This window comes from Macaca thibetana, chromosome 1 (genome assembly GCF_024542745.1).
Source record: "Macaca thibetana thibetana isolate TM-01 chromosome 1, ASM2454274v1, whole genome shotgun sequence".
Taxonomy (NCBI): domain Eukaryota; kingdom Metazoa; phylum Chordata; class Mammalia; order Primates; family Cercopithecidae; genus Macaca; species Macaca thibetana.
The window spans coordinates 143,470,041-143,758,398 of record NC_065578.1 but is presented as its reverse complement, the minus strand read 5'-3'; the positions used below and the strand labels follow the sequence as shown (position 1 = coordinate 143,758,398).

At 38.4% G+C, this 288,358-nt stretch overlaps 3 long non-coding RNA genes across 3 annotated transcripts; 1 reads left to right on the top strand and 2 right to left on the bottom strand.

The window, feature by feature from the left end:
• Positions 1-72,029: 72,029 nt before the first annotated feature.
• LOC126948470 (uncharacterized) lies at positions 72,030-190,584 on the bottom strand. Its single transcript, XR_007723467.1, has 5 exons — positions 190,450-190,584; positions 104,011-104,186; positions 74,348-74,352; positions 73,944-74,061; positions 72,030-72,284 (listed from the first exon to the last, which is right to left on the bottom strand). It is a non-coding gene; the product is annotated as an uncharacterized LOC126948470 (long non-coding RNA).
• On the bottom strand, positions 150,269-156,921 carry LOC126948454 (uncharacterized). The gene is made up of 4 exons (XR_007723457.1): positions 156,653-156,921; positions 154,221-154,289; positions 152,217-152,263; positions 150,269-151,001 (listed from the first exon to the last, which is right to left on the bottom strand). It is a non-coding gene; the product is annotated as an uncharacterized LOC126948454 (long non-coding RNA).
• LOC126948468 (uncharacterized) lies at positions 187,665-190,908 on the top strand. Its single transcript, XR_007723466.1, has 3 exons — positions 187,665-187,758; positions 188,681-188,756; positions 190,824-190,908. It is a non-coding gene; the product is annotated as an uncharacterized LOC126948468 (long non-coding RNA).
• Positions 190,909-288,358: the final 97,450 nt, after the last annotated feature.

Genomic DNA, 288,358 nt, shown 5'->3' with positions numbered 1-288,358 from the left:
GGGGTATGGAGGTGGCAAATCTCAACATACCTGCAGGAAATGGCAAGTAGTTAGATTTGGACCAAATGAAGGCAGAGTACAGGGAGCAATGAAAGCCATGGTTGAAAAGTGATCTAGTGTAAGATGTTAGAAGTCCTGGTGAAAAAGTTAAATTTTATTGTACAAGTAGTGAGTTTTGTTCTATTTTGGTAAGAGGAGTAACACCAAAGTGATATTTTGGGGAGATCAACCGTCATGCTCAGGAGAGGTTAGAGGAAGGAAACAAACACTAGACTCAGGAGAATTTATTCAAGAGGCTATTCTGATTGCTCAGGCATGAGGTCAAGCAGGAAGGGGGTAGATGGATGAATGCAGAAAAAAACAAAATCCCATAGAAACTTTTTATTGCTATATATATTTTTCCTTTTTCCACTTCATTGTAGAACTCTGATTGTGCCTACACAATACCACAGTCTTCCTTGTTTTTAAAAATCAAAGGCTACACAAACCAAACAAGCTTACCTATGTAACAATTAAAAATGTGGTCAAAAAGGTTTAAAAATAAAATGTATCCAGCACTGTTGTGAAGGGAATTATTTAAATAAATTAATCTTCCAGGTCACTGAAGCTGTTGTAGGAAAATCTATTCCCTGCTTCCTCTCTTTCCTCTTCATAAACAAGTATCTACTCTTGCACTGTCTAATAAACTGGCCACTACTGAGCACTTAAAATATGCCTAGGAAACACTAGATTTTGAAGAGTTCATATCAAATAAAGTACATAAAATGTTTTGTAGATTTTGTATACTGATTAAATGTTGAAATGATAACATTTGGGGATATGGGTTTAATACAACATATTAAAATATTTTTACCCTTTCCTTTTACCTGTTTTTGACATAGCTGTTAAAAAACAGAAATGTATCTATGTGGTTTACATTATATTTATATTAAACAGTGCTGATCTACAGAGGAAATTGTAAAACTGTAAACCTGATCATGTTATTTTTGTTCAGTGGCTTTCCAATTTACTTAAAGTAAGTAAAACTTATTCTCCTTCTCAGGACCTAGAAGGCCTTAAATAAACTGATCCCTGTCTACCTCTTCAAAGTCATTTTGCACCATTCATTCTTTCATTCACATAATTCTAGCCACACTGACCTGCTGAGGCAGACCCTGATGGTTGGCGACCCAGGCCCAGGCTGCCTTTTCTTCTTTGCTAGCGAAACTCTAACTTTCTTCTGATACTCAGTACTCAGTGAAGGTACTATCTGGATATACACAGTTTAGTGGGGAAATTTCTGACTGAAGCAAACTCATCATGGTAATTCCAGACTCCTGGAAAGTAATTTTCTTAGGCCCTGAAATGTGCTATGATTCTATCCAGTGAGCCACAGGGGAAGTCTGCTGAAGGCTTTTTGAAAAGATCTCCCACTTAAGAAAGAAAGAAAGAAGCAGAAATAATCTTTCTTCAGCCAAACATCCCTGTTCTGCATGTGATGACCAGCTAGAACTATTAATTTATCTTGGGACCCTGAGGGGACCTAGCCAAAGGACAAAGATGACAGGCTGAATATGGTGCATGAAATATTGAAAGGACTCCAATTCTTCATAATGTCATTGAACAACTCAATAACCCAAGTCTAGCTCTACTTTCTTAAGTATGATAATCCATGCTCCTTAGTGTGTATATGTACATGTGCGTGTTTAAATATGTTGAGTGAGTTGAGTGTTCTGTTACTTGTAGTCAAAATCATCTTAACTCCCACAATCTGCTTATTTTCCATTTCTCTGATACACTCTGTTTCGTGCATTTTGACCTTTGTGTTCTAGCTTCTGATCTTGAGTTTCCATAGCTGGCTTCTTTGTATCATTCCAGAATATGCCTTCCCTGATTAATCACTCTAATGTGGCCACTATTCCCCATTCTTTTTCACATCTTGTAGTTTGTAGTCTCTTCAGAGACTTCATCACTATCCGATACTGACTTCGTGATTACGTTTTAGTTTGTTTTCCATTAATAGAATGCAAACTTCATAATGTGGCAGGCACAGAGGAGAGAATCAATAAATACTTTTGGGGGAAATAAACAAATACTTTGAGATTTAAATAAAATAAAGGAATACATCACTTATGCAGACGAATCAAGCAGTCTCTATTTGGATTTATTCATAAATGAATTTGTATTAGAATCACATAAAGTATAGTGAGTCTTTAATTTTAAACTTAAGACAATCAGGATATCATTTTTATACACTCCATCAAAAGTCAAGTTACATGCCTATTTGAGCTACGTCTTTATGAAACCACTATGACACAATCACCTGAGAGGTCAGAAAATTAAAAATTAAGTTAAATTGTGTGTTTCTTTATTCAGAAGTATTTAAACGACCTATTTGGATTCTCTTCCATGTGTTTGGTGGAAAATCTGATAGTTACATCAGATATATATATTTTTTATTGTTTTGTCATACTATTGATACATTCTGTATTTGAAAGCACAGCAGCACAATACAACAGCACTGCAGCAAACGTATGATGAAGGTATGTACAAAATGCTTAGATAGTCCAGAAGAGGGATAAATAAACTGACTAAGAGGAATGGGAAAGGATTCACAGGGAGGTGATTCTAGAATCTTTTTTTTAAAGGATCAGTAAGTAATCCTCAGTTAGACTAGGTGAAAGGAGGTCTACTGGATCTCCATTTAAGTGATTTTCAGCCAATGCTTAATGATTTGTACACTTTCATGTGTGGATTAATTTATAATCTTCACATCTCAATGGTTTAGCATCCTCCATGCTAATTTATTTTCTGAGCTACTTAACAAAGTTGGCAATACACTTTCTGCTTTTCTGGTAGAGATGTTAAAGACAAAAACAACCCAAAGGAAGGCTTCAAACGAAAGGAAGAGGAGAACCTGAGTTTTGTGGGAGTTGCATGAACAGCCTTGGATCACCAGGAGTTGACCCATTTCATTTGGCTGTCAATGTCAATTCATAACAGCTCTTCCCTGGATACCACCACAAGGTTTAGACCTGGGAATGGTGCCAGAGCAGACCCCCTCTTCACTTTTCTTGACAGTATTCCACAAAACCAAAATTCCTTTTATGTTTAGTCATAAAGGAAGGACTATCATATAAGTCAGAAGTACAGATGTGACCATGATAAATGGGAATCAGGTCCAACATCTCCCAGGACAGCACTGAAATTTTGACATAAAACCCTCTCACTACTCTTAGAAAACTGTTAACTTTGTCTTGATGGCTTCTCTGGGAGCCTCAGTTGTGATCTAGTGAAGCCATAAACTTTCAGCCAACATGACTAAGACCATCTATTCAATATCTGAAGGTTGAGTGTGTTGACAATAAAAAATATCAAGATGATTGACTATCTTTTAAATTTTAATCCAGATGTTTGATTTTGTGTATTGGGCCTTATCTCAATTCTGGTTAGCTAATTCTACAACTGAAAAGGCCTGATCCAGAAATTTTGGCTTCAGGCTGAGTCTACATGATGTTGCTATAGTGGGAGTGAGCTACCTAATGATGTAAATAATCTCCCATTCACTCATATCTGGTCTGACAATGATCAGGACTGCAAAACTCACTAACCTGCCCCAAGAAGAAACAAAATAGCTTACAAAAATAATTTCAAATGACAATGAATGTTTAAATATCCAATATGCACTGAATTTTAAGAGAAATAAGAAGTCTAACATTAAAAGGAGCTAGAAATGTGACAAAGATTACCTGGTTACAGAAACAAGGATAATTGTGAAGAAATAAGAATGTTTGCCCATAAATATCAACTTACATTTATTATTTTTCACTAGGTTATGTTTCAGTAATAAAAAAATGCTCCGAATTCTAAGTGGCTTACATACAAAAGTGAATTCCTCGCTCGTGTGACTTATTACTATAGATCAGTTTCTGTTCCATCTGTCTTCATTGTCTGGGATCCAGGCTAAACAGGTGACCTCTATTTGGTACATGCCATTTTCATGTCAGAAAGAAAAGAATGATGGTGGAACCACCATACTTGTTCTAAAACTTGGCTATGAAAACATACACATCATTTCTGCTCACATTGGGGCCAAATCAAGTCACATGACCAAGCCTGATGTCGCTGGAGCAGGAAGCATATTCTTACCGCAGAAAGAGCACAGGGGAGGAAAACAGTATGGACGGGCCTCACGAATGAGGGAAAAGGATAACATATACTTAGGACCAATTATACACTCTCGTCCACTGCTCCACCACTGCTTCAGGTAAAGTGAAGAGTAGTGCAATATCATATCCCTTCTTTTGTCTGTGAATGTCTTTACTTCCAGAAAAATGAAAAAAAAAAAACAATTTTTTAACCCTTGGTGACGACTTTGGTAGAGCCCACATAGGAAAATAACTTGATTAAATTCAGGTTATTCTTAAATTAAACTTTATTATTAACAGTGCTTAACCCTTTTCCCACTTGCCCCAGGACTACTCACCTGTGATGCTTGCAGCAGCGTTTACCCTGAGATAACTTTGCCACGAAATATCTCCCTTTTATTATTATTTTTGCATTACTCTAGTATATCAACTTTGGAAACAAGGAAACAAAAGACATCATTCTATTTATAGCACTCTGATTTTAGTAGTGGTATTTCCATTTACAAAATATATTTAATAGTAATTCTCTATTATTGAAAATGTCAAATCCTAGAAAACATGACATTCCTACGCGTGATGTTAACATTGTTCTCAAAGAGTTATTGGCCAAAGAGTAGTTTGATGAATCCGATTTTTCTGAAATAAGTGGTTCTGATGATTCAGATGATTCTGACGATAGTTCTGTTTAGAAGTAACTCCAAAAACAGTTTTTATATTTTATTTTCACATTGAAAATAAATGAGATTTGGCTCAGCCTCAAAGAGCATAAAATTAACCCCTTTTCCATTTAGGAAAAAAAAAAGTGCATCTCACTGTCAGCACTCATTTAATTTTACCTAAACACACTCTTTGAGGCCACTATCGAGTATTCTCTAGGCGAATGGGAAAAGAGTTAAAATATAAGACAATTGATTTAACTGGACTTTTCACTTTTCAGCCAGTGAACAAGCTGGCATTGGGTGTGAGTACATACGTCATGTTGACTCTGAGAGAGTCTAAAGCCATGAAGAAGAATGCTTACTGTTGTATTTAATTATGGAACTTTCTAGGGCTCCTAACCTAAGGAAATGTTTAAAATATAACCAGTTCTCTTTGTGATTCCTGTGTATTTTACTTTTGTTCATTAAAAATATTTGTCTTCAAAGGGCGCCATCCACTTCCCCAGACTTGTACCTCCTTCTGCTGGACAAAAATGGTTAAGAACCTCGACTTGATCTATGCCTTTACAATTTTTTTTTTTTTTAGTCATTTCCTATGTGGATTTGCTCTCTCTAATTAAAGTGTAAGCTGAGGTAAGAACTATGTATTGCTACTCCTTTATATTCTTCTTTCTCTAGATGAGTTATTGTATCTTTAGTAGCAAATAACAAAAAAAAATCCATCTCATTTGTCTTTGACAAGGAAGTTATTCTTTATTTCAGGTAGCATTTTAATACTAAGGTAGAGTGACTTCAGGAATGCATAATTCAGGGGCTCAAGGACAATACCAAGGATTCAGTTTTTTTCTCACCTTTCTGTGCTCTCATTTTCAGCATATCAGCTTTATTTTTTGATAGTTCCAAAAACCACAACTACAAACAGGCACTACAATGTGTAGAGACAGGTAGTTTCTTCTTTTCATCATTTTTATTTTTAACTTAGGATCAAAGGAAAATTTTCCTAGGTAGCCCCCATTAGACAGTTTCCTGTATCTCCTTGGCCAGAATATGGAGAAGTCATCCATATGGTATGTTGAAGTCAATAATTTCTGGCATATACAATTTGAATTTACTCTTGGAACTGGAAGTAGTCACTACTTTCATAATCTCATGGAAGAAATGTAGATTCCCAAGCAAAACACAGTGAGGGAGGGCTCTGTCAGCCAGAGAAAAATAGAGATAAGGCCATTGACTAAGCCACCAACAGTGTCTGCTGTGGTGTCAAAGACAAGGTTTTCTGTCATCCAAACTAAAGCATAGAATTGAAGCAATCGTGTGTGTAATTCAAACTGTAACAATTCTGAACTATCTGCACCATTAAAGTAAAAGCAGAGTTTGGGTAGCCATAACTATAGTGATCTGATAAATCACTTGATTTTACTATGTATAATTCAAACTGTAACAATTCTGAACTATCTGCACCATTAAAGTAAAAGCAGAGTTTGGGTAGCAGTAACTATAATTATCTGATGAATCACTTGATTTTACTATCACAAACCTGGCACCACACAAATATTTCTTCCAGCAAGAACAGAGAGAGTGTTCCTTCTTTATTTATATTCTAGTTAAGCACCCAAAGGATTTGAGGAGGCTCATTTAACTTTGAACAGGGGTGGGCATACAAATCTTCTTAATAATGAAACCAAATAAAATGAGATGATATCTTTTAAATATTTTTTGTTTCCTTTATATAACTTTCCCACGTAACAGGTTCAGACATGTATGAAACAGAGCAGAGACAATAAAAAAGAGTACTTCAGACTTATAAATTGTCACATCAGCATCTGTCATCTTGTGTATAAAATGAAGGAAAAAAGCAGAATTTTACTAACACCCTTTATTCTGGTTGTGTAAAACATTTTTTGTGTTTTTGAGACACTCTCGCTCTGTCACCCAGGCTGGAGTGCAGTGGCATGATCTTGGCTCACTGCAACCTCCGTCTCCCGAGTTCAAGCAATTCTCCTGCCTCAGCCTCCCAAGTAGCTGGGATTATAGGTATGCACCACCACGCCCGGCTGATTTTTTTTGTATTTTTAGTAGAGACAGGGCTTCACCATATTGGCCAGGCTGGTCTCGAACTCCTGACCTTGTAAGCTTCCTGCCTCAGCCTCCCAAAGTGCTGGGATTATGGGTGTGAGTCACCGCGCCCGGTCAGTTGTGTAAAATATTTTAAGCCTTGTATGTGAATGATAGTGAATCAATGCCAGTATACAGTACAAACTTGGCTATTTGGATTGATTAGGACAAGTCTGTCTGAATTTATTCTACTCCGTGCAATATGTCCTGGTCATGTGCACCATGTAAGGCACCTTCCTAGATGCTAGGGATACAAACATGACCAAGCTGAGATATATGACAAGGATAAACGTATCCTCATACACAATGTGCCAGACTGTGATACAAACTAGAACTGAGGTCATTTTAAAAGTGCTTCTGGAGTGATTAGGGAAGGCTATTGCTTTGGACTGAGGCAGGATAATGCTGTGCAAACGACTCCAAGGAAATCACCTTTGAATTTGTCCTTGAAGGGAAAGCAACTTATTGCCTAGGACAAAAAAGAAGAGTGTTTAATTTAGAGTTGAAGCATAAGCAATGGCCAGCTGTGACTCTGTGGCTCTGTCTTGGGATGAGCCACACTCAGAGAGGCATGAGAGAAGCAAGAATTGCCTTTTTGACTTGCAGCTCTTCAAGGACATTAACGAAGATCTAAGCACATTGTACACAGCAACTCTTGTAAAAAATACCCTGGGGTGTCCAGTTTTCTAGCTCCCTGAAACTTAAAGAAACTGATTCTCTGATCTGAGAAGAATGATCTCCCCACCTCTCCATTTATTTCACCCTGCTCTCCCTGTTCTGCTTTCTCCATGCCCTCTCACTGCAAGCCTGTGAATATTGACCCTCTTCACCTCTGGTTTCTTTTATCATGGCCCATGATTCAGGTGACTCAGACCTTTCTCTTTATCCCCCTTTCTTCCACACATGCACTTGCTTCTCTACCTATGTCTCAATTCTGCATTCCCAAAACCCAGAAACAGAATGATTCTATAAAATTGAATGGAGGAAGGTAGAGATATTGAGTCTCCTCTCTGTAGAAGACCGTGGGCTCACAGATTAAGCCTTTTGATCCATAAGGAAGCATGAAAGTGCTAACTGCATCAAGCACCACCAAACAACATTGGGAGATAGAAGGCTGGGGATAAGATTTAGCTGTTCATTTGGGGCCAGACTGTGAAAAGTCTTGAGTCTAAAGCTGGTATCACATTTTTGAGAACATGAACAGCCTCTCAGATATGTGCTTTTGAAAAGGAACGCCATGGCTGTGTGGAGTTCAGAAAGCAATAATTTCCAATACCCTGGCAGTCTTTCTGGGCCCTTTCATAGGACATAATCACCACAAGAAGTTGGGCCTCTGCGCTAACAAAGGAAGCCCTCATTAGCTTTTCTTACTCGCACTTAAGATACGGCACCGATAAAGGAGACTGTGCTGAGACAGTAACCCTTCTATCTCCTGGTCACTCAGGCTTCTAGCAATGAGAAGAGGTATAAAGTAATTCCTCTCCATACAACCATCATTTCTGTATGCATGAGTAGATGACTTGGTGATTCTTGATCCTATCTGTTTCTGGCCATATGATCGTAGTTTTATTACTTAATTTCTCTGAACCTTAACCACTTACAACCAAAACTCCTAGAATCATTATTGACAGACAGGTATTCATCACCAAATATTGGTTTCCTAACCTCTACCTTCCTTCTGGTACTAAACTGTGGGTATGCATTGCTTGGAGTCACCACTCAAAGGCACTAAAAAGAAGCAGGATGCATAGATCCCAATTGTTTGCTCCTATATCATGTTCTGGTCCCCACCAAGTCCTTGTTTTTGGTGTCCCTTAGGAATGAACAGACTTCTTCAGATAGCACAGAGATAATCACATCAAAAGAAGCACTGCCCTCCTGGGAGGTCAGGGATATAAATTTCTTTTGCTCTTTCTGTGAGCAAAACAGAGTCATTGACTAGTGAACAACATTCTGTCAGTAATCATTGGTGTATTTGGATGGAAATTATTAAACTTGCAATGTCTCAGCAATAATAATTGCTAAGCTAAGTTCACCTAAAGTTACCTCCTTACATATCTTAAGTTTGGCCAAAAGGTTTCTCTGTACATATTTATAACATAACTAGATGTGTAAACAGACTGTAACCTGCTCTTGTGCCAATCACCGAGTTTTGAGTTTTGGCCAGTCGAAGGTGGCCAACTGCTCAAACTAGGTCCAAATAAGACAAACGCCAAGCTGTAAGCAATCCAACTGTTTCCCTCACTTCCATTCTCTGTATGTCACTTTCCTTTGTCTGTCCTTAAGTCTTTTACTATGCAGCAGCACTAGAGTTTCTCTGAATCAGCTGTGATTCTGGGGCTGCCCAATTTGCAAACTGTTCTTTGTTCAACTAATCTCTGTTAAATTTAATTTGTCTAAGGTTTTCCTTTTAACATAATAATAATTTCAAGGTACTCCACTTTCCCAGAGTCTTCCTAGCCCACCGTCTGAAACCATCAGCCTTCCCATCAAGTACCCTCTAGCCTATCCCTGTTCCTTGAACACCCCTTCCCCTGGTCCCTCAATTCTGTTCTCTGGGGATCCAGTTTCATGTGAATAAATTACCAGGAAAGAATGACTTAGTGCTATGCCTTCTCCTCACACAGCAAATTTTGTTTTCAATAAAATCTGAGAACACAATTACTGTCTTATTCCAAAGGACTGCCCTCCTGGAAAAATTCAGGCAGGTAACCCAGCATGCAAGGTGATAAGAGCACAAAGATTCTGAGACAGGAAACCTTTGCAATCATATTTATTAAACAAACAAATAAATCAAACACTTCTTATGCAAAGGGTCAGCCCTGATTTGAGGATTTTAGAAGCTCTAAAATGTTACAATCAGAGAAGACCTTAAAAATCATGTTCAATTTTATCATTTTCCAAGTGAGGAGGCCAAGACCCATAGGTGAAGTAATTGAGATCTCACCAAAATCTCTTAATTCAGAAAACCTCCTCTTTTGACCTTCAGTAGGACTTTTCACCTTTGGGTTCTAATGCGAACTCTGAATTCTGAGATAGCAAAAAAAGTTTCACACACAGTGCTGATGTATAATAAATGTCTTTTGGTGGTGCCTGAAAACATAAAATGATAAAAATTGGCCCGGGCATGCTGGCTCACTCCTGTAATCCCTGCAATTTGGGAGGCCAAGGCAGGTGGATTGTTTGAGCTCAGGAATTCAAGACTAACCTGGGCAACATGGTGAAACCCTGCCTGTACAAAAAAATTTTACAAAAAAATTAGCCAAGCATGGTGATGTGCCTCTATAGTCCCAGCTACCCAAGAGGCTGAGTGGGAAGATCACCTGAGCCTGGGAGGTAGAGGCTGCAATGAACCATGATCATGCTGCTGCACTCCAGCCTGGGCTACAAAGTGAGACCCTGTCTCAAAAAAAAAAAAAAAAAAAAAAAAAAAATGTTCTACATTATTTTTCTCCGGGAAAGCAATTGGCTCAAACATTCAGAGACTGATCACTAAGAATTTGTAAGCAGTGCCCCAACATTGTACTAAAGGCAAAAATAACTTAGCTGTTCATGCCATGCAAATATTAGACTGGTCTATTGTTTAACCATCAGGCATTCTGGTGGCTGAAAAAAATGAGTCATTTATTCCAACATAACAGTTGGGTGTTAGTCCATATTGGTGTGTGTATGTGTAGCTATAACTGAACATACATATGAAAGCAGGGGATGTGCAGCATTTTCTATAATAAATGGTATAAAACAAGGCTTTGGGAGCTCACCTGCACTAAATGCACATGGAAGACACAATAGGAGACCGCTCCCATCACTTCCTTGTGAAGTCAAGATAGTCGTGGTAGCTAACAGGGTATATTGAGTTGTCGGGGCTCAGTTTCACCTCATAATGGGATTTCCTTCAAATTACATGGAGGAGAAATCTGGCTCCTGCTCACTGAGTTATTACCCTAGTCTCAAAAGGGGTCTCTTGGTCTCTTTTGCTGTTAATTATGTACATTCTGAAGCAGCTTAATCTAATTATGACTCTCTCCAGTGATTACATGATAAGACATTCCCAGGTCCATTTTTTTAGTTCTCTTTTTCCTAGGCTTCTCTGCCTCAACTCTCCTTCAGAAGTCGCACTCAAAAAGCTTAGTAACAATTGGAATCTAACTACATTTTAACATAACACTTACATTCATGCTTCTGTTCACACTGTAAAAGGTAATCTTTGAATGGTTTAAGCATCTGGATTCTATTACAGCAAAGTATAGCACTCAAAATGGAAGAGACTTTTTACATTTGTGTGGAATTCAGGCAGCTGCCTGAGCCACCCTTGGGCCTAGTTGTTTCAAAGAGATTTGCAACAGTCTTAAGTCAGAAATGATAAAATTGTCAAAAAAAAAAAAAAAAAAAAACCTTTGGAATTCCTTTTGGAAGACAGCTAAAAAAATAAAACCAAACCAAACCTCCAAAAGGAAAAAGGAAGAGATTTCTGCCTGCAAATGTTTAATAATACAGTTTACTGGGTCAAATACTGAAACCCCAAATAGTGGCTGCTGTGCATATCCAAGAAATGTTTCCACTTTTTTCTACTCAAATATAACATTGGTTTTACAGTTCTGCAGATAACAAGTCACATGGTTTTGTGTGGGCTTTTTTTTTTTTTTTTTTGGTGGGGGCAATATGGATATTGGATTTTTCTTCCATTTGTCTTATTTTATTTAAATAGTCCAAACTTTTGTGGTTTGGTCATTAAAATCCAATTGGCAGAGAAAGGCTGAATCTTTATGTTCTCCAGCTGTGTTCTTACCGGCTACACACAAGCACTATTAACCATATGACCATATTTATATTAGCTGTGGGTGAGCGTTTCTGATGACCCATCCTGGCAGCCCACAGAGATGTCCAGTGCCTGCGTCCTATGGTGTCCTTGACCAGAAAGAAGGCAAAAACTTCCAAAGAGTGATATTGATCCTACTGTGAAATAGCTAAAACCTTCCTCCCATGATTAACAAGAATTCTGGACAGAAATATTGTTATAGTTAAGCATTAATCAGGCTGCACATTAACCCACTTCCTTGTAACCAAAACTCACTGGATACTGACTATTTTCATCCCCATTGTTCCCATAGATAGGACTTCTGACATTAGGATCATGAGACTGTTTAAGAATTGATTTGCCTCTCACTGTTCCTATAAACATAATCTCTGCATTAGAATCATAAGGATTTTAAGGATTACTTAAGATGTTTTTCACATCCCAAATTCCAGCAAAACAGCTGACACCAACCAGCTTGAAAATGCCACAGATGAATAGAATCAGCATGGGAATACAGTTTCTTCATCTCCCTGTTCCATGACTTCACCCTGAGCTCTTCCACCAGTCAACAATCTCCTTGCTTCAGCCCACTCCAAAACTCTTTAAAACCCAGCCCCAAATTACTTGGGGGGGGGGGGTAGATTTCAGGTTCTCTTCCATCTCCTCATTCAGCAGCGTACAGTTAAACCTCTTTCTTTGCTGCATCCCAGTATCTCCACATTTTTACTTGCTGTGTGCATCAGGCAACAGACCTATTACCATTACATAGCTGCTCAAGGAAAGTAATGCCAGCCTAATAGCTGTTGTCAACCAATCTAATTTAGAAGGGACAAAGCACAGGGAATACAGTAGGCAGATTAAAAAGTCATTACTCTGGTAGGGCAAAAGAGGCTGGGCGTAGTGGCTTACATCGGTAATCCCAGAACTTTGGGAGGCGGAGGCGGGCAGATCACCTGAAGTCAGGAGTTGGAGACTAACTTGACCAACATGGAGAAACCCCGACTCTACTGAAAATACAAAAGTAGCTGGGTGTGGTGGCACATGCCAGTAATCCCAGCTACTCGGGAGGTTGAGGCAGGAGAATCGCTTGAACCCTGGAGGCAGAGGCTGCAGTGAGCCTAGATCGCGGCATTGCACTACAGCCCGAGCAACAAGAGCAAAACTCCCTCTCATTAAAAAAAAAAAAAAAAAAAAAAGGCCGCGTGCAGTGGCTGACGCCTGTAATCCCAGCGCTTTGGGAGGCCGAGGAGGGCAGATCACGAGGGCAGGAGATTGAGACCAACCTGGCTAACGCGGTGAAACCCCGTCTCTACTAAAAATACAAAAAATTAGCTGGGCGTGGTGGCGGGCGCCTGTAGTCCCAGCTACTCAGGAGGCTGAGGCAGGAGAATGGCGTGAACCCGGGAGGCGGAGCTTGCAGTGAGCTAAGATTGCGCCACAGCACTCAGCCTGGGCGAGACTCCGTCTCACAAAACAAACAAACAAACAAACAAAAACAAACAAACAAAAACCCTCAAGTAACAACAGTGGGAAAGCGAAAGAGGATAGTTTTGGTTTGTGTAGCAAATGTCTCAAAAGAGTATATTTGAGGCCGGGCGCGGTGGCTCAAGCCTGTAATCCCAGCACTTTGGGAGGCGGAGACGGGCGGATCACGAGGTCAGGAGATCGAGACCATCCTGGCGAACACGGTGAAACCCCGTATCTACTAAAAAAATACAAAAACCTAGCCGGGCGAGGTGGCGGGCGCCTGTAGTCCCAGCTACTCGGGAGGCTGAGGCAGGAGAATGGCGTAAACCAGGGAGGCAGAGCTTGCAGTGAGCTGAGATCCCACCACTGCACTCCAGCCTGGCGACAGAGCGAGACTCCGTCTCAAAAAAAAAAAAAAAAAAAAAAAAAAAGAGTATATTTGAAACAATGACATTTTTTTACAGATACATAAACATTTATCCTAAAATTCATGTGGAATCTAAAGCATCCCAAATAACCACAGCAATCTTGAAAAAGAAAAACCAAATTGGAGTTTTTGTGCTTCTTGACTTTCTTTTCTTTTTTTCTTTTTCTTTTCTTTTTTTTTTTTTTTTTTTTTTTTTTTTTTTTTTTTGAGACGGAGTCTTGCACTGTTGCCCAGGCTGGAGTGCAGTGGTGCGATCTCGGCTCACTGCAAGCTCCACCTCCTGGGTTCACACCATTCTCCTGCCTCAGCCTCCCGAGTAGCTGGGATTACAGGTCCCGCCACCACGCCTGGCTAATTTTTTCTACTTTTAGTAGAGACAGGGTTTCACCCTGTTAGCCAGGATGGTCTCGATCTCCTGACCTCCTGATTTGCCCACCTTGGCCTCCCCAAGTGCTGGGATTACAGGCGTGAGCCACTGCACCCGGCCTATGCGTCCCGATTTTCTAACTTACTACAAACCTACGTTTATCAAAATAGTGTAGTACTGGTAAAATATGTCCTGTTATGTATATTTTATGGCATAAAGACAGACATATAGACCAGTGAAATAAAGCAGAGAGTCCAGAAATATATGTTCAAATGATTTTTGAGAAGGATGCTAACACTGCTTAATGGGGAAAAAATGGCAGTTTCAACAAATGGTGTTTGAAAAACAATATATCCACTTGCAAAAGAATAAAGTTGAACCTTTACCTTACACCATACACAAGAATGAACTCAAAATGGATTAAAGACAAATGTAAAAGCAAAACTTATAAGACTCTTAGAAGAAAATATTGGGAGGAAATTTTATGACATTACTTTACCAGTTGATTTCTTGAATATGACACCAAAAACAAAGGAAACAAAAAAAAAATGGCAATTGAATTACTCTTGAAAACTTTTGTGCATTGCAAGATACTATCAACAGAATGAAAAAACAAGCCATGGAATAGCAGAAAATTGTATGTTTGAGCACAGGCTGGCATCTATAATATGTAAAGAACCCCTAAAACCCAACAAGAAAGAAACTAACAACCTGATTTAAAAATGGACAAAGAGTAAGAATATATATTTCTCTAAAATATATACGCAAATTGCCAATAAAGGCTGAGGGGAGGTGGAGGAAAGTAAAGATAGACAATAGACAATATATTTTTAATTGGAACTTTAATAGAGCTTTTGAGTTTTGAACTCATGCAATAAGTAGTGTTGACAAGCCAATGCCCAGTAATCACTTTACCAAGGGGGAGAGCTTGTTCACCATCAAATGCTGATCTGTTAAAGGGAAGCACAAATTTGTAATTCAAACTATTTCAATTTTTGCTTGGAGGCCAACTAGAAACTTAGAATATATTTCATTTTAACATTTCTCTCTCTATATATATATTATGTATGTTTGTCCTATACTTTAAGTTTAACCATAATATTTGCCAGTAAATCATAAGTACTTCTGCAATAAATGTCCTCAGGGGATTTTGGTGACTTCTTTTAACCTCTAATTCACTATTTTTCAAACTTTTGACCAACCATCAGCAATGTCATCGCCCCAACTTTGTTGCTGAGTAGCCTTAGGCAAAATGTAGGATGTAGGCAAGGCACAACCCAAGAAGAATCTTTCATCCTTGGGGTCAGGGAGGGAAAGGTGGAAGCAAAACTCCTAGAACAGCACTGCTTCCGCCACCTCAGACCAGATGTATGTTGTCCCAGTGTGGGAGAAGCAAACTGTCTCTTCACTTGCTTAAGTTATTCAATCACTTCTTGGCAAGACTTCAAGCAGTATTTGCTGCGGTTAGCTCTAAAGGGGGCATAGAGTTTTACTGCTTTGAAATGACAAGCTTAAGGACATTCATGATAGGCTCAGAAGCGTCTCTGTTGGGTCTCAGGAAATTTCTCATCCAAGCTATTTTCAGGAGTTCCAGGACAGGACTGCATTTTTGGTCCTAAATTACTTTGCCCTCTATGCAGTGATTTCTATGTCTTAGAAAGAAAAAATAATAATATTAATAATGGTGAGTGGGATGAGAAGTCCCTTTAAATTCCATTTTATTATTCATTTAGACAGATAATTATTTGAGACTACTTTAATGGAAGTGCATGCTATATAAGTAAGAAACTATTTCATGCATGTCAGTTCTCTCAGTATGCTGTTGCTGTAATCACTCACTGAAAAGACCTTTTGTTAATTTTTAAAGAAGCTTAAAGGAGAAGAAAACATGCCCATGGGCACAAGGTTCAGTGAACAGTCATAATGTGGAGAAGAAGAGGCAGGAAGGAGGCTCAAAAGGCAGGAACTGGCTGGGGGTCATCCCAAAGGCCATGGCAGTAAAGGGTATATGTGGATGGATGCCAAGCACTGTACCAAAACAATGCCAAAAATGTTGTCTACCATACTTACTTCATCCTTACAGAAACTCTATGATATAGTTATCATCTTTAGCATCCTTTTATAAGTGAGGAAATTAAAGCCTAGAGGAGTTAAATAATGTGTCAGTTTAGGTCTTGTGAGGAGAAGAATCTGAAACAGGTTTAGAAGTGCAAGAGATTTATCGAATAAATACCCGTGAAAACTAAAAGAAAGGGAGCAGGAGTCGTCAGAAAGAGCCCCAGACCACAGGACAGTTGGCATAGCTTTACACAAGTCAGTGGGAGTCCCCAAACAAACATGCTCATTGGAAGAGTCCTGGGGAGGGAGGGCTGTGTTGGCACCATTAGTCTTGTCATGTACAGTCATTGCTGGGAGCATCCCAAGGGAAGTGTGATCTTGACAACAGCCTGGTGATGGATTCAAAGCTGTCAGCCAACTATGCCCCTGTGGCAGGTTCTCTTGGAGAAGGTGTGAGCAGATATTTCCACAGATGCCACTGCAACTTGCCTCAGAGGTAAAACTAGGATTTGATCATGGGCTGTCTGAGCATTGCATGGTGGTCTGAAATCTTCCTTGATCCCGTTAAAGAAAAAGGCAATATAAATATCTTGACATCGTTTTTGCTATATTTCAGGAGTTGGCAAACTTATATAAAAGATCATAAAGTAAATACGTTACACTTTGCAGGCATATGGGGTGTCTGTCACAAATACTCAGCCCTGTTGGTCCTAGTGAGAAAACAAATGGGAGAGGCTGCGTTCTAATAAAATCGTATTTAGGCAAAAACAGGCACCAGGCTGAATTTGATCCCGGGGCCATAGTTTGCCAACCCTTGCTCTATATGACAAGAAACAAATGTCAGATCAAAGAGGAAACACAAGTAGTAAGCTGTAGAAGATGAAGACATGAGAACCCATCATCAGCTCTGATATGGTTTAGCTGTGTCTGCACCCAAATCTCATCTTGAATTGTAGCTCCCGTAATTCTCATGTGTCATGGGAGGGACCGGGTGGGAGGTAAGTGAATTATGGGGTAGGTTTTCCCATGCTGTTCTTGTGATAGTGAGTAAGTCTCATGAGATCTGATGGTTTTATAAAGGTGGGCTCTCCTGCACATGCTCTCTTGCCTGCTGCCATGTAAGAAGTCCCTTTGCTCTTCCTCCATCTTTCACCATGATTGTGAGGCCTCCCCAGCTGTGTGGAACTGTGAGTCCATTAAACCTCCTTCCTTTATAAATTAGCCAGTCTCAGGTATGTCTTTATTAGCAACATGGGAATGGACTAATACAAGCTCAATTAGCCCATTTTCTTCACAGCAATTCCTTAGCAGTCATGTAGACTCATATACGATCTCTATTTTCTATCCAAGAGAAAACTCAGATGCACGCTCTTAGTGAGGACAAAATAGAAAGTAGTTTCTTCACATTCCTGACACATTCTTTCCCTGGGTGAGGAAAACTAAGTGGGCTATAGGTGATTTAGTGATATGGATTCTGCTGAGTCCTCACACTGGAATGACAGGGAGGGTTGCATGCAGAACACAAAATACGAGAGTGCCTTTTTAAAGGCATTTGAGAAAGGCTAAGAAGATTTCTATCTGAAATTAATATTATGCATCATTCCTTCATTCATTCAAATACTAATGGAGTACCACTTTAATCTTGATCGTGTGCTGATACTAAAGATACAAAAAAGGCTCAGTCATGGACTCTACGCATGAAGCGGCCACAGTTCATCGGAGAAAAGACAACACAGTACAGTAGGAGCTATGGTACAGGAAAGCACATGGTCTGTATGGATCTGTATGGATTGCTGTTTTCTAGGCAGCTCCCCTCTACTTTCTTCTCTCCTGGGAAAAGGGAAACAGATCTAGCCTTAGCTAGGAATGGATGTTTAGATGATCTTTCCTTTCTGACAAAAACACTGTATTGGCACGTGAGGCGCCAATTGTGTCCAGGTTGTGCTTGTGCAAAAAAGACACACAGTCAGAGAGCAAGGCAGTCTGAGTCGATGAAGTCCCCTTCACAGTTTTGTATAAGGTTGCCCTCTCTGGATGAAGAGTCTGACTCTGCAACCCAGCGTTCCCTTCAAAATGAATACAAGGCTCTACAGGGTCAGGAAAGAACTGTAAAGTCTCAATCCGTGGCCACTTTTCATGGCAGGGAAAGCTAGACTCATGCTGAAGAAAAGCTTTTCCTCATTGCAAACTGCATTCCAAGTGGCCACATTTTTTTTTTTTTTTTTTTTTTTTTTTTTTTTTTTTTTTTTTTGAGACAGAGGCTTGCTCTGTCGTCCAGGCTGGAATGCAGTGGCGCAATCTTGGCTCACTGCAAGAACCCAGGAAGCCTCCCTGGTTCATGCCATTCTCCTGCCTCAGCCTCCTGAGGAGCTGGGACTACAGGCACCTGCCACCACGCCCGGCTAATTTTTTTTTTTTTTTGAGGCGGAGTCTCGCTCTGTCGCCCAGGCTGGGGTGCAGTGGCGCGATCTCGGCTCACTGCAAGCTCCGCCTCCCGGGTTCCCGCCATTCTCCTGCCTCAGCCTCCCGAGTAACTGGGACTACAGGCGCCGCCACCACGCCCGGCTAATTTTTTTGTATTTTTAGTGGAGACGGGGTTTCATTGTGTTAGCCAGGATGGTCTGGATCTCCTGACCTCGTGATCCGCCCGTCTCGGCCTCCCAAAGTGCTGGGATTACAGGCTTGAGCCACCGCGCCCGGCCTTTTTTTTATTTTTATTTTTAGTAGAGACGGGGTTTCACCGTGTTAGTCAGGATGGTCTCGATCTCCTGACCTCATTATCCTCCTGCCTTGGCCTCCCAAAGTGCTGAGATTACAGGCATGAACCGCCACACTCAACCCAAGTTGCCACATATCTTAAAATACCCTTATACTTTAAAACTACCCACCATCTCATTCCACATAATGCTTAAATAAACCAGCCAGGCAGAAAACCACATAAAAATTAAATTTCATTTTTAAAACATGATTTTATAACTTGTTACATCCAGCTACAAGTCAGAGACATAGAAAACATATATATTAAAAAAAAGTTTTGTGTTGTTTTGTTTTCAAAAAATATGGCCAATTCCAAACAAAGATGGCACAAAAATGCCCACCTACTCAGTGCAATACTTTTTCTATCCGGATCGGGGAGTAGTTGCATCTATCTGATAGTATTATAAAAGCATGAAATCCATGAATTATTTGTAGATTTCTTAAATTATGTATCTAGAAAAGTGTTCTGGACTGTTCATGAAGTCAAAAAGCAACAACGAAACAACAATAGCTGCTGACTACTTGGTTCCATGTAGAACTCATGTCAGTTTCCAGACTATCAGACTATTGTTTTCTAGTCTAGGAAAGTCTTGAATTACAGATCATTCCCACTAAAGCATATTCACTTGTCCTAAGAACATTTACTTCTTCAGTTTATATTCTACTCAAAACTCAAGCCAGTCCCTTGGGTCCTAAGATGTGAAAAGCATCAAATCCACAGATAGTTTGAGTTGGTATTTCAAAGCTGTGGAAGTGAAATATGAGAAATTGTATTGGACTTGTGATAAATGAGAAACGTAGTGGCATATTTATGATACTTTAACTAATTGGGCTGGTCACTGTGCTTCCTGGCTCAGATGTATCACTGCACTACCGTAGGTCAATACACTTCAGGTGATGTTCTCAACTCAGAAACATGCAAAGGCCACATCTCTGATGGAGCTCTTGGCAGATCACTTGAATTACACTCCCTGATATTCAACAGATGCCTATAACCCACATGGCAAACAGATACATTCAGTCAGTAGTTCACCATAACATTATATTGAAATGAACACAAGAACCCCTGCATAATATTTAATAAAAACACAAAGAATTATAAATGGCATAACTCCAGAGTTCATTACTGCTCAAACTGTCTCAACTTTCATAGTAGCATATATTCCACTGACCAAATCAGTGTGTATTTATTGTCAGATTCTCTCTTACTCTTTGGCAGGGAAAGCAAGTGGAATACTCAATGTGAGCTTGATTTAGAAGAGATAGAGGCAGACAGACCCTGTGGCTTTGGACGTTACTGAAAAGAGACGTGATTTATGATGTCATTTCTGTTTACATATAATTCATTTTCTGTTAGGGCTATAGCATTTTCTTCCAGTAGAATGGCTTTTTAGGATGGTGTCTCACCACTCCCTTCCTCTTCCCGGCCAACTTTCCCCTCTCCTTCCCTACTGTGTTCCTCCCCTTCACAGCCCACGTCTTACAGAACAAGTTTCACTTGAAAATGAACAAAACTCTGTGAAGAAGTGAGGCCAGAGTTAGAAATGGAAACATCCATCTTCATCTTTACCAGTGATTCCAAATTCTTGTGATTCATTTATGGGAAAAGGAAGAGCAGTAAAACAGATAGGGCAAAACAGAGAAGTCTTCCTTAGACACTCATTATCCTAATGGCAAAGCTTTAATGGGTAAAGGAAACTGTTGAGAGGTGATACTCTTGCCAGTTTTTAATATTTTGTATTTGTACTGTACTTAACAAAGAATAACCACTTGCAGTTTCAATTATAGCAAATGCTCTTCTCCATCATGCCCCTCAAACTACGTTTGAATAATACTTCTGTTGGCAATCAAGAAGCATTTGGTAGGCATTCCAGCAGTGGTTTTTAGGTGAAGATATTTGATCCCTCTGTTTATATATTCTAGTTTACTGTAGAATCATCTCAGATCAAAGGTGATGTCAATTGATTGAATTAAAATGTACAGAATAAAATCCACAAATTAGGTCTGATTATGATCTTTGGTCAAATAAAGTACATGAAACACATTTGCTGCATATTTAAAGTGCTGTCAAGTATAGTATAATACCACATGTTGTAAGGAGTTTAATAAACACAAATCAGTGGAATTTATTTGTATTGTTTGATCATTTTAGTGTCATAAAATATGTATGGAAATGACATATACAGAAGCAGCATTCCTAAATAACCTGGCATTGATAAAATAAGGAGAAATTCATCAAACAGAAATATATAGCTCATCCAGAGATTAGGGAGCAGTCTGATATAATTACTGTGATTCTGTTTCATTGCCAACAAATGAGGAAAGAGACTGCGTAGTAATTCTGTACTCCCACATACTTTTGGTTGTACAACAGCTCCAAATAAGACTCTACGGATCTTGGATTGTCCAGACTATATGACTTGACTATTGGTGGGCTTTTTCTACCAGTAATGTTCTGCACGTGGTGGTAGGGGAGGTCAGTAAAGCTATGAGTTGACTGTAAATATGCCCTCCAGAGATCTGTTGGGGATTTTAAACATTTTAGATCCAAGGAAGAATCAACTCATTTTTAAAAGAAAGCACTCTATGCCTGGAGAATACACCTCCCTTAGGGCAAAGAAAAAAAACTCTGCCAGAATTGAACTTCTATACCCAGGAATACCATGGCATGATTCCAATAGGTTCAGTTCTGAGATACAGTGGAAGGCTAAACTCCAGGGCTGCTTCTTGCAGTTCCTCCAGCCCAATACCTGAGTCTGAATCCCAAAGCCACTAAAAAAATTGTTCAAAAACTTGCAATAGATGGGTTCAAAATCCAATGCATTTAGAAGTAGTTGGCCTATCCTTGAGGTATTTGGGCACAATATATGTGATAATATATCTCACTTTTAAAGCAGATGTTCCACTGTTATAGCATGAGTCCTGATTTGGGACTCTAAAAATAATTTTATATTATGTCTACATTTGTTAAGTAACTTGTAGAAAAAAGTGTTTGGGGTAGACCAGTAGGGGAAGGGCAAGAAAGAGGAAAGCTTCCCATATTCTGCATTACTTTAATTTCTTTTTTCTCTTGGCAAGCTTTAAAAAGAAGGGGGAAAGGATGAAATTATTTGAAGGAACAAGAGGGTAGAGAAATAAAGATAAACAGAGTTAAAATGTAATTGCACACTATAATTTGCTAACAAATAATTTTGTAGGTTGCCAACCTGTATAAATTACATACAGTTGGGAAAAGACTTCCAAGCAGAGAGAAATATAATTGCTTCATCTATTTTTTTTTTTGTCAGTCAGTGTTTCTAACACTAACTCTATTGTATGACTGAACTGTACAGAATTACATTAGCTTCACAGATAGCCTTTGAAACACGTTGTTGTAGGCCCTGGGACCTCCAAATTATCACCTGTGTGGTGAGAGCCCTCTAGTGGATGGGGGACTCCAAGCATGCAATGTCCTGAACTTTGGCTGGAAAGGTGAGTAATTCAGTCATCTCGCATTACCACTGGGCAAGAGAGGGGAGACTGCAGAGCTTCCTGGGTGTATTTCTCTAGCTCAGATGTAAAATGGGAAGTCTACCTCCTCTGCCAGTTTCCATTTAACATTTCTATTCTTCCAAAGTGTTACACCCTTTCCTTGATATTCTGACAAATCTTTGGGTAGAACCAGTAAACAATGGCCTTTGGATTACTGTAGAGAAAGAGAGTTCTGCATTAAGAGAAAGTGAACAATTATTCTGACACTATTCCACCACAAAGCTAGCTGTGTGACTGACTGCTGGCTGATTTGTCATAACCAATATACTTCCCTGAAATTTGAAGAGAAATTGGAGATTCCTCTTAAGTTGCCAGGAATTATTTAGAAATGTGTGGCCGTATAGCCAGAGTTCTTCCAGCGCTCTCTTCTCTTTCTCTGGTTATTGCTTTTTAGTCTCCTTTGTTAATTTCCCCCTATACTGTACCTTTAAACCTTGGATCAACTTGAGGCCTCTTCTCTTCTGACTTTGTACAATCTTAAGACATCTCGAGGATATAGGCTAACAAATGTTAAATTAAAAATTATACTCACAATGGGGGCAGGGAGGGATAGCATTAGGAGTTATACCTAATGTAAATGACGAGTTAATGGGTGCAGCACACCAACATGGCACATGTATACATATGTAACAAACCTGCACGTTGTCCACAGGTATGCTAGAACTTAAAGTATAATAATAATAATAAAAAAATTGTACTCAGATCTTCTTTCTTAGACTTTTCCTTTTAGATGTCTCATAAGAGTTTCAGGCTCAATAGAAACAGAAGTGAACTTAACCCAAACCTGCCCCCTTTCCTGTGTTTCTAATCAAAGCAAATGACGACCTACAAACATGACCACCTTTTTGAATTTTCATCCTTCTTGGGACACATAATCATCAAGTCAATAAATTCCACCTCTGATACTGCTTTCAAATTTATTCCCTTTATCTATTTTAACGATCGTCACTAGCCTAACCCAAGCCATACAAACCAGTGCTATCATTTTCTTACAAATATTCCTATGTCTATCCCCTAATCCACTATTTTAATAATGCAGACCTGATCATACCATTTCTCTGCTTCAAATCTTTGAAAACATTTATGATAAATTTCCATATTCTTTTTATGGTCTCAGAATCCTGCATAATTTGAACCTTGCTTATCCCTCCAGTCTCTCTTCCCCTTCTCCCCCACGTACTCCTGTATCCAAATATAACATTTTACATTCTTTCCTGCCTTAGGGCCTTCATTCAGCCATTCCTGCCTGGCATGCTCTCTGACTACACTTACCTAGCTAATTATTAACGTTCATATAGCATTTTAAAGCTATAAGTCTCCTTTTGTTAAAATAAAACGTAGGTAGAAAAATTTTACACGTACATGTCCTTTAGCTGAGCCATAATTAAAAGGAAAGAAATTAAGCAAAGACTCTTGCCCAGAGAGGAAGCTGTCTCCCCTCACCTGTAACTGCTGTGTTTACACAGATGGTGTGCTCTGAAAGGCCTTGCTTTCAGTTGATAAGGAAAGTAAAATTTAACCGAGACCTTTGATTAGCTGATTAATCAAGTTGAAGCCAGTTCCCCTAAAGACAAAATCTATGTAATTCTTGCTCTGTATCCCATGTGGCAAGCTTCAGTTTTCTGTAATTTTCGTTCATCCAATGTAGAGATAATAACTCTCCTGAGGTCAAATTATTTTTACAAAGGTTGTCTTCAACACCTGAAATGTTACTTTAAACTCTGAGTTTGGAAGAAGTTCACAGATGCTTAGAATCATGAATCACTGGGATGTGATGGTGGGGAAGATGTCTGTTGCTCTTCACTTTCATTTTTTTATTATTATTATACTTTAAGTTCTAGGGTACATGTGCACAATGTGCAGGTTTGTTACATATGTATACATGTGCCATGTTGGTGTGCTGCACCCATTAACTCGTCATTTACATTAGGTATATCTCCTAATGCTATCCCTCCCCCCTCCCCCCTCCCCACAATAGGCCCCGGTGTGTGAAGTTCCCCTTCCTGTGTCCAGGTGATCTCATTGTTCAACTCCCACCTATGAGTGAGAACATGCGGTGTTTGGTTTTCTGTTCTTATTTTAAATGACATTCCCACTCTTGGTTTTCTTTCTTTGTTCTTCTGTCTAAATTACCTGTGAAAATTTATGAGTGGAAACAAAATGGTTTCATATGCTTCTTTCACAGAAGTGTTTAGTATTTATGATTGACAAATGACCTAGGCTCAGTTCTAATTCACACACAGGTGAAGCTTGCTATTTCTATACTTTTATCCATCAGCCATAGCCTAAACACCACTACCTCATGAAAAGCTTTCCCAATACCTCTAGGCTGGATCAGGTGGTGTTATTGTTATGTCCACAGCAAATGTTTTACCTCCTCTACTAATTACCCCATTAATTTCAGTCTTTCAGTTTATGAGCTCCATATCATGTCTACCTTGTTCATTTGCTTATGCCCTGTACATAGCACAGTGCCTTAGACATAGTAAGCATTTAGGAAATATTTGTTGAGTGAAAAAATTCAATGCTTCCTCATATACAAAGTGGTTTTCTGGCAAGACCGTGCAATCAGGGAAGAAAATTACTATTAAGAATACAGACTTTCTCAGAGATCACAATGGCAAACTCTCTCTCTCCCTCTCTCTCATTTTACATCTCTCCATATTTGGTTTCATTCACATTTCCCTGTACACTTATTCCTCTCCTTTACACGCATAAGGTACAGGTTGTTATCTTATAGCTCTGGAGTTTATGTGTTTTCAGTTCACAGGACTAGTAGAGTCTAATATTCCTCATCCCAATTCCAAACTCTAAGAAGAAAGAGAGGACTGGCCAGCGCTGGACAGAACTAGTGGAACTCCTCTTTCAATCAGCTGTGACTGGAAACACAGTCTCATGGAATAAACATGATTTCAAGGGTTCAGTTCTGTCAGGAAGATGTTTGCGTGTTTGTGGGTGATGCATTGAATACTGCAAATACCCCAAAAGTTGTCTACTACACCATTTGTCTCCTTGAATGCTCTGGAACATAAGATCCTAAATAAATAAATATCAGTAAAAACAAAAAAAAGTACAAAATGTCATTGGCTTCCCTGTAGATAACATCTAAGGGAACATTAAGGGAACAGCTAAGTTTTATAGATATGTATTGACAAACATTTCTCTTTTTTCAAATAAGGAGTATGTTCATTATTACTTGATGAGACTACTTCTTTTATTCAAAATATCTCTAATTTTTAATGTTTTTCCTTAACTCATTGTGTAGTTTGCAACTTCTTAGTAGTACTGTGGACTAGAATATACAGCTACTCCACATCTGACATTTTTCTCTTCACATATTTATCCAGGAGAAAGAATTTCTTTACACTTTTTAAACATTATTTTCACAAATTAAGTAGGCCATAAATCTGATTTTAAATGCATTTAGTATAAAATGTATTCTCAAATGAAAGAATATGATTGAAAATATTGAATTTTATTCATTCTTTTTCATTCTGGTTCTATCTTTGTTAATAATTCAGATATGCAGAAAATATCTAAAGGTGAGATTTCAAGTCATTACTAACCTGCATTTGTCAGCGTTTTCTTGAAATAAATATAAAGTGCTTTATTTGATACATCTCTTTTTTAGTTTCGAAGATTCCATTATCCTTCCTGAAGTCCCGCAAGAATGAAATAATTTTGGCACAAATTTAACAAGAAATTGTTTATGTTCAATCCATAATAAAGTTTAGAATAAACAATCTGAATAAATATGGGACCAGAATTACTCAATGTCTTTGGAAACTGACTAGAATATAATTTGTATAATGCCATAATAATGTCTTAATTATTAATACTAATAAAACTGACAAAGAGCATATATTAACTTGGAAAGTTTGAGATTTTGAAAGAGCCTTCCAAATTAAAATTTAGAACACTCAAACACTGAAGATATTTTAAATTTTGGAGTTTAGTTCTCTATCATAGGTAAAACTAATCGAAATTATAGTATAAATTTTATTATGATCCTTCTTGAAATTAATTCACTGGAGTCTGGACTGAAATATATTTTTAGAAGTTTACATTTTTCAAATGACGTAATACCTTAATCGTGACATCAATAAAACCATTTACAATTGTTTATTCTTTGATATAGAAGTAGGTTTCTCTTCTAGCTTTAACATTTATCAACTGTATGCCTCAGGGCAAGTTGCTTAGCATTTGTGAACTTTAGTTTATTCTTCTATGAAATATAAATAATTATAACACCTGTTCTACTTAAAGTAGAGTTGCTCTTGACAACTACTACAAGAATTGAGGTCTATAATCCCTAGAACCTCTAGGCTTTAGTAGGGGGATGGCCCATGGACCATGTAGAGTAACAGAAAAAATTCTGTGTAGATGGATGCACATCTTTTTCCAGGGAATGCCTGAGTCTCAAATGGACCTATAAACCAAGAGATTCTAAACATGTACATAGGCTGTAAGCTCTGAGAGGACAGACTGTGTTATTCATCTTTGTGTCCCTAGACTTAACACGCATTTAACTGCTAAAGAACACTTTGAAAGCATGCTTAAGAAAGTGAATGAAATTAATCTTGTCTGAGATAATACTTTATAATAGGTACTATGCAAATATTATTCATACCATTTTGTATTTCCTGAGCATTCAGTATATAGAATCTCCCAAAGTTGATAATTTAATTTGTTAAATTAACGCTGCAGTTCTGAAAGGTGTTACTAAATCCTGCTCATTGAACCACATACTGGCTTATGAAATCTAGAAGAAAAAACTAAAAGCTACATCAAAGAAATTTTTATATCTATTAGTTAATACTAATCAACATCAAGTCTTAATCTAAACTCAAAGTCCAATATATTAGTGGAAGCCTGGGGCATTTTCTCTCTGCCCTATGTAGTTCTCAGTTGGGATGGACTACTATAACAAAAGACAGATTAACAAGAGAAAAAGCAACCGGAAGTTTATTAACATGTACATTTCATATGGTTCTTAGTATTGGATTAGACATGGGAGATACCCAAGAAATGAGTAATTCTCAAGAGTAAATCTGGAAAAAAAGTTGAGACAGGAATAATACAGGGTGGTCACAGAAGAATAAAAATTTCAGACAGCAGTTTCACATAACCAGAGGATAAGGACTGATAAAACCCTAAAAAATAAGATGTGAACCAAGCTGGCAAAGACTGACTGGACCCAATATGGCACTGGATTTGATCTAGGTTTCTCCTAGGACCTCATTATATGCTCATGAACACACTCAATCACATACCCACCAGCAACATGACAATTCTGAGAACACTCATATTGAATGTAAAGATGGGTGGTACCACAGTTCTGAGAAATTTCTACCTTTTTCCAGGAATTTTCATGAATATTCTACCCCTTGGTTAAAGAAACCCACAAAGATAGAAATGCCAAACCCTCTTGCACATGACACTTGTTGCATATGCCCTTACTCCCCTTTCTTGAAAGTGTACTTTTTGCTTTGCAATAAATCTTTGTACTTTCACTATTTTCTAACTCATCCTTGAGTTCCTTCTCACAATGGTGTCAAGAGCCTGGACACCAGCTGGGGTCAAGGTACCACTGACATTTAGAGATCTCCCCCAGTCCACCAGTATCAAGGTGACTCACATACTACCATCCACTGAAGAAAACACAAGAGTATGAGGAAGGCCTGAGTATGAGATGGCCAGGAAAAGCATCTTAAACAAGGGTGAAGTTTGTTATGCAGATTGAAGTTTGTGCCTTCTCCATTGATAAGAGTTGTAGATGGAGATTTAAAGTTATGTTTCTCTTCCTGGTGAAGACAAGGAGACACCCTTACAAATGAAGATTTTCTTTTTAAATGTAAATTTCCTCTTAAAAGGGGAACATTTTACTCTTGTCATCAGAGATTTTCCTGTGCTGGCTGTTTGCCAAAATAATCAGCTCAGAATAATCCTTACGCTAAAGCAGAATGTTTTGGGTGGTCATGTCCTGAACTCCTGAACTTCATCATTAGCTAGATTAATATCAAATGAAAAACTGTAATCTACCATGTATAACTGATGTTTGCCATCCATAGTCTCTCTAAGTCAGTTATATTAGGTTGGCACAAAAGTAATTTCGATTACTAAAATGCGATTTTTGCCATTAAAAGTAATGGCAAAACCCGAAATTACTTTTGCGCCAACCTATTATATCAAGAATGGATGATAAAGGCAATATTTGTAATAAAATTAATAGTAATATTTTCCACTGTAGAAAGCCAGATTTGCATAGGTTGAAAATTATTGAACTAGAAATTGGAAGACCTCAATATCTTTATACTTTAGTTTATCATTTGATTTTAGTTCATTTGCTTAATTCTCCTGATTCACTGCTTTCTCATCAGTAAATTAGTATTGGATTGGACAATTTCTATCATTGGTTCTTGTTCTATGTGTCACAAAACGCTTTGTAGTCTCTAGGCTTCATTTTGTCTCCCATAAGCCTGGAAGCTAAACAGGAAAATACCGACTACATTGTGTAAATGATAGGAGTGGGGTTGAGGCTCAGAAAATGAAGCCTCCAAACATGGGGCTTTGACATGCTAAATTAAACAAACAGCCTCAAAGTCTCTCCCTGCCTTCCTATCTCTCTGATCCTTTTTCTTTTCTAGAGCAGAAGGAGGGGCTGTCTCTAGAAGTTCCTTTGTCAGACAGAGAAAACTTCTAAAAGAAATGCAATTGTCTGAAAATCCGCTCTCTAAAAATCTCGTTAAATATCCAAGAAAGATTAACTACCAGAGAAGAGAAGAGACTGGGAGTCATCATCACAATCAGACAGATTTTTCATCTATTCTTCTGAGGGCAGTTCCAAAAGATAAGCTGGGAAATTGTATCTGCATAATATGACAACTTTTGCTCACAATGCAGTTCTATTCTTGCCCTTTCCATAATTTGTCCACAAGCTATTGTTTGTCCTTTGCAAACATTCAGCATCAAGAGAATCACTTACAAACCTGTTAGGTCTTCTTGCCCATTTATTTACATCTGCCCTTATTTTCCTCTCCTCAGTGAAGAGGGTATTTAAGCATTAACCATCTGGCCCCTTTCCTGAGTTTTTCATATTTATTAATATGACTTTCATGCAGTATATACCTAAATACATTTGTTATGCTTTTATCTTTTTAACTGTCTTTTGTTATAGGGGTGTCAACTTCATTGGCAGTTTGGGAAGTTTAAGATCTCGCTAAACTGGCCTAAGACTTGCACTTATATTAACTTCTGTACCTCATTTTATAATGGGGAGAAAAGGTATCACCCCTTTTCAATCTCTACAGTTCTGGTGACAAGAATGGGATGACTGAAACACCTGATGCATTCCAGAGCCTACAGATAAAGTCCTGGGACAACTGACAAAAAGTCAACAACAAAAGGTTAAAATTTTTTACCAAAGTCAGTCTTCCCAGCCCTCTACCTGCAGTGCCTTGTCAAGAATAAAAGGTAAAAATTTGTCTTTATTTCTTCCTTTTCAAATTCAGTTTGGCAAAAGCATATTATTTGCTTGGATTGCGACTCTTGTGTACATTTGTGGATACCCATTTGTTATTGATCCTTTTTCCTCCATGGACTGCTATCGTTTTCCTGTTTGTCTCATTTTGTGACCTGAGAACTTGGCTCAGCTTGCCACCTGTCAGAGACATGCAGATTGTCAAGCCCGCATGTGCAGACAGCCAAGCAAAAGGTTGTGGGGGACCCTCATAAAAAGTTAAAATACAGACTGCTGCCAGCTCCCAAGGCATTGTCTAAATCCTTCTTGCTTTTAGATGTCTTTGGAGGCTGTTTGATTCTGAGAAGACTGTGTCTTTGCACCTCTTTGGAGACATCTCATGCAATTTTGGTTAACCAAAAAAGGCTTATTGGTTTTGGTTCTGAGTCAACCGGTAGATACACTTAGCTTGAAAAAAAAAAACTTAAGCCAGGACTACTTTCTCTTTGTCTCTCTGAAATCTGATAATGAGAGATTCGAGATGATTTTTTTTTAAAAAAAAGGTCTATGACAAAAAGTCAGCACGATAGGAACTGATATTCAAGCTATCTATTTTTAAAGCCACTCTTTTTCTTTCTGTTGAATTTTGTTTCTACTCATGGGAACTCCTCAGTCTATTGAACGCTTTTTTTCTCAAACCCCTGACAACTAGAACTTCATTGGCATTTGGGGAAGTTTAAGATCTCCCCAAACTGGCTTCTCTAAGACTTGCACTTTTATTAACTTCTTCCTTTTGACACATTTGATTGTCCATCCAGTTCTCTTTAATCATTGATGTGTTCCTCATTCAAGCCTCTATCTCTTTCATCTGGTGGTCACTGGATATAAAATTACTAAGACAAAGCATCAGTGTTCTGGCTATCACATAAAGGTACCTAGGGAGGCCTTCTAGCAGCACTGAAACCCCTTGAGAAACACAAAAAAAGCATCTCAGACTCCCCTATTTGGGGTCATCTGTCTTCCTCAGGGAGCCCCAAGAGTTGTGAGTAGGTTCCTCTCAGGACAGACGCTCTGCTGTCTTTTACCTTGAGCTCCCTGATCTCTTTGTCTTTTGGGGATACCAAGAGTCACTTTTGACTGTGAGCGAACACTTGATCCTTGATGTGCAGTAACTAATGAGTCACTGGCAAGAGCTGTAATTTTAAAAGTAAATGACAGTGGTTGCAATGAAAGGTTATTACTACAGTAAGCAAAATCCAGCTTTCCATGCTCCTCATTTGTTTGTATATTTAAAATTTTAAGTCTCAGATTTCTGCTTGAGTCTAACAGAAACTGACAGTAAATGGCAATTTGGTGTAAGAAAAGTCATTATCTACGATAGTCAAGGGAATCTTGGAGCTGTAACCATGACCTGACTCTTGATAGGTACAGTATGGGCACTTGAAAACTATGGGAGCCCCACCCTGAGCTCAGCAATACTGTTAAGAAACAGAAATTAAAAGTCACCTAAATAAAATTAATCTCCAAAATAAAGCTTTATGATATTCAGCTGGTTATTTTAAACAGACTTCTGAATTTTCTTCTATCCTCATCTATGTATTTCCTTATAAGATCCAGTTTTAACAGAAATAGATATTTTATTTACCCAGATGAACTTTGGAAACATTTAGAGCTAAAATTTAGTCCACAGCCTCCATAAAATTGATCTCTGATAATAAACAATATTCCCAAGATCTTTCTTGGAGACAAAATATTTATATAAATAAAACTAACTCAGATACCTTTTATATAATCCGAGATAATCTTTAAAAAATAAAGCTAGTTTTTAAATTGTTGGAAAAATAAAATAAGAATGTCCTCAGAATTTAATTTAGATATTTTTGCTTGGGTCTATTGGTCAGACAGATTTATAGTTTCTCTGCTAGGTATTTTAAGGTCATAAAACTGTTGCTTCTGTGATATTTTCGATACCTGCTTAATTTTTCTGAGCTAAAGCTGTAAGGGTTGGTTACTGGGCTCCCCTAAATCCTTGCACATATCTTACAGTGGGCTTGAGTCTTTGGTTTTGAGCCTCTGGATTCTGGAGTACGAACAGATGGCCACAATGAGGCCTGGGAACATATCAGTGTCCATAGTACCTGGGCCACCAGCTGCAAGGCAGAGCCTTGTCTTTGGCCCACCTCTATCTACTGGTCATACTGGAAGAGGTCAGATCCTCCAGGCATTATCTTCACACTTCTGTCCTCTGCCCTGAGCTCTGTACCTCATATGTAAACACAGGACCCAGATATGCCCTGCTCTTCATAGCCACCCTGGGTGCCACATAGGCACATGACACCCAGGGTGACTTTGGGGGTAGGAAGACATTGGGGAGGATACCTGTGTCCAGTATTCCAAATGACTTCATTAAGACAAGACTGACTGATGCAGGGTTAGCCTGGCTTTGCTTTCTCAAAAATAAATAAATAAACAACTTAAGTGGCTAACTTTGTTTTCCATGAGCAATTCAAATATAATTGCCAACAATGAGTAAATTGGGTAAATGTAAATGAGATAGTTGCTTATAAATAAATGTGTCATTTCAAGATTGTTTTTCAGTAATTTAAAATCTTAAAGTCATATTATGTTAAATGAGGCAATAGATAATCATGACATGTCCAAGTTGTTTCGAAGTAAGATAAAATACTGAAACATTGATCACTAAACATAGGTTCAAGATTGTCACTTTGGCTTTTTAAAATTTATAAAACGACTAAAGATATTTGGGTTTGCTAGTAAATACTGATTCACATGAAAAATATGTTCTACTAGAAAAAGCTTGTGTTTCTAAAAATTATAAAATATGTTTTTGTATATATGTATCAACTAAAATTGCCTACTTCCTACATTTCTCATGGAAATTTATGGTTACAAAGAGATAATATTACAATTAATATATTTAATTAAAACTACTAGATATAAGATAAGCAATTCTGAATATAAGTGTAAAAGGAACATGAGATATTAGGATATGTTTTTGTTAAAAGAAGGAATAATTTTGTCTAGATAAAAGTCATTTAAAGGTGTTTTTAAGCCTTTGTTGAAATATTATGAATTCAAAATATTATGAATTCAAATATTTGTAGAGTTACATAGTGGCATCACAAAAAATCTTAACTTTTTTAAGAGTAGCAGCCTTTTATTTTTGTAGATGCATAATACTTTATTAAGTGTATATAGTTCAGTGGCATTAAAGAGATTCACATGGTTATGCTGCCATCACCATCATCCACTCACAAAATTCTTTCATCTTCCAAATGGAACTTGTCTACCCATTAAACCAGAACTCCCCATCACCCCTTCTCCTAACCTCTGGCAGCCACCATTCTACTTTCTGTCTCTGTGAATTAATTACACTGGGTACCACATACATGTGACATCATAACAGTATTTTTCCTTTTGTGACTGGTTTATTTCATTTAGTATAATGTTTTCTTTCTTTTAGCTTTTATTTTAAGTCCAGGGGTATATGTGCATGTTTGTTATATATGTGATGTGTGTCGTGGGGGGTTGTTATATAGATTATTTCATCACCCAGGCATTAAGCCTAGTACCCATCAGTTATTTTTCCTGATCTTCTCCCTCTTCCCACCCTCCACCCTTCGATAGGCCTCAGCGTCTGTTGCTCCCCATTATGTGTTCATAATGTGTTCTCATAATTTATGTGTTCCCCATTATGCGTTCTCATAATTTAGCTCCCACTTATAAGGGAGAACATGTGGTATTCGACTTTCTGTTCTTGCATTAGTTTGCTAAGGATAATGGCCTCAAGCTCCATCCATGTTTCTGCAAAGGACATGATCTCATTCTTTTTATGACTGCACAGTATTTCATGTTGTATATGTACCATATTTTCTTCATCTACTCTACCATTGATGGTCATATAGACTGATTTAATGTCTTTGCTACTGTGAATAGTGCTGCAATGAACATATGTGTGCATGTGTTTTTATGAGAGAACCATTTATATTCCTTTGGGTACATACCCAGTAATGGGATTGCTGGGTCAAATGGTAGTTTTGTTTTTAGGTCTTTGAGAAATCGCCAAATTGTTTCCAACAATGATTGAACTAATTTACACTCTCACCAACAGTCTATAAGCATTTCTTTTTCTAGGCAACCTTGTCAGCACCTGTTATTGTTTGACTTTTTTCAAATAGCCATTCTGATTGGTGTGAGAGGATATCTCATTGTGGTTTTGATTTGCATTTCTCTAATGATCAGTGATATTGTGGTTTTTTTTCTCACATGCTTTTTGGCCACATGTATGTCTTCTTTTGGAAAGTGTCTGTTTATGTCCTTTGCCCACTTTTTAACGGGGTTATTTTTCTCTTGTATATTTAAGTTCCTTATAAATGCTAGATATTAGACCTCTGTCAAATGCATAGTTGGCAAAAATTTTCTCTCATTCTGTAAGTTGTCTGTTTACTATGTTGATGGTTTCTTTTATGGTGTAGAAGCTCTTAAGTTTAATTGGGTCCTATTTGTCAATTTTTGCTTTTGTTGCAATTGCTTTTGGAGTATCTGTCATGAAATCTTTACCTCTTCCTATGTCCAAGATGGTTTTGCCTAGGTAGTCTTCCACGGTTTTTATAATTTTGGGTTTTACATTTAAGTCTCTGATCCATCTTGAGTTGATTTTTACATATGGTGAAAGGAAGGGATCCAGTTTCAATCTTCTGCATATGGCTAGTCAGTTATCCCAGCATCGTTTATTGAATAGGGTGTCTTTTCCCCCATTGATTTTTTTGTCATCTTTGTAGAAGATAAGATGGTTGTAGATGTGTGGACTTATTTTGGGGCTCTCTATTCTGTTCCATTGGTCTGTGTACCTCTTTTTGTACCAGTACCATGCTGTTTTGATTACTGTAGCTTTGTAGTATAGTTTGAAGTTGCATAATGTGATGCCTCCGGTTTTGCTCTTTTGGCTTAGGAGTGCCTTCACTATTCAGGCTCTATTTTGGTTCCATATGAATTTTAAAACAGGTTTTTCTAGTTCTTTGAAAAATGTCATAGATATTGAATCTATAAAATGCGCTGGGCAGGATGGCCATTTTAGCAACTCTAATTCTTCCTATCTGTGGTTATATAATATTTTTCCATTTGTTTGTGTCATCTCTGATTTTCTTTTTATTTTGAGCAGTATTTTGTAGTTCTCCTTGTAGAGATCTTTCATTTCTCTGGTTAGCTGTATTCTTAGGTATTTTACTTAAGTGTGTGTGGCAATTTTGAATGAGATTGTTTTTCTGATTGTGCTCCCTCCTTGACTTGTTGGTGTTTAGGAATCCTAGTGATTTTTGTGCGTTGATTTTGGATCCTGAGACAGGATAAAGTTGTTTATCATCTGGATGAGCTTTTGGGCCAAGACTGTGGGGTTTTCTAGATATGGAATCATGTCATTTGTAAACAGAGATGGTTTGACTTCCTCTCTTCCTACTTGGATGCCCTCTATTTCTTTCTCTCGCCTGATTGCTCTGGCTAGAACTAACAATACTATATTGAGTAGGAGTGGTGAGACAGGGCATCCTTGTCTTGTGCCTGTTTTCAAAGGGAATGCTTCCAGGTTTTGCCCATTTAGTATGATGTTGGCTATGGATTTGTCATAGATGGCTCTTATTATTTTGAGGTGTGTTTCTTTAATACCTAGTTTATTGAGAGGTTTTAACATGAAGAAGTGTTGAATTTTATTGAAGGCCTTTTGTACCTCTATTGAGATAATCATGTGGTTTTTGTTTTTAGTTATGTTTATGTGATGAATCACATTTATTGATTTGCGTAGGTTGAACCAACTTTGTATTCCAGGGATAAACCCTGCTTAATCATGGTGGATATTTTTTTTCATGTGCTGCTAGATTCAGTTTGTCAATTTTTTGTAGAGGATTTTTGCATCAATATTCATAAAGGATATTGGCCTGAAGGTTTCATTTTTGTTGCTGTGCCATTGCTAGGTTTTGGTATCAGGATGATACTGACCTCACAGAATGAGTTAGGGAAGAATTACTTCTCCTCAGTTTTTTTTAGAATAATTTCAGTAGGAATGTTACCAGCTCTTTGCGCACCAGTTTGCCACTCTGTGCCCTTTAACTGGGGCTTTTAGCTTGTTTACATTCGAGGTTAGTATTGATATGTATGGATTTGATCTTGTCATCATCATGTTAACTGGTTATTATGCAGACTTGTTTATGTGGTTGCTTTATAGTGTCACTGGTGTGTGTACTTATTTGTGTTTTTGTAGTGGCTGGTAACAATCTTTCCTTTCCGTATTTAGTGCTACCTTCAGAAGCTCTTGAAAGGCAGGTCTGGAGGTAACAAATTTCGTCAGCATTTGCTTGTCTGAAAAGGAACTTATTTCTCCTTTGCTTATGAATCTTAGTTTGACCAGATATGAAATTCTGGCTTCTTTTCTTCTTCTTTAAAAATGTTGAATATTTCCCCCAATCTCTTCTGACTTGTAAAGTTTCTGCTGAGAGGTCTGCTGTTAGTCTGATGGGCTTCCCTTTGTAGATGAGCTGCCCCTTCTCTCTAGCTGCCTTTCATATTTTTTCTTTCATTTTGACCTTGGAGAATCTGATAATTATGGTTCTGGGGGATCATCGTCTTATGAAGCATGATAAGTTCTTATCATGCTTGGAGTTCTCTGCATTTCCTGAATTTTAATGTTTGCCTCTCTAGCTAGGTTGTTAAAGTTCTCATGGACGATATCCTGAAATATGTTTTCCAAGTTGCTTATTCTCTCCTTATCTCTTCCAGTGACACAAATGAGTCACATTTTTGGTTTCTTTACATAATCTTATTTCTCAGAGGTTTTGTTCATTCCCTTTTATTCTTTTTTTCTCTATTCTTGTCTGATTGTCATATTTCAGAAAGACAGTTCTCAGCCTCTGAGATTCTTTCCTCTACTTAGTGTATTCTGCTACTAACACTTGTGATTGTATTATGAAATTCTTGCCATGAGTTTTTTAGCACTACCAGGCTGGTTACATTTTTTTCTATATTGGCTACTTTGTCAGCTCCTGCATCATTTTATTGTGATTTTTAGCTTCCTTGGGTTGGGTTTCAATGTACTCCTGCATCTCAATGATTTTCATTCCTATCCTTATTCTGAATTCTATTTTGGTCATTTCAGCCACTTCAGCACAGTTCAGACCCTTGCTGAAGAGATGGTGTGGTCATTTGGAGGAATGAAGGCACTCTGGCTTTTTGAGTTGTCAGAGTTCTTGCACTGCTCCTTTCTCATCTTTATGGGCTGATGTTCCTTCAGTCTTTGAAGCTGCTAACCTTTGAATTTTGTTTTCTATTATCCTATTCGATGACCTTGAGGGTTTGATGATGGTATAAGGTGAATTCATCCAAATGGCTTAGTTTCTGAAAGATTTTAGGGGGTCAATGCTCAGTTCCTGACTCCTAGACTGCATGCTCTAACTCTGGATGACTTTTATAGTGCCCTGTCTTTTTTGTTTTCTGGCCTCTCAATGTTAGGAATCCACTGTGCTGAGTTGTCAGAGGTGCTCCCAGACTGCTAGTCACTACACTCGAGTGGGCAGTGTCAGTCAAAGCACTTCATAGTGTAGTGATGGTGTGATCCGTCCTCATTTGCACATGCCAGCAGCTGCAGCAGCAGTGCAGGGAGGGGCACACTTGTTTGCTGCAGCAGGGTGCTAGTGGGTGTGGGGGTGCCTGCCTCCATGTGGGTGTTCACAACAGTGGTGGAAGCAACATGGCTCAGTGGGCTGGGTTGGGGTTCCTCCCAGTGACTGTGCACACAGTCACACTGGTAGTGGTATTTGCATAGGGTTGAGGAACTTGTGGGCACAGGTCTGTGTGCATTCTCAGTGTACTGCAGGCAGGGATGGTCACTCAGGTTCAGGGAGGGTCCACTGGTCCCGTAACTAGTTTCACTCCCATGGCAGTGTTGGTGCAAGATCAGGACACTGGTGGGGATGTGGCTCTGTGCCAAACAAGGGTCTGATTGCAATGGCAGCTGCCAGGGTAAGGGGGATGGACTGCACTCCTGCCACAGCAGTGGCAGGTCAGGGTGCATCCACTCACACAAGCTGGTGGAGCAAGGAAGGCAAAACCTACTCATACACTGGCAAAGCAATTTGGGGATTTGCTGTGGCCCCCAGGGAAGCTGCAGTGTGAGAGGGAGCAGGCGGGTTGGGGCATGGCTATGGGGGCCACCCTGTTGGAGTTCTCCACTGGTGAGACACTATAGTATGCCAGCCCAGGAGCTATAATGTGGGCCCCAGGGCACCTGAGGCTTTCCTGCACGCAAACACAGCCAAGGTGGGGCCCCAAGAGAGGTCAGAACTAAGGGGTGCTCAGGTCAGACCAGTCCCATCTGATGAGCAGGACTGCCCAGTAGAGTTCAGGTCTGACAGTTCTGCTAGGGTTAAAGTCTCCTACTGGAGCAAGTTGACCCCAAGGGGTTGGGCCATGCTCCACTACAGATGCTCCCACAGCAAATCCTCTGGTATCTACATCAGCTGGCTTGCCGACTCTACCACTTCTCTAAGCAGCTCTGCCTGCCAACTGGAGTGTCTGTGGTGGTCAAGGGGTTTCTTCCTGCAGGGATTCCAGAGGCCCAAGGTAAGAGCATGTTGCTCCCTGCCAGTTCCACTCATCAATTTCCCCAGAGTCATTGGGGACCAGGAATGAGTCCTGATGCACAGTAGCATCTGCAGGGTTCCCAGTTTCCTTCCCCTTCAGTCCAGCTTCTACATCTTCCCTCTGACCACTCTCAGTGCCTTCCTGATGAAGATCTGTTAGGAATGCACGAGTGCACCTAGTTGTTTCAGCCCCTTGGTAGCAGCTGTTCCACGTGGCAGCATCTAGTTGGCCATCTTGCCTTTTCTCAAGGTAAACTTTTGTTTAAACATCTCCTTTTTCATACTACAACTATTGTTAAAGAATGTGTCACCCAGAGGGATAAATCTATGTAAGCAAAGCAAATATTACCAATAAGAAATTCTGTAGCCTCCAATGCCTGATTTCACCCAGGCAGTAAACTCATGGCAAGGCTCTGTGTCTCCTCTACCTATCTATCTTTTTTTTTTTTTTTTTTTTGAGACAGAGTCTTGTTGTGTTGCCCAGGCTGGAATGCAGTGGAACGATCTCAGTTCACTGCAACCTCCGCTTCTGGGGTTCAAGTGATTTTCATATCTCAGCCTCTTGAGTAGCTGGGATTACAGGCACTCAGCACCACACCTGGTTATTTTTTGTATTATTCGTAGACACAGGGTGGGGTTTCACCATGTTGGCCAGGGTGGTCTTGAACTCCTGACCTCAAGTAACCCATCTGCCTTAACCTCCTAAAGTGCTGGGATTACAGGCATGAGCCACTGCACCCGGCCTGTCTATCTATCTATCTATCTATCTATCTATCTATCTATCTATCTATCTCTCTATCTATCTAATGATTAGAATATTCAAAGTTTATTAAAAAGCATGCTGGAAAACTTCACTCTACTGCAAAACACACGATCTTTTTATTTTTCCCTTATCCAATAAAAAAGAGCTTGATGAATATTCTCAATTACTTTGTATCTCAGTCTATATCTCAGCTGTATATTTCACATGATTTTAAGAAGAAAGAGATTAAAATTTTTATTATTATTTCTTATAAATCAAAATTGTGTTTTTAGATAAAAGAAATATATATTGGGGTTAGTTAACATTTTATTTTTTCTAATTATTTATTCAGGCCCAGAAAACATTTTCAATAATTTTTCCCCAAATTGCTCTCATTTATCAATTTTTGATCTCCTAATTTATCACTACTGTATGTTTATTAATACTGTTTATTTATTTGGCAAAACTTACAAATAAATGATTAATTATCCTGTAAATAATGCTCTTAACAAAAATTATTAATAATGTTTATAAGCCCCATGCTAGGTAGTAGCCTAATGCCTTTTCTTGTTTTTTAATTTCCACTTAACCCTGCTTCCTTCTTGCAATAAGTCATATTCATTCATTCATTAGTGAATAATTGGGGAAAGGAAATCCCATACATCTATCAAGATATACATTTTTAATAATATTTTTCTTTTTCTATTTGATATCTGTTTATAAAAGTGTTTCAGTTTTTGTGATACATTTTATAAAATTATTATAAAATAGTAATATTTATAATGAAAATTATATCTTTGACTACTATTTCAAATTACAATGAAACACTTTACATGTCAAATACATATATAGAAGTAAATTCATAGCTTTTCAAAACTCTTTTGGAAGGTATGCCAGCAAAATATTATAAAGTTTACAGTTGTAGCCATGTGTATAATGATTCAGAGTAATTAAATCCATAAGTAGCAAAATGTATAATATGTAGTTCTGGTATACCAAGATAATTTTGCTAGTCCTATTGCCAGTAGGATATATGCTTTAAGTTGGTATTGCTTTTCTAGAAGTAGGGATGGATGTGAATAGAGTGATTTGTGTTTTCAATCCTCTGGTGACCAGTGACCTCCATGTGTTTACATATTTGACAAATGCCCAGGTTGGTCAATTGTTAGCAATAAGGAAAATCTTACATGATTGTGTAAGTATGTTGCCCTAGAACTTGGCCTCCTATTGCACAGAGAGGCTTATTTCTAAGAGAAATGTACCCACTGGGTCTTTCTTGGACAATTCATCATGTATTATTATGCAAAGTAAAAGCTGGCAATAAAAAGCTTGGTTTAAAAAAAAGGAAAGAAAAACAGAGAATTGGATTAGTTTCAATTTGTTTTATTTAACTTGTATTCTGTTATTTCCAAGTTTCTGTTTGGAAAATATGAAATGCCAACATTATATATAATGATGTCATTGCTATAAAAATCATTTTTAAAATTTTTCCTTTGAGCTTTAGTTTAGTTAGTTCTGCAATAAGCTGAATTGAGGCTCTTGAATCAGATCCCAAACAAAAAGTAAGAAAATTGCCCACCATTTTAAATAAAAATTGAGTGTTTATTTTGTTTTGTTTTTCAGTGCCATATATGAAACTAGAAGCAGTTTGTTTAAACATGATCATTTTTATTTGAAAAGTGCATTTCCCCCTAAGATAAGCCTTCACATCAAAAGGAACATTACGAAGTTTCATAAACAATAAAGTCAATCAGTTAATTATTCTTGGACCAGCATATTGACTTCTGGTGAGTTTCTACTAATATGCTTTTAAAAATAACTGGATTGTCTTACTTGCCAAAATACCACTAAAGGAAAACTCTACCAGAAGTCGAAAGAAAAAGCTAATAAAAAAATGCAATTTTTAATTGTATAGTATGCATCATTTGGTAAGACTAAGGAATACTGAAAGAGATCTTTTATGTCACCTAAATATAAATTCAGTCTGAATTCATACTCATCTAGGCAGTTAATTCATATAATTGTGAGAAGGAGGAAGTATAAAGGGAGATAGAATAAAACCTAAGAAAAGGGTTATTGTGTTTTGGGAGTGAGGAATAGGGCCAGAGGGAATACAGATATTTCCAGGAATCTGTTTCTTTTCTGCCTGAAACTTCTATGTCAAGAATGAAGAGCTCCTCACACTGTGCTTATATCTGAAACTCAGAGAATTACTGGAACCCAAGGATCAGAAGAGAATAAAGAGGGATTGAAATCTAGGGGTCATGCAAACTAGAGAGATACAATCCTCAGGTGCAGAAACCAATTTCAGGCTGTGACTACAAGTCATCACCGTCATAGCAGTCAGAAAGACCTGGAAAGCAAGTGACTCATGCAATTATTTTCTCAGTGAAAACTCGGGTGCACGCACATGCCAGTTATTGAGTTAAGTTCTAGGTATACAGTGAAAAGAAGTAGTCCTTGCCTTCTAAGAGTGCATAATACAGTGGCAGAGACAGACAAGAAAACAGTCACTCACAACATAGGGACCTAAAGGGGATGTCTACAGTGTGTGGGGATTGCAGAAGTGGACATCTTCTCAGCTTTCAGAAAACCACGGGGGTGCTGACCAAAGAAGGTAGGATATCCTGATTGAATTCTGAAAACTGAGTATAATTTAATTATTCAAAAGTGTGGAGGAGAGGGAGGGGCAGGGAACTGGGATCACAAGAGGAGTAAACAATCTATGCAAAAGGTGTAGGGGGAAGACAGCTTATTGCAGGTGAATTGGCTGCAATAGCAGTTTATGCTTTAGGACAATAGGGTGGCAGTGGGGAGATTTTGAGTAGAAAAATAATATATATCATTTGAATTTTCTTGTTAAAATTTCACCTCTGGATGCAGTGTACAGAGAATCGTCAAAGGGAGAAAAAACTGAAGGCAGAAAGATTGGGAGACTGTTGAGTTTATTCCTTAGATCTATTTTTCAAAATTTAAGAACCTCAATCTGGGATTTCTCATCCACGCAGTAGGAACTTTCAATGAGCCATTTATATATACAAGCTTTCTGCCAATCAGGAACTACTTTTAACGAGCTCAGTGTAGATATATATCTTATTCAGCTTGACTGCCATAACAAAATACCATAGGCTGAGTGGCTTCAAGAATAGAAATTTATTTTCTCTCTGTTCTAAGGATAGAAGTTCAAGATCAAGGTGCTGATATAGTTGATTTCTGGTGAGGGCTTTCTTCCTGGCTTGCAGACACGGCTGCCTTCTGGTTATGTGCTCACATAAAGGAGAAAGAGAGAGAAGGAGAAGAGAGGGAGAGAGGGAAAGAGGGAGAGAGATAAAAGAGAAAAGAGAAATACCTGTTGTATCTTTTTATGAGGGTACTCATCTCATCATAAGAGCCCCATTCTCATGACCTCATCTAAACCTAACTAATATCCCCAAAGTCCCATCTCCAAATCCCATCACATTAAGGGGTTGGGCTTCAACATATGGATCGTGAAGCTGAGGGGAACACAATTCAGGGCATAGCACTTCAGTTGATATATTAGTTATGCAGCTAAAGTCCAAAAGAGTAATCCTCTTCCAGAGGAGTTGTAAATAATCTAGTCCTTTCAATTATGTCATTTTGTAGAAAAGGAGACCCTTGTCTTATTCTTAATCATCTTTAAATATTTTGGTGCTAGAAGATGGTCTCTTCAGATGGTCTCTTATCTTAGAGTGACAGAGTAGAGAATAATAATGTGTGTAATAGTAAACTCCCCTGCAGTTTTGCAATGTGTTGAGCCCAAATAATATAAGTATAGGGCCTATGAAAACACGCAAAAAAAGGGACAACGAAACCTAAGCTGGAAATTGAGGAGATTTTGGTTCATAGATTCAAAAATATAGTTAGATAGAAGGAATAAGTAAGTCCTAGTGTACAGTAGCACACTAGGGTGGCTATACTTAACGATAATTTGTTGTATATTTCAAAATAGCTGGAAGAGAAGATTTGAAATGTCCTTAACACAAAGACATGATAAAAGTTTGAGGTGATGGATATTGCAGTTACCATGATTTGCTCATTACACATTTTTCACCTCAACTCCACTGAGTCCTCTTTGACACCATGTCCTTTTATAATTTCATCCAGGATAGTGCTTTATAAATTGTTTATGAAAGGCAACTCCCCACCCACTTGTAAGTTTTTGAACATCAAACAGGAAAAAAATGCATATATAGATAGTAGCTTTCACCTTTTATTAATCTGTTAATCACCATCTACTTAATAAATAAACATTTTCTGAGCACCTCGCTATATGAGACTTTCCAGATATCTGTGGGGGAGGAAAAGAAAATTTGCACAGCCATAGTTAAGTGTCATTGTACACATTTCCATCATAACAGTTAAAGGTGCATTCGCTTTCCCTCTTTTGCATTAACAGCATAAGTCTGCATGGAGCTCATATTGACTATTTTCTTGTGAACTAGATAAGCTTCAGCTTGGTTGAGTAGATAACACCACCAAATAAATTCCCTTGGGGATTAAAATGTGTGTCATGTCAGTGACCTAGCATAAACACAGGCGAATAATGACTGCAGGCAAATGGTAAATCTGTATATTTGTTCTCTGAGGCATACTCTTTGAAAATTTCAAGAATGATCTATCTTAGGAATAGATGTTTCCCTTGAAAGAAAAATGGTACATCTCTAGCAAGTAATCAGAGGATACATAAGCATATAATACACACACACACGCACACATATATCTACTACTTCTCATTTCTGAAACAGAAGAATTCTCAAAGGACCATTTTCTGAAACACTAAAATTCTCAAAAAGTTTCCCAGAACAGCACATTACTATAACTTGACACCATGTTTTAGATATTACCCAATAAATGTTTGCAAGGTAGCAATAAACCTTTTTTCTAATAGCAGGCTTCATGCTGTGCTACCAAAGTGCAGAGGAAATGACTGAGCGGAAAGCTCATATACAGTATGCAAAGGCAGCATCAAAGACCTTCCAAGGCCAGTTCATTACAGTACCTCTGAGGAGGTTCAGAGCCTGCCTTGATTCCTTCCTTATTAGAGGTCACTTGCTTCAATCCTGTCTAATAACCCCTGAATATGGAAGCACTCAGCAAGGCCACACTTGAGGTAGTCAGAGGTGTTTGGTACCCTGGGTTGAGCAGCTGAAAGTTGGAATGTCTTGCAAGTCTACTTATGATAAAAGTGTCCCTTCTACCTATTTTTCTTGACAGTCCTACAGTTGCTGACATTAGCCAGCTCTGCATGTCCCCAGCTTCAAGTGCCAACTGCAACCCAATATGCTTGAGATTTGAGAATGCCATTTTCTTAAAAGGTTATAGAAGCATTCAGGCAGAAGTTCACCTTTTAAAAAAAGGAAATAAGTTATTATTATGCAAGCAATTTTCTCTGCATTGGGGCCAAGAGCTTTTCAAGTTAACTTATTTTAATTTGCAAAAAAATTAATGTGACAGTTTGCCTCTTATTCAGGAAAGGGGAGCTTTGAAACTGAGACTGAAATTTGAGCCATCATGCTTGGCACAAATGCTTAGAAAAACATATCGCACAGGTTTGAAGCAAGTTCATCTCTGTGGTTCAGGTATATATCTACTGAAGTCAAAGAACTTCACTGCTTTCATTAACATTGGGCAGACCGTGTGTCACTAATCTGGTTAACAAGATTAGGACCTAAACACACTTGCATGGCTTTATTTTCTACTAGGCTCTAGTTACATTTATAAACATTTACAGTTTCTTTTTACTTAGAGATTGTACTCTTCTAAAACTGAGCTGAAATGATCATTCTGATATTTTTCTTAGATTCACAAGATGTGAAGAAGAATGAAATAAAATAAAAAATGATTTGTGTTTGTTTCTTTATCATGAAACCCTATGCTGAACCCAGATTTTGTAACCCATGCTTTTAGGAGTTATGTCTTATTTGTACCTTGCAATTGGTACAATGTCAGGAACATAGCAGTTGTATAAATCTATATCCTAAATGGAAAAAAAAAAAAAACCCTGCATTTACTATTATGTGTCATTCCCTGACTTATGTGTTCTTCCTTTAAGTGACATTCACCTTACAAGGTGAATCAGTGGGGAGTGTGTTCAGCTGCAAGTGATACAAAATGAGAGTGATCTTAACTCAAAGAGTACCTCAAATATATCTGAATCTGGAGGTAGACAACTGTGAGCATGAATTCAAAGGCATGATGGTTGACATATCTGCAATTGTTTTGATCTTTCCTTAATGATGTTGTTTCACATTGCAAAATGGCAACTAGGCAGCTGAAAGGGAAAAGGAAGGTAACCAGTATGTCAGCTCCCTTTCATCAGCAAATCAAAACTTTTTCCAGAAATGCTTAGCAGATTTCTTCTCTTGTCTTCTCAGCCAGAACTGTGTTACTCAGTATCTCTGGCTAGAGGGAGGCTAGGAAAGCAAGAAAATGACTAGATCTGTATGATGGTTCAAAGAAATGGTGATGTGTTGTTTGGATTTGGACACATTTTTCTCCCCAAACAAATTTGGGGTTCTGTTTGCAAGGAAAAATCAGGTTAGAAAATGACTATTGAGTGAGTACCTAATACTATTTACTATAGGAAGTTAAAATAAAATTAGAGACCTTATATAGCAGGTACCATAACATTAACTAAAACACCGTAAGTGCTGTAAGTGCTTGATAAACAGGAGGTATGGTTTATGTGATAATAATGAAGGTAATGTTATCAATGAATAGTAAACATGGAATGTAATGAGCTTGTGAGCATCTATGTATGTTAGTGTAAGTATTTGCTCTGAGGATGTGAGAGGTATGTTTTTATTTGTGAATAAAGGTTCATTAAAAAGCATAATAGCATCCATCTCTACAAAAAGAGATGAAAATTCATCTTTGGAGTTGATTTCACTTATTTTAGGAAAACAACTGAGTCCATGACAAACATATGTATCTTAGTTCGTTTTGGGTACTATAGCAAACTACCATAGACTGGGTAGCTTAAACAACAAACATTTACACTCCTAATTCTGGAGACTGGGAAGCCCAACATTAAGACTCCAGCAGATTCAGTTTCTGGGGAGACGCCTCTTCAGGCTGCCGATGACCAACTTCTTGCTGTGTCCTCACATGGCAGAAACAGGATGAGAGAGCTCTCTGGGGTCTCTTTCATAAGGGCACTAATCCCGTTCATGAAGACTTCACCTTCATGACCTATTGACCTCCCAAAGGCCCCACCTCCCAATGCGAACACATTGGGGCTTGGAATTTCAACATATGGATTGGAGGGGAACACAAACACTCTATAACAATAGTGTTTACATCTACTATTCTGGGATAGCAGGACTCCTTAAGCAGATGGAGTCTTATCATCACTCTCAATAACCACTCTTAAAGGTTTCTGAAGAGGAATGGGCAAACTGGCTTCGAAAGAAAGAATGAGATCTGCAGTCAGGCTCTTTCTCTGTGACATTGAGAGCAATAAAATACGTTTAATTGACCACTGTATCCTGGACAGGTGGCCTAGACTCAGCTTCTAGATCTAGGTTCCTTGAGAGAGAAGAAACTCTGAGTTGATGACAGAACCCCTTTTAAAATTTGGATGCTGGCTGTGGGTTTGCCTGGAGGAAGTGGCTATGCATGGGAGTTGAATGCACAGGCCTCTAAGAGCTTGTGCTGAAGTGTGTGAGACATAGTGTTAGAGAAAAAATTGTCCTACCTTGAAGACAGAATCCTGTTTTCACAGTCAAGGAAAAGGTAAGTAATAACTCAGTGGAGTGTTTTACAAATATACAATAAGCAGGATAAACAATCAGCCCTATAGGAGGTTCCGGGGTAGGGGGGCAGGGTGCGAGGTGAGGGAGATAACTTTCCAGGAGGGTATGCTTAAAGGTTTCGTGGAGAAAATTGAGCTTGAGATGAACCATGAATGATAACTAAGAGTTTCAGAAGTGAGAAAGGGAGAATAATATTCTAGCTGGAAGAAAAACGTGTGGATAAACAGGTGGCTGAGAAAAGGTCTAGTGTATATGAAAAACAGTGAGTGTGTCTCTTAGGGAATAATGGGAAATGTTTGGAACGGTAAGTTGACTCCAGAAAGTGAATTCTCTACTGAGGGTTTTGGATTTTTATCCCTTCTGCAGCAGGAAAGCTTTGGAGAGTTTCCATTTCAATTTGAAATGATCAAACAATGTTACTGTGCTGGTAGGATGCAGGATGGAGTGGATTAAATAAATTTAAACCACAGAAATGACTTAGAAGTATACTTTAATACTTCAAATAAAAGAGGTAAAAGCCTGAACTTGGGAGTGACAATAAGAATAAAAAGGAAGGAAACAATGTGAGCAATATTGCAAAGAAAACTTTAAAAAATAAAATGGTTGGGCGTAGTAGCTCACACCTGTAATCCTAACACTTTGGGAGGTGGAGGCGGGCAGATCGCTTGAGCCCAGGAGTTCAAGACCAGCCTGGGCAACATGGTGAAACGTTGTCTCTACAAAAAGGACAAAAATTAGTCGGGTGTGGTGGCCCATGCCTGTAGTCCCATCTACTCTGGAGGCTGAGGTGGGAAGAACACGTGAGCTTGAGGTTGAGGCTGTAGTGAGCTGGGAGCATGCCACTGCACTCCAGCCTGGGCAACAGAACAAGACCTTGTCTCTCTCACACACACACACAAAAATTAAACTAAATTATATTAAATTACTTGAAAAGAGAGAAGTAAAAAATGATACTGAGCTTTTGAAACTGGGTGTCTAGAAAATGAGTGAATTTTTGCTTTATCAGTTAAGGTAGACTGTTATGACAATTAAATGCATAGATATAATGAAGTTTACTTCTAGCTTGTGTGACTTTCTTTAGTGAGATGGGTCTCTTCAAGTGGTTCTTCAAGGACTTGAGCTCCTCAACAGTGTGGTTTCTCCAAGATGTGAGGCTTCATTGTCATATGTTTCCATCCAGCAGAAGGGGAAGGATTGTGGGGGCTGAGCACGGCAGGTTTCTACGAGCCAGTCCTGAAGAAGCACCATTACTTCTGTTCTCAGAACTAACAACAGGGGAGTCTGGGACAGACCATCTAATTCTATTTTGATGAACACCCAGCAAGCAGTGTCTTCCACATTCACTTTATGAGAGGAGTATTTATCTTATCGAAATGATTTGTTTTGAAATAAAAAAATACTACATTTGTACCATTTTTCTTTTTCACTCTTTCCGATGTGAAAATTCTTCCTCATCAAAGTTCTTAATTGGCCAATGTCCAATGTATTGCTTATTTTTCAGAAACACATCTATTGCATTAAGTGAGGTGAGCTCGCCTAATTTCTCAGTAACTCTTTAGAAGGCCAAGAGTAACAAATAAAGAAAATGATCATGTTGGAAAAAGAATTTTAAGTAAGAAAGGTATATTTGCTCTCTGACTATGGAATTGGATTGGATCTGTTACATATATCTTCTGCTAACTGCCTTTCTAGGCAGTAAAGTTTAAGCGTAACCATGTAACTTGACATTAGAGGTTCTACACACTGTGATCCCAATTTGTTTTTCTGGCCTTTTTCTTCCTCCACTTCATATGGCATACATCTTCACTGGAAAATAAAGCAGCTTTATTATTGTGTTACTGGAAACCTGTAGAGGAAAAAACAAATTAGATAAGAAATCATTTCACCTTTTATTTCTTATATGCTAGTTATTAAACAGAACCTAGTTTAATTTTAGAAAATAGATGGGATTTTTTTTGTTGTGATTCTGCATGCAGCACATGTTTTGGGGGCTTACAGAGTGTAGTGGCACCTTTTAAAAAATGACACCTAATTCATTTTGCTTGGTTTGATTTTGAAGAATCTTTTGCTTTCTACAAGAGATTTGGGGGATGACATTCAGAAGAATATTACAAATGGAATGTGCTTAGAAGCAGTATTAGGTATAGTGTTAGAGACTTCCTATTTCGTTTGTTTGTTTGTTTGTTTGTTTGTTGTTGTTGTTTTAAGAGACAAGCTCTCGCTGTGTCACCCAGGCTGGAATGAGATGGCACCTTCTTATCTCACCACAGCCTCAAACTCCTGGGCTCAAGTGATCCTCTTGTCTCAGTCTCCCAACAGGTACACACCACCATTCCCAGCTAGTTTTTTGTAGAGACTCAATCTCACTATGCTGCCCAGACTAGTTTCAAACTCCTGACCTCAATGATCCTCCTGCCTTGGCCTCCCAAAATGCTGGGATTACAGGCATGAGCCACTGCACCAAGCCTTATTTAGTGGTTTCTCTTCTTGGTTTAATGTTGGCACTTCCTCCCTTAACTTCAAGACTTTGGGCAATAACCCCTCCATAATGCTATTTCTATAAAACATACTATTATTTTCACTATTTTTAAAATAATAGAAACTATACTATGTACCTCATAGGTTATAATCAAGAGTAAATGGTATGAGTTAGATGCATAGCATGATATCTGTCACACAGCAAATGCACCATAAATGGGTAAATGTCTGCTATTATTGCTCAGAGAGAATAAAAGGAGGGTGCCTCAAAATGTCTTTAAAATGATCATGAAGAATCTGTATCTTTTCTCACATTCATACAGAACGTCCTGTAATTGAAAACCTCGTCCCTAAGAATGCTGTTACTTATCATTTGTATGGCGATATGAAATGAGAAGTGTCCTTTGGGAGCCTGCCATGTAAGTCCAATGTTACCGACACGGGCAAGATGCACAACAAAGACAAATCAAAATGAAGTCTCCATGCTAAGAATTTACATTAAGTACAGCAAAGGAGATAAATGCTTTTTTTTTTTTTTTTTTTTGGTTTACTTCTTGAGACCTCTGGAATGATGAGTTGGCTCATTACATTTGCTTTTTTTAAAAGGAATCCTATAAGACATTATCCAGAAACTTTTCAATCCAATCTATTTGTGATTGCATCTTTGTTTTCAAAGAAACTATTTTTGGAATTGTTGGTTTAGAGTTCCAGCTCTTAGTGTTGTCAAAATTAACTACTTAGAGATAACTGGACAGGATGTAACTGAGTCAGCTAATGGAACTCACGTGTTGAAGAAAAATTTCTTTACTTAAAAAAAAAATGGCAGGTTGGGGGTAGGGGAGGCACCCATGGGAATAATAATGTGATGTAGAATATGCCTTACCACATTGGCATCTGAAAAGGTTTTATATCATCTTCTTTCTTGAAAGGAAATTAAATTGCCGTAAGAGGCTGTGCTATCCTAAAATAGTAGCCATCTTTTTGTTTATTTTTAATTAAATTCCATCCAGATAAGGGATCCTCATCTTCCTTCATATGGGCTTTTCGGACTGCCACTGATCCATGTACCACATAAACAAAACACCTTCCAAATTCAATCCATTTAGGATAGCTACTTTTAAAAGCAGTATTTTAAGAATCAGATAACTCCTAATATCTTTTGATAGGGAAAAGGAAATTCCTATTTATTTTAGTGGCTGGAATTATCTCTGAGGCCTGAGAGAAAAGTTACACTCAAAGAAGGAGTATTTAATCTAATTCTTCCTGACTACTTGCACTAGGGAACGTAAACAGCTGTCTGTTGTCATTTGAAGGGCTCTGTGACAGCTCCCTACCCTTTAAAATAAGCAAACAAAGAAACAAAAATAAAAAACACTTATATCCATTAGCCCTGCCAAGGTGCTCACAATTCTCACATTCATTCATTCACTTGTTACTGAGCACTGATCAGGCATAGGCCACGTGCTAGGCACTGGAAGCACCAACAAGCCCTGCTCTCACAAGCTCACAGTCTAACCATATTATGCAAACTTTGGTAGAAGAATACTTTCCAGAGTGTGTTCTGCAAAACAAGGTTACAGTATAATATAAATTGTGATCTGTAAAAAAGGTGAAGACTTCTATGAGCAAATACACTTGAAAAATAAGTTAAAAACCATATAGACAATTTTTATTTCTTGAGTACTTCTCAGCATCTTTAATATGCCCCAGACACCACTGAGTGCATTGTTGAATGCAGAGGGAAGGATAGATGGATGAGGGGGAAGGATGAATGCAGCAGGGTTTGGATAAGACCCTAACTAGAATGACCAGACTTCTTTATCAGCCCTTTCGATTTTTCCCATTATCACTGCATTTCAGTTTGATTGTTGCTCCTACATTTTGCAATAAACGCCAACATTAAGTTTTAGTTTTATCTCTTCATGGGTATCCAGTCCTATATCGTTTTATGTAACTAAGCTATACCAATTCCCATCACTAGCTCTGCTTGGTGACATTAGGGATAAAGAAAAGGGCATGCGTTTCAGAGTTACAATAGCTTTGGCACACTGACTGGCACTCAATTGAGCCTCAATAAATATTTGTTAAATAAATAAGCAAATATCTGGACTTACATTCCAGCTCTGCCATTTCCTACTTGTTATTCGAACATTCTGAGCCCTAGTTTCGTCAACTGTAACATGGGCCAACGGTATTGATTTTAAAAGAAAGTGATCAATAAATCAGCTGTTTTCACGTCTAGTGGAAGTAAATTTTGCTTTTCTCTTTTGGAACTACAATACCTAAGTTTATATCACTCCTCCTCCCATTTATCTCATGGTTTTAATACATATACTGACTAGGCCACTTTTTCCAAGTGTGGGCTTTGCTATCTGTTCTTGTTTTCTTGTCACCATTAAAACTTTTAGAGAAATGTGAAGGACTAATTCAAAAGTCACTGCAGTCCTCTCTTTCTGGATTCCATCTTTATTCTATAATTATTTAATGAATGCTCAGTATTCTGAAGGTTCTGTGCTAGGCACTTAAGATACAGTAGGCAAGGGTCCTACCTCTATGAATATTAGCAGCATGAGAAATCAGTGGGACTCAGAATTAAAGAACACTCATTTCTAGGTTTAAAGACCTTTTGTGTCGGGAATTGGTGGGTTCTTGGTCTGGCTGACTTCAAGAATGAAGCCGCGCACCCTCGCAGTGAGTGTCACAGTCCTTAAAGATGGTGTATTTGCAATTTGTTCCTTCTGATGTTTGGACTCGTTCGGAGTTTCCTGGTGGGTTCGTGGTCTCACTGGCTACAGGAGTGAAGCTGCAGACCTTCGCGGTGACTGTTACAGCTCATACACGTGGCGCGTCTGGAGTTGTTTCTCCTGCCCTGAGTTGTTCATCTCTCCCTGTGGGTTCATGGGTTCGTGATCTCGCTGGCCTCAGGAGAGAAGCTGCAGACCTTCACGGTGAGAGTTACAGCTCATAGAGATAGTGCGGACTCAGAGTCAGCAGCATCAAGATTTATTGCAAAGAGCCAAAGTACAAAGTTTCCACAGCCTGCAAGGTGATGGCAGTGGGTTGCCACTACTGCCTGTCAGCCTGCTTTTATTCCCTTATCTGACCCCACCCACATCCTGCTGACTGGTCCATTTTACAGAGAGCCGATTGGTCCATTTTACAGAGAGCTGATTGGTCCATTTTGACAGGTGGTCCATTTTACAGAGAGCTGATTGGTGCGTTTACAAACCTTGAGCTAGACACAGAGCACTGATTGGTGCACTTACAATCCTTTAGCTAGACATAAACGTTCTCCAAGTCCCTGCCAGATTAGCTAGATACAGAGTGCTGACTGGTGCATATATAATCCTCCAGCTAGACATAAAAGTTCTCCAAGTCCCCACCCAACTGGCTTCACTTAGTGGATCCCTTGCAGGGGCCAGGGATAGAGCTGCCTGCCAATTCCAAGCCCCGCACCTGCACTCAGCCTTTGGGCTATTGATGGGACCAGGCTCCGCGGAGCCCTGGGGCGGCGCCCATGGGTAGGCTCAGGTGATGCGGGAGCCCACGGCAGGGGCGGGGAGGTGGGGTGGGGCAGCGGAGGGGGGGTGGCGGGGTGGCGGGGTGGCAGGGTGGGGGGGGGCAGGGGAGGAGTGGGGGAGGGCTTAAAACTAGAAATCTGTTGTCTCCCAGTTCTAGGGTCTTAAAGATTCAAAGCCAAGATGTGGGCAGGGCCATGTTCCCTCTGGAACTTAAAGTAGATTCTTTCCTTGCCCCTTCCTAGATTTGGGTGGTGGCCAGTAATCTCGAGTGTCCTTTGGCTTGCAGCCGAATCACTTCAATCTCTTCCTGTCACCGCATGGTCTTCTCCCTGCGTGCCTGTCTTCACACAGCGTTTATCTCTTCTTTTAAAGGCAACAGTAATTTTTCGTCCATTTTGACAGGTGAATTTTGCTCTGATTAATTCTGCTATTTTTTTAAACAAAATTTTGATAGTTTTAGATTTGCAGAAAAGCTGAGAAGATAATAAAGTTCCCATATACCCCACACTCCACTCAATGTCTCCTATTACTAATAACTTGTTATTAATGTAGATTTGTCACAACTAATGAACCAATGTTAATAATTAACTAAAATTTTTATTTTATTCAGATTTGCTTAGTTTTTACCTAATGTTCTTTTTCTGTTCCAGGATACCACATTCGTTTAATTATTGTCTCCTTAAGCTCCTCTTGGTTGTGACAGTTTCTCAGACCTTCCTTGTTTTTGAGTTCCATGACAGTTTTGAGGAGTACTGGTCAGGGATTTTTGTAGAATGTCCCTCAGCTGGGATTTGCCCAATGTTTTTCTCATGATTATGGTGCAGGACAGGCAGGTCTTAGCCCAGGAGAGTTCTTGGCTTTGCCCAGTAAAGAATTCAAGAGTGAGCTGGTGGTGTTAGACGGCAGTCTTCTATTGAAGGGTACTTCTCCTCGTAGAGTAGGGCCAACTCAAAGACAGTGCACCCAGAATCAGCAACATATGGGCTTTTGGCAACTCTATTTATACTCATGTAAACCCATTTTTAATTGTATGCAAATTAAGAGGTTGATCAATGCAAATTGAGGGGTGGGTCATTTAGAACTTTCTAGGGAAGGGGCTGTAACTTCTGGATTGTGTCCACGGAAAGGGGTGGTAACTTCCAGGTCATTGCCATGGCATTTGTAAACTGTCATGGCACTGGCGTGAGTGCCTTATGCTAGTGAGCAATGAGGGCAGTTATGGATCCTTTTTGTTGCCATCTGCTGGTTGCTGCTGGTTTTTTCTCTTCATCCTGTTTGGACCAGATCCTGTTTTGGTCCACAAGGTTGTGACCAGAAAACAAGTCCTGCTGGTCTCCTACCTCAATTAGCCTAGGCTTATGGATTTTTAAGAGGAAGGCTACAGAGGCAAAGTGCCATTTTCAGCTCATTATGCTAAAAGCATGCACCACCAAAATGGTTTGTCACTTACTACTATTAACCTGCACACATGACTGAGATAGTGTCTATCAGATTTCTGGACAAAATACTACTTTTTCCCCTTTCTAAACTATATCGTTTGAAAGAAGTTACTATGCACAGCCCACACCTAAGGAGTGAAGTTATTCTCTACTCTTTGAGGGCAGTGAGTCTACATATATTATTTGGAATTCATTTGTATAGGAAATTTTTCTATTGTCTTCTATTGTTTTTGTTTTGTGAGCCAGCCTTATTAGTATAACCACCATGACTATTAATATCATTATTATTGGACTGAACCAATACTCTAAAATTTAAAACTTTGATAGGAAAAATAGAAACTTGAAAAACAGTCTACATTAAAGCTGCAAATAGTTTGTTTTAATGGCAGTGGACTTATTTGTCATGCACGGGTAGTAAAGATCATTTAAAATTGAGATCTTTGAGGGTTGTCGTTCTAAAGAATTGCCTGTGTAACATTCTGTAAAAGGTTGTCCATGATATAGGCAGTTGTTATGAATGAGAATTGGCAACCAGAACCACTGATGCACTGTAAATAGTATATATTTTTTTCTAAATAAATGTGAATCTAATCCTGATTCAGTTCAATCTGTTATTGTTGGGTCTGACAAAAGTCTTAGAGTTTTAAATACTCCTTTCTGGACACCAGGAATGTGTGTCCTTTGTCCCATCCTGCACGGGCTCTTCATGACCAGTGGCTTTGCCACCTCAATCCCATAAATGGAACAAGGGAATCTCTGCCAAGGAATCTGCCAAAGAATCATACGGCAGGGTGCAGCCTTCCAAGGCGTGTGGGGCAGTCATCCCTCCGGGCCTTGCCTTGCACCCAGGGTACTGCCATGAGGCAGTGCTTAATGGCCCCAGGTGCTGACACTGAGTAGGCACCATGACCTTTCCTCCTTTACTGTATCAAGAATTCTGTTTTTCAACTGGGTCTTGGATACTGTTATTTAAGTCCCCCCTGCCCAGGATACATATTAGGTTTAATTAAGTAATCGCAGCTGACAAAACAAGTAGGACCTGACTTCATCAGCTTCCGCATTCTCCCCTGCAGGAATTTTTGGGGCATAGAAATCTAAAATGCCTGGTTACCTATTTGGAATCAGAAAAAAAACAATGGGATCAAACCACAAGTCAAAACCTCAAAAAAAGTTATCCTGCCATTTTCTTTGCATGTAAATTTGTTTCAGCCAAGAAAATGTACTTCCCATCTCAATGTCCTCCACTGAGAGGACGGACCCTAGGTCTCTGTCCAGAGTTGGACAACTCTCATTCACAAATAAAAGATGTGTGTGGGTAGCAGTTCCCACACACAAAGCCAACCTATCTTTGTGGATATTTCCCTTAGGCTCCCTAGGCCCACTGAAAACTTGAACCTTCTCAGTCCTTTCAGCACTGATTCTAACCCATGCTAGGGGTTCTGCCTCAGTCTGTGTTTGAAGACTAAAAATTTTAAAACATAGACTATTTTTTAGAACAGTGTTGGGTTAACAGCAAAACTGAACACACAGTACAGAGAGAGTTCCCTTATACTTCCTGCCTCTATACATGCTCAGGGTCCCCAGCTATCAACCTGCTCCATCACAGTGGCACATTTGTTATGACTGATGAGCCTGCATTGATACATCAATATCACCCCAAACTCACAGTTTACATTAGCGTTCACTCTTGGTGTTGTACTTCCTATGGGGTTGGACAAATGATTAATGCCATGCATCTATCATTATAGTAACATATAAAGTAGTTTCATTGCTCCAAAAATCCTGTGTGCTCTGCCTTATTCATTCCTCTCAAAAATCCTATGTGCTGTGCCTATTCATTCCTCTCTCCATCTCCTCTCACCCCTGGCAACCCATGATCCTTTTATTATCTCTAGAAAAGTTTGCCTTTGCTAGAATGTCATGTAGTTGGAATCATACAGCATGGAGCCTTTTCAAATTGGCTTCTTTTATTCAGTAATATGCATTTATGTTTCCCCCATTTTTTTCTTGGCTTGATAGCTCATTTCCTTTTAGCACTAAATAATATTCCATTGTCTGAATGTACTTCAGTTTATGTATCCATTCACCTACTGAAGGACACCTTGGTGGCTTCCAAGTTTTGGCAATTATAACTGAAGCTGCTATAAACATCCAAGGGCAGGTTTCTGTGTGGACATAAGTTCTCAACTCCTTAGGGTAAATATCAAGAAGAGTGATTGTGATTGCTGGCTCATGTGGTAAGAGTATGTTTAGTTTTGTTAAGAAATGGCCAAACCATCTTCCCACTGTTTAGGGATTTTAAAACTGGCAGAAAGTTCAGTTGGTCCTCAACCAATTCTACAGCCATGTCTCTGCATCATCAGAGCCCCTGCACCAGTGATCAGGAGTGAGTTCTCAGGACTATGATGGGTGAGTAGTCAGCCCCACCAGAGCCAGGCAATCATCTCTCAATGAAAAGTCTGGCCTTGAAATCTCCTCTTCCTGATTATTGAGAAAAAGGAATGCTGATGATTGGGCTTGTGCTCTTCAGAGATCAGAGTTGGTGCATGCTGTGGTTCCTCTTTGGGTTTCTGAGCCCCACCCCAACACACACACACACACACACACACACACACACACACACACAGAGAGAGAGAGAGAGAGAGAGAGAGAGAGAGAGAGAGAGAGAGAGAGAGAGAGAAATGTGCTTTAGCTTCCACATCATTAGCTTACACATTATTTGCTGGACCCAGAGGGTATTTATGGCTGTTTCCCCTGTGAGGCTGGGCAGTGTTCTCTCCTGTTATGTCCTGACTGTGGGGTTAGGGGGTCCAGCCTCTGCACGTGTCCCAGGACATCACCAACAACAGCAGATTAAGGCACATACAGGTAAACAACGTGGAGTGTCTTGCCTTCATTGTATAATTAAGGAGTCTCTGAAAGGAAATATGTGTACAGCTAGCTTCCCGAAGTCTAAAAGTGGTAGTCAGAGTTCTTAATTTCTATACTACATCCTCATGAACACTACCTGGTAGGCCTGAAGCTGGTGCCAAAACCACAGGGACCAAGTCCCCTTGCTTGGCAAAGGGAACAACTACCTTCACTTCTTCCTCATTCTTTATTATCTACAGAACTTGGGCAAAGTTCACAGTGGAGTAATTTTCAGCAGGGAGAGGACCATAGATCTTGGCAGGAATACTTGGGCAAAGCTCCTGAGGAAAGAAATGGACTTGTGAACTCCAGGAACAGCCATGCCAAGTAACAGATGAAAGTCACTCACAGTGTTAAATATTAATTTGTTACCCTAAAGGCTTCAGAAAAGTCTTGTTGGAACTCAGAAAATTCAGAATTACAGTATTCAAGATTTAATTTCACCAAATAAAGGGTTTGAGGGGATACTACTGTGTGAGTCAAGGTTATAATTTACATATTCACCATAATAATTTGCACTCTATTTTGATTGCATCCTCTACCTTTTCATAATCCTAAGAAAAGATCATCCTTGTACTGCAAAATCAAGACTATTCTCAATTTCCATATGCTTGTAAACTAGTGGTGGAAGCTGCCCTTGGAAAGTAGAAATCACCCACTCATTACCCTTAATTTTGTAGTCAAACATTTAGTTCAGAGCGGCTCATACACTGATGGTTTTGCAAATCCCATGAGCAGCGTACACATAGCCTAATTTTTTTTTTCTCCAGTTACTTGTTTTATAATTTGGTAATGTTGCCATTGTATGAGTGGGTTTGTCATTTGTAATAAAAGTGCTGACCACCTGCAAGAGAAATACTGAAGTATGGAAAAACACATTTCAGGAGAAAAAAAAGGCGTAATAATTAGAACCACATAGTTTTTCTTACTGTGGCATCTTTAAAATTTTTTTTCTAACCCTATTACTGTAAATTCTGGCTTTCTAAGCTTCAGGGATTACTTTTAAAGGTGAATTTCACATAAGTAGATGTAGCATGCTCTTTCAAAACAGAGTAATTTAAGTCCATTCTGAAACTTTTATTCTTACATCTTAGTTCGTTTAATTTGGAAATATATCAGTTATTTCTAAATGGAGTCTACTTTAAGCAAATACTCCTGAGAAATCTCAACCAGTTGTGAAATTGGAATTTTTAAATAAAAAATTCAAGTGAGAAGTAAACAATTTGCTTGAGATTTGACATGGCCAATAAACCAGAAATGCCTCCCAGTATGATCTGAAATATTTCACAACTCTGGTGAACAGAGTGTAACCTTTTAATAATGATTTTGACATAAAGGGTTAGGCCCAATTTATTAACTAGTTGGGACATCTAATCAATCCAGCTACAGAACTGTCAGAGTTAAATGGCATAAATACAAAATGAATTTTTAGCTATCCAATCCAGTGGCCCATCATGTTTTTCAGGGTAAAAGTCATTGACTTCACTATAGGAAAACCAGATCACAAGGGAGCAACCTACATGAGAACCCTAGAGAAAACCATGGTGTCAGCCGAAGCTGCATTCATAGCCAGTTCTACCATTTACAAGCACCTGAGGAGGCCATTCAACTTCCTGAAATATCAGATAGATTATTCACAAGATTGTTGAGTTTAAGATGTTTTTACTATTGAAAGTGAGCAATGCTTATGCTGTGTTCATCATATTAATTACAGAATATTCTGCTGATAAAACTCGAGCACTGACTCCAAAGATGTTTGTTCATCCTCAAAGCCATTGAAAAACATCTAGAGATTCTATTATCCTACAAGGTATATGAGTAGTGCCATGAGATGGATGTGTGACAAAACAGAAGATGAGAAGGAATAAAAGGAGAAGGAGGATAGCAGGAAGGTGAGGGGAGCTTCAGGATGAGTTAGTTTCTTGGAAGAAAAGGTAGATTTAGAGAGTGACTCAAAATAATATAATAAAGAATACTGAAAGAATTGGAAAACCTTACAAAGTTAAAGGATTACTTTATCTTACTTTTAGGTGAGTACTCTTTGTTATTATTCACCAAGTAATCATTCATGTTTTGTGTATTTCTCTTTCACCAACAAAAATTTGATTGTGCCCTTTCAGGATGACAGAGGAGTTTATAACACTGTCTTTCCAAAAGTGGTCAGTCGCTCTAAGCTTTGAGGTTAACACAACCTACGCTGGTTGATCTCTTAAGAAACACCACATACCATTTTCCCCAAGGTTAACCATCACATTTCCATTTGGAAAATAGTTATTTGTACTATGGTGAACAGCAGTTAGAAGATGCTTTCTGTAAAAGGGCAACTAGTAAATTGTTAAGATTTCTGGAACTTTGTTGGAATTACTTAATTCTGTCATTGTAGTGCAATAGCAGCCACACATCATATATAAATGAATGGAAATAGCTGTGTTCCAATAAAATTTTATGTACAAAAACAGGTTGCTGGCTGGATTTGGCTTTTGGGTCATAGTTAACCAACCCCTGATCTACAGAACCAGGAACTTCGTACCTGGCCTCATAGCTATGAAAATAGCATGAGCCCAACAATTATAGAGGAATTTAAAAAAAAAAAAAAAAAAGAGTATATCTTAAAATAATTAATAATGGGAAAGAAAAAACTGAAAGCCAGGATCAACTTAAAATAATATTCAAGATGCATAAATAACTATTTTTCTTCTGGATAAAATTGTTGGTTGGATGGTTGGGGAGTGGGCTTTTAACTCTCTGTGTGTGTGAAGAGAGAGCAGAAACTTGATCTTGCTACTCAGACTTCTTAGTAGGATATGGAGTTACAGATCTATGAGAATTCCAGTCACATAAATTTTGCTGTACATATACCAAATATTAGCCATCTTTGGTCATTCACTTACTCAGTTGGTAATGATTTGTTCTTAGTCATTATAAAAATGAAAATCCATGAGCTTGCACATCCCTCCTCCCCAACTATGATGGAGCATGCAATTGTTCATCATTCACAAATCAGGAAAACTCCCGACCATACTTTGAGAAATAGCAGTCTAAACTTTTCCCACCTTGATGTTTTTGCTCACAGAGTTCATTTTGCCTAGAACACCCCACTCTACTCACTCATCCTCTGTTCACGCCTTACTTCTGGCAGCCACATGTACAACACATCATTACTCAGGGCCGAGGAAAACCTTTCTTCTTCATACAGTGTTCTTGGACTTTCTGGCTTTCTGCTCTTACCAACTGGAAGTAATCTACTGGCCCATATCCCCACCCAAAATGTCCATAGAACTGGGCTTCAGCCCACCATGTCCCAGTGTTAGTGACATTCAACTCTGTGTTATGGTTATGTGTCTGTGCTTTCCTAATAAACTCCTTGAAGAGGGTGAATGGGTTTCATTTTGCTGTGGTGATTCACTGTGCTTTGAGCAGTAGATTGAACATAGGCAAATATCAAGTACATAAATGAATTTCTGAGTGAGATATATAAACCCATAATAACCTATTACATCCAGGCTCTATGTCATTTTCCAAACACTAAGACTGAATCCTAATTGTCCAGTGAGACAACTTCATTGCATTGTATATTTACTTGTTTACTAGGTATACATTAATGATGGTCACTTTTGTACAATTACATGGAGTTTATGGAGAAATTATTTGAACATTCTTTAATTAGAACCTCACAATAACCCTGAAAGGATATCAAAGCACATTACAAATGAAAATCTGAAGCTCAGAGAGTTTAGCAGCATCACTCAGACATTATACTTAGTAAGTGGTGGAAAATAAATGTGAGGTGTTATGGAAAATAGAAATATTTTCCGTCTCTTTCTCTCTCTCTGCCTTCCCTGATCCTTAGAGGTTTCATAAACTTTTAAGTAGAAGACAAATAAATCTCATCCAAGGCAATCTCTTATAAAGTATATACCATTCTTTATTATGTATTATAAATACAGTGTACATTATATATCACTATACACTATAGTATATAATTTACTGTATATGATATATTATTTATAATATATGTTACTTTGACCTTTCTATCCCTGTTTTTTCTTATATATAAGAGAATAAAAAAATATAGCTAACATGTATTGAGGACTTGTTATGGGTATTTTTATAAGCACTCAAAATATATTAACTAACTTAATCCACACAGTAACTGTTACTATTTGTCTTAATCTATTCAAACTACAATAACAAAATGTCATAGACTGGGTAGTTTATCAACAACAGAAATTTATTTCTGGTTGTTCTGATGGCTGGGAAGTCCAAGACAAAGGCACTGATAGACTCTGGTGAGGGCTTGTCTACTGGTTCATAAAGGGCATTTTCTCAATGTGTTCACATGGTGCAAGGGGCAAGGGGCTCCTTTCAGGCCTCCCATTTATAAGAACTCCACTTTCATGACTGAATCACCTCTCAAGGCCCTACCTCTAATACCATCACCTTGCTAATGAGGATTTCAACATATGAATTTGGGACAGACGTAAACATTCAGACCATAGCACCATCAGTATTCCATGTTACAGATGAGGCACAGGCTTAGTGATTTGCCCAAGTTCACAGCTATTTAGTGGCAGAGCTTTGATTCAAAATATAAGCAGTAAGGTGTCAGATCCTGATTCTTCACTTCTATCCTCTACTGGCTCTAACTATAAAGTTAATACAGTTTAAAATCATATATTTTTCTGTGTGATTGTTAGTATAACATCCAGCTCCCTTAATAGACTTAAGCCACCCAAATTTGTTAATCCTTAATTGCCTCACTTGTAGAATGGGGACAATAATAGTAGCACCAACCTCACTGAGTTGTTTTTAAGCTTCAGGGAGAAAGTACATGTAAAGAATTTAGTATAGTACCTGGCTATAGGGAATGCTGCATTCAAAGTGGCTCATGAAATTTGTACTTTTAGTGATCTAATGCATTTATTATCCTATAGTTAATTCTGCTACCATTCTGGTCATACCATACAAAGATACCATATTCTGTCTAAGTGTGTCATTACGCTTGAGCTATATGATGGATTGCCTAAATTCAGGTAGCCTAAACAGAGAAAAAAAAAAGTTTTTAACTCAGACAAGTAACATGTTTACCATTTCGGGAAAGTTCTGTAGCTCTTGAGATCTGCTTCCGTTGTTGAAGAGTTTTTTCTCCTTACCATTGTTCTAAAGAACCAACTAAAAATTGTTTTTCTAGTTCTGTGCAGGTGTAAGATCCATACAGTAGAAGCTTCACAAGAAGCTTTCAGGGCTCAGCATGGGAAAATGAACTTAACATAACTGACAACTGAGTCTTATAAATGAGTGTGTGTGTGTTTGGTTTGGGCTATAGGTAATTTGGGCTTGTTTGCAGAGAAGCTGAGACAAAAGGTGAAACCTAAGATGACCGTTCATATGCATCTAAGCTTCTGACCAAACTAGCTGGTGAATCCGTCCTAAGGGAAAATTAGAAAAGGATTCTGCCATCTAACAGTTCATGTCATTAGGGTTTTTTTTTTTTTAAGTTCTTCTCACTTTGTCCTCTCAGTGCTATTGGCTTTCAATTCTGTTCCTCAGAAATGTACTATTTATATTAGAGAAGTTTCATAGGGAAAAAAAATTGTATGACTGAGATTTTGCTTTTGTGGTAGGTGTTTTCAAAGTACTAGCTGTTACCATTGCCACAGTGGCAGCAGCAGGATATTGATATTAGAGGCAGTAAGGGCCAACATTTATTAGCTGAGGCATGTTTCTAAGACTCCAACATATTTTACATCTCACATAATTACCACAGCAACCCAGGTAGGTAGTTTTTTTTTTTTCTTGAGACAGAGTCTCACTCTGTCACCCAGGCTGCAATGCAGTGGCATGATCTCAACTCACTGCAACCTCTGCCTCCCAGGTTCAAGCAATTCAAGTGCCTCAGCCTCTTGAGTAGCTGGGACCATAGGTGCGAGCCACCACACCCAGCTAAATTTTATATTTTCAGTAGAGACGGGGTTTCGCCACATTGGCCAGGCTGGTCTCGAACTCCTGACCTCAGGTGATCTGCCCTCCTTGGCCTTCAAAGTGTTGGGATTACAGGCGTGAGCCACCGCGCCAGCCCAGGTAGGTACTTTTATATCCTTATTTCACAAATGAAGAAAGATGCTGCTTATCTTGCCCAAAGGCAATATGGCTAGTAAGGAACAAAACTGCGAATCAGATCACTTCACTCTACTACTTCCTAGCCGCATATTATAATAATATGCATCATATTAAAAAATAAGTATCAGCTTTATGCAAATAAGTGTTAAGCATCCACAAGTTTTAAGATTTCCCCTGTGGTCTTATGGACTTTCTAGACATTCTTCATCCTATTAATAAAAAGTCTTCATCAATGTGGTCAAAACTGCCTTCCACATGGTATGTAGCAACTTTTGCATCCATTTATTAAAGAGTAAAAATGTGGAACTCAAATAAAAAAGACTTTCTTACTTTATATATGTCAGGTTCAGTCATATTTGAAACATGGAAAAAATGAATAGGTCTAGAGAGAACATAAATAAGAATTTATGGCCGGGCGCGGTGGCTCAAGCCTGTAATCCCAGCACTTTGGGAGGCTGAGACGGGCGGATCACGAGGTCAGGAGATCGAGACCATCCTGGCTAACACAGTGAAACCCCGTCTCTACTAAAAAATACAAAAAAAAAAACTAGCCGGGCGAGGTGGCGGGCGCCTGTAGTCCCAGCTACTCGGGAAGGCTGAGGCAGGAGAATGGCGTAGACCCGGGAGGCGGAGCTTGCAGTGAGCTGAGATCCGGCCACTGCACTCCAGCCTGGGCGACAGAGCGAGACTCCGTCTCAAAAAAAAAAAAAAAAAAAAAAAAAAAAAAAAAAAAAAAAAAAAAGAATTTATGGGTTACTGCTTTTGAAAATATCAGGTTGCTTTGTGTGTGAGCTTTTGAATTTTATATTCTCACACTTTATAGAAATGTATATTATATATGCAGCCATCCTTTGTGTGCAAATTGAACATTGCTTTCTTACATGTGAAATGTACTATCTTCACTGAAGTTGCTCTGCAATTTAAAAATATGAAAGTTAGAAGTTGCCCGGCCTTTGCTTCACCTCCAACCTCTCTACAAAAGTATGACAGTGACTCTGATTGTCATTGTTAACCTGCCAGTGTTAGAAAGGCATGACTGGAGAAGAACCTCATCAATCTCCAAGCTCTGCTTCATTCTTTTCCGTGATCGTTTCTCCTCCGCGATGAAAAACAGCATTACAATAGTTTCTTGTGTTCATGAGATCAGAAATTTCTGAGAGTTTTGTTTTCCATTTGAATTGTAGTTTAAATTTGTAGGAAAACCAGAAATGGCCAAGTTTTCCATTTAAGAGATCACAGCAAAGTTTGTGACACAGAGCAATCTCTAAACACAAACTCCCAAATTAGTTTTTCTTGTAACTTTGGCCCTTAGGCAGGTACCAACTATAAAAATCTATGACCATGATGGGTCTGCCTGGGAACATGCTTTCAAAGATTTCCAGGCCTTCATCTTGCCATGACTGTTGGAAGACTTTTGGCTTCACTGTGAAAGCCATAAAACCATAAAGCAGATCTGAGAAAAACCCACAGCTGCATACATCTGATGACAGTCAAACTGATTTTCCAAAGATAGGGAGTTCAGCAAAACCCAAACTCCATGATGTCAACAATGCTGGACCTTTCCTCCCCCAAGCAGTGGGTATTCAGTGGAAGATTTAATCCATGTGTTCCTGATCTACTTACAGTTATCTCATCAAAATGCCATTTGCATAAGTGTTTCCAAAGTTTCATGAGCTTTTATTTCTCAGTCTCTCACATGGATTCTGGTGGGAGTCGAGTTTTGCCAGGGAAACATGACTCCCAAAGTCCAATTTATTCTCAAAACCAAAAGTTTGTAAATGTTAAGTAGCTACTTTAACACTTGTAACAGACTTCATTCTCAGCAACCACGTAGCTCATCAGTTAAAGTGTTGTAGAAAAGTGCCCTTTCATCACCACCAAAATTAATGAGACTGGTTCTTTGCCAGTCCTCCTACTTCCTGTATTTTTTTCAGTGCAATCTACAAAACCCAGCCCCTGACCTTAAGGAGCTTACAATTTAATAAGGACGTTGGAAATGGGCACAAATAACTACAGTAGCTTACGATCCTGTAGTGGCTCTCTCTTATATCGAATTAGAATTCAACAGCTTAATATTCAAACAATCATCATCCTCCTTCCACACACAAGTAATTTTTTTCAAACGCATCTTTCAAACAGCATGTGCCTTTTTTCTTTCTCTTCACCTGGCATGTTCTTCCTTTTCTCTTGGCAGTACATTTTCATTTCTCTTCCAAAATTCTGCCCATACTTTTATCATAGCCTTCCTTCTTATGCATGGATCCTTAGCTGGGTACAGACTAGTACGGCAGGTGAGTGTGTAAAAATTGTGTGCGCATCTGTGTGTGTGTGCGCATGCGTGCATGTGCATATGTGTGTGTGTGTTTTCACACTCAGAAATCTGGCCTTATCCAGACCAGATTTGCTGACAATTATGCCTACCTTACCTTTGTGAGAATGTAAGTATTTTTTGTGTTGCTTAGTGAGACACTTCCAGATTGTCCATCAAACTTTTCATTTTGTGTCACCAAACTCCTTGGTAAGAGAATAAAGCAAAACAGGCTTTCAGAGCTGGAATTAAAGGAGAGAGCAGGAAACTCGAGGAGGAATAGGAGGCAGTATGTAGCCAGCTCGTACTTTGGATCTCACCCACTAATTATGGCACGTGTGAGAATACATGAGTCATCTCTGTACTTGAGCATCAAGACTGCATATATCTCTCCTTGGACCATCACATCATGATATCACCCAGTGATCGTTGGGGTGAGAATTTCAGCAGGGCGCAGTGGCTCATGCCTGTAGTCCCAGCTCTTTGGGAGGCTGAGGCAGGAGGATTCCTAGAGGACAGGAGTTCAAGAGTAGCTTGGGCAACTAAGTAAGACCCTGTCTCTACAAAAAATTTAAAAATTAGCTAGGCATAGTGGCACACACCTTTGATTCCACTATTTGGGGGGCTGAGGTGAGAGGATGTTTGAACCCAGAAAGCTGAGGATGTGGTGAGCTATGATGGCACCACTGCAGTCCAGCCTGGGTGGCAGAGTGAGACCCTGAGAAAAGAAAGAAAAGAAAAGAAAAGAGAAAAGAAAAGAAAAGAAAAGAAAAGAAAAGAAGGAAGGAAGGAAATAAATTTCAGGGCCTATTTTCCTATTGCCCTAGGGTGCCATTTTGCATCCCAAGTGGAAGCCAATTTAATCTGAATTTATTAGACCATTCAATAAATATGTATTGAGTGATGAGTTAAAACTGTAACAAATTTAATGGGAAATTCAGTTGTACATGAAGTATGATCCCTGCCCTGAAGAAGTACAGGATACAGTTATCTTGTACTTCGAAGCATAGATCCTCAGAAATAGAAAGAACCCCAAAAGTCCAAGTGTCTCATTATTTAAATGAGATAACTCAGATCTACAGAGTTAATGTGATTACCTTTAGACAACGCTCTTGTCTAGGTCAGACACAGTGGCTCACACCTGAAATCCGAGCACTTTGGGAGGTCAAGTTAGGCAGATCACTTCAGCCAAGGAGTATGAGACTAGCCTGGGCAACATGGTAAAACCTCATCTTTACCAAGAATACAAAAATTAGCTGGATATGATGGTGTGTGCCTATAGTCTTAGCTACTCCAGAGGCTGAGGTGGGAGAACTGCCTTAAGCCCAGGATGTCAAAGCTACAGAGAGTGACGATCTTGCACTCCAACCTGGGTGATAGGCAAGATCCTAGCTTAAAAAAAAAAAAATCTTTTCTAGAAGCCAGGTTCCAGATTCAATTCTGTGTTTTTTCCATTATGTGATGCTTTGAGAGCTTACTTTGTTTTGCAGTTATTTTTCTTTTTCCCTCCCTAGCTAAATTATAGGTCTCTTAAAGGCAGGAAGTAATGTCTGATATTTTTTTTCACATTCAGCCCACCCAAGTATGTTATGCATAATTAGACAGACTTAAGTATTCAGTAAATGTTTGTGGGATGAGCAAGTAAGTAAATTAATGAATGAATAGGTAGTGCTAACACAAAGCACTAAATGGGAGAGAAAGCTTTGAAAACCCTCATCCTTTCCTATTCCATGTCTCTGTAGTGATTGCCCTTTGGTTTGTGGCTTAGCAGCTGTCAGTGTGAAAAACACTTACAGGCTTAGTTGACTCAATACAACTCAAAATGCTAATGTAAACTTAGGTCTCCTTAAAGGAGGTATACTGTCCAAAGTAGGGACATCATAGTTCCACTCTGAACTCTTCTAATGGTCTATATCTAGGTGTAGTTTTTTAATTTAATTTTTTATTAATTTATTGGTAGAGATGGGGTCTCACTATGTTGCCCAGGCTGGTCTCCAACTCCTAGCCTCAAACAATCCTCCTGCCTTGGTCTCCCAAAGTGTGGGGATTACAGGCATGACCCACCCATGCCCAGGAGAACCTAGGAAGAGTTTCTAAGGGGGCTTTTGACAATAGTCAATCTTGCACAATTGTCTTTAAGAGATACTTAAAGACACCAAATATGCCTTATTTAATTTTGTATACTTCACCTAACAAAGTACTTTTCGCAAAAAGGAACTGGCACTATAATATGCCTAAAGGAGAAAGACTACAGTGGAGAATGGTTCAAATCCACACAGTATGAAGGATGGTTAAGAAACCAGCTGGGGGTGTGTGGAAGGACTTTGAATATCCAACGAACTATCATATGGGAAAGGAGTTGGATTTATTCTACATGTTGTCAGAGGACACGACTAATAACAAATACTTGTGAATGCTACCCTGACACCGATTTGGATGAATACAAAGTACCTTTTTTGCAATTAGAGAGTTACTTGAAAACAAAAGTGGCTGTCTGCTGAGCTGGAGCATGCCCTGCTGCTGACGATGTAGAAGCAGGGTCTGGACGACCCCTTGTTGAGGGGATTTGCTGGCCAGATCTTCTTTACAGTGTCTTCAGACCTTGGGCTCTGATGAAGGTGACAGTGTGGCTCTGCCACTGACATGGCACAGTGCCTGGCCTATGCAGCTAATTTCTGCTTCTTCCATGGCCTTTACCTTTATTGCCAATTTCTTAGCAATCCATAACTGTCCATGGAAGTTCTTCAGAAGATTATTGAAGTATTAATCTTCAGAAGATTATTGAAGTATTTCTCATTTCTTGCTTGTTCTGGAAAATTACTCTCAGTAAACAATGCGTGTTATTATATACATCCTCTGCTACCCTAACCCAACCTAGTGTTGTTTAAAGGCAATGAGGAAACATCATATAGTGCCCAATATAGTCAACAGAGTTCAAATCCTTGCTCCAGCAGTTGCCAAGTGGGGGGATTTTCCTAACCTCTCTACCCTCCTTTCCCCAAACTGCACAATAGGGTCAATGATATTATCGAGCTCAGCAATACGATTGAGGATTAAATAGCATAATGCATGTAGAGTGTTTAAGTACAATGCCTGAAATACAGTAGATGCTCATTGATAGCAACTATATATCATTGTTAATAAAAGAGACAAATTTCTTTCAGCTGCTTTGATTTAAGAAGACAATACCATTTCCAGACATCTCTTTCCTGGGGCTAACTAGATTAGTATTCTGCCCTGATGGGAAGGAAGAAACTTCATGGGCAGTAAATAGCCAATTTAGAAGCAGGAGAAATATGAGGTAAGCTGAAATGTTACCCCCTGCTGACTTTTTGAAATGCAGATTCATCAATCTCTTTGATGTCCATAGCCACTTCCAATGAACATCTTTCAGCATATTATTTGCTTTCTTAACCACATCACTTTTCACTGAGTTCAACATTCCTGGAGGATTCAAAGGATCTTGGTACATTCCTCCAAAATGAATTCAGAAGGTAAGTGGAAAGAGAGGGGAAAACATCTTTGAATAGGATCCAGGTTCAGACTGAGGGTAGGAGGAGGTCTGGGGTGGGAGGGTAACAGTGACTCAAAGGGTAACAGTGAATTCAGCTTCAGGATTTCCGTGTGCCAGTCTACTCTGCCAGTGGCCTGATGACTAACCACAACCCAGCAACCCACCCATCTCCTTTGTCTAAATAAGTGGACACGATGGCATTCAGCCTCCTGAAGGGGAAATGGAGGGACCACACAGGATCAGAGGGGTCTCCTTAGGAAAGCAGGAATTAAAGGGGTCATCACTTTCAGCCTTCCCTTAATCTGCTGTTTCAGGGAGTCCACATTCATAGTAGAATATTTTCCCTTTCAAAGTTAAGTACTTAGAATAATGCATTTTCAAATGATTAATCAAATCCCAGTGAGAAGCAGGCTCACTATGCACTGGTTACTTCAGCCCACTGCATCTTGGGCTGCACTTTCACTACTTGCTCCTGTAAGAGAAAATACTCACACATACAACAAGTTCCATGAAGGGGTGGCAAGGAACAGCCGACACCTTGGATTCATGGTGAGCTGGTTTCTCAAGGCTCAGGAAAGCTGCCCAGGGCCGGTGGAATCTCATCTGTGTGTGCTTCACTTGCACCCCAGATGCAGGACCCTGGAAAGTAGCTGTCTCTGGGTTTTCTTCTCCAGGGATAACATGACCTGCTGGATTAATGTGTTGAAGGACATCCTGTTTCCAGTGGGGACTGGAACAGAGCCTAGGCCTTATCTCAGGATGTTGCATTCCCAGCACATTCTAGTTATTCTTAAGAACTGCAAGTGAGAAAGTGGGAGGACTGGTTTGGTCCAAGGCCATCTGGGGAACTGTCCTGCACCAGATGCAAAATATCACTATCAGAGGTCTTCTTAATACCTGCCTCCAATCCTGGGCTGGCATCACTGAAGTATACATCTTTGTCCAGGAGTCTGTCTTCTTACTAAACCGTACACACCTTAAGGACAGAAACTGGCTTTTATTTACTTTGTATCCCAAGCAGGGTAGAAATGTACATCACATATTCCATGTTGGCATACTTAACTACATTAAATCCTTCTTCCAGAAAACCATCCTGTGTGCTGGAGGCCAGAAATCTAACAATATTAAGCGTAGCTACACAGACTCCCTGAGAGTCAAGCCACATCTTGAACCAACTTCTCCAAGCAGATTCACCCAGGTGAGAGCTGAAAAACACAGTATCACGAGGCAGGGCCATGCTCCTGCTGACAAACAAGCACAGTCATGAACACACTTGGCTGTTCTGCAGTTTCCAGGGTCTAGCTACCTGGGTGTCAGCCTGGATCCTGGGCTTCCAGCCCTTCTATTTTGTAAGCACCTAATTACCTCTATTAAGTAGCTTTCTGATGAAATTAGTTCAACTGGTTTTTGTTATCTGCAATTGAACTCTAATTTGGTGCTCATCAAATGTTTGTCGAATGAATGCACTGGGTAAACATTGGTTTACCCACAAGGTTTACCTTAAATCAGTTACTCACACCTGGACTCCTGAAATCACCTGCTGATTCTCAAAGGGGAACAAGGTCCACCTTAAATCAGTTACTCACACCTGGGCTCCTGCAATCACCTTCTGATTCTCAAAGGGGATGATTCATTAACAAGTAAGAGAAAGTTTCTGAGAAATGCCTCCAGTAGAATTCTAAAATGCAGTAAAAAGGAAAAAAAAAAAGTCACTGTAAAATACTATTCGGAGAAAGAAGTGGCTTTTTGTTCTTACATTTTACCATTATCTAGAAAACTCATGAAGTGGCTTATTTTTGTCACTTAATTCCAATTAAAATAGAGTATTGCTGTGTTTTCTAAATGACCACAAAACTACAGGTAAGAAAATATTATTCAAGGTTTACATTCTGAAATAAATGGTTTGTGTGAAGTTGGGGAACTAGCAGAATTATCAGAGTGAACAATTCTTTTTAACCTCAGATTTGAGTCAAAGACTTGACCTTTGAGAATGTTTATTTAAATGCTATTTATTCTTGTGAATCCCGTAAAAGGCCTGGAGCTTCACTGGATTAACTTAAGGCTTAAACAGTAAGCATCAACCTGAACATTCTGGGGCAAGGCCTGATTCCTAACCATTGAAATGAGCAAGGAAGCAAAGAGCTCTCCTCTGAATTTCTTCGGTGCAAGAACAGCTGTTGGATTCCCCAAGTGAATACATTTCTGTGAAATTATTGCCTTCTTACTGAAGCTTCCTGGCCCAAGACTTATGCCTCTCTACCTGAAAAATGCCTTTTCCTTCAGCAGTGCTGTGATTTTTCAATTTTTAAGGCTGAATGATCAGCACCACTCCAGTTTAGTTAAGGATTAACTTGGCTAGCCCAGACATTTCTATAATGGATCCATGTGTTGACTGACAAGAAGAGGTGCCATCTAAAAGGAGATTGAAAGAGTCTTACAGGAGAGGGGAGGATTAGTGAGGCCTTTTTGCAATCATGAAACAATCAGCCATGTTCTTAGGAGATTTCACTCTGTTGTAACTGAATGTGATGCTGTACTGGAAAAAATAACAAAGCAGAGTGCTAGGCCTGGGATAATGGTCCAGCTTGTCTAGACCCCATGTCCCCTCATCATGGGAGAAAGCATTTATTCCTTGTCTCTTTCACTCTTTGCTACAATAGATACCAAGTGAGCATGTATGCAGCACACTCTGCATGGTAGGCACTGGATGATCCTGGGTGAACAAAAGATGCATAGTCATTGATGTCATGGTGATCACAATCAAGTAGGGTGGAGCAGACAATAAACAAAATAAACACATAGATAAAACTGCAAATCCTGCAAGGTCTTATTGGATGCCAGAGATAAATACTTCCACTAAAAGCGTCTTAGACCGTAAAGAGATTTAAAAACTAAGACATAGGGTGGTTCCAAGAGTGGTCCAGTGACTCAGTGATGCCACTAAGGACCCAGAACTTTCTATCTTCTCACATTCCATCTTCAGCATGATGAACTTTCTACTTCAGTGGCTTTTTGAGATATTTTTCTAAAGACAGTTCCTTCGCCACAAGAAAATTAACAACAGCTGTTAGATAAAAATCAACATTAAATTATTTATAGAAAATTGTTATTAGCCTGCACTTAACTTGTGTCTCTTTGATGGGCTTAGTGTACAATGTTATCTTCTTAATGTTAATAATAGTGAAAGATCAGGCTGGGTGCATGTGATCGCTGGGTGCAAAAGATCAGGCTGGGTGCTCACGCCTGTAATCCCAGCACTTTGGGAGGCTGAGGCGGGTGGATCACGAGATGAGGAGTTTGAGACCAGCCTGGCCAACATAGTGAAACCCCATCTCTACTAAAAATACAAAAAAAAATAGCTGGGTGTGGTGGAGCTTGCCTGTAGTCCCAACTACTCAGGAGGCTGAGGCAGGAGAATCGCTTGAACCTGGGAGGTAGAGATTGCAGTGAGCCGAGACCACACCATTGCACTCCAGCCTGGGTGACAGAGTGAGATTCTGTCGCAATAATAATAATAATAATAATAATAGTGAAAGATCAGTGACACATCCCACATTCATTGAAAGCATTTGCAATGTCTGTTCTCACAGTTTGTTCAAGTAATGCTGTCTATACAGTCTGTACCAGAATGCAATATTGTGAAGAGAACTAGCCCCAATCCTTGTCTACATTCCTTTTCATTCCGCCCCTAATGCCATCTCCTATTACAAGAAGCCTCACACATAGACACAGGAACACACTAGCCCATACACCCACACTCCAGTCACAGACTGTACAAGATCAGCCATAGTCACTGGTGTGCTTTGGGGTACTCATACCTGTGTGCTGTCTGCTCTTAAAAGAAGACACCTGGGGAAAAGGCCCTCGCAGGCCCAGAAGTAGGCTTTGGTCACTTGGACATAAAAGTCTTGGGTTCTAGCTCCCTAGAGGGATAGCCACTTTGTGTCTTTAATGAACTCTAGGTGCCTTTGTATTTGTGGGCCCCCTTTTCCATAAAATAAATCACAAGTTATGTCTTACGACTGTGCTGGTATAGAAATAAATATATTAATATGATGCCAGATATGTTTTCAACCTAAAAGTTCATTTTTTTTTCTGATTTTAGAAGAAATTTTAACATTTTTGTGGCCCCTAACAGGAATAAGGACCCTTGGCACTCCACCTATTGTACCTAAAAGATAAATCTGCCTGCCTGGAGCTTAGTCTTGAAGGGGGAAGGAGCGTGTGCTCTGACTTGGCCTAGAGAGTCATTGCCCCATGGGAAGAGGCGTAGCCAGAGCAGAGCTAGAATTCTGTACCCTTAAGTCACGGATTTGGGGTTCCTCATCCACCACAAGGCTAAGCGTGTTACCATTTCATAATAAACATGTGCACTCACGTGGGCAGTGAATTTTATTATTATGAAGAGCACTGAATTAATACTTGTTCTGCATTTGTGTTACTAAAGATCCCATTCTGGTGGCTCTCCTCCATAAGAGAACAGTTGGCCCTGAAAAATGAAAGAACTTCTAGGGAGTCAAAACAACAGCTTGCAACTTCTAAATAACAATTTTTCCAGGTTCTTTGCTTCAGTGTTTCAAAAAAATAAATCCAAGGGTTTAGTCTGAGATTGGGAACTCTGTTACACTACTTTTTCTTGATATATTAGACAATACAGAATTAACCAAGAAGGCCAGGAGAAAACTTGGGGCACATGTGAAGTTCTGTGAACCACTTCTCTTACCTCTAGTGTATACAGAGTGGACTAGGTGTTTAGTGTCATCCTCTGAAGTAGCTGTAGTTTGCTTCTCCTCCATCCATTCAAATACTTTAGGCTGCTCAGTACTTCTCTCTGGAAAAGACTGGAAGTCTGACCCCAGCAGTTAGTAGAAGTCGGAGTGCCACAGGGCTGGGTGAGCTCAGAGCAGGAGCAGGAATGCCACCATCAGCCTGTGGGGCTCTCCCATTCTCACACCATCTTTCCATGTTCTGCCCATCATCCCACCTGTAAAGCATTAATAACTAGGACATCTTGTTTTCCTTCTCTGCTCCTACCCCACTCCATCCCTCCTAAATGGCTCTCAAATCTTCCACGTCTTCTTCATCTCAAAGCCAGTATCCCAGCTAAGGACCTCCTCTGTCTCTTACCTGAACTCTTGCAATAGACCCATTCCTGGTTTTCCGGACTCTGATCCTTCCTCTCCCTCCCTATATTTCCATATTAAATTGCAATAGAAGGGATCTTACATAGATCTGTGCCACCAGGTACCTCTCCCAAACTGGAGTTCAGGGAAATGTTTCAGTAGATATTAAATATATATTTTATCTTGCCCTCATTGGTACAATCTTTTATTCTATTATTTTTAGGCCATGCAACAATTAAGTCCCTTCTCTCCCTGGTCCCAAAGACACTCTGTTTTATTTTATTTTATTTTATCTTATCTTATTTTATTTTATTTTTTGAGAAGGAGTCTCAGTCTGTCATCCAGGCTGGAGTGCAGTGGTGCAATCTCAGCTCACTGCAACCTACACCTCCTGGGTTCAAGTGATTATGCTGCCTCAGTCTCCCGAGTAGCTGGGATTATAGGTGCCCACCACCACGGCTGGCTAATTTTTGTATTTTTAGTAGGGATGGAGTTTCACCATGTTGGCCATGCTGGTCTCGAACTCCTGACCTCAAGTGATCCAACCGCCTTGGCCTCCCAAAGTGCTGGGATTACAGATGTGAGCCACCATGCCTGGCCCTCTCTAACTCTTTTAATTTTAGTGAGGAAAAAAAGACCCCTCTTATAGCAAGAGTTACAGACCCATCAAAGAATTTAATTACCCTTTACTTCCTATCAAATACAATGACGAAAACTATTTAGATATCATTAGCACTATGTTCAGTCCTCATCTGGAGATTTGAGACTTCGGTGGTAATACGTCTATAGTAGACACCCAGAGGGAGCCCATGCCTAGGATTAGGTATCTGTTGGGAATTCCCAGGCTGTCATTCAAGCTAACAGAGGGAACTCTTTTCATGGTATTTCTTAAGGTAGGGTTTTGGGGAAGGGATGGAATCCACGACCTTTGTCCATTTAAAACGTCTATAAAATATTTTGCATTTAGTTCCTCGTGCAAAGTACCTGCACATGTTTTATTCCTCTTATTGAACATGCAAATAACGAGAAGGACTAAGAGAAGCCTATGACTCTCCATTGTTCTGTAGTAAACAGGAAAACTAGCCACATAGTGTTGCCAGGTTATCATCAGCACCTATTTGGGAAGTTTCTTGGGGATTCCCACACAACAATTATAAACACATTTCTGACTTTGCATTTAAATGTTTTATCTTCAAACAGATAGAGGGTGAAATTATTCATATTACAGAAAGATGCTTCACAACAGCAAAAGATCACAAGGATACTTTCTATGGCATTTGCTCAAGTTTTGTTTCCAGATCACTAAATAGTTCAGAGGAGAAAAAACTAAACTGGGGAGTGTTCTAGGCCACTGTTGATAACATATCCATCCATCAAAAATGAAATTATAATGACAAAGGACTTTAGTATGTCAATGGTTCGTTTATATTTTACAATTTTTATTTCTTTAGACAGAAAGCTAAGCACTTGATAACCCTATTAAATCTTTTTCATGCTCTTTCTTGCCTACCCGATATATAAGACCTTTCATCCTGCATGTTCCTTCAACTTTATTTCCCTTTGCTCTCAGACTCACTCAAACTCTATTTTACCTTCAAACTCATTTCTGAACTATTTCCTATGCTTGCCTTGCTCTACACTCCATTCCACCTATCCCCAGTCCATCCGGCACACCCACCCAACAAACTCATACTCCTGCAAGACTCAGATTGGTCCTCGCTGCTCCATAGGTACTTTTCTGACTTCTGTTGGGTTTACTGAAGTCCCCTTCTTGCAAACCTCCTTTATCCCTTCCATATACCTCTATTAGAGCACAGATAACATGGAACTCTTGGTAACCTCCCCACTAGATTACAAGTTTTTTGAGGACCAGAGTTGCCCTCCTCTTTTCATAACCAGTGTGTCCGTGTTCAACACCTCCTCATGAATCACTCCAGTTCAAATCCTGCCTCTTCCATATGTTATCCAACCTCAGCAGCCTAGAATACTCCCTTACATTCCTACTCTCCCAAACAAATGAAACTTCCATAGCACCTGTTTATATTTTGCTTTGTGAACAGTTCTTTTCAAGGAAATGTGCAACACACAGTCCTTATCTTTTAACCACAATATTAGATATATCAAAATAGTTAGAATACTACGGACACTCCTAGGATTGGGCCACACTAAACAGTGGCTATTTCATAAGTGCTTGTTCAGCCTAATGGAATTAGTATGAAAGAAGAAATAGTAGGATCTGGCATTGTGGATATATACTGTTGGCACAGCAACCTTGCTGTTGCAAAAGCATATATATTATAACTTATGGCCTTGTGGCTTTTGTGGAATCATCAAATATTTTTCATGATTATATAACAAAATTAAGTTTGAAAAAAGGAATCCCTAAAGGACAAAAGCAAACTAAAAGAAGTAAACCCAACTAGATATTGCTTTATGGCATAACCATATACAGAGAAACTATTTTAATTGTCTTAAGAAGACAAAACTGACTGTCTCTCTCTCTCTCTCTCTATATATATATATATATATACACACACACACACATACATACAAACACACATATATACACACATATATATATACTCAGTGGGTTTTTCCCTAATGATACTAAGAAATTCAAATACACACACACGCACTCTCTCCTTTCAGTAATCATATTATTGGGAGTGCTATTGGAAGTGTTATTCTAAGATTCATCCATTGGGAATTCCTTATTTTCAGCCTACAAAAAGAAAAAAACATTGTAACATAGATTAGATTAAGCAAAAATTCTATAGTCTTAAATTTGATTTTGAAATATTAGTATGACCTCATAATTTCATCTTTTTAAGAAAAACATATTTACTACCTCTGCCCACTGAAAAATGTCTAAAAGCAAAGGTCAACCCAGGATCAATGTGTATTCCCTAAATACCACTAAGAAATGACTGGCCTCAGGTCTGGGAAGGAAATGTACAAAATGAGCCTGGATCTTCATGTACCACAGAGAAAAGATAACATCAAAGACCGTTGAAAGTGTGTAGAAAGGACTCAGGAGCCATCCTGAGGAGCCTCTTACTGGCCAGAGATGGGTCAATTTAAATATCAGTAAAGATAATGGCAATAGATTGAAAGACATCAAATATATTTAAATTTCTTAGTTAATAATGGCTATAGAAATAACAACAAGTGGCTACTTTTGGCCAGCGAGTTATTTAACTATTTTGAAAACTGGTAAATAAAGAAAAAAGATTAAGCATTTATTCTGACTTTTCTATATGACCAATACTTCAAGTCAACCAAGTAACGTATGAGAATTTTCTCTTTATGGAAGGATTCCAGGTAACAAATTTAAAGAGTATGATAGAATACAATATCACCTTTTTGCTACTCCTAATTATATAGTGTATCTAAATAATGATCATCAATCACTGCTGGCTTCACAAAAAGGGAGCCAATTAGACATTTTATATGCCCTAATAGAGGCTCACAGCACCATTTATGAAGCTGGCTTGCCAAATGAATCCAAGGTGAACATGATGGAGCCTCTAAATCCAACTAATAATTTGCAGAAAACACATGGGATAGAAAAGCATGATACGTGAAACCACAAGGATCCAATTAGCAAATCCTGACAGTGGGAAATTCTACAGGAAAACAATGTGGTTAAAAAACAAAAGAGTAGGAGGAAAATTGAATCTATACATTAAAAGAAATTTAAATGATATATCAACCAATTTTAGTGTATGGAACTTATTTTGATGCTGATTGAAGATATATAAATGTATCAAAATTATAAGATAATCAGAGACATCTGAATAGAGATTTAACATTAAACTATAATTAGGTAGGATAATGATACTGTGCTCATTTGTAAAAGAATATTTCCATTTTAGAGATAAAGAATTAACATTTTACAGATGAAATAATATGAGGCCTGAGATTTGTTTGAAATAATCCAGGTAAGGGTTGTCCGTGCGTTGATAATTGTTTAAGAAGGAAATTGGTATATGGAGGCTTATTATGCTATTTTCTATATTTTTGCATGTGGTAAATAGTCTACAACGAAATGTTTTTGAAAAAGATTTTGAATAGCTAATAGAATATTAGAAGGGTGAGAAAACAAAAGCATAAGACCCAGCTTCTAGAAATAATGCAAAATTAAGACTCAGAAACACTTTCGTAAGGAAAACCCTGCAGCCACCACTAAGTATCATTGGAGTCATCTGTTCTTACAGAGGAGAGAGAGAGAGAGAGAGAGAGAGAGAGAGAGAGAGAAGAGAGAGAGACACTGCCAGAGCATACTCTCCACTCATTCCATCTCAGGAACTTTTGAGGAAAAATCTGGGGAAGATGCCTATGGTTATCAGAGCCTTTCCATAGCTTCAAGGGAGTCTGGAAAGAGGGGAAAATGATCATCTAGTATTTTCTGTTCCAATTACAAGAGGTTTCCTGTCCCATCCCCACTGCGAAGAATCAAAATAAGAGCAAAAATACAGAAAATAATTCAGACATCAAAACACAAAATTGAATTAACAATATTTACCTCCTTGGGCAAGTAGCAACCTCCCTGAGTTTAAGTTTTCTCATCTGGCAAATGATTAAACAACACCATTCTCCCAAGACTGCTTTGAGGACTGAAAGCAATAATGTGTCTATTAAACAGCACAACACAAAAGGTCACTCAGCAATCTTTCCTTCCTCCCTGTCTCTCTGTTTTTTTCTCCCTCTTCCCTTCCTTCCTTTCCGTTTAACTTCCTATCTCGCTTCAGTTTCTATGTCCTTTGTGTTTTCAGGATAATATTCTATTTACTTAAAGGATACAAAGTAAATAAATGTTTTTGAAACTGAATTAGATCGAATTGGATCCAGATTTTCACAGGAAAAAAAAAAAGTTTCCTTTTCCCTTAGTTCTTCTTACACACTTGGCTTTGCAGGAAAAGAAATTAGCATTTGGAAACACACACCTGCCTCAGCCACAGGTGAGATATTAATGCATTCCCACATGTCCCAAATCCTCAATCTTTGATCAGTATGATGGGAACTTTCATTGTCCAATAAAGCAAGGGACGGACTCTTTGTTTCATTCAAGTCAGTATTTCTTCTAACGGAAACACACCCCAGGATGAAACAGCCCTGCATTTCCAGCAGCCTCTGGAGCGTCAGGTGGCCCTCCAGCCTTTGAATGCCGTGGGCTGGATTGACTCAACCATGGTTAGCTGACTTTTATTTCTTTTCTTCCTTCCTGCTCATTCAATATCATCAACCAGAGAGAAGGAGCTCTGTGTCATAAAAGCGACCACAGCTGAGCCGATCTCTCCCTATGCCAGTCCACGTGGTAATTTTGGAAGGGCCCGGGGATATCTGACCTTATGACTATAAGAAAGTTTTGTGATTAATGGTGATTTTTATCTTCAGACTTCAAAGACTGACTCATGCAGAGAATGAGCAATCTATAGGTCAGATATCCTACATCCCAGTCATTTTCTTTCGTTGGTCAAGAATTGAGAACTAAACACCGACCAGCTGTAAAAGACATCTATCCAGTCTGCAGAAAAGCCTACTTAATAGGCCCCTGAGGGGAATTGTTTAAAATAATGCTATGCAATTTCTCCAAGAGTTTCTGCTGGGAAAAAAAAATGAACAAATGGAAAATTTAACACCTAAATGATTGATACTTTATTCATGAAGCAAGGTTATTATCTTGCCTTTTTCTCTTGTGGATGAGGTATTTTGCAGGTACTTTAAGAAGTCAACCTACCTTTTATTCAGCAATTTATCAAATATTTATTGTGGCTTTTCTTATAAGATACAGTACAGGTCCATGGGGTTATAAGGGTAGAAATAAATGGTGCCCAGCACTGAAGGATTTTAATAATAATAATGTTAGCAATGGCAATCATAACCTCTAATGCATCTACTAAGCTTTACTTTTTACAGTGTTTTAATATGTCCTACGTCATTTTAATAATTCTTATAATTTATTATAATGTGATAACTTTTTCAAGATCATTTTAGCAATATATTGTATTTCATCTCATCTTCTAGTTGATAATATAAGATGCTTAGCCCACTGTGTGCCCAGAAGTACAGTAAGTCCTTACTTATCTTTGACGATAGGTTCTTGGAAACTGGGACTTTAAGTGAAAGCACACATAACAAAAATAGCTTTACCATAGGCTAACCGATCTAAACAAGAGTTAAATTGCTACGGCATATTTCTGGTCACACACACACACAAAATAACCAAACTTCTAAAGAAAGACCCAAACACTTCTAATACTGAAATAAACATCAAAATAACTTTGAAAGGAATGTGGGCTACACACACATTTAAGAAAGGTTGACAAAAACAAGTAAGATAATAATTTACCCACTTATTCAAGTTCAGGAGCTCAAGCGGCCAGAGCCAATTCTGGTAGCTCAGGGGTACCATGCTGGAACCAGCCCCAGACAGGCCACCATTCTCATTGCAGGGCACACTCATACACAGCAACACTCACTCACACTGGGACCAGTGAGACACACTGATTCATCTGACAGACACAGCTGTGGGTTTTGGGAGGCAACCAGACATGGGGAGGACATGCAAAGTCCACACACACAATGACTTCAGCTAGGAATCCTTTTTTTTTTTCTCATCGACACTTTAAGGAAATGACATTGAACTTAAATGGCATTATTCAAGGACCTGCTGTGTAAGCTCTAGAAATAGTAGAAACCCCTTACCCACATACCTTGTTCCCTTAGGTATAATGAATTTAAAACTACATTTGCATGTTCACACCAAACACTTGTCACATAGCTGTGGCTTTCTATTTTGTGTAGCCAGGAGGATTTCATAACTTAATGAATAATCCAAACAACAACTGCCTGTTTTACCTTGACTTAGTTTCCTCTTTCCTTTGTGTACACAGGTAGAAAAGGCTTAGACTATATGTTTGGTTTGAAGTTTGAAAAATCTCAGTTTTTCCCCAACCATCAAAAGTATTTACCTCCCTCCCTTGTCCCACAAGCAACTAAGCCGCTTTCTTGAATTGATTCCCACACCTGTTCATCATAGAACGAAAAAAATTAAAGCAAATACCATATAAAATCTCTCTTCTTCAACAAGGTCTTCTGTTTTGAAATACTGAAACAGTTCCTGTTCTATTATCTCACCAGCTGTGGCCTTTTATCTCCTAAAGGGAATAGCTGACGTCTTACCAGTCAGAGTCATTGTGCTTACGGACGCCGTAAATATCTCCTTTAAATCCTACATGATACATTTCCCACTGATTGGTAAAGCAGATACTGTAACATGCAAAAGGGAGCAGGAGAGGCTCTGATGATGCTAAACTAAGCCCCTGGAGATATCCCAGCCCTCCCTCCAGAATTTTACTTTCCAACAACTGGAGTCAACAAATACGGTAGAAAATGTTGTCTGGATTATCGACTCCCATTATTTGTTTTTAAACTGGATTTCAATGACGGACAACCTAAAATTTACTCATACGGAACACAAAACAGTTGAATTTGTTAAAGGTCCAAATGAGAATGTGTTTCTTGTACAAATCACAATATGCTTTCTAGACCACAACCTCAAAAGGAAGGAAAAAATCCTGTGAATAAAAAATAAAGCAAGGATTTTCAGTTTTGTACATACATTTGAAATGACTTTATCTCTGACTCATGTTCTACTTTATTTTTGATTCTTGGGAAGACCTGTTCCTATACTGTAATTTTTTTTTTTTAATAACAAGTTTCCATTTGTAACTATTAGTTGATCTTTCCACAAAATTGGTTTGCTGGAAAGGACAGAGAAAAGAAAGAGCATTCCTGGATCAAATGGAACTGGTGAGTGTGGAAGTCCTTGAACTTGACCAAGCATTGTCAGTTCTCATAGTCTGACCAAAAAGAAACTAGATTATTCTTTGTGTTTTTCTTGGTGCTCCTAATGTAAGTTTATTCAAATGGGGGGAAAAAATAAACAAGTAGACTGTAGTTACAAGAGAAAAACGGTGAAAATAAATTATTTTGGTGTTTTTTATTACTTGGAACTTTATTTATGGTAGGATATAGATTTAAGATAGTTTTTTGTTTTGTTTTCTTATTTGTTTATTTTGTTTTTAATTATTTGTTGAGATGGAGTTTCGCTCTTGTTGCCCAGGCTGGAGTGCAATGACATAATCTCGGCTCACCACAACCTCTGCCTCCCTGGTTCAAGCAATTCTCCTGCCTCAGCCTCCCGAATAGCTGGGATTACAGGCATGTGCCACCACGCCCAGCTAATTTTGTATTTTTAGTAGAGACGGGGTTTCTCCGTGTTGGTCAGGCTGGTCTCAAACTCCCGACCTCAGGTGATCTGCCTGCCTAGGCCTCCCAAAGTGTTGTGATTACAGGTGTGAGCCACCATGCCCGGCCTTGTTTTGTTTTTATAAGCAACGGACAGTCTTTATAATCTGTGGAATTGGGGTATAATATAAATAATAACATACCCAAAGAAACATCCACTCTGACACTCAATCCTTTTGTGCCAACCCCACAGGAAGCCAAGAAGCACTTTGATAATAGGGAGAAAGGAACTGAAGCTGGAAGATAAATGAAAGGTAATTGGTAGCTTTGGGGCCGATACAGCAAAGAAGTTCAAAGTGCCTACCTATTTACAGAAATTACTCATTTCTGTAAGTGGCCTAAACCCTATTACCAATTTAATTCATGCCCCCAACACACATATTTGCCTGGCCATTCTACCTTAAACAGAATAAGACAGACAAGTTACTATGTATTTCGCTAAGCATTCGAATTTATTAAAGTCTGCACTTTGCTCAGACGAAGGGTTTGTGGTCTTGTCCACTGGTCCTAGCTGGGAGTTGGAATGTGTTGCTCAGTTAAAATAATATGTCCTCTGTATGTTCTCCTGTAACAACTGGACAGTGTTTTCCTTGGCCAGAGGGGCTGAGCTGTATTCACTGGCTCAAGGACTATAAGGTACCCAGTGGAATGTTTCATGTTTATTGGCTAATGGACTACTACTGAGGACTGAGGGAAACAAACTATAAGCCATTCATGCTCAGTCAAGACTCCTTGGAGGAGGCGGAATTCCCCCATGATTGCTGCCACCCTGCTGATTCAACCGCCACTCAGACTGCCATCAGAGGTTACTGGCTCTAGACTGTAAGTTACAGGAAACCTTTCGGCCTCTACTTGGTTATTTATAGAGGAGTTTATAGGATTCTTCCACAACTCGAGGGAGGAAAATCAAACAAATGTCACCTCCTATTATCGTGGCAACTAAGTTCCACTCTGAAAATAGAAGCTGGAACGTTAACCTGTTAACTAGTAAACCAATCCAGTGGTGTGTTTACGTTTTAGCAATACTTTTTACCTTTAAAAACAATTATTTCAAACCTTTACCACTCTCAGGAATTTTCCTTGATTAAGCCCACTCCAATATGCACTCTTTGACACCTATTTGCATTGGGCTAATGCTTTAATAATGGACTTCAAGTGCACAGAATTTGATTATTCATAATTATTTATTTCTTTCCTTCCTTGATTTCTTCCTTCTTTTACTTCTTCCCCCCGCCCCCGTCTCTCTCTCTCTCTCTGTCTCTCTCTCTCTCTTTCATCTTTCACAAATACTAATATAAAACTGACTATGTACCAGGCATTATTCCAAGATTTTCAACCTTCATAACAACGCTAGGGGGCTAAGTACTCTAACTAATTCCGTCTTAAAGATGAGAAGACTTGATTTATGATATACTATCATCTCTAGTCTAATCATGACTCTATTTTATTTTTTCATTTACCTATTGTATTCCCTGGCTTATTATTTTGTTAGTGATAAAAGTCAACTACCCAACCCAAGAATTTGAACATGAGCAATGTTTGCACCTATCTATACAATCCTCCCCATCCCACTACCCCTCTGCATAACCCTGACATGCGGAATTTTGTGTTTATATTATTTTCTTGCATTTTTAAAATGATAATTTTAGCAAATATATGTTTGCTCAAAACTGTTATTGCTTATAAAGACTATCATGCTGTGATCATCTGAGAACCTGCTATCACTAAGCATCATATTATCACATATACCTGTAGTTCATTTATTTTCATTGCAATAAGTTTTTCCAGATATACTACAATTTGTTTCCCTCTGGATAGTCATTTGCTATCTGCTCTTGTTATTGTAAACACTACTTTTATGAACACTTTTATGTGTTTATCTGGGTGCACAAATGTAATAATTTCCTTTAGTATATACATGCAGAAAATTGTTGGGTCATAGGGTGTGTGAATATTAAACTTTAAAAGATAATGTCAAGTGGTTAACCAATTTATACCAGCACTATATAAGGAATCTGGTTGATCCATATACTTTTCAATTTTGCTGTAGTTTAAATTCTTAATTATTGCCAATAAATAGAGTGTAAAGAGATATCTATTATCTCTTTGATAATGATACTGATTTGTTATTCTATATATTGATTTGCTCAATGTTGCTATAAGACTCAAGATCCTTCCATATGTTTTTAGCTGTATATGTTTCTCCTTCTGTTTCTCCTCTGTAAAGTGTTTATTGTTAATTTTTTTTTTTTTGGTCATTCGAGTGGTTTGGCCTTTCCTTATTATTTTATGAGTCTTTACATATGCTTGATACTAAACCTTTCTCAATTATATGTTCCAAATGAATTTTTCTCAGATTGTAGCTTGCTTTTTCATCTTCTTTAAGAATTCTTCTGATGAACAGAATTTCTTAATTTTAATAGTCAAAAATCATAAATCTTTTTCTTTTATGGTTTGTACTTTTTGCTCCTGTTTAAGAAATCCTTCCCTACCCCAAGATTGGAAAGATATCCACCTATATTTTTCTACTAAGTGTTTAAAATTTGCTTTTGACATTTAAGTCCCTAATCCATCTGGAGTTGATTTATGGGTATGGTGTAAGGGTGGGATCCAAATTCATTTTTTTTCCAAGTGGACAACCAGTTTTTCCAGCTCCTTTTATTGAATAATCCCTCTTTTCTCCACTGAAATGCCAGACCACCTCTGCCCTTGTTAAAGTTCCACATATGCATGGATTTATTTCTGGGCTCTCTATTCTATTCCACTGTCCATTTGTCTATACCTGCAGTGTGGTCTTCTGGTAAGAGCATGGTTCTTAGTCAAAAGTACTGGTCATTTATAACCAAAGGGACTTCAGTATGTCACCTGACCATTCTGTTCAGTTTTCTCTTTCATAACACTTGGATAACAATTTCCTTTCTCATGAGAATGCTGTGAAGACTAAAGGGAAATCTGTGATACTGTTTTCTAACCTATAAAATTCTTTGAAATATTTTAGCTTGTTTGTTTCATAAACATTCTCTGTTTCTTTTTTCTTCTTCTTTTTTTTTTTCCATCTTTCAGAAATCTTTTGGTTATTAGTAACAACAAACCTGACGTGCACTTTAAAAATACAATTTCATGGCCCAAGTAACTTAAATATTCAGGTGGTAGGGCCCACCTTAGGAGAGGCTTTAAATCTTTTTTCCTTCTCTCTTCCCTGATTCCTGCAATGTCACCTTCATTTTGAGACCTTAGGATTCCAACGCAGCTGTCAGGGGCTTCTGGGGCTGCACGAGTCGCTGTTCACATCCAGCTTTAAAACAACCCTCTCCAGAGAGCTCCCAGAGAAGAAAGAGGAAACTTTTTCCCCAGACATCCTGGCCAAAGTTCTCTGACACGTGTCGTATAGGTTTCACCTGGGGCATGTGCTCCATCCTTCTCTAAGCATTAAGCAGACAGTTTGGGATCTGCGGCTGAACTTCCTTCTTCCAAAGCTTAGGAACTGTGTGCAGAGGGTTGAAAATCGGTTATTATTACTGAAAAGAAGCAGAGAATGAACGCTGGGGGATAGGGGGCAGCACCCATAGCAAATGGACATTACATTTTAATTTTAATTTTGAACAAAAGAACACACGGATATGGTGTCAAATCAAGTAGTGCTGAAGAGTTGACAGGGAGAAAAGCAACAGTCACTCTCACCAACACTGGTCTTACTCCAGGGGGAAAATATTTTTAACCCAGTCTGCACTGGACTCTCCCACTGGACTGCTGTCCTAACTCTTTAACAATTTAGACTTAATTTCTTTTTGAATTCAGCTTTATACATGCCAGTGCACTTCTACTTCTCCATCCTTACCACTAACTCATTCCAAAGTTTGATGGTAATGCTGTTATTTTAAAATATTTTGTTGTTTACCTTTGTGACTTTAAATAATATACTTGTATTTCTTTTCCCATCTATTTTAATTAGTATCTCAACTTTCTTCTCCGAGGAATTTTAGCTAGCTTTTCCATCTCCTCTACCCAGTCTTCGTTCACTTCCTCTTTCTGTCACGTGCATTTTGTCTTTTGCGTTATCAAGATTGTGAACATTCATATTGTGTCCCTCAACAATAAATAATACTTTCCTGCTCTGTACATATTACAAGTTGAATTTGCAAAAATTGTTCACCATCGGCTCAAGTTTTGTGCTAACATAATATTTCCTCTCCTGTGGGTCCAGCATTATTCAAAGCAGACCCCTACACTACTCCAAGTAAAATGTCCTTTTCCAGCGAGGTTAAATAGAATCAGTTAGATTGTATTTTTCCAATTATGCTTTTAATTTGTGTGTTATTTGCATAACAACTTTCTCCAACACATTTCATTTTTTGGACATCTCTTTCATGTTTTTTTTTGTCTTTTGTCCTCCTACATGTTTTCTCTTTGAGTCTGTTTTGTAGCAGTCATTTTGCAGTTCCCCTTTTCTGCTGTCCTGTGTTGGAGCCATGATCCTCGGAACCTCATGTCTCCCATTTTTTTTTCTTTCCTCCTGTTGCTTCACTATATCTTCAATTAACTTCCTTAAAAGTCATGATTAAAAGGTAAACATTACCCTCCCTTGACTGTCAGAAAAAAAAATTTATTTTGTTCTCACACCTGATTGATATGTTGGCTCAGAACTTTGAGAGAACATTGCTTCATTTTCCTGTAATATCCAATTGTTTATAAGAAATCTGACATTAATCTGATCCTTATTCCTTTACATATGGCTTGTTTTTCCTGTCCAGAAGATTTTATGAACATGCCTTGATCCTAGATGCATTATAATGAGAATATTTTATATTTCTGATTTTAAATTCATCTTGCTTAACAGTCAGTGAACCCCTTCAATCTGAATATTCTGGGAAGTCTCCTGTGACATTAAAAACCAATCCCCTTCCCCTATTTTCACCATTCATGTTTTAGGTGTCATATGTAGGTGAGTTTGGAACTTGCTTTGGTTTAAAATGTCCCCTCCAAAATTTATATTGAAATTTGATTGCCAGTGTGGTGACATTAATAGATGAGACCTCTAAGAGGTGATTAAGTCATAGGACAAGAGTGGATTAAAGCTGTTATTGCAGTAGTAGGTTAGTTATCTAAGGAGTTCATCCTTTTTTTCTCTCTGTCTCCCATGCTCCCTTGTCTTTGCACTTTCCTTCATAGGATGACACAGTAATAAGGCCCTCACCAGATGACTGAGCAGATGCCAGTGCCATGCCCTTGGACATCCCAGTCTCCAGAACCGTAAGCAAAATAAATTTATTTTCTTTATAAATTACCCAGTCTGTAGTCATCTGTTATAGCAGCAGAAAGCAGACTAAGACAGGACCACCTGAATTGGTCTCTCGTTTTGTCTAAATTTTATTTAACCATACATGCAATGAAATGTGCTATTCTAAAGTGTATATACATTTAGACATTCACAAACCACTCTCCAGATAAAGATAGGGAATGCTTCCAGCATCTCAGAAGTCAATAACGTCCTATTTCAAGGTATTGTCAATTGGTTTTGTCTATTCTTGAACTTCTTATAATTATACAGTATACACTCCTATTTGTCTGGCTTCTTTCACTTAACATAATGTCTGTGAGATTCATCTATATGATTTAAAATATCAGTAGTTGGTTTTTTTTAATTGCAGTATAATTTTCCATCTTCCACAATTATTAGACCTCCTGTTGGTGGACATGTTTCCAGTTTGGAGTTATTATGAAAAATGCAAATGTCATCATTCTTACATATGAGTTTTGAGGAATATATTTACTTATTTCTTTTAGGTCTATCTAAAAATGGAATTATTGGGGCTCTATGTTTAACTTTATAAGAAACTGTCAAATGTTTTTCCAAACTGTACCAGTGTACACTCCTGCTATGATACTGTATGAGAATTCCAGTTGTTCAACCACCTTACCAATATGAGTTACTGTCAGTCTTTCAATCTTTTTAATTTTGGCCATTCCAGTGTGTGTAAATGGTATTTCATTATAGATTTGCTTTGTATTTTTCTAATGAGTAATGATGTTGAACATTTTTTCTATGTGTATGACCCTTTGGATATCCTCTTTTATGAAATTTTTGCTCAGGTGTTTTTTAATGCATTTTAAAATTAAGTTATATGCATTTTCCCATTGATTTGTAGAAGGTTCTATATATTCTGGACAGAAGTAGTTTTTAGATGTATGTATTATAACTGTCTTCTTGCATGCTGTGGCTTGCCTTTTTTCTTAATGATGTTTTTACATTAATAGAATTGTTTAAATATAAAGAAGTCAGGTATGGGGGCTCACACCTGTTATCCCAGCACTTTGGGAGGCAGAGGTGGGTGGGTCTCCTGAGGTCAGGAATTCGACACCAGCCTGGCCAACATGGTGAAACCCTGTCTCTACTAAAAATACAAAAATTAGCCAGGCATGGTGGTAGGCATGCCTGAAGTCCCAGCTACTCAGGATGCTGAGGCAGGAAAATCACTTGAACCCAGGAGGCAGAGGTTTCAGTGAACAAATACCACGCCATTGCACTCCAGCCTAGGTGACAGAGCAAAATTCCATCTAAAATAAATAAATAAACAAACAAATAAATATCTCCATGTTCCCAATCTTTTCATTTATGATTAGTGCCTATTTAAGAAATATTTTCTAACCCCCAAATTCATGAAGATATTCTTCTATATTTTCATCTAAAACCTTTATTTTAAAAAAAATTTTTATATTTAGATTTACAAGCCATTGCACATTAATTTTTGTGTATGATGTGAGACAGGTGTCACTAGCATCTCTTTGATTGAAAAGGCCACTTTCTCCACTGAATTGCGGTACCAGTGTTGCTGAAAACCAACTGACTATATGTGTGTGGGCCTTTTTCTGGACTCTCTATACTGTTCAATTTACTTGTCTAGCCTTGCACCAATACCATACTCCCTTAATTACTGTTTTTACTATGAATCTTAAAATCTTATTAAGTGCTGCAATTTCATCTTTTTTTTTTCAAAATTGTCTTGGCAATTCTATGAGTTTTATATTTCCATATACACTTTAGAAAAAGCTTGTCAATTTCCACAAAGAAAAAATTTATTGGTATTTGATCAGGATTGCATTGAATCTACAGTTCAGTTAGGGTAGACTTGAGATTTTAACAAAACTGAATTCCTAATCCATAAATATGGCAAATTTTTCTATTAATCTCCAATTACTTTAGACACATTGATTTTCTCTTAGCAATATTGTATATTTTTAAGTCTTACAAAATTTGTATTAAGTTTCTTTCTAGATATTTGGTAATTTTACAGCTATAAGTAATTTTAAGTGGTAATGTAAATTTATTTTTGTTTCCATTTGTTTACCTCTAATGCGTAGAAATACTTGAATTTTTATATTGACCTTGTGGTCAGTGTTCTGTCAAGCTTCACTCATTATTCCTAGCAGCTTTTTTTGCAGTTTAAAAATTGTCTACATTTCTAATTACTTCATCTGTGAATCTTTTTCTGTCACTTTTGCTTATTTACTGGGTGATTTCCTTAGCTTTATTTTCCATGAACTTTTAGCTTTTGTTTTTAACTTTGAGACCCTATCACTTCTCTTTAAAAGCTTTTTCTCATCCTTCGATTTTATTTTTTTAGAATATCTTGCTCTTGCTTTGTGAATACAATGAAACCTCAAATTAATCAAGTTACATTATCTTTATGTTGCTTTTGTTTTCTGATTTTTCCTCTATGATAAGTTTTATGTTTTTTGAAAAAAATCTTTCTTTTTCATGCCACTTTTTTTATATACCTAGTAATCCTTACTTGTTTATTTATATTTAGGAAATAACTGCTTGGCTAATAAGAATCTCCTCTGCTGCTATGTCTCTTTTTCCTTCAGTCTGTCTTTTGGATGAGAATATTCCTGGCTGCCAGCTGGAGACAGAGCAGAACATGTCAGCTGGTCAGCTTTCCTCTGCTTCAGTGAAGAAGGCAAAGCTCTCAGACTGTTGCCCTTTCTTCTGTAAGAATGTAATGAGAAGGACTTAAACCTTTGATGCTAACATCTACACTAGGCATATTTCAAATACTTCATTCAAGTTCCTTAGCAATAGTAGCCTCGCTGCCTGTGCCAGGTAGGGGAGATTGGGAGGAACTATTCCTTATGAACACTCCTTTAGGGAATGCTCTTGTGTTTTCCTCATTTCTAACAGTTTGATCTCTCAAACATATGTACTGCCATTTCTCTGAAGCTCCCTTGTAGCATATGCTGAGCAGTGACTCTCATGCACTGTCTTCCCTCAACATGCTCTACCTAATGTGCTTTCATAGGTATGTTTATTACCTGGTGGTCACTAACCTCCTTATCTATCTTGCTTTGCTTTTGTGTCTATTCTTATATAAATACTAGTATATGTTTGTGTGTGTGTCAGTGTGAACACACACAAGTATATATATGCATATATAGTGCATATTTTATATGTGTAAAAGTATATATGAGGAATATATACAATAGTCAGATTTTATATATGTGTGTCTATGTACGTGTGTGTATATATGTATATATGTGTAATTTTTTTATTGGCTACTTGAGAAGAACACAAGTGTAACATAAATCTGCTATCTTGAAGCAGTCTTGAATTTTTTTTTTTTTTTTTTTTTTTTTTGCGTAGTACACAGTCAAACTACAAGTTTAATCTTCTTAACATTGGAATCCTGTGGTTTATCATTGTTGTTAGACAATTCCACATGGATCTCATGTTTATGCACAAGGATATTTGTCTAATGAAGAGCCTTGGAAAATAGAGATAGTCTTCTTCTGGAGAAATGGACAGATTTGTTTGCTGTCCAAGATAATAAAGAGAATGCTTATCACCAGGGCAAAAGTTAGGAAGATTTACTAGCCACCTATTATAAAAGATTGGGATTTTCTAAGCTCAATCCCTCAAACTAATCTTCAAGTGGACAGCATCTCCCTGGACTGTTCTACATCTCTCAGGGGGACTTCAGGGGCAAGGGGAATCACACAAATATGAAGCTCTGCTATCTGCTGTGTCATGCGTAATAAAGTTCTTTGTCTCTGACCCAAGAAACTTGTGTCTTCTACCAGAATTCATGATATTTACATCAGGCTAACTAGCTATTTTGCAAACAGAGTGCAATTTAAGAAGTACATATTGTATACAGGACAGAATATAGAAGGTGGAATTAGTGGTTTCAACTTGTATTATACTAAATCTTGGTATCTTGGCTAGTCTCAAATATACCAAGATTTAGTATAAAACAAGTTGAAACCACTAATTCCACCTTCTAAACTTTGGTTGCTATCATTTTGTTTGATCTTGAGAATTTATTGTAACCTTGACATTCACATTCAATCTCTTTTACAGTCATTTTAGAGGGTTTCTAGAGAAATTAGAACTAAACAGATGTATTCAAGCTACCATTATTAACTGAAGTCCTACATAAATGCTGTGAAGTTTACATCTTAAACTACAAAAAATGGAAATAGAAACTATTAAAAATTTATTTCAAGCCATGAAAGCTGAAGATGTATGCAGAGAAAGACTTTTTAAAAATTATACATTTTTCACATTTCTGTGAAGCTTTAGTGTTCTTGTCACTTACTGACATTACTTTAGTCTGTTCATTGTTGCTTAAACTCATACAAACTAGTTTGAAATGTTAGTATTTAAGGGAAAAAAAAGGAAAGCATAGGAACAAAACCCAAAAAACTAAATATGTTAAAAGTGGTTTTGTCTGAGTGAAGGAAATAACTTGGGGTGATATTTCCCTATAGTTTTCCAAATTTTTCTATATGCATAGTTTTCAATCATAAAATGTTACAAATTTAATTTTAAGAGTGGGTTAGTAAAGAAGAGACAATTATAAAAATTCAACCTGAGATCAAACACTCACCTAAACCAGTGTCTGGGGAATATAAAATGGTTAATTTAGGCAAAGACCAATTTCCTGCACCATCTTGCCCTCTAACACTTAAATGAAAATTTGTGTTTGCAATATTGACATGAAGGCCCTAAAAATCCTCAGACAACAAAGAAAGATATAGCTATGCTTGCAACATGGGAATTTGCTAAGGGCGTTTTGTAAGGATTATTCAAAAAGTGTTGAAATAATGATTTTCTGACTAACCTGCAATTAACCACAACATTAAGTTAACCCAAGTGTTGCAGTTCCTTCAGAGTTCTGCATAATTACAATCTTCCCACTGTTTCATACTTACCTCCCTAGGATTTTTTTTCCTAGGGAGTTTTTCTATATATTAAATAACCAAACACAGCCCAGTCATTCAAAGCTGAACTTCTTTCCATAATTAAAAAAGTACTTTAAAAAAACAGCTTCTTTCTGTACTTAAAATAACTGGCTACATGGGAATCTGGCAGAGGACATATCCCAGTGTCCTGGGCTCATTGAATTACTGTGACCCCAGGAGGTACATTTTTCTTTCTATCATTTTGGAATTCTGATTTTTTAAAATTTTATATTAATTTACTGCTTTAAAAGCACCAGCGATATTCTTGTATATCTATGTCCCAATCAAAATCTTAATATGTGAGCAGCACTTTCCAAGACACAACAGAGGACATACAGAAGAATATAAATTCTATCTTTGAGCTTACCATTCAGAAGCAGAAACCAGATGTAAATATAGCAAACCTTAAAAAAAAAAAAAAAAAAAAAAAAAAAAAAGCACGCTGAAGTCTGGACGTGGTGGCTCACGACTGTAATCCCAGCACTTTGGGAAGCCGAGGTGGGTAGATCACGAGTTCAGAAGATTGAGGTCAGAAGATCGAGGTCATCCTGGCTAACACGGTTCACCCTGTCTGTACGAAAAATACAAAAAATTAGCAAGGTGTGGTGGCACATGCCTGTAATCCCAGCTACTTGGGAGGCTGAGGCAGGAGAATCGCTTGAACCCGGGAGGCAGAGGTTACATTCAGCCGAGACGGTACCATTGCACTCCAGCCTGGGAGACAGAGCAAGACTCCATCGCAAAAAATAAAAATAAAGAAAAGCACACTGATGATTTGTAATAGGACCCTTACACAGGAGGAGGAACTGTGTGGGATGGGAGAGTGTAAATGCCCAGGGGAATCAGAATATACAGTCAGGAATTTGAACTATACCCAGCTTTTTGTGGAATGGTGATAAAGGCTCCAGCTTGAGACAAAGTGATTCAGATGTGTCTGGGGACATCTGGCAAAAAAGCAGTGTCAGCACCCAGAATCTTGTCTGCATAAAGACTGAGAAAGTTTCTGGAAGAGAACTGGTCCTGAGAATGATCCAGGAAAGATTAGGTTGACTCAGTAAAAAAGTCTATGTCATGGGATGAGGAAGATGATTCTGAACACAGCAAGTCTGAGATTCATCCTTACCTTAATTCCAATTCAGCTTAGTCTGAGTGTGATGGGAAGCAGAGAGTTGTAAGTAAATGCTGAAGCAGTTTTACTTTGTGACATAAGCAACTCTGCATTGGGATTCCCTCTAGCAGAACTTAACAGAAAGAAAAAGTCTCCCCTGACCACTTTTCCATAGGGTATAAATCATCACACAGCTTTGGTGCCCTGAAGTCACAGCCTGGTTCCTGGCAGAGCTGGCACTGTGTCTGCCATGCCTTGCCAACTGCCTGAGGGTGGTCAGTCAGGAGAAAAGGCCATGTCTTATGGGTCAGTCACAGAGACAAGGTACCTGACAATGGAATAGAGGCAGCATCTGGAGCAGGCTTTTAAACCCGGCACAGCATTAGCAGCAGCCATGGGGAGACGGCTGAACCAGTCAAATGTCAAGCCTGGAATAGCAGAAATGTACCAGCCATGCCCCAACTTAAAAACAGCTGTGTCCCACAACAGAAGATCCAACTTATCTGTGGCCATGTGAGAATGTAGGGAAAAACCCTCTGTAGGGGAAAAACTTCCAGGGGTTGAGGGGACCTGTGTCAGCATAAGAGGACATGTGATAGTGACATTTGAGTCTTTAATGTTAGCATGCCTCACAGATATCTGCAGGAAGGAGAGATCTTGAGAAATCTGGGCTATACAATTAGTCATTTCTCAATGCAAGTATAGGAAAGACAGCCTTTAGCTTTGGTGTTCAATATTAGGTTTATAGCAAAGCCAAAAATAACACTAGGCATGTGTACAAAAAGTGTCTAAATGCCCAATGTTGATTATCTATTATACAAGGAGCCTTAGAGACTCACAATACTAAGATGTTACAATGACAGAAATCAAGTAGACCAGCCCTCTGATGTTCAAGTATGAGAGTGAGACCCAGAAGAAAGAAAGTCAAGCACTGACTGGTGGTGGAACAGGAAGAAGAGCAGAAATCTTCTGACTTTCAGCCCAGGGATCTTCGCATGACACTATAAGGACTCAGGGAGACCAAATGAGAAATAAGCCTGGCCATTTGATTCTAGAAAGTGTTAGCAAATAAATCTTCAGCCATTCTGTACAAATAAAAACAAAGTGGGGAATTTGTGTAAGAATGGTTAAGATGCTCTTTCCTGCAATGTGAATATGTTTAGATATACACTTCTATTGTAAATACCAGGCTTGGTTTCTGGAATAATGCCTTAAAAATTAGAAACACCATTAGAATTAGATTCAGAACAGAAAAAGTTTGCACAACTTTTTTGTTTTCTCTAAGGAATGGATGAAGAAAACATGGGGGGTGGGTAATGAAGAAGAGAGGCGTGCAAGCAAAAACAAGAACCAGTATGAGGAATGAAAATATAAGAGGAAGTAAGTAGAGGAGAAAGAGCCACATGAGAATCCTGGAGTGTCTACACGAATGAGACGGGTGGGTAGAACTCCATTCAGAGGACATTGAACATGACGTTCATCTGTTTTAACTGGTGTGATTTACTTGACATAAGTGACAGCCCGAAACGGAAATAATAATCATCTGTCAAACAATTCGTTTGACTGTTTCTTGACTGTCCTGCCTGTTGTTTTCTTTTTTTAACCTAACCTGCCTGTTTCCTTGACCAGTCAAGTCAAAACAGACAACCCGATGTGTACATGTTAACACAGGCTCTCTCTCGAGTTAATGTCTCAGAAGTCTGAGTCATTGCCCTGAGAACCCCTGATTCTAACTATTCTCTTCTTCTAAATTAGAATGGGATGGCCTCTGTTTATATTTTCATTAAATAGAACCACATGATTGCAATCTTGCCACTGGGGGTTGTTAGCAGAGAATTTATTAGCATGAGCCAGTATCCTTGACTGCAGGGCTGCTTGGGTTGCTGGAGTACACCCTTGATTTGCTATTTTTCCTCAAGAGTTCCACTTTAGTGGGTTTCTCCTAGGGGCCTGTGTCTGTATATTGAAGGAGAAAAGAAAAATATGAGTACATCCTTTACATGATCCAGCTGTCTCTGCTACTCCAACCCTCTCTGCTGCATTATCAGAGCTTTCCACGTGAAGTCTGAAGTCTCCACAAAGGAAAAGTAAAAGATTCGCTTTCACTTATCCTGTGAAAATATAATGGACATACTCCTGGGAAGTGGCAGTGGCTTACTAGGTCTCTGGTCCTTTTTCATGTGTAATAATCAAGTTAGAAATTTTCTTAAGGTGTCTTCCTTTTACTTAAAAGGTTGTCTCCTCTGAACTCTCATATACCCGTTGAGGCCCAGCTTAGATGCCACCACCTCCATGATGTTCTCCTCGATTCTTCCCACCCCATCTGAAAACCCACACTTTTTGGATTTGTGTTTCCCTTCTCTGTGTCCTTAGACTCCACTTCTCCATTCCCTGCTTTGTATCATGCTGATGGCATCTACAAATGTGTCAGCTCCCTGCTGCTGGCAATTATGTTTTAACCATCATCATGTTTCTAATAGAGTAATGAATGTTAACTCAAATTGAACTAGCAGAAGGCTAATGGGAAAAGTCTGAGGATGAGGCGAGGCAAAAGGAGGCAGAGGTTATTGGTAGTTGAAAAGAATGTAGAGGGAGAAAGAGGAAAAGACAAGATTGTTTGGTATTACCATGGAAGAGGGTACAGGGTGCTGGAAGGAGCTTGCAGGATAAGACAAGGGGAAGCTCAGAAGGAGGATCACTAAGATGAAGGCAGAACAGAAAGTGGTCAGAAGTCAGTGAAGTGCTGCAGTTAGAGAAAATGCCACCATAATGGTGTGGACAGTAGTTCCTTCCTTGTGGGAAGGGGAGGAAGGTGAGGAGGGCAGGGAAGGGCAATCATCTCATCCCAGGCTGCCTCTCCTTCCCATTTCTTCCAGAAGTCTGCCTTGTTGCCCAGGCTTACTAGCCTCTGTGACACCTCGTTATTCTGTCACCAGTCCTCATGCAGAGGTTTAAGTCTATTCTTCTCTCCATAGCTCCAGCACCAGAGGAATTCTGAGATTAAATTCCTTGAGTCGGCTCCGTCTTTCAGGTGTAAATAAAACGTGATTGTCCTTAGATTACAGAAGTGTGCAGTTAACATGTATGTGTGGTCTTACTTTTCATCTATGATATAGATATATACACATGGCATACAGGGGTGAGATTTTTGACTTTCTATATCCCTTCTCTTATAATCAGGTAATCAAATTCGTTATGAAACCTCAGAAAGGATGTTGAGTCTTCAGTAACACTGGGAAGGAAGATGTGCTGTTCAGAAGCAAGAAGTGTTGACAGTGTAAACAACAGGCCAATTCCTGGGGTCCTAGGAAGAAAATAAAAAGATAACAAAGAGCAGCCTGTACCAAGAAATCGTCTTTGAGGGTTAATATGGAATAAAAGGTCTTCCCATCCTAAAGAGGCCATCCCTTGATCCCACCCCTCAGTAGTCTCTGTTCTTACTACTTCATTGCCTCCTAACCTCCCAGCCACTTTCCCAAAATTGGAACCACAACGTGGAATTTGGATTGTGGGTAGTCCCTGATCCTCTTACTGACAAGGTTTAGGAAGGAAACAGAGGGCGAATCTGTGATTCTGTTCTTTCAGTAGAAGGTGAAAGTCATTTGTAAGATATTTCATAGGCATTTTTCTTATCTGATTCCTGCAACAATAACCCAGTGAAGACAAAAAGCAACTTTTGTAATCTGCCTTTCTCCATTCAGTTAAAGAAACTCAGAGCTAAAAGGAGTTCTGAGAATTTTCTAAAATCACTCAACTAGTGAGAAGCCAGCCTGGCCTTCTACTACCAAAGGTAGTGAGGCTTTCACCACCTCTTCCTACTTCTTGGTTCACTGATGATGGTTCTATGCTATTAAGATGGAAACTATTTATTGGGTACATTATGGGTCCAACAGGCTTTTGTGAACTGGGCTGACCTGGGGAAGTAACCATCAAACATGACTTTGGAAAAATTTGTTCTGGGTTCTAAACAGCTGATTTACATACAATATTTTAGTACACAGCTCATTTTAAATTGAGGACTGCTTGTACTAAGCTTCTAACTTCTAAGGATAGAAAGATAGTCCCTTTTATTTTTCCTGTTCTGCTTTTGGAAACTACCAACAAGGGTGCCAATTAGCACCAGATGGGACAGGGACTGTGTGATGTGGAACTCCGACCACTGGGAACTGGAACAAGTCCACTAATGTATTAAGCAATCGAAGAGCCAGAGGTTGGGCAGGCTTCAAATTTGGCACAATGTAAAGTTTGGATTTGCAAAGGCCCAGCTTTATACACAGAATATATCCCTTCTCGACTCACTGCCTATGAACACTAGCAAGGGGAATGGGAATTTAGAACTCTAATACCTTCGAGCCTGTAGACTTTTATTTGCATATTGCTTTTCACTCTGTATCTTTTCTCCATTTTGAACTTGAGCAAATCTTTATGGAATAATTAAGAGGAGGTGTAAATGCTTGTTTATCTTGAAAACTTGGATTTTAAGTCTATAATTCTTACTTAGCTGTGTTTACTTTCTGGATATCTTGATTTTTGAAATTATAACTTTGCATATGTCCAAAGTCAAAGTCAAGAGTAGAAATGAAACATCAGGTTAACTCATACTCAAAGGTAATTGAGATTTAAATGGTATGTGTTTACTAAAAACATAGATAAGTGAAGCAACATGGAAATTTCTGTCAATATTATTCAGATAAATGTCATTTTTTCTCCTCATTTAGCCAGCCATGTGCCTTCAATGCAAATTTGGCTTGCTGAGTTTTGTCACTTACCACTCACGCTGTAATTCATCAGCTTTCCCAGGCAGTGATCTAAATCACCTTGAAGACAGTTGAACACAAGATACATTGAACACAGTTTTACCTCAGCTTCATACAGCCTGTATTTAATAGAAATGAAGTTAGGTTTTGCCTATAAAATTAGTGGGTTAGATCTGAGCACTACTTTCCAACTTTTTTCTTATTATGCCACATATGGAAAATGATATTATTTAATAGCGCTCACTGGTCTAAAGAGATAGATAAGATAGCTCATGGCTAGGGGAAAGTGATTGAGGGCTGGAGGTACCCAGATTCTACCCAGCCAAAACAGGACTGGGGGATCAATACCTCAGCACACCTGGATTAGTAGCACAATGTGTTCACATCTACCACTGGGAACACCAGGTTGGAAGTTCTGGAGTAAAACATATTTAAGGACTCTTTGGAGATTCTATGACTTCTTTATATATAATTTCCTGGGACTTGACCACTGATGTGTGATTTGGGTATTATGGTTCAAAACCTTCTAAATCATAAACTGATCCCAGAATGTTTGACTCTTAGTTAACAGCATGGATAAGGCCCCTAATGCAGGGATGACCAACTGTCCCAGTCTGACCAAGAATGAGGGGTTTCCCATGACATGAGACTGTCAGTGCTAAAACTAGGGCAGTCCTGTATAAACCAGGGCAGTTGATATCCTACCTACAATGTATTAAAATCCTTTATTAAGGAAACAAAGAAAAGAGAAGCCAGGGTTTCTGCTTTCAGGGGCTTGATGTTTGTTGTAGTCTTTCTTCCCTGGCCATTGGAACCAGAGGCAGCACCCCTGTGAATTGGTCATAGAGTCCAGGTCATCTATGGTTTAAAAAGCAGAAGGCTATGATTTTTCTTATAAAATGTTTTCCTTTGTAGAGTTGTTTTTGCCAGTTCCAAGAGGAAATAGTGGGCTGAAATCAAGAGGCATGACTGGATGACTAGTACTAAGCAAATGATTCGTGCAAAGATTTCATTGGAAACATTCAGACTCATAACAATAGTAGTTCTGACATGACTACCTCTTGCCTGAGAAACTCATAAACATGGCCTCTAGGCTATACTTTTTTTCAGCAGCTGCTGATTCTTTAATTTAATTATAAGCTACAAGTAAGCTTCTTAAAGAGGCAATGTCTATAGCAAACAGTGTTCAGAGGACACTCTGTTCACAAATTTTATGACAGTCAGCACTGTTGCAATTACATGTTCTAATATGAGATGGGTGGACTGGTGTGGGAGAAATAAGAGCCACCATTCTCCTCCTCCCCCACCCAGACTTAAACCAAAATTGTTTTTGAGGTTCAAAAATATTCACATGACAGCTTTCTATGTTTGGCCGGAGCAGACTAAATTTGCAATGCCAAGAAAATGGTTTCTTCTATCTTTAATTCTAATACATATGTCACAGGACCTAAGGGGTGCTCCAGTGCTGGGTCCTCCCTCTCCTGCAGAGCTCCTGTTTCATTGTGTTTATTATGCACTTATGTGCACAGAACCAGGCTTTGCACTGAATGAGAAATGAGTAAGATAACAATCTTTGCCCTCAATGTACACACCACGTCGTGAGGGAAAAGCCATCAAAGCAAGTAAGTAATTTTTACACAAAGCAGAATAAAAGGAACAGAATAGAAATGTGAAAACTTAAAAAAGGAAGAAATGGCATGTGAGCTGGTGGCATTTGGCAGGGTTCACAATATCAGTGAAAGGGGTGAAATTTGAAGTTCTAGAAACACACAATAGGAAGTTTTTTTCCCTTGCCATTACCCACCAAGACTAACACACTCTTGCTTGTCTGAGATCCATGTCACACAGAAGCTCTCTTTTCTGAATGAATGTTGACTTTGAAGTCAGACAGATTTGAGTTTGAATTCCATCTGTGTCAGGCATGAACTGTGTGACTCTAGGAAAATTCGTGTCTCTAAATTGATTTTCTACTTTATAAAAGAGAATAACAAAAACCAGTTTTATAAATGTAGAAGAGGTAAGATATGTACATACAGATCTTATACAAATTGGGCAATTTATGAGAGAGAGAGGGAGAGCTACATGTAGTGGGAAGACTTGTACTGTGCTCTCTCATGGTGTATGGCAGCCCCCAGTTCTTTCATTATTAGAGAAACCAACAATACATTTTAAACTTACGGTAAATTAGATGCATTAGAATCTCAGATTCTAAGAATTAAATCCTTAGAATTGAACTAGACTCATTGTTTTAGTATTAATGTCTTTTTCTGCAGGAGATGGTGGAGTTAAAGATGCTGCAAGGAAGGAAGGGAGAAGATGTGTAAGTATGTGGACAGCCAAAACCTGACAAAAAAAGAATGAATATAGTTCAGAAAAAGACGCATGTTTCATGTCCTATCTTCCAGTAAAAAGTAGTACATATTTCTCTTTTACATGTGTTTTATTATGTCTTTGGTTACTGATATTTGATCAAATGTAAACAAAATATTCATTGGACATACCAAGCATCACTTATAATGATGCAGCTTTATTCTTGTGTAGAAATTGTTGGAGGGAATTGCAATATGGTTTTGCAACATGTGTAACATTTTGGCACATACCAGTGATAATTTGCAATGATTTTTCCCCTTCATGAATATATTCCAGATATTCATTTGAGACTCTAATATGAGGAGATCAACTTAGGTAACCCAGTGGTTCAGGGTTAGCAGGTTGGATGTGATTATCTCCAAAAGTCAACTCCCCACTCCTGCTTCCTTTAGCCATCTTTTCCACTGCTTATTTCTTCTTGCCGTTAGTAATATTTTTTCCCTAATACCTATTTCAGCTTTTCTTCCTCAATAACTAGATGTCTTCAGTAAAGGAAAAAAACCACACTCCCTCTTAAACTACAAAGATAGTATTTTTCCCCCTTTTATACTCAAATAAGAAGAGGAGCCATACAAGGAGTAGAGCTTGGTGGAGGACAGAAGAGATGCAGAGGAAGCAAAGAGAAGGGCAAGCATGGTCTCTATTTCCCTCCTTTTGTTGGCCCACATACTGTTTTCTCCTCCAAGTCTCTGACTAATTACAAATTCACTGTGGGAGGCTGTTGCTCTTTCCACCTGGTTTCCATTGCATGGGAAAGAGATCAGTGCCCAAAACACATTTCAGTGCCTGACATGGAAATGCCAAGAGTTGAGACAACCTACTGAGAAATATTGATAGATAAGCAACAGTCACATCTCTATCAAGTCATTTTTTTAAAAAATATCTACATCAATTTCCTTTTGCTAGATGAGTCAAATGCTTACAACTCTAGTTCTCTCATACTTGGCAGAGTAACACTACATTTTTTTTTTCTGGTTAAGAATTCTATGATCTTCAGCAAATTTGCTTGTTCTGTCACTGGCTCCATTTCTTTGGGATTTTTCTCTAAAATTATCACAGTGTTCACTGCCCTCAGTTTCAATGTTGGGTACAATAGGTCTATTATTTTTATGCAATGCTAAAATTTCTTTTTAAAAACCTCTGGGAAATTAACTACTGAATACATCAAATGTGTGGAGAAGGTAACATACATCCATTCATTCATTTGTTTATTCATTTACACAACAATATTTAGTTAGCTCCTACTACGTAACCAGCACTGTATGGGCAGTGGGGATACAGCAATGAAGAAAAAGAAAAAATAAATAAATAAAAGACAAAATCCTCTCTATCATGAATTTTACAATGAATATTCTGTGATGAGAGAGACAAAATACAGAACATAATAAACAATTGTATTACACAATACTTCAGAGAACAATACTTAGGTTAACAGAGATGACAGGTGCTGGATGACAGGAGTAGGATTTTTTATAGAATGATCATGGGCATCTGAGAAGGTGATATTGAGGAAAGAATTAAGAGAGGTTAAAGAGCAAACCCCATGGATAGAAAGTAATACTACTATGGGCAAACACCCTGAAGTGGAACATGGTTGTGAGATGATACCAGGTGCGCTGGCTGACTATACTATCTTGGGCTGTATGGAGTCAGGAACATGATTTTACCATAGCACTTGAAAATCAAACTAATAAAAACATGTTCAAATAAAATATTACTCTATTTCCTTCATGTTAGGCTCAGAAAAATTTTACGCTAAGTAAGGTCAGCGTTCCCTCCTTTCAGACTTATCCATTGGTACTACAGAAATACTGTAAACAATATAACTACAGAGCAAGTGTTATGATTGTTCAAAAACATGAATGTTGTTTTGCATTGTAATATAATGAATACACACTGAGTTGTTTGCTTTTGGAAAAAGGTAAATGTTGGAATACATTATATAAACATTGTTTAAGTTATATTATAAAGTTACATTTTATAGGCAGTTTTACTGGTCTTATAGCCATCAGCCAAAAATCTCAGGTGCTTAGGTCGGTGGAAAAATAAGCTACTGTCTGTAGAGTTTTCAATAAAACAGTCAAAAAAGAGGTTGATGTTAAAGAAAAACTAACATAGAAACTAATATTATTTTAGAGATCCATTTTTTTTCTGTTTTACTTTATATTATTCACATTAAAATACTTTATAGGTTTGTTTCTCTCAAAGGATTTAGGTTTTTTCCAAAACCACAACTTGGTCTTCAAAGTTGGGTTTAAATTAAGATTGAAAAAAATATTTTTTAAACTCTTGTAATTTCTAATTATTTTTAATCAAGTCTGACATTTTGCTTATCTATATTTAAAAAAAAAAACTCAATTCATCCACCTAACAAAAAACTACTTGTACTCAAAAGCTATTGAAATAAAATTTTCTTTAAAAATCTCAAAAAAGACATTAATGATAGCAGAAAGGGACTCTTGAATCACCAACAGAAGGAAAACTTACATTTTCAAAGGGGGCTATAAGTAAAATTGATACAGTCATCTTTTTCCAAAACATAGTAGGAGAATAAATTGCAAATAATTAAATTGGGTTTCTAGGCTGAATGATAACTTTTGAGAGCTGACATCTGATCACTGAGCTCACCTATTCAAATAAACGTAGTATTAGTTGGTCTGTTTTTCTTTCATTATATTTAAAGCTAGGAAAATCTAGATGGAATAACCAGTCTCTCTCACTGACAACTTTGTATTTTTCTGCTGCAAATGAGCTCAATTTTCTTTAATCATTTTTTATGTGTTTAAACAAACTCTAAATAAGCTTTATATTTTTAAACATTGACATATACATACCCTTATACACCTAACCCAAGAGAAGATAAAATTAAATTTTAGTAACCTTCTTTATTGAAGCCAACATGGAGTGCCTCCTTCTTCTCCCACAGCAATGTCACGAGGAGAATGAGAGCCTCCACAAGATCTGCCCCGAAAGTCTTCTCATCTCTCCACTTCATGAGCCTTACCCCTCTGAGTACCATGTTCTTAAAGTTTCACAAGGGAGCTGGGGCTCATTTGCTGAAGGAAATCCATACAAGCATGACATTAGCATGTCACTTTTATCACGATAATCCTCACCAGGGCTTCTCTGGGACAATTACCAAAATGTTCTCAGAGAATAAAGAGAAGCAGGAAGATCATGAGAGCAGACTGGGGAGTGTGATGACTGAACCAGTAAAATCACGCTAGAGAAAGAGGACCAAAGAGAAAAGTGCACATCAACAGCAAACACTCTCATTCACTTAGACCCGTCATCATGGAGGCTGAAGGACTTTCTGGGCTTGGTCTCAAAGAAGACTGGAGAAATTAAGGCTGGTAGGCACCTGTTTTAGCTAACTAGATACAAACTTGTAAAAATGTTAAACCAAAAAAAAAAATGAGTCTTCCTCCACCACAACCCCAGACCACATTCACAGAAATAACTACTGTTCACTATAACAGTAGCTACATCTATAGAATATTGGTATTCTATGCCTATGCAAAGAGGGCATGTGTGTGTGTGTGTGTGTGTGTGTATAATATACAAGATATGTACATAAATATATATACTTCATGTATATGGGTTCATATATATTCATCTGATATCTAGCTAGCTAGCTAGCCATAGATGTGAAGTATACCCATACCACCCATTGCTGGTGTTATTCTAAAATGACTGTCTCAGAGTTTGTACACATTCTTCTTCGGATTATCTGTATTGCACTAGGGGGGTTGATGGAGAGGGAAAAGGCATCTAAGATAAGAGCAAATACAGAATTGAGCTTTTCTCCCTTGGGAAGGGGCTGAAGAAATTAATATTAAGAAAATTTCAGAGGATATGATTTCTTAAGAGATAGAAAATAAAAGCATATACCAGGGGAGAGGAGCGAAACTAACATCTGTGGCTTAGACATGAAATTGTGGCCTTTGCTGATCTCTCTACTGCTCAGGATGCAGGCACATCATCAAAGGCAAGAGATCCAGACTTCCAGGAGTGAAACAACAACAAACAACCAGTGGCTCACCATGACACTGGAAATGGCTGTGAAGAATGTAGAATGCTGAGAGTCAACTGTCCAATGGGTGAATGTGGGAAAGAACTAAGACAACCCCTCAATTTCCAAAATATTCCAGAGGAAAGCCTCCCTTGGGGAATGGCTGATGCTTGGAATATAGATGCCATGTATAATTATTTAGTTCACAAATTGGGGTCAGTTTGACATTATATAAGCTGTAAGGAGAAGAAATCTTCTTACCTCTCTACATTCCTAATTTGGCTATAAATGTGGTGTGCTGCAGGCAAGTCACATTGGCACATGAGAGCAGACTGTTAAATTCTCAGAAATTTTGTAAACCAGTTGTTAAACACAGGCATCATTAAAAATTAAAGTATATAAACTTTCAAATAAATAAATTTTATCAAAAACAAAAATATATTTTTCAAAACTCAACACTTCCTAATTATTATCATTTTACTACCATCTATGCTCTTGAAGTTATTTTTACCTATTGTATGGGTGTAATGGAAACAATATGTCCAGCTCCCTTTCCCTTTGCCTTTAGTTGCATCACATTGATAGCTGGACATTGGCTAAGGTGGAGGCATTAATAACACAAAAACTGGCAAACACCACAAATCAGGACCTCATTTGTTCTGCTGATTGTCTACACCACTGGTTCTCAACCAAGGTGAAGTTCGCCCCTCAAATGCCTAACATTTGGCAATGTCTGGATAAAGTTTTGGTTCTTCCAACTGGGGATTACTACTAGTATCTAGTGGGTAGAGACCATGGATGCTGCTAAATACCCTATAATTCACAGGATAACTGTATTAGTCTGTTCTCACGTTGTTAATAAAGACATACTTAAAACTGGATTATTTATAAAGGAAAGAGGTTTAATTGATTCACTGTTTCACATGGCTGGTAGACCTCACAATCATGGCAGAAGGTGAATGAGAAGCAAAGCCACATCTTACATGGCTGCAGGCAAGGCAGCGTGTGCAGGGGAACTCCCATTTATAAAACCATCAAATCTCATGAGACTTATTCCCTATCACGAGCACAGTACAGGGGAAACTGCCCCTATGATTCAATTATCTCCATCTGGCCCTGCCCTTGACACATAAGGATTATTACAGTTCAAGGTGAGATTTGGGTGGGAACACAGCCAAACCATATCAACAACCTCCCATAACAAAGAATTATTCAGCTCCAAATGGCAGTAGTGCTAAGGTTGAGGAACCCTGGTCTAGACCCAATAAAGTGATATGGAAAATGTTAACAGTGCAGATTAAAGTATCATGTCCGTCCTGGTTACATTGGCCTGTGTCTGCCCTCCTTTCCTATCATCACAGGCAACTTTAGCTAGCCTTCTGTCTTCAGAATTTTCCAGGCAAAGGCAGGTATAACTTTCTCAATTATCAAATATCCCCAAGCCTAACAGAACCCACCTCAGGTGATCTGGAGTGATCTCTCACCATGCTTCACTCCTGTACCACAATAGTATCTGACCCATGACTCCACCTGTTGCTCTTGGGACCTTTCTGACTTATTTGGTGGAGGAAGCAACATTAACATTCTCTTTTTCTGTGAATTACCTCCAAATATAGCCTCCTCTAATAAATCTCTGTCTTCTGCCTTCTATTGTATATTCTGGAATTAACTAATAGGATATGGGTCTCAGGACTAGCTTTGCGATCTCATGGTAAATCTTGGAAGTTTATGTTAAGAGTGTGCATATTTAGAACTCACTGCTCTCAGCTTTGGGGCTTCAACTGAAACTTTAAATAACAGAAAAATTCTAAGGCAACAACCTATTCTATATTCTTGAAGAGTCCCATTGCAAGAGCTGGACAAAAGCAGACTCTGTTTATAGAAAACCATTGATCAAAACTGAAACAAGTCTGATGTTCAGTGTGAAACTATACAGCGGACCACAAACAGGGCCTCTAAAGTTGTGCAGCTCCACCTGGGAGTGGCTGATGGGATTCAAACTCTTCAAAGTTCCAAAGGGATTCTCTGACCTTTAGTATTTGGACAGACAGAAAGACATTGTGCAGATAGAAGGACCATGGATAGAAACCGACTAGGCATTGTGGGTTGGGTTCACTTACTGGAAAATTTAGGCAAACAGATTCAGTGATTCTAATAGGCCAATCAATCATCCACACGAGTAAGAACTTCACACTGGCAGAGGCTAAGTCTGGATGACCTGTTCCATGTGGTCACCTCCCCTTGCCTTCTCCCATGCATTGTCATGGACCTCCAATCAGAGCTTCATGCTCCATCCACCTCAGTCCACACAGAGGTCTCTAACAGCCAAATGTTAGTTTTCTTTGAAGAACCTTAAAAAGTGGCTACTTGCACAAGCTTCTTAAAGTCTAACAAAATCAAATAATTGAAATAGTAGAGAATAAAGTGAGTGGATTCGAAAAATCCACATCCCCCAAAAAAGAAATCCCATGAGTCAACAATCTGAGAAAATGAAAACCAGAACTAAACAAGTAAACACGTTCTTCTTCCTTGTATGCAATATTTAAGTAGTTTGTCACTTTCTTCCAGAAGGCACTTTACATAGTAGCCTTTGGTAACTGCTGACTTTACAGAGAGATTTATTGGAGGTAGAAAAGCTGTAGTCACTGCCTTGCCAAAGCAGTAAACATAAGGGATTTACTTTCCACAACAATTTACTTTTATATTTTTAAAAATACTTCAGGAAGGATGTACATTCAAAGAATATTTAATGGAAATGAGTAAAAGGCGCTGATTATAAGTTTGGGAACTCAAAAGATACCACATATTAAACAGAAAATTACTGTCAAAAATTGTCCCACATGGTGGAACTGTATAAACATAAGTCATTGTAAGTTAAAAACTACCTTATTCCTTGCTACAATAACCAACAGGGACTCAACAGACATATAAATTTCTTCTTATATGGTGATTACCTCACTGTCACTCCTTTACCTTCCTCTGAAGGTGTAAAAAAAACCAAGGCCAGCTGGGCGCAGTGGCTCATGCCTGTAATCCCAGCACTTTGGGAGGCCGAGGTGGGCAGATCAGGAGGTCAGGAGATCGAGACCATCCTGGCTAACACAGTGAAACCCCGTCTCTACTAAAAATACAAAAATTTAACCGGGTGTGGTGGTGGGTGCCGTGGTCCCAGCTGCTTGGGAGGCTGAGGCAGGAGAAAGGCAAATGAGTTTTTATTAGAGTTATTCCCAAGTGGAATGAGTATGGAATATTATTCAACAGTAAAAAGGAATGGAGCACTAACACATGCTACAACACAGATAAACCACTAAGTGAAAGAAACCAAGTACAAAAGGCCATATGCTCTATAATTCCATTTACATAAAAGATCCAGAATGGATAAATCTATAGAGACAGAATGCAGATTGGTTTTTGCCAGGAGCTGGGAAGAGGAGAAAAGGGGAGAACCTGCTTAAAGGGTAAAGGGTTTAAGAATGATGGAAATATTTTGGAACTGGATAGCAGTGGTGGTGGCACAGTGCTGTGAATGGACTAAACACCACTGAATTGTTCACTTTCAAATGGTTAATTTAGAAATAAGAGAGGAGAAATAGCAACAAAAACGTTGAATGAGTAGTCACAGGATTCCCAAGTTCCCTAGCAATTAAGTTGTTTTCTTCAGCATAGGCCAGAAGTTTACTCAATAGAGACACAGTGACATATATAAAGTCAAGGTTAGACTAGAGAAACTCAAGATTCCTTCTAGTTTGGAACCATGATGGTCTGTGATGACTTGACATGCTCTTAAGAGCTTCTTCAAATACAAACAAAAGTATCTCCGATGACCCACAAGTTCTGCATGGCCTCACTGAAAACACCCTATGTCCCCACCCCACCCAACCCCTACTCATTTCGCCCCATGTTGCCCCTTGTTCTAACTGTCCTGCTTTCTTTCAGTCCCTCATACACACCATGATCCCTCCCTTTCTCCAGACCCTTGCACATGCTTTTACATTCCCTAAAATGCCCTCCCCTTTCTACCTGGTTAATTCTCACTCATCCTCCAAGCATCATTCCTTCTGAGAAAATGTCTGTCACTCATTGCACCAAGACAAGAAGGGCCAAATATAGTGGAAACAAGAAAGGAAAAGGGAATGAAGGAAGAAGTGACTGTGGAGGCAGGAAGGGCAAGACTCAATGACCTTAGGGATCAAGAGTTACTGATTGGATCACAGAGGCTTTGCCAAATGCAAACTTATTTGCATTTATTTGACTATCATAATTTGCATCATTTACCTAGTACATCTTATTCATACTTATATGCTATACATATATACTAGGTATTAAATTTGTCTTCAACGCTCTAATGTCCTTTCTTCATCTAACTGTATGCTGCTTAGAAACAAATCATATTGGGCTGGGCACGATGGCTCATGCCCGTAATCCCAGCACTTTGGGAGTCCAAGCGAGGTGGATCACCTGAGGTCAGGAGTTTGAGACCAGCCTGACCAACATGGAGAAACCCTGTCTCTACTAAAAATACAAAATTATCCAGGCACAGTGGTGCATGCCTGTAATCCCAGCTACTTTGGAGGCTGAGGCAGGAGAATTGCTTGAACCTGGGAGGCAGAGGTTGCAGTGAGCCAAGATCGTGCCATTGCACTCCAGCCTGGGCAACAAGAGCAAAACTCTGCCTCAAAGAAAAAGGAGAAAGAAGAAATAAAAAGAAAGAAAGAAAGAAAGAGAGAGAGAGAGAGAGAGAGAGAGAAAGAAAGAAAGAAAAGAAAGAAAGAAAGAAAGAAAGAAAGAAAGAAAGAAAGAAAGAAAGAAAGAAAGAAAGAAAGAAAGAAAGAAAGAAAGAAAGAGAGAACGAAGGAGAGAAATCATATTCATCTTTCTATGCTACATTTCACCTAGCCCAAAGACTTGTCGGTGGTCAGCATTCTTTCTAAATAAATATATATTAAATGAATGAATGAATAAATTGTTGCTGTGGTTTGCTGTTTAAGTTTCCAGGTCTGTTAGCAAACCCCAGACTTGTAAAATACTTGAAGGGTTGTGTACACTCCTTTTTTGTATCTTTCTTTGTGCACTGCTAAAACCTAAGCATACGATAGGGCTCAGGATATTTCTGAGGAAGAAATGAATGATGAGTGAATGATTTCAGGCTATCTCTCCAGGAAAATGAGTTTACTCAAGCCACCACCAGTTTCTATGAGTATAATAAATACATTCAAATGTAAGTCTATACAAAACCTATTTAGGTAAGGCAGGCAGCCACTCAACCTGGAAGCACATTAGATATAGAAGATTATTGCTTTATCATCAGTGTCATGCTCACAGCTGTGAGCTTGTGTGCAGCACAGTTCTATAACCTCAGGGGGACTGTCAGCTGTAGATACTGAAAACACAGTTCTGCCACCAACAGCCCATTTCTATTACAGTGAGTGACCCTCCTGTAGTTGGTGGTTGCAGTTTCAGCCATGTTGGTAGTCAGGATTTGTAACACATCTACCTTTCACTCACACCATCTCCCCAACACACTCCCAAGTGAGAGGCAGCAGCTAGCTATTCGACAAGGTACTTTCCCTATAAATCTCAGCAGGAAGCAGCATGGTGAAATGGGAAGAACACAAGATTGAGGGCCAACTCTTGTGTTCTGCTCCCAAACATTTAACAACTCCATGTTGTTATATGTAACAACTCCACGGAGACTTTAGGAAAAAGGAAGGCAACTAGTGGTTTGCTGAACACCTATTCTGTGCCAGATAATTTGTATATCATTTATTTAATCAGCATCATAGCTTTACCTTATAGCTAATATTGCTTCTTTTTCACAGCTGGAGCAACAAAGAGGCTGAACAACTTGCCCAAGGCCAAACATGTAGGATGTAATAGAGAATTTGTACCCAGGTTTTTCCAGTAAACTATTTTTCTTTTCTCTGAGCCTCAATTTTGTCTATAAAAGAAAGAGATTAGGTGTACATGATTTAACACCTCCATAATTTTTCTAGAAACTTTTAACCTACTCCCTGATTTGTAACCATTACCACAGGAAGTAACATTGCAGCAAGAAGTAAAACAGAAACTGTCAAAAATAGATAAAATGAAGAGATATACTAAATTGAGTTCATCTCTTTGAATATTGGATTATGGACAAGGCAGGTAATCTTCATACATCAACCTTGTGTATTCAATTGAAGATATTTTTAATAAATTCAAATATAACATTTTAATGATTCAACAAATTTTTTTTCAGATTTTAAACATTATGCTATCCTCTTATTTAGTATGTCCAAAAGATTATGTTTTATTGAAGCTATTAGTGCCCAATAATCTCACTTTTGTGCCTAGATTGAGACCTTTTGGGAAAAAAGTTTGAGGACTGGTGAATGGACACTTTTCAATGCATGTCTATTAACTCCAAGGGGGAAAAAAACTACGTTGTACTTATTCACTCCTATGTGCGTCAGTCTAAATAGAAGGAGATTAATGTCTTTCTCAGATGAAGGAGCTAGACAGTACGGTAAGCTTGTTTCACTGGCACATAATAAAAATCTTTGAAGCCAAGGACCAGGCTGCTTTGCCTCTTTAGGTAAGAGAGGTGTCCTCCTCTTCCTGAGCTCTTCCCCCATACAGAGGAAGGATGGGGATCTTCTACTTTATAAGTACCTCTTTTGGGCATTGCAAGCCAATGTCAGCTTTCAGAGACGCCAATCTGGCACTCACAGAAGAATTAAGGTCACTTAAGGAATACGTGCAATAAAAAGAAGAGGAAAAAAAAAAAGATTTTGGAAGGCCATCAAAGACTTAAGAGAGGGCATTCCGTGGCCAGGCAGAAAATGATAAAGGATCCGGGATTTATGTGCTTAGGAGAATTGAACCACACTGTTATTACAAAGCCATAACAAAACCCTGGCTCAAGCGCCATTCTGCCTGTAAGTGCAATTTCTTAAATGGAGACTAGATTCACAAGGAAGACTATGATTTGTTTGGGATTTTGCCCCCAAAGTGTAAGAATAGCTTAGGCATTAGGTATTCCTAATTTGTTATAACTTGTGAGCAACTGGCTAAGTTGGCAACTGTAAAGAGGCTAAGACTGCAGTGGAGTCTAATAAAAACCCTAATAAAAGTTTTAAACTAGTTCACACATCTGCAGTCTAACGGGGGGTATTACCTAATATGTGCCATCACTGCAGCAGCCCCACCCCACACCGCTGGCTACTTGCTGGAGAATGAGGGTTGGGAGGGGTATTGGTACAACATTTCCCCCAGGCAGAATTTACTGCTTCTTAGAGAACCACAACCATCTCCACAACCATCTTCAGATGGACCTTGAGGGGATTTATTTAAAGAAATATAGCTAATTCTCTCGGGTTCCCATAATTTGCACTTGCAAAAATTCTTTGAAAAGCGTTGAAGCACACCTCTTCAACGTATAGATATCTTCACCAGGAGACAAGAAATTGATGTCTGGCATTTTAATGCCCCCGTGCAAAAATAATCAACTCCACCCCCAGGGTCTCAGCAGCAGCAGTTCAAAGAGAGCTCCCCTCCAAGTGCTGGGATTGCATGATTTCACTAGAGTGGAGGAAGAAGTGGGAAGCCGGTGGTAGGAGGTGGGAAGCCCAAGATTTCTTTCCACGCTTTGAAAATTAATCAAGAACCTTGGGAAAATACAAAAGTAGAATTTTAATACAAAAATTTAAAGCTTAGTAAATTGCTGATATTAAATGCAAAAAAAAAAAATCTTTTCCCATTCCAGAATAAGTATTATATTTTTCTAAGAGAAAGTGTTTGCACCGTGAGCTGACATTATAATATGTTTAATTAGGTGATTCTAAAGGTTGTTCTAGCACATGCATAAACCAGTCCAGCATAAGGCCCCATCATTGGCTCGGTCTCAAGAGAGGGTGCACATGACACTTCGCTGCTAACAGTAGCAGCCTTCAAGGCCTGTGCCCACCAAGAGCACATAGATCAAGTTGGCTCTTAGAGTCTAGTCACACATTTATATTAAAAGGTAGAAAAGCCACCTTCTGGGACTTTTCCAGAACTTCAAATAGTCTCCCTTCTCTCAGCTCATCAAGCTTAAAATGGTTTTCTTTGTTAGCTTTCAGCCACCCTTGCCTTCCAGACTAAGGAGATTTGAAACCCCTCTCCCCAGGTTATGGAAGATACAAAGGACTTTTCAGTTCACCCTATTTTCCTGAAAGAAAATCTCTCTGTCTCATAAAAGCAGCCCCAAACCACACAAAAGCCTGGGGGCCGGGAGAAGGAGAGAATCCAAGCCAATTCTCCCTTCAATCACTTTAACTTGCTGCCAAAAGCTGCGAGGTGTCCTGTGTCTGGTGATTAGCATCAGGTGATGCCAGGGTGCCAAAAAATTAGCAAAATAACCTGCCTTATTCTAAGAAGGAGACTCATGGCAATGAAATTATTGTCCTAAAAATAAATGTGTCGATTAGGTCTTTGCATTTGTGCATGCACTCTCAAACAAAGAAATAGAGGCATGCTTCTAAAAGGGGCATTTTCAAAGAGAATATTATCCTCCTCCTCATGCCCAGCCCCACCCACCCAAAAAATAAAGCATTATTACATTCAAATCCACTAGGGAAAAACAACCAAATATATGTTAATTCTACTTATAATCTCTGTTCTATAGTCATGCTTATCATCATCTTTTTTTTTTTCCTGTTCTCTAAATGAAAACCAGAATTGCCTGAATTTGAGTTATTAAGATATTTTCTGACAATTTTAAATCACAGAACATTTCTTCTTCAATATTTTTATTTGTTCTGTTTGCACATCAAGTAGCCTGTTTCCTCTAACTAACACAGTATTTACCCTAACACAACAAGTAGCCTGGAGTCCAGTTCTGCTCTCATTTGCCTTAGGGGTATCTGAGTGACTGGCTTCAGGTTGTCTGGAAGAGACTCCATGAGGGTTCAGGAAGTCAACATCTGAACTACATCTGGGGCATTTGGATTAGTATCTACACATTTGGGTTAAGACACCTTCAAAAAGGGGTGCATGGGAGTCACTCACATTGTAGCTAGTATTATCCCCATTGAGTGAAGTAGTTGGAATTTAAGGAGGGTCATTCACACAGGTGGTGGAAGAGCTAAGATTCAAATTCAGATCTGCTTGGTCCTAGAACCTGCACACGCAAGTCCTTCATGATACATCTCCCCTATTAGTAACATGAAACAGACCCAGAATTTCTGACTCAATCCTCCAGAAAGCAAGGAAACTCTAGGATAAGGGGCATTCCCTTGCCTTCTCTAACTGCAACTTGCAACTACACCCCCTTTCCCCCACCCTCAGCCCTAGTGCATTTTCTGGCTAAGAGACATACATGTGTGACTCAGAGACATGGTGTCCAAAGAGGTCTGGAGCAGAGGCATTGAGCAGGTTCTTTGAGGAGGTACCTACCAGTCCACAGGTGGGAGTCAGGCAAGAGGAAGGGCTGGGGCAGAGGAACTAAGCCAGTAGGAAGTGGAGCCCAGTATAGGCTGCAGCAACTACATGTGGTAACTGGCCCCAGACATCATAAAGAGGAATTAGTATGTATTCAAGAACACTGCCTTTCCATAATAGAAGATATTTCATTGCCAAGTTACCAAGAATGTCTAGAAGTGTCAGAACTGGGCTTGGATGAGGACTCTGGCCAAATAAAACTTTTCCTGGGGCTTGTTACCATTATTTTTCAGTGGCAATAGTGACTCAGAAAACAATCTTTAGAAATATTTTTTATCACCTAGATCTACTCAGTCAAGTGTCCTTCTATTGTGATGCTGCTACTCCTGAGTTGGACCCATGTTCTTTCCAGTTTTCTGAGGTCACTATACTGTGCTATTTAGAAGAAACAACAGATACACACCATTCTCTATTCCAGGCTACAGCTTCAGTGCCACCACTCCAGCCAGGAGGCCCTCAACCCTGGCTGCAAATTAGGATTATATAGAAGAGACTAAGATCAGCATAAATGTCATGGTAAAACAAAATAAACATGTCTAGTGTTTTCAGTAAAGAATGATTAGAAAATATGACCTATTCGCATATTTAGATAGGATTCATCTCTATGCATGCCCCCAACCTGTAACAAAACTATTAACAGTTAGTCAATGATGCATTAAGTTTTCACTAGAAAGCCAGCTATGATATATGGTACAAATGAGCAAAAGTTGAAGCTCTGAGTTCATGTAAAAGATGGCTGCGTGTAATTTCATCCACCCTCTGCCCTCCATGTCTCTCAAATGATCAGTGGGAAGCTATAATACGCATTTATCCACAATTACAATGCTGTTGAAATAAAGAAAATATTGTAGACAAATAGTTTTTCCATTTTAAAAGTTGGAAGGTTTTTTGCTTACTTCTTATCCATATCTATTTAATTAGATGTGGATGCACCTGCTTGGCCATTTTGTACATAATTTGATTTTGCAGTGCCTTCATAAAAATAAGAAAACAGTGGCCCCTCTGGATGACTTCTTGGCAAGAGGAAGATACTTTTTTACAGAAGAAAAAGCTGGTGCCTACCCCCTTCTTCCAGGCAGGACTGAGCACAGCCTGGATCACATCTCCCACTCATTCTCTCCATCCGGCATTTATAGGCAGGGCTTGGAATGTGCAACCCTAAGCATGTAACCCTAAAGGATCGCCCACATTCAATTCACAATTATTCTTTTACCCAGCATCATTCGATGGAAAATCTCCAGGAAACATTTCAGAAATCGGTCATAATTTTTCAGTTGAGACAAAGTTTGGAAGGTTTCTAGCATTTAGTGAGAAGAGACCAGGGATGCTAGATGCCTTACGATGTTCAGGGAAGAACCAAACTACAAAAAATTGTTCCACACCTTCAGATTAGAAAAAAATATATTTAATTTTAACTGGTACAATTACCTGAAGCTTGACCCTAATTTTTTTTTTTTTTTTTTTTTTTTTTTGAGACAGAGTCTCCCTCTGTCGCCCAGGCTGGAGTGCAGTGGCCAGATCTCAGCTCACTGCAAGCTCCGCCTCCCGGGTTTACGCCATTCTCCTGCCTCAGCCTCCGAGTAGCTGGGATTACAGGCGTCCGCCACCTCGCCCGGCTAGTTTTTTGTATTTTTTAGTAGAGATGGGGTTTCACCGGGTTAGCCAGGATGGTCTCGATCTCCTGACCTTGTGATCCACCCGTCTCGGCCTCCCAAAGGGCTGGGATTACAGGCTTGAGCCACCGCGCCAGGCCCCCTAATTTCTTTATAATTAAATTAAGTAATCTATTTAATAGTTTGTATATATATTAATTTTCCAAAAATGCAGCTACTATATGAATGAAGACTGTACATTGTTACCTTACAAAGATCTGCTTAACATTTTGGAAAATTATGCCACGAAGAGAAACTCAGGTCACAGGATTTTTGTTTCTAATACGAGATACTTGTTATCGTTTATACTAGTAGTTGTTCCATTCATGATGATTGAACATATGTATACATATATATCGTTAAATCTTGTTTCAAAATATCAAACATAAAAGATAATGGCAACAAGATTCAGCTGACAATTTGAAATTGGATTATACAGATTTGCCCATAAAAGAGAAGTTATGGAAATGCCTTCTCTCCCAGTGTGTTTTTTCTAATGAAGTAACAAAGTCATGAAGATTAAAGAAACATTTTACAAAGGAACATCGTAATAAAGTTGTCAAAAGTATGTCACATTTCCAAGGGATCTTGTCCCTGGAATACTCACAAATAGTCTTTTAATCAGAAAAACAACGAATCTTAGCAATACAAATGATTGCTAAAGTGTGGTAAGCTACATAATATTGGAGAAAAGCTAACTTTATTAGCTATGCAAGAATTTTGTAAAATGATCATGGAAAAAAATGCAAATAATTTTTTTAACCTTTCTTTTGAGCAGTGTTACTGTATCAAGAAGAGTTGATGGCAGTGTTGAAAAATTAGCCATGTAATGAAGTGCAACAAGTAAATTTTTATGTCAAGTATATGAAAGCATCTTGTATGATAATGAAGACTTACTGCTCATATACAAAGGATCTGCAAGAAAAAAAAGAGTTGTAGATAAACTAATATTTTCCAAAGTACCGATCAAGTACAAAAAAAGTATGTCAGTAGTTAGAATTCTTTAAAAATATTAAACAGAAAAATAATTTCCTTTCCAGTCATTGATTGTATCATAGAAAATGGGACCAGCTGTGATTTGCCATTAAGGCTTTGTAAACAAATTAAAATACCACCATGTTTTAGCAATTCCTTCTATTTTTCATCAATGACTAGTAGGTAAGAATCTTAGTGAAACATTTCAGAAATCAATATATTGTTTAGTGTTAAATTAATAAAATTAAGACGTCTATGAATTATTATTTAGAAACCTAAGAATTGACAAAAATAGTAAAAATTTTATCCAACATAATAAGTAAGCTTTTCTTATAAGATAGTTCTTCAGAGGGAACTACTTATCAATTTTATGCTTACTATTTGACACTGTTGTAGAATTATTTCATTTCATCATTGATAAATTAGTGACAAATACAATACCAAAATTAAAATGCTGGAAAATGTTGTATTTATTTTTTAGAGATAGTTGTAAAGTTAAATGAGGTAATTTTGAGATGCAAGGAAATGAAATCAATCACATCAATGTGAAAGAAATATTTACGGGAATTATCAAGAAGCTTAGATTTCTTTAAAATAATCTTTGTCACTGAACATTTTCATTATTCTTCTTTCCAGCTGCCGAATGAAGTTAAGTGTAATACTATTTGGAAATACATTACTCTCATATGGATGCTACCAAAAAATGAAATGTAACTATCTGAATGAATTAGTGATTAATGCATGATCTATTCATTTGAAATGGAAAAAGAGCATGTCAGCCAACATTTACAGAGTTCCCTGAGGGAGGAAGAAAGGACAGGGGCCCAAGAATTTAATCATTCTAATTACAAAGTTACCCCACTCCTTTTTTTGTTTGTTTGATTTTTTTTCAATTTTGATATAATGTTTAATGAACAATATGTTTAATGAAAATAGTTTTAACATCATTTAACATTGATTCAATCTTTCTATTAATCTGTTTAAAGGACTGATATCTACATTGCCAGGGCGTATAGCTATTATGTATTATAATCCCTTCTTTTTAACGCTCATTTGGTTCTAATTCTATAACTATATATTTAATGCTCACCACCAGTACTTGTCATGATTAACACTAGTAATTTTGGTTATGTCATGCTCATTCTTTAATATTTTCCTTCAAGGGGTCATGGGATGGAGATATCCGAAGTTCTTGCCTGTTCATAACAGTTGGCTTCTCCTCTTTACAGTTAAAAGTCACTTTTGTATCACACCTTTATTATGTCTAAAAATTTTCCTAGAATACATCCTAGTATTGATTGTCTGGCTTAATATTCTCAGATATGTGACATATTCTTTCAATATGCAGTTTCTATTATTGTTGTTGCTATTTTGGAAAAATTCCTCAAATTATACTGTTAGGATTTGTCCTGTTTCTAGGCTTTTATTTCGTTCTTCAGGGACTCCTTCATTTGCATTTTTTAAATTTGGCCTCTGTTCGATCTTTGTCACTTTCCCTTGAATCTTTTTCAAGTGTCTCATTGTTAGTGTTAAAATTTTAGACTTTTCCATAATCTTCATCTATTTTTTATCTACTTTACCATAAGGCATTATCTGTTATGTGTATTCATTCATGTTTCTCCTGCAAACCCACTTATTTAAAGAAAGAAGTTGAATTACTTATTAGAGTATTTTGAACTTACTATTTAGGGAGAATGAGTTTCAGTGCTACATCACAGTTACTACAAATTACTACAAACTACAGTTATAAATATATTGCAATGGTCACTGTAAAGAAGTCTAAAAACATATAACAAATATAAACAGTGTGAACAAATTCCAAAACAAATATCAAATTGATGGAGTCGCATGAAACAAATATACTTTTTGTTTTAAGGTTTTTTTAAAGTCTTTCATATTATTTCTATTCTGTATATGTACAGTGTATATATATCATAGCTTAATGATAGGAAATTTGTGCTGCCAAAAAAACACATATTTATTTTGTTTGGGTTGCCCATTCTTTGCTAAATGTAGTATTTATTGAGCCAGTTGTTATCTTAGAAAGTTAGAATCAGAGATAGTTTATGTTTTCATTTAAAACATTATATGTGATTTAAATGTGCATCTCAACTTACCACAGTCTGCCTTCAAATAATATTATACTCACCTTACAAGTAACACAAGAAGCTTACAGCAGGATTTTTTCATTTTCCCCTTGTTCTTTGTGATATTATTACCATTTATTTTTCACTTCTACATATGTTACAAATGCCACACTACCTTGTTTGCTTTATATAGTTACAAACATTTGGAGAAATTGAAAAACGAGAAGTCTTTAATATTTGCCTCACATTTACCAATTCCAATGTCCTACCATGTTGATCAAGTCTCTCAGTGGTAACCTTCACCTTCAGACTAAAGAATATTCATGAACATTTCTTGTAATACTTAGTGAACAATTCCCTCAACTTTCGATTGTGTGAAAATGTCTTTTATCATCTCCATTTTTAAGGATGTTTGTGCTGATTGAGGATTCTTAATTAACAGAGGTTTGTTTTTCTTTCCTTCCTTGTCTTCTGGCTTGTCTTGTTTCTGATAAAGTCAGTGCTAATTGTTATCTCTGTTCCTCGCACATAATGTGTCTTTTTTCCTCTGGCTCCTTTTGAGATTGTTTTCTCTCACTTATTTTCAGGAATTTTATTATAATGTGCCTCTCTTTTTAAAAAAAAATTCTCTGTTCAGTTGTACATGTGCACTTTTGTTACATAGTTAAATTCATGTCATGGGGATTTGTGTTAGTCCTACTTGGGGTATGTTAGGTTTCTTGGACCTATGTGTTTATAGTTTTCATCATCAGGAAATCTTTTGAGCATTACTTTTTCAAATTTTTTGAATTCTTCTCTTTTCCTAGGACCCCAATTTACACACTTGTTAGACCTCTTACGTGATCACAAAGCTAAGTGAGAATCTGCTTTTTCTTTTCATCTTTTTCTTTCCATGCTTCAGTGTGGAAAATTCCTATTGTTATGTATTAATGTTCATTGACCTTTTTCCCCCCAGTATCCCTTCTGCTATTAAGCCCATCCAGTGAATTTTTTTTCTTTCAGATATTGTTTTTTTCAACTCTCATTTTTTAAATCTCTATTTTACATGTATATTTTTATTTAAATACTTGTTAATTCCAACATTTCTACAATTTTGGAGTCTGTTTCTATTATTTTTTTCTCCAGATTATGGGTCATCTTTTTCTGTTTGTGTGTCAAGCACATTTTGATTGATTTGATTAGATCGCTGATTTTTAAAATTTTGTTGTCTTTCTTTAGAGATCATTGAATTTTTGTTCCAGTATCAATTAAATTATTTGAGGATTAGCTTGATTCTTTTGAGTCTTGTTATTAAGCTTTATTAGGTCAAGCCTTGAGTAACTATGTGGGGACTACTCCTAAGACATGGCTTTGCTAGGGTCTCAGCTGAATGTTCTAAGAGTTTAATGAGATGTTTCCACTGTGACTAGACTAAACTCAAACCCTACCCACTTCTCAGCCCTGTGCATGCTTGAGTACAAGTTTGTCCAACCTGCTGCCCACGGGCCACCTGCAGCCCAGAACGGCTTTAAATGCGGCCCAATGCAAATCCATAAAATTTTTGAAAACATTTGTAAGATTGTTTTGCAATTTCTTTTTTAGCTCATCGGTTTCATTAGTGTTAGTGTATTTTATGTGTGGCCCAAGACAATTCTTCTTCTCCCAATGTGGCCCAGGGAAGCCAAAAGATTGGACACCCCTGCTCAAGCCAAAAGATGGGACACCCTTGCTCAGTTTCTAGTTCTTGGGTACTTGTTCTTTCCCCCATAGTTGTTTTTCTCTAGTCTCATGGAGTTACATGCTGGATTCAAAGGGACATTTGATGTAGATTTCTGGAACTTTCTCTTCATCTCTCTTTTCTCTCTGGTTCTCTGATATCTCTAGGCTTTGATCTCTGTCTCCTCAGCTCAGCAAGATGGCTGTGCTTCATTTAGCTTCCGGCTTTCTGTGCCATAGTTCCAGGACATGCCTCCAAATTGTAAACCACATCTTACTGGTCTTTCTTCTCTCAGGCATCACAGTCTTGTGCTGGCTATTGTCGAACACCTGAAAACATTTGTTTCATCTAGTTTGTACAGATATGCATTGTTTACCACAGGAACTATGTCCTCAGTTGTAACCAGAAGCAGAAGTGAGTTGCCTATGGATTTTAATTTTTTGCTAATACTGCCCCCAGAAGTATATTGTAAAACAGTTTTCTACCGCCTCCTATACGTATTACTTTTTTTTTTTTCCTAATCCACTCTCTGCTCCCTACCACCTGCCAAAATATTTGGTCTTCAAAGTCTTAATAAATACCAGAAACTGAAAGTATTCCCCAACACGTGGCAGGGTTTTAAAATAGAAGATACGTTTTCTGTGCTACTCTGTCATTACTTTGCCCTAGGTCATTCCATATGAATTATGTTGACCCTCCACTTACAAGTAAGATACAGCTCATTTGTTGGACGGTCTAATTCCTCATTTTCTCCACTTTGTTGGTCTGCAATTTTTCTTGGCAAGTTATCCCAACTTCAATTAAAGTTACTTCTCTCCTTCCTTTATTATACACAAATGAATCTGGGTTAGTATAACCTATTCAAACACTGCTTTTTATTTAGTGTCACTCGTAGCTCTACTATTTCATTTTCCTGCTTTTCGTGTAGGGAATGATTTCTTACTTTCTTGTTGAAAAACCCAAACTTATTCATTGTGAAGTTGGGGCAAGAATCTGACTACTTCACTATATTTTCTAAGTAGTTATGTCTAAGCACTTACATAATGAAATGCATGTTATTTTGTGATAAAATGTTTTTCTTTTATTTGTCCTTTTTGAAGGAATAAATTTATGTGTAGATATTTTATTAATATTTTCAAAATTTTATATATAAAAAGAGTATACCATTGTTACTTCTCTTACAGTATAGCAAAAGGGGCATTACAAAATATTGGCTGGAAGACAGCATTGAGTCTTACAGGGTTAAAAGCCACTGATTTACTTAACAGCTTATTAATTGCTTTCCATGTCCAAAGCACTGTCCTTTGGAAATACAGAAGCAAAATGGATGTTGTCTATGGCCCTGGTGAGTTCACAATTTAATAGGAGAGATATCCTGGAGCTTCATGAGTATAGGTCACTTATAATATTTCTTCTTCCTAGGACAGCCATTGACACAGACAGGGTGATTAATAAATGCACATTGAATTAATGAAGGTCGGCTCTCAAATAGCTTAATAAAGGACAATAAGTAAAAAGTGAACCAATAGTGGCACAAGTGGAATACCCTAGGAGTTTAGAAAAGAAAAATATCAGATCTGATGTGACCAAAACAGGGCTCTTGGAGGAAAGGGCTTTTAATTTAAACCATGATGCATAAACCAGATTGACATAGAGGCAGATGACAGGGGGTTCCAAAGTGAAGGACAACCAAAAACTCACAAATGAAAGATTACACAATATGTTGGAAGAGTAATTAGCAACCAAGTTTGTCTGAACCTTAGTACTCAAGTTCAAGTAAAGGAGTAACGAGGCTTGAAAGTTAGTGCCAGCCAGATTGCAGAAGAAACTACACCACGGACAGCAGAAACCAAGGTTCATTTCTGACACAATAAAAATAATGCCTTAGGAAGATTAATCTAGCTGTGGTATGTAGGAAAACTATGATGTCAAGGAACAGGGCTTAACTCAGGGGATATTCTTATATCAAATGCCCCACCAAATATGTAAACCACAAAGAATCTCCTTTTTGAAACTAGTAAACCTCAGGATGACATTATTATTTTTAATATCCTGTACCTGTAAGGAGGAGATGAAGAGAAATGAGATAATATTTATGTCATATATGTGTTTAGGAAAAAAAGATACAGTGTTTGAAATAAATAACAATGTAACGGGATAATAAGGGATCATTCTAGTAACTTGAACATTTTCTTCCTCTTCATTCTCCATTACAGACACGTTTAATGTCACCCTGGTCATAAGGTGCAGGGAGCTAGGCAAAGTCACAGTAGAGTAAGTTTCAAAAAGACTGTCCTCAAAGGATTTCTTATATAAGAGAGAAAAGACTCAGATACATTGACTTTTGTTATTAATTTAAGAAATGGCCCAGGCGCAGTGGCTCATGCCTGTAATCCCAGTACTTTTGGAGGCCCAAGTGGGTAGATCACGAGGTCAGGAGTTCGAGACCAGCCTGACCAACATGATGAACCCTTATCTCTACTAAAAATACAAAAATGTTTAGCCAGGTGTGGTGGCGTGGGCCTGTAATCCCAGCTACTCAGGAGGCTGAGGCAGGAGAATCACTTGAACCCAGGAAGCAGAGGTTGCAGTGAGCCAAAATCATGCCATTGCACTCCAACCTGGATGACAGAAAGAGTCTCCATCTAAAAAAAAAAGAAAAGAAAAAAAAGTCTTAAAACTATATTGTCAGCACAAGAAGAATGTAATTGGATGGTGTTTACTGTTTTTTGTATTTCCCTGGATACTTTAAATTTCTTCTAAGTAGCAGAGACTTGAGAGTTATTCCTCTGTTTTGGATAATTAATCTCAGGTACCTGTAAAGAAACAGACTTTAAACTATAGAAGCATCTTATGCATACCTCCCTAAAAGCCTTGGATTCAGTCAATCTCTTAAGGTTTGCCTCTACGACAACAGCTAATACCATTTTACTTATTCTAAAGCCCAGGCAGTGAGATGAAGTCCCCCTCTGCAGACCCAAGCCAAAAGGACACACTGAGGCTGGAATGTGAATTAAAATTTTCTCTGGTCAGAAGAGATGGCGAGCTTGGTAATCTTGTGGTATAATATTAGATTCTCAGCTCACACCACAGAAGTCCATTATGGGCCTCAGAAATCCCCTGGTTACTTCTGCCCCCACTTCCTATGAAAATAATTACTAGTTCATGCCCAAAGATTAAAATAGCCACAGCATAAAACAACTTCAGTGTTCCTCTTAGCCTACTTATTTGCTTAAGCCTCCTTCCAGAATATCCCATCAGTCAGAATTCCAGGCAGTGCTTAAAATGTGCGAAGTTGCTAAGCTTTCATCTCTGACTATTTTGACTAGGTCCCAGTCTCTTCCTCTAAGTGGGGTGTGATTTTTATGTTCATTCTTTCTCATATAAATCATACCTGTCTTCCATTTAGTGTCTCCTGTTTTAGGTATGTTAACCAGGCATAAGAGTGCTTCCAAACTGAGTAGAAAGAAAGAAAGAAAGAAAGAAAGAAAGAAAGAAAGAAAGAAAGAAAGAAAGAAAGAAAGAAAGAGGGAGGGAGGGAGGGAGGGAGGGAAGGAAGGAAGGAAGGAAGGAAGGAAGGAAGGAAGGAAGGAAGGAGAAATAAGAAAGAAAAAGGAAGGAAGGAAAGAAAGAAAAAGAGAGAAAGAAAGAAAGAAAGAAAGAAGAAAGCAAGCAAGAAAGAAAGAAAGAAAGAAAGAAAGAAAGAAAGAAAGAAAGAAAGAAGAAAGAAAGAAAGAAAAAGGAAGAAAGGAAGGAAGGGGAAGAAAGAAAGAGAAACAGAAAGAAAGAAAAGAAAGAAAGAAAAAAAAGAAAGAAAGAAAGAAAGAAAGAAGAAAGAAAGAAAGAAAGAAAGAAAGAAAGAAAGAAAGAAAGAAAGAAAGAAAGAAAGAAAGAAAGAAAGAAAGAAAGAGAGAAAGAAAGAAAAGAAACCTATTAAGGGTTTTTTCTTAATCTTAAAATGAACAAATAAAAACTTGGAACATTGAGTGGGCAAGAGAAGTAACCAGCATTCATGTGAATGGATGGGGCAATTCAAATTCACTTTGGCATTTGACATTAATAGTAATGGCAATTAATTCTAATAAACCTCACTGTAATGAATTTTTGGTTTTGAACTAATTGAACTGTGATAAACTGGAATTGTGCTAGAAATAAAATAATAATAATAGCATAATAAACATAGAACTAGTATCATTTCATGTCACTTTTGAAAGAAATAGTAAATAAAATTGAGTTGATTTATGGGTGTCAGATCAAGGCAGGACAGTATAGCATCTAAAAGTTTGAATTGTGAACTCGTACAGTAGAACCTCAATAAAACATAACAGATTTCATAAATTAAGTCCGTTAGCATGACTTCATACTATAAAATCATAAATATTGAAAAGCGAATCTTTATTGCATACTTACTATGTGCCAAATGATGTTTTCTATGCATTTTTCTCATTTAATTCTTATATTTTTTATTACATAATCTTGTCCATTTTACAAATACAGAAATTGAACTTTAGGAAGAGAAAATAGCTTACATCAATGAATTAGTGGGTTAGGTGGGGCTGGTGATCAAAACTAAACCCCTATTCTTAAATACTGTGCTATTTATTTTGCTTACTCTTTATGCACAATAGTTAGATTAGGGTATGAGTTCCAGTTGCATCTCCTAAGTGTTTTAGTAGAATCCTGTTGAATTTGTTATTATCTGTTCAATAGTTAAGACTACATTTGGTTTTCAAGCAGCGTTAAATACAACTTAAACGATGTTAAAAAAAGGGGTGGGGGTAGGTTCATTGTATGATTTCACATGAAGTTTGGGGTACCTGGTTACTAAAGTGAGTTAAGGAGCTCAACAGTGTTGTCAAGGAACCATGCTCCTCTGTCCATGCACCACTTCTTTTATGGTTAAAATGGTGAAATTTATTTTATGCATATGTACATCACAATTAAAAAATGAAATTTAAAAAATCCTAGTATATGGACTTTTTTGTCCTTAGGATATTAGATGCTAAATTTTTTATTCTAACAGAAGTATGTCAAAAGGCAGGGCCCCAAACAAATTCTCCAAGTCCCATATAAGTTCACATATATCTCAGGGTAATTTTCAGAGTGCCACAAACCTTACCTGCCAGCTTTATTTCTCTTGAGGCTGAGGTAACCTATTTCTATTAGGACCCACTAATATAGATGAGTTAATGGAAATTACATTACAAGATTGGAACGTGTCAAGAAAGAGGCAGACGGAACAAAGTTTGTAAGCCATTCGCCATTCATAACCCCGAAGAGTGCCATCTCCCTACAAGATGGAACAGAGGGCCAGGCATCAGGTCCCTGTTCAAGTCAGAAATGAAGGCGGAAGCCTGGTGCTAGGGACATCTATCCCTTTTGTGAGGAAATTGAAGGCTTCCTCAGAAGTCCCAGCAGATTCCTCTTATATTCTATTGCCCAGATCTGTGTCACATGGCTACACATAGCTTCAAGGAATACTGCAAAGGCAAGCAATAATTTGGCAGATCTAAAAGTGCAAATGGGCAAAGGAGAAGAGGGCCAGGCATGGGCACAGGGCTAGCCACCCAACAGTATTTGTGGAAAGTAAATATTCAGAAGATGGTGTCTTCATCTGTTTAGGCTGCTGTAACAAAAATACAATAAACTGAGCAGCTTAAACAAATAAAAAATTATTTCTCACAGTTTAGAGACTGAGAAGTCCAAGATCAAAGTGCCTGCCATTTGGTTCCAGGTGAGGGTTTGTTTTTTGGTTTGCAGACAGATGTCTCCTCGCTGTGTCCTTCCATGACAGAGAAAGCAAGATCTCAGATCTCTTCCTTTTTTCATAAAAGCATTAGTCCCATCATGCAGGCCCCACCCTCATGACTTTATCTCACCTTAATTACCTCCCAAAGGCCCCACCTCCAAATACCATCCCATTGAAGGATAGGGTTCCACCATATGAATTTGAGGGGGATATCACATTCAATCCATGGCAGAAGGGATTATTTGATCAATATAGTATAACTTTCATTAACTGGTATTAGAATTCTTCTAAAGCAAATTTTTTTTCAGAGATAAGGTCTTGTGGAAATAAACAGTTTTTATCTTGGTAACAGTTGCTGAAAAATGCCTATGTGCCGGTAGTGTCTGGACCACACTGACAGTTAGGCATGTGTAGTTCATACCCAGGTCTCTTAAGAAGTATGGAGACTGGATGGGGAAATTATTCAGATTAATCTGCACATGACTATAAGGTAGTATATAATGCATACTATGAAAAAGCAAGTAAAGGGCCAGGCGCGGTGGCTCAAGCCTGTAATCCCAGCACTTTGGGAGGCCGAGACGGGCGGATCACGAGGTCAGAAGATCGAGACCATCCTGGCTAACACAGTGAAACCCCGTCTCTACTAACAAATACAGAAAACTAGCCGGGCGTGGTGGCGGGCGCCTGTAGTCCCACCTACTCGGGAGGCTGAGGCAGGAGAATGGCGTAAACCCAGGACGCGGAGCTTGCAGTGAGCTGAGATCGCGCCACTGCACTCCAGCCTGGGCCACAGAGCGAGACTCCGTCTCAAAAAAAAAAAAAAAAAAAAAAAAAAAAAAAGAAAGAAAGAAAAAGCAAGTAAGGTAAAATGCGGCAACTTTAGTGGAAGGAGAAATTATTTTTTACCTGGGAAAAAGTTCTGCTACAAAAAAAGCACTTGCTTATTTTGTAGAGAGAAGACTATCCTCAGAGAAATGGCTCTCTAATGATAGAGTTTCAGATACTACAACAACTATGTAAAAGATAAAAATGCCAGCATAGTATAAACATCAAAAACTGCCAGATGAATAAGAATCTGCCCTGACGGTGTTTCAGCTACACAGCATTGTCAGAATGTGGATCGCACCATTAGAATTCCCATGTGTCCACATGAATGTGAGCATTCTTGATAACACCATGGGGCACCTCTGAGATTTTCCTCTCCCGTAATCATTTCATCAGTTTGAGATTCCAGTGTGGTTGGGGACCAAGAATTGTTTGGCATGTTAGAGAAGCACATAGCATTTTAATTGTGCTTGGAGACAGCGAGACTGAATGAGGGAGAGTAATTAAGAAACATAAATAAACTAGGAACTCTGTTTTGCCTCACATCATGTCATTATGGCTCAGAATGAACTGCTGAGCTTTATGAGTGAAAGAAGCAGCCAAGGCCACTGAGTTTGGAATAAGACTATGGACTATATGGAATACGTTAGGTGAAGAATAGAGACAACTACAATGTTATTGTAATTATTTTTTATTGTACATTTACTTCGTTTATCATAGAAAAACACACTAATTATGTATGGGGCATATGGCATGTGCTCTGGCCTTAATCTGTGAACATCATTATATCATTTTTATTATTTATTTATGTATTTATTTTTGAGACAGTGTCTCACTCTGTAGCCCAGGCTGGAGTGCAGTGACACTATCTTGGCTCACTTAAACCTCTACCCCCTGGGTTCAAGCTGTTCTCCTGCTTCAGACTCCCGAGTAGCTGAGTTACAGGCTCCCGCCACCATGCCTGGCTAATTTCTGTGTTTCACGATTTTGGCTGGGCTGGTCTCGAACTCCTGACCTCAAGTAATTCACCCACCTTGGCCTCCCAAAGTGCTAGGATTTCAGGCGTGAGCCACCGCGCCCAGACAATATACATTTATTTAAATTAATTATCAAATTAAACCTGTGAGATGGATACTCTCATTCTCTCCATTTCATAAATGAAGAAAATAAGGCTTGGAGAGTTCAAGTGACATACCAAAGCTTATGTATTCCTTTCTAGGCGCTTAGCAGGTACTAACAGTCATTCAGTGGCAGATCTTGCTTTTCATCATGACCTATCAGACACCCAAAGCCAGAATTTTAATTATCATGTAAAACAATATTTCTGTAACCCAAAAAAAAAGGCAATAGAACTCAGATTTTGAAAAACTTTTGGCAGATTCCAGGTCTAGAAAAGATAATTATCTTGGACACAAGCAATTAAATGTAAACATGTATAATGTGAAACATTCAAATGTATATTGAAACTGTCCCTGAATTGGATGCATTTATCAGTGGATAAATGTATTATAATAATTTATTAATAGACATTAAATTAATATACTTATTACTAAATGGATGAGTTTATTAAGATACCTAACAATATATTAAACAAGGATATGAAGGCTTGTTTTCATAACAGCATCACTAATGCTGCTAAATGTCCATCTCTGTGCAGATATTGGCAAACCTTTCCTCTAAAGACTGGACAGTAACTATTTTCAGCATCGCGAGTGATAGAGTCTCTGTCACAATTATTTAACTCTGCTGTTGTGGCATGAACACAACCATAGACAATGCATAAATGAATGGGTGTGGTTGTGCGCCAATAAAATTTTATGTATAAAACAGGCAGAGGTGAACTTGGGCCATAGTCCAAGGTTTGCCAGCCCCAGTGTTAGAGAGCTAAAATGATCCCACTTTAGGGAGAAAGCTCTAAAAGAGTGCTAGTATAGTAAGCAAGAAAAAAAGTAGATATATTTAAAATTTAAGCAACACTTGGATCTCATTTTTATAAACGGAGGGAGTCAACATGGTTTTCATTTTCACTTTCAGCAGTATTAAATAATGATTCCAAGGAAAGAAACTTATGTTAATTATAAAACTAATTTATAAGGCAAATTGTCTAAACTGTCAGATTATCTAAACATCAGAAGACACGTCAGAGGCAATATTAGTACACAAAATAATGTTTAGAAGAACCAGAATAAAGCTCACCACCAGTCAATCTATACATATTTAATGACCATGAAATATGTAAGTTCTATTGCAGAAATGCAAAGATAAAAAAGAAGGCAAAAGAAAAGAAACAAATATCAGAAAATTAAATTTATTTAGTTTATGAGAAATTATCATGTGGTTATTGTTTATTTCTATGTAATAGCTTTCTCTCGATATAACAAAGAAGAAAATAGATCAATCTCCGTGAATTAAGATTTTTAACCATCTGAAACAATAAGACGGATGCATATAAACTCTTGAAATTAGTTTCACCTCTATTACTCTAGTTTTGCGAAGCAGACACTAAAATAAATAGATATGTGTGTTTGCATATGTGTACATACACAGACATAGACATTTATATGTATGTTACTTAATTGTTGTTCTCTGTATAGTATATGTAGTGTGTATATTTTACGTGTGTGCATAAATACTGTGTCCATATACTATATATATACACATACAGTGTTTATATATGTAGTGTTTATGTAGACATATATACCATGTATATTGTATATGTAGTATATATATACACATATGTACAGTCATCCCTCAGAATCCACCTGGGATTGGTTCCAGGATCCCTATGAATACCAAAATCCACAGATGTTCAAGTCCCTTATATAAAATGGCATACTACTTGTGTGTAACATACACACATCTTGCCATATACTTTAAATCATCTCTAGAATTCTTACAATACCTAATGCAATGTTAATTCTATGTAAATAGTTAAACTATATTTTTATTTGTATTACTTTTTATTGTTGTATTATTATCTTTTCCAAATTTTTTTTTAATCTACAGTTGGTTGAATTCATGGATGTGGATAGCCAACTGTATTGTATGTCCATATATATATATATATATACACACACACACACACGCACACACATATATGTATTTACTATATAAAGAATGAAGAATAAATAATATACAGATTACAAACATTTCCACATTATTCATCTCATTAAATCTTCACATCAAAAGGTAATACAGAAAAGGTAATACAAAAAAAAAAAAAAACACACACGCACACTTGAGTGAAGATAACAACAAATAGATTTGTAATGGAGAGACCAAGTCAACTTTACCTGTACCTATCAATCAGTTCGAGTCCTCTTTTCCCCAACAGACGGTTTGGAAGGAGAAAAACAGGAGTACATCATGCTGCGCTCCAAATCATTTATTATCTTAAAAATGTGGGAAAGCCAGAATTGGTAAACAAGACTTTTGTAAGCATGCATAAAACATATTAAATATTTGGTGGCAAGGGATTTCCATGAGGCTTTCATGGGAGTTAATAAATCAACAGAAACCACTTACCGAAACATTTTCATGGGTCCAGTGGAATTCTAAGCAAATATCAGGTTTAAGAATGAAAAGTCAGTTATATTTTCAACGTAATCTCACGTTCAAAGAAGTGTAAAAGATGCTTAAGTGTTAATATTTTATGTTTCCCCACTCTCAGCAGTAAATGCAGCCCATTAAAAAGAATGCTAAGCCATAGCTGTTAGCACTGGCACGGGACCAAGGAAACACTGAACCTTCACAGAAGGGGGTTAATTGCTACACGAAGAGGTAATTTATTAAGGAACACTGAAGCCCTGTATATTCCCCAATGCGAGGCTGAACAGCAAAATCTTATGTGAATATTACATTTGATAATCAAGGCCTTTTCTATGGCAGACTTCAGAACTAGCTAAGCTAAACAAAAAGGGGCAATGGAGGGGAGAAAGGGAGAAAGAAAAAATTCCAACACCATTTTTCTCTATGACTCCCATAAACCTTTACACGGTGCCCTCCAGTCTGCCGCCCCCACCACCAGGAAAAGTTTGCTGCTCCATAAACCTCTTGGTGGCTGATGAGAAAGTCTCACATAACTATCAGGTGCAGGGGCAGCTTCTACTGTTTTTTATTTGTCCGGTTCTGATTCTTCAGTATTCTTCCGCGTGTCAAACTTAATTTTCACCATTTGTCAGAGCAATGTTTTCAGAACCTTATCATGTTGAACTAGACCTTCTTTTCCATCGCAGTTCAGACCAATATCACGTGGCCTATTAAACATCAAGTGTGAAGAAAATAGTGGCCCCATGTGTCCTATGCCTAAGGTCTCCCTTTTGGCAGTTTGGCAGTTTCGTTCTTAGTCCAATGGGCGCCTTGTTCTGTCCTGAGCTTAAGATTTTGTCAATGGCAAAGGTTCAAGAGACAAGTAGAGTCCAAAAGCAAGTGTGAGGGCCAAAGTGGCTCTGAGAAATCATTTTACCTAAGAAGCTGATGATTTTCTTGGCTGTACTGGCAACAGATTTTGGAGTCTCAGAGAACTAGAGAAGGAGAATTAGTTTTACCTCTTTGTCTTTCTCTCCTTCTTTTTTTTTTTCTTAACATCTCCAACAGCAAATTGTCACTGAAGAAAAATTCCCTTAGGGGAAAAAAAATAGAGCAAAGGAGAAACTGGTTCTTCCATCTTTTTCATTTTGAGCTTAGTCTTCTAGCCATCTCTAATCAAGCCCTCAAAAAATGAGTATTTATGGGGTGCAGATCTTCCTCCTGGCACTGGGTTGAGAGAGGTGATAGAATACAGAAAGCATAAAACACGTGGCCTGGTCCAGCCCTTAAAATGTTCAGTATCATAGGAAAGTGTTTTTTTTTTAATAATCCATGTGAAACAAATAACAACTTTATAGTATCTACAATAGGGATAAGAGAGAGAGAGCACTTTGAGATTTTAATGGATCCTTATTCCTCTCCCTTGTTGAGCTGCTCTTCTACTTCACTTTGTATTTTTATTTCTCACCCTCCTCCATGTTTTCTATATCTTCTTGGCCTTTTCTTGTCCCTGAGCTGCATATGCCCAAAGCCCTATTTGGACCTTTCACCAGCCACTTAACGTCATGCAATCTTGAAGGGCTCCATGATCAAAATTATGTCTCACACTTGCAACTAATCCCCCTATGACACCCCCATTTCTTCAATATCAATGGTGTTAGTGGGAAAAAAATATCAATTAAGCTAGTTTACACAAAGCAGTAGGTGGCCTAAGCATCCCCTTTCTCATCCCCTCCTTCTTCTTCATATACTTTTCAGATTATTGACTTTATATGGGAATATCCTATCTCATTCTAAGACTAGATCCTGAGCATGTATCACATGACAGGGTGGCCAGGTCTAAACCAGGGGAGGGGACAGAGAGGTTTCTTTCACAGCTTCTGAGGGCTGTCCATCCACTATCCCACTTCAAACTATCATCAAGTTTCATAACTGTTCTTGCCCCTTTTTTATTTGGAGTTTGACAGCACGTTGCTATATTTCATATATGATCTTATGGCAAGGGAGAAGAGGAACCACTTTTTCTATAGAGCAAAGGGAACAGTATGCCCTAAGCCAAGAGAAAACAATACATGTTCTGCTTTCCAGCTCCTAGTGGGGTATGTACCTGTTTCTTGGAGACCCTTAGAAAACGAAAGATAGGAATGGTTCCTGTTAGACAAGAGAGAAAAGCTTGGATCCTCTGAGATGCAGATTGGTGTGGCTTCCTAGGATCCTCAAGATACTTTCTGTTCTCCTTTCTTTCCTCTCTCCATTTAGAATTTCAGATACTTATCTTGGTTATCTGGGCTACATGTAACTAATACGAAGCATGGTCATTTACATATGAAAAACATTTTCAGTAATTTTTTATATTTTTGAATTTTTTCAGCTAGTTATGTTTATTTCTTTTAATGCATAAGTGCCTTCTTAATTGGATTAGTATATCATCCACTAAAAGCAGCCTCTATTCAGAATTATGTTTCACTTAGGACCTCACCCTAGATTTGAAAGTCACATTAATAATCACTATTAAGCTCATAAGATGAAACCAAACCTACATATACATACACATTTCCAAGGGTTGCAGACTTTTGGTTTTTAATCTGATTTTAAAGAAAGCCTGTGTTAGTTCTTATTCTCTGCAAGTACTCCATTGAGGAGTGTCTTATCGTTTCAGTCTTGAAGTTTATCTTGGAATTTATCTAAAAGGAATTATTTTGGTCACCAGGGTCAACACCCCTTTTCTTTCTTAATCTTTGTTTTTAGTTTTCTTTCTAAGGAATTGGAAGAAAACACAGGCAGATGAGTACTTAAGCAATCCCAGACCTTTGCATGTCACTTGACCCAGAGCCAGGCACATGTAAAGGTCTTCACTTGCCAAAAACACACCAGGGACCTCTTAAGCAATCAAGAATTGCTACATGTGTGCAAGAGCTAACATCTTGAAGACAATCAAAATCGTTAATTCACTTACCCTCTGTTTCTCATTCATTCACCCTCTGAGCATCTCAACATGCTGGAGCATGGAGATCCAAACTGGAAACCTTGACTGCTCCTTCTGCTTGTGGAAAGGTGACAAGGTCATTCCCTCTTGTTCTCAATTGGGCATAATGAAGAGGAGTGGAGGACTGGTGGAGGACTGGACTCTACTCTCAAGAATCCCTGGGGAAATGAGAAAAAACAGGGAAACAACGACAGAAGAAAAAGCAGCAAAACAAAGGACACACTAAAATCAACAAGAGTGAAATAACAAAAGGAAGAAAAAGAGAAACTCAACCAAGGGTCAATTTCTGCTTCTTGTATAGTTCTTTTGGGACCACTGATAACATAAGTAGGAACTGATCCTCAAAAAATGGGGACTTTATTTGCATGAAACATGAAGGACTTACTTTTGCTTGTGGCATTTGTTGTATTTAAAGGGAAGTGAACTACCTCCAGTCTTTCCTGCATATGAGTTTTCCACTTCCAAAAATGGGATCTAAAATATATAAGACATTATTCACTACCTGCATTTGATATGAGAAGAATTAAAGTATTCCCCAGCAGTTTTATTCACATTTATTATAGTGGGCCAGGAGATTTTCCATAAAAATGAGTAGCTCCCAGCAGGAACAAAATGTATACAATTTGCTGATCTTGAACACAGTGTATTTATATAATACGTTTTATCACCCGTAGGCCTTACAGAGCTAGGTTTTCTCCTGGGATGCACTGTTAATATTTCAACCTCTGCATATGCCAAATGGAAACAAAGATTATTTGAAAGGGTAAATACCCGGCTTTCATTCTTCCTGGCACAATACCGATGCAGCATATTTAACTTGAGTTACTAAGAAAACTGAGGATCTTTTACAAGATGTGGCAATATTATGCAAATGACTAATTCCAGTTAAATTCTTTTAAGTGAAATGTGTTATTCAGGGGTCTTTTGATGGCAAGTGATAGAAAACTAACTCAAACTAACTTAGAGGAAATTTACTCATAGATAATGAAGCATCTCACATTATCAAATGAAGGGTTAAATAACCAGTTCACTGGAAGGACAAGAATGCTGCTAGCCCTCAAAAAACAAATGCAACCAGAGTTTCAAACAGTGAGGATTTTCTGTGTTTTAGGTTGCTTTTCTCTGTATGTCAACCTCTTTCTTTATTTAAATTTCCTCCATAAGGCAAGAAACATGCCTTCTGGCCAGTCCTAAGCATCAAAGCATCATAGCTAACAGCTTTTAATAACAGAAAAGGTTTTACCCTATTCTTTATTCAAATATCCAGGCAAAGGGTTCAGATCAGTTTGGCTATATCAGGTACTTATCCTGTAAGCCATAGAGTGATCCTTGCATCAGATGATCAGAATACGCTCTTTCCTCGTGTTCCATACGCCTCCATCATATGATTAATGTTTGGCAAAGTGAGAGTGAATGCTCCCTTCCTTTCAGTTCAGCACCAAGAGCTGCATCACGGTAAGTAAACTAGGAAGCATAAAATTAATGTGGGAGTCCTAGTGGGTCTACTTGTGAGCTGAGACCGTCAGACAAACTGCCCACCTCTTGTTAGAGTTTCAGTTTCCACCTCAGTAAAATCAGAGAAAGAAGCCCTTTCTCAAAAGAATGGCTGACTGATACAACATCATGGATGAATCTTACATTCATTACACTGGATAAAAGAAACTGGGAGCAAATTATCAAATTCTAAAATAGAGCTAGGCACAGTGGCTCACACTTGTAATCCCAGCACTTTGGGAGGCTGGAGCAGGAGGATTGCTTGAGCCCAGGAGTATGAGACCAGCCTGGACAACATAGAGAGACCTTATGAAAGAAAAAGAAGGAAAGAAAGAAAGAGAAAGAAAGAAAGAAAGAAAGAAAGAAAGAAAGAAAGAAAGAAAGAAAGAAAGAAAGAAAGAAAGAAAGAAAGAAAGAGAGAGAGAGAGAGAGAGAGGGAGGGAAGGGGGAGGGAGGGAGGGAGGGAGGGAGATCTAAAAGAGGCAAGACTGTCTTATAGTGACAGAAACTCAATCAATGTTTCCCTGGGTTGGGTGGTGGAGAGTATTGAATGAAGAAGATACGACGTAACTTTCTGGAAAAATTAAAATGTTCTACATCTCAACTCAGGTGGAGTTACATGAGTGTATATATTTTGTCGAAAGTCTTTAACTCATACACTTAAAGTATGACGATTTCATTTTATGTAATACATCTCAATAAAAGTTGAATATCTTTTAAAAGTATATCAGAGGCCTTGAGATAAGCATGAAATGATGCAGGGCACGTCAAAGCACTTTTTTTTTTTTTTTTTTTTGAGATGAAGTTTTGCTCTCGACAGACATCTAGGCTGGAATGCAATGGCATGATCTTGGCTCACTGCAACCTCCACCTCCCAGGTTCAAGTGATTCTCCTGCCTCAGCCTCCCAAGTAGCTGGGACTACAGGTGCCTGCCACCACACCTGGCTAGTTTTTGTATTTTTACTAGAGATGGGGTTTCACCATGTTGGCCAGGCTGGTCTTGAACTCCTGACCTCAGGTGATCCACTTGCCTTGGCCCTCCAAAGTGCAGGGATTACAGGCGTGAGCCACCGTACCTGGCCCAAAGCACTTTTTAATCATAAAATAATATGCATATATCCTTGTTTTTTAAGAGTGTCTGTGGCTAGTTTGTTCAGTTAAGTCAGGATGCTGATACAGCCAACTATTAGTCAGACTCTACTGCTATAAATTACTCCTGCCTCTTTGGGCATATTTTCTCTTTGCTCTTCCCACTGCAGGATTCCACTCAACTAAATCCCAGGTGATAAGGCCTTTACAGTTATCCCAATCCCTGGTGACACATGCAGTCATTCGATCTGCAGGGGAGACACAAATTGCAACAGGGACAAAATATACACAGCACAAGAGGCATCACTAAAGACTCCTGCCCCCTAGGGAAGTAAGTGCTTCTGAGCTTAGCGAGTCTGGGTTACTAAGGGTTTCAGTTATTTATCACTACTTAATAATTTACCTGTAGATGTAGGGTTTAAGACAGCAATATTTTACTCTTTCTCTCGATGCTGTGGGTTGGCTGGACTCAGGTGGGCCCTTTTCCATGAGGTGTCAACTGGGGTCAACCATGTGGCTGCACTCAGCTAGCAGCTTAGCTAGGCCTGAAACACCCAGGATAATACACTCATGTATTTGGCACCTCAGCTGGAGTGGCTGGAATGGCTGGGAGCTGGCTGGGCTTCTCTCTTTTTACATGTGGAAGTCTAACCCTAGCTTTTTTCAGTGACACCTAGATACCAAAAGGAAGAAAACAAAAGTTGCAAGTCCTCCCAAGATCTGAGCTCAGAGGCACCAGAAAATCATTTTCAATGCATTCAGTTGGTCAGCACAAGTCATAAGCCCATCAGACTCTACCGCTTGATGGGAGCTTTGTCATTCATGCTGGGAGATGGGAAGAATTGTTGGTGGACATCTTTACCAACAATATCCAGCACTCTGCCATTCATTTCTTCCACCTGTTATAAATAATTAAGTTTAAGGTCGGTCAGCCCCACAGATATAGGCCCCAAAATAAGGGACTTATTTGTCCACGAATTGATTCATTCAAATCACAAGTATTAAAAATTCACTATGGGCCAGGTATGTTGTATGTTAGACATATCAAACAAAAACTCCTCTATCACAATTAGTCAGGAAACCACCTGGTGTGTGGAACTGTTGGCTCGGCAAGGTCAGCCATGCCATTACCAAATCACATGACAAAGAGTTCCCGTTTGTCCAGATTTTGTAAATAGCAGAATACTTTGGAGATCAATGGGCCTTTCTTCTGGCTCTAAGAGGTACTTCCTTCTATTCCCTTAGCTGGATGATAATCTTTTCTCTTTTCAAGGAATACTAAAAAACACAGTAAATAAATGTAGACAAATAAAAGTTCATGTAAATTAAGAGAGGGTCTTTTGAAGATGGATAGAGTTCATTTTTATTCCATTAATCGTTCCACAATGGTCATCTACCCATTCCATAACAATAAGTGCTTGCTATCTGCTACATTATAAGCACTTCTCTTTCCTAGCATAAGGGAACACCCCCTTACCTATCTTTTCTTTAAATTAACAAAGTTTCACTGCCACCTTTCCATTTTCATATGCTCGAGGTTGTAACTCCAGTAGACTTAGCCCTGAGGATGGTGGGGACTGAGACCGGGAAGGAAGCCTACCAGGAGAGGTCTAAAGCCAGGGTATTAAGATTCCTCTCCTTCAGGTGTGAAGTGTCCTCCTCGGGGGTGCTGACTGTCCCAAGTCTCCACTTGCCAGCTTCTCCTAGGTCTCATCCACCAGTCTGGTTCCTTTGAGCCAAGTGTGCCTTCTCCTTTCTCCCCTTCTCTCTCCAGACTAAACTTTACCGATTCTATGGCCCAATTCCTCGAAGGATTAACTGAATCACAGAAGAATGTTAGAGATTGACTGAAGCCCCCTGTGTTTGCATTTTGATTTTCAGGGCAGACGCAAATATCTCTAAGGCATGAAGCTCTAATGGCAGCAGGCAGAGGCATGAGGGAGAGGCACTGGGGCCAAGTCTCACCTCAGCATTCCTCAAGTCATAGGACGTATACCACTTTTATCTGCATGTCAGATAAATCGGCAACTCATAAAACTCCACTCATTTTCTCCTGGAAACTTTCATTTTTAATGTTTGATGAATGAATGCCAAGAGACATTTCAGAAGAGAGCAGCTGGTTCCTTGCGAAAGCAGGCTGCTGAAACACCCTCATTTGTTTTAGTCAGAAGCCTTTACGACAGAACTTTGGTTTCTGTGAATTGATCAAGTCCAAGAGCTCAAGGGGGTGATGAGGTCAAGGCCACTGCAACACTGCCTCGCTAGGGTTCAGCTAACTGCTGATTCCTTGTGAAAGCAGGCTGCTGAAACACCCTCATTTGTTTTAGTCAAAAGCCTCTACTACAGAAGTTTGGTTTCTGTGAATTGATCAAGTCCAACAGCTCAAGGGGGTGATGAGGTCAAGGTCACTGCAACACTGCCTGGCTGGGGTTCAGCTAACTGCTGATGTGTGGGTTTCCTTTAATGATGTGGAGTAGACTAATAAACAGAAAATGCTATATTTTGGAAAATGAATGAAGCCCAGTACTGGGAGACTCTTGGGTGGAGTGTGTGTTAACCCTCTGCTGAGCCAGAAATGGGACCTCTGAGGTTTCTCGTGGAAATTATAATATTTGTGGATTTGAAAATAGAGAAGCAGCCAAATCTTAGAAGCTGAATGAAAATGAGTCATTTTGGTAAGGTACTTCACAGGCCATACAAACAACTTCTCGGTCATTGTCAGGACTGGAAATGTCCTTAGGTGGGTTCTGAAGAAAGCTCTTTGGTTTCAAATCTTGGTGATGGCAGCAAAATTAACTTATTTGAATTTTTGTTTCCAGTGTTATAAATGGGAATGATAATAAGAGCATCTACCTTAGATATTATGGCAAGAAGTCAGAGAAGGCTTTGGAACACTTTGAAAAGCATATGTCATATCCTAAATGCCCCATAAATGTTCCTCATTACTATTTAAGTATTGTCAAGTCCTTATCATGCCTACTATGCATAAGAGTAGTTGGACAGATATCCTTGACAATGATGATGGCACAGACATCTACCTATCATTGGAATGAGTTTATAAGCTTGCATTAAATTCTTGCATCCGTAGATTTACTTTCCTAATTATGTTGCCTGGGTTTGGCACTCTCCAAGCATAAACAATTATCAGGAGATAATTGTTTCTCCTCCGTAAGAGGAGAAAGCCAAAAATTTGCTGAATGTTAGGAAGGTGGTCTGGCCTCTCAGGCCTCTTCCAAACATAGGATTCTGTTACCCAGAAAACAAGTTTTAGGTGAATAATCCGCCATGTGCCTAAATCCCTAATAGCTAATGAGGCATTGGCTCATTTTGCACAAGTTTTTCTTCAGGGTTTCCAAAACTAAGTGGCAACACCTTTCTTCCTAATCCAACTAGATATCTTTCTCTCTTGAGTATCAGTTATCCATTCCAGGAGAAGGCAACTGTGTGTTTCATTGCCAGGTGACCAAATATTCTTTTATCTTAGTCAAAGCCCACTGTGTGTTCTGAATGACTGTTTAGCCAGAAGGGTATGTATTTTTACGGCAGGATATAAAGTAGGCAATGTTATATAAAATACAAACTGGCAGGTCAAAGCAGCAGGAGCACTTTAGCGGACCCCAGGCAGAAGTGGTAAAAATAGTACCTAACGCTTGAGAGTGCTCAGCAGAAGCTGACAGTGTAGGCATGATTCATTCATTCGCTTTGAAGATTATGTAGGTTTATTCAGGAGGAATTCGAAGGCAGGACTCAGCCTCATTGATCGTTTCTGTGAGCAATTTTCTCACATTGTGACAAGTCCTATCCAATATTCTGCATTCAGGGAAAAAAAGGAAGTCTTTGTAGATGAGAAATTCAAAAGAAATAAGCATTGGCTGTTGTAAACAAATAACTAGATCAAATTTTAAAATGTCAGTCAACTGACAAAACTTTGACGTATTCATTGAACAATAAAAGCATTTTTAAGCACCTCCTCTGTGCTCAACCCTTTTCTACAAGTCATGGATATAGAGAGAAGCCCCCTGGTTCCTGTAGTTTATAATATGGTGAAAATGACAAATAATAAAAAATCAAATAAATATATAGCCTAATTCCATGTAGAGTTACAGTTGATAGAGTGAAGATGTAAGGGAAGAACCAATGGTGTGAATCTCTTGTTTCTGGAACAGCATAATGAAATCAAATGAGGTCGCTCTGTATGATGTTGATAGTCAAACTCAACTTCTCCCTTTCAGATTCGTAACTATTTCTGATCGTTGGTCAAAGATAAGGAACTGGCCGGGCGCGGTGGCTCAAGCCTGTAATCCCAGCACTTTGGGAGGCCGAGATGGGCAGATCACGAAGTCAGGAGATCGAGACCATCCTGGCTAACCCGATGAAACCCCGTCTCTACTGAAAAATACAAAAAAACTAGCCGGGTGAGGTGGCGGGTGCCTGTAGTCCCAGCTACTCGGGAGGCTGAGCCAGGAGAATGGCATAAACCTGGGAGGCGGAGCTTGCAGTGAGCTGAGATCTGGCCACTGTACTCCAGCCTGGGCGACAGAGCGAGACTCCGTCTCAAAAAAAAAAAAAAAAAAAAAAAAAAAAAAAAAAAATAAGGAACTAAGGAATGGTTAATATGGTGACTTTCCTGAAAATCAACACTAAATAACTTTTTGAAGTTTCTTTCAGCCGTGTAACAAATTTTCCTCTTCCCGTTTATCTCCAGAAGCTGAGATTCACTTGTCCCCAAGTAGCTTGAAAACTGGTCAGAAGAAAACAGTGACAACACTCTAAACAGTTTGCTATTCCTCGATTTGCAGTCAGTATAAATACACCATTTTTAAAAGGTGAGCCCAAAAAACCCAAAAAGGTAGAAAAATAGGGAAGCTAAAAATAAATGACTAAAAGAGAAAAGTTCCTGTAATTTTAGGTTTAAAATACAAGGCTGAGTAATCAAGGAAAGTATTTTTACTGCCTTGTCAATATTTTTCCTGGAAGCTTGGGTAAATAGCCCTTCTTCAGATCTGTAGTGTGAGTGTCTAATGGTCTTAGGTGTCTCTGACCACAGAATAACTTTATGCCTAAGAAACAGAGCAAACAGGAACTCTGTGGTTTCAGCATTTCCCACAAATAAGTAAATACATGGATGTACATTAAGAAAAGGTTCAGGGCCATAGGACAGACAATTTGGGTCTAGTTGAGCAGTGTTCCCCTCCTAGTGAAATCTTTCATACCAGGCTATCCATGCATTTAAAGGAATGCCTGCTTGCCTAGGGTGATCTTGATCATATTTTCTGCATCGCTTATACTCTCTTTCAATTTAATGCCGAATGCCCAGCAGCTGTGCCAGAAAACCTAAGAAAGGCTGTCCTTTTTCTAAGTTGAGTCCTCATTTATTTTCCCTGCTGGTGAAAAACCCACTGGCTTTCATCTCTTCTGAATCCATGGCAAGGAAAACAGGGGGTCAACATGCTGAACGGAGTTTAAAAGGGGGAAAAATGATCAGGAGGGCCTTCAAGCACACATACCTCCCCAGTTCTAGCTGTCCCTGGGTTTTATGAGGCATTTGCTGAAAGCCCTGCTGTTCAGGCAAGGGGAACAGCACGTGGTTTTCTTGGTAGCCAACAGTTCTGCCTCTCACTGGGGCATGCCTCCAATGGCAGATTCATTAGGTCCCACTGATCCTAGATTTAACACAAATCCAGCGCTTGAATAACCGCCCCTCCTCCTGTACCCACAGATCCTTGGTTATTCGATGCTGGTTGGAAAGTAGGTGCTGGATTTGTCAGGAGAAGCAAATACCCTATCAGATGCCCATACATCACCCTGAACGCCAAGGATACACCGTGTGCTTTCCTGTCAGACATGACTAATAGATCCTCAATCTGGACTTGGCCAATGTGAAGCCAGCAGAGGTAACTGTGCGGAAGGTTCATTCTCTCTTCCAAAAAGGTCCAGTGTGAACCAGTATCTCCATTTATCTGATGGCTTCTGGCTGAAAATATTTGACAGATCACTTGGAGACAAGAAGCTTATAATTTGACCCCATAAGGAAAAAATGTTGTTGTTCTTCTAGATCATTTGGCCACTTCTGACTTCTTCAGCATATCAAAACTTTCACTTAATTCAGTCAAAAAACCAGTCAGACCAGTCATTTTTAGGCAAATAAAAGTAAATACCTCTTCAATTAGCAAGTAGCAAATTACTTCCAAGATATCGTGTGGGTTAAAAATATCAAATGCTGTAAGAAAGCATTAGATAAATCTATTGTTAATCAACCGCATATAGTTTATCATGAGAAAGCTAGAAAATCCTAAAAATATCTATAACCAGACTAACATTAAAAAGGACAATTAACCCATTTTTAAACAAAATGGCTCAAAGAGCCTGAATGCAAAGCTAAATGTGACTTTCTTGATGTTTTTGGATTTGATATAATGTAGGCAAATATAAATAAATAAAAAATCAGCTGAGTATTTTTTCTGTCATGTTGATGCAGTCTTGTTTTTATTCTTCACAGGAAACATTTGAGATGACTGCACTGTATACCAGTTTGTGCTCACCATTTGGCACATCTGTGACCTTTTTTTCCTCCAGAAAGGCAGTAAACAGTAAGCAGACTAAGGCAAGAACTTTTTTCCCACAGTGTCTTGAGTCTGGTCCTGTTTATCTTTCTATAGCAACGGAAACAGATGTATTTTTGTGCTTGCAACTTTCCAGATGTATCACTCTAAAATGCTGTCTGCTGTTCAGAGATGTTGCTAGTATTTAGAGCAGAGAAGGCTTTGCCAAGTTAATTATTTGACTCAAGACATTGCAATTTCTGCAGAGTCCACTCTCTGCGGTAGACATCTCATTAGGATTTATTCGGGGTTCTGTTGAAGTATGTTGTGATCACAGACTCTCAGCAAAGTGGACCTTTATCAGAATTTAGGACTCCTAGAAGCAATGACTGACAGCAGTGAAGAAGACCTGAAACTCTGAAACTCAGAATCAGTGATGGATAAAATTGCTTAAATCCCGCTGTCACCTTAGGTCAGAATTGATCCAAGGCCAAGTACAAGCCTCAGTGTCAGGTTAAGGTTACATATCCCTGGTTATGGAAAAACCAGATCCAGAAGAGCAGACAAAACTTGATAGAGTCACACTGAAGCAGAGAACCTGTTTTGAGAGGAGCATCTTTCCTTTTCCCTAAATTATAGTATTCCTTCACTAACTGTGCTTGTTCCTTCTACAAACTGTAACCTTAGCCAAAAGGTATACATTTTTGTCTTTATAGCTCACAGTACCAAAATGCTGAGCAGCGTAAATACTAAACAGATTTTCAATTTGAAGCTATGTAAAATGCAACACTTAAAACAGTAAAAGATACATTTTTTTTTTTTAGTTGACCACAAAACATTTAGCAAGACAGACTATATTCTGGGCCATAAAACAAACATTAGCAAATTCAAAAGAATAGGATTTATACAAAGCATGTTTTTGAATCATAAAGAAATTAAAATAGGCATCAAAAACAAAGATATTTGAAAAAAATCTCTGAAATCTTGGAAATTAAAGAACACACTTCTAAACATCCTATGATTCAAAGAGGAGGTCTTGAGAAAATTTTAAGATACTTTAAACTGAAAGGTAATTAAAATACTATGCAATAAAATTTAGAAAATTGTCGGGTATGGATAACACAACCTACCAACCTACCAACAGGGATGAAATAACAGATATAACCCCTGACCTACCAGACATTAAGAGAATAGTAAGCGAATACTACAAATAATTCCATGCCTATAAATTCAACTATTTAGAAGAGATGAACTGATTCCTTGACAGACACCAACTACCAAAACCCATTCAAGAAAAAAAAATAACCTGAATAATCCTACCTCGATTATAGAAATTAAATTTGTAGTTAAAAACCTTTACACAAAGAAAATTCCAAGCTTGGGTGACTTCACCAGTTAATTCACCAAACATTTAAGGAAGAAATAATACCAATTATAAACAATCTCTTCTGAAAAATAGGGAAAAAACACTCCCCAACACATTTTATGAGGCCGTCATTACCCTAACATCAAAACCGAAAACATAACATATAAACAAGAAATATACAGGCCAATATCCCTCACTCTCATGAACATAGACACAAAAATCTTCAGTAAAACTTTAGCAAAATTAGAAGTCCAGCAATACATAAAACAGTTACTATGCCATGATCAAATAGTCTTTATTGCAAAAATACAAGACTGGTTCAACTTTTAAAATCAATCAATGTAACTCACTATATTAACAGACTAAATTTTAAAAGTAATATAATCATGTCTTATATATATAGAGAGAGAAAAGGTATTTGGGAAAAAAATCAACACGTTAATGATTTTTAATGATCAGCAAACTAGGAATAAAAGAGAATGTCTTTAACCTGATAAAAGGCACACACACACAAACCTTGCAGCTAACATCAAACTTTCTGGTAAGAGTCTGGATGTCCTCTTTCACTGAAACTATTTAGCATCATACAGTATGTCCTAATCAGTGTAATAATGCAATAAAAATACAGTGTACACATATTTGAAAAATCACTCTCTATTCCCAGACAACGTAATTGTGGACATAGAGAATTTCAGGAATCCACAGAAAAGGTAATGAAGTAACAATTGAGTTTATCAAGGTTGCAGAAAACAAGGTCAATACATAAAAATCAGCTGTATTTCTGGATACTAACAGCAAACAGTGGGAATTTGAAAAAAAAAAATAAGATAAAAGTACTATTTACAACAGATCCAAAAAATTAAATCCTTAGGCATAAATTTATTGAAAATGTACAAGATCTAAATGCTAAAAAGTACAAAGCACTGATCAAAAAAGCAAATTATATCTAAACAAATGGAGAGATGTAACTTGTTGATAAATTGGAAGACTCAATATTACTATGCTCTCACTTCTCTCCCAATTAAATCTACACATTCAATGCAATCTCAGCAGGCTTTTTTGTAAATATTGTCAAGCTGGCTCTAAAAGGTATATAGAAAGGCAAATAAACTAGAATAGCAAAAGCACATTTGAAAAAGAACAACATTAAAGGAATCTATTCCATTTCAAGACTTGCTGTAAGACTTACTACAGGCCAATATCCTTCATGCACATAGACACAAAATCTTCAACCAAATAATTAGCGAATCAAGTCCAGCAATATAAAAAGTTAATGTATCTTAACCAAGCAGTGTTTATCCCAGAAACGCAAGATGAATATCCAATAATTAAAATAGTATGGTATTAGTGAAAGGATACACATATTCACAGGAACTTAATCAGGTTGAAATCCAGGTTGTCAGCTTGGTTGGACTCCTGTTTGAAGACTCTGGGAAAAAATCTGCTTCCAAGTTCATATGGTTGTTTGTATAATATCGATCCTGACTATTAGAATGGTCCCACACAGATAAGCTCCCTGTTGATAAACCTGAAAATCAACACATTAGTAGCCTTGATGGCATCCACATAATCCTTTATACCTTATAAAGTAGCATAATCAGGGTGTATTATTTCATCGTATTCATAGTCCCAGGTATTAAGGTAGAAAATCTTGAGGGGACTATGTTAGAATTCTGCTTACCATATCATCTATATGTGAAAGAAAGAACCTTATGGGTACTTTAAATCTTATATAAAAATTAACTCAAAAACAATCATAGACCTAAATATAATACATAAAATTATAAAATTTCTAGAAGCAAATGTAAGAGAACAACTTTTTGACTTTGGGTTAGGCAATGTGTCTTCATATATGACACAGAGGTATAATTCATTTAAAAAAACAAGAACAATAATTTGGGCTTTTTCAAAGTTGAAAACTTTTATGCTGTGAAGACACAGTTAAGAGAACAAAAAGACAAGCCACAGAATGAAAGAAATATATTTTCAAGTCATCTTTCTGACAAAGGGTTTGTTTCCAGAATGCATAAAGAACTCTTGAAACTTAACCAGAAAACAACCCAATTAATAATGAACAAAATATATAAACAGACACTTCACCAAAGAAGTGGATGAAAAATAAGCATCATTAATCATTAGAGAAATGCAAAGTAAAATCACAATTAGATATGACTACATGTCTATTTGAATGGCTAATATTTAAAAAGTTCCATACCATGGAATACTACTCACCAATAAAGGAAACAAAGTATTGATGCCCATGGCCACATAAATGAATCTTAAAATGCATTCTGGGCCGGGCGCAGTGGTTCATGCCTATAATCCCAGCACTTTGGGAGACCGAGGCAGGTGGATCACAAGGTCAAGCGTTTGAAACCAGCCTGACCAATATAGTGAAATCCCATCTCTACCAAAAATTAAAAAAAAATTAGCCGGGCGTGTTGGTGGGCGCCTGTAATCCCAGCTACTCAGGAGGTTGAGGCAGGAGAATCGCTTGAACCTGGGAGGCAGAGGTTGCAGTGAGCCGAAATCGAGCCACTGCACTCCAGCCCAGCAACAGTGCAAGACTCCGAGTCAAAAAAAAAAAAAAAAAAAAAAACAGCCTTCTGCTAAGTGAAAGAAGTCAGACCTAAGATGCGATATGTAAAATGTTTTATGATTCTATTAATATAACATTCTGGACAAGGCAAAACTCTACAGACAGAAAACGAGACAGTGGTTTTCAGAGGTAGGGGATGTGGAGAGGGGTTGCTTAGAAAAAAATCAGTAAAGATGAGATTTGGGTTGATGAAGCCATTTTGTATCATGATTATAAATGTGGATATGTAACTATATATTTGTCAGGACCTGTAGAGCTATATACTACAAAAAGCAAATTTTATTATATGTAAAAAATTTTAAAAACCAACCAGGATGTTGTGGGAGGACCCAATATGGACTACAAACTTAACAAATGAATGTAACTGTATTACAAATGAATAGTATGACCCTGCTAAAGAGGGTAGGGAAGAAAGGGACTAACCTGAATTACTTTGAAAATGAGTATTTTGATCGGATGCTGTAAGACTAAATACTAAAAGAATTGTACAATACTAAATTCTAGTAAGTACATTTTCTTCTCTCAGGGGAATGAATTAGCAATCCTGAAACACTTTATGTTTGTACTATAGTTAAACAAGTATGTGAATATTTGGCAGATAATGAGAACTAGGATTCTCACTGTCAGAGAAAGAAGTTACAAATAAGAAAAGGCAGAAAGCTAGAATGAACACTGTGGTGTTGAACTGCAATCAGAGGTATCAGTAACAATTTATGCTTTTTAAAATATAAATACAAATAGATACAGAAATGTAGATGTATGTACGTGTCTGAGTTAGTATACATATGTATATTTCCAATCTTTGTGCACTGCAAGGGTCTAGAAGTAACAACACCCTTGTAGAAATGAGCACATCTCTTCCTCTTGGTTTTAAACATAATTCTCCCCCCAAAAAGGAACTAGAAGTCCTTGGAGAAGAGGTACAATCCAGGCCTGGGCAGGGAAAATACAGTGGTGAACCTTGAGCATTGTATGGTGTCAGAAAGTAAGGAAATGGTCCTCAAGGAAAGAGGTATGTCAGAGGGATCCAGAAGCAATCTAAAAGAGTGCCACGTGATCAAGTTAGAACAATTTAAGCAACAAAATAATCACAGTATTATAACCCATAAAATATAATAAATATCAAGTCTACTTGATATGAATAAATAATTGAATAAATAAATAAATGTGCAAGGAGAGACAACTCTTCTTGATGAAGAACTTCAATTAATAAATATAGAAGAAGTGAAAATCACCATTAGTCCTACCAAGTGATGCTAAAATAATTAGAAAAAAGCTTGAGGAACAAGATATTTGCATAGTCTCAAAGTATTTCTCAACATCTCAAAGACATTTATTAATTACAAAAGAAAAGTTAGCAACTTACGGTAGAGAAATCCATCAGAAAGTGCTTTGACCATGTGATCAAAGTTAATATAATCACTAATGAGACATATTTATTTCATATGACCTCCATATCAACACAGAGAAAGACATAATCATTTCTGTGACATTCCTACCAAAAATGACTAACTTCAATCTAATCATGAGCAAACATGAGACAAACCCAAATAGAAGAAACTTTATCAAAAGACCTTGAAAAGGTATTTTATGTCCTCAGCCCTTTTGAAGGGTATTGGTGAGTAATTCTGGTGAAGAAAATTTTCTTCATAAATTTTCCTCCAAAATTACTGACCAATACTGTTTTCTAGAAAAGCAAAGGTTGAGGAATTGTCACAGATTGTCAAGAGACCAGAAGAGATGTGACAACTGAATGCAATATAGAATTCCAGATTACATCTTGAAACAGAAAAAAAAAAAAAAAGACATTAGTGGGAAAACCAGTGAAATCCAAAATAAAGTTTCTGATTTAGTTAATACCATTGCGCCAATATTAACTTCTTAGTTTTGATCATTGTGTTGTGGTTATGCAAAATATTAACTTTAGGGAAAGCTACATGAGAGGTATAAGAAAACTCTATATTCATGCAACTTTTTGGTGAGTCTAAAATTATTTGTAAATAAAAAATTTAATAAATAATTAAAAGAGAATAATGGGAAATACATCAGTCACTGGTCCATAGGAATGATGGAATTCTGATTGGACAGGTCTTTGAAAATTCCCTGCTCTGGTAGCTGAGGAAGTTCCTTAGTTGACACTAGTTCTGCTCCCTAGAAGGAACTCTTAATCATTGTCCTTCATCCCCAGTGACATTGCTAGGTTTTTGTTGCTTCATTATCCTTCAAGACCATATCTAAAGTAGGTAGTGGGAATCATGTTCTGTTAGCAACTGTACAACTTTCATATCATACTTTCTGCTTATACAATTTTGATGTCCTGTATATTGGTTAAAGCTTAAGCAATTTTTTCTTTGAAAATATAATTCCCTCAAAAAATTCATAGACTTAAGATAATTTTGCTCATAGTTAGTCCCATGTGTTAGCAACCTAACTAAAGTTCTTTTGTGGGCATAGCTCCAATTCTTGCTTCATTTCATTATTTACTTTAATGGCAGCTTTCTTTCTTACTTTAACGGCAGTTACTTTTAGGTCATCTGAACTAAGAGGACTGGTTTGGAAGGCAACACCCTTGGTCTGTTCTTTGCCTACCGAGACTGTTTCTCCCTGAGGATCTTAATGGTTTGTTGTTGTTGTTGTTGTTGTTTTGTTTTTTAATTCTTCTTCAAGGTTATATGTAACAACTATCTTCTTTTTTGTTTAAGGTATAGGACTTAACTTTTCCAAACATAAGAGGGTCTAAATTTCTGGAGACTATTTTTCTGAGTTTGTATCTGTTTTGAAACATTTTTCTGAAGCAGCAAGGAGCTCAAAAAATACAGTAATCTAGCTATATCTAGTTGTTTCTCTTTACCCTATAGTCTCAGTGAGTGCAGGGTATATAATTTGTTGCAGGCCACAGTTTACCAAATGTTTTGTTATAGCATTATAAAGGTCATACACATTCTAGCATGTTGAAGCCACCTGCTGCCTCACCACTATGCAGATGGCATATATATATAGAGACTTAGTTAGGAAAAGCCCCAGTTCTAGCATCAACTGTTAGAAAGAAACACTTTAAACAAATGAAATTTAGCAGAGTTTATTTGCACAAAGAAGAATTCATGAATCAGGCTGCACCCTGAAACAGGAAAGGTTCAGAAATATCCACCCAGCAATATGGGCAGATAGTATTTACAAACAGAAAGAGAAAGTGGCGTACAGAACCAGCTTGATTGGCTACAGGTGGGCATTGCCTCATGTGAATATGGTCTGATCAGTTGGCAGTCTGTGATTGACTGAAACTCAGCTACTGCGATTGGCTGGGATTCAACTATTTACTATAATATACTGTTAGGTTAGTTTGCAGCTTATTTATTTACATACTAAGTTAGTTTGCAGTTTGTTACACAGGAACTCAAAGTAAAGACACATCTTTGGGCCAAATTTAATTTAATTTGACACAATATCGGAATTAACTAAAATATAGCTAGGCAAACAATACAATGGCTTAACGACAAAAGAGCCTTAACAATACCTTCCCTTAAAGAATAGTTATGTTCATTTCTCTCCCACAAAACAGACTAGACATGAGGTTTGCTCTGCTCTGCATCTTTCTTATTTCTCTACCATTCCATAGTAAGTTGTTCCTGGCTACATGACGAAAGTTGGGGGAAGAGCATTGGAGAGTACATGTGCAACATGGTAAGGATATGGCCTGGAAATGGCATATGTCATTTGTGAAGATTTAGTCACGTAGTCACATCTTGGTACAATGGAGTTTGGAAATACAACTTTTCGATGGGTGGCCACATTCCCAGCTGCTAGTCTAATTCTGTGGAAGAAGGAGAGAATGGATTTTGGTGACACTTAGTCTCCATCCGCTCTCCTCTTGGATTATCTATCACCACACTTTCCTGGTTTCCCTTTCACCTTCTTGACCTTTTTTCCAGTCTCCTTTGCTGACTCCATACTCTATTTAACCTCTAAATGCTTTTTAGGGATCAGTGTCAAAGGGACCAGTCTCTAGGTCTCTCCTCTTCTCTAGCAATACTCTCCCCTGATTATCCCAACTCATTCTGTGGTTTTTAAGTAACATAAAAATGTCAAATCCTAAATTCCTTTCTCTAGCTTTGTTCCTTCTACTATACTCAAATTTCTATATACAATGGCTCTCTCGTAACCAACTACCAGAGATCTCAGCTTGGCAATCCGAACTCATCATGGACAAAACTAAACTCTGTTTTATCCCTACAAAGCTGATTCTCCCCCAGTATTTTGTCCATCCTGATATGTGGTAGCATCATCCAGCCAGTTGTCTGAGCCAAAAAAAAAATCCAGAAGTCATCCTTGGTTCATAAATCCTTCTCTCAATCCCAACATCCAATGGATCAGCAAAGTTTTGTGTATACTACCTTTAAAAGACATGTTGAACCTGTGCATGGTAGGCTAAACAATGACCCCCCTCCTCTGCCCCAGAAAAAAAAGATGTCTGTGTTCTAATCACCAGAACCTGTGAATATTGCATGGCAAAGGGACCTTGCGGTTGTGGTTAAGAATCTTGAGATGGGGAGATTATCCTGGATTCTCTGGGTAGGACCAACGTAATCCATAAGGTTTCTCATAAGAGGGAGGCAGGAAAATCAGAGTTACACCAGGGAAAGAGACAGAAAAGGGTGATAAAGGTGGCAATGGAGGAAGAGAGGAGAAAAGGCTATGTGATGCAGGGACATGGAACAATACAGGTCAAGGAATAAGGTTGACCTCTAGAAGCTAGAAAATGCAAAGAAATGAATTCTCCCTTAGAGTCTCAAGAAGGAACATGAGACTGCTGAGGTTTTGATTTTATCACAGTAAAACTTCTGACCTACAGAATTCTAAGATAATAAAGTCATAAGATATAGGCCACTAAGTTTGTGGTAATTTGTCACAGCAGCAATAGAGTACTAATACTCTATCCGTGTCTCTCTATCTCCACTGCTGCTACCATAATTGAGGGCCAGCTGCAAGCACAAACTGTCTGAATTTGAATTCCTGTTCTGCTACTTACCTGCTCTGGGCAAGCCATTCAAGCTTCCTCTGCCTCAGTTACCTCATCTGTCAAATGAAATCATGGTAGAGTCGTTACGAGGACTCAGTGTGTTGCCATATTGAAAGTCCTTGGAATATTACTTGACATACTATAAGCATGTTTAAGTGTTTGCTATCATTATTGTTATAATTTATACCCTGTATCATTTCAATACTCAGCTGGTCTCCCTGCTGCCTCTCTTGCCCATATAATCTCTTATTCACAGAATATTATTCACAGTAAGAATGATATATTTAAAACATAAAATCATGTAATCTCTTGGATTATAATCCTCCAAGGGCTTCCCACTGTAATGAAATTATATCAAAAATTCTAACCAGAGCCTACAAGGCCTGGTATGATCTAGTCCATGACTTACCACCCAACCTCATGTCAGTCTACTGTCTGTTGCTGACTCGCTTTTCCCAACTACTGTTCATTTGGCTCTCCAAACTCACCACACTTTAAGTGGGCTGTTCCCCTGCCTGGAATGCCATTTTCCCATGTCGTCGCTTGACTGACTCCTTTTAGAAATTCATTCAAAGTCTTCTGCTCAGAAAGGCTTTCCCTCCCAATTCAAATGAAAATAGCTGCCTCTACTATTTACTTACTTATTTCATGTATCTTCCATGAAAAGAGCCCGCTGCTGTATCCCTAGTGCTCAGACTATAACTTGCATATTATAGATAATCAATAAACAGTTGTGAAATGAGTGTTGGTGACATGTGTGAAGAGGCCATTTGTTGAAGTGTCATACTGGTGCATCCCACATATGTTCTGAATCAGATGAGCACAGTTTTAAATCTTTCCTCTCAGCAGAAAGGTTCTGCCTAAAGACAAACTAATTCATCAGTGATGATTATGTAAGTCTGTTTTCTCACATTTTTCTGATTATTTTGCTTAACAAGTGTCACTAGGGACACTTTCCAGAAAACCACTGAAAAGGGACTTTAGCAGTGTGTGAGACCTATATTTAATCTCCCAAACCCACCCTTTCTAAATCTGTTTTTGTTCTGGGGGACAGGAGTTGTGTGTTTATCAGACCGGATTTTGTTCTATTAGCCAGGCTAGAGTGCAGTGGCCCCATCGCGGCTCACTGCAGCCTCAAACTCCCAGGCTCAAGCAACCCTCCGACCTCTGCCTACTGAGTGAGTAGCAGACATGCGCCACCATACTCGGCTAATTTTGTAATTTTTTGTAGAGACAGGGTCTCCCTATATTGCCCTGGCAGACCTTGAACTCCTGGGCTCAAGAGATCCTCCCACCTCAACCTCCCAAAGTGCTGGGATTATAGACATGAGCAAATAATTTTAGGCATGAGCAAATACTTTTAAATCGTTTAGGTTAAAAATGAAAACCTGTGTGTATGATACCTACATGAAGTGAGTCCTGCCTTTAGAGTACAGCATTTCAGAGACCCATTGTTGAAACACCTGGGAACTTGCTTTCTCAGAAGATGCAAAGAAAACTGAGATCCAACAGCAGAAGAAAGGCAAGCCTCACACCGTCCATAGAATAGCTCCTAGGAAGTCCCCACATAGTGTTGGGCTCGTGTGTGTGGCCACCAGTTTGCACAACTCTGCACCCTGTTCTTTTATGTTTATTTTTTCTCTCATCTCAGCATAAGGCTATGCACAAATAGTAAAGAAAGTTTTTCTCAGTCTTCATCTATCTAAAGTCTTTCCAGCATCTTCCCTTAAAATATGAGATACTGCATGGGCCTAAGTTCCGTTTTCATAGGGATGGGGTTTTCTGATTCTTTCAACATAGATCTCATTAGTTAATTTAGAGTGTAAGCTAAAAAGAAAAAAAAAAAAAAGCTTATAACCACTCTGCGATCATTTTAAAAATGTGAAAAGATGTAACATGGGGTTTAGGGTTAACAGGAGAAAACAGACGGCTGGATGGTGATTCACTCTTCTTCTCCCTAAAGACACCAACATGTAACCCTGGGGTGGCCTTGTCGACATTGCAAGTGCATACCTGGCATATCATCTGACAGCCTGAGAGTGCCTGCTATTACTCAGAAGAAAAGATGGTGTATCTGATAGTCTGAAAAGAACAAAGACTCCAGTTACTTCATCACTCTTGCTGGAGGGTCTGGAATTAATTGTGTTTCTTTATACCCCATCTAATTTTACAAAATCATACCTCTCCATGGCAGTTTACTAATTTACCACCTCATCTAAGATAAGACTTTGCCAACAGTAATAACATTTAGAAAATGCTGTCAGGCCTGCCGAATACAGTCTCCCGTTCCTCCAACCTCACCCCCAGCCCATAGACACACATCTACACAGCTCACTCAGAACTTAAAGCAGGTAGACCCAGCCTCGAAGGACAAAAAACAACCAGAATGATTTGGTACCTCAGAAGTTTACCTTCACAACAAGAGTAACTAACTCTATTCAGACACCTCTTTGAGTATCTGCTCCAGTGTCAGTCCAATGGGTAAAGAGAGTAGAAAGAAATAATTGGTCTACACTTCAGAAAGGCATTTTAGTATATTTCCCTTGTAGACATTTGTTGTGTGCTTATCATATAAAGATCACTGTATGGATTACCTCCCCTCAGATTTGATGGGCAGGGAGCAAAGCAGGGAAATTGCAAATTTTGAAATGAGCATGGAAATATCAAGCCTGAAGATTCTAAATGGAACATTTGGTGTTATGGTGTTTGGGGAATAGAAAATGACTGGGAGGTTGGATATTCAATTCAGTTGCATAGTCAATTTCACCAAATTCTACTCTGGCCTAAGGATGAGTAAGCAGGCTTGGTACACAAATATCTTCTAAATTTAACATGGGAATATGGCATATATATGGGGACTTAGACAAGGGGTGATAGGGCAAAGGTAACCAAATATTAATAAGTGTTTCCTGCTAGTCTAGTTTCTCTAGGCCATCAAGCAGTACATCCCTGATCTTTAAGCATGACATGGTGTGTATGTGTGAATTGTGTGTGAGTGTGTGTGTGCTTGTGTGAGTGTGGGTGGGGTACAAACTAAAGCAAAAGCATGTATGTTTCCCTTCTGGCTCAGATTGCATTCATAGATATAATTATTTGTTTAACATAGTCACACCATATCATATTACATTCTATGATTTATTAGCAAAAGCATGCTCTTTAAACTTCATTTTCCCAAGCAGTGATAATTTCTTGACATGTTTCATTACTGGGAAATGACATAGACATTTGTTATATTCTCAGACGATAAAATATTACCCTGCTCACATACCTTCATGGAATATTAAACAAAATGAATGCCATTCCCTTTCTGTGTTTATCATATCATATTAAAAGTGAAGACGTAACCCTTATGTTTTCTTTCCTGATAGACGAGACATTGGAAAGAATGAGTTTAGTTTACCCTTCTTTCCAACTGGCTTTACTTAGCTATTTGCAAAGCCTCCAATAACGCTGTTAGAGTATCATTTCAATCATCCAGCTTTTCAAAGGCCATTCCCAATATACCTTTCTTTCAAATCATCATGAAGAATAAAAATCCGAAATTTCCCCTGTAAATGTGTTTCTTGTCTTAACCCCAGATTCAGTTAGTTTCAGGCAATGATGGAAATAGCAAAGATTGGGGAGTGATCCAATGTAAGGATTACACAATTCTTCATAGAAACTGGTTGTAGACCAACTTTATGAATACGTTGTAAACATTTATCAGCCCACATACTGGATCTTTCCATATGCATATAAAGACCATATGAAATATACATTCTTTACCACTAACATATCAAAAAATGTTATCTAGTGTGGGTAAGAGATTATGTACTCACAGGGTGGTATATGCACACCCATAACCACACAGATACACACATTTATTATAGAAAGAGTTTTAAAATACTATGGACTTTCTGTAGAAAGCAGTTCATCATGGAGAATAATAAATTTTTTTTGAGTTTCATCAAATGTATTGCATATTAAGAGGGATTTTTCAAGGCTATGCTTAGAGTTAAGTTGAAGTCCTAGACATGTCTAAGTTTTCCTACTTCTCATGGATAGAATCTGCATTAAACTGAGGGGAACTTTGGCAAACACCAAACATTTTAGATAAGGAAAATCTGTGCATTTTTTGACATGACTATGGAAAAATAGCCTAAACATCTAAAACAACCTCAAGCTGAAGTTCAGATAGTCTAAGTTCTACACTTAACCTTTATTACTACCTTGTTTGAATTCAGGCCAGTAAATTAATTATTCTATACATTAATTTTCCAGGAGTTCCCAGGGGAGAATAAATTTGCAGTATCTACTTTTAAAGCAGTTGAGAGAACAAAATAAAACTGTATAATCAGTGCAGCTCTCTGCTGAAGGTGAGAACCTACGCAGTTCACAGGGTTTGCTCAACAGAAGGGCCATAGCTTAATGCTTAGTTGTCACTGACTTGAAATTCATAATTTTACCTTTGAACTTGTCCTTGGTCCATGAAGTCCAATGAGACAATGAAGCATGAGCAGAGCAGACATGATAGGTGTGAACAGGTTGTGTGCAGGCTTGGGTCTTCTGGAATCCTGAGCAATGGGCAGAAACATCAACAGTGGCAGCAGCTGCCATGGCTCAGGGAGAGATTACGTGCTCTGCATGGGGGCAGCACCAAGATCATGGCTCGCCCTTCTACCTCCAAAGCCTGTCCTTATAGCATCTGTACCAAAATTAACTCTCTGGTCTGAATACTGGGACAGGAACTGCCTGTACTCAGGCCATAAACTTTGTCAATACATTATTACAAAATCAACTGTGCTCATGGACATTGTACTAAAGCATATCAGAGAGTTCTTAAAATTCTGCAAAGACTTTAGACTCTCTGGTTTTGAAAACTTCTGCAATATTGCAAAGCAAATATCCACAGACTTAGAAACAGTTTAAAGATCATCACATTCAAAAGAAAAAGAACAGTATTCTCATATGAAGCTCTGGATGAACCAATTATTAACAAGGAAGACAATTATAAGACTAATTTTTCTGCCAAGGGATATATTGTGATGGAATGCATAAACAGTTGTTCTGAATTGTGTACAAATTATGAAGCCATCTTTGGTTTCTTGTATGACTGCCACAAATTGTAGGAAACATTAGGAAAAAAACAATATTTTTAGAGAAATGTTAGAGAAAACAATAAAATAAAATGCTGTGGTATATATTCACATGTTAAATTAAATTCAGACTTACGATAAACCAATTTGAATACAGTTAAATCTTTTTAGAAAAGTTTTTTTGCAAGAATCATCAGTACTTGGCCAGGCACAGTGGGTTATGCCTGTAATTCCAGCACTTTGGGAGGCCGAGGAGGGATGATCACCTGAGGTCAGGAGTTCAAGACCATCCTGGTCAGCTTGGTGAAACACCATCTCTACTAAAAATACAAAATTAGCTGGGTGTGGTGGTGGGTGCCTGCAATCCCAGCTACTTCGCAGGCTGAGAAATAAGAATCGCTTCAACCTGGGAGGCAGAGGTTGCAGTGAGCCGAGGTCGTGCCACTGCACTCCAGCCTGGCAACAAGGTGAGACTCCATCTCAAAAGAATAAAAAGAAGAAGAAGAAGTATTAGTTCTGGATGTGCTAAAAATGTGTATTTCAAAATAATGTATCCGAAATTTATCTCAATGTTCTCACAGCCTACAAAATACTACTAGCAGTTTTAGTAAACAGTTGCATCAACAGAAAGGTCCTTTTCAAAATTGAATATTATCGAGAATTATTTGCAACTTTGCATTTGCCAAGAGGACTGACATTGCTTTCAATTATATTAATTGAAAATTAAATTGGTAAAAGTGTAAATTTTGATGACCTAATAAATGAATTTGCAGAAAATTTGGCCAGAAAATTATGTAATTCATTGATATAATATTACTAAATTATTATTTATTTAAAATTATACCAATATATTATTGCGATTTGTTAGTTTATATTGTTACTCATGTATTATTATTATTCCTGTTATGTTTTACAACTAACAAAATGTTTTTAAAGAAAAAGCTTTCTCTTTTAGCACCTTTATAACATTTTTTCCCTAATTTTTTCACAAGGAGACCTGCATTCTTATTTTGCACAGGACCCTGCAAATTATGTAACCGGCCCTGGATGGAATACAGTTTCAATTTTTGCCAGAAATTTGCTGAATTCTATTTAACCAAAGCAAGGCTCATTTTTCTTTAAACACTTGAAGTATATTAATTTTATGTCCTTTATCTAATAATTCTGCCTTGTGGACATTTGTTTCTTTGTGTGTTAGATAAAATTTGATTAGTGTGTTAGTGTTCATTCAGCCCGTGTATCTCTGTGACAAGCCTGTGCATCAGGGTTGAAATCTGCCCCTGCAGTGGAAATTTACATTGCCTCAGCCAGGCACTCCAGGATGCTAATAGGCCACCTGAGGTTGGGGTTTTTAAAACCAAGAGGTCACACAAAACTGACTCTAAACCCCTGCAAAGGAATATCTATATTATAAATTCTCAGAGATGTTTTTCTACCAGAACCCAGGCAGAAAAACATAGTTTCCTTATCATCTTTTTGTGAGCATTTTTTTTCCTAGTTCACACTTTCACAAAACAAAACACCCATTAAACAGCCCACCTCCCCTCCTTGCCCTGACCCAAGGCCTTGCACTGGATTCTGGACCGACCTGAACTAAATGTGCAAAACCAGCGTTAGGTTAAGAAATCTTCCGCAAACCCGGGCAGCAGCAGCGGCCTCTGTGTCCCTTCACCACATGGTCTTCATTTTCCATTTTAATGTAGTACCTGATCATTGCAAACTACTCTGTGCATTGGAGATAATGTTGAGGATATTTTATATGCTATTTTTAAGTGTTTTATAGAACATCCTCCAATCTGGCACATTGCCAGGAAAGGAAGGTGGTTCTTTATTTTATATTATGCAAAATGAAGATAATTGAATTCGATGAGCCCTAAATTACAGTTCACTCCTTCAATCTTCCACTCAATGTTGGAAGACTGTGTGCTGGAAAAACAGTGCAAGGGGCTAAGGATACCTTAATGGATAAGACATAGCTTCTGCCCCCAAAGAGTTCACAGCTTGGGAATATAGAGTTGGAAATATAATTTTAGTAAAATGCGAGAATGCAATCATAGGGTCATGCACAGGATAGTACACAGGTGTGGGATAGTGACAGCTTTTAGCAAACATTCAATGTAACCTGTTTGAGAGGATAAGTTAACCTGGTGTTTGGGGGCAGGAGATAGGAAAGTGCTGATCCTGGAGTGGAGAAGGTGATTCCAGACAAAAGGGAAAGCTTGACAGAATAACAGAGGTGAAAAACCACATGGTGGAAATAAGAGCTGACTGATCCAGTGAAACGGCCTTATTCTAACCCTCTTTTACAAAGAACCGTAGTAGAGCTATGAAGATAGAAACTAAAAGATGATTAGGTTCTCCTGATTCAAATACTTCTTAACATAACCTAAAAAGATTTTATTTTTAAGTTACATTTTATTTCTTTAACTTTATTACTTTTTTGAAATTTTATTCACACTAAAACATCCTGAAATAGCATGAACTTTTAACAGCCCAGGCACAAAAACGTACAGCAAATTACATATTGCTTGCAGACTTAAGAACAATGTAGTTCTGATGGAAATTAATCAAACCCCTTCTTTAGAGTGTTGGTGAGCCCCTTACCCAAATTGTCAAGGGAAATATTTCCCCCCCCCCATTTCCTTTTTCTGTTGTCTCAGTACTTTCTCTAATCCAGATTGCTTATACCTACAATTCTCATTGAACCAAGCTGCTCTGATTGTATCCCTCCTAAAGTGGTCAGTCCTCAACCTCTCTGCAACTGTTCAAGGTTTCGGTCTTATATGGGACTTTGGCTTCAACTGCCCCAACATTTGCAACAGAACATCTACTGTCTCTGTAACTAGTAAGCCTGTTCCTGATTTTTCTTGCATAATTCCATACAATGTTGAACCGGTAAGTGAAGTCCCTCTCCGATTCAGATGAACTCTATCCTGTGGCTTTATGTAGGAAACTCTCCTTATAGAGTTTCCTATCTAAACCCACTAGAAATGGGTTTCTCTGTAGCATTAGGTGAGAAGAAAAGATATTCTGCGCTAAGTCCTTGCCGTGATGCAAATAACCTTTCTTTAAATATGTCCTCCTCACCTGCCTTCACACTATAGATGTTTCATTGAAGAAAAAATTGCTTCTCCTTATGATTAATCTTAGCCCAATGGGCTTGAAATTCTGTTGGCCTTTTGGGGCTCACTGATATTGGGTAACAAGTTGACCTTGAATGGTTATCAGGGGCATATAAATGCAAAGCACTATTATTATATGTAAATTACTATTTCTTTCTGTAAATCTTTCCTCTCCCTTTTCAAAAAACATATTTATATTAAGGTTGAATATTCAAAATTTTTCTGCAGATCTCTGTGAATAGCTTTAAAATACTCAAGTTAGAGCTCACTTCAACTCAATTGAGATTTTATCAACTTTTCATTTTCTAGCAATATGAATGTCAAATTACTTTGTGCTTAAAGATTACATGAACTAATGTACTGTTGGAATGCGAAATTTTCAACTATGAAGATTTGTCTTAATTTCTTTAAAAGGCAATGTATGATGTTTGTAATTTATGTTAAAATATACCATCATAGATCTTATAGTACTATAAATATGCTATTTAATTTAAGCTTGAGGCCGGGTGCAGTGGCTCACTTCTGTAATCCCAGAACTTTGGGAGGCCGAGGTGGGTGGATCACCTGAGGCCAGGAGTTTGAGACCAGCCTGGCAACATGGTGAAACCCAGTCTCTACTAAAAATATAAAAATTAGCCAGGTGTGGTTCTGCATGCCTGTAATCCCAACTACTCCAGAGGCTGAGGCAGGAGAATTGCTTGAACCTGGGAGGTGGAGGTTGCAGTGAGCAGAGATTGTGCTACTACACCCGAACGTAGGTGACAGAGCAAGACTCTGTCTCAGGTAAAAAAAATAATAATAATAAGCTTCAGCTCTAAAGATAGTCACCTCCTCTGACTGAAAATCTACACACAAGGGAAACCAACTATAATTTTATTAGAAAGGCCACACTAGAAATACAAGCACTTCTATTATTCATATCTAGATCAATCCCTGAAATTTTGATAATTAACATAATAGACTAGATTCTCCAGTTAGTATTTAGAATGATAAATGTTACAATTGGGCCTTTATTAGCAAAATTTAAATACATTTAAAATATATAGATTAAAAAAAATTTTTATAAAATTAAAGATATTTAAGATACGTAGATTGAAAACTGGACGAAATACTTTGGATTCACTCCTCACTCTTTGGTGAACAGCCTATAAAAATCCAGCCAGGTCCAAATTAGTCCTTAGGTTTGGTGGTGGGGATAAATTTTTTAAATCAGTAAAATTATGACTCTTTATAATATAAAAAGAACATGTGTCAAAGATTTTATTTGCCTCACTAACTAATGAGGAAACCAGAAAAGAAGTAACAGTTTATTCAGAGAAGACCTCTAAGACCAGACAAACATATAAGCCCATGGGTAATGAATTTTTTAAATAGGTACAAAACTGGTTTCTTCCACTGTAGGGAGGGGAAGTCCATTGAACCTCCACTAGACAGAATTTATTTGCATGTGTATAGATAAAAATTATTTGCCCTACTCTCAGTTCTCTACAGGTTAACTTATATCTACAGAATTGTAAAATAGCTCAGACAATGAAAGGCAGACATTACATAGAATCAAATAATCACAAAGGTATTCTCTAAACCAGTTGTTCCCAACACGTTTGCACCAGGGACTAGTTTTGTGGAAGACAATTATTCCACAAGATGGTGGGGCATGGGGGATAGTTTCAGGATAAAACTGTTCTACCTCAGATCATCAGGCACTAGATTCTCGTAAGGAGAATGCAACCTAGATCCCTCACGCGCGCAGTTCACAATAGGGTCTGCGCTCCTATGAGAATCTAGTGACAGGAGGCTGAGCTCAGGAGGTAATGCTTGCTCACTTTCTGCTCACCTCCTGCTGTGCAGCCCATTTTGTAACAGCCCACAGATGGTACCTGCTGGGGGTTGAGGACCCCTGCTCTAAACAATGCATAGTTTTCTACTGAAAACACCTGCTAATCTTTTGGTTCATTTAAAAGTCTTTCACAATTTTACCTTACTATACTACTATATTCAATCACTGATTTAGAAGGATTTCTAAATTACCTCTAAGTTTCTGTTATCTGTTGATGCTAAACAGATAACAGAAGTCTACTTCTAGAATGCTATCTCCTTTTCCTTAGGCTAACTTTTCTTGCAGAATGTTGGTTGGAGCAACTAAAAAAGTAGAGTACTGGAACCACATTGGGCTTACAGAACAGACTGTATTGTGCTTGCTTGCTCATAAAGGTTTGTTTAAAAATGCCTACATCAACAATGAAATTTACCAAAAGCTTGTTTTCATTATAACTTTGTAGCAAGGTTATGGTGGAATAGTAGCCCTTATCAACTTCAAACATTTTGGGCTGTTACCTTTACCTATCAAAAAGAACCCAAGTTATACATAAACAAATTGACAGGTAGATTTGCAACAGGCAGAAATTACTACCATGATTAGTTCCCCCCCTCCCTTTTATCCCGTCTGGAAGAAGGTTATTAATTCTGCTTACTAAAGGTCAGAAGTAGCATTTATAAAAGATTTTGAGTGGGGCCTATAATGGGTTTTAACATCTGTGAGCACCCATCTGGCTGTTAATATTTCGCTCCTACTTCACATTTTGTCTAGTCCTAGTGTGGTATACACACAACCTGCTCAACCTGAAGTCAAAGGAACCAGAAAACACAATTTTTATTCTTTACCTATTCCTGGCCCACTCCTCCAACCCCAGATCTCTCTATCTTGATGACAACCTCCCTTTATTTAGTCTTTGAGGAAGGTGGCAGTGGGAAGAGGAGGGAGGTAGGTGAGGAGCCTCAAGCTCAGCATCTCTGAGTCAATATTTTGTGCTCTTTTTAAGTAAGACTCTATCACTGGACTATAAAATACTTTGGCAGTAACTACATCAAGATGTAAACACGTATGACTGGTGAGTAAGTACACTCAGCTTACCCAGCTTGGTTATAGAATTAGAATTTCCATACACCTCCAAATGAACCCTTGAAAGCAGGCTTCAGTGAAAAGGAGGTAAAACAAAGACTACAACATATGGTTTATCTTTTCAGTAATTACATTTTCAGATGTAATCTTATACACTTTTTCCTCTTAAATAAAGTCTTGTTTAAAACCAAATGTTTCTCTGTTAACACAGAGTAGGCAAATGAGAGTCCACACGCGGATATTGAGATATTCAGTGGTTTCATGGTTTTGAAAAGTTTGAGTTAACATGCTGTACTTGTGGCCTCCTGGAGAATAAGGCTGTGCAAAGGGAAAAGTGGTTAAGAACTGGGCTTGTGTCTTCCACATGGACAAGCTTTTTCAGGCCACACTCAGTTGCAGAATCAGCATTTTCTTCAGAGGAGAGGGCAACTGTGCACTGTAACATATCCCACATGTCCATATCAGAACAGCAAATTTCTTGCTCTGAGAAAAAAAATCTACCTTCAGCTCTCCTCCTAAGTAGAAGGCTTCTACAGAATTCTTTATGTCTCTGAAGTCACTCTAACTGAAAAATGTAGCTGCTTTTAGGTTTTAACAAAGCTAACGTGACCAACCATATTTATGAACGATCGCATCATTTTGAGTCTGTTTTCTATTATTCTGATGATAATATGAAATTACCACACCTTTCCAAATGCCTGAATTTTCTGTTCCTGTGTCAGGAAACATGTTATTCCTTCGTGGGGAAGAAAATTCGCCTTTGCTAATGTAACTTTGTAAGAAATCAGACAGCAACAGGACAAAAGTCCGATGGCAAAACAGGGCCTTAGAGATGGGCTCGTGCAGATTAAGTAAGAGGAAGGCAGATGACATTTAGAAGTCAAAGAAGGATGGCAAGTACTATGGTTTTCTTTGCTCAGCCCCTATTTAACCCTCCTTCTTCCTTGTTCTGCAGAGTGAGACAAGCTGAAGTCCACATTTCCCACACTTTTTAGGATCCGGTGTTGCAAATACAAATTAGATTCTACCAGTCAGATGTAGTTGCCTGAGATTTACAGATAAGTAGAGAAGGCTATTTTCATGCAGATGTCCCCGCCAGCAAACCATGCCATAAAGATGTAACTATTGAGAGGCCATTTTGCTGGTGTCTTAGTCTTGTTTTGCGTTGCTATAGCAGAATACCTGAGTCTGGGTCATTTATAAATTAAAGAGGTTTATTTGGCTTATGATTCTGGTGGCTGAAGAGTCCAAGATAGGGCAGCTGACTCTAGTTAGAACCTCATGCTGCTTCTACTCATGGTGGAAAATGGAAGGGGAGCTGGCCTGTGCGAAGAGCTCACATGGCAAAAGAGGAAGCAAAAGAAAGAAACCAAGGAAGCCAGGTTCTTCTTAAAACACTGTCACAAGAACTAATTTACTCACTCACCCCTGACCCTGTGGGAGGGCCTTAATCTATTCATGAGGGATCCTCCTCCATGACCCAAATACCTCCCACTAGGCCCCACCTCCAACACCACCACATAAGAATCAAATTTCAACATGCATTTTGGTGGAGACAAACCATATCCAAACCACAGCAGCTGGTCACTTGCAGGGTTCCAGTGTCAAATAACCAGTCCCATAAATGTCAGGAGGCAGTTACAGCAGCAGCAGCAGCAGCAGGGACCACAGCAGCACAGCAGCAGCCTGCTGATGCCTTGGCCACAACCATGAATAGTCCTGTGCTGGGACCTTGACCCTAACTCCTTCAGTTCTTCCACTAACTCTGTAAGCACACAATTCTCTATGTTAAATCACCTTCTGTCTAAAACACCCACAATGGTTTTGTTTCTTGTGCTTCACTCTAATTTGGAGAGGATTGGTGATTACCCGAAAATGACTGACTGGGCAAAGTGGCTTATGCCTGTACTACCAGCACTTTAGGAGGCTGAGGTGAGGGGATCCCTTCAGGCCAGGAGTTCAAGACCAGCCTGTGCAATGTAGTGGGACTGCATCTCTGCAGAAAAAAAATTTAAATTAATCAGGCATGGTGGTGTGCACCTGCAGTCCCAGGTACTTGGGAGGCTGAGGTAGGAGGATCACTTGAGCCCAGGAACTTGAGGCTGCAGTGAGCTACGATTGTGCCACTGCACTCCAGCCTGGGTGACAGAATGAGACCCTGTAAAAAAAAGAAAGAAAGAAAATAGAAAAGAAAAGATCAACCACAGAAGGTAAGAAGCCTAAGTCTCAAAATTGATAAATTTTAGAATTAGAAGGGAGTTTACAAATTCCCCACCCAGTCCTACCCTCCTCAATTTAAAAGTGAGAAATTAAGACCTAGGGAAATTAATTATATGATCTATAATTAAATGAATTGAGGCTATGTGGCACAAAAGACAAAACAGAAGGCAAGAAATAAGGCATATCTGGGTTTGAATCCTAGAGCTGCTACCAATTAACCGCGTGGCCTTAATTTCTCCAAGTCTCAGTTTCCTTATCTGTAAAATGGGGCTAATTAGGCTATTAATTATTATTGAGTGGTGAGCACTCAATAGCTCATAGATTCTTCCCTTCTTTTTTCCTTTATCCATGGTCACATGATATGAGTGCCTGGTCACAAACCAGGCTTTCTGATCCCTAGAAATACAAAGACAAGCATGAGGCAAGCTCTAAAAATGGCCTTACATCCAAGCGCACTTTTAATCTGTGGACAAAAAAATAAAAGAAAAATGAAAATCTGGAAGGCAACACTGAAATCATGAGAGATACCCAAAGGGGAAAAAACAGCAGAAGATGAGGACCAAAGTTGGAATTAGGGTTGGGAAGTGTTACTTCTATTGGGGTAAGATAAATTTTTATTCCAACAGAGTGAAAATAGGACTCTATCGGTAACGGTCCAAGTGACCTGATGGCAAAATACAAAAAAGTGGGGACAATTTATGAAGAGAGATGGCTGGCCATGGTTCAAACCAACAGGAGATTGAGTTGGCAAAAGGCAGAGTCAGCCCCTGGGGTTGGGGGCTCTGCCGGCTATGCCACACTAGCAAACAGATCAGAATTTCATAGCTGGGGAGTGAAAAGCAGACATACCTCCTGGGGTTAGGACAGTATAAGGGTAGAAAGCAAGTCAGATCCAGACATAAGTCTCTTTTTAAGTCCTATTCAATCATGCTAGGATAGGATCTACAAATAAGCTACAACTGTGCCCAACAGAGTCTTAGCAGCAACCTCTTTACACCATTCCTAAGACTCTGAGGCTGGGAGACAAATATGAATGAGGAGGAACATTGTGCTTACTTTGAAGTATCAATTTAGCAGTGATTGCATAGATTTCTGTCTTTTCTGGTTGTTTTGTGTTGACCTGCACTTACATGGATCTAACTCATGTGACCCTTAAGACCTTGATGAGATGGGCTGGGACCCTTATTCTATGCCCTGTGAAAGCCCCAGTGCAGCCATAAGATGTTTGCGGATTCCCTGGGATTTATGTTTGCCTAGTCACCTCTTCCTCCAGGCATGTTTTCTTTTGCGGCGCCTCGCTTCATACAACAGACACAGAAGCTCAGTTTCTTCCTTCATTTCCGCACAAACTGTCATGAGCACAGTGGGCGCTACTGAAAATCTTGGGGCCTATAGGGACAGGGCATGAGAAAAGATCTCAATGCCCCCAGCCATCAGTCCTGCTCCTCTCACGTTGCTTTCCTTCTCTGATTCCCATCACCCTACCTGTTAAGAGTTCGGCTCTCCTTAGCAATTTCTCCCAAATTTGTATTTCCAAACCCAAACGCATGGAGACTTCGGATGCCAACACAAACAGATCCAGGGCAGATGAAGGAGTTTATTTAGAAACATAAAATCAAATAAAAAGTAAAATGGTAAAATAAATAAACAAGCCAACACTTATAAATAAGGCAGGCTAGTGCTCTTAGAGAAAATAAAACACTCCTCAATCTGGTTGATTCAATCTAATGGTGAAAATAAAAGTAGGCTTGGAATTATTTAATAATTCAAGTATCTTAACAATCAAAAGGAAATGAAACTCGCCAGTTAGGCTATCTAGAATTATTTTCACCAGTGCAATAAATTAAAATGGTCATTACAGTTGACCCTTGAACAACATGAGTTTGAATTGGATGAATCCACTCTACATGGATTTTCTTCCACCTCTGCCACCCCCGAGACAGCAACACCATGCCCTCTTCTTCCTCCTTTTCCTCAGTCTATTCTACATGAACACGATGAGGATGATGATCTTTAGGATGATCCACTTCCATTTAATAAATAGGAAATATATTTTCTGTTCTTTATTATTTGCTTAATATTTTCTCTAGCTTGCTGTATTGTAAGAATATAGTATATAATACATGTAACATACAAAATATGTGTTAATTGACGGTTTATGTTATTGTAAGATTTCCAATCAATAATAGGCTATTAGTAGTTAACTTTTGGGGGAGTCAAAAGTTATACATAGATGTTATACATAGGGGGTTTGATGCCCTTAACCTTGGCATTGCACAAGGGCCAACTCACTGAAAATAGCTCTGATATGTTTCTCATTCATTCTGTCCTCATATCGTTTTTCTTCTCTGATGCATTTATTTAACAAATATTTATTGAGTACCTAAGGTGTTCCAGGCACTGTTCTAGACCCTGTAGGTACAGCAGCAAGTAAAAAACAGACAGGGACCCTCACTTATGGAGCCTACCTTCTGGTGGAAGAGATAAACAGTAAACACATAAACAGATACATAAAATAAGGTCATATTATGGTCAGTATTAGCAACAAAGTAAGGCAAGGTAATGGGATAGAGAACAGCTAGAATTGGTTGGTTTAAGCTGAGATAAGATGGCCAGGGAAGGTTCTTAAAAAGGACCCTTTTGGACAATGACTTTCTTGGTTAGCAAGTAAAAGGCATGGAGGAGAGTTCCACAGCCCTAAGGTGGGAAAAGCAGAGGGACAGCACAGAGGCCAGTGAAGGTCAGAAACAGGGAAGAAGGGAGATAACAAGAGATGAGATCAAAGACATAAACTGGGTCCAGATCACCAAGTGTCTTGTGCGCCATGATGAGGGATTTACATTTTATTACCATCACCCCTACTGTGTTTACGAACACCTGCTAAATGCTTGTTTGACAGAATCAGACCTATAAGATTTCTTATTTTTAAAATTAGTTGCAACATAAAGCTTAAAGAATAATATATGACATTATAATTAAGTAGAAGTTTAAAATAATAAAAGCCTAAAGCACACACACGCCTTCACACTACACATTCAAGAAATCTGACCTGTGGTCTATGAGTTTTTATGCATAGAAAGTGTACAGTATGACATCAAGCCCCTTTCATTGCCCATTGCCATCTGTTCCTGCAAAATCTATCTCCACAAACAATGAAAGAAGTCCTTCCTTAAAATACTATGTCCCAGGTTCCTAATTTCAGACCACAGCTGAAGATAAGTTAAGCACTGGGAAATTCTTTGGGTTTCATCATCTTTTAAAGCCAACAAGAGAGCCCTTCAGATTCTTCTTTTTTCACTAGGTTCTTGGGTTGACTCTAAAGAGAGACCATGTGATTTTTGGAAATTTTAATCCTTTCTAACCCCTAGAGACAGGGAGGAAGAATCAATTAAGTGCCAGAAAAGTGAGCTGAAACGAATTATGTAGTGGGCTTAATAGAACCACCATGTGATGAAATATTCTCTCTCTTTTAATTTATGAAAAGCACTTCCTGGCATGTTCCACACCCACCTCCCTTGGGGCTTCTTGGTCAACCCATTCAACTGCATCACTTAGGAATTAATTTTTTTCTCCAAAGCCAAGGCTATTAGGGCTACAAGACAAAGATCAGCATCTCCATTCCATTGCTTCAAAGGGATTTCCCTCAGGAATTCCCTTCCTCCTTTACTCCAATATGATTCTAAATAATACTTACCCACCCCAGTTTTGAAACACAGTTGAACGTACCCATTTACCTTGTCATTAGAGTTTGAGAACAAGGCTACCAGCTCGCAGATGAATTTTTCAAGGAGCCTCTCCCAGACTTCACTCCTACACTGAACAATGTCTTATCCCACAGTCAGGATGTAGTTTCAAATAATGTGGAAAAAAACCCACCTATGGTGTGATCTTAGACAATCACTTACTCTCTCTGGATCTCATTTTGTCCACATATAAGGAAATAATTAAACAGGAGGAGGAAAAAAGCAATATGAGATAAGATGCTCATTGGAGCGTTAAATATAAGGCTAAAAAAACAGAAACAACTTAGCTTCCAAAATGTTAAAACCATAACAGTATTTTACTAGCTTTGAACAATGATAAAAACAACTGGAATTTGTGTAGCATATTACTTTGTAAAATATTTACAAGTACATTGCCTAATTTGTAAACAGCCTAACAAAAAGCAGGCCAATTTATGACTTTTATTCATTTTTATTTTGCAGATGAGAAAATGAAGCCTCAAATAAGCTAAGTGAGTTGCATGAGGTTATACAGAGCAGTTACTCAGACACAGCATGGTAGAATGTAACTATCATGGAGTTTGGAGTGAGGCAGGGTTGGTCTCTTATATTAGCTCTACTACCATCTAGTTTTATATTTTTTTGAAGGTTATTATATAGGCTTCAGTTTTCTCATCAGCAAAACAGGATGGGTAGGTGTGCAATTAAACAGGAGAACATCTGTGGAATGTAGCATCTAGCATGTAGCTGTGATAATAAATTCTAATTTCCTTTCCCTTCTTTTAATTGTGAATCCTATAGCCTACTAAGTATGCCATGCTACCCCTGCCATCACTAGAACTGGCTACCAGGGAATTCTACTTTTGCTTATCTTCCCAATCTGAGGCAGTGTTTCCTTTATTGATACCCCCTGGCCTAGGGTTACCCTACAGACAGAGAGAGAAAATAGGCTTTCCACCAGCTTCAGAGTCCACTGATCTCATTCCTTCTGACTCTGACTTCTGAATTTCTGCTTGCCTCTTTAAATCTGTGTCACCTGACTCCTTAGTTGAGCTGCCTAGTGTCAGAAAACAATGGGAATATTTTCACAATTCTATGTGCTCTGAGCTTCCTGAGCAATCTGGGTTAGAGGGTGTGTGAATGGCAAACCAGGATAGAAAGTAAAGGATAGTAAGTTACCTATGAGAGATTTACAAGTTTCTCTCCCCTTAAGCCATATGTTCGCATTTCAAGGTTCACCCTAGGACCTTCCCTTCTCTCCTTAGAGAAAAGATTTGCTCACATTAGAAAGCAAAGGTTTTTCTCCTTCTCTCAGGAGGGAATAAAAGACAGCTGTGCCTCTGCTCCCACATGAGCTCCAAGATTCGTAATTTCATCATGATACCCTGAAGAAGAAATGGACATGGAAAACTGGCACTGACACATAGATCATCAGTCTGCTGCTGACCTAGAAACCTTGTATTTACTGTAAGGATAAAATAAATGAATGTAAATGTAAAATATTGTCTCCTAGACTTGATTTATTATCCACAGAAGTCTGAAATATCTTTCAGCTCCCCTCCTTCTTGATTGAAACTGGGTCATTATCATCTGCAGAGTCATCTCAAACAAATGCATAGGAAACTTCAGTTTGATAGTAGTTCCAACCCTTACTAGGTAGAATTGAATGGAAAAGAGAAAACTGCTTATCTTGAGAACCTGAATTAAGACACTAAACTGAACCTTAAATTTTTACTTAGGGAGGATAGAGAACGTATATGTTGGAGGAAAGCAAAGGGTAAAAGAGACCCACAAAATTCACCAGCCACTATTAAACATAAGGTCACAACATAGCACTTCACTGTTTCAACTATTTGGGACTACAAAAGGGTCTCTCAGGCCATTCATTCATTTTTTTGCCAGAGCAAAGGAACTTTCAACAAGATGATGGCCTCAATAACAAAAGAATTGGGAAGAACATGAGAATGATGCTTCTTGCCCTCCTGTACCTGGTTCTGCCAAGATGTTGGAAGCAAAACCTTCTCAACCCAATTAAAATCAAAATCTTTGGGTTTTGGCAGCTAACTTTTCTTGCATGTCTGTTTTATAATGACCTTTTTGAGTCAAAGCTATCTTCATTCAGAAGCGCCCAGGAAGTCAATCTCAGTAGAGTTAGATCAGAGACTTTCATGTTACTCTCAAAGTGCCCTGGATCCAGGTCACAAGATTAGTTGAGTCAATACAAATGAGCCACCTCAGCAAGAACATCAGTGAGTGAAACAAGCCAACCTATGGCTGATTCACTTCTCTTGATTCCAGTGAGTTCACGTTCCCAACACAGCCTTGCCCTCAGACTTTAGATTTCTGGTGCCCTTCAGAACAGTTCTTTATTGTCCTTTTGTATGAAGCCTAGAAGGACCCGCTACTCAGCTGAATTCCTTCTCTCCAGATCTGAAGAACAGTCTGCAGCCTGGCTGGCATCTCTTTGCAATCCACTCTATCTGATCCCACTTCTTACCGCTAAATCCAACCAGTTCAGCATTTGACAAAAGTGAAATTTTAGAAAATCTGGTTTGTTTGTTTGTTTGTTACCATTTCAAAGGCAGATTTATTGTATGGCTTTGGACAAGTCACTCAACCATTCTGATCTTTGTTCTTCTAAAACATAAGTAGCCAGTATGGAGTGTCAGCACATAGCTATCCATGTTTCCAGGAATGGTGTTCAGTATATTATGAAAACCCTCTAGAAAGGTTAGTTTATACAAAGCAGGAAAATTCCAACCTTGGAGAGGTTAATCCCCTCATAAAATAGCATAAAAATACAGAGACATTAAGTTTCAAGAGGATGGAATATGACTCCAGCTAGATGTGCTGCCCTAGACCTCAGACAATATCATGAGCCAAAAAACCCTCAATAATTGAATGCATTTGGATAAGACAATGACAAAACCAATTTCCTGAATGATGGAAATTATATCTGCCCCCAATGGCTTTTCTCTGTCCCATGATGGCATAGAAACTAGCAGGGAAAAACTATTTTATTGGGTAATGGACCAGTATGCCAATATATCATCCTCACTATTTTTCAGTTTCTGAGGAACAATGGTAAAGATCAGTGCCCTGCCACTGTGAGGTGTCAACCCAGCTGAAAATACCAACACATCTAATTTACTAAAAAAAGCTTTTGGACGACAGGAATGATCACTGCTGCCCATGGAATTAAGGAGTGTGGCTGCAGGGAGGAGGACAGGCTGATTGTGCTTATCTTATCTGATTCTGTCATCATTGTAGAGTCAGCTTCTGCTGGGGGCCTGGAATCCTGGGAAACTGACCTCTTTGCTCTGGGGTTGCTAAATCACAGAAGCCTGTGGGCCCCACCCAGTTCACGCAGAAAGAACATCTAGGCAGTTTTTACTCTTAGTGGGTAAGAAACCGCAGAGAACAGCTTACATCCCAAATTAGTAATGATCATGGTCTCTGTTCTATAAGGCACGCATCTACAAATTCCTGCACCCAGCTTCAGTGATTAGGCCAGTTTCACTTTTGAAGTAGACAGCAAATGGGTAATCCCATTTGCTTATACATATATTAGAAGAGTGTGCTGTGTTTAAGCACAGTGCAAGACTCTTTTATCGGCTGCTTTATAAGCCTAACATTCTCTTCCCACCCAGAATGGCCAGTTAATATACCAGGGCTAAATTTTGGGGGAATTACTCTACCATATGGAAGTAGCAAATGAAGAACATAAAAAGCAGAAAGAGCTAAGCCCGGGTGTATAGTGGTCTCAAATTCACTCATTATTCATATGAGTGTAAGAAACACAGGGAACAGGAGAAGGTCAGTGGGGTCCGTGGAGGCCATTCCTTTCCAATAAGCTCTTTTTTTCCTAGGGCAGCATCTAATTGCTTCTGTGTTGCTTACAGTTGGGCCTGGGATTCTGTTCCAAATATTTGTTACTCTCAGGGAGGGGGAAAAAAAGTTGCTGGTGACTGTTCCGTATTTCAGTTTTTGAGTTTCAAATACTATTCAAGTACAGTATTATTGCTTTGTACTATAGTATGGTGTTGCTTGCAGACAAGGTCCTAAGCAGGGAGGGTTACAGATGAGCCTCAGTTCTACTTCCCAGGAGGCTCTTCTCCTTTCTGAGTGAGAGAACTAGCTACTTTTAACCCCAAGGTTTGTTTGTCATTTTCCACGGGGGATGTGCTACTGGAAAATAGTGGGGAATAGGGTCAGTCAAGTGGGATATTTTTTACAAAGAAAACATGCTCCCTGGTTCTCAGGGAAATAGAGGGGTAGAAATGGCCCGAGTATTATCTACTTTCCAATGACTATAGCTTTTTTTCCCCTTCCTTCCTTCTTTTTCTCCTTCCTTCTGCCTGTCCTTTCTTTTCTCACTTTTTTCTTTTTAATATCCAGAGCCCACTAGAATAAAGGTATCTTACCTTCTGGCTCTAAGGAGCTTTCCAGTCTCCTCAGATTAGCTATTGGCCCCAGCTTGCGGATACCTTCAGGGATCTGGGAACCAAACCACAGTTAGCACCCCAACTTCTTGACACCAAACCTTTTAATGCCCAGAGACAGCCAAAATCAGCAGCTGCTAAAACTAGGGAAATGAGAAAAATAAAACTCTTACTCACCCTCAAGCAACTTGTAGCTTGCTGAGAAGGCAATATTCATGCATATCAAGCAACTAATCAAAAATACATAACAATATATTGACACATTGTGAATAAGCTCTGAATTCACTAGTGCCAGGCCAATCTAAGCTCAAGTTTTAAAGTTCAACAATCAGCAACTAGAAAGTTTTATAAGCTCTCCTACTTTCTATACTCAAGGACTTCTATGCTAATACATTAGTCCTTAAAAGATGGTTAAGAGCCACACATTCTTTGTCTAGTGAATAGAATTACCAATACTCTGGGTTCATAACTGTATTTCTTTAACCCTTAAGATTCCCTAGGGGGTTTCACATCCTGGAATATGCAAGGTAACTCTGTTATAAAACAAAAGAATTTTTCCTTTGTGTGTATGTGTGTATTTCAATGCATCAAGTAATGAAATCATGCATTTGGGTTGTAATTCTCTCCTTCCTGGGACTGAACATTAATCATCCAATTAGCTGGTCTGTTCTTCCTCAAAGTAAAGTGTGGTCTATTGAAAGCATTATTCTCACACTTGGGGGCTAGACAACTTTTGACCACTATGGGCTGCCTGCAAAACAGAATGGAGTTTTCAAAGGGTGCTATTCATTACCTCACAAATCCTACAGTATGTCTGCCTTGGGTTTATTAGTTCAGTGAAATTTTGATGGATTTAAAAATATATATAAATAACTGTAGTAAAAAGCCTGTGCAGCTCTCACCCATGCTTGAACTGAAGAAACTAATAGGCACAAGTGCTATGAATACAAACACACCCAACCGGCTTTGTTTGGTGGGATGATGATTTCACTCTTGGAAGCCCTGCTACTCTTGGATATGCTTTTATTTTTTTTTTCTAATGTAACAATTTTACATTCAAAAAGGTAGAGCAGAGTGGCTTCTCACTGACTTCTACCTCTATAAATACCTACATAAAGGGAAACAGCTTAAGTTAGAAATAAAACATATAAACCTCAGTCCAAGCAGAGAGATTTATGAGTTTTCTGATGAATTTTATCCCAATAACCTTGATCAAGCAAAGAATGCCAAGTAATATTTACGGACCTCATGTCTCAGTTGAGATATTAGAGAAAGGAAGATAGACAAAAGAAACTTAAAACTAACAAGAAGAAATGACGAGGAAGAGTAAATGGCAGAAAAATTAAGGGAAGTGAGAAATAAGAAAGCTCTGCGTATGTTAAGGAGTTGTCAAGAGCTAATGATTTCCTAGATTCGGGCTCCATTAAACGCCCTGTATTTGGGGGCAGGGATGAGTTGTATGAAGTAGCTTAACTTCCAAAACCTTGTGGCCAATTCAAGAAAAAAAAACTTAACCTCTAACTTGTTACCACTGGAAGTAACCTCAGAGAACTTCCAGTTCAAACTCACAATTTATAAAATGAAGAAATTATGACTCAGATAAATAAAGTGGTATTTCAGTGATCTCTCAGCTGATCAGTAGAATAGCTGAGCCTAAAATCCAGATCTATTTTCTAACCCATTATCATTTCCACTAAACATCATTCTGTATGTTTGCTAGACCTGTATAATCTCCCGTCATATTGTGCATGCCCCTTGCCCTTCATCCTCTATTCCACACACACAAACGCACACACACAGACACACACACACATTTGTGCTATGTTTTTGTGAATATAATATAGTATGAATATGAGTTATTCATCAGTTAGAATAGATAGGCAAGAAATAGCAGGGAATACATGTTGACAGCAAGCTGTTTGCTTGCAAACTGAATGCAAATATGGTGTAGCACTTCCAACTATTACATACACTTGAATGTGACCTTTAGGAAACTCCTGATGAAATTCACAGGGTTTCATATCCCTGAATCCACCAAATCATTGTACAACATAAATCCAATTGTATGATCCCACCCCATGGGGAAGCAAGAAACTCTGGGGCTGGTGTCACTTCCCAGTGGATTCATTTTTTGGAAGCAACTCTGTTGCTGTCACCTGACTGGGAAATAGCCATTTGTTTCGTTAGAATTTTTTGATTCAGTGGGCTTCTTCCATGTCATATAACATATATATAAACTCTTCCACTTCAAGCACTTTATTACCTGGGCACTAATCACCCCTCACCTATGCCCAACCTTCCAACCTTTCACTCCACACACACACACACTCCACCCTTTGTTTCCACCTTCAGCTTAAAGGCAAACCTTATTAACTTACTATAAAAGGCCAAAGTGAAATAGGGAAAACATATTCACTTTACATTTTCTTAAAGGGGGCTTGTGTGAGGCAATGTCCTCTCCTTCCAATAAACCTTGCTGTCACTGACAAGCCATAAGAAGAACTTAAGCTTTAGATGTTTTCTTAATAGAAAGGATGGATCTATAGAACTCAAACTAGATGTGTGGCATACTGGATCAGGTGAAATGGTGTCTATCCTTAGATAGGAAATATTTAATGATAGAAGAACAAATGTTCAAGTCAAGAATTACAAAGACATGTATGACTGCTATACAAAAGAAAAAAGCTTCAGTTTAAGACAAAGAAGGACTTTCTAATGAAAAAGAGTTCCACGCTCCCTCTCTCTCTCTCTCTGGTATGTCAATGGAAATTGGATGACCATCTATTTATATCCCCAACAGGAATTCATCAAAGAAAGGCTGGACCAGGGAAACCTGAATCCTTTCTAATTCTCCACACAGAGCGCTATGGAAACTCTTCTGATGGTTGGTTGAGAACAGGGAAACATTATACGGGTTTAGAAAAGAAAAAATATAACTGATCAACATAGGGATCAAGAATGGGTCTATCTGCAGGTTGTTCCAACCAACTGTGGAAGTGATCCTGTAGTTCACGGTGTACATTGTCACTAATAAAACCTTCAAAGACCTTCTGTAAAGCAAAGATAAGAATGTTTTATAAATATCACACCAAAAATGTATTTGGATTTTTAACTGTATGAGCATACTTGAAGTTTTTTCTCCTAAGTAGTATAGATAGCAACTTTTAACATAAAATTAGGAAAACAATAGTTTCTACTTCATAGAGGGCATGAGGTTTAAACAAAACAACGTGTGAAATCACCTGCACAGATCACCTAGCGCGGTGAGTAATCAGTAAGTGCTAGCTATCTTATTTACAGCCGCTATTAATTTTCTCAATAATGCATTTCTTGATAGATATTGTCTTGGTAAATAAGTTACACTAAGTCAGAAGTATCCTGATTCCAAATTTCCAGAGCTGCACAATATGGTCTGCATTATACTTCAGAGCCTACAGCACTGAACACAGTTATCATGCAGATGTTGAATGCTCATTCATGTAGCATGTTGGTATCAGTGTCTACCGGCATGACCTAGTGGGCATAAACTTAGAGGGAAGTTGCAACAAAAGCAAGTAATCAAAAGACTCCATTTTTCTATGAAAGTAAATAAAATCTGATTGGTGGAATGAACAAAGCAAGTAGAAAGAATTGGGTCAAGAGAGACTTTATACATATATTTTTTGTGTGACTAATTTAGTGGGTTAGTGTTTCTTTGCAACTTGTGGTGTTTTCCAGCTGGCTTGAAGAAATAGAGAATTTAGGGCCAAAACATTTGGTGAGTTTCCTAATGAAAAAAAAATTAAACAATAGCTGCTCTGGCTTTTTGTAAGCAAAGATGTCTGAGTTGAACTCCAGGAAGAAAAGGAGCTATCACCCTAGTCTATATTTATGAATCTATATGCCAAGATTAAGGTGAACACCCCCAAAGTCCCATGTTACCACTCTTTTCTACCACCATACCCGATCAAAAACAGCAACATACACTGAGAGAAATTCTTTAAAAGCTACCTCAAAAAAGCAAGCAATAGACACTTTTTACCCACAAAAGCACAGAAGGCACAAATTGCCCAAAGGCAAATGCCCGGCTGCCTCCCATCCCGAACATGAGACCAAAACACTGGAAAGCTTAGATCCTTGGTGGACTGTGGACTCCTCAAACTCCTTGGATGACATAATCTGATTTGAGAAAAAACACACTCAACTGACCATCTAGCAGAGGTCTCTATTCCAAGGGTTAGCCTTGCAGTGACCATCTGTATTTCTTCAGCTGAAGTCTGCACAAAGAAAAACTGAAAAGTTGATATTCTAAAGCCCAGCTCTTCCTGGACATTAATTTCTAGTGACTATCTGGGATGTTTAGTTGAAGTATTCCTAGGCAGAGAAAAGTTAAAACAGTCTCCAACTCTCATCACTTCTCACATCACAAATTCCAATGGATCATAATTACCCAAAATAAAAATGACCCACAGGACATACAACCATGATTTCTCTTTCAGCATGAAATTATCCAAACAAAGACCACAGAGCAGATGGCAACTTCTCAGTAGCACATTCTATGACTGGGATATGAGTCTCAGCCTAATGCAATGACGACATCAGACCCATGGAAGGTGGAATTCTAAGACGACCCCCAAGATCTGTGTCCCCAGGTGTACATGTCCTGTACAATCTCCTTCCTTTCAGAGTGTCCAGAACCTATGAATATGATGGGATAGTCATTCCTCTGTTAGGCTATATTCTACAAGATTCCATTTTAACTGACCAGAGAGAGATTCTCCTACTTGCTTTGAGGGAGTAGGTTCCCATATTGTGATAAGGCCACATGTTTTAGACGTGAGTCGTTGACTTATTCTCTGAGAACAATCCCTGGATAACTGCATGGAAGAAAACAGGAACTCATTTCCTATAACCACAAGAAGCTGGATTCTGCCAACAGCATGAATAAGCTTGGAAGAGAACCCTGAGGTCCAGATAAAAACCAAACCAGGTGACACCTTGATTTCAGCCCTTTGAGACCTCAAGCAGAGGATCCAAGGAAATGATGAAATAATAAACATCTGTTGTTGGAAGTCACTAAGTTTGTGGTAATTTGTTACGTAGCAGTAGGATACTAACACTTAGCCTGAGCTGAGTGGCTGTAGGTTCTCATTTACCCACTGTGTGACCTCAAGCAGGTTAAATAACTCTTTTGAGCTTCAGCTTTCTCATCCCTCAAGTGTGGATTATGAATATATCTGCCCACTTGCTCCCAGATATTTCAAGTGAGGGTGAAAATAGATATTACTGGTGAAAGTATTTTGAAATTTTATAGCATTAATCAAGTAATTGGTAATGTTAAGTAAAATATTTGAGGTCTGTGGAAATCCAAGGGTCATGGCAGAACTCCAAACTGACTCCAGCTTTTCAAACCAGGGTGGGGTTATAAGAGCTTCTGCTCCCATGACCTATCTACAAAGCAAATGCCAGAAGATATAAACATGGAGAAAATTTTATATTTCATAGAAATTGGCAGAGCCTCGCCTGCAAACGATTAACTTATGCACACTATATACATTTCCTGTGACAAGTGCTACGTACTATGGATAAGTACGCAAACAAAATCCAAGTTCTCTTTTTAAGCCAGTTAATGTCCCTAAGAAGACACAGATAAGAGATGAACAATTACCAAACTGTGTGAAAATGTTATACTAGTTGGTAGGCAGACTGCTGGGTGAGCACAGGCTGCAGGGAGTTAGAGCACCTGCTTGTCACAGGTATGTGCAGAAGGGTTTCCCAGAGGAAGATGGACTTGTGTTGATTGCTAAAGGACAAGTAGGGATCATTAAGCAGAAAAGATGGGCAAAGGGCTAAGGAAGAGGCATTTCATGGGAAACAGTTGGATTTAAAACCCAGAGGCTTGAAACCATGACCCTTTTATGGGACAAGCACGTTAGTGCCATCTGGCTTTATAAAAGAGAACAGGAAGGTACACGAAAACATTAGAACTGACAGTTAGGGAAAAAGCAGACCATAAAGGACCTTGTATGCTTTAATGAAGAATTTGATATTTATTCTGAAGGTGATAAGGAGCCCTTGATGGCTTTTAAACAGCTCTGCATTAAAGAACATTAACTTGGGCAGCAGTGTGGATAATGGATTAGAAAGAAGAAAGAATTCAACTTGAGGGTAATTGGAGTAATATACCTAAGAAAAGATAGAGACATTCATGCAGAAGAAAAGAGGGATGAATTTAAGAGCACCAAAAAGGTGGGACAAGCAGGATTTAATTGGCCAGATTTAATCTGGGAGAGAAAGAGGTCATGTTGAATCCAAGGTTTGCAGCATGAGCAACTGTATAATTGTGAGATCTGTGAGTACTCCAGGTCTCATCCTGATAGAGGAGGAAGAATTTAAGTAAGAACATCAGGAGCATCCCAAAGCTGATCAGGAAGTAGTAGGAGGAAATTATTAATACAGGCAGACAATTTATGTCCTAGATCCATTTAGGCAAACATTGCCCAGGGATTTTTCCTCACTAATAAAAGAATAGTTTGGGCAACAAAAGTCATGTCTGAGACTAGAACAAGACAGTAGTTCTGGTCTGATGTCTTAAATGGCTAGGCCTATAAGTAGTCATTAAGAGCATCAAAGACAATTTCTTGATGGGTGGAGTTCAACTTGCTAAAACTTAACTATAAGTGTTTAGAAGGCAGACTTAGGCATTTGTTAATTGACTGGCTTACTGGTCTAGGAGTTGAAGGTAACCATGGCTTAGTTCAGCACATATGCACACTTTTAAAATGAATTATAAAGTGTCTCAGATAACAAAAGAAATTTTAGTCTTCAGAAGTTCCTCTTGCAGTCAAGAAGGCGAGAGTGGTGAGAGCTCAGAAGGCCTGTCAACAATTTTTTATTCCATTTTTAGAACCACATCATTCAAAATGATGTTTTCAATTATTCCTGCTTTTAAATTGAACTTCGCCTGGAAATAAATACACCACACCACTTTTAGTGCGAACACCCTGTAAAAGGCACTGAGAATGTGGAATCGATTTTTAGACTGTGCACGAGGCCTTATATTCGCCAAATCACACCACTCCTTTTAAAACATATCTCAAGTTGGTCATCTGCTGGGGAGCGTTGCTTCATTCTTATTGATCTTCCTCCAACCCACCAGCACTAACCCGAATCCACCTTTCTCAGTGTGCAGTGTTGTGGTTTTTGTATTTATCTGTCCTCATGCCTATGCTTTTGTCTGAATATTTTGTCTCTTTTCCATCTCTATTTGATTGGGCCCAACCTCCTTCTTTACTAAGTGCCCCAAGAAACATGATATGATCCTATCAACACAGCTAATCAACTAATCCTTATTTCTTATTATTCAAGCAATAAGCAAACACACAGAATTACTGCAACTGAGAAGACATTTTCTATTATAACTTTCTTGTTTGCCTGTCACCTAGAAATTGATGGTTGCCTTCTTTTCCCCTTCCTTCTCCTTTATAGTGGGTGAAGGGGACACGATGTATACTAGTCTGTTCTCACACTGCTAATAAAGACATACCCAAGACTGGGTAATTTATAAAGGAAAGAGGTTTAATGGACTCACAGTTCCACATGGCTGGAGAGGCCTCACAATCATGGTGGAAAGTGAATGGGGAGCGAAGTCACATCTTACATAGTGGCAAGCAAGAAAGCATGTCTTGGGGAACTCCCATTTATAAAACTATCAGATGTCATGAGATTTATTCACTACAATGAGAATAGTGGAGGGAAACCACACCCGTGATTCAATTATCTCCACCTGGCCCTGCCCTTGACATGTGGGGTTATTACAATTCAAGTTGAGATTTGGGTGGGGACACAGCCAAACTGTATCACAGTGACAGAAATCTTCTTGGATTTGGAATAGGAGACTTCTAGTTCCCACAAGAGCTAACGGACTCAGCTTAGTGAGAGATTGACATGCTGGATCAGCAGCAGAGATTGTATGGCAACTTGAGGGGGTGCTATGGAAATGGGGACTGAGAGGAGGCCATGTAGCACCTACCAGTGGGTAAACCTAAAGGGTGAGGATTAATAGAGGGGAACAAACAAGCAGTTTGATTGGTACCTAGGAGAATCAGACCTAAAACAGAATCGGATTTGAGGAAATTGTTAATGCAATCAGAGTTAATGCAATAAAGAGCAATATCTGTTGCAGCTCACCCTTTTACATAGTCCCCAGATTTTTTTGACTGATGGAATTAACCCAGGGAACACCACTGGGGGGCTCAGCTCCACTCTGTGTCACTCTGGGAACTGTGCAACCAAGAATAAACTAGGATTTTGTTTTTGCGTAGCAGGTGAGGAAACACAGGCTGTGGTCTCTTGCAAAAGTCTGTCACTTTTCTCACTTTAATCCTATTTTCATTAAAGTCAACACAAGCCAGCCAGCAAGTGCTTGCTCCCCAGATCACTACCTGATCTTATTTCAGTTTGCGATTCTTTATCATGTATTGCATTTGCTAACTCACCACTGAAATTTGCCTAGAAGATGTATTTATTCAATAATCAGTGGATTGACTTTGTGGGGAGGGGAAGGGGGTGGTTAGAATGAAGAATGCAGTTAATCAACTGATGCTCCATCTATAAGATAAAAAAGGATCTGACTCTTCCCTACCTGGACTCACTAGCAATTTATGATCAATCACCCTCCTTCTTCCTGATAGTTCAAAAGCATATGAACTTGCTGTATGTCCTAGTTTGTTTTCCAGGATTCAGTAGTTTCCCTTTCCAAAGATTTCCTTTCTGAGTGGTTTTCCGCACCTTTGGAAACTCAGCACAACCTGGCTTCACCTGGCTTAGGTTTTTCTCTAGGAACCTTTTCTCCAATGCTAGACAAGGGGAGACCATGCTGGAAAGCCCAACTTATATAAGCTCATTTGACAAATATGATACATGCCAAAAACCTGACATTTCACAATACAAACTTTTTATGAAGCAGCTTTATGTTTCAAACACAATAAGGCATTCAAAGAGCATGTGATCATCCAACCACCTCCCCAAGTCCCAAGGGTTCAGTTAAAAATATATGGGAAAGAAACAAAGCACTTTCACATAATGGTATCAAACCCACTGTTTTCCCTTTGATTACCTCCTTTTCCCTTCTGTGTTCTCCAGGGTGGCCAGGCTAGTACCCTTAGAGATTCACTTCACCACCACTCCCAGGGGCTGGGGGGGAAACCTCTCCTTTGATCTGAAAACAACTACATTGAAAGTCCTCTCTGGGGTAGGAGTATTGTGACACATAGCCATTATCTCAGATGAGATAATGAATGAGAAAATGCTTTGTAAGCCATAAAGTTTTAAATGTTAGTGATCGTTTTATTATTGTTAGTAATTTATTTATTAGAATTGTTACTACTAACAATAAAATGAATCACCAAGCTTCCTGCTCCAGAGTTCCAATTTAGGCTGCAGAGCCTCAGGAAGATATGGAAGCTGCAAGAGACACGGGGAAGAGAGATGTTATCCATCACTGCTTTAGTCTCCTGGAAGAGTTGCTGTGTTTACGAGAGTTCATCAGGACCTCCGCTGACTCTAAAAGTAACTTTCCACTGTTGAAGTTATTCTTCATTATCATTGATAACGCACCCACGTATCCACACTGTGAAAGAGGCTTTTACTGCTGAAGTCTCCAGTAATCCCACTGAAAAGATCATCTCTCCCACCCAAAAGGCTTAAGGACTTGGCCACCTTCCCCCAGCTCCCCTATCCCCCTCCAGGTGGCCTTTTCTCAGACCAGACCCCTACCCCTAATGTTGCCCAGCCATCTCCTCATAACTTGGAATCACCCACAAAGAAAAAAGAAAAAAAAAAAAGATTATGATTCAAGTGAAAATCTGAGTAAGCAAACGTATTTGGCATTGAGAGCTATGGAAAGTTGAGTCTGGAGCCAGAGGTGGTTACCCGACTCTGCCCATAATTTTACACAGACAGCTCCATGCAGCGAACTTGGTGGGTTCAGAGGAGTGTAATGGGAAGCACTCTAGAATTCTTACTTTTGAGTATTTTTCAACAAATAAGTCCATTTAAGCTGCAATGGAAAAGACTGCCAACTACTTTCTCAACCAGGACTTTACAAAGAAAGAAACAGATAAAGAATAATTTATAATGATCAAAGATAAACTGAAAAATTAGTCTGGAAGAAATACAATTTCAGGTCTAGAAGTTGGGTTTTATGAGAGAGATAATCCTCCTCTATTTTTTCCAGGCCCATAAATGCAATTTTTATTTTATTTTTTCCCCAGCCCTGCAGTTGCCACAAAGGTTGAACATGAGGAAGATTATTGCATTTATTTTCAGGGGGTACTTGGCAATAACATTCTGCAGACCCACCTTGTGCCATTTAGGAGCACAAGTTGGAAACGCCCTGCCAGCTGCTGCTTGTCAATGTATCTAAACTTCTACTTTTACAATCTAATGAAGACCCAGCCCTTCTCTATCTGGGGACAATCTGTGAGTTTGGTCAGTGTCTGCCATTTTATGTCTGATGCTCATTATCAACAATTAACACAAAGAACAGATAGTATCTTGGCTGTTTCTGCCTTAGGGAAAGAGCAATTTTTTAATGGCAATTAGAATATAAAACTTAATACCAAACCATTCATATTAAAGTCACTGGCTATTCTAAAATATGTCTAATATAAACAATAAATCTGGTTATTATCATTCTACTCAAATCTTTTCTTTATGCTTTAGAGGGTCCAATAAGGTACTATTCCAGAACAGGAGAGGGGAAGAGCTCACGTATTCAACTTCATCTGGGCATCCCCTGCATCACAATAACAAATACATGGGAATTGTTCTCTTTTTTAAATATTGGATCACATTTTCTTAATTTCACCTGAAAACAGCTTTCTGGCATTTCATGGTAAACATGTATAGTCATACAATTTAGACGAGGCCACCCTACTGAGCAGAATGTAAATGAGAAAAACTCGCAATGCTCGTCAACCTCTAAAATGTCCAAATATGGGCATAACTGAGAAATAGAGAGACACGGGACAGTAATGTTTTATCTTAAATTAAGTTTGCCAGTTATACTGAGAAGCTGCTCAGGCTCTTCTTGATCCATCTACTTAACAGTGCCCCAAATTTTTACACAAACATATCAAGGAACTTGTCCCATTATGGGAAACTCAACCACAAACCAAAAAATCACCATTCTCATTCAATTTGGTAGCCACATATTCTTCAGGGAATCTCATGATAAGAAAGGTTTAATAGTATAACAAGGCAAACATACAATACAATATTTCCAAGTAATGGCCTTGGTAATAGAGGTAAGTTTGATTTCTATATAATGCATATTTTTACATAATGTAATGTGAGTGCTTTGTACTTAGCCAGCTCTGGGTTTGGGACCCAGTTTTGTCAGTAATATGAAACATTGGCAAGGTGACACTGAACAAGTTACCCAATCTCTCTGAGACAGCTTCCTTATCTGTAAAATGAGGATAATTAGAGCTCCTGTACCATAAACTTGTTGTTGGGATTAAATGTGTTAAAGATACAAAGCAATTAAAGCAGTGTCTGGCTTATAGTAATCACTCAATAAATGCCAGCTTTCATTAACATTCCCAGACCTTCCTCCTGTTGTATCTTGATTTCCTATGGTCATCATTAGCTCTGGCATCACTTAAAGGAGACAATGAATGTATTTCTGAGGAAGAGATTATCTCAGAACAGTCAGGCAAATGGAGAAATGCTGACCAAGGACCAGAGAACCCACCTGCTTACACTGGAGATGAAGAAAGTCTTATTCTGGGGATCTAAAGGGAGCTGGAGAAAGTAGATATATAATTATAATATTTCTAATAAGAAATATATTTGGTCTTTGTCTCCAGTTTCTGGTGCAAAGCTCTTAAAATCCTTAGAATTTCCTGAGTGATAGGAGTGTCTTTGTTACTCACAAGAAGCCACTCTCAATTCCGACATCACAGGGACAATGGCTACCGTACTCACCATTCTTCTGTACCTCAGCCTATGTACCTTTTCATTTGGTTCATCCATTTCCTTTATAATATCTTTACAATGAGCTGGTAAATATAAGTAAATGTTTTCCTGAGTTTTGTGTGCCATTCTAGCAAATTAGCAAACCGAGGAAAGGGTTATAAGAATCCCTGATTAAGACCTCAAGATTGGTCAGAAGTACAAGTGATCCGGACTTGCAATTGGCATCTAAAGTGAAGGGCAGTCTTTTGGGGCTGAGCCTTAACCTGTGAGGTCTGTGCTAACTCTACATAATGAGTGTTAGTATTGAATTGAGTTGTAGGACACCTGGTTGGTGTCCAGAGACTTGAATTGCTTGGTTTGGAAAACACACACACACACACACACACACACACACACACACACACACACACATTTGGTGTCAGAAGTGTTGTGAACAGAGAAACAGTTTTCCCAGAATAGGGAATGATGTTTTTGTTTCCTATATTCATTTTTGGCCCTCTTACATGTCTGTAAACAGATTTCAGTGATATGTTTTCCAACAGGGAAAGCAATGGGGTGAACAAGAACATTGAGAGAAAATTGCCTGCAATCTTCACCATACTCCCACCTGCCACCAAATAACATAGCTAAGGGGTCTGAGCTCTGCTAAAAATGACAGATGTGTAGTCAACCTCTGTGTAAGTTCTGTTTCCTTGGAAGGGCCTTTCTAAGAACAGAGGTAGACTTTAAGTTCTTTTTTGTTTATTTGTTTTGTTTGTTTTTTGCAATGGAAAACCATGCTGTCAACAGATTTTGAGACCAATACTTCCAACTTAGAATGGCTAACCAAATCATCAAGGGAGAAATCTAGAAAAAATACTGGAGTCTCATTCTCAGCACGAGCTTTTGACACAAACAGATATGGCTTTAAATCTTAAATCATGCTGTCATTTATGAGCTTTAGTATCTTGAGCAAGTTAGTTAATTTATTCTAGCCTGTTTTCCCATCTAGGGTGACCATTCATTCCACTTTTCCTAGTACAGTACAAGCTATACCAGTTGTGCCCTGGTAATTAATAAAAGTTGCCTTATCATTCTGAAAAGGCCCCAGTTTGGATAATAAATTTTACGGCTACATCCATTCATCTGTAAAATGAAAATAATAGGCACCTCCCAGGGTGGTTATGAAAGCTAACCATAATCTATACTAATAACTACTATAATGCCTTGCACATAGAAAGTGCTCCGTGAAAACTAGTTCCCCTTTACCTGCTCACTCCAGATCTATAGTATCTGGTATGGTAGCCATTAGCCTCACATCGCTACTGAGGAATGTGCTATAAATGCAAAAAATGCACAAGATTTTGAAGATTTAGTATAACAAAAGAAGATTAAATATCTCATTAATAATTTTATATTAATTACATGTTCAAATGATATTATTTTGGATATACTATATTAAGTTAAATAAAATATATTAGAATTAATTGCACCTGTTTATGTTTACTTTTTTTAGCATGACTTCTTAAAAAACCCTGGATTACAGCTCCAGATGTTCTGTTTATGTATCTGCTAATGCCCCAACCTCATTCACCATCACCACCTCACTCTTAGCTTCACCCTGCCCAGGAATTCTTCCTTCTAAAACTCAATGCAAGAATCAAGTACTCTTTCATCATATTTATCAACATGTTCTTACTTTATTTTTGGGATTTTGGGAGGTAAAAGGGCAGTCAACTAGGGGGCAAAATAAAATCAAACTTGATCATGGCTCTCATGAATGGTTTTTCCTTAGGGATAGAAACATTGACCTTGAATACATTAGAAAAGCTGAAGAATCTGGGTCAACATTGGAAAATGTCCATATTAGCAAAGAAAAAGGAGCTTGGTTTGCCAGAAAAGATATTGCAATCTCTCCCTCGATCAGATCTGCTGATGCTTGTGAATACTTGTGAAACACCTCAGGTCTCAAATCCAAATCACATGAAGAACTGGGCCCTTAAGTACATCATTGGTGCTGTCTCTATTTGACAAAAAGCATTTTTAGTTGATGGAAAATCACCAGCTCTCACCCTCAAAAACATCTTTGAAGAGCAGAAAACAGCCTGACTCTTATAGATGTCCCTGACAGGTGAGTTGAAAAGATATAGAGAACAAAATATAGAGCAAATTTACTCCAAAACAATAATTTAATTCTATCATGCCCATGTTACACTGATACAGCTGGTTAAAAAAACAAATGTTCAATTTTAAAAAATAGCAAGTTAGATTTAAAAAATTTAATCAAGTAGCATACTTAAAATATCTTCAGATATGTAATATTTTAAAAACGTTTTTGTTGGGAAGAATCCATTGGCTGGGGTGGTTGTCCTGGCATCACATGTAGACACCTGTCAATTCTGTCATAGAGGTAAAAGAGAAGCTGCTTTCTTAGCACAATCAAAAATGAGCTTTAGTTAATGTACTGAATTTTTCACAGTTCAACCAGTTGTTTTATGTTTATGTTTATGTTATGTCTGTGCAGACATAAACATGTACATTACTCCCCGGAAGAGCACCATGTCCCCTGACAGTCTTACAGCTTAGAAAGAGGGAAACAGACAATATGAGGAGTACGTGTTGGATAAATCTAATATCTAATGTATTTCATGAGATGGTTTGTGTCTGAGCTCCACCACTTCTCATCAGTTAACTCCCACATTCGCTCACCCCACAATCAAATAATTGCCTTCTAATTCTCTTCTTTGATAGCAAGCCAACCCTGGGAGAAACAATGGTTTGAAACAATACCACCTGAGGTGGAAGAAAACACAGTGGGCCTCTCACTTTCACTCTCTAACCACAACAATTGGAAGAGACTTCAGCCTGAAAAATCTATCTGCTACTAAATGGTACCCAGATGGAAATCACAGCTGCTGTCTTGTACCAGCTGTACCTGCGCCCATCCATCTTCAGAACATGCTTGGGGCGGAGGACAGAAATCGAGTTGACAGAGCAGTTAAAGAGCCTCTCTTTTCTCCTGCGTACTTTTCCTTTTATCTTTTTCTCTTCAGTTTAAGAACTTCTTGTTCTCACCTTCATGCTGTGGCAGCGCTGACAAAAGAAAACTGCAGCCTCTGAGAACCAGTAGTGAGTAATAGCCCCAGGCTCTGAATACCTAATGCCTATTGTATGTGTAGGGGGGAGGGAGAGCCAAAGGAGGAGAGGAATTTGGTTAAATTGCCTGTGTAGAAACAGGACCTTTTGGTGACAATCCTAAATGCATCCAGAGAGTATCTGAGTTTTGATACCTCTCCTCTAATTAAATCCAAGGGTCTAATATGCATGGCCTTTAGGAATGCATTGTTCAAACAGATTTGATTCCTGCCCAGAGGGTTTTCAAGCCACTGACCACTTTCAACCTAATTAGAAAAAGCAGAGGACACTGGAGACGTTGAATAAAAGGAATCGAATTGCTGCTTCATCTTCATGACCTGGGATTTATAAGGGAATTTCACTGGCTTTGTAGCAATGTAAAATAAATAGACATTAGATGATGACAGGGAAAACAAAATTGCTGCCAAAGCTAAAAAGAGCTTGGCAAAAGAAGAAAGAACTACTACATAGTTGGTCATTATTTACTGTACAAACCTTTTCATAAAGCAGAGAAGAGAGATACATAGGAATAATGGGCCCTTGCTAAAAGATGAAAAGGGCTTTCTATAGCTTACATTATCCCCTGACGAAGGCACTGACGTGTCCCAGTTGTTACACAATCCTATTGTTCTATTCAGCCATTCAGAAAGCTGAATGAACAGCCCTGCTCTGAAACTTTTAAAGGCTGAAATAAACAGGCCGCTCATTTCCCAGAAAAGAATAAAATTGTAACGGATGGAAATAACTAATTAATTTGTTAATCTTTGCAGACTGCCACGGTCCACTGCATATGCTCTAGCCAGTTAATTAGTCTTTAGCCTATAATTCTAAAATGTAAATCAGTGCAGTTACCTAACCCACCAGCTCCTAACAAAAATATCCAACTGTTCATTATTTAATTTAAAAGGAAAAAGGCTTTGCTTTTCGTTGGTGGTGGTGTTCCTGAGATGTTAACTAAACACCATGACCTGAGTTTCATTTCATCACACCTTACTGAAATGGTTTTATTCTAAAGTATATGTCCCTCTCCCCACTCCAGAAATCTAAAATCATGAGGCTTCTTTAACTAAAGTCAGGTCTACCCAATCCAACTACAGGAGATTATTTTTAGACGTTAATGAAGGAAAACGTTTTTGTAAACTGTAAAGTGCTGGCTGTAACTGTAAACTTGAACCAAAGTACATTATTTATTGATGTTAATTAATAGTCTGTTGTTCTATTAGATTGCATATCAGTCACTAAAATCATTAGTAGACTCATCCAGCCTATCAAGTGTGTGTGAGAGATCGGGGGACAGAGCAGAAAGTGGAAGCAAATGTGTTCCCGCCGCATTTGAGAAACATGGAAGAAAGTTCTAAAATGTATCCAAGAGAATCACAGCAAGGGACTCCTCTAACAGAGAAGAGGACATTAATCCCATGAGCTGTGCTGTTATCTTTTATAGTACCCAAAGCAGAGGAAATCCCCATTTAACTAGGGTGGTCAGAAAATGGTGGTTTCTTATTATTTCCCCTCTAAAGCACTGTGGGGCCCTATGACTGAGTACCCAACTGGCCCTACATCTTTGTGATGACGGGGCCTTGGGCAGGATACTCGTCCTCTCAAAATGTCTTTGTTCTGTTTTTGAATGTTTATAAGAGAATATCTCAATTTGGATAATTTATAAGAAACAAGATTTATGTCTTACAGTTCTGGAGACTAAGACATCCAAGGTTGGGTGGGGGAACACATCTGGTGAGAAAGAGCCTTCTTGCTGGTGGGGACTCTGAAGTGACCCACAGGGTATCCCATGGAGAGGGGGCTGAGGGTGCTCCCATGTCCCACTCAGGACTCTCTTCCTCTTCTTATAAGTCACCGGTTTCCTTCCCATGATAACTCATTAATCCATTAACCCATTAATTCAAGAATGGATTAATCCATCCATGAAGGCCAAGCCCTCATAACCAATCACCTCTTAAAGGCCCACCTCTTAATATTGCCACATTGGGGATTAAGTTTCAACATGAGTTTTGGAGAGGACATTCAAACCACAGCACTAAGCCAATGTTTCTTCCTCTACAGGGAAACTGGGAAACTGACACTTCCTGCCTCATATTGTTGCCAGTTGCAAAGATCAAATACCAAGGTTATGGGAAGATGTTTTGAAGCCCCATATAAATATGTAATTTAATTTATTCCAATAAAGACTCTTGCACAGGCTGGGCACAATGGCTCACACCTGTAATTTCAGCTCTTTGGGAGGCTAAGGTGGGCTGATTGCTTGAGCCCAAGGAGTTCGCGACCAGCCTGGGCAATATGACAAAACCCTATCTGTACAAAAAAATACAACAATTAGCCGGATGTGGCGGTGTACATGCTTGTAGTCCCAGCTACTTGAGAGGCTGAGGTGGGAAGTCGCTTGAGCCTGAGAGGCAGGGGTTGCAGTGAGCCAAGATCATACCACTGCACTCCAGCCTGGGTGACAGAGCAAGACCATGTATCAAAAACCAGCCAACCAACCAAAAAACAAACAAACAAACAAAGACTCATTGCACATATAAGCAATAGATCAACCATTTTCAAAGAACATAACAAAAAAAAAAAAATCTAACACTACACAAATCTTGAATATAATTTAACCTTTCTTTGAAAGTTTAGAAAGTATTTCAAGATGAGGCAATGCTTTTCTCTAACATTAATATGAGCATCGATTACAGAAATGTTCCACTGAATTACATGGCAAAAATTAAAATTCTGATGATTTTATATCCATGGTTGCTTGAAATATGAGCTATCAGTAGCTACTATATCCCATTAGGCCTTTCAAGTTCCACATCATAAGTTGTATAAGAGACAGGACACCTCCACTGAAGACATCAGTTGACTTAGACAATTTCTGTCAGATATTATTGATTCAGCAATATAAGAAGGTGACGAAAGGACATGGGTTTGGAGAGTAATCAGAGATGCTGCCAATTAAAGATACCTCTTACTCAAGACACTTTATTTCTATCTGTTGGAACATTGTCATAATATACTGTCATCTACTAAAAAATTACTGTAATAAATATAAAAATCTTCACTGTCTGCCATGACAGGAACCCCATGAACTGTTACACCCTTTTGCAATGCAGAACTTTCCCAACCATATATGGTGGCCCTGAAATGTGTCGTTTTGTCCTTTACACCTTTATTTTCTATTAGTACATTTATTTTTTTAAAAAGTATGAACTGCCATTTGCAATTTGAAAAACATCAAATACAGAACATTGAAAAATAGATCGCTAGACCCCAAAATGAATCTTAATGGCAATCATAGACTTCAACCCCTTCAAGTGGATTTCTGAGTGTCTGAACATAGATGTAGGCTCTGAGACTATGATTTCTAGCTTGTTTTTCCAAAATATTCACTGTGTAACTGGGACAGTATCACTTAGCCCCTTTGTTCCTTATGATATCATTTATAAATGTTATACCTATATTTTAATAAAGGTACTTAATATCTAGATAATAGATATGGTTTGTCTATAATCCCTAATTTATATACAATAAGTCTACCAACTTGTATGGAAGAACTTCATAAGTTTTAAACTAGTATAATATTTAATTTTTAGTATATAAACATCTGATATGGTTTGGCTGTGTCCTCACCCAAATCTCTCCATGAATTGTAATAATCCCCAGGTGTCAAGGGCAGGGCCAGGTGGAAATAATTGAATCATTATGGCAGTTTCCCCCATACTGTTCTCATGGTCCTGAATAAGTCTCCCTACATCTAATGGTTTTATAAATGGGAGTTTTTCTGCAATAGCACTCTTGCCTGCCACCATGTAAGACATGACTTTGCTCTCCATTCACCTTCCGCCATGACTGTGAGGCCTCCCCAGCAATGTGAAACCATGAGTCAGTTAAACCTTTTTCCTTTATAAATTACCCAGTCTCAGGTATGTCTTTATTAGCAGCGTGAGAACAGACTAAGACAACATCCCATCAAATTATAAATGAATCTGAGGCTCTGATTCAGACAAAATAATTTTTTCTATTCCTGCTTGTGTTGTCTAGCCTTATCTTCAATATTTTAAACAAGTATTAAAAATATATTAATGTTGGAAACCATCCAGATCAGCTGATTGGGGATTGGTTAATTATAGGGAATTAGTTAATTATGAGTAGTAATTATAATTAAGTTAATGATGATGTAGGAATATACTGGAATACTACAGAGTCATCGAAATGATAAGGCAAATGTATATATTGCTTAGGGAAATAAATTAAGCTAAAAAAAACCTGTGTGTAGTATGCTAGTTAGAATAAATAATAAAGGATGGATGGATTGGTAGTCACATTCATCTACAGAATAAAACTGGAATGACATGCAGTACAATGTTTCAGTGATTCACGAATGGTTGGGATATGGCAATTTTCATTTTCATATTTGTACATTTCTGTATTTGGTGAACTTTGTATAATGATCATGGATTGTTTCTGTTGAGAATGTTGTTGGAACAGTTGTGCTGGGAAAATCTCCACCTCCCACAAAGTATTTTGGAGAAAGGAACTGTGAACAGCCTGGAGGAAAATTTGATATTTAACTCAAACAAGTAGCATCCACTATATTCACATTGGCAGAGATTTCAGAATTAGAGTCTTGCTTTATTTTTGTAAGCATCAAGGTTGATTTTTATATGTGTTCTAATCTTAGTTCAGTCCTTTAACCATTTTTCTCAGGACAATAGAAATGAAAGAATGTTGTATTTTGGCTTGCTGAGTTAGAACGAATGGGAAAAACTTAAAGGAAGCAGCAGAAGGAATAGTGAGAATGACATATATATTCTTTTTTTTTTTCTTTTTTTCTTGAGACGGAGTCTTGCTCTGTCGCCCAGGCTAGAGTGCAGTGGCACTATCTTGGCTCACTGCAAACTCCGCCTCCTGGGTTCAAGCAATTCTCCTGCCTCAGCCTCCTGAGTAGCTGGGATTACAGGCGCCCGCCACCACACCCGACTAATTTTTGTATTTTTTAGTAGAGACAGAGTTTCACCATCTTGACCAGGCTGGTCTCGAACTCCTGACCTCATGATCCACCCACCTCAGTGGAGTGCTGGGATTACAGGCGTGAGCCACTGCGCCCAGCTGACATACATTTTCCCTGGATCACTGCGGCCCAGCTTAAATATGCTTCTCTAGGTCATCTCTTTATTTACACCTATATCTGCGCATCGACATCATAGGCCATAATTTTCTCAAATCTGTTTTCAATATGAAAATACAGACATGAGAAAGAGCCAATGCTGCTCTCAGGATCTTACAATTCATTCTGCATCCACACAGTCCTGGAGTTCCAAACACAGATTGCCATAACAAGAGAATTAGAGCACTAACTGTTTTCAAAAATAACAACTCATTTCACTAAAATCAGTGAATGGCTTTTTTCAAAGCATAATTATGCTTTCTAGGGGAAGACATTAGGTCTACTGAAAGTAAGTAACCTAATTTACAGATACCAATGATGAAAATCTTCTCAAGGCATCGGGTGAATAAAAGACATTAATTATCAGTTTGTAAATGAACATGAAATGTGATGTGCCCACGGCCACGTGGGTGTTTCTCTGCAGATCTGCCAGTAAGCAGGCATAACATGCCAGGAAGAAGGCAACCTGGAAAACATAGCCAGGAACTGGGACAGCTTGGGAAGCTGATAGAAAGAGTTGTTTAATGTGTAAGCTGTCGTCTGCACACACAGAAGCATTTCCATGGCTATGAACAAAGGATAACTGCAGGGTAGTTTATTAATTGAAAATAAATGTCCTTTTCTTTGTGAAATGGCTAGATATTGAAAAACCAAACACATGATAAGAGGACGTGCACAGTCAGCAGAGAAACGTCAGCTTTGAAAAATCTGCCAGCAAGGAGAAAGTTTTGAATGGATTGGTTTCCTGGCTCTGCACAACAAATAAACCACTAAGGGATTCCCAAGGATCTAAATAACGAACTAATCTCTCTCCTTTTCCCTTTCGATCTCCCTCTCCCTCATTCCCTTTCCTTTTGTGCATCAGAGAATGGTGAGCAAATACCTAGGGAACTACAGTATTTTGGGTCCCCCTTCTGATGAGACAACTAACACCTGAAAAAAAGAAAAAAGAAAGAAATGAATCCCATACATTTCATACTAAAGAACTGGGGGCTTACCACAAGACAAAAGAAAAATTAGATCTCTAGTTCTCAAGGCAATTTTTCTGCATCGTTAACTAAATATGGTCAGCATTCAACAATTGTGTAGATGAGGTGAGCATGTGGATATATTACAGAATTAATTTTCTTACCTATTCTATTTCTAGACTCAGCATCAGGTTGTTAATTTGCACATTTAACAATGTGGCTCCATTAGAAGGATCTACTTGGCTATATGGACCAAATCCTATATGAATGAATTTAAATTTGCTACTAGGCACTGCTGTAAATTCTCCAGTGAAGATGGACTGTTTTGGGGCCTCCCAGATCTGAGCCAAAGAATCCTTTCATGATGCAATAATTAAGACCACAAAAACTTCATATTACTGTATATGTCCCCAAACTGATACAGTGCTGGGCTCAGGAAAATGTTGTACATATACACAGCACATTTTATGAGATCCAGTACTTCCAACTTTTCTTTCTTCTCTTAGATAGATCTAATTTGTGCCTTGGTGAGAATTCAAGTCAATGAAGTATATTCCGAAGATAGTATTTGTTCATCAATGATGTTTAAATGTACAAGGAAAAACTTCAATTACCTTTCCTCCTTATAACTGTTTCATGCATCATGGAAGTAACTGGGAAGATAGCATGGTTAAACATCTATATCACAGTTTCTCCTACTGAGAAAATTAGTACCCTTTGCAAGAGACAGAATTGCAACCTAAAGGGAAGCAAAAAATAAGTGTGTTCTGGAAATTAAGCCCTGTCAAGAAAGACATTTTTCTGTTCTTCTTGATGTCTGAAAAACTTTATAAGAAAGACATTTTCCAATAAGTCTCTGGGAAATTCGTTCTGAGCTATACACAGAACAACTAAAAAAACCCATGATTTTCGTTCCTACAGTTCATTTGTCAGTCCAATAGTTCTGATTTTTCACCTTTGCAAATCCATAATCACATCCCTGGACTTCCACCATGAGAGTCTACTGGCTTTAGTGAGCAACAAGGTAGATTTTTACTTATTTATTTGACACTGCTCTTTGAGTTACTTCCATTTTCTTCCTAGTGCTAATAGAGAGGAAAACAAATTCTTTCAGGGGAGTTGTGGATCTGGCTTGGTGGTTTTTAAAAAGAGACAAGGGGCTTGTGAGAAGCAAAGGCAAAGGGACATGGAGCCGGGGAGAGTACGGGCTGGAGAGGAGGGCTGCAGCAAGACTGAGGGCGCTGGGACATCTCCAGTCACAAACCAGCTCATCACAGCTGAGCCCAAATTTTCCTCTCTGTCTGTTATTACGAAGGCACATGTGATATGTGCCATTTTCAATACCGAAATGAAAATGGTTAAAAAGATTATTTTATAAATCTCAAAAGCAAATTATCCTCCCTTCATTTTTTAAACCGTAAAACACATTCACTTTTTCTTAATAACATTAAAAAATTTTAAAACAAAAGAGGGAAGTCTCTCCAAACATGCACAAAATCCAAACCCTAAATCTTCCGATGCTGGAAACAAGGTTGAACAACATGAGAAATCATTCTAACAGCTGTTTCTATACATGAGCTATTAAGGAGGGAATCTCATGGTGTCACTTAACCAGCTGTCATATTGAGGAAAAGTGAATGTACCCATTGATGTAATGCTCCTGGGAGGTGGGAGGAGTAGTGGTTTCTTTGAGAAGAGAGGGGAGAAGGGTCAGGGAGGTATGGCTCTAACCTGCGAACAGTGGTTGAATTGTTTAGAATGTTGATTCAGAATCCTACAAAGATCCCATTATCCCTATTCTCAGGTCGATTGTACACCTGACAAATGGTAGCAGCAACATTACCAGACCTGGGAGAGTTCTGTAGCTCTCTAATATGTGCCAGTATTAAGTCTGATAGCCTCTCTCTTTTCTCTCTCTCTTTTTCTCTTTCTCTCTCTCTTTCACTCTCCTATTTTGATAGCTGCCTGCTGTTTAAGCAAAGCCCTGAGTTTCCTGACAGCTGATGCCCAGGTGGTCTCAGTATCAATCTAAACAATTTGACGTGAAATTGATCTTCCAGGGTTGGTGCTAGGGGAGCTGGTGTCAACACAGCATTCCAACTTCAGTAAAGATAATTCTTTCATCATCAAGGGCAAGGGGAGGGAGGACTAAGAAGAGCTGACACAGGTGTCCAAGTTGCCCACTTGTATTTGCTTTTGAAACTCTCATTGTGATGACATCACCCTATCAAAGGACTGTGTTTGTTGATGTTTGTTTATGTGGGTTGTCAGTATATAACCATGCACAATTACAGCTGGGCTCAACCCACTATATTAAAAAGATGGAAAAATTGAACCACAAAAGGAACTATTTGAGCAGAGAAATGTTGATGGAAGCAAACAGGGAAAGTATACCCTGGATGGAAATTTCCATAGTTTTAAAAACAATCTGGACAGTGTGGACAGATGAGTGGCTCACAAAAATACATATAGTTGACTCGTAATTGTCTCCACCAATAAAATCTCACTAATATAATAGGTTATCCAGTAATAATTTTCTCTTTAGTTTTTCAAACCCATACGTAAATTTTCTTGGAAGCAGACTTGCTTTGTTAACTATGTTTGGATTAGGATTCACTTGGCTTGGCTTTGGCACTTCATTAATCTTTTGGGGCAGTATATAAGTTCAAAATAGAAGTCAGAGTGACCTTTGTGTTTGCCTGAATCTAGGGTTGTCAATGGAAAAGGAAAAAAAATCTTTGTAGAGACAAAATAAGTCATACTCATGAGTTTAGTTTGGTGGCATGAATAGGGGCATTTCTTTCTTGAATCTCACTGAGTTGGAACAGCTGGAAATGAGGAGTGAACCAGAGCTGCCATGCAGGAATAACACTAATAACACCATCTTTTGCATATCAGAGTTGTCCTGAAGTTAGGCTAGGTCTTACAATCACTACAAAAACTTACTGGAAAGTGAAAAACTTAGATAAGCAACCGCTTCTTCAGTTTCTGTAATACTAGAATGAATTGATGTTGGAGAGACCCAGACTTTTCCACTTAAAGAGAGTGTTCTGAAAACTTATCAGCCTATAAAGATGAAAACAATCCACATTTAAAATGCCAGTCCAATGCATTATAGAGCATTTGCTAGTTTAGAGCAATGTGAAATTAGAGTTAGCAAATGTATAGGCTCTGCAGAGTGGTGGAAGAGTTGGGCGCCAGCAGTGGACGTCCCAGTGTCCCAGTCCTGCTCTGTGATTTTGTGTGGGCTGAAGTTGAATATGCAAACTCTTTAAGTGACTTTATCCCTGAAATACAAAGGAAATAATAAGGAACACTACAAGAGTGGTAAGAATCTCACCAAGATGACTGGGAATTGATGGCTGAGCATGTTGAAGAATTAAATAGGAACAATGGTTGATGTCTCATTTCTACGCAAGAGGTAAACAAACGCTTTAAAGTGTTTAGAGAGGTAAAACAAATTACTAAACTTGAGTTCAAACCTACACCAGCTGAACCTTCCCAGAGACATTTCCCAAAGCATGGTGAAAAAACGTTTTTGGTAAGCGGGACTAAATTCATCTCAATTCTCTACTCCAAACGGTGGCCCTTTATCCTCCGCACATCAAACACGAGCTTTTCCACCCCAACCTAGAGAGTACTAGAAGCCAGAATATTGGGTGGGTCCATGAGCTATCTGACAAATAAGGTAATTTTTATAATGCAATTCTGTTCTGGTAAGAGATGAAAGCTGTAGCTTCTCAGCACTTTACCTGATTTCTTCATCTAATCTATCATCCGCTAAGAAAGCTGCATCACAGTTTGTCGATATAGGAAAATCCATTTGATAAATAAGTCTCACTGTAGTACTGAATGTTTTCCACTGATCACTACTTTACTGAGGACTTGATCTAGAGCTGTAAGTATTTTAGATCTGCTGTGTTCAAGTACCTTTGTTCTTCATATGTATATAATACAATGTACTAATGTCTTATTTAGTATCATAAAGATATAAAATATGAAATCTAAGGCAACACTTCAGATAACTTGTTTACCATTCTATGCTAGAGTCTAGTTCAGTTCTTGGCAAGCAGTGGCTGTTCAAAGTAAGCAGTTCAAACATGTCCTTTTAACAGCATGAGTTGTTTTAATCTTAACCATTTTATTACATACATTTCAAGGACCAGGGCACTCTAAATATATTTTCATGTTTTAGCAGCATTTCAAGTTTACAGGGAAAACCTCAATCATTTAATTGTGCTACAGTTATGATGCCTTCAGAGACAGCATTGGGGAGTGTAAAGCAATTTTTCCCAACACTAGATGGTCCCTTCCCAACATCAGGCTCAGTAAGCTTGTTTCAGGTTCTGCTTCTCTCTACTCATCATCCATTCATTCCACAAATATTTATTGAGCACTTATCTTGTATTATATCAGGCATTAAAGTCACAAAACTCCTAGAAGCTTTATTCCTGTAGAGAAAGGTGCTTGTACTTTATAACAATTTTCTATGCTGCTCAGAAACTCTTTTAACTTATGTATGATTTTATGTTTGTTTTCTAAATGACGGAGGTTTCTAGATTTCCAAATTGTAGGTTAGTGGGGCATCAGTGAAGTTAATCTTCTTGCTTTATATCTTTACTCAGTGCTGGCATTTTCTCTCCATCATGTTTTATGTCTTTGTTTCTAAGAACCAATAGCCAGGAGACAGTGAAGACTTTCCCTTACTTGACAGTGCTGATCCTGAAAGTATATCTCAAAAATATTCTGGGTTGGTGGGAAATTATAACAGAGTAGGATTTTATTTTTTAAAAGCCTCAGGGACCACATTCACGTAGCTCAAAGAGTACAAGCCTAGCTCTTTCCAAATGTTGCTGTGATTTCATTCTCAGTGATGTGTGTCTGCTCAAATCAATGCCATTTTGCTGTCACGCTTGCACCCAATTCATGCTATGCCCTGACAGGAGGTGCAAGCAACAGCACTGAGGGACTAGGCAAATTTGAAACAGTCCATTGCCCATTAACTAGTTTTACAAACAACAATGAAACAGGAAATAACAAAGCATGATCCTTGAATTAGTACCTCAGCAAAAATACTCAAGAGTTTTTCCACAGTCTGTAAATTGCTCCAGCTGTGTTTTCACAGTTTATGAAATTGAGAGAGGCAAACTCTAGAGACAAATTAAAACTTTGGATCTGGTCAGAGATGATGTTACAGTAAAGGTGTTTGTTTATATGGCATAGTCTATAGATGCACACAGAACTATAAGCCAAACCCTACTGAAAATACAGTTTATCTTATACATTGTCCATCCAGAGGGATAAGAACTGGTATATATCAAAACAAATATCAATCCAGAGAATGAGGTCTGTTTTATTGCTATGTTTTACCAGAAGAAGATGAGAGTATAATATTTTATTATGAAACAACTAATAGAAGGAACAGAAAAACACGTGGAGATGACCTTACTTTGGAACAAAATGAACAGTGGATAAGGAGTGCCACCTTTTGGCTATTGCGTGCTTTGACAATCTCCAAGTTAAAATGGATTTTGGCTTGGTCAATACTGAGCTTTGCAATTCAATTCAGAAATGTTTCTGAAAGTTCTTTTCCAGGTATCTTTGGGTCTCATCCTGCTTGAAATGAACCTTCACAGATTTCCCCATGTTCTTCCCAGTTAGTTACTGCCCAGAAGGTTAATGTTAGTCATTACTGCTCACTATTGCTCCCCAGAGCACCAACGATGTAGCCAGGGAACCAGGAGAATATTGAAAAACAGAGTACATTTTAAAATCACAATGCACTTCTGATTGGGTTGGTACAGAAGGAATGAATAGAAAGTCTAATTGATCTAGCACAGTCCTTAGAGTCTAATAGCCCTGAACTTAACCCAAACTATGACATTTTGGAATAGATTTATGGTACCTAGTTGGGCCAGCGTAGAGTTTTCCAGAGAAATAAATTAAACATACATGTAACACAAATCGCACACAGGTATGGATGCATGTCACTAAGACTCGTCACCTCAAGAAAATCTAAAAGTAGCTACATTGGTGCCCTCTAACTGTGTCAAAATGGAAATATTTTGGAAACTAAAAATTGAGCAGACATGGGTCACTACACCATGGAGGGATAGGAAATAAAACTCCTAGTTTCTCATTCTCCAGAACAATAGAAGCTTCAAAAGAACACAATGAAAAAGAGTTCTCATTTCTATCCCAAACATGGCAAATATGGTTAAAGAAGCCAAGATTTTAAATGTCTTCCCTGTAGAAGCCTTTCCTGAATGCTCCGGAGATTTCTACTACTATTGACAGCTTCATAAAAGGAAGCAACAACTCTTTGAGGTCCTCCTGCCTGGATAGTAACATAAACATGCTCTATATGTTCCAAGTCCTGAACTTCACCTAGGCAACAGTCATGTGTCCTTCCCCTTGTCCTTGGAGCTTGCTAAGTTCCTACTACAGGTTCATGTGCCTTGTCCCCACAGAGTCCTACAAGGAAAACAAAAGAGTTGCAGCTTAAAAATAATAACCCATCCCTGTCTTTCTGTGGGTGGGTAGTCAAACACCCCATGAGATAAATCAAAGAACCAAACAAGATAATGTATAATTGAGTGCTGAGATGCTGAATACAACCCAAGCATATAACAGGCTGGGAGGACCTACGTGAGTGTTTGGTACACATCACACATTCAGAAAATGTTAATTTGCCTTTCCTTCTTTCTTTCCTTATGGTAACAGTGACTTCCTGATCCACCTTCGTCTCTGAAGCTTGGCTGTCATACATGAGTCTCACTTTCATGGACAGTTATTGACATGTCTTCTGAGAACTACTGTTCTGTGAATTCTTATCAGGTGACACTAATAGGAGGTTTCACAGCAAAGTTACCAGAGGTCAACCCTCTTTCTAATGATGCTGAGTGGGACTGACAAGCCATGTTGTCTCCACAAGGGCAAAGCGCAGATGCCTGAGTCACCCCTGCCTGATCAACCTTACAGGCTGTACTCACAGTGACACAACCAGGGAGAAGTAGGAAAACGGGAAGTTCCCTTTACCTTAATTCCATCATGTTTTTACAGTATGTTCTTGCTGATCAAGCCAATTCAAGCCTGACAAAAAAAAGAGAGGATCTGATCAAGAGTTTGTCTAGATTTTGTTCACTCACAGTCATCAAAATGGCCTCCTTGGGCCAGCACTGCCTCCACATTCACAAGTCCAGGCCGTGGCACCGTGAGGTGGTCGAAAACTGGGCTCACCATCAGCAGGAACCCCACAATCAGCCCAGAGGGCATGATGAACCTGGAAATCCATTGAAGAAAATCCACTTATTGACTCCACAATAACTAATGAGGAAGCTGAACTGCAGAAAGGTAACATCAGCGTCTAAACCCAGAAACAAATTTTCTTAGCCTGCCAACAGAATGGAAGGAACTGATAGGAGAAATTTGAGGAGATAAAGATAAAGATATCTTCTGAGAGGCTGCCAGTCTGAGAGGGGCCAGAAGTGAAAGAAAAGATATAATAAAAGCCTGGGCACAACAGATATAAGTGTTCTAAACCAGTTAGAAATAATAATTCTAAAAATTATCCAAAAGCTATCATTTAAAAACTGCAAGACAAGGTAATGTGTTAAAACTGAAAATATTTGTAATTATAATTATTTACCTTTATTTTGTGCTTTATAGTTATATACAATTTTACATCTTTTATCTTATTTGTTCCTCCCAACCAAACATGGAAGTTGGGCAAGTAAAAGTTAGTAAAGTTGGCATTTTGCAGGTTAAGAAACCAAGGTTTCAGCCAAGTGCGGTAGCTCATACCTGTAACCCCCAGCACTTTGAGAAGCCAAAATGGGTGGCCTCCTGTGGCTTAAGTCTAGGAGTTTGAGACCAGCCTGGGCAACATGGTAAAAACCTCTGTATAAAAAATACAAAAAGTTAGCTGGGTGTGGTGGTGCATGCCTGTAGTAGCTACGTGGGAGGCTGAGGTGAGAGGATTGCTTGAGTCTGGGAGGTGGAGGCTGCAATGAGCCAAGACCATGCCACTGTACTCAGCCTGGGTGACAGAGAAAGGCCCTGTCTCAAAAAGAAAGGAAAGAAAGGAAAAGAAAAAAAAAAGGAAAGGAAAGGAAAGGAAAGGAAAGGAAAGGAAAGGAAAGGAAAGGAAAGGAAAGGAAAGGAAAGGAAAGGAAAGGAAAGGAAAGGAAAGGAAAAGGGAAAGGGAAAAGGAAAAGGGAAAAGGGAAAAGGAAAAGGTAAGGAAAAAAAGAAAAGAAAAGAACACAGAAACCAAGGTCAGGAAGTGCCCTGACTAGAGTTGCATAGTTGATGAGTGTGCAGGTGTGGAACACAAGCAGGGTTCTGTACCTGGATTCCATCATTTTTATTTTTCAATATTTACATATCCTGGAAAAGTCAAACAAGCCCAAGGTTGCCTTTCTCAGGTGTAGTTAAAATAGATGGTTAAAAACAATTCAGGCAGACGGAAGCCAATGTTGTTAAACCTCTCCCCCTCCACCCCATGCAAAACAAAGTACAGTACTAAGGGTAGGAGATCAAAGGAGAACAACTGAGTCACAGCCACTTGCTAGGGAACCAAAGCCAAATAATTTTTTTTTGGATGGGACTTTGTTCAGCATCTAAAACATAACAAACTAACCATTAATTTGTATTAAATTCTGTTTTTTAATTCATGAATTTTGTTCCAAATGAAAATGTGAACTTTTTAGCAAAAATACGAAATTCCATATCACTGTATTATTATTCTCTAAAGGAACAAACTTCACCTATGGAGAAATGATGGACTATTTACTTGAAATGTGCTAGAAAAAAATTATAGATAAGTATAGATTATGGGTCACATTAGAAGCAACCTACCCTTTTAGAACATTGAGATAGGACAAATCTCTGATTTTATGACCAAGAGAAAAAGAACTGTTTTAGAATAAATTAATAATTAAAGTTATTGAAAAAATGGAAGTTGGTAGCAAGTTTAAGAAATAAGATGCAGAATTATTAATTATCACATTCTTTGGAAAATAAGTGTGCTATTAAAGAGTGCCTTAAGGCTATAATATCAAGACCAAAGAAAAAGGTAGTGAAGGGAAAAATGGCCATTTACTTCGTTTCTAAATTTAAAAGGAGTTCTGCTATTGCTGGTATCAGGAGATTAATATAGCTGTCAGTGTGATCATTCTCAGAAAGCTGGCTCATTTCCAATTGGAACTGACATATTCAAGATATAATAATGGTTTCTGGCTTCCTAACTAATTTGGACTTGGCTCTATTTTTTAAATAGACATTTTTTAGAGAATAGTTTTAGATTTACAGAAAAATTGTAAAGATAGTAAAGAGAGTTTTCATATATCCCACATCCAATTTCTTCTATTATTAATAGCTTACATTAGTAGGGTATATTTCTTATAATTAATGAGCCAATATTGATACATTATTATTATCGAAAGTCCATATCAGATTTCCTTCATTTTTCTTTCCCTAATGTCTATTCCTTTTCCAGGATCTATCCAAGATACCATGTTGCATTTAGTTGTCATGTCTCCACAGGCTTCTCTTGGCTGTGACAGTTTCTCAGACTTTCCTTATTTTTGAGGACTTTGACAGTTTTGAGGAGTAACGGTTGAGTACTTAATAGAACATGTCTCAACTGGGATTTGTCTGATGTTTTTCTCATAATTAAACCTGAGTTATGGGTTTTAGAAAAGAAGACCACAGAGGGAAAGTGCCATTTTTATCACATTGTACCAAGGGTACATACTATTGTCATGATTTATGACTGTTGATGCTGACTTCGAACACCAGGCTGAGGTAGTGTTTGTCAGCTTCCTCCACTGTAAAGTTACTCTCCATTCCCTGACCCTTTCCATAGTGTATTCTTTGGAAGGAAAGGTACAATGCGTGGCCCACACTTAAGGAGTAAAGAAGTATGCCCTCCTGTAAAGGCAGAATATCTACATAATTTATTTGAAATTCTTCTGCAAGGGAGATTTGTCTCTTCTCTCTTGTTTACGTGTTTATTCACACATTTACTTATATCAGTATGGACTCATCGATATTTATTTCATACTTTGCATTATAATTCAACACTCTTATTTATTTATTTTTGCGCAAAATGTTCCAGCTTTGGCTATTGGGAACTCTTTGAGTTGGCCTTTCTGTCCTTTTAACATACCCCCCATCAATGTAGGGATTTTGGGGATTTTGTTTGTTTGATTGGTTGGTTGACGGGTTAGTTGGTTGGGTTTGGGGTTTTTTAGTACTTCCTTACTTTCTGGCACTACAAGATAGTTCAGGCTCATCTTGTATATTTCCTACCAAGTTCTAGAATCACCCTTTTCTCTAAGTATCCCTATAACCCCCAATGCATAGACACTAAAAATAAAAATAAACAAATGGAATTACATTAAACCAAAAACCATCTGCAGTCTGGGTATGGTGGCTCATGCCTATAATCCTAGGATTTTGGGAGGTTGAGGTTGCAGTGAACTGTGATTATACCATTGCATTACAGCCTGGGTGACGGAGAGAGGGGAAGGAAGGAAGGAAGGAAGGAAGGAAGGAAGGAAGGAAGGAAGGAAGGAAGGAAGGAAGGAAGGAAGGAAGGGGGGAAGGAAGGAGGGAAGGAAGGAAGGAAGGAAGGAAAAAAGCTTCTGCACAGCAAATTAAACTATCAACAAAATGAAGAGACAACCTATGGAATGGGAAAATACTTGCAAACCATACATCTGGATAAGGGATTAATATCCAAAATATAGTAGGAACTCATATGACTCTATAGTAACAAAATAAATAATCCCATTAAAAAACAGGCAAAGTATCTGAATAAACATATTTCAAAAAATTATATACAAATGGCCATATAAGTATATTTTAAAATGCTCAACATCACTAATCATCAGGGACATGCAAATTAAAACCACAATGAGCTATCACCTCATACCTGTTAGAATGACTATTATCAGAAAGAGGGAAGATAACAAGTATTACAGAGGATGTGGGTAAAAGGGAACTCTGCACACTGTTGGGAATGTAAATTATACAGCCATTACCGAAAACAGTATAAAGCTTCCTCAAAAATTAAAAAGAGAAATATCATATGATTTAGTAATACCACTCCTAGATATATAATCCAAAGGAAAATCAGTATATTGAAAAAATATCTGCACTCCCGTGTTCACTGCAACATTATTCACAATAGCCAAGATATGGAATCAACCTAAATGTTCATCAATGGATGAATGGATTTTTAAAATGTGGTATATAAACACAATAGAATACTATTCAGCCTTAAAAAAAAAAAAATAGGAAGGCCTGTCATTTGTGACACCATGGATGAACCTGGAGGACATTATGTTAAATTAAATAATCCAGACACAGAAAGATACAAACTATATGATCTCACTTATATGTGGAATCTAAAAAAGTTAAACTCATAGAAGCAGCAAGCAGAATGGTGGTTGCCAGAGGCTGAGTGTCTGTGAGAGGAAGGCAATTAGAGAGATGTTGATCAACGGTCACAAAGTTTCAGTTAAACAGGAGGAATAAGTTCAAGAAATCTATTGTACAATATGGTGAGTATATTATAGTTAATAGCAATGTATTGTATAACTTGAGAATTGCAAGGAGAGTAGATTTTAAGTGTTCTCATCACAAATAGATAAGTGAGGTGATGCATATGTTAATTCACTTGATTTAGCCATTCCACAATGTATACATATTTCAAAACATCCTGTTGTATGCAATAAGTATATATAATTCTTATTTGTCAACTAAATAAGTAAGTAAATAAGTAGAAATGGGCAAATAGCAGAAACAGACAATTCACAGGAGAAATAATGAATGAATGTGGAGAAAAGAAAAATAAATAAAAGAAACAAGACCTGAAAAGTAGGTATACTCCTTGCTACTGGGGTGATCTGGCTCTATGTTAAATGTTCATTATTGAATTTTTTAAAAAATTCATTGAACACTCCCTATTTGTCTGGAACTATATTGGACACCCAGCCATGAGTACTATGCTCATGGCTTTTCTTTCACGGGGCTTACATTTTACTGGGGTTTAAGTTTTTTTTAAAGTAGGTAAATTAGTTTATTAGAAAGTAATAAATACTCTTGAAAACCAAAGTCTGGAAGGAGAATGGGAAGGAAGGAGGTTGCCATTTTAAATAGAGTGACAGAGAATGCCTCTGCTGAGAATGGTAAGGGGAACTGAAGGAGTCATATGGGTTTTTGGAGCAGAAACATTTCAGGAGAGGAAACAGCTAGTGCAAAGGCCCTGAGGCAGGAGCCTGCCTAGTGTATGCACGGAACAGAAATGAAACAGGATGTGCCTGGATGAAAAAGAAGAAAGTTATAAAAGATGAAGTCAGTAAAAGTCATGGCATGATGCTGCAAGGGGCGGGAAGAAGGTACAAATCATGTTGAATAAGTAGGCCATTGTGAGGGCTTTGGCTTTGGCTCGAAGAAATATGGAGGAGAAAAGGGCAATTAAATTAAAGGGTGTAGAGCTTCTTGGTTCATTATAAATGGAAACTGCCATTGAAAGTGAATGAATGAAAAAAATATATTTATTTTTAACCTGCACCGAGGATCACAAAAACACTTTTCTATTCCAAACCAAAACAAACAAACAAACATAAAACAAAGAAGAGGTTCTGCGTTTTTCATGGCCATAATAGAAAGTAGTGAGTTCATTTCCAGAACCCCCCTGTGCTTCTTTGCCCTGGGATATTTCTGTGAGCTCCTGAAGGCACAATGGGGAACCCTCCGAGTGGGGAATTCTGAGGTGCTGTCTTCAAAGATCTAAAAAGGGGCATCCAAAACATTCTCCAAGCTCCTTCAGAGTACTCAGGAAAGAGGTTTCATCAGCAGCCTTATCATTAGAGTGTTTGGTAAACTGATCTAAAGATTAAGAGCTGGTTTTAGTGAGCAAGGGGGGAAAACCCACTTGTAAACGAAGTAACTTCACAGATAGAAGAGTAGCTAAAGTGCACGAGTGGCAGCTGCTGCCAGCCAGACTTTAACATGCTGTAACTCACATCTCTTATTCCCCCTTGCCTACCTTTGTTCTTTCCCTCTCTCCTTGGTAAGACCCCACAGGTTTTGTATTAGTCACTTCTAGGGATACGCAATCAACAATTACTGAGAGTTCAAAAGAGTTTGGGGTCCCTGATCTAGAAAAAGCCTCCCATAATTCCTGAAACTAGGATAAACGCCTCCCTCCTCTTCATGCCCTACCTTTCTGTCTTTGGATGCTCCTGGAGAAGCGTTGGAGTGCTAAGGGAAGAGAGGAAGTTGGACCCATTTGCACTGCTTATGAACTGTGTACCCTTAGTTAACTTACTCACCTCTTAGTCAATTGGAAGAAAGGAGTGCATGAAAAATATCTACTTCAAAGGGCTACTGTGTGATTTAAATGAACTAAAGAATGTAAGCTGCCCAGAACATTGCATGACAGGTACTACACTTCCATTAAACTTTCCTTTTCTTCCCTTTCCCTTGTTTCGCTGTAGTGTAAGGTCTGTGGGTACAACGTCTGTCTTGTTTATTTCTGCAACTCCTTCAAAATCGAGCAGTAAACTACATTAGTAGGAGCTCAATAGCTGTTAGCTGAATTAGAGAATGCATGAAGTTTACTGGATCACTTCATACATGTTTAATGGAGAACACACACACACACACACACACCCACTCACATTAGCTTGAAGGAATCATGGTGCACCTTAATGCACATGTTATTGACTTACCTTCAAGCTTTCTGCAGCTCAGCAATAAGTGTAGGCTGAATAAATGTTGTTGACTGACTGATAGCTCGGACTCCAGGAGAATTGGAGAACCATTAGGTTCAACAGTTACCACCTGTAGTTCCTGAAACTCTTGCTTTACATGCAGAAACACTAGAAAAAACTAAACACTCAGATTGCTGTTGTTGTCAAGGACACATAGATTTTACCCAGAACTCACATTGGGCTGTATTTCTGCCTGATCGTGTGCTTTTCAAGTTCTTAATTAAAGGGAAAATTGAATGTGCTTATTGTAAATGGAATGAAGTCAAAATGATGGATGAGCTGCCTTTCAGGGAATTGCCACTCTGTAACCATTTGATTTCTCACTCTTCTAGGAGACTTTCCAAAGGCTGGCTTGGGAGGCTCTAAGAAGTGGTGGAACAAAGACTGCCCAGGACTACCTGAAGCCAGGCTCTCAGTGCTGAGCCACAGGACAAACTTACATCTATCACTGGATCTGCTGTTTTCATATTGATAATGGACAAAGTAAAGGCATCCCTAAAAGTTAGTCTCAATGCACAGCAAGTGAGGCCTCAGAGGAGGGACTGAAAGGTTGCAGAGAAAGGCTCTGATGGGCCACCTGAAGGCATATTAGTTCTGCAGGCAATGCCGTGGCTCAGCATGGCCTGCAGAGACATGATACTGCCTGCCAAAGAGCACCCTCTCCTAAAGACTTCCCCAGGGTCAAATGCTGGCAACTGCATGTGGAACTATGGAAATGTTGCCTGTTCTACCATCATGGGAGTCCCTTTGAACTAAATGTGCTTCTTTTTTTTTTTTAATTTATTTTTTACTATTATTATACTTTAAGTTCTAGGGTACATGTGCATAACGTGCAGGTTTGTTACATATGTATACTTGTGCCATGTTGCTGTGCTGCACCCATCAACTTGTCAGCACCCATCAACTCGTCATTTACATCAGGTATAACTCCCAATGCAATCCCTCCCCCCTCCCCCCTCCCCCCTCCCCATGATAGGCCCCGGTGTGTGCTGTTCCCCTTCCCGAGCCCAAGTGATCTCATTGTTCAGTTCCCACCTATGAGTGAGAACATGCGGTGTTTGGTTTTCTGTTCTTGTGATAGTTTGCTAAGAATGATGGTTTCCAGCTGCATCCATGTCCCTACAAAGGACACAAACTCATCCTTTTTTATAGCTGCATAGTATTCCATGGTGTATATGTGCCACATTTTCTTAATCCAGTCTGTCACTGATGGACATTTGGGTTGATTCCAAGTCTTTGCTATTGTGAATAGTGCCGCAATAAACATACGTGTGCATGTGTCTTTATAGCAGCATGATTTGTAATCCTTTGGGTATATACACAGTAATGGGATGGCTGGGTCATATGGTACATCTAGTTCTACATCCTTGAGGAATCGCCATACTATTTTCCATAATGGTTGAACTAGTTTACAATCCCACCAACAGTGTAAAAGTGTTCCTATTTCTCCACATCCTCTCCAGCACCTGTCGTTTCCTGACTTTTTAATGATCGCCATTCTAACTGGTGTGAGATGGTATCTCATTGTGGTTTTGATTTGCATTTCTCTGATGGCCAGTGATGATGAGCATTTTTTCATGTGTCTGTTGGCTGTATGAATGTCTTCTTTTGAGAAATGTCTGTTCATATCCTTTGCCCACTTTTTGATGGGGTTGTTTGTTTTTTTCTTGTAAATTTGTTTGAGTTCTTTGTAGGTTCTGGAGAAAATTCTTAGGAAGTGCTAATTGGAGAGTGATTAAGCAAAGGAAAGTAGAGGTCTGACTCTGGGCAAGGGGGAATATACCAGCTAGATATTCTCTTCCCTGGGCTAGACCTGCAGTTAAAAGCAGATCTAGGCCAACAAAGAAGGTCTGAATACTGACCTCTTCTGTCTTGGCCTTACTGACAATCAGAGGGAACCAAAACAGGGTAAAAATGAGCCTAGACAGAGAGCCAGGAGGTGTGTGAAGGAAGTTCATTTAGGGTAGTCACCTGGGGGAGCTTTTTAACTATCCCAATGCCCATGGTCACCTCCATGAGCAATTAAATCAGATTTCTTGGAGTAGGCCCAAGCATCAGCATTTTTAAAACTCTCTAGGTTACTCCCAAAGGCAGCCAAGTTTGGGAACCAATGCTTCTGACCATCAGCATCCACTGCTGCAGAGATTGCAGCATCCACTCTGCATGAGCCTCAATCAGCCCCAGACCCACAGCCTCTGTCTGTGTTTCCATGTAGCTTGGAGGGCAGAAAGCTGCTGTGAGGTATTTTCTAAGCTATCAATTCAGTGTGCATAACCAAAAGGTTAGAGACACATCAGCAGAGGCGATTCTGCTTCAAGAAAAAGGACTTTAAGAATAGAATTAGTCTCTGTTTAGTTTACAAGGACAAAAAGCAACTGCTTCACCACCACCAATGTGAGCCTCAGATGCCAAAGGTTTGGTAAAGGCTAAGTTTAATTGTTTCTAAGGAGAACAGGAAATATTTATTTAGGATTAGTGGCAGCTGCTCCAGGGGTACAGCTGGGGATGGTGGAAGATATAATTAAGAAAATTGTGTGAGGGAGGTCTGGAAAGCCACCAGAAGGGACAGGAGCCTTGGTAGAAGCTGTTTGCATAGGCTTTTTTTTGTGTGGGCAGCTGAGTGTTAATAGGCACTTAGGAGGAGAAAAAGATAAATATGCAGTCTAATTAGCAGCTGACTTAGGGTTGCAAGATCAAATGCAGGTAGAATCCTATTATAGCCTACACCACAGGTCCTCAAAATTGTTTTGTTGAGTGATTGCATCATAATGAGTACCTGGTAGAAATCATCAGTCATATCTCCCGGTATTTTCTCACAATGCTCCCTCACCTAGAATGCCCTTCTAAAAGAGGTACATTTGGGAAGACAATGGAAGTTTATAATTATCATCAGAAATGTGCTAAAATTATCAAAAGGAAAGGAAATGAGCCTGTAAATAATGAACAAAAGTGAAGATTCTATTCATTCTTTAGTAATATCAAATTTGAATTGTTTCAGCAAGATAAAAAAATAAAACTGACTATACCATGCACAAGTACTCTGTGTCTTTAAACTCCAAACAGTTTAGTCAAACCTGATTCCTCGTCTTCTCTGCCTGTTGAAGGCATCAGTCTCTCTTTCAAGGCTCAAGTGACCAAATGCCACCCACCCTGTGGATATCTCTGTGACAAAAGACCTTCCCTTTGTGGCCTCACCCCAAATCATATACACATTGCATATTTATTTCATTCTGTCTTGGATCCTATTGAGTTGTCTTACCTGCCTCCTCAACCAGGTTATAAGTGATGAAAGAACAGAGAATTTATTTTATCCATCTTGTATGGGTCTGTGTTCATACTAGGTAAAGACTGAGTACCTATGAATTTGAATTATGTTAACTCAGATTCTTTCCAGAGAAAAGTTGTTTTTTTTTTTTCTCACAATAAGTTTCTCTCCTTCCTTACTAGTTCAAAAATGCTAGAATCAGAATGACTTTTAGATATGCCTACCAGGGGGGAAAAATATAGTTACAATGTGCAAGTACTCTCCTTTCAAAAGATATTAGGGGTTTTAAAGGATCTTAGAGAAAAATGGCCCAGTACGGGTAAGTGACTTATGCAGGGATACTCAGCAGGTTAGGGCAGGCCAGAATTACAAGTGAAACTCAAGATTCCATGACTTCCAGCCTCTCCTCGATGTCCTTTACCCAAGCTCCTGGGTGACATGACAACCATTCTGAAAAGTTGTTCACTAACTGTCCTTCTGTTCAATAAATCCTTACTTGTCTCCTGAATTACTTAATTTTGGAAACAGCTCAATCCTGTGTTCTAATTAAGATATCATTATCAGTGTTTCCTCCTCCATTTTTCTTAGCTTCTCTATTAATCATCAATTCTAACAGCTAACAAATACACTGGAGCCCCTCTCCCTCCAATACAGCCACTAGGATACAGGAAGGCAATCCAAATGTAAATTTACTAAAATTAAATAAAATTGAAAATCTTATCCCTAGTTTCCATAGCTACATTCAAAGGCTCAAGAGCTGCATGTGGCTAGTAGCTAGGATATCGGACAGCACAGGTATAGAGCATTTCCACTGATGCAGAAAGAAGCTACTAGGAAACTTGATAGTTGAAAGAAAGGATCCTTATAATGTGAACAAGCATGCCCATAAGATATCTGCCTGAAGTCTGCATTCTCTTACTGAGATTTCTTCAAGGAGACAGATGCGTGCATAAATTTATCAGAGAACGCCTACAAACTTAAATGTTTGTTTCACAGCATACCTTATTCAATCACCAGAAGACTTTAAGAATTTACTAGCAAATGTTTGGAACTCTCCTGTGGTGTAGAAAACTGTCCTTCCTTATCATCAAATAGTCCATCAGACCAAATTAGATACATTCTAAAATGTCAGCATAGTTTTTGGTTTAAGGAGCCTCCCATTCCAAAATTTCATAGCCAGGAAAAAGTTATTATTTGAAGCCAGTATTTTTCAGTTTCTCCTATGAGCCAGGTATGTGCTGGGGGCTTGATACTTTGTTGCTTTTAATCCTCTTAACAGTTCTTCCAGGTAAGTATCATTGTCTACATTATATAGGTGAAGAGAAGGAGCTACCGCGGCATTAAATTACTTGCCTATTTTAGGGTGAACCAGTCATCTCAGCTTGCAAGGAATTGAGGGATTTTCCAGGATGCAGGATTTTCAGTGCTAAAACTGGGAATGCCTTAGACAAACTAAGATGGTTGGTCACCCCATCAGGTCACAAAACAAATAATTTCAGAAGAAAAATCAAACTGAAGTCTTTCTAGCTGCAAAGCCCTAGTGTGGATAGACAAATTCAAATGTGGTTTGAACAAAATTCAAATGTAGTTATATAACAAAACTTTCCTTCTTTTTACATCCTTCATAATTTTGTCCTTATTTCCTTGCTCTGTTTCTAGCTATCATTGGATTGCACATCCAATGTGAAGATTTAGTCTATGTGATCAGAGTTTCTGTTTTTGCTCTTTCCCAGTTTTCTTCCTACATAAATTAAGTTTTGTGTTGACATTCCAGTAATTAAAATAATCCCATAAGATTTCAGGAGTTTGTTTCCTGGTTTGGCAAGGGTTTGTTTACTGGTTTGGCACCCCTTGCAATAAAATCCAAAGCTTCTGACTCATTCCTTTATATAATTTGGCTTGTCTTTTAAAAGATTCAGGTGAGTACATTTGACCGTTCATGTCTTTTCAATGTTCTTTGCCTGCTCCATATGCAGGAGAGAGAGAACTGATGGGCCACGCCAGTGCTAATCAAAATGTGAGCACAATCAGCATCACGAGAACACTGGTATGAAAAGCAAATTCATGAGTCTTACCTCAGATCCAGAGAATCAGAATCTCTAGGAATGCAGACCAGCAGTCTACATTTTAACAAGCCCTCCAGGTGATCCATATGCACATTAAGATTTAAGAAACACTGGGTTATACTAGATCACTGATTCCCAAAGATTGCTAAACATTAGAATCACCTGGGGAGCTCTTAAAACTTCTAATGCCCACGCCACACTCAGACCAATAAAATCACATTTCTGGGTTGGAAAGCCAGAGACTTTTTTTTTTTTGCAGCGGGGGGACCTCTGTCACCCAGGCTGGAGCGCAGTGGTGCAATCTCTGTTCACTGCAACCTCCGCCTCCCAGGTTCAAACAATTCTCCTGCCTCAGCCTCCTGCGTAGCTGGGATTACAGGCACGCGCCACCACACCCAGCTAATTTTTGTATTTTTAGTAGAGACGGGGTTTCATCACGCTGGTCAGGCTGGTCTCAAACCCCTGACCTCGTGATCTGCCTGCCTTGGCCTCCCAAAGTGCTGGAATTACAGGCGTGAGCCACCGCGTCTAGCCAAGATTTGCATTTTTTAAAAATTTCCCAGATCATTCCAAGGTGCAGACCAAGTTGAAAACTGATGCATTAAAGGAGATGAAAGTGCTAACTTTCTATAATTTTTACAGTAATTCTATGCTTCTGCAAAACAAGACAAAGATATTTGGAGTGATATTTAACATCTTTTCCAAATATATCATCTTTTGGATTGATACGGACAAGGACAATGATAGCAAGTTATCATTTTTTTTTTTTTTTTTTGGAAATGTTGAGTGGATTAGAAAGTCTCTTTTAGGAGTGGCTTGGAGTAAATGATAAATCCAAATTGTGTGTTCATAACAAATTTCAGTCCTTTCAACAAATAAACAAGCCAATACCACCATAGACAGGATGATATTTTCTTCCTAAGGTCAAAGTAGACGACAAGCATAAGTTGACAATCAAAGAGATGACTTTTAGATGTCTGTTTTCTATTACTCTAATTATGGAAAGTGATAATAGTCCATTTGCTAGTAATATTTCTACAACTCTGTGATTGGTAGCCAAATATTGAAGTTTACTTGATGGTGTGGTGACTTTCAGCACAGCCAAATGATTAGAGATAAAGGAAAAGTGTTGAAATGGGACATTTTTGAAACAATGGGAGCACAGCTCTCTTTTTTGGCAGTTGTAAGTGATGGTGTAACCTTGATAGCCCATGGCTGTGTTTATAAGCCCAACCAGTTTGACAGGATTTGACTGAACTAATAACTGGCCAATTCATTCAGCCAATTTGCTTGAATTTAAATGTGATGAAAACAAATTTAATCAAATATTTTGTCCCAATTAACCAGTTTTTTGTTTGGTTGGTTTTTTAACTTGAAGGATAATGTGCTGCTTGTCATAACTTGAGAGATGATGCCAAGGTCACCAAAATTTAATTTTTTCGTTAAGGAGCCATGCACTATGGTGACATTGCAACAGTGTGAGGGGCTTTAGATGAGAAATCTGTATATATCTGGCAAGCTATTGGGAGTCACGGGATTGGGTACTTCTTTAAAGACAAGAAGCAATGGAAACCACATAAACCTGAAGCTGTTTTAGCGAATGGTTCTTCTAATCCTAAAAGTTCTTGGTTGTCAAAGTGAAGACCTCAGCAAAAGGAATGAGACCAACCATGAAAATAGGCACAGCCTAGGTATCCACGATCAGAGAAAATAGAGAAAAGCCATGAGAAATGAGCAACGATGCTCAAAAGAGATAGAATACCATGCTTTCTGTGTTTTAAGACCATCTGGTTCCAGTACAGCCAGGGAAGTATCACATTCTAAGACTGAATATTTTATAACTAGGAGAAGAATGAACAAAAGTGTCCTGGAGGTGCTCTAAGATCTGATGTTTCTTTGTTTCTTCTTGGCAAGAAAAGCTATCATTTTTTTAAAATGTTTTAAAAACAGCTTCATTGAGATGTAATTCACACACTATAAAATTCACCCACTTAAAGTGTATAGTGTGGTGACTTAATATATTTACAGAGTTGTGCAATCATCACCACAATCTAATTTTAGAACATTTTCAGCATACCCTCCCCCTACAAAAAATCTGTACCCATTAGTAGTCATTCCCCTTTCCCCCATCCCTCCCCCTCTTTCAACCTCTCTGCCCCCTAGCCCCAGTCAACCACGAATCTACTTCTTGTCTCTGTGAAACCTATCCTTTTTTTTTCCAATCTGTATTTCTGACAGTAATTCAATTTAAAGATCAAGTCCATCAACACATTTATTATCACTTTTTTCTTTTGCTTTCTTTTCATTTTTAACTTCCACATAATAATTGTACATATTTATGGGGTACAGAGCGATATTTTGAACATGTTTTCAATGTGTAACAGTCAAAGCAGGGTAATTAGCATATCTAGCACTTCAAATGTTTCTCATTTCTTTGTGCTAAGAAGAGTCAAAATCCTCTCTTCAAGATATTTGAACATAGCAATAAATTATTGTTAACTGTATTCACCCTACAGCACTCTAGAATACTAGAAATTATTCTTCTTATCTAGTTGTAATTTTGTATTTGGTAACCAACCTTTCCCTATCCTTCCCTACCCTCTACCCTTTGTAGCCTCTAGTAACCACAATTTTACTTTCTACTTCTATGAGCTCAATTTTCGGCATCCTCCTAGAAGTGAGAATATGTGGTATTTATCTTTCTGTACCTGACTTATTTCACATAACATAAGGCTCATTGACGTTGCTATGAATGACAGAATTTTATTCTTTTTTTTAGGTCGCATAGTATTCTATTGTGTATATATGCCACATTTTTTTCTTTATTCATTCATCTGTTGATAGGCATTCAGCCGATTTCACAGCTAGGTTATTGTGAATAGTGCTGCAGTAAACAGAAAGGTGCAGCTATCTCTTCAATGTATAATTTTTTTTCCTTTCGATAAATATCCAGTAGTGGAATATCTGGATAAGATAATTGTATTTTCAGTTTTTTGAGGAAACGCCACACTGTTTTTAATAATGGCTGTACTAATTTACATTCCCAACAAAAGTGCATAAAAGCTCCCTTTTCTCCACATCCTTGCCAGCATTTGTTATTTTTTGTCTTTTTTTTTTTTTTTTTTTTTTTTTTTTTTTTTTTTGAGGCAGAGTCTCGCTCTGTCGCCCAGGCTGGAGCGCAGAGTCGCGATCTCGGCTCACTGCAAGCTCCGCCTCCCGGGTTCTCGCCACTCTCCTGCCTCAGCCTCCCAGTCGCTGGGACTACAGGCGCCCGCCACCTCGCCTAGCTAATTTTTTTGTATTTTTTAGTAGAGACGGGCTTTCACCGTGTCAGCCAGGATGGTCTCCATCTCCTGACCTCGTGATCTGCCCACCTCGGCCTCCCAAAGTGCTGGGATTACAGGCCTGAGCCACCGTGCCTGGTTTATTTTTGTCTTTTTAATTACAGTCATTCTAACTGGGGTGAGATAACATTTCATTGTGTTTTTGATTTGCATTTCCCTGATGATTAGAGATATTCTAATCATCTCTATCATAAAAGTGGATAAAGGATCTGAATAGCCATTTGTGTGTCTTCTTTGGTGAAATGTCTATTCAGATACTTTTCCCATTTTTTAATCAGATTATTTATTTATTTATTTTGCTATTGAGTTTCGTGTGCATTCTGAATACTGATTCCATGTTGGATTAATAGTTTGCAAATATTTCCTCCCATTCTACAGGTTGTCTCTTTACTCTGTTGATTATTTACTGTGCAGAAGCTTTTTAGTTTGATACAATTCCACTTGTTATATATGCTCTTGAAGTCTTACCCATAAAATCTTTGCCTATACCAATGCCCTAGAGCATTTCCCCTGTTTTCTTCTAGTAATTGTATAGCTTCAGATCTTATATTTAAATATTTAATCCATTTTGAGTTGATTTTTATATATGGTGGGAGATAGATAGGCATCTAGTTTTATTCTTCTGCATATGGATATCCAATTTTCTCAGCACCTTTTACTGCAGAGGTTGTCCTTTCCCCCAATATGTGTTTTTGGCACCTTTGTCAAAACTCAGTTGGCTATAAATACATGGATTTATTTCTGATGTCTCTATTCTGTTCCATTTGTCTATGTGTCTGTTTTTACACCAATATTTTGTGGTGTTGATTACTATAGCTTTATAGTATATTCGAAGTTATTAGTGTAATGCCTTCAGTTTTGTTCTTTTTGCTCAGGATTGCTTTACCTACTCAGGGTGTTTTGTAGCTCCATACAAATTTTAGGATTGCTTTTTCTACTTCTGTGAAGAATGTAATTGGTATTTTGATAGGGATTGCATTAAATATATAGATCTCTTTGAGTAATATGGTCATTTTAACAATTCATGAACATGGGATGTCTTTTCATTTGTTTGTATCCTCTTCAATTTCTTTCATCAATGTTTTGCAGTTTTCATAGTAGATATCGTTCACTTTTTTGGTTAAATTTATTTCTAGGTATTTTTGTAGCTACTGTAATTGGAGTTACTTTCCTTATTTTTCAACTTGTTTGTATTGGTGTATAGAAACACTACTGATTTTTGTGTACTGATTTTGCATCCTGCAATTTTGCTAAATTTATCAGTTTTAAATACGTTTCCTGTACCTTTTCTTATCTCTTCTCCTTCTGAAATTCCCACAATGTGAATATTCATTTGCTTAGTGGTGTTAATGGTCTTCCATATTAATGGTGTTCTATATGTACCATAGGCTTTCTTCATTCTTTTTCCTTACCCTCTTCCCCCACTTTTTTTTTTCCATCTGACTGGATTATCTTAAAAGACATGTCTTCAAGTTCAGACACTTTCTTCTGCTTGATCTAGTCTGCTGTTGAAGCTCTTAATTGTGTTTTTATTTTACTCATGGAATTATTTAGTTACAAGAGTTCTGTTTGGCTCTTTTTTAATGATATTTACCTCTTTGTTGAACTTCTCATTTAAATCATGAATTGTTTTTCTGATTTCATTAAATTGACTATCTCCGTTCTCTTGTATCTTACTCAGTTTCCTTAAGAACGTTATTTTAAATTCCTTTTCTGGCATTTCACAGATTTCCTTTTCTTTGGGATATGTCACTGGAGAATTCATATGTTCCTTTGAAGGTGTTGTGTTTCCTCGCTTTTTCATATTTCTTGTGTCCATATGTCAATATCTCTATATCTGGTAGATCAGTAGCTTCTTCCAATTTTATGTAGAAGTTTTCATAGCAAAAGATATGAAAGCTATTTTTGTTGGCATGTCCTATAGTGTTGTTTGGGTGGGATGCTTTGGCTTTGGTTCTCGGTCGATTCAGTAGTATAGTCTCTTTATGATTTCTTCAGCTATAATCAGTGTCAGTGGTGTTTGTGACTGCCTCAATGGCCTAGAGTGTGGTTGAATGTGGAGGCTGGGGTGAGACTTTGCTGGGAATCAGAACACTAGGGCCTCGGGCCCCTCAGAGGTGCATGCCCATGCATGGCTGCTTCACCACTGGAGGGGAGGGGTCACTAGCAACAGCAGCAGATCCTGGGCAAGCCTGTCTTCACGCCACTTGGGGGCATGTGCGAACATGCAGAAGCTTTGTTATGGATGAAACAGGGTCACTGACAGCAGCGTCAGCGCACCTGGGAAGGCCAGTTCTTGGGCTCCTGGGAGGGTGCTAGCTCTGCTGCTAGAGAAAATGAGGTCACTAGTGGTGGCAGCTGCAGTCCACAGGCCCTGGGGAGCATGCCTGTTGGCTCCCTCTGTCCTGGGGGCAGCATTCTTGCTGAGCTGAACTGCCTGTGCTTCAGGAAGTAGTGTGCTGTGTGCACTCCAATGATAAGGTCATGGCTGCACAGCTGGGTTCAGCTGACGTTGTGACATCACAGCCCTCTAGATGGATATGACAGCACGTCAGTGGCGCATGAGGGATGTGGAGATGCAGGAGCTATTGGACCTTAGGGCAGGATGCACTCTGGTGGTTACTCCATTCTCAAAATGGTGACAGAATGGTGCTGCCCAGGGGGCAGGGAGAACCCAGTATGAATTCCCTTTCTGGAGCACTGCAATCATGTGAACTCCAAGCAGCTCCCTATACTGAGCTCAGGTCCTGCAAGGGCTATGGGGCTCTCCTGTGGCTAGGATTGCAGGAGTCCATGGTGGGAATGTGAACTGCTGGAGATATCCTGCTTACATTTTCCTTGCAATGGGGAGGCCCTCCTGACTCCTAGCCAATTCTAGCTGGGTGCTTTTCTTCCCTCTCTGTGCTACCATCCTGAGTCTTCGTGCATCAGAGGGTCTTTATCACTTCTTTGCTGAAATCCAGTTTTCTCCCCAAGCACTCTTTTGACATATGGTTATCTATGTGTTGTTTTGGCCTTTCTTCATAGTCTATCATATTTTAGAGTGGCATGCACCTGTTTCTCTTGAGTCCACCCACCCTCTACTTAGTGTTTTGAAAAGCACAGGATTCATGCCATTACTGGAAGTAAGAGAATATTAGAGACATAGTATTTTAAAATATGAGCTCTGGATAAGCCCTGAGAAGGAGTTAAAGGCCCTTCCCAGGGTTCTAACAGAGGCCTCCAGCCCACCTTCTTTTCCTACCCAGAATTCTGTCCTGCATCACAAAGGGTCTCCCATGCATGTCTATGGACTCAAAAACCCACATATCTAAGCACCAATTATATCTTGCCTTCCTGTCTCCTCTTCCCCACTCATCACACTTAGGGGTACACACACACCAGCAGCACAGTCCCTCTTCAGCAAGACAAACGTGTGGAGAATCTGAAAGGTAGGTGTCTGGAGTGAGCAGTGAATGTCAAAAGTGAATAGAGTCTGAAAGGACTTGTCCCTTTGACCCCATGGCCTACTCTTCCCATGGGTGGGGCACAGCTGGAGGAAAGCCCAAGCAGGGTCCTTTAAAGATTACAGTTCAGAAGGGGCCAAGTTTCTGGAGTCCAAGGATATACTGTGCACTTGTTCTCCAGCAAATGTTCTTCCAGGCTGTCTAAACACTTCAAAAGCTCATCACTAACTACATAAGGTGCTTCAGTATTTAGTAAGAGCCACAAACTCAGAAAAGCTAGAAGAGCCAGAAAGTAACATAAATGAATGAAGGAGGCTGATGCAGGTCCTCCAAAGAAAGTTGTAGGGAATGTGGTGAGCTGGAAAGCACATGTGCTTTCCAAAGGAAACAGCCTCCAGGCTGGAGGAAGTTTGAGCTCAGTGTCACTGGGTCTTCTAATTTTTCAAAATAAATAAATAAATCAAGTCAGAAATAAAAAATGTACAATTTCTTGCTTTATAAATGTTAGTAACTAATTCAAAATTTGTTTTAAACACTCTGTGAGACCAGCAAGCCACATCTGTTAGTAGGTTTTAGCTCATGAGCTACCAGTTTGCAGCCTCTGAAGAAAAGACTTCTTCATTAGATTGTGTTGAAATCTGCTTCCTTGAGAATCCACACATATGGAGGAACCAAGAATCACTATCCCTCTTCCACATATCTCAGTTTGAAGGTAGATCACATTTCCCCAAATATCTTTCAGAGGCTACTTAGCCAACACACATTGAACTGCTGCTTCTACAGAATGGCTTCTATATCACACAGTGTGGCAACCACCCACCTCTAGAAGCCCCCACCGTCTGTTTTCCTGGAAGAGCAAAGGAATGAGCAAAATATTTCAAAAATGATTGCTGCTTCTTGCTAGTAATTATTTTTCTTAGTATTGCATGCCTGGGTCCAGAAAGGGAAATAATGACTCAATCATCAAGCTTCTTGTACAAGGCTGGCAATTTCAGGAAGTGGAAAGAAGACTAACACTGTGAACAGCATTCTTGATTAGCTGGCGAGTATAAAATGAGGTGTGCATTTGATCTACTGTCAGAGTAGCAGATGGAACACAGCAACCATGACACGGTAGAGGTAGGACTTAATGGATCATCCTGAAGTGCCTGGGACTGATTAGCCGTGGTACAGCTACATGCAGTTTTTAATTGATTGATTTGAGTTTGTGGTCAGAAAATGACTGTCGGCTCCAGCTTATCTGTAATTATCAGTAATCAGAACCAGACCTCTCTCTCTCTTTAATAAGCCAGGGCTCCTACAGCGTGCTTGACTTTTCTACTTTTCAAGACTTTCTGTAACCACTGCCTGAAAACTTTCACGGCCATAACATGATACGTGGTGCCCATCGGGAAAAAGACTCTGGGGGCATGAACATAAAGGTAACAAGAACACTGCTCTTTCATTAGCTTAATAGTTTGACTATTTTGAGTTCAAGACAGTTTAAAATTAATAGGAGGCCTCTTACAATTTAGCCAGTCTATTATAGGCAAAACCAAGTGAAAGATTGAAATAAGAATTCCTGTAACTCTAGCCCAAAGCTCATTTTTAACCTAAAAAATGATCTGGACACTAATTAGAGGCTGGAACTATTTCTAGGAGTCAAAATGTCCCTGTCCTGGGTAAAGCATCATTAACATTTCAACAGTTCACCCAAATCAGAAAACTGGGAAGTATTTTAGACCCCTTCTCCTCCTCACAGTCCCCTGTCCCTGACACATCCAATCACTAAGGCGTCTGATTCTACTTTTTGAATCCGAGTGACTTCAGAACCAATGTCCTGGAGTCAAAGAGACTCCAGGTTCAAATGTGAACCTCCAAGAGAGGTCCAAATCCTCCTGCCATCACTTGTGAATTGTGAGACCTGAAGCAAGTCATTCTCCCTCCTATGCCTCATTTCTCTCAACTCCACTGCAGAGTTACTATACCTACCTTAAGGGATATACATAATGATGAAATGAGACAGTGCATGTATCAAATGCAGCGTGTGATGTATAGGTGCTTAAAATTTTCTTTAAAATATTATTATTGATTTGCTATGTCTCTATCCTCACCAGTACAACATAAATTCAGGACAAAATTATCACGGCTAGGTGAAGAAGGATGAGAAGGATGAAGAAGGGAGAGGAGGAGGGGAGAAGAGGGAGAAAGGAGAATGAAGAGGAAAAGTAAGGGAGGAGGAGGAAGAGAAGTTTATGATGGTGGTGACAGCTACCTTCGTTGTCTCTAAATGTGAATTCCCCTTGCTGACACCTTGGTACCAGGGCCAGTTGCCTGGGGGTATACTTGTGCCAATGGTGCTGCCACTAACTGAAATATAGGGGCGTGTCTGCCAAAAGCCCTTCCACCACCTGCTAATGCAGACTAACAATCCACTGTACTAAAATATCTTTTACTTCTGATTTCTTAAAGGCCATGCTTTGTCACTTTAATCCCAGAGATGCAGTATCTAGCTCTTTCAAAAGTCTCTCTGATACTTTGTGAAGAAACAGGTCCTTTGGCTTTTTAGAGAACCTGACTCTTTCATGACCAAAGGAAGGATCATTAATCCCAGTTTCAGTTTTAAAATGATAAAAAACAACCTCAGAAAGGTTTTTAAAAAGTTTTTCCAAGTCACACAGCAGAGCCAGGATCCTCTGATCCAAAGTCCAGGTTACTTATGGACAATAAAATGGTCTGGTGTCCCTTTCTTGTGAATTCACTGTTATAGATACCATTTTCTCTATGCTTTCTCTTCTTTCCTGACAGTGGAGAAGACCAAATGCCAGAGTGATCTTCTGAGGAAGGACTCTGGCCTTGACTCATTCCAATCTTCCTGATCTCAGCAAGGCAACCAAAGATGATTGCAAGGAAGGTTTACAATATCACCAGTGTTTTGCTGTATGTATGTTCCTTCCTTCAAGTGGCTCTAGTATTCAGAATGCATAGAGGAAATATTCTGGACTTAGGATGAAGATGTGAATTGGAAATCTGTCTCCTTCCTTTCCATCATTCATTAACAAATTTTCCTTAGTGGGCCCAGGCTCTGTTTTAGGCCTGGAAATACAACAATAAATAAAACAAAGTCCCCACTGTCATACAGTGACATTCTTGCAGGAGAAGACAGAAAATAAACAAATGAAGAAATAAACAAATAAAAACCAGGTGGTAACAAACACCACGGGAAAAACAATGAATCAGGGTAAATGATAAAGAAAGTTGGGAAAGGGGCTATTTTATACAGGGTAGCCAGTCAAGGGTTTGAAGGAGCAGTGACATTTAATCAGAGATAGGAATAAAGTGATAGATTTCTAGCAAAGGAGACAAAGCAGGTGCAAAGGCCCTGAGGTAGGAACATGTCAAGCTGTGTGGAGAATGGCAGCACTGAGTTCAGGAAGCAAGAGGGAGAGGTGAGATCAGAGTGACTGGCAAAGTGAGGGAGTCGGGAATAGATGATATAGAACCTTAGAAGCCCTACTAATGCTTTGGATTTTACTCTGAGAGATATACCAGTGAAAGGTTTAAGCAGAGGAATGACATGATCTGCTTTATGTTTTTGAAAGGCTCACTTTGGTCACTATACAGGGGCCAAGGTAGAGGTAGCAGTTAAATAGGTTTTGCAGTAGGTCAAAAAAGATCATGGTGGCTCACACAGAGATGGAGGTGACGGTGACAAAGGTGTCAATGGCAGGCGACTTTTCAAAGGCAGAGTCATTTAGCAGCTGGGCTACTTTGATTGACATAGTTTGCCCCTCCTGGCTCAGGTCCCTCATCAGTAACATGAAGGTAACAATAACAATCTCATAAAATCATGGTATGGATTAAACGAGATAATTTATATGGAGGCTATACCTGTTGTTTTCCTTTGTATTCAAACCAAAGTCTGCAACCTTATGCAAAACTTTATTACATATATACTCAAAGACCAAGATGTAAGAACACCTTGTCTTCAGAGTAGCAGGAACTATTTTGTGTATAGCAAGATTATTTACACTCATCTATCTCATCCTCTTAAATAACTGATTACTATAAATATGTCTGCCAGCTTTTATAGTTCATTTTAGAATCTTAGTGCATCAAAAAGTATAAAATAGTTAGACAAGTGAGGGATAAGGGAATCATGAGAGTCTTATTTATAGAATAAAAGCTGGGAATATCTGTGAAAACATCTTAATAATGATTATGACTGGTGGATGATATTGCAGAGTTTTAAAAAATTCCTTTTGTGCTTTTCTACATTTTCCACATCAGTACAATAAAAAATGTATTTTAAGAGTGTTTATTCCTATATCCATTTAGCAAAGAGAGTTAGAATCTCTGAAAGAAAACATGAGACAAGTAAAGAAAATAAGTATATTAAAATTATAAGGGAAAAAGGGCAAAAATTAATATTTTGTGGTTATTATCTACGCACAAGACACATCAAGTAGTTATTTAATTTTTGCAAATTAAATAGCAGGATGTGCTTTTTTCCCTAAGTCAAGAGTCACTGAGGTGTGGATGGAACACCTTGGAACCAGTGAGTCTGAGATGGAGTCTGACCTGGACTTTTTTTTTGTTTTTTGAGATGGAGTCTTGCACTGTCACCCAAGCTGGAGTGCAGTCGCACAATCTTGGCTCACTGCAACCTCTGCCTCCTGGGTTCAAGCCATTCTCCTGCCTCAGCCTCCTGAGTAGCTGGGACTGCAGACACATGCCACCAGGCCCAACTAAGTTTTGTATTTTTAGTAGAGATGGGGTTTCACCATGTTGGCCAGGATGGTCTCGATCTCTTGACTTTGTGATCCACCCACCTTGGCCTCCCAAAGTGCTGGGATGACAGGCATGACACCATGCCTGGCCTGGCCTGGCCTGGCCTGGACTTTTTACACCCTGGTGGTCACATGGGTATATTCCTGCTGCATAACCAGCCCCAGTGGCCGAGCCTCTGAGATCTGACTGAGATCAGGTGCAAAGCAGCAATCTCACTGTTATTAATAAGCAGTACTGACAAGCTGGTACTAACCTTCCCAAAACTCCTCAGACCCGTGGTTACAAAGTGACGCTATTAATCGGTACATTTCACGCCTCGGCTTAAAACCCCAGAGTCCTACTTCTTCCTCTTGAAGGTGACCGTGCTTTCTGCATTTCATCTGGTTTCTCTCTCTGTGGATACGTCTGGATAATTAGATCCTGCATATGCAAGAATGAAATGAAGAAAAAGGTAACCTGCCTAGTCCAGTTTCCGGGTAAATTATCTGCTAGGTAAGCATAAGAATCCCCTCTTAGCATAAGTCTAGCACATTAATTAGGCTAAGCATCTCCATCTCTTTTCTCTGCCTTGTCAAATATCTCATTCAGTTATCATATCTTGGTAAGAGGAAGCTGCGAGGGAGTGGAGAAAAGAAAAGTATCCTGCCACACAAATAAGGAAAATGAGATTCAGAAGGTTTAAGTGACTTGCCTATTGTCTAACCCTAAGGAAATCTAACTTAGTAAAGCCTTTTCTCCTTTCACCAACTTTCCATCTGTAATCTAAACCAAATTTGTGCATTTAACCAGGCATCACATTGTCTCTCTCACTGATTTTGAGACAATGGCCATGCCCTCTACCAGCTCACACAACACCTTTGTGCCAGTCAGAAAAGGCACCCCTTCTTCCTGGCACATGCAGCCCCACAATGGCCAGAGCTCAGCCTCCTTTTAGCCTGGACATGATACCATAGTGCTGGTTATAGCCTGCATGACTGTATTGCAGCCCCTTAATATGACTGGACAACTAAGGTGGCTCCCAACACAAAGAAACTTCCTCTTAAATAACTTGTTGACATTTTAAATTAGAGATGTCGAAACTTGAAGATATTATCTTCTTCATTAAGTCTTTTTCCATTTTGTACGTTCCCATCAGTGACACTCCCAGAAACCTCTGTCCTCAATCTTAGAATCAATATTTATTCTAGCTGGCTTGTCTTCATCCTCACATCCAGGTTGACACCAAATCGTTCCAATTCTTTTTTGAAAAATAGCAAGTACATTTTTTTCCTCCAACTGCAACCCTCTTTTAGCCTGTGGATTTTATTCTTAGACTCCTGAAACAAATTCCCAGTCTGTTTTATATTTTAGCCTCTTACACTTTCAGGCCTTCCAATGCGACAACAGGAATCATATTTCTTGGCCACCACTTTAAATCATGTTAATCCCTTTCTCAGAATACTGCATCTGCAAAAAAAAAAAAAAAAAAAAAAAAAAAAAAAAAAAAGGCTTTCATACTCTCTACTAGTTTTAACCCCACAAAAATCTCCATAGTCTTACAGAGCACTGCCATGGGTTGAGTTGTCCAACAGCAGACTTAAGACAATGTTTAGTGTTTAGCATGTTTCTAGGGCATCCCTTGGGACCAACAGCTGTGAAAAGGAGGGAAAACAGAATTGAGCAGAGGGAGAAGTTAGGTTGTGATGCAGACCTGACTACCTTAGCCAACTCCACAGGAAGCCCCAGAGCTGTAGGTGCCTGTTGGAGTTGCTTCATTTAGGGTGAACATGGCCCCCCATCAGTCATTGCATGCCAACATTTGAGGGGATGGGGGTGGTGGCCTTAGCTAAGGTCACCTTTTTCAGGCCACCTGTTTAAGGCCACTTGTAAAGGGCCACCTTAAGGTCACCTGTTGAAGCTGCACTTCTGCAGCTAAAACAATCCCTGAAGGGGCTGAACCCTAGAGGCTATCTACAGGCAGAACTATACACAGCTGGGACAACATGTCCTTCTGAAATGCATATCTCTGTTTCTACCTCAATCTATCCCATATGCCACTTGGATCCACTTCCTCATATACATTCAAGGAGCAGCTCCTCCACTGTACCAGGAGGCATCTCTTCCCAGGGAAATCTACAAAAGGGGAAGTTAATAGGAAGAATTCTACCCCTGCTTCTGCACCAGTCCCGGGGCTGCAACTGATACTCATCATCTCCTTCCTCCATTATCCATCTGGATTCCTCCTATATCAGGCTGCATCTCTGCTAGTATTAGTAGCTTACCTGATGGCATGAACTAGACACTCATTTCTGAGGGATCTGAGCTCCTGGTCGCCATGCCCTCATCAGGCTACATGTGCTTTTGTCTTCTCAGCACTCTCTATGCCTTTTGGAATCTGTCATTTGCTGACTCACAGCCCAAATTCTCCCTCTTGACTTCAGTCCTTTCAGCAGGTAGTCTCCATCCATCTTTTTTCTTTTTCTTCTTCTTTTTTTTTTTCCCCTGCATTGCATCCTTAGGCAGCTCCACTTAAACTCACTAGTTAATTCCTTTCTTTAGTCTTTCTGTCATTTCTTCCCCATCTCCTTTTCTGTTCTATTATTAGGCATCACAGAGCTACAAAAGATATCACCTGTGAGATCTAGACTCTCCTTAGAGGGTACGAAAAACAAAGGAGTAGGGGAGTTGGGGAAATAAGGTGGCAAACAGAAAATTTTTCTTGAAAAATTGGATGGATAGGGGAGAAGAAAGCAAAAATGCCCAGCAGGCCAAGAAGTCAATGGGAAGGCATTCTACCTCTCTTTCAATGATTATGTCTAGCTCAAAATACGGCGTGAATACTTGTCCAGATAACCAAGCAGCCTCTTCCCTGTTTAACAGACTACTTTGAGGGAGGGAGTCCTATAGTCACCTCCCCTAGCAAAGCAGCATCATTCTTCTTTCAACCAACCATCCATCTATCCGTATCACTGATTCAACAAATACTTATTGAGTGTCTATAATGTGCCAGTTCAGAGAAAGTTCCATGATTATATAGAAGTTTTAAACTCCTGTTTGGATGTCATCTTAACAAAGACACAAATATAGTTCAACAATGTTTTTGAAAATAAGAGGAATAAGAAGTAAGGCCAAGTATCAGGACAGTAAATTTAAATGTTTTCAGTTCTCCTATGGAAAACTGAAGACTTTCAGATTCAATGAATACAACCCATGTTTTGCTAAAATAGAGTGACATTTTAATTAATTTTATTTATATATATATATATATATATATATATATTTTTTTTTATTTTGAGATGGAGTCTCACTCTGTTGCCAGGCTGGAGTGCAGTGATACGATCTTGGCTCACCACAACCTCCCCTTCCTGGGTTCAAGAGATTCTCCTGCCTCCACCTCCCAAGTAGCTGGGATTACAGGCATGTGCCACGATGACCAGCTAACTTTTTTTTTTTATTTGTTTGTTTTTGCTTTTTTGGTTTTTTTTTTGTATTTTAAGTAGAGACATGGTTTTGTCATGTTGGCCAATCTGGTCTCGAACTCCTGATCTCAAGTGATCCATCCACCACTTGAGGGTGATCTCTCAAAGTGCTGAGATTATGGGCCTAAGACACCACACCCAGCCAAGTAGTGACATTTTAAAAGTTTTAAAATATGAAGATAAAAATCATGTAAACATATATATGTATATACACAAATCAAAAGTAGAAAGTAATATTAATATCAGAAAAAAACAGAATTCACGATAAAAATATTACCAGGCTGGGCGCAGTGGCTCATGACGGTAATCCCAGCACTTTCGCAGGCTGAGGCTGGTGGATCCCATGAGCTCAGGAGTTTGAGACCAGCCTGGCCAATATGGTGAAACCCGTCTCTACTAAAGATTCAAAAAATAGCCAGGCATGGTGGCACATGCCTGTTGTCCCAGCTACTTGAGTGGCTAAGGAAGGAGAATCGCTTGAACCCAGGAGGCAGAGGCTGCAATACGCCGAGATCACCCCCCTGCACTCCAGCCTGGGTGAGGGAATGAGGCTCTGTCTTTAAAAAAAAAAAAAAAGGTGTGTAGGTGTGTGTATATATATATACACACACACATATAATATATAAACTATATGTATAACCGGGATCAGTGGTGAGCAGCCTCCAAGATGACCCTCAAGGACCCTGCCTGCCTCCGAGTACCCACACTCTTGTAAGTCTCCTCCCACACACACTATACCAGGGTTAGTCTGTTTGACCAATAGCAGATATAGAAGTAAGGATAAGTCGTTTCTAAGATTAGACTTTGAAAGACTATAATTTCCACTTTGGGCTCTCTTGTTCTCTGTGTGTGTGTCTTTGTCTCTCTCTCTCTCTTTCTCTCTCTCTCTCTCTTTCTCTCTCTCTCTCTCTTTCTCTCTCTCTCTCTCGCTGATCTATTGCTGGAAAAGAGGAGTGAGAAGGGGAAAGGATGAAAAGCAAGTTGCCATATTGTGAACAGTTCTATGGAGAGGACTACATGATAAGAAAATGGAGCCTCCGGCCAGACACGGTAGCTCACGCCTGTAATCCCAGCACTTTGGGAGGCTGAGGCGGGTGGATCACGAGGTCAGGAGATTGAGACCATCCTGGCTAACATGATGAAATCCCATCTCTACTGAAAATACAAAAAATTAGCCAGGCGTGGTGGCACTTACCTGTCATCCTAGCTACTCCGGAGGCTGAGGCAGGAGAATCGCTTGAACCCGGGAGGAGGTTGTGGTGAGCCGAGATCGCACCACTGCCCTCCAGCCTGGGCAACAGAGGGAGACTCCGTCTCAAAGAAACAAAGAAAGAAAATGGAGCCTCCAGCCAAGAGCCAGCAAGGAGGTCTGTCAGTATCCAAGTGAGTGAACTTGACAGTAGATTCTCCACCCCCAGCCAAGCCTTGAGACAATGGCAGCCCAGGAAGAAAAGCGTGACTGCGACTTTGTGGGAGATATTGAACCAGCCAAGCTGCCCCCAGATTTACTTGCCTCAGAAATTGTATGAGATACTAAATGTTTGTTGTTTTAAGCCGTTAAGTGTTGGAGTAATTTGTTTCACAGCAGTAGATAACAGAATCAAAAACATTCATTTTATAAAATATACAGTCCATAACAATAGGAAAACAAAAATCATACCAAAACTACAAATGAAAAACAGTATTTACAGGAATTGTTTAGAAATTTAACAGAATATTAAATGTAGCCTTATATTAGTAAAAATAAAACATGTCTTTAAATGTATAATTTTCCGGAGAAATATAAGTGACTAAAAATTGACTCCAGAAAATAAACTGAGCAAATTAGTAACCAGTGGATAAATTTAAGTAGAAAATCAAATACCTATTATGGATATTTTACATTATCTCTCCACAAAGATCCAGATTTAACTGCTCCAACCAATGGGTTCTTCCAACAATTAAGGTAAAATAAATATTTTGACATTAATAAAAAGACAAAATCAGGCTTAAAGTGATAAATTAATAGCATATCCTAATTGTTAAGCCTTACAAATATAAAGAGAATTCATAGTTATAAATATAGATATAATATTTATTATATAAAAATTTCAAATTGAAATCCACACAAAATATAGTCTTTTCAACAAATGATGTCAGGTCAATTCAAGACACATGCACATGTATGTTTATTGCAGCACTGTTCACAATAGCAAAGACTTGGAACCAACCCACGTGCCCATCAGTGATAGACTGGATAAAGAAAATGTGGCACATACACACCATGGAATACTATGCAGCCGTAAAAAGGATGAGTTCGTGTCCTTTGCAGGGACATGGATGAAGCTGGAAACCATCATTCTTAGCAAACTAATACAGGAAGAGAAAACCAAACACTGCCATGTTCTCACTCATAAGTGGGAGTTGAACAATGAGAACACATGACACAGGGAGGGGAACATCACACACCGGGGCCTGTCAGGGGGTAAGGGGCTAGGGGAGGGATAGCATTAGGAGAAATACCTAATGTAGATGATGGGTTTATGGGTGCAGCAAACCACTGTGGCACTTGTATACCTATGTAACAAACCTGCATGTTCTACACATGTATCCCAGAACTTAAAGTATAATAATAAAAAAAAAAAGTTGATGATTTCAAAAAAAAAAAAAAAATGAAATGATCCTTAGCACACAACACACATGAAAATCCATTCTGGGTGATTGTAGATTTAACTGTGAAAAGTGTGAAAGAGAAAATAATAAATCAATTAGAAGATAATCTAAGACTATAACATAAATAATACCTTCAAGACTTTAGGATAGGTAAGGATTTGATAAATTGGGACTAAAAATGACTATTCATAAGAAAAGATGGATACATTGGATGTTAAAATTAAGAACTTCTTTTCAACACAAACACCATTTAGAGACTATAAAAACAAGCCACAGAATGAGGAAAGATATTTGCAACACACATAACTAATAAAAGACTTGTATCCAGATAAATAATTTTTAAACTTCTACAAATTAACTATAACTAGATATATAATACAATAAAAAAAGGAGGAAATACTTGAGTGGACACTTCATGAAAAGGATGTCTGCATATTCTCAATCTTATTTGTAGTCAGAGAAACGCAAATTAAAACCTCAATGAGATACTTCTACTATTTACCAAGAAGAATAACTAAAATAAAGAAGAGAGGTAATCCCAATTGTTGACATGGATATATAACAATAGGATGTCTCTTACATTGCTGGTGGGAGTTAATTGGGACAAAGATTTAGGAAAACTGCTTACGTTATCTACTAAAGTTGAATATATGCATACCTATGACACAGATATTGCACTCCAAAGTATATATTCAACAGAAAGGGTATCATGGTAACCAAAAAATATTTCCAAGGATGCCCAAAGCAACATGATTTATGAAAATGAAAAACTAGAAACAATATGTTGTGATAAATTCATATAGTGGAATACTATGAAGCAGTAATACTGAATGAACCACAGTTATTATATTCAATAACACAGATGAATTTCACAAACATAATATGGAGCAAAATAAGCCAGATGCAAGATTCTTACAGAATGATTTCATTTATAGAAAGTTGGAAAAGAGACACGACTGAACTCCAGTGTTAGAATGAGCGTAAAAGTTACATTGGGGAGGAAGGAAGAAGAAGTGATGGGGAGGAGACATCAGAAGACTTCTGGATACTGGAAATATTCTTTTTTAACTTGAATAGTTTTATAACAGTGTTCATCCAGGGATAATTCATTGAGTGGTATGCATTTATGTATAGTAGAGTATTCTCTATGTATCTTAATATTCAATAAATACTAAGAAACAAAAGATCAGACTTTCACCCTATCATGGTATTTGAGAGAAAAAGACAAATAAAATTAGAATGTCCATGAATTAGAAAATTCTGCATAGAAGTAGTAAAATAGTCTATTCCACTGGACCTCAGATTTGACATGCAGTAAACTACTCACCAGACAACTGGTGATTTTCAGTTGAGTATGAGGCACAGGTATTATTGCCAGAGATGATTATGTGTGCTCTGTGAGATTCCATTCATTTGAACAGATATTCAGTGGGTGGTCTCAACAAATTCCATAACTATCAAGCATTGGAATGAGAAGTGTTTGGTGATATGATTAACTTTGAGTTATCAATCAATTTAATCAAATTAGTCAAAGTTACTTTTGACCAGGCTTTGGAGAAATATAAACAATGACCCTTCTGTATGGGATTGTTAGTTGATACAGGACTGAAGTTTTACAGAAAACTGCAGAAAGACGATATTTGGAGGCAACATCGGGAGCTCAGCTGTGATCACAGTGTGTCTGAGATGCCTAAAGGACACCCAGATAGACAGTTGAGTCAGTTTTGAGTCAAGGGAGAATTCGGGCTGATCCTTTAAGCATGTGTTAATCATGCATGTGTTGGGTCACTTCTTTAAACCCTCCTATTATTTCCCAGATATAAACTAGGGAGCTGTCAACATTTAGATGGTTTTTAGAGCCATGACAAAAGATGGGATTACCAAGGGAATGAAAGTACACAGAAAAATAGAGAAGAGGTACAAGAATAGGCCGTGGGTGACTCCAACATAATATCTCACCAGCCCTATCTATGGGGAAAAAATATTCCCCAGGGAGTAGGCCAGGACCATCTAGACTTATAGGGTTGAAGATACTCTTTAAGAGGTGTGAGGAAAACTGGAGTTTGCCTTTGTGTCCATGTTGCCGCTGTTCCATAAAGCAGTAGGGGATCTCTACTACCTCATCCGGGGGTTGAGGACTGGAGTAAAGCAAAACAAGCAGCTGTTAAATTAGGGGAAGTGATAAAGCAGTGATAATCTGAAGATTCCAGCTCTTCAGATGAAAGCTCCCTCCTAAAGAGCCAGAATTTAACTTTGAGAGTGGCATATATTACAACTGGTTGCAGGAACATTGAACTAGGTACTTCCCAGTGAAAAGGAAAACAGAAAGATCTGTTTAACATTGAAGCTCTGCCCCCATGTTCCTGAGAGCATACTGTGATAACTGTGACCAAAGAGAAAGGAAAAAGCCAATAGCTGAAATGAATCAGGTTGTTGAGGGCCTAAGATAAGTAAGTGCAACTTGTCTACATGTAAAACATTTGTCTTGTCAATTTGGGCATTTTATCTGGAAATTATCCAAAGCAGCAATTATCTAGAGCTAGCGTGTTAGACTGCCTATCCATAGACATGAGTGGGGGATGAAGGGATAGAATCCAGGTTTTCATGGAGCTTATATAGTTTTGGAGGTCTCTCTCTCTCTCTCTCTTTTTTTTTTTTTTTTAAGAAAAAGAATACAAAATTAGGCACGGGGTCATGGAAGTGACCCATGCAAGTGAGGTCCCTAAAGCTATAGTTTTCTTAACTTCATAGAAAATCCACCTCTGACCCTAAACCCAAATGACAGAAACCTTGGGAACAACAACTGATCACTTAATTTATCATGACAAAGTTTATCTTACAAATGCCAGGAAGTATTCAGAATCAGTCAAGCATCATAGGAAAACTCTCCTTTATGTCTATTTCTCACTCAAAGTTATTCAAATAAAAGGAAACATACTAAAGGCACTTAGATAAAGGAAGGCATAGTAAATATTCTTGTTCCATGAGATACCATCTTCCAACCACCTTAACAGATGCAACAGTTGAACAATCTAGCTGTGCTCCGTTGATATTAGGAATACTGTAGTCTGAGCCAAAGGACCAGTGATGGCGTTCAGGAATGATGTCACTAGCTATATCCTATATATATGTTTACCAGATAAAATACATGATATCCAGCTAAATTTAAATTTCAAATATACAATAAATAATTTTTAGCACAAGTGTACCCCAACACACTTATGCATAGGGCATACTTATACTAGAAAATCACTCATTTTTCGGAAATTCAAATTTATCTTGGCATCCCATATTTTTATTTGCTAAGTTTAGTAATGCTACCTACACTGGTTTCTGCTTTGGGATACATAATGAGGATAATTTGGAGAGCTCTACTAAACAGAAAATCTAAGGGACAGAGGATAAATATTGTATTAGTAGATCACATGGTTGCTTCCCACATTGGCCCTGACAGTTATCATTATTCACATGATAATGCTCAACTGTCATATTGGAATCTGCAAAAGGGGCTGAGGGTTGTGCAGAATTTGTGCATATTTAATTGGCACAAACAAATATTAAATATTAATTTAATTAGTAAACACGATTCACTTTTAACTAATGAAAAGGATGGAAATGCTATCTTTTGTAAATAGGCAGCATTATTGGGAACACAGTATTCTACTGTGTTCCCCATCCATAAGTCAAACCATCTATAAGTCCAGGACTAAGTGTTATCTGTAATTGCTGAAAGGGCAACATTGGTCAAATATGCATAAAGCAGCTAATTGTGAAATATGAGTAATGGGTCTATTTGTTCAATGGATAAAACTCACTTATCCTCCTTTAACAAAGAAAATAGGATTAAATGTAAAACCTATGTCCCAACTCATAGAGCAACTTACCAGAAACATATCCAAGTACCTCGTTTACCATCCAACCCTTTTAGTTATATATCTATGAATATTAATATTATAATACTTCATAGTTTTTAAGTATTTATAGATACACATATGTCCTCTTATTCCTTCCTCAAAAACTAATATTTTATCATCATCCCCATTAAAAAGTATTTATTCATTTGACAGACATTTAATGGGTATCCATTATGTGCTTGGAAAACAATAGTGATCAAGACAGGAAAAGTTGATCATTACAGAACTAACCTTCTAGTAAGAAATAAATAATATTTTTAAATAATAATAAAATTTCAGTTGGCAATATTGCCATGAAGAATATAAAATAGAGCAAGGGAGTAGAGAGACAGTGGCTGCTATTTTAGCTAGAATGGTGAAAACCCCCATTTGAAGTGGTAACATTTGAGTTAGACGTGGAGCTTATATGATAATGATAAGCCAGCCAGTGGAAATGGGAATCCCTTGAGAAATGGAGCCATTCCTTGAAGAAGAAATGAGCTTAGCAAACGAGCTGCTCATAGAACACTAAGAACTAGATGACTGTAGCAGAATGAAAAGGGTATGGAAAGAGCCAAGGTTCAGATGATGCAGAAGAGGTAGATAGGGTGAGGTCACATGGAGCCTTGAAGGGCACACTGAACAGTTTGGGTTTTTTTGTTTTTTTATTTTTGTCTTTGACTAACCAGGGTTCATCAAACAGACTAACCCTGGTATAGTGTGTCGGGGAGAGAACTTCACAAGGTTGTGGGTACTCGGAGGCAGGCAGGACCATTGAGGGTCATCTTGGAGGCTGGTCACCAGTGATCCCAGTTTTATATGTATATATTTAGACAGAGTCTCACTCCATCACCCAGGCTGGAGTGCAGTGGCATGATCTTGGCTCACTGCATCCTCTGCCTCCTGGGTTCAAGCAATTCTCCTGCCTCAGCCTCCCAAGTAGCTGGGATTACAGGCATGTGCCACTTTGCCTGACTAATTTTTTTATTTTTAGTAGAGATGAGGTTTCACCATGTTGGCCAGCCTGGTCTCGAACTCCTGTCCTCAAGTGATCTGCCCACCTTGGCCTCTCAAAGTGCTGGGATTACAGGCATGCACCACCGTGCCCAGCCAAGAGTTTGTATAGTCCTCCAGTGCAATGGGAAGGACTTGAATGGGTTAGAGCAAGATAGTACTGTGATCCAATGCATACTGAAAGGATCAATATGGCTATTTAACCAAGAAAAAATTGAACAGGGATCAAGGGGAGGAAGACAAAAGTAGAAGTAGACTGGAGGCCAATTGTCTAGGCAATAGATGCTGGTACCCTGGATGTAACTGTGAAAGGGAGAGAAGTAGTCACATCTGTTTGAAAGTAGGATCAATTGGACATGCCGATAAATTGGCAGTAAGAGGCAAGGTGAAAGATACATAAAGGATAACCATAGAATTTTTACTCGTAAGCTTGGTTGCTATTAACTGAGATGGGAACTGATGTTCATTAAGATTAAAACACATTCCCATAATCACACTTTAAGAGCCAAGATTCGAATTCAGTTCTTCCTAATGCTCCAATATTTTGGGGTTGGTGAGCTGATTAATGTCTACTAGCGTGTTTACTTATTTAAGAGTCCCCCTTTTAAGCTATAAGCTCCTCAATGACCAAGACTTGGTGATATCTGATATCTAGCCATAGGATCCAGAGCCACATGAATAATGCTTTTTTGGGAACATTTGTAACAGGATATGACAAGTCTATCAGGCCCCATGTTTCCCACCATGTGGGAAATTAGTGAACCTTGACTGATTCACTGATTTTTTTCTTTAAGGCAGCTATAGATGCTTTCTCTAGTGTTGGCTTTGAATTCTGCTATAGAAGTACCAATGTCATTTCAGAGGCCTGCAAACTTTCTCCTTCTAAGGAAGTGTATGGGTGCAATTATGAACATATGTTAACGGAAATAAAACACATGCTAATTATTTCCCTACACGCAAAACTGTCTTGATGGAACCATCAACAGCCTTTATTTATTTGAGAAAATCAAATGAAAGAATATCTCATGAGCTATCTCATAACATTCTGTATTTGATTACCAGTTGAAATACTCCAAACTCCACATTAGTTTTTCATAAATTTTTTAACCCTATAGATTTTAATACCAATGCAATTCTCAACCTCTGCATGACTTTTTCTCCTTTTAAACAATTAGGAGCCATGTGGTTCCATGGATTTCACGATCCTCCTGAGAATTTAAATTTAACACACCAGCAGGTTTGATTCGCCCAAAAACTACTGTTACATTATTCAACTGGTTTTCTAGTCTTGGATCTTAAACAATATCTTCCTTAGAAAATCAGAAGAAATTTTCTCTTCATACTTCATATAATCCTCTTGCTCTATGTATAATACTAAGTTTTGAGGACCTCAAAGTGATTTACCAAAATAATTATTCATTGCCAACTTGCCTCTTTCTATGGCAACATATAACTCAAACTGTATCACTTTATCAATCCCAGTTTTTCTAAGTACCTGTCAAAAAAATTCAAAGGAGTTGGAGTTAGACAGATAGAAAAGGAAACGGATTCCCCTTGGCACCTGTTTGTGCAATGTTGAGCTATGTCTGGGTACCCACTTCAATCTGAAACATTTGCATTCCTGATAAATAGGGGGAATTTTTACTGAGAGGGCTAATGAAAACAGAGATCTTTCTCACTCAAGACACTAACCAACTTAAAACACCCTGACTCAAATCCCTTTCTGATAAACACCAAGATCTTATTATGTGATAAAGTTTATTGACGTAGTATTGAATGGCCCACTGAGATATAGCCTAAGTAAAATTTCTTAGAGATTTTTATTATGGCATATCTGGTAAGAAAGTTGTTTTAAACTTGTCAGGCAAGACATTATCTAAAAGGCTCTTTATTCAGCCTGGGGCAGTGGCTCACACCTGTAATTCCAGCACTTTGGGGGGCCAAGGCAGGTGGATCACCTGAGGTCAGGAGTTCAAGACCAGCCTTGCCATCAAGTGAAAACCTGTCTCTAATAAAAATACAAAAACTTAGCTGGACATGGTGGGATGCGCCTGTAGTCTGTCCCAGCTGCTGGGGAGGCTGAGACAGAAGAATTGATTGAACCCGGGAGGCGGAGGCTGCAGTGAGCTGAGATTGCACCACTGCACTCCAGCCTGGATGACAGTGAGACTTCATCTCAAATAAATAAATAAAAATAAAAGGCTCTTTATTCAGTAAACACACTTACACACACACAGCAGTAGAAGGGTGGGGGAGAGAGAAGAAAACTTCCAAAGTTACCTAGGTTTTTGTGGGGCAAGATTAGATACTACAGTGCTCCTCGTTCTTATGATTTTTACTCCCCTAAACGAGGGGATAACAACTGAATTTTTCTCGTACACACTAAAGCCACAGACTCAGAAAAACATATCCCACAATTTAAGGGAAGAATGGTGATAATGGGTGCAGAGGAGGAATTGCCTTTTATACAACACATTAAGATATTCCAAGTGATTTGTGGATGTATTTGAGAATTAACGGATTGAAGCTCCTGAAAACTGCTAAGAGAAACTGAAAATGGAAACATTAGTTGTTCAAATTAAATCTAAACATGTTTAGAGCAAGTTCAGGGACTATCACTTCTCAATGTGTTTGAATAACTGGTACCAAATCTGTCTCTCTGCTGTAAACAGCTAGGAAATTGGACAAAATATATGAGACAGCTGTTTTCAGACGTTAGAAAACAGACACAGGACAGAAGTGTGAGTCTCGAGAACAGGAAAAGAAATGAGGTAAGCCCTGTAACCAACATGGCTTTCTGGCTATAGGCACTTCCCAGACTGCAGCAAAAGAGGAGGAACCATGACAAGGCAGATCCAACTCCTGAATTTAATAGACAGAGATCAGAGTTAAAGGAGGCTAAAAGAGCTGAAATATGAGGGACAGAGAGAAAGAACTCCAGAAATCTATACAGGCAGCTATCCTGAGTCCTTCATTGAATATTAGGCTACATACATATGTATGAAATGAAACTCTATGAAGCCAGGCAAAAACAACTACCGAGATTTGTGAGATGGGGGTTGAGTTGTAGCCAGCCAGAATGGAGACATTGCTAACCACCCTGAATACTTCCTTGAACCTCCTGAAGAGGCGTGCTTCAAAAGGATAATTAAATGAGCCCTAAAGAAAAACTTACTTTAGATGCATGCTCCCAAACTTAAAAATACGCTTAAAAAGGATCAAGTTGAATGGTAAGTAACTTAACTCCCTGGCAAAACAAAATTCAGCTTTCCAAAGGAAGACTACAAAATCTAGACTTTTTTTTTTTTTTTTTTTTTTTTTTTTAGAGTCTTGCTCTGAGGCCCAGGCTGGAGTGCAGTGGCGCAATCTCTGCTCACAGCAACCTCCACCTCCTGGGTTCACGTCATTCTTCTGCCTCAGCTTCCCAAGTAGCTGGGACTACAGGCGCCTGCCACCACGCCCAGCTAATTTTTTTATATTTTTAGTAGAGACGGGGTTTCACCGTGTTAGCCAGGATGGTCTCGACCTCCTGACCTCATGATCCACTTGCCTAAGCCTCCTGAAGTACTGGGATTACAGGTATGAGCCACCACACTCGGCCCAAAATCTAGACTTTCAATAAAATATTTACAACGTCTAATATCCTAACAAAAATTATTTAAAATGCAAAGGATCAGGAAAGTATAAGCCAGAACAAGAGAAAAATAAGTCAATACAAACAGATGCAGAAAGACAAAAATTGTAGAATTAGCAGACAAGAACTTGAAAGTAGTTATTATAGCTGTACACAAGGATTTTAAGGATGATAAAAACACAATGAGGACAAAAATGGAATATACACACACAGAAACAAAAAGCTGGTTAAAAAAAGTAATAAATTGCAAAGCTTTGTCAAGACTAAAAAAAAATTGAATTTACCAAGATTTGTCAAGAAAAGAAAACAAAGAGGCAAGATACAAATTACCAATATCAGGAAAGAGAAAAGGGATATCACTACACACATAATACACACTACACACATAAATCTGACAACTTGGATGAAATGGACTAATTCCTCAGAAAACACAAACTATCACAAATCACCTAATATACAGATAATTTGAATTGCCACATAATTCTAAAGAAAATTAAATTTTTAACTTTAAAACTTTCGATAAAGAAATCTCCAATCCCTGAGTGTTTTGCTGGAGAATTCTATCAAACATCTAAAGAAGAACTGTTGCCAATTCTCCACAATTTTTTTTCAGAAAGTAGAAGAAAAGGGAATATTTCTTAATTCATTTATGAAGTTAACATTATCCTGCTATCAAACCAGACAAGGACAGCATGAGAAAATTATAGAATGATGTCTTCCATGAATACAGATACAAAAATCCTAAGCAAAATATTAGCAAAAACTTCTGGAATATATGTAAAGAATTCTATATCATTACTAAGTGTAATATTAGAAAAGTTAGTCAGTGTAATCTACTATATCAACAGGCTAAGGAAGAAAAATTACATGATCATCTTAATCAGTTCAGAAAAAGTATTGACTACTCATTCATGGCAAATTAAAAAATCAGAAAAGTAGGAATAGAAGAAACTTCTTCAACATGATTAAAAGCATCCGCACAAAACCTAAAGTTAACATCATACTTAATAATAAAAGACAATGCGTTTTCCATAAGACTGGAAACAAAGGGAATATTCACTCTTATTCAACATAATGCTGGAAGTATTTGCCACTACAATAAGGCAAGAGAAGGAAACAAGCATACAGGTAATTTTTAAAACAGAAATAAAACTGTCTGTATTTAAAGATTACATTATTGTATACATCAAAAATTCCAAGGACTCTGTAAGAAACTCCTAGAATTAACAAGTAAGTTTAACAAGGGTGCAATATACATGATAAACATCTACAAATTAATTGTATTTCCATATATTAGCAATGAGCATGGAAACACCAAATTTATAAGAGCAGTATCATTTATAATGTCCCCCAAAATTACTAAGGTGTAAATCTAAAACAAACAAACAAACAAAAGTACAAGACTTACTTGATGAAAACTTCAAATGCTGATGAAAGACCAAACAAGATCTAAATAAATGAAGAAACTTCACCATCTTCATAGATTGAAAAACTCAACAAAACAAAGATGTCAATGTTTTCCAAATTGATGTTTAGGTTTAATGCAATTCCTATATTGCAATATTTGTTACAGATGTAAACAAAAGTTTATAGGAAAAGACAAAGGAAATAGAGTAGCTAAAACAATTTTGAAAGAGAATAATAAATTGGGAAAAATAAGTCCACCCAATTTCAAAATTTGCTGTGTAGCTACAGTAATCAAGACAGTGTCACATGAGCAAAGAGAGAGACACATGAATCAGTGGAACAGAATAGAGAACCCAGTAATAAACCCATGCAAATACACCCAACTGATTTTTGACAAAAGTACAAAAACAATTTAATGAAAGAAGAATAATCTTTTCAACAAGTGGTACTGGAGTAATTGGATATCAGTAGCCAAAAACCTCTACCTAAGTTTTACACCTCATACAAAAATTAACTCGAAATAGACCATGGACTCAAAGTAAAATGTCAAACTATAAAGTCTTGTTTTTAAATAGGAGAAAATCTTCAGGATCCAGGGGTAGGCAGATGTTAGATTTGACACTGAAAGTGCAATCTACAAAAGAAAAAGTTAATAAATTTGACTTGATCAAATTAAAAACTTTTTGTGTCAAAGACTGTTAAAAAGGTGAAAGTCGCAAGCTAGGAAAAATATTTGTAGACCACATATCTGAGTAGCATTTTGAATATATTATTAAACTCTCACAACTTAACAGCTAAAACATTTTTAAAATCTAATTAGAAAATGGCATAAGACAGAAAGACACCAAAGAGAATGTACGGATGGCAAATTCCACTTCAATGTATTTATCCAGTAGAAAACATGTCCACACAAAGACATGTCCACAAATAATCGTAGTGGCTCTAATCATAATGGCCAGAATGGAAACAATCCAAGTGTCCATAAACAGAAGAATGAATAAAGAAATTGTGATATAGCCCTACAATGGAGCATTACTCAGCAATAAAAAGTAACGTCATAACAACACACTGCAAGACACAAAAACATGGAAGAATCTCAACATTATTACACCAGATTCGGAAACCGTATATAAAAGAGTCCATACTGGATACTTCTGTTTATACAAAATTCTAGAAGAGGCAAAACTATGTTGACAGGGAGAAGATCAGTCATTGCCTAGAGTTAAGGTGGGATACAGGTAGGGACCGACTTCAAAGAGACCTGAGGGAAATTTGGGGTAATGGAAATATTATGTACCTTAGTTGTGGGAATGTTGCTTACACAGGTGCGTACAATTGCTGAAACTCATCCAGCTAGAAGATGTTTTGTATATAAATTTTGCCTCAATAAAGTTGATGAAAAATCATTTCCAAAGCATTCAACAAGTACAAATACTTAGTAATACACAAGGCCAATTAAATTCTGTAAAATTGGTTTCAGAGCATAGCTAAAAAGTAATTCAAAGATGATGAAGCTGACTCTTCCATATACCATGTTACTTCTTCTGTGAAAAACAAAACCATGAACTCAAAAGAGTTCACATTTTTCAAATGTGACCTTATTGTTTATAAAGTCCATATTTCAGGAAGGAAGGAGGGTACTCAACAGCCAGAGGTTGGGGATTACCAGTTTTTTAACTCATGAAAATTATGGGTTTGCTTTCACTCAAGAGTTCTAATTAAGACCCTTGCAAAAATTGTATGTGTGTGGTCAGGAGGAGAAGAGGTTCCTCCTCCGAGCCAGGGATACAGGGGAAATTTCATGATACTCAGCAGGGGCTGGGGCAGAGCTGACTCGGTTAAAGAAAGGAAAGGTTTAACTCGGTTAAAGAAAGGAAACTTCAAGAAGGCTATTTCAAAAGAGGTACCAATAACACATCCTAGATAGAGTTCAGAGTGTGTCCATAAAACAGGAAGAACCTATAAAAGGGTCACACTGAGCCTGGGCAACATAGAGAGACTCTATGTTAGATATCTAAACAATTTTTAAAAGTTAGCCACATGCAGTGGCACGCATCTGCACGGCATGCATCTGCACCCAGCTACTTGGAAGGCTGGGGCTGGAGGATGGCTAGAACCCAGGAATTTGACACTGCAGTGAGCTATGATAGCACTACTGTACTCCAGCCTGGTCTACAGAGCAAGTTTCTATCTAAAAAATAATAAAATAAAATAAAAGGGTTATACTGTTTGATAAGGAGTGTAAGACATTGAGAATTTACTTGCTGAGACTTTACCTTCCTTGGAAACTACAGGCAGATAGCCCTGTCCTATTATAGTGGGGTCAATGACCTCATTTTTTGGTGGGTCTGAGGCCATCAACCCACACATTCTGGTCAAAAATATTTTCAGAAACCAATTTTTTTTTTCAAAGAAAAGGCAGAAAAGAAACATTACAAAATGTTAAACCTAGTTGCCTTTGAATGCCAAAAATATGGATACATTTTCACTAACTTTCTATATTTCCAAATATTGTTTTATAAGTATTACTTTTGCAATGGAAAAATATAGCAAACATGTTATTATGGTCTGCATTTATTGGTAATGAAAAAAATTTCCAGGGACAACAAATTGTTCTGTTATACTCTTCTAACTTCTATAAATTTCTGTTACTTTTGCAAGAAAATTACTGCATATTTTAGTCTTTTCTATTAATAAACAAAATGTGCTTTCCTATACCACAAACTATTTTATCCCTGTTGGTGTTTTTTTTTTTTTTTTTTTTTTTTTTTTTTTCCACTGCACGTGTTCAATACGTCAATGTTCCCTCCTACACACTGTAAGCCACACAGACCACAGCCATCTGGGGAAAAGGGATGGAGTCTTCTGATTGTGTCCACCTGGGGAACAGATTCATTCTACTTCATCTCAGCCTAGTTCAGTTGCTAATATGCCCAGTTTGTTAATAGCCAAGGGGCTTTTACTCGAGAGGAAAGATCACGTATCCCAAATAAGCATTAAAAAGACAACTTAAAAATTATATACATTTATATAATATATAATAAATGCCCCTCCCTCCTCGAATTAAGTTTATCTTTTAAGCTGCTGACGACTGAAGATGCCACTCAATTATGACACAAAGGAACTGAATATTAAAGGCAAAATTTGCAGCTCTTTACAGGCAAAAAAGATTTTTCCATGATCCCTTTACACCTTAAAGATTAGTAAGCTTAAACACATGCCAATATGCTGCCATGACAGAATTCAAACAGATGTGCTCAGGAGCAGATCGTAGACTTTGGGTTTGAAAATATTTTTGTCTTTCCCTCCTCAGTAAATCATAATTGAAAGATTATTATCAAAAGTATAACTGGTTTATGGCTTTTGGCCATCCTATATGGTGTCATAAGCTAACTCCATATTTGTGACAATCATCCAATTTCTTTAAAATAACTCTAAAAACAATCTTTTTAAATTCTTTCTGGCAAGCCCTCCACTTATCTCTTAGCTCGTGAAGATAAAGTTGTTGTTTGAGAACCTGGGATCCAGCATCCCCTATGATCTAAGTAGCTTTCCTTATTTTCATGTTGCTGGTGCCATATTATGGAGAGCCCGAATTATGATACTGCTACATTCTGCCCTCCAACTGACTCAAAGAGGACCAGATGAGGAGTCTGTGTATGTATGCCCTTTAAATGTGAATTCTGTGTTACCTCTTCCAAATAACAAGTTAGTGGATCCTAAAGTCAGATGGAGAGCAGAGCAGATGGACTATTCAGAAAGGAGAAGGAAACACACATTTATTGAGCATCTCTGAAGGGGTCCAGCCCCTCCACACCTGCGGGTATATCTCGTCAGGTGGGACGAGAGACTGAGAGAAGAAATAAGACACAGAGACAAAGTGTAGAGAAAGAATGGTGGGCCCAGGGGATCTGCGCTCAGCATACGGAGGACCCGCACCGGCACCGGTCTCTGAATTCCCTCATTATTTATTGATTACCATTTTCACTATCTCAGCAAGAGGAATGCAGCAGGAGAGCAGGGTGATAGTGGGGAGAAGGTCATCAAGAAAACATGTGAGCAAAGGAATCTGTGTCACAAATAAGTTCAAGGGAAGGTACTATGCCTGGATGTGCACGTAGGCCAGATTTATGCTTCTCTCCACACAAACATCTCAGGGGAGTAAAGAGTAACAGAGCGGCATTGCTGCCAATATGTCTCACCTCCTGCCACAGGGCGGTTTTTCTCCTATCTCAGAATAGAACAAATGTACAATCGGGTTCTCTACGGAGACATTCAGTTCCCAGGGGCAGGCAGGAGACAGAGGCCTTCCTCTTATCTCAACTGCAAGAGGCCTTCCTCTTTTACTAATCCTCCTCAGCACAGACCCTTCACCGGTCTCAGGCTGGGGGACAGTCAGGTCTTTCCCAACCCACGAGGCCATATCTCAGGCTATTACATGGAGAGAAACCTTGGACAATACCTGATTTTCCAGGTCTCTGCAGCTTTCTGCAGTGCATTGTGCCCCTGGTTTATCAAGAATGTAGAATGGAGATGACTTTTACCAAGCACACTGCCTGTAAACATTTTGTTAACAAGGCACATCCTGCACAGTCCTAGATCTCTTAAACCTTGATTCCATACAATACATGTTTTTTTAAGCTCAAGGTTGGGGCAAAGTTACAGATTAACAGCATCTCAGGGCAAAGCAATTGTTCAGGATACAGGGCAAAACGGAGTTTCTTATGTCTTCCTTTTCTACATAGACAGAACTGTCTGATCTCTCTTCCTTTTCCCTACACGTCTCCTGTGTACCAAGTGCTGGAAATGAAGGATGCTCTTGCCATTCATGGTTGACCAGCAGCATCAGCATCACCCGGGATTCTCTAGAAATTCAGAATCTCAGGTGCCATCCAGACTTGTGTTTTAACAAGATCCCCAGCATTGCATGTATATCATTTCATCTGCATCAAAATCCTGGATAAAGATGGTATTATCTCCATTTTACATTGGGAAATTAAGGATCAGAAAGTTTAAGAAATTCATATAAAAGTTACAAGATAATAATAAGTAAAGCTGGGTTTGGGCCCATTTTAAAACTTATTATATTTCCACTCCACTAGGATAACTCCTAAACCAGACTAAAGCTATGAGACTTAGGTTTCAATCCAGCTTCCACCATTAATATCTCCCTGGCCTCATACCCTACAAGCCAGTTAACCTATCTGAGACTCATTTTCTTCCTGCGTACTTCATGGAATTACTACAAAACAAATAAAATCAATACATGTGAAAACACTTTGTAAAATGTATAGCACTGGCCAAAATTAATTTTTTAATCGAATCTTATTTGTGACTCTTTCTCATTCAGCTTTTTTCCAAGACATAAAGACCAAGAACAAAACACCAGATGTTAAGGACCTTCACATTACACAGAGAGAGGCTAAGCTGCCTATGTGGTTTTGAAACTGGCAGGTCAGCCTTAGCCCATCACCCAACTCCAGGGAATAAAAAATTTGAAGTTAAAGGGACAGAAGAGTTTTCTCTAGAAAGTGTTTCTAATTGGGGGTGGGGAGGCGGAATTGCTTCTTCATCTCAACCTACAGCAAGAGGCTCTAAGAAGACCACACAGAGAATTTATTTGTCCCCTGAAAGGAGACAACTTCATCTGGAAGGGGAAATCTACCATAAATCTCTCCTCCCCTGTTGGCTTTCCAGAGTAAAACAATATTATGTTTTAGTATTGCCATGCTGATATTTAAACTGGACGGCAAACGTTAATTATGTATCTTGGGGCTAAAAGCAACTAGTGGACTTTTTAATTATCAAAAAGTGTCTGAAAAGTTAGGACCCTGCCCAAAATTTCAGCCAAAAAGCAAGGAAAACCTCCACAGATTTTGTCTAAAGGGATAGTGAGAAAAAAATAATGTAGTTTGCTGCTTGCACCCAATGGAGCACTGCTCTTTCGATACCCTGGTTACTCTATTATTAGTACAATAAAAACCAATACTAGATAAACAGAAAAACTGTTTCCAAAGCAAAAGTCTGGTTTCAAAGATAAAGGTTTGAAGCGAGAGGTGAAACAGGTGAACCAACTTTCCTAAATTACCTGCTCTTACCCTAAATCCAAAACCCTAAAACGCATCCTAAACCATTGTCTGACAGCTGCTAAACAGTCAGATGTAGGCGAGGCTTCCCATCATGAATTGGGCCTAATTCCATTTTTCTGTAAGAAACTGTAGAGGTTTGGAGCTGTAGAAAACTTCTTCCCCACAATCAAGTACTAACCCAGCATATGGGATAAGAAGATAGAGGAGCAGCCTCTTCACCCCTCGCAGAAATACCCAATGAGAACGGAGGTATTAGTCAGACTAGTTATGAAGGGGAAAGCTGAGAGCAGAAGTCTAGGCAAACCCAGCACACAGGTCCTGGGGATGTGGACACAGGAGCAAGGTCACAGGTTGTTGGCTATAGATACAGTCACACGTGGGTAGCTGCAAAAATAGGAGATCAATATATGGGTTGGAAAAAAGAAATGGAAAAGATCCAATTTGACCAAGGTGTCCAATTACCATGTGTGTCAGGATGACTTCTAATACATATCTCCATCCCAAACCCTTGTAGGAAGCTCAACGCCATAGACATCTTCTTTCTTTCTCTATCTTCTAATTCCAGCACCACTCCCAGTCCCGCTTATGGCCATCCAAAAGTCTAAGACTTTAAAAAATAGTCATATTCTTAACCTCCTTAAAATGCTTCCATGGTCTTCACAGCCTTCAGATAACGCTGGGGCTCCTTGGCTGGCCTCCAAGGTCTCTTGTGACCCGGCTCCTACTCACCTCATTTCTCACTGACTCCCATTCCACACCTCACCATCCAGCCAGATGAAACTGCTCAGTTTCCAAACACTTCTCACCTTTGAGCCTTAGCATTTTCTCTACTACAGAGTTTTCCAAGCTGGCTGATGATAAGAATCACCTGAAATGCTTTTTAAAATGCAAATTCCCAGGTTCTACTACAGACCTACAATTCAGAATCAGCAGGGAAGGGATTCAAGAATCTGTGTTTTTAACAAGCTCTCCAGGTAAAACTTAGCATCTGGCAACTATAGTGTAATTCTATGAGGCAAGGACTCTGTCTGCCTTTTTCATAGTGTTATATCCATAATCCATGATAAGTGCTATTCCCTTTGCATACAATGCCTGTCCTCCTCCAATATTTTATCTGACTGAATGCTGTTTTGTTTAAACAGCACCCAGTTCAGTTTGTGTAACATAATAGGCAGTCTACATATATTGAATAGCTAATTAATAAGAAAATAAGTGAGTGCAACAAATGAGTGGCACAGGAAATTTGGGGAAATGAGATGTGAGGTTACAAGTGGCAGGCAACAGTTGGATGAATGTATCCCACATTGTGGACATCTGGGAGACCCAATTATAGGGATGGGGAATGCAAGGGCCTGAATTTTTTTATGTCCCCTAGAAATTCATATGCTGAAATCCTAACGCCAAAGGTGATGGTACTAGGACATGGAGCCTTTGGGAGGTGATTGGGTCATGAGGGTAGAGCCTAGAGAGGTCCCTTGTCGCTTCCACCATGTGAGAACACACCAAGAAAACTGCTATCTATGAGCCAAGAAGCAGCCCCTCACCAGACACTGAATCTGCCAGCACTTTGATCTTGGAATTCCTGGCCCCCAGAACTGTGGGAAAGAAACATCTGTTGTTTATAAGCCATCCAATTTATGGTATTTTATTAGATAAGACAAAATTTCTGGGTTCAGAAACAATATACCCAACCCTAGGGAATGGGTTACCAGATAAATATCTGGTCACTAGAATAACTAAGGACACAATGCAGAAATCTTGCCATTAAGAAAATGGGGAAGAGGATAGAACATTTGTTTAAGAAAATGGGGAAGAGGATAGAACAATTACAGGGCAGAGATTCAGCCACAATATAACTTAAAAACAATATAAGAACCCAATAACTTGGAAGAGCATTGCTGAAATTTGAGTGGTACTAGTCACAAGATGTTCTTAATTATGAATTACTGAGGTTCCCTTAGAAGGCAGAACTGGGGCTGGGCTGGCACATAGTTACACCTACAGGAGAGTGCTGTAACACACCTCTAAAGATTAGGAGGAGATGCAGGGTTCAAGAGCCTGGCAGTCACTTTTATCAGCCACTCTTCTCCTTCCTCAGCTACAAGAGAGATCATCACATTTATTGAATTATTCCTATATTATTATCAACTAAGAAAGTAATTTTCTGGAGTTGTAAGCTATAAAAGAAAAGATAAATATTGATTTAATAATATTTGAAAGTAGGTGGAGACATAAATTTTAAAGTCCAGGAAAATCTGAAAGCTGGACAAATAGAGGAACAAGACAGAAATCAAGAAGACTTCAGACTGTGCTCTTTAGATATCAGATCCACCTGGTGAAGCTGGACATACTTGCTAATTTTCCGTAGCTACATTTATTTATGTAATTAAAAATTCATCCATAAAGCCTCAGTGGTGGTGAGAAGACCAGAAAGAAGAAAGCCAGGGTATATTTGAGGTTTTGTGAAGCTCTCAAATTATCCTTCATCCATCCTAGATAGAAGAGGAGGGTAATGGAGAATCAGAAAGAAAGAAAACTATGAAACTTCCAAGATGTAACCACTTTTCTATTCATGTTTAAACCATGTGTATTTGAGCAGAAATGTAGCCCATGTAATACCAATTCATTTTTGCTGTAATCATCAAACTACTGTTTTCCAGGAGGAATTTAATGTGCACAAAGAGTTTTGAGCCTTTTCAGAAAGATTTTTAATCCACTCTCCTCATAAAAACAGGAAGCTACATTTGCCAACTGTCAACTGACTCAATCATGAAAAGTTCAGATTCTCTTCAAATTTTCAAGGCCATAAATTTCAGTAGATTTTATTTGTGGTAATTAGGTTCCCTAACCTCACAAAGAAAGGACAGTGTTTGCTCAGATGGGTGAGTCGGTTTCCCATAGGGGTTACCAGAGCTGACCTTACCCAGCAGGTAGGGTTCCTGGTTATAGTACACTGTTCCCCTGTCCTTCACTTTTCCATGGTAATCTTGCTCCTTCTTTCTTCCTCTCCTGATTTTATTCTCTCCCTTTCCACATTTATTTCCACAATGAAGAATATTTGATATTTTATTTATATCAGTCTCTATTCTATTCAACATGGTTATCAATCACTTGGATGAAGGATAAAGGCAGCTCAGATGCTTATAAAGTATGAGATAAAGTGTGAGATCTTAAAATAAAAGGACAGGATAATCTATTAAATGATAGACATGGCTGGTTCTAATACTGAGTTTTAATGAAAAATAAAAGTGCTTTTCTTAGATGTAAAATATCTATATGTAGATATATAAACACACAGGAAAGAGTGCAATTTTTTAAGAGGTCATAGTTTAAGAGGAACTTCAGCAAACTAAAGTGTTTCCAGTGGAAGAAAATCTAGATGGGAATGAATCTAAATGGCTTAATGTTATAGGAATTGGGACCATTTGGCCTGAAAATGAGAAGACTTTGAGGGTATAAGACCACTCTTCGAATAAATTAGAAGACTAGTGAACAACTGCCAATACATTTTATAGTCAGATTTCTATCAATACCACTGAACTAGATGGTTCCCAAAATCTTTTCTAGATATGAGATTCTGTGTTCTTCTCCACCATGGCCTATTCAGACCTTCTCCTTCAGAGCACCGCCACCAGTTTAGAACTGTACAAATACTAACAACTGGTTTGGAATGCCCCAATATAAAATGTTCAGTGTCAAAGATGGTTCTGGCTTTCACATCAACTTTTTGATAGTTTTGTTTTGTTTTCTCAGACTCTTCTAAAAGGTGTGCCTGACCACACAGAAGTAACTAGCTATAAGACTAAAAGATATAATGAAATTCATGCCTAAACTTGAAGCATCTCATCAATTTGTAATCAAGTCCCTTTTGCATAGACGCGTTGCCCAAGTCTTTTAAAAAAAATGTCCACAAGCAATTTCTTCTCTCCTTTCAAGATTTTTAACTATTGGATTGAGTATCAAGAAATGGGAAATGAATTCAATGATGGGAGAAAATAACAGTCATGGTTTCTTATGACGTTTAAGAAAATGGGAAAGTAGGATAAACTCATCTAAGTAACTATTCTAAAGGTTGAGTATTTGGCCACTTTCTTGCCCAATATAACCATTAATAGTTGTGACCTAAGGAGTTTCAGGACATAAGGCTGAGCATTTGAATGACAAGCTAGGAGGGTGCCTGGTGGTGAGCATTCACTGTGTGCATGTGCGCCATCCAAAACTTTTCATATGGGAAAACTAAGACAAGAAAGTTAATTAACTTTACAAGATAGAAGGGAAAAAAAGTCCGTTTTCACTTCAGTTTACCACTGTGAGAATTGAAACGATTCCATTTCCAAGAAAACTATTAATTTTCATAGTGTCAGCATGCTTTTTATAAACTGCATTTTTATGATGCCATGCTTGGTGTTGGAAACATTTTATACTCCAGAGGAAAGTCTGAGTTTTTGCGAAGTGGAGGAACAGTATCATATTTAAACCATTTGATTTATTTTTTAAAATGCTGTAGTTAAGCCTACAGAATGTCTTTTAAAGTCTTTTAAATAGAGCCTTTTACAAGACATCTCAAACGGGTAATATTCTGCTCCATCTCTCCTTTGTCTTGCTTTCTGCACATTCTGTGTGTTCCAAGAATGTGCGCGGTCCACAGACTCAGATTGCTGGGTGTCCAATCCACAATCCACATATAATAGAGACTCCTCAAGCTCCAGCATGAATTAATCCGCTGCCTACCACATCTTCTTTCGGAAGAAGAAGAGCAATCAACGTGATGAAATAATGGGAAAGAGTTTTTGCAAGAAAAGATTAAAGGAACTGGAGGTGTTTCACCTACAGAAGAGAAACAGTGATTTGTACACAGCTTTTCATTGAAGATTTCTTTTCTAGAGGCAGTAAATAATTATGTTCCAGGTCCACAGAGAATCAACAACAACAAAAAAACTGTGTTGAAGTTATATCCAGTTTACCATTGAGCAAAAAAAAAGGTATTTTCAAGGTTTGAGTGATAAAGCAGTAAAATGATCTCTTCTAGAAGGTTATAGAGCTTGTCTTGCTAAAGAGCTTCCATAAGAGAAGAGTTGCTCTCTTGCCTTGAATGGTGTAAATAAAGAAGGTCTGTGACTAAAATGCAGAAGTGGGAACTTGTGGCCCAATAACCCAAGGCAGAGATGAATATATCCTGTTATAAAGGCCTGTAAGAAAAGTATTCTTGGAATTTGCCTTGGTAATACATTCTAGTACTTAGCAACCACCCCTATCAAGGAATTCCTTTTCCTAGGCTCAAAGTTCAGGTGTTACATTCAGATCCTTCTCTATGGGAGTGAGGATGTATAATGCACCCTTGAGTGGTCCTTGCAAATGAGTTGCCAACTTCCACCTCAGTATGGTAGTGGTCTAGCTAGGCTATTGTCTAATGTGCCCATCACAGAGCCATAAATAGAAGAGCCCTTCATAGAGCACACGCCTGACTCTTCTGACCATGAGGAAAAAGAGTCACATGTGCTCTTGGCTGACCTCAAAAGAGATGTAGCATCAAATTCTACTGACCTCAAGTATATTTTTAGTAACTCTTATTTGCACAGCTCTAGACTAAGTGCTGGCCAAAAACATAAAAAAAAAAAAATTATAAGTCATATTATCAGCCTCAAGTTGCTAAAACATTTAGGGTAAAAATAAGACATATGCATATTAAAGAGATGAGTGAAGCAGCTTTTGTTAAATGACAGTGTGACAGACTGAAAAAGTGCTGAAGAAATCAAAGAAGACAGGGACATCTGCAGACTAGAGTAGCTGGGAAAGGCTTCATGGAGGAGATGGGACAAAGTTTGGAAATTTGAATACCTCTCTTGCTTAATTTTTCATCTAAATGACTTTCCAGACTAACCTACAATCTCTTTGTCCTCCGTAAAGTACATTGACCGATACCCGCAAGGAACTGATCAATTTTAGTTTGTAGTGACTAGCTTCTAAAAGTGAACATTTTTATACCAGTTGAATTTGTTTTTACAGTTTAATAAAATATTATATAAATGGATGAAACAATAAAAAAAAATTCCTAGAAATGCTAAGTTATGTACCTTGAAAATCGCTGATATTGGTGAGTTGCTTACAAATATTTTCCCATGTGGGTATTGGTGAAATAACTGTAAAGATAGGTAACTTTTACTAAAATTTGAAGAATTCTAGACACAGATTGCTTCATGAGTATTTTTTTGTTGTTGTTCTTAGTTCACTTTAAAGAAATCCAATTGGAAATCATAAGCTATGTAAAGAAGACAACATGAGCTCTATTTAATCCCTGAACTCATACTCAGAAAACATAAATTAGCCTTGTTCATACATTTTTAAGTTATTCTGTGCTCAGTTATGTTTTTATAATAAAATGAAATATTAAAATATATGTTACCATTTTTAATGATTCTCTGCTTTAAGTGACTTAATTAACCTGTCAACTACTATTCGATAGCATAAGCATGGTTAATAGGGCTTTTGTTGGCAAAAGTAACCTAAGAAGCACTGGACCAGAGGGACAAGGACATGGTTTCTAGTTTTGCCTTCTCATTGGAACTTGATCAAGACAATTCCTTGCCTGGCTCCAGTTTTATACTCCATAAAGTAACTGTGGTAAATTAAGTCTCTCTACAGAACACCTCCCCGCCTGCCCTCCACACCAAGCCTTGGCATTCTGCAAATCAATGATACCAGCTTTCATAAGCCCTTGGTGCATTGCAAACCTATAACACAGACTTGTTAACAATCATTTGCACTTTTTACTGTCCTGACATAGCACATTTTTAAGTGTTCCAGTCCTCCAGTGCCCCTAGAACTGATCTTATTTCTCCTTATGACTGCTTTTTCTCAGAGAAAGTGTAGTATTCAAATTTTGATCTCCACTGGGTTTGAAACAGAATATTGATTTGCGAATGTTGAACCAGCCTTGCATCCCAGGGATGAAGCCCACTTGATCATGGTGGATAAGCTTTTTGATGTGTTGCTGAATCCGGTTTGCCAGTACTTTATTGAGGATTTTTGCATCGATGTTCATCAGGGATATTGGTCTAAAATTCTCTTTTTTTGTTGTGTCTCTGCCAGGCTTTGGTATCAGGATGATGTTGGCCTCATAAAATGAGTTAGGGAGGATTCCCTCTTTTTCTATTGATTGGAATAGTTTCAGGAGGAATGGTACCAACTCCTCCTTGTACCTCTGGTAGAATTCAGCTGTGAATCCATCTGGTCCTGGACTTTTTTTGGTTGGTAGGCTATTAATTATTGCCTCAATTTCAGAGCCTGCTATTGGTCTATTAGGGAGTGAACAGGCAACCTACAGAATGGGAGAAAATTTTTGCAATCTACTCATCTGACAAAGGGCTAATATCCAGAACCTACAAAGAACTCAAACAAATTTACAAGAAAAAAACAAACAACCCCATCAAAAAGTGGGCAAAGGATATGAACAGACATTTCTCAAAAGAACACATTCATACAGCCAACAGACACATGAAAAAATGCTCATCATCACTGGCCATCAGAGAAATGCAAATCAAAACCACAATGAGATACCATCTCACACCAGTTAGAATGGCGATCATTAAAAAGTCAGGAAACAACAGGTGCTGGAGAGGATGTGGAGAAATAGGAACACTTTTACACTGTTGGTGGGATTGTAAACTAGTTCAACCATTATGGAAAACAGTATGGCGATTCCTCAAGGATCTAGAACTAGAAGTACCATATGACCCAGCCATCCCATTACTGGGTATATACCCAAAGGATTATAAATTATGCTGCTATAAAGACACATGCACACGTATGTTTATTGCAGCACTATTCACAATAGCAAAGACTTGGAATCAACCCAAATGTCCATCAGTGACAGATTGGATTAAGAAAATGTGGCACATATACACCATGGAATACTATGCAGCCATCAAAAAGGATGAGTTTGTGTCCTTTGTAGGGACATGGATGCAGCTGGAAACCATCATTCTTAGCAAACTATCACAAGAACAGAAAACCAAACACCGCATGTTCTCACTCATAGGTGGGAACTGAACAATGAGATCACTTGGACTCAGGAAGGGGAACATCACACACCGGGGCCTATCATGGGGAGGGGGGAGGGGGGGGAGGGATTGCATTGGGAGTTATACCTGATGTAAATGACGAGTTGATGGGTGCAGCACACCAACATGGCACAAGTATACATATGTAACAAACCTGCACGTTATGCACATGTACCCTACAACTTAAAGTATAATAATAATAAATAAATTAAAAAAAAAAAAAGAAACAGAATAGAGGCAAGGTATGTGAGAAAAAGACGCTTCCCACAAATGAAAAAATATGAGAGACAGTTATTATGAGGAATTAACTTTAGGCAAAAACAAATCCTTGATGCTTTTGGCCTATACCTCAAGAAAAGATCTGAGAAATATGCTAAGTCCTTTTTATATAAACCAGGATGCATCCTTCCCAACAAAGGAGCACTGCTACATCCTTAGCTAGGCGGGGAAAGAAAGAAAGAAAAGGACTGTAAAATGCAAATAAATTGAGGAAGATACCAAATGAGGTATGATTTCATGGACTGGATCATGGAAATAAGTGGGATATTAGTGGGAAAACTGTCAAAATCTGAATAAATATTGTAGTCTAATTAATAGTAATGTACTAAGGTTAATTTTTTAGTTTTGACAAATACGGTTGTGTGGGATGTTAAAATGAGGAGAAGCTGGGTGTAGAATACACAGGAACTCTCTGTACTAACTTTAAAATTTTTCTGTAAATCTAAAGTTATTCTAAAATAAAACATTCATATTCCAAAAAATTAGAGGTGCAAAAGATGACAGAGACTTATAGAGAATGAGAGTTTCAGGGAGAGAGAGAGAGAGCAAAAAGGGGGTATTAGGTGAAGAAAGGAAGGACACAGACAGCCAGGGAGGTGAGACTATATTATAGAGAACTTTAGCTCATGGTTGGTTTCTATTTACTTCGTTTGCAGTCTTGTTAGTCTGTACCTTTAGGGAAGTTGGATGCAAGTATTCAACCATTTTCTGCTAAAATGGTGCACTGTAATAAAAGCACCTCCTCCTCAACCCACTTACTGCTACATCAAACACTACTAGGATGGAAAGAGAAACTCTGTAATTTATACTTTATTTGCACAAAAACAAGATTTAGTAATCAAGAGTATCCCATGCTGTTACCCTTGCCCAAGCTGTCACCCAGGAAAATTATTTTTCCAGCGAAATTGGAAATTCCCCTGAGTCACCCCATTCCCTTGCTCTGATATTGGGTTTCCTCTGAAAAGTGCCTTGTGGCATGGTTGTGTTAGCCTTATGTTTAGAGATTACCACAGCAGCCCAGGGAAGGAAATGTTTGCCCATCCTCCTACTGACAAGGACCAGAACCCTGTAAAGTCTAACTTTTTTGCTATCCTTTAATTGGGATGACTCCCTTCCAGGGGACCTAGATTACTCATAGGCCCAAAATACATTCCTGTAAGTTATCAAAGCCCAATTTGGAGAACAAAATATTTGTCAAAGCCTACATAGTGGCACGGCTATCAGCCCAGAAAGGCAATGACCAAGTAGCTCACACATGGAGAAATTAAAGAATATATATTTTCCACTGAAAAGTGGAGAGATATTCACAGATGGATTTTCCATGGGTCTTTTGCAGATGTGGAGTAACACATGTTCATGGTCTTTTCAGTTGCCTTTCCCCTTTCTATCTAAGCTTCTCCTTACATCTAGGGTCAGTGGAGGCAAAGTGGTAAGAGGAGGAAAAAAGGAGAAGGTTATCTGAGAAAACACAATCTTAGGTGCCTCTAGAGGAAATATGGCTACTTTGGGAACTCTTTTTCCTCTTTATGCTCCAGAAGCCTATTCCTAGTTATATCATGCATTCTGTACTATTGGTATAATTGAATCAAATAGCATTACACAAAAATAGAATTTTAGTGCTAGAGTTTGTCATCTCATCCAATTCTTTTATTATTTGGATGTATAGCCACAAAAATAAAATGAGAAAGGTAAGTGCATATCAAAGCAGTTCATGGGGGCAGGACTGCTCCTCTCATTTATGGCCATTATCATCCACAAATAAATATTAAACATGGACCATAGCTGCATGGAGCCTGGGAAAACGAGTCAAGGACCAGACTAACTGCTGTATGGTGAGAGCTGCCAAGCAGACATGTCAGCGTTTACCCGGGGTAAGGTAGCCAAAAGCAGGCAAGATATACAATACCATACACTTGGAAAACCTTGAGTGAGCCACAGTCAGTCTGTATTTTAAAATATTGATTTAAATTCCAACCTCAGAACATTCACTTCAAAGGAACAGAGAAAGCTTATGCAGTTCAAATTCCAATTTCAAATATAAATAAGAAATTTTACAATTCTTATGGTGGTACATGAACTGTAAAACAAATTCTCTTTAGCTGCACTCTATGTGTATATATTTTACATAAAAGTTTCTTCATTGGAAATTCTTCAAGTGATTAATGGTGCAGAATGATCATATGTTATCAGGCCCCAGAGAGTCATGAGAGGAGAAGGGGACTAAAAGACAGAAAAAGAAAAATTTGTCTTTCCAATACTTTCAGAATGGTGCTCTTCCTTAGGGAAAGTTGCCTGTAACTTCAAGTAAGGCTTCTGTGGCAGCAGGCATACAGAGGTAAGTACACCTACTTCAGGGGGCTCACCTGGGACAGCTTAATGAGTTACTGATCTCCTAAAAGCATCAGGAGGCCCACCTACTTTGCAGCAGTGGAGGAGGGCAATAGGTAGGGCTAATCCCATCCCTAAGGACAAAATAAAATAAAAGGTGATCACTCAGCCACAGAGAATAGAGGAAACTACTATCGCCTGTGTGGGTGAAGTCCAAGCCTTGCAGGCTGGAAGTAGATCCCAAAATACAATATATTCCTTTCTCCATTCAAAGACATTTGAAAGAAAAATAATGCAGTCCTCAAATTTTATCCCTCTGAGAAAATAGCCCTCTACATGAGGAGCATTGTTGTTCAAAAAATGCCCTTGAGATCCATGCCTCATAAGTAACACCAACTTATAATGAGGTCTTGTTGGCCCCTTTGGTTTCTAACTCCCCTCAAACGGTATCAAAGATCATCCTGCCTCAGACTGGATTCCATTCAATATTAAGCCATCATACTGAGGTTTTGGCATTTATTTAAGAGCCAAAGGACAAAACAGCCAGCTGTCAGTAGCATTTTTTATGTTCTATCATTTACAACCAGAAAGCAACTATTTTGACCACTTGATGATATGAAGCCACTAAAAGCCATATATTCAGCTAGAAAAGCTTAAGTAATCATTGAACCTTGCTTAAAATCCAGAGAGAAAAGCTGTTTCATTTAAATATTGGTAAAAGCTTAGCATAAACTAGGGGTCAGCAAACCATAACCCAGTGTCTGGCCCTACTGCCTGTTTTTATAAATAAAGTATCACTGGAAAACAGGCATGCCCATTCATAGATTTCTTGTCTATAGCTACATTCACAATACAATGGCAAAATTGCATAGTTGCCATAGAAACCATATAGCCCACAAAGCCAAAAATATTGACTATCTGACCTTTTTCAGAAAACATTTGCTGACCCTTGGATAAGCATAACTTGTTCTTTTCAATAAGGTTATCTTCATTCTGGAACAGAGAAAAATATCTCTTAAAAGACAAAGTAATCTCTTCTGAATGGGCTTAGGTTAAATATATTTCTAGAAGTATGTGCATTATTCTGCATGATAAAATCAGTTTTCCACATTTACTTCCTCTCTAATAGAAGCCGGCTATTCTACCATATTGGAGCAAGGGCAAAGTCACGAAGGTTCTCAGTCTTTGTATACTGTAAATTAAATTGGACTCTACAATAGCTTTTGTCTGAAGAATGTTTAAAGACACCATAGTTTGTTTTCATGGTCATGCATTTTTCTTCAGAACTAAGTAGAAGTTTTATTGAATTATTTTCATTGATTAAGAAATCATCTGAAGATTTGGAAAGGCCATGATGATTTTTAATCTTTTTTTAAATTTTATTTCAAGCAGTCTTCATGATAAGGAGGGATTGTAAAAAGAATTATACTCTAGCTCTCTCAACATAATTCCCTGAAGATCAAACATTCTGATTGACTCTCCTTTTTGACTAAAAAACATTTTGTGTGTCTTTCTATACTATCCATTTAGCTAAAAGAGACAGATGAAAAATGAATAAAATAAACTCTGCTCCAGTTCAATAGTTTCTTTTTAGTTGTTTTTATTTTGCTTAACCAAGTCACTTGGCCTCAGTTACCCCGGTCATGGGAGCTTTGTTCATGCTGGATACCCTTCACTCTAATCCCCAAAGCCTCATATCCTGTTTTTCACTCTTTCTCTTGACTTTAGCAGATGTTGTCTATTAATGTGTCTGAGAGCTTAGGATGTTTCAATTATGGACCAAAGAAACAGGCTATTTTCACTCCTGTGCTTCCATGAAGTTACTGTCCATTTGTCATTTGCAAGAGCGTGATTATCAGTACGAATAAATTGCAAATTGAAAGATGTGGAATGAACTGGCCATCCAGATTCAGATTCTGTGGATCAGGAAGCAGAAATGCTCCCGTTGTCCCACTTTATTCATCATAACTTGTAAGTCTTATTTGTCTAACTTGATCCAGGCAAAACTTCCTTGTTTTTAAAATCTGACATCCATTTGACTTTCCTTGTTTAGGTTTCAAAACACAGTATAAATCAAGAGACAAGCTGTGAATGTGTATAGAGTATGTGAAAAGGAAGGCAGGTATTCTGGTCTGGCTGAGTGAAAGATCACCGCGGGAAGTTGGTGAAGATGAAGCTGGAAGAGGTACAGTCAATCCTGATCACCTTGTTAAGGCATTGCTTATTCTCAAGGCCATGGAGAGCCAATGAAAATGTTTTAACAGTCACGACAACTGGGTTCTGGAGTTCCATTCATTTCTCATTAGCTGGCTGCTTTTGGACATTATTTGACCAGTATGTCTTTAAGTTTTACCCGCAGTTGAAGGAAGAAAGTAAAACTCACATTATATGACTTGCAGTATTGTTTAAGGAAGCAAACGAAATGTGCTTACAAAATATATGTAATGATAAGGTTTTACAATTATCACTATATTCATCATAATGCCCCAAGTTATTCTATCAAGTTCAGTTCCACTTTAGCAGAGTAGACCCGAAATGCCTAGGCTTGAATCCTGGCTTCATGACTTCCTGTGTGACTTACCTAACCCTCAAATTCCTCACTCAGAAAATGGAGATACTAATAGTATCTACTTCCAACCTACTAAACAGTAAATACTTAGGGTGGAAATTACATAAGATAATTCACATATAGCACTCAGGACAAGCTTTGACATGTAATAAGAGATAAGGGTTAGCTTTGTCATTATAATCATTAATCCTCACAATGGAAATGTTACATGAGCATGAAGGAGAGAGCTACAACATTATCCCACATCACCATGGAGTGTGCACAGAGTAATTCCAGTGGATAAATTATACTAGTTAATAGATGCCTTTCTTGGCTTGATGAGTAGTGCACATACAAGCTGCTCAAGAAACGTTAGTTCCTGCATTCAGTAAGCATTCAATAAATATGTGCTGAGTGTCTAATTCACACCACTTAATATGGAATATACACTGAGCAAGATAATCTATAGTTTGGATTTTACAAGCCAAAAGACAAACAGTGGGGGTTGCTAAAGGAATGCATCTCAGGGCCACCTAGTGCAGTCCAGGAGGGTCAGAGAAGGCTTCCTGGGAGGCAATGATGTCTAAGGTGAGACTTGAAGTAGGAAAAGGAGTTGTCCATGTAAAGCAGGCTGGGACAGGAAGAATATTTCATCAGAGACAACAAGATATAGGACGTCTCTGAGAGAAGAGTGATCGTGGTGATCCATATACTGAAGGACAATTAATATGGCTAGCAAGTAGGATATGATGGGGAAATGTGGTGGCAGTAAGCATTCTGATGGCAGAGGGCACTGGATGTAGGTGGATGCACTTGGGCATTATTCTGAAGGCAACAAGAAGCAATTAAAGGGTTTCAAGCAAGAGAATGTGAAATAATTATCTTTACCTTTGACAAAAACTTAAAACAAATGAAGTCGTCCTTTTTCTGTGTGGAAATTGAAGCTATCTGGCTGAAAGGTGATGATTGTTTCTATTTTTAAATCTTAACATTCAGTCATAGAGGACAGCAGCCCATAGGTTTGAGAGATCTGGGAAAAAATAATTGAGGAACTGAAGGGGAAAATGAGGGATTGAGTACCAAGCCACACATTTCTAAGAGTAGATGAAGGTCTTGTTTTTATTTCTGAATTCCAATTGTGTTCAGTGATCAGGAGTCGTATTGTTTCAATATAAAGGCATTGCATGTGACAGGAATAAAAGAAAAAAATTCTATATTAAGTTATGTGCTGTCACCCTTCCTAACTCCCCCACCCTTACCTGCCTTCCAAGAAAGAAGAATTCTTCCTGTCAGGTTCAGTTTTTAGATTCTCCTTTGCTGCAAGGAATGCAAGGAAAAAGCTCCAGCAGAAAAACTGAAAGACATCTCAGGGACGGGACCAAGCCAGTTTACCTAGTAAGTAATTGATCCAGAAAGAGGAGGAAAGAAGCAAGAAACATAGTTGGGTTTGCGAAAGTTTGGGGAAGCTTGACGTGGTTATTGAGGAATACTTGGGAGTGCAGTAAAGTGCAGCAGACATTAAGAATAAGAATAATACAGTCTGGGCATGGTGGCTCATGTCTGTAATCCCAGCACTTTGGGAGGCCGAGATAGGCGGGCCACTTGAGGTCAGGAGCTAGAGACCAGTCTGAGCAACATGGTGAAACCCCATCTCTACAAAAATACAAAAATTAGCCAGGCATGGTAGTGCACGCCTGTAATCCCAGCTACTTAGGAGGCCGAGGCAGGAGAATTGCTTGAATCTGGGAGGCGGAGGTTTCACTGAGCCGAGATCACACCACTGCACTCCAGCCTGGGCGACAAAGTGAGACTCTTCGTCTCCAAAAAAAAGAAGAAAAAGATAAATACGGAAAAACACTATAAGACGTGTTTCTGTATTATAAATGATGTAATCACATAGAAGTACAATAAGCAAATTGTTTTTCAATTATTTTAAATGTAGGAGAGGCATTTTGTTGATTATAACATCATGCTGAAGTGGGACTACAATCCCTCTAAACTATGGAAATGTTATCTATATAATAAGAAGGCTTCCCCGGAACTTAGAAAGATCCATTTCCAGAAAGATCTCCTCAGAATTCTTGCCAAGGAGGAGAGAAAAGAGGAAGAAAAAAGTCATCTTTTTTTTTTTTTTTTTTTTTTTACATCGAAATACATAGGATGTAAAGTAAGAATTTTGGCAGACACTGGTCTTTCCCTTCTAATGTATGCTCACTAAATAGTATTCAATGAGAATGTTCTCGAGAGAGATAAATGAAAACGAAGCTCCAAGGGGAAAAAAAAAAAAAAAAAAAAAGCAGATCCAGGATGCCCTGAGCAGCTACATAACAAAGGGTGAGCCATCACAGGATAATCATTACCTGCTCAGAACAGAGCAGAGGAAGAGTTTGTGTCCTACTGCTGCTTAAAATATTCCACATAAATGAATCAACCAAAGAGTGGAAGCTAAATCAAACAATTTTGCAGACTAAAAGTAAGAAATTTAAAACCACAGAAATGACAAAAAATACTGCTTTAATTGACAACAATTTCAATGTGATTCATAAGAAATCACATTGAAATTGTTGTAGAAGAATGCAATTACTTCAAGCAAACAATTATCCAACCTGTTTTAGAGAAGGAATGTTTAGGAGTATAAGAGAGCAAATAGCCAAAGGAGCACATGACCAGGGGGCTCTGCTTTGCAAAACTATGTCTCTGAATCTAAAGTTTAAACTGGGCCAGGCACAGTGGTTCATGCTTGTGATATCAATACTTTGGGAGGCCAAAATGGGAGTTTGAGCCTGGAAGTTTAAGACTTGCCTGAGGAGTTTAAGACCTGCCTGGGCGATTCAGTGGGACCTCATCTCTATGAAAACCTCAAAAAACTAGCCCGGCATGGTGGCACACCCCTGTAGTCCAAGCTACTTGGGAAGCTGAGGTGGGAGGATCGCTTGAACCCAAAGGCAGAAGTCGCAGTGAGCTGTAATCATGCCACTGCACTCCAGCTTGAGCAACAGAGCAAGATCCTGTCTCAAAAAATAAAATAAAATAAAGTTTAAATGTATAATGTTTACATGGGAGGATCAGGATTTGGGATGATTTGTTATTTTTATTTAAAAAACAATAATGAATTTGTCTCTGAACAAATATTGTACCCAGTCCACTGTTTAGGGAATACAAAACTGGGTATAACTGCTGCATACAGCCGTGGTGCCACTCAAATGGCTAAAAAGCTGTGTTTTCATTCCAGAGCTAGATTATGTGAAAAGGGAAAATTGTATGTGAGAAAGAAACATATTTGGATACTGGATCTTCAGTCAGCATTCACCTCTATGGAAAAACTGAGGTATTCTATTTTTAAACTTCAATATTCAGCCATAAAAGAAAATCAATTTGAATATGCATCATTGGAATTGAGTTTCTTCAATTTGTTCCAGACATTAAGCACCAGTTACCAGCTCTACACTGTTTGGCAGCTCCCATCAGAATCCAACAGCAAGACACTTACACTATTCTACAAATATCAAAACAGTAGGGTGTGTGGTCTTCGTTAATCAGCAGGATACGCCAGTACACGAACACACTTTCCTCCCTATGGTCCACCAAAGAAACATGGAAAGAATGTGATCCAATCCCTGCATTGCACAAACGTGGAGACCAACTGACTTGTCAGGAAGAAGAATGCTGGAACAATTTCCACTTACTCAATTCAGGTTATCTCCAAAGGAAGATGCAGATGATCATTAATCTGTATGTGCTAAAGATGATCAATACTTTCTTCCCAAACTCCTACCATCCACGAGAGAGAATCAGAGTCAACAATAAAGGCACCACAATTTCACTCTACTTTTACTTCAAAATGATTCTTTCAGCTTGGTAAATAAGTTATCATTTTTATTTAAAAAGTAAGCTGAGCAAGGTAAGATACCCTTCCACAAATTTCCTAGGCTGTAAATAAGCATTCAAACCCAGAAGTCCAAATTCCCAGTCCAATGCTTATCCCACAAGACTGTAGAGTTTCCTGTAGCCACCCCTCATAAGGGCTACAGCAGCGTTTCTCAACCTGTCACTATTGACAATTTGGGTCAAATAATTATTTGTAGGGGAGTGAGGAGGGAAGCTGTCCTGTGCATTGTAGGGTGTTCAGCAGCACTCCTGGCCTCTACCCACTAACCACCAGTAGCACTCCCCAGTCGTGATGACCAATAATGTCTTCGGACATTGCCAAATGTTTCCTAGAAGGCAAAATCGCTCGGTTGAGAATCTCTGGGCTACAGCAATATGAAATTTTCTCTTAAATTATCAACAAAGTAGATGAGTCCATTTTATAGGACTCATTAATCACACTTTTAAAAAAATTGCACTGTTGCTAGAAACATTCTCATAAACCCCTAATATAAAGTTATAATTATACTATGGTTTAGCAGTGAGTTAAATCATTTCTTTGATAACTATTAAATAATGCAGAGGATTTCTCTCACATAACAATAGGTATTACTTTTAAACCCAATAACAACCATACACTGACAGTCTACTTGCCTGTTAGATGAGGTGAAAATATATATCTCATAATCAATCACTTAGCTACAACAGCATTACATAGATATTCTCCAAATGCTGGTATCCATCCTGTCACATCATGTTACATGTGGAAGAGGTGGGAGCTAAAAGTGTTTTGAGAAGCCACTAAGTTTTGGCTACCTCTAGATTTATAGAGCTACCAACCAGGAAAACTCGGATTAGCAGAAAATATGTATAATTGCCCACTGAAGCCAAACATAAATTCCAAGTCAGTTAGCCTAAATATCTTCTGCAGTTGATGAATCCATTAGTAATTATCTTCCTGCATCCATGAAGTAGTTAAAAGGGTTTTCCCTCAAAGGTATGAGGGAAACTTCATAGGTGTGAGGGAAATTTCATGTTTCATGTATGAAACATGAAGTTCTCCACTTGGAATATTTTAAGTCTGAACTTTACAGTCTTTGCAAAACTGACCCAAGTATACTCATCAAAGAACACTGAAATGGAAATATGACTGGTTCATTGCTTGGACCATATTTGCATGAAGATATTGGGTGAAGCCTACTATAGTGCTCAGCTTTTATTTTGGTTTTCTTAGAGGACATCCTAATTATGGACATAGAAAAGTAAAAAGTGCCACTCTTAGTTGGGTCCAAGAATCTTCCAGAAATAACACCACCACAGATATTGTAAGAGTTACTCAAAACCATGACATCTTGATTTCAAATGGAATCACTATTCAGAGCTTGAATTTCTGTTCTTCCTGGAATACGAGTTCTAAGGAAACAAATTTTCTTGGGTTGAGAATCAAAGTAGACAAACACTTTTTGGAGAGTGACAGGTTGCCTTTATTCATATAATGTGTTTAAGTATAAGATCCTTTTCTGAGGGATAACTCATTGTAAATTCCTCTCTATTCCTGGGAAAATGATAATAAATGACAACTGAGGCTCATACTTGAAAGAACTATTTCCCAGCAGCCACAGACTTTGGTAACCATCAGCAGGAAAGATTTCAGCTACCTTTCTGAAGGGGACCAGAGCTGTGACCACAGTAGAACTGGGAAAATGTCCAGCATTGTATAACCATTATTACTATCCCTACCTCAGCCTACCAAGGACTTACATTAAACACTGGAGTTAGAAGATAACAAATGATCATTCAAAGAGCCTCTTCAGGTTGTACATGGTAGAAATTACAATGGATGGTTACAAACCTAAATAAAGAACTGTTTCCATACTGGTGAACTTAAACATTACTGCCTCATATAAAAGATTGCAGTTTAGGACTATTAGAATGAAAACCTTGACCTTGAGGGAAAAGAAAAGATATAGTGTATTTGTGCCATAGAAAATGTAGTGTTTCTATGATGTAATATAACAGAACCAAATTAACCTCAAACAAATGCCACTCTGCTAATAAATATGCTGCAACCAGATTGGCAATGATAGTATGCAGAATTCCCTAATCTTGACTTTTTATATTGAATCATTCACCTTCACAGAGAACAAAAGTGGATACAAAATCATGGGAATTGAGATGGTGTTGGACAGTTTTCCTAAACACATTTTGCAAAGAAAAGCCATTTGTGTATGGAAAAACAATAAGCTAGTCAGGAGCAAGTTCCTGTGTATTTTGCAATCAAAAGGATACTTGCAGAGCTCTAACTTGCTTGCCAATGTTACAAGGAGTCTTCAAAAAGTTAAAATAGCAGAGATTATAAAGTCCACATGTTTGCTGACCTGTTTGTTCCTTTTTGAAAGAGCAATGGGAGTTAAGGGTAGGCAAAGGGATGGGATTATGGTAGGTGGGTCACAGGGTATTAGTTTTGCATGTGGTTGTTTTTCATATTTCTATTCAATAAGAACTGATGGAATCCCTAGAATAATACTGGAAACATCTTTCTGGCACTTCTGAACAGGAGTCATTTGACCAAACTATCCCATGACACAATCATGGAAACAGCAATAAGATCAAGCACATGAATGGGAAGTATAGTAAAACCTGAATATAAAGATTAATTAGAGCTGATTACAGTTCCAGCCCTGGCAGGATTCATCACCTGCTGACTAAAAAGCCCTTGGGCCCTGAGTAATCAGCAGTGGTAGCCAGGCAGTACTCACTGCAGGCTCTAAGTGAAAATCAAAGCTGTGCTGTCTTCGGTTATGACCCAGCACGTTCCTAGCTATGGTGGCTATGGGGAGAAACTCCTTATGCTTAAGCAAACAAGAATGAAAAGTAAAGGAGACTTTGTCTTGCAGCTTAGGTACCAGCTGAGCCACAGTGGGGTAGAGCACCAAGTGGATTCTTAGCATCCCCAGTTTCAGGTTTTGGCTCCTGGACAGCACTTCTGGATCTTTCCTGGGCCAGAGGGGAGCCCACATCCCTGGACAGGAGAGACCCAGGCCTGATAGCATTCACCACAAAACTGACTGAAGAGCCCTTGGGTGAACATTGGCAGTAGCCTGGTGGTACTCACTGATGGCCTGGGCCAGTGGTGGCCACAGGGAGAGACTCATCTGTTTGAAGAAACGGGGAGGGAAGAATGAGAAGCACTTTGTCTTTAGGCTTGGGTGCCAGTCAGCTGAAGTAGAATAGAGCACCAGGTAGATTCCAAAGGTTCCCAACTCCAGGCCCTAGATCTGCAAAGACATCTCTTAACCTGTGCTGTGATACCTTCACTGCCCTGAAGGGAAGGTTGCAAGTCTGGCTGGATTCACTACTTGCTGATTGTAGAGCCCTTGGGCCTTAAGTGAACATAGGTAGTATCCAGGCAGTGGTAACTGTGGGCCTTGGGCGAGACCCAGTGCTGTGCTAGCTTTGGTCCTGACCCAGCACAATCCCAGTGGTGGTGGTCACAGGGGTTCTTGTGTCGCCCCTTCCCCAGCTCTAGGCAGCTCAGCACAGAGAAAGAAACTGCATTTATTTGGAAGAAAGTGAGGGAAGAGAACAAGAATTTCTATTTGGTAATCTAGGGAATTCTCACAGATCTTATCAAAGACCACAAATGTGGTACTTCTATGAGTCTGCAAGAGTCACAGGGTTATTGGCCTTGTGGTGACCCCTAATGCAGATATGGCTGCAGTGAGCAAAGATTTAGATCACAACACCCAAGTCTCTTTGAATATTTGGCAAGCCTTCCCAAGAAGGGCTGGTACAAACAAAGACTATAATAAATATCTAACTTTTTTTTTTTTTTTTGAGACAGAGTCTCTCTCTGTTGCCCAGGGTGGAGTGCAATCTTGGCTCACTGCAACCTGTGCCTCCCGGGTTCAAGTGATTCTCCTGCCTCAGCCTCCTGAGTAGCTGGGATTACAGGTGCCCACCACCACACCAGGCTAATTTTTGTATTTTTGCTACAGACAGGGTTTCACCATGTTGGCCAGGATGGTTTTGAACTCCTGACCTCAGGTGATCCACACTCCTCAGCCTCCCAAAGTGCTGGGATTATAGGCATGAGCCACCGCACCCGGCCAATACCTAACTTTACAATGCCCAGACATTGATGAACACTCACAAGCATCAAGACCATCCAGGAAAACATGACCTCACCAAGAGAACTAAACAAGGAACCAGGGACTAATCCCAGAGTGACAGAGAAATGTTACCTTTCAGACGGAGAATTCAAACTAATTGTTTTAGGAAGCTCAATGAAAGTAAATAGAGAAAGAATTCAGAATCCTGTCAGACAAATTTAACAAAGAGATTGAAATAATTAAAAAGAATCAAGGAGAAATTCTGGAGCTGAAAAATGCAATGAACATATTGAAAAATGCATCAGGGTCTCTTAACAGCAGAATTGATCAAGAAGAAGAAAGAATTAGTGAGCTTGAAGATAGGCTATTTGAAAATACACAGTCAAAGAAGACCAAAAAAAAAAAAAAAAGGAGAATGAAAAAGAAGGAGGCATGCCTACAAGATCTAGAAAATAGTCTCAAAAGGGCAAATCTGAAAGTTATTGGCCTTAAAGAGGAGGTAGGAAGAGACATCAGGGCAGAAAGTTTATTCAAAGGGATAATAACAGAGAACTTCCCAAACCTAGAGAAAGATATCAATATTCAAGTACAAGAAGATTATAGAACACCAAGCAGATTGACCAAAAGAAGACTACCTCAAGGCATTTAATAATTAAACTCCCAAAGATCAAGGATAAAGAAAGGATCCTAAAAGCAGCAGAAGAAAAGGAACAAATAATGTACAACGGAGCTCCAATACATCTGACAGCAGACCTTTCCGTGGAAACTTTATGGGCTGGGAGAGAGAGGCATGACATATTTAAAGTGCTGAAGGAATAAAACTTTTATTGTAGGATAGTTTATCTGGTGAAAATGTTCTTCAAACATAAAGGGGGAAATAAAGACTTTCCCAGATGAACAAAAGGTAAGGGATTTCATCAACACCAGACTTGTTCTATAGAAAATGCTATGGGGAGTTCTTCAATCTTAGAGAAAATAGTGTTAATGAGCAACAAGAAATCATCTGAAGGTGCAAAACTCACTGGTAATAGTACACACACAGGAAAACACAGAATATTATAATAATGTGACTGTGATGTGTAGACTACTCACGTCCTGGTAGAAAAACTGAAAGATGAACGTATCAAAAATAATAACTACAACAACTTTTCAAGACATAGACAGTATAAAAATATACAAATAGAAACAACAAAAAGTTTTAAAGTGGGAGGGGCAAAGTGAAAGTGTAGACTTTTTATTAATGTTCTCTTTTCTTTTTTCTTATGCAATCAGTGTTAAGTTGTCAACAGTTTGAAATAATGGATTATAAGGTAGTATGTGTAAGCCTCATCAAAAAAACCTCAAATCAAATACATACAGCAGATACACAAAAAATAAAAAGGAAGAAATTAAACCACATTGCCAGAGAAAATCACCTTCATTAAAAGGAAAACAGGAAGTAAGGAAAGAAGGACGAGAAGACCACAAAACAATCAGAAAACAAATTTTACAATGTCAGGAGTAAGTTCTTACTTATCAATAATAACATTGAATTTAAATGAACTAAACTCTCCAATGAAAAGACATAGAGTGGCTGAATGGATTTAAAAAAAAAAAAAGCAAGATCCAATAATCTGTTACCTACAAAAGCACACTTAACCTACAAAGACATACATAGATGGAAAATAAAGGGATGGAAAAAGATATCCCATGCCAATGGAAACCAAAAAAGAGCAGGAATAGCTATAGTTATATCAAACAAAATAGATCTCAAGATAAAAACTATGAAAAGAGACAAAGAAGGTCACTATGTAATGACAAATGGGTCAATTCAGTAAAAGGTTATAATAATTGTAGGTATATATGCACCCAACACTGAAGCACCCAGATATATAAAGCGAACATTATTAGAGCTAAGGAGAGACATAGACCTCAATACAATAATAGCTGGAGACCTCACTATCCCACTTTTAGCACTGGACAGATCTTCCAGACAGAAAATTAGCAAAGAAATGTAGGATTTAATCTGCACTATAGATTAAATTGACCTAATAGATATTTACAGAACAGTTCATCCAACAGATGAACAGAACACACATTCCTTTCCTCAGCACATGAAACATTCTTAAGGATAAATCATATGTTAGGTCACAAAACAAGTTTTAAAACATTCCAAAAAATGAAACAATATCAAACATCTTCTCTGACCACAGTGGAATAAAACTAGGAATCAATAACAAGAGGAATTTTGGAAACTATACAAACACATGGAAATTTCAAAATATGCTCCTGAATGACCAGTGGTTCAGTGAAGAAATTAAGAAGGAAATTGAAAACTTTCTTGAAACAAACAATAACGGAAATACAACATACCAAAACCTATGGGATACAGTGAAAGCAGTACTAAGAGGGAAGTTTATAGCTATAACCACCTATACTAAAAAGAAGAAAAACTTCAAATAACTTAATGATGCTTCTTAAAGAACTAAAAAAACAAGAGCAAACCCAACCCAAATATTCATAGAAGAAAATAAATAATAAAGATCAGAGCAGGAATAAATGAATTTGAAATGAGAAAAACAATACAAAAGATCAACAAAACAAAAAGTTGGTTTTATAAAAGATAATAAAATTGACAAATCTTTAGCCAGACTAAGATAAAAAAAAGAGAGAAGACCCAAATAAATAATACCAGAGATGAAAAAGTAGACATTATAACTGATGCCACAGAAATTCAAAGGATAATTGTTGGCTACAATGAACAACTATATGCCAATAAATTGGAAAACCTAAAGACATACAACTTGCCAAAATTTAACTAGGAAGAAATCCAAAACCTAAACAGACCAATAACAAGTAATGAGATCGAAACCTTAACAAAAATTCTTCCAGCAAAGAAAATCCCAGGACCCAGTGACTTCACTGCTGAATTCTACCAAACTAATACCAACCTTACTCAAACTATTCTAAAAAACTAGAGGAGAAGAGAATACTTTCAAACTAATTCCACAAGGCCAGTATTACCTTGATACCAAAACCAAAGACACATCAAAAAAAGAAAAGGCCAATATCACTGACAAATATTGATGCAGAAATTCTTAACAAAATACTAGCAAACTGAATTCAACAACACGTTAGAAAGATCATTCATCATGACAAAGTGGGGTTTATCCCAGGGATACAAGGGTGGTTCAACATATCAGATCAACCAGTGTGATACATCGTATCAACAGAATGAAGGATAAGAATGATATGATCATTTCAGTTGATGCTGAAAAAGCATTCAACAAAATTCCATATCCTTCATGATAAAAACCTTCAAAAAACTAGGTATAGAAGGAACATGCTTCAACAAAACAAAAACCATGTACAACAGACCTGTAGGTAATATTATATATTGAACAAGGAAAAACTGAAAGCCTTTCCTCTGAGATCTGGAACACGATAAGGATGTCCACTGTCACCACTGTTATTCAGCATAGCCCTGGAAGTCCTAGCTAGAGCAATCAGACAAGAGAATGAAATAAAGGGCATCTAAACTGGAAAGGAAGAAGTCAAATTATCCTTATTTGCAAATGATAGATTTTATATTTGGAAAAACCTACTGACTCCGTCAAAAACTATGAAAACTGATAAATAAATTTGATAGAGTTGCAGGATACAGAATCAACATACAAAAAAATCAGTAGCATTTCTATACACAAACAGCAAACAAGCTAAAAAAAGAAATCAAGAAAGTAATCCCATTTACAATAGCTACAAATAAAATTAAGTACCAAGGAATCAACTTGGCCAAAGAAGTAAAGATCTCTACAGTAAAATGGTAAAACATTGATGAAAGAAATTGAAGAAGATACAAAAACGTGAAAAGATATTTTATGTTCATGGATTAGAATAATCAATAGTGTTAAGATGTTCATGCTATCTGAAGCAATCTACAGATTCAATCCAATTCCTATCAAAATACCAATGACATTCTTCACAGAAACAGAAAAAATATTTCTAAATTTATATGGAACCACAAAAGATCCAGAATAGTCAAAAGTATCCTGAGGAAAAGGAACAAAAATGGAGGGATCACATCACCTGACTTCAAATTTTACTACAAAGGTTTAGTAACCAAAACAGTTTGGTATTGGCCTAAAAACAGACACATAGATCAGGGAAACAGAAGAGAGAACCTAGAGATAAATCCATACATCTTCAGTGAACTCATTTTTGACAAAGGTGCCAAGAACATACATTAGGGAAAGGACCATCTCTTCAATAAATGGTGCTAGGAAAACTGCATATCCACATGCAGAGGAATGAAACTAGATCCCTACCTCTCACCGTATACAAAAATCAAACAAAAGTGGATTAAAGTCTTAAATCTGAGACCTCAAATATGAAATTACTAAACGAAAACATTGAGGAAACTCTCCAGGATGTTGGCCTGAGCAAAGATTTCTTAATACCCCACAAGCACAGTCAACTAAAGCAAAAACAGACAAATGGGATCACATCAAATTAAAAAGCTTCTTCACAACAAAGGAAACTATCAACAAAATAAAGAGAAAACCCACAGAATGGGAGAAAATATTTGCAAATTACCCATCTAATAAGGGATTAATAACTAGAATATATAAAATGCTCAAACAACTCTATAAGAAAAAAAATCTGATAATTTGCTTTACAAGTGGGCAAAATATCTGATAGACATTTCTCAAAAGAAGGCATACAAATGGCAAACAACCATATGAAAAGGTGCTCAACATCATTAATCATCAGAGAATAAATCAGTATATCAAGGAGATATGTGCATTCTAGTATTTGTTGCAGCACTGTTCACAATAGCCAAGATCTGGAAACAACAAAAGTGTCCATCAACTGATGACTGGATAAAGAAAATGTGGTACATATACACAATGGAGTACTATTCAGCTTGAGAAAGAATGAGATCCTATCATTTGCAACAACAAGGATGGACCTAGAGGACATTATAAATGAAATAAGCCAGGCAAAACAGAAAGATAAACTTTGTATGTTCTCACTTATTTGCAGGAGCTAAAAATTAAAATAATTAAACTAATAGAGATAGAGTATACAAGGATGATTACCAGAGGCTGGGAAACTGAGGTTATTGAGGGTGCAGGAAACAAAACAAACTGAGCCTTACTTAGTCTTCATAGAACTACATTCTACTGAACAAGACAATAGTAACACAATTTTTCAAATAGATAATTTTATGTCAAGAAGTGGTATGTACTATGAAAAAAACAAGTTAAAGAAATAGAAGTTGTCAAGAAGTATCATTGTAGATTGATTGCTCAAAGATGGCCTTTTTGAAATAACATATGGGGTAAGCAAAATGATTAGACAGAGGGAGACAAGGGGAGATTTGGGGAAAAATATGCCCCTCTACTTCAGGTCTAATATTTTTTAACACCTTAGACAAGATGCTCTGGACTGACATGTGCAACCTGGCCCCTCTATTTCCTATCTCTCACTTTCCATCAGCAACATCAAACAGCCTTCAGGTCTCCATAGTCACCACTTTACTTCTTACTTTTTCTCCTTTCACACACTCTGCCCTCTGTCTGAGATGTCCTTCACCTTTGTCCCTTCATCCCAAACTTGACGGAACTCCTGGAAGTTTTCCCTGATTGCCTTCTGCGCGCGCACACACACACACACACACATATACATAGGTGCCCCCAAAGCATCCTGAGCTTACCTTTGTCATTGCACTCATCATATTGCTTTATATGGCAATCACATTTGATGGTACTTTAAAATATGTAAATTTGAAATGTAATACAACATAATAAAATTTTACTTCATCCAATTTGAAATAATGTACATTATCAATTTTTTAATTCATCAAGAGTTATTTAATTTCAAAATCATCATCCTTCATATTTCTAGCAGTAACAAACGATAGTGCCACTTAAACTGGTAAATAGAAAGAACTACCATCTTTGGCCAGTTTTATGGGGAAAATTGTCTTGAAATTTGTTTTTTATTTCATGTCCCTGTCAGGTATTTATAGTGTATTTTTAATTCCTCCAAGTTCAAATACAATTTTCTAATTAGGGATCATTTTTGCCATAACCAGTGTTGCCTGGCAACATAGGTATCATGCTACCCTATGCAACTGCTAGAGGAACACAGCTAGAAAGTTAACTGAAGGTCAAATATACATGCATAATAGGAAAGGATTTTGTTACACTTTTTAAAAAAATAAACTTTTGAGATACAATTGAAACATAACTAGCAACAGGTTTTTATAATATAAATCTGTTAGTTCTTGACAAATACATACATTCATGAAACTGTCACCATAATCAAGATAATAAATATATGCATCACTCCCAAATGTTTGCACAGATCCCTTTGTAATTCTCCCTCTACACCTTCTGAACTGCCCCACTCATCTCCAGGCAACCACTCAACCTGCTTTCTATTAATATAGATCAGTTTGCATTTCCTAAAATTTTACATAAATAAAATAATACAATATATACTTCTTTGGAGGAGGAGGAGGGACTGACTTTTTTCATACAACATAATTATTTTGAGATTCCTCCATTTCATATGTGAACCAATAGTTCATTCCTTCTTATTGATGAATATCATTTCCACTGTAAAGATATACCACAATTTGTTGAATTGCTTACCCATTGGGTTGCCATTTGAGTTGTTTTTAGTTGCAAGCTATTGCTTTTGTTGTTGCTTACTTGCTTTTACAGTATATTCATTTGAAGCAAAATCCAAGTAAGATCAATGCATAATTCTATAACTCATGCTGCATTTCTTAGATGGAATATATCTATCAAGAGAAATTTCTCCTCATCAACATTTTGATTACACTAAAGTATGGATTGTACTGGAAGGATAGCATTTATGCTTGATTGAACTTTAGTTTCAGAATATCTTCTTACCCATAGGAACAACTTGGTAACTTGGATCATGGCTCTTTCTTGACATACGGGACTCCATGTGCTTCCATTTGACTGGATACCAGAGACAAGAGGAGAAGGTGCCAGTAGTATATGTCACTAGCTCTATATGGTAGTTTCTTGAATTCTGGTGTTTTGAATTATGAGAGCTTCTCAGGAATGCATCCTTCACAATTTAAGTTTATGTCCCCCTGTAGACTGTGAGCTCCTTGAAGACAGAGAATGTGTCTTGCAAAGCTGTGTGTCTACAGCATCTAGCACAGTGCCAGAACATAGTAAGCTCCCAATAATTGTTTCTCAAGGGGATGTAAGTACTGAATTAAATCCTGTTGCAAGACTGTAGGATCTGGTGTTGAAAGAGCTGAAGCCCTGATTCTCAGTAGCACATTAACAACTGGGAGAAAGAGGATTGAAGTCACCTGGAAAAGAAGAACAGTTTTGTGTCTATTCTGCCTCTGGCTTCATCCTTCATTTTACCCCTGAATCCATCTCTTGGTAGGTTGCTGTTCTGTTTTTGAGTTTATTAAGAATTTTTTAAAGTTAGCTATACCTTTAACTTAGGGATAGAATTGCTATATTGCTACTTCATGGCAAAATAGGTACATGACAGATAAATAGATGGATAAATAGATGATGATAGATTAGATAGATAGCTCAATAGACAGATAATATTAATAGATGGATAATAGATAGGCTACATAGATAGATAGTTGATAGAGATAGACAGACAGACAGACAGACGGATAGATATAGATAGATAGATAGATAGATAGATAGATAGATAGATAGATAGATAGATAGATAGATAGACTGAAACACAGTCTGTTTCCTTCCTGTCTTCCTGGCAACCATATAAACAGCCCACTCTAACATGGTGATTCATGACTGGGAGGGTCTCCCAAAGTATTATGGGAAGAAGTCACTTAACATAACAAACTTATTGGATTTGGAATAATTTTTTAACTTCATTGTATTCAGATAATTATTTTAAAAACAGAAACCAACATGGACTTTGGAGAGAGATAAACCAGGGTGTGAGTCTCGGTTCCACCCACTGTATGCCTTTGAGTACAACTTAAACTGCTCACCCCTCAGCTTCTTTATCTGTAAAATAAGAATAATAAAACTTATGTTTAGGGTTTTTGTGAGCATGATAAATAATATACATAAAATGTATATATATATAGTGCTCAGTGAATGATAGCAGAGATCATGACTAGCCAGGAGGAGCATAATCCTACAGAGGACAGACTTTGGAAGGCCAAACCCTGTAGTAGAGAAAAATCTAGACTTTAGAGTCAGACAAATTGGGATTAAAATTTGGTTTTGTTATTTTTTTTGTTCTGCCACCTTTAGTAACTTAACCTCACTGAACCTCAGTTCCTTCCTATGAAAGATGGCAATAGTAAGATATCTCATATGTTAGTTGAGAGGAGTAAATGAAAAACAATTTGCATAGCATTTGGCATATAGCAGGCATAATAAATTTTTATCATCTCTTCTTCCCATTTTTGACACTAATATTTATTTTAATATTTTTCATCTACATTCTTTCTCTACGGACAGACTCCTAACTTTCTGAAAGTCTGTAATTAGTATTTGCTGGAAGCAACACTTGAACAGTGACTCCAGTCTAGACTATCCTCTGGGAAGTGAACCACAGCTACCCACATATTCGATTCTTGCATCCTTCTAGGGAGCACGGCTCCTATTCCTCCAGCCAAACCATACTTTAAGTAATAATCTCATCCAGAGTTTCCCTCTCACTTCTTTGCTACTTCCCTCCTACAGAGACCATCTATTTCCATTATCCTCAATGCCTTGGCTATTACTCCATGGAGCCAGCCCAACCTAGGTCATCTTCAGACCTGGAACTTGCTCTTCCCTGAAATATTTATTTTGTTAAGGCAAACCAAAGGATTCTCAAGTTCACCCAAACAGCAGGTATCTGTTTTTGCCAAGAATGCTCCTTTCATTTTAAGGACATTGTTTCAGGCACCAGAAATATAAACGATGGAAAAGCTGAGTGCAGGTCTGTGTGGTTCCATTGGGTTTAGGTTACCACCGGAAACTGAGCAAAGAGCAGAGAACTGACTAATTCATTAACCCTTTCTACTCTTACGGTGGCTGAGAAGAAAGCTTCAGCTCAAGAAGACTAGGGGTTTAGAACTGCTCTTATTCTTTATCTGCGGTATGACTTTTGCAAGCAAAATGTACAAGTCAAGTTGCAATCCCAAAATTAAAACATAAAGAGGTAAAATTGAGCAGAGATTTTTTAAGTGAAATTTAAGTAATGAATACAGAAAATTGCTGCTCATACATATTATAATCTCTAAGGTGAGACACAAACAGAGACTAAAGAGACATATAATAAATTGTGAGTGATGCCTAATAGTTGCATCGATTTCTGAATTGAGATGCAAAAATTAGGTGACCATTTTAAAAGGCACAGAGAGTCTGGTGAAAAGGTGGCCTCTAAAATTCTCCATATATAGCTATTTTAATCAGGTAATCTTTGAGTAACTCTCTTGCTTCTAATTATTTCATGTGTGCTGGCCTCCCTGTTAGAAAGCAGTAAGATCAGAAGAATACTTCCCCGTGTCTTCTTGTATCCTTTGCAGTGTCCACCATGATTCCAGTAGTTTGTTGGTGGAATAGGTAAATAAATGAGTGCTAGATAATGTCATATTATATTAATGTCCTAAAACAATCTGTATATGGGTTACTATAATGAAGAACGACAACTTTTACTGTTAAAACTGATATTTTGAAAGGTTAACAAAATTTCCCAATAAAAAGAATTACCATTCAAAAACATGAAAGTTGCAAGAAAACGTTACAGCAAAATAACTAGTTGTATTTCCATTCTACCTTGTTCCATAGAGGATATAAGGGAGACAAATTCCTTGTGCTAAGTTTTACAGGTAGATTGCCAGAGAATTATACCTTTGCATTTGTAAGAATTTTACATTTTAGAAAGCATTTTCCTATATCTTGTCTCATTTAAGTTCTTGAGCAACTCTATGATGAAGGTATTTTTATGCTTATTTTACTGACAAGGAAAATTAGTTTGAGAGAAGCAATGTGCCTTCGTAAGGTCACAGAATGGGCATATTTCAGAGCCAAGACTCACATCCCATTTCCTCACCTCAGGTTCTGTGTTTTACCCTGTTCTCTGAGAGAGGCTAATTACAGACTTTAAGAGGTTGAATAGACAGATCGAAATGGCCCAGGCAGGGAGAGGAGATGTCTCCCTTGTAGCATGTGACAAACAGTGGCCTTGGCTGGGAGTGACTAAGAAAACAAAGTAAGAGCTTGAGAATCTAGATAAAAACCCAAGATCATCCAGAACCCCCAAATTCAAGAATAGTATGTAATTTACCTCATAAAACATCCCTGTAGTGATGAGCAGATGACAGGCGAGTCCAGTGAGAGGCTGATGCTGGGCAGTGAACTTGGCTCCCTCACTAGCTGCGTGGCTAACAGCAGAGAGATCAGCATTCCTACTTCACCAAAACCCCATGCCATGGGTCTTCTAGCGCTCATGATTTCAGACTGTGAGGTCCAAATGCCTGCCTGTTTCATGAACTAACTCTGAGGAAGCTTTTTAGAAGGTACTGACAATTTCATGAAATTGCATCTGTTTATACTCTTGGAAAACTTCAACCAAAAGTCGAAGTGGATTTGTCTGCATGTATATGATCCCTTAGATAGTGATATGAATTGTTGCATATATATATATATTCTTTCTGGATATGCCAGATATCTCATCTTGTGGTGGCACATAGGGATATGTCAGTCCAGACATGAAAGTTTCTCTTCACATCATCTAAGATTAGCAATGGTGACTTGAAACCCAACAAATTCCCTCTACTTGATCTGGGAGTTGTGTCTCTGACAGCAAAACTAAGGTCAGTTCTCAAAGCTGATGCAGGAGTCACATTCTAAACATGGAGAAGGACAAACGCTGAATGCAGTGGGGGAATAGGAAGGGATGGTAAAATGTGGTTCATATAATGAGAAGTCAGTAAGAAGAAGGGTGGGCCAGGGCTGAACCTGATATCAAGTTAGCACAGTAGCCCATATTCAGATCTGATATAGACCAAAGAAGAGAGACACAAGAACAGACACTAGCACGAACATGAGGTCAGCCCAGAGAGAAAGCCATACATAGGTAACCCACACCAACTGTAAAGGCTCAGTTCTCTACAAGCCACATCCAACACTGAGTAACTCTCTTTGAGGGCAGAGATTGAACTTCTACAAGTAAGGGGGAAATCGACAAACATCAGCTGCTCATGATGAACTGAGATACATGAAGAATACTCTACTGCCTGAAGATGCTACATTTATTTCAGATAAAAAATATTTCTTTTGTTTCTTTTTTATTTTTAATTTTAGTGGGTATATAATAGGTGTATATATTTATGGGGTACATGAGATGTTTTGATACAGTGATGCAATGCATAATAATCACATCATGGAAAATGGGGTATCCCTCCCCACAAGCATTTATCCTTTGTGTTACAACATTCCAATTATGCTCTTTCAGCTATTTTTAAATGTACAATTTGTTATTATTGACGATAGTCACCCTCTAGTGCTATCAAATAGTAAATCTCATTCATTCTTTCTAATTTCTTTGTACCAATTAATTATCCCAACCTCCCCACCACTGCCCTTCCAAGCCTCTGGTAACCATTCTTCTACTCTCTATGCCCATGTATTCAATTGTTTTGATTTTTAGCTCTTACAAATAAATAAGAACATGCAACGTTTGTCTTTCTGTGCCTGGCTTATTTCACTTAACATAATGACCTCCAATTCCATCCATGTTGTTGCAAATGACAGGATCTCATTCTTTTTTATGGCTGAATAGTACTCCATTGTGTCTATGTACCACATTTTCTTTATCTGTTCATCTGTTGATGGACCCTTAGATTGCTTCCTATTTCTTATTTAAAATCCCCCTCAGCTCTCTAAGGAGACTGTCCCCAAAGTGGGGCCTGCCTTGTGAGATGATTCTGTGAAGGTGCAAGATGAAAGAAGCTAAGAGAAGAGTCAATTGCTTTACATGGAAAAGGGATCATAAAATTTCTGGGAGGCAAGAAACGGCTACAGGTTAGGAGCACCTAAGAGTGAAAAGAAGCAGCTGATGACTGGAGAGGCACAGGAGGGGGCAAGGTACTTGATTGGGAATTTTACTAAGTATTGTAAAATGCTTAAAAAGAGGGGATGGTGTTACACCATGACATATCGAGGAAAATTTACATTACTCTCTAATGTTCTGGAGAACTGGATTGACTTTGGGGATTTGATGAAGAGGTAAGTCCTACTTCAAAGAAAAAGGGACAATGTTATAAGCTAATCCTGGAAGCCCAGTAACATTTGGAACATACAACAGAGTTCTTTTATTCTTTAGTTACTATTCTAGGGGACTCTGATCTCAAAGAATTCTGAGCAATATGTGCCCTGGATTATAAAAGATCTAGAAAAAATTCAAGTCACTACTTTTCAAGTGGCCTGAAAATTGCAGGGGACCAATATAAAAAGAATGATCTTCTCATCTTCAAATCTATTTATTATGAAATTAAATGATGAAGCAGTTTACATATAAAACAAGACCTGGAGCATTTATTTTTAAGAATACTCTAAATATTATCAAGTTAACTATCTCGATTATGAAGCAGTCATTTTATCTGATGCCAGTCATATGCCAACTCTGGTCCCTCTTTTGTTCATGTGAAAGATGATAGGGTCAGGCCAGTAAACACAACATCCCAGCTCTCATGTCTTGTTGATGTCACAAGTCCAACCTCATTTCACTTTCACTCCACATTATCAGTCTCTCATATTTTTAAGTCAGATTTAAATCTTTGGTCCAACCCATCAGAAACATGAGCAATATGAATAAGTCAGATTGCAGGCTCTTATGAATCTATAACTAGTTTATCAAAAAGGCTCACCTCAGTGGAAGTTTCAATGAATAATTGCTTTTATTTATTCTCCAATAACTACTTTCTATTCTGCTGCATTGAAACTCTCTTTCTGCTCCTCAAACAATGTCTTCAGAAGATTCCATCATTTTCTTGTGCCGTCATTTTCAGAATCCAGCTGAATTTTAAACTCACATTTTCTCTTCCAACACAGCTGGAGCGGAGAAGGCATGATCTGCTTTTATTTATTCCTATCCCTTCTTCCTTAGAGTGAGGGAAAGTCTATTCTGTATTTGGCATCCCTCCTCCTGCTCTCTTCTTCCCTTACTCCTCTAATGTTGAGGGTTGTAAGGGTAAACAAGTAAGAAGGAAACACTTGCCTCTTGCTTAATTTCCATCTTCTGTCTGTTGCAGTTTTTTTCTCTGTTGGATTCTGAGATGTATAGACAGAGATAGACAGATAGATAGATAGATAGATAGATAGATAGATAGATAGATAGATAGATAGATAGATAGATATGCCTGTAGTTCTCCAGCATCAATATCCTCTGAGTGATCAAGCATTCGATACTGGTTCTTTAACAGGACACATATGAATGTTCTTTGGAGTATTCTGCAAGGCCATCTATGCTGCACAGCTCTCTGTAGGATTTCTATCCCTGGCTTGACATCCTGTAATTCTTCATAGCTCTTGGCCCTGGGAGAGCATCCCACAGTCTCTTGATGCCTGGCCCCTTTTCACTGTGGCCCACATTCTTGAAGGGGGAACTGCTCAGTGACTTCACTACAACTTTTTTCAGAGTCCATTTGGCCCACAGAAAGATCCCACTTTGTTGTTGTTGTTGTTGTTGTTACTTCCTGTATCTTTGATATTCCAACCAGTGTGAGTGTGGAGTACTCCAATGCCACCCCCTCTCTTTGTCTTGCTATTGGTCTTCAATAATTGTCTTTTCTCTGCTAAGATATACACAAGAAGTATTTCAGTAAGTTTATTGCCTAAGCAGGTGACCTATCAGAGACAGTCTTCCCTTCTTTCAATTATCCTCAGTCTCTAATAGTGAATCCTTAGAGCCCTTATTCACTTGGTGTTGACAAAGCGAGTGAAGTCATTGTGCTTCCAAACATGCCAATAAGTCTAGCACAATGAATGTTGATTCTCATTAATTTCCATGCACTTCTTTACATTTCTCTGATTCCTTGCAGTCAGGCTAACCATGTGACTGATTTTGGCCAATGGAAGATGAGTAAAAGCAGCATGTGCTGACAGGATGACCTTAAACAAGATGGCAGAACCTCGAGATAGTATTAACAGAATGTGGAACCTTAAAACAGGTTTCCTGTACCAATTTTTCATTTTTCTTTTTAGAAAGTGAAATGCTTGATGCCTCTTTGTCCTCAGCTTTGAGCCCTATTTGAAGGCAACAGGAAAAACCATCCAGCTACCAATGCTATTGCCTTTGTCTCCTCATTTGGTGATCTGAATAGAAGCCCAGTGATTCAGCAAGTTCACATAGCCACAGAGAAAATGCCCTGAAAGGCTGTCATGAAATTGTAGGTGTGTTTCCTGCCATGATACTCTTTTCAGTTCATTCTCTTACGTTCCGTCTCTCACCATAGGTTTGGCCAATTGTAACATCTTCAGTCTGCACTGCGTATCTCATAATCATGTACTTAAATGCAACATTTAAGTTTAATGTCTAATACCTTATTAACTGAAATACACAATGTAAACAAAAAAAATTGACAATGACTGCAGCTTAAATTCTGAGAGGTTCCTGTATATATAGGGCTCCATATAGGGTTCCTTGAGTGACAGCCTTCCCTCATATTTCCTCAGTTCAGCCCCTCAATAATGGCGTTGTCAGAATAAGTGAACATTTGTCACAATACTTAACAAGGAGGTACATGACTTTAAAATTTATTTTTATCAAATTGCTAGGACTAATTGGATCCCATGGTGCTTTGAGTTCTTATGTTCCACACTATTTACTGTTTCCTATTTGCATTGCTTCTTAGGAAACTTATGGTTTCAGAATGTAACATGGTGAGAACCTAAAAAGAATGCTCTGAATAAGGGGCATTTGCCCAAGTTCCTGTGAGTGAAAAACACTAAAATTTCCTAATACAAAACCATATAAAGTACAAATGCCAACTTATAACAATTTCACCCACAAACTATATTTAAGCACAGCATAGTTCCCAAATAAAATAAGACTACAGAAACAGCCTTACTGCCTAGGGAAAAAAGATGTATGCTTTCAGAATAGTTAACCCACAATAGCACAGCTGACAACTTCAAATAAAGGCCACAATCCTGTGAGCCTGTAACTCAATTTTACATTGGCTTGGTGTAGTGTTTCATGTCATGGGTAGAGTTTCCTTGCTGCTTTTAATGGTGGACTTTAGAAGCCTTCTTCCTGCAATTAGTATAATAGAGGATATAAGGGTAGAAACAGAAGACTTTTCCCCTGTTCACCTAGGCAGTGAAAAAGTTTAAAATTATAAATAGTCCCAAGGTTAAACAGAGGTCACATCACTTTCCCCTGACTCCATAATCTTGCTCATGTTTTCAGAGAATTTTCTGCTCAAAAAATAATTATCTAGACAGATCCAGTCCATTGTCCATGAACAAATACATGGCCCCAGTGAAAATTCTCAACTGCCCAGGTTATACCTGGCATGGCCTGTGCAGCCTTCTCATTCCAGAGAGAGTCAGTGTGCTTTCTGAAGACCATGGTTGTCAGAGCTGGTTCCTCGACAACCTCCTTTCAGTCATCCCCACTTTACCTCCGGGTTATCAATGCATTGCTGTTGCTCTCTCTGATTCTAGGTTGGGAACTCTCTGTCCAACGACTGTGCCTCAAGCCTTTTGACTCTTCAGCACCAATGGTTCTTGGCTCATAATAATCCATCACTTAAAAATATTGAATAAATGGCCAGGCTCAGTGGCTAACACCTGTAATCCCAGCACTGTGGGAGGCTGAGGCATGCAGATCGCTTGAGATCAGGGGTTCGAGACCAGCTTGGCCTACACGGTGAAACCCCGCATCTACTAAAAGTCCAAAAATTGGCTTGGCATGATGGCTTGTGCCTTTAGTCCCAGCAACTCCGGAGGCTGAGGCACGAGAATTGCTTGAACCCAGGAGGTGGAGGCTGCAGTGAGCTGAGATCACACCACTGCACTCCAGCCTGAGCGACAGAGCAAGACTCCATTTCAAAAAAAAAAAAAAATTGAAATAAATGAGTGAATGTAAATGTTTTTTTCCTCATTGCCTTTCTAGATAACTAACTAGTGAGATAAATTATTTAATCTTTAATTTTTGATGATTTAATAGATGATCTATTTCATGCCTTAGTTACCACCAATGAATTTAATTTCAAGAACACTGAAAACTTCCCAGTACTCTAAAAAAACATGTTCCAATGTGTTGACCAACGCTTAAAATTCCCCTTCCATACTTTATTTCTTAGTGGATAGATTTGTTTCCTACTAATTAAATATTCTCAGGAAGAGTAGCATATTAGATTATTATCAAATAGATGTGGTAGAAGCAGAATTTAGAAACTGTTCTGAGGAGAGAAGTAGAATGAAAATGGAGGAAGAAGAAAAGAACTGAAAGCTTGAAGGCACAAAGGATTATTTTAATGAGTAGTTAGTGTTTCTGTCCCAGTAATTCTGGAAGCCATCAGTCTTAATCAAAAACTAAGTATATTATTTGACAGCTCTTTGGAAATATAGTCGGGAAGAAAAGAGCTTTTTAGAACTTAAATAACAAAGTAGCCTATTTTTGAATGCCTGCTTTTAAATATGTTTTAGGGACTCTACATATATTTTTCTCAACCTTCAAACAACTCAATGGCAAGAGGTCCCATTTTACAGATGAAGAATCAAAGATTAAACAATGAATGGAAAAACAGAGTTTCTAACCACATCACATACTATTCCACCACCATCATTACCACCATTTCCCAGAACAACTTATCCCAAATGCAACAATAGCTGAGTAAGCATAAATATGATGATGGCTCTGATTCAACTAAGCACTTTGCCACACCACTGCTGGTTCTCACTCAGTAATGTCACAAAACTATATATTGCACTGCCCTAGCACAGAACTCTTTTTCAGAAGTGACTCAGATAGAAAGCGGCATTAGTATTAACATAAAAAAAAATTCTTTTTTCTGAAACTCACAATGCTGGATCTAAGAAATAGCCACTTTAAGCTTGCACTAAATCTGAGTTTTGGTGCTTAGCACATTCATGTTTAATGATCTGAGCATCTCTCAACTGGTGCATCTCCCAACTGGTGCAGCTCATGCCCAGCAGCCTAGATGAAGCTGGTGATGAGTATCCAGTCATTAGAGCTGGAAATGGACTCAGCACCTGGTATGAGCCAAATTGTGACTTCATGCAAGGCTTTTTCTTTTTCTTTTTTTTTTTCTTTCTTTTCTTTTTCTTTTTTTCTTTTTTTTTTTTTTTTTTTTTTTTTTTTTTTTTTGGTTTCTTTCTGTGACTGTTGTGTTGCATTAAAGAGGAAAAAATTAATATGAGCATTCAGTTCAACAATTGCCTTTGAGCACCCCTTATTGCAAAAGCCCCCATGCAAAGTAGGCACTGTGGAGGTAAATAGATTTTAAAATATGCCCTCAAGGAAACTATGAAATTGCTGGCACAAATATTTAAGGGAAAATGGGCCACACTGACATTCCAGAATAAAACTGGTGAGCATTTCACTTCTTAGGTAAAAGAGAAAACTCTTACTCATATTGAAATAATGTTTTGGTCTTCTTCTGAAACATGATATACTTTCCTATATTTGACAAAATTGACTTATCCACTTCTGCCTGCTGTTTAGGGAGCCCCTACTGAGAACTGAGAAGTTTCTGTCCTGAAGTCACCAGCTGAGAGGGCTGTTGCTAAACTCTCCCCACATTCTGACTCCCAATGGCTTCATAGTCTTTGAACACAATGTAAACACATGCTTAATTTTAAGATTGACTTATTATCTACATTCAATATCTCTGTTTATCAGAGCCCCTCTTAGTCTCTACATCTGTCCACTTATTCCAAACCTTAGTACAACGCTGCCCATCGCTGAGGATGATAAACGTGACACAGATTGTCATTTTTCTTTTTATTCTAATGAGCAATCTGGCTCTCATTAGGGCCAATTAAATTCGAACATCCCCCCAAAAAAGAATATTTGAAGTTTATTCTGAGAACAAAAGAGAAAATGCAAGTGTAATCTGTCAGTTTATCAGGCAATACTTTAACTTAACAAAGAAATGGCTGTGAACTCAAATAAACCATTAGCAAAAAGAAAACTGCCAATTAAGGTATAATCTAATCTGCTCGTCTCTATTTTGATCATAGGGTAAAAGTTCAATAAACTTTTTGATCGATACACCACAGAGATAGAAGTGAAATATTCAAGACTTTTAATCAGGTAATTCACACTCCAGGAAGAAGAGAGGAAAAAAACATTTTGCCTCAATTCCCTCAAAATTTTGCACTAAAAATCTTGCTTTGGGGTGACTTAACCTCTCACAATTTTACGAACAGACAGAACCTGAGCGCTTAGAGACCATTTAGCCCAATTCCCTCATTTTACAAATGAAGAACAGGAGTACAAAGACTAAGGGAGGCCCCTGGGAGTAGCGCTGGGCTGAGAACCAGGTGTCCCGACGTCAGCTCCTCCCATCTCACCTCCCTTACCAAAAAAGGGGGTGAGGGGGATACCCCTGTTGCACACAGGAGGTGGGGCGCTGCTTAACTTTTGTTAGCACCATCCACTGGGGTGCTTGGGAAGTTTCGCTCCCGCTGAGCGTGGTGACGTCATGCGAGTCAGGGGTTTTCCTAAAGGCAGCCTACGGTGCTGGCGAACGGGACCAAATCTCGTAGGACCAAATTGAGGGAGTGTGGAGTGGGGAATGTGGCAGGAGAAGAGAAGGCGATACTAGGCCAGGAGAGCTGCAAAATGACTGACAACGAGAATGAGAATATGGGTTCCTCTCTTGAGTCCCCAGAATTTTTTTCAAGTTCTTCAGCTGCATACATTTGGTTCTCTGGCGCCCTTTGTTTTCTGGCTGATGATCCTTTTATTTTTCCTTTCTACATTTAAAAAAGAGAAGGCAAAAAGCGGAGAAGTCAGGTCCAACTACTCCTCGCAGCCAGTCCTCGAGCGCCCTCTGCCGTTTACATGGGAGCTCTTTGTTTTAACCTTGCAAGCGCTTACTCCTGGGTGTTGCGTTCCGCTGTTAACAGAAGGTTGTGGCGACATCTTTGCCTCTGTCTGCTGCGCAGGAAAAACTTGGAAAATACAAAATTAGGTTGATAAAATTTGTTTCCTGTAAGAGTGTCTCCTAATTCAAGTGGAATGTCGCTCACCAGTGAGCTTAAATAAACCCTTAATCAACATCCACTTTATCATGAAAATGGCACTATTTATTCCACTGGCAATATCTTGTGTCGAAATCTAAACAGTATTTCTTCTCTAATGGGAGTGAGACAGAAAGTCCTGCCAATCAAGCAAGAAAAAGAAGCCTGCATCAGACAGCAGGCCTCTGTTTCAAGGGATAAAACCCCA